Source organism: Manis javanica, chromosome 11 (assembly GCF_040802235.1).
Source record: "Manis javanica isolate MJ-LG chromosome 11, MJ_LKY, whole genome shotgun sequence".
NCBI classification, from domain to species: Eukaryota; Metazoa; Chordata; class Mammalia; order Pholidota; family Manidae; genus Manis; species Manis javanica.
Genome location: NC_133166.1, coordinates 10,485,506 through 10,743,844, shown reverse-complemented (window position 1 = coordinate 10,743,844; position 258,339 = coordinate 10,485,506). Strand labels below are relative to the sequence as shown.

The window sequence follows — 258,339 nt, the reverse complement described above, 5'->3', positions numbered from 1 at the left end:
ACAGCTTTAGTCTCAGGCTAGGAAATAGCTTATTTTTCTCCAGGAATTAGATAAACTTGAAGAAATTCAGGAGGTGTGAAGAGGGTAGAGTATAGGAAAACACATTCTGTGGAGTCAGGCTGGCTGCCTTGCATCTTGGGTAGTCACTTAACCTCTTTCAAGCCTCATTTCCTCAATTGTATTACATGGACCTAATTCCCATATTGCAGCATTATTTTCCTAAGAACTTACCCAAAGAAAACAAGTTCTCAGATTCAAAAAGACATATGCACCCCTATGTTTATTGCAGCACTAGTTGCAATAGCCAAGATGCAGAAGCAATTTAGTGTCCATCAAGTAGATGGATAAAAAAGAGGTGGTATATATACACAATGGAATACTATTCAGCCATAAGAAAGAAACAAATCCTACCATTTGCAACAACATGGATGGAGCTAGAGGGTATTATGCTCAGTGAAGTCAGGCAGAGAAAGACAAGTACCAAATGATTTCCCTCATTTCTGGAGTATAACAACAAAGCAAAACTGAAAGAACAAAACAGCAGCAGACTCACAGACTTCAAGAAGGGACTAGCAGTTACCAAAGAGGAGGGGTGAGGGAGGGTGGGTGGGGAGGGAGAAGGGGATTAAGGGGTATTATGATTGGTATATATGGTGTGGGGGGGGGCTCATGGGGAAGACAGTGTAGCACAGAGAAGACAAGTAGTGACTCTGTGGCATCTTACTACACTGATGGGCAGTGACTGCAATGGGGTATGGGAGGGAACTTGATAATACAGGTGATTGTAGTAACCACATTGTTTTTCATATAAAACCTTCTGAGAGTGTATGTCAATGATACCTTAATAAAAAAAGTTTAAAAATTAAAAAAAATTAGAAAGAGTGCATGTAATGGGCACAAAGCAGACATGCAACATAAGGCAGCTAAAATGACGACGGCTTCTAACAGCAATCTCTGGAAGTAAGGCCCAAGACGTCTACCCTTGTAGTGCATTGATGTGACAGCACAGTGTCTGCGTCCCATCCGTCATGGGCTGTGATGGGCCAGTTAGTCTGATGACAGCTGTATTCTTTCTGTCCTGGGGTGGCTGGGGAGAGGGATGCAGTTGCCACCTGGCATAAGCGCTCCAAGAGGCCATCTCTGAATCTGCTAATCTCCATCAGGCTGTAAGAACAAGTAGTAAACCCAGTTCCAAAATTCTTAGGAATGTGGGAGAGGCAGGGCGGGTAGCCCTGTGGGTCAGTGGTAACATTTTTGTTTCTTTTTGTGTCCTGTAGTTAGACAGCAGAGTGATACAGGGAACAGGGAGGCCAGGGGATTTGGGGGGCAATAATGGGCTGTTTGTTAAAGGCATGCTTGTTCCTTGCTTGTTTTACTAGATCTCAACACAACAGTTCTCTGTATTTTTCTTGGAATAAAACTGGCTTTTGCACTAAACACAGGAAAACATGCCCTCAAGCAGTGGAAGCTTTGTAAATATTAGTGACTTAACTTGATTAAGTATTTCCATTTCCTATTCCTGTGACTTTAAGTTCTCGACTGCTTTTTCTGACCACGACTCTTTAGGTTGGTTATGTTCCAGGTCATTCTATTCTTATGATGTGATTAAGTACTAAAATCCTTCAAAATACTTTTCAAAATCCGTCACATAGAAATATTTTCAGATTTCCAGCAGAGCAAATTGAGCTTGAAGGGACTGCAGATTCAGATGCCTTCAGATTCTTAGTAAAGGGTTTTGTCAGCATTTCCTTCCTCAAGTTGTGTTCAACTTGCCCACCTCTCACCTTCTTGGGTAAGGGCTATCTTTTTGTATAGTCTTAGCTGTAAATACATGCAAGGCCTTGAAACATTTTCCCTCCTAAGAGGAATGACAATTAACTATGTTAGACTCCCCTCGGTATGACGGAGGCCAGGAGGCATTTCTCCTAGAGATCTCACATGGAATAGGGATGACGGTGTGCTCCAGCCTCGCTCAAGGTTCTGTGCAAGTGTGCGATTAACTTTAGATCTTTGATTTCTTTTTCCATCATTTTTTCCTAGCCACTTAAAAATTGCCTTCTGTGACATTTGTGCTATTTTTGTAAAACAATGTGCAATATAAGCTGGGCCTAAAACTTGGTGAAAAGGTATACATTTTCAACGTTTTGTAACAAACATTTGCTGAGGACTACAAGTTTGAATTTGCTATTTTTCATTTTTTTAAAGCTTTTAACAGTTATTGTATTTAACTTTTTCAAAATACTTCAATTCTGAAACTATAAACTAGAATTCTTTTTTCAGGATATCTCAGATCTCAACTTATGTGGCATGGTAGTTTTGAAGTCATTCATCAGAAAAAGGTTCAAGAAATTTGCAATTCTTTTCATAACTGTTGCATGACTGACAGTGGCTGCTAGTTTCCTTTCAAATCTATTCACCCACTTCTATAATACTGCATTCATTTACCTTTTTTAGCTGAGTACATGGTCACCAAAATTAAAGACTATTTCCCAGCTTCCCTTGCAGCCACGTGACTAAGGTCTGACCAAATGAGATGTGAGCAGTTGTTCACAATTTCTAGGTCCTCTTCCCCTCTTTTTCTCTCAGCTTCTTTCATCCTGCTGCTTTGGGGTGTGGTTAAGCTGCTCAGCAGATTGTAAGATGAGAGGAACACCCTAAGGACCCTGGAAACAGCAAAGATACCTAACATATGAAAGCTGACACCTACCAATCTTGTAGGCAAAGTTGACATGCCAGGCCAGATTTTGGGGAGAGAAAATAAACTCATCTTGTTTGAATCATTCAGTGTGAATTTTGTTATACACAGCCAAATCTGATCTTAACACAGAGGCAAACATGAGTATTTACCTCATGAGAAGTCAATTGTTTTCAATAGTGAAATGCAGTCTCTAAGATATTAAATAAGGCCTGGGTGAGTTTGTATTATCTGTTAAAAAGGAAAAAAAGGAGTGTTCAAACTACTTTAGAAATGACTGTTTTGTCTAAGTATACGTGGATAAGTGGGGCTGGCTATTTTGAAAAATGTGTTCTTTCACACCAACTATAGAATTACTGAAGCTGTCTCAGGACCAAGGAATCCTGCTTGTGCATAGACATGTGGATGCAGGGGTTCACGGTTCTGCTGTAGAAGCAGCTAATGGGAACTCCACCAGCACTGGGCTGTTATCAACAACACAAACATAACAGGGTGAACAATTCCAAAGGCTGACATCTTAGAAGGCTCTTTAATAATACCAATAATAGCAAACATGTAAATGTGCTTATTATATGCACTTTACATACATTAAACCAGTTGATCCTTCATAGAATCCTATGAGGTGGGGGTTTATAATTATTCTCTTTTATAGGTGAAGAAACAAGCATGGGAAAATTTAGTAACTTTCTTCAAATACCCCAGCTAGTTAGGGGTAGAGTCAGGATTTGAACACAGATATTTTGCCTCCAGAATCTAGTCTCTTGACCCCAAGTTACTCTTCATCCCAGTAAAAGAAATTATGTATTGAGCCTTTATAATGAGCCAGGATGTTTTAAATGCTTCTATTTACAAATTGACTAAACACATAGTCCTGTGAGGTAGGCAATATTATGCCATTTTACAGATGAGGTAACAGAGGCACAGTGTGTGTTACTTGCCCAAACTAGAGTTTAAAGTCACAGCATGGCTGCAGTTCACACTGTTAGCACTGTGCCACACTGTCTCGCCCAGCAGCACATGCCTCTCAATGATGGAGATGCTCTCAGAAGGCAAAGAGAATGCACTTCAAAAGACAAAGACTTCTGCATTGTCAAATACAGAGGTATTTGGCCGTATTTCAGATTCTCCGTTTGCCTTCCTTCCAGGGTTACCCCATCTCATTTCCAGTCCTATCCATCTACTCAGCATTCCCCCTCCTCCCATTGATTTTCCACCCTCCCTAACCCCTTCCCTTTGGTAACCACTAGTCCCTTCTTGGAGTCTGTCATTCTGCCGCTGTTTTTTTTCCTTCAGTTTTGCTGAATCAGAAATCTTGTTTTCTTTGGGTAATTCCTAAGAGTGGAATTCCTGGGTCAAATGGCTTTTCTATTTTTAGTTTTTTGAGGAACCTCCATATTGCTTCCCACAATGGTTGAACTAATTTACATTCTCACCAACAGTGTAGGAGGATTCTCATTTCTCTACATCCTCAGAAGCATTTGTTTCCTGTCTTTTGGATGTTAGCCATCCTAACTGGTGTGAGGTGATAGCTCATTGCGGTTTTAATTTGCATTTCCCTGATGGTTAGTGGCGTAGAGCATCTTTTCATATGCCATCTGAATTTCTTCTTTGGAGAAGTGTCTGTTCATATCTTCCACCCATTTTTTAATCGGGTTATTTGTGTTTCGGGTGTTGAAGCATGTGAGCTCTTTACATATTTTGAATGCTAAACCCTTATCAAATATGACATTTAAGAAAATACTGTACTGTACTGTAGGATACCTTTTTGTTCTGCTGATGATTTCCTTTGCTGTACAGCTTTTTACTTTGATATAGTCCCATTTGTTCATTTTTGCTTTCATTTCCCTTGCCTGAAATGTGTTAAAGAAAAAAAGTTGCTCATGTTTATCTTCAAGAGATTTTTGCCTATGTTTTCTTCTATGAGTTTTATGGTTTCATGACTTACATTGAGGTCTTTGATCCATTTTGAGTTTACTTTTGTGTACGGGGTTAGACAATAATCCAGTTTCATTCCCTTACATGTAGCTGTCCAGTTTTGCTGACAGCACTTGTTGAAAAGGCTGTCATTTCCCCACTGCATATCCATGGGTCCTTTATTGGCCATATATATGTGTGAGTTTATATCTGGGCTATCTGTTCCATTGATCTATGGGTCTGTTCTTTTGCCAGTACCAAACTGTCTTGATTACTGTGGCTTTATAGTAGAGCTTGAAGTTGGGGAACGTAATTCCCCCAGCTTTTTTCTTCCTTCTCAGGATTGCTTTGGCTATTCAGAGTCTTTTGTGGTTCCATATGAATTTTAGAACTTTTGTTCTAATACATTGAAGAACGCTGTTGGTATTTTGATAGGGATTGCATTGAATATGTAGATTGCTTTAGGGAGGATGGCCAATTTGACGATATTAGTTCTTCCTATACATGACCACGGGATGTATTTCCATTTATTGGTGTCTTCTTTAACTTCTCTTGAGTGCCTTGTAGTTTTCAGGATATAGGTCTTTCACCTCCTTGGTTAGGTTTATTCCTAGGTATCTTATTCTTTTTGATGCCATTGTAAATGTAACTGTTTTCCTGATTTCTCTTTCTGCTAATTCATCATTAGTATATAGGAATGCAACAGATTTCTGCATATTTAACTTTGTATACTGCAACTCTGCTGAATTCAGTTACTAGTTCTAGTAGTTTTTGGATGGATTCTTTAGAGCTTTTTATGTACAATATCATGTCATCTGCAAACAGTGACAGTTTAATTTCTTCCTTAGCTGTCTGGATGCCCTTTATATCTTTGTGTTGTCTGATTGCCACAGCTAGGACCTCCAGAACTATGTTGAATAGAAGTGGGGAGAGTGGGCATCCTTGTCTTGTTCACAATCTTAAGAGGAAAAGCTTTCAGCTTTTCGCTGTTAAGTATGCTGTTGGCTGTGGGTTTGTCGTATAAGGCCTTTACTATGTTGAGGTACCCATTTGCCCTCTATACCCATTTGCTGAGTTTTTATCATGAATGGGTGTTGAATTTTGTCAAAGGCTTTTTCAGCTTCTATTGAGATGATTGTAATTTTTTTCCTCCTTTTTCTTTTTTTGGTTTATGGTGTTGATGGATTTTTGAATATTATAATATCCTTGCATCCCTGAAATAAATCCCACTTGTCATGATGGATGATCTTTTTGATGTATTTTTGAAGTCAGTTTGCTAATATTTTGTTGAGGATTTTTGCATTTATGCTCATCAGGGATATTGGCTGTTATTTTCTTTTTGGGTGGTATCTGTCTGGTTTTGGTATTAGTGGTGCTGGCCTCATTTCAGAATGAGCTTGGAAGGATTCCCTCCTCTTCTTTTTTGGAAAACTTTTGAGGCTGGGTGTTATGTCTTCTCTAAATGTTTGATAAAATTCAGCAGTGAAGCCATCTGGTTCAGGAATTTCATTCTTAGGTAGTTTTTTGATTACCAATTCAATTTCATTGCTGGTTATTGGTCTGTTCCAATTTTGTTTCTTCCTGGGTCTTGGAAGGTTATATTTTTCTAGAAAGTTGTCCATTTCTTCTAGGTTATCAATTTGTTAGCATATAATTTTCATAGTACTAAAAATTCTTTGTATTTCTGTGGTGTCCATAGTCATTTTTCCTTTCTCATTTCTGATTCTGTTTACATGTGTACACTCTTTTTTGATAATTCTGGCTAGGGTTTATCTATTTCGTTTATTTTCTCAAAGAACCAGCTCCTGGTTTCATTGATTGTTTTATTTTTCTCAATTTTGTTTGTTTCTGCTCTGATCTTTATTATGTCTGTCATTGTACTGACTTGGGGCCTGATTTGTTCTTCTTTTCCTAGTTTCATTAATTGTGAGTTTAGACTGTTCATTTGGGATTGTTCTCCTTTCCTGAGGTAAACCTGTACTGCAATATACTTCCCTCTTAGCACGGCCTTTGCTGCATCCTGCAGATTTTGAGGTTTTGAGTTATTGTTTTGTCTCCATATATTGCTTGATCTCTTTTTTTATTTGGTCATTGATCCATTGACTATTTAGGATAATGTTGTTAAGCCTCCATGCATTTCTGGGCTTTTTGTTTTCTTTGCAAAATCTAAGTTTCATTCCTTTATGGTCTGAGAAACTGACTGGCACAATATCAAATCTTCACAGAGGTTCTTTTTGTGGCCTAGTATGTGATCTATTCTGGAAAATATTCCATGGGCACTTGAGAAGAATATGTATCCTGCTGCTTTTGGGTGGAGTGTTCTGTAGATGTCTGTTCAAAGTTAATCTGTTCTAATGTGTTGTTCAGTGCCTCTGTCTCATTTTCTTTTTGTATCTTTTTAAACTTTTAACTCATACTCTAGTAAGTACTTTCTTTTTTTCAGCTTTGATATAACTAACAAAATTCTAAGATATTTAAAGCTTACAATGTGATTTGTTATACATACTGTGAAAGGATTCCTCCCATTGAGTTAATACCACACGCATCACCTCACACACTTTTTTCTTTTGGTGAAAACACTTTTTAGTTCTATTCTCTTATCAAATTTATATTATACAATATAGTGTTATCAATTATAGTTACCATGTTATACACTATATCCTCAGACCTTATTCTTGTAACTAAAACTGTAGCCTTTTACCAACCTCTCCTATTTCTCCCACCCTCAGACTCTGGCTGTCAATGTTTATATTGACTTTTTTTTTGAAATTCCACATATAAGTTACCATGTATTTGTTTTTCTTTGTCTTGCTTATTTCCCTTCACATTAATACCCTCCAGGTTGATCCATTCTGTCAGCAAAGACAAGATTTCCTTTTTAAGACTGAATAATTGTGTGTGTGTGTGTGTGTGTGCGCATAAATTTCTTGATCAGTTCATCCACTGACAGACATCTAGGTTGTTTGCATACCTTGGCTATAGGTGAATCATTGCTGCAGTGAACATGGGAATAAAGTATCTCTTCAAGGTAATAGCTTTATTTCTTTTGGATATATACCCAGAATTGAGATTGCTGGATCAAATGGTAGTTCTGTTTTTAATTTCTTGAAGGATCTTCATACTTTTTTCTATAGTGGCTATACTAGTTTACACTCCCTCCAATTGTATACAAGAATTCCTTTTTCCATGTCCTCACCAGCATTTATCTTTTCTAACTGCTATCCCAACAGTTAGGAGGTGATACCTCACTGTGGCTTTGATTTCCATTTCTTGGATTTGTAATGTTGGGCACCTTTCACACACCAATTGGCCATTTGCATATCTTCTTTGGAAGAATGTCTATTCAGACCCCCTGTACATTTTAAAAATAGGACTATTTGGTTTTGTTTTTTTCTGTATGAGTTCCTTGTATATTTTAGATTTTAACCCCTTATTGGCTATGTAGTTTGCAAATATTTTCTCCCATACTGTAGGCTGCCTTTTTTTTCATTTTGTTGATGGTTTTCATTGCTGAGCAGAAGTGTTCTAGTTTGATGCAGCCCCACTTATTTTTGCTTTTGTTTCCAAATCCAATAAATAATTGCCAAGATTAATGAGGATCTTACCCCCTTTGTTTTCTTCTAGGGGTTTTTCAGCCTCAGGTCTTCAAGTCTATCTTGGTTTTGTGTATGGTGCAAGATAGAGGTCCAGGTTCATTCTTTTGCGTATGGCAATCCAGTTTTCCCAACACCACTCTCCTTTCTACATGTACCTATTATATATCCTATTATATATATTTTAAAGGCTTTGTTGAAAATTCATCATATATGCATGAATTTTTCCTGGGCTCTACCACCTTCCATTGAACTGTGAGTCTATTTTTATGCTGGTATCATTGTTTTGATGACTATTGCTTTGTAATATAGCTCAAAAACTGGGGGTATGATGCTTCCAGCTTTGCTATTCTAAAGATTTCTTTGGCTATTGGAGTCCTTTGTGGTTCCACGCATACCTTAGGGCTGTTTTTTAAATTTCTGTGAAAAGTGCCATTGGGATTTTTATGGGGACTGCATTGACTCTGTAGAGTGCTTTGGGTAGTGCAGATATTTTAGCAATATTAATTCTTCCAGTCCATGATCATGGAGTATCTTATTTCTCTCTTCAATTTCTTTCTCAATCTCTTACAGTTTTCAATGTATAGATCTTTCATCTCCTTGGTTTTTTTATTTCTAGGTACTTTATTCTTTTTGATGCAGTTGTAAATGATTGTTTTTAGTTTCTCTGATAGTTTGTTCATATACAGAAATGCCAGACTTTTTTTATTGATTTGGTATCCTGCAACTTCACTGAATTCATTGATTAGTTCTGAGTATATTGTACATATATTGGTCCACTTGATGTCATCCCAGTCTTTAAACTACCTTTGCTCTTTTTAAAATCTTTTAAATTTTTGTTCCTCTGGATGAATCCCACTGCCATCTTCAAATTCACTGATCCTTTCTTCTTACAGTCTGCTGCTGAACCCCTCTATTTAAGTTTTCAGTTATTACATTATTTAGTTCTGATTTCTGGTTGGTTCTTTAAAATATTTTATTGAAACTCTTTTTCATGCACTGTTCTCCTGACTTTGGTGAGCATCTTTATGACCATTATTTTGAACTATCAGTTAAATCACTTATCTCTGTCTCATTAAGTTTCCGAAGATTTATCTTGTTCTGTTTGGAACATATTCCTATTTCTTGGCTTTTTAGATTAAACGGAGCAAGTCACCTCTCCTGTCTTGACAGTGTGGTTTCACGCAGATGAACTTTGTAAAATGGCCTGGCCCAAACTCCTAGTTCTCTCTCAAACCTTTCTGATTGTCCAAGCCAACTTTGTTCTTAGTGGGTCCCAGTAGTTAAGGGTGTGCCAAGACCCATCAGTGTCCTAAAGTTAGGGCTCACATTCTGTGTCTAGATGCAGGCAATTGAAAGCTAGACCCTCAGGCAACAGCTGAGAAAGTGTGTAGTTAGGCCTCTTCGATGGAAAAACTGGGAGATGGGTGTTTTTGTCAATTCCTCTGAGCTGGACCCCAGTATATAAGGCTGGTGTGGTCATGGTTAGTGAGCCCCTGCACTCATTAACTGCTTCTTTGATTGCTAGTCCTGTGGGGCTTATGAATGGATGCCCAACTGGCTATCAGAGCCAGGCCATCAGGGGAACCCAGGGAGCAGCCATAAAAACTGGGGCACAGACACATTTACAAGCTCCTTCTAGAGAGATACTGGCAAGCTGGATCACACTACAGGGAGACAGTGAGATGTCCTTGATCTTCCCTGGTCCCTGGGGAGGATTAAAGTCAGCCCCTAGGTATGCGCTAAGTTGGAGCAGCAGCTTTAAAGTACACAGCTGTACCTCTTTCACACAGACTGAAAGACAGGCATTTTTGTCTGTTCTCTGTGCTGACCTGAGGGGATATCCAGTTAACAATGCCTTGTTTGCTATGGTCCTGTGGGAGTCATGAATGGAAGCCCCACTGGCTATTGAATCCTGGTGATCTGGGAACCAGTCTCTTAGGCAGCAGCACAAAAACTGGGGTACAGATGTGGGTACAAGCTCTTCTGGGAGAGATGACAACATGGACAGTCTACAGGGAGATGGTGTGGGAAGTGTCAGTTGATTCCACTGCTCTCCAGGGAGAACTGCAGCCAGCAACCTGGGCAATTTTGGTTGTTCTCTCTGCTCTCTAGGGCTACAGGGTGTGGAGAGCTATAACAAGTCCTCATGTGAGCAACTGTCAACTCCTCCCTTGTTTCCTATAATCTTGCAGGTTTCATGAACACAAGCCTTGTTGGTTTTCACAGCTAGGTGTTTTAGAGGCCCATTCCTTGGCTGCAAGTCAAAAATTCAGGTGTGGAGTCCAAATCCTTCACTCCTCGGGGAAAAGCTGGAATTGGAGTTCTCTCTCAATTGTATGATGCTGTGCTGGGAGTGAGTACATGGTGAGAATGTGTCAGCCTTTCCTACCCACTTCAATGTGAATATTTTCTTATTCACCTGATGTGTCTCTCAGTTTTTATATTTCTTTCAGAGGTAATGGTTCTGTGTGTAGCTGTACATTCAGTGTATCCATGGGAGAAGAGTTGTTTAGGAGATCCTGTACCACCATCTTTGCCAAAGTCTAGTATATTCTCTTACCACTGATTGTCCCATATCTTTGGCAGCTCCTCCTCGTAAGACCTAAATTTTGCTCACACTGGAAATGGTGCAATAGTCTCCTGACTGGTTGCCAGTTTCTTCTCTCTACTGTCCATTCTCAGTACAGCAGCCACAGCCATCCTCTTACTAAAGTAAGTTTTTGAAGACCCCTCTGCAGTTGCAATGTCTTGCCAACTCAGAATGAAACCCAAACAGCATGGCCTAGAAAGCCCTGGCCCACTATCACCTCAGCTTTCAGCAAGCTGCTTCTCACCCACTCTGCCCAACACTCCCTGGTTTCATTTCTGCTTCTCAGAGAAACCAAACACAGCCCCCTTGAAGATCTGTTTTCCCTCCACCTGTACGAGTAGGGGTGTCCCAGTCTCTACATACTGCCTTGCTTCCTCCCTTCAGTCTCTGTTCAAAGATCACCTCATCAGAGATCTTCTTTGAATGTAAAACAGCACAATACTTGGCTCAAATCACTCTATCCCTTTATATCTTTAATCACAGCATTGATCATTTTTCATAAAATATTTGTTCATTGCCTATAGTCAAAAGGAAAAAAAAACACTCCACAAAAGCAAAACCCTGTCCTGTTTGATTCTTGCACTAGAACTACTGGCAAGTAAGAGGACACAATGTAGATGCACAAAGAAATGGATTCACTTTCATCCGAAAGGAAACTCTTCCTTCGCCCATATGCCCTTTATTGTTCTTACCCTGCTGATGCCTGGGTATAGGTAGTTAGGTTTAAGTTCCTAACTTAGTTCCTGTTCTCATTAATTGCTGGATCCAATGGGCAGGTCTGAATCTTTCACTTGTGTTGACCATTTCCTACTTCAACTATATACTTGACATCTCTTTCCTGGTCTCCAGTTCCAAACGTTCCTTCCTGGTCCCCCGTAATCCTTTACTATCCTTCAATAATGGAGATATTCTCCAAGATATTGACCATTTTCCTACTCCATGCAGTTGCTCCTTTGGTAATCTCAATCACTGTGATGGGTATTCTTCTGCATAAAGTATTTTCTGTACTTTGGATTAATTTCTTTAGAATTCCAAAAGTTACAGGGAAAAGGATAAAAATATTTTTGTGACATTCTGAAAGGACTGTACAACTTACAATGTCCCCCGTATGATCACAGTTGGCAATGGTCCTTCCCAGGACTGATAGGATTCAAACATGCAAAATAGGTAAAAAATATAGAAGCAAATAGGCAGAAAACTCCAGATTTCTATTAAGGGCAATGAAGAGAAAAAAATCTGAGTATAAGTTTCAAGAATGAAGGTATAAGAAAGGTTGGAATTGTTGTAGGCCTTGAGTACTTAATGAGCAGACACACTGATTCCAGCAGTTAAAGTGCAGGAATGAAGGGGTAAAGCTGGAGCCACCCAGATATATGAATCCCCCACGTGATGAATCACACCTGCTTTTCTCAGGAAGCTACTTTTGGGGAGAAAATTTATCATGTGTGGAAACTTTAAGACATGTATGCTAAGACTGGTAAAGAATCTCATTCTAAATACCTTGGACCAGTCAGTATTCTTCCTGTCTTCAGTGGACACTCCCTTCTTCCACCTCATCCCTAGCAGACAAGCCCTCTGAGGGGAAAAAAAAAACATCTCTTACCTTTGGTTGGCCTGGGAATTGGCAGACCCAGTAGTGCATACTGGCCTCTACTCTGGGATGACAGCAGTAAAGATCTGCTCCAAGTCTCTGTCTACTATCTGCTGATATAAAATGACCCATAACACTCAGGTTGTTTTGTTTCAGGGACCATCTCACAGGTAGCTTCAGGGAGTGACAGATGCACCCCATTAATCTGACCTCCTCTTCTTTGATACAGACACTTTTTTTTAAAACTCATGTGCTAGGCAACAGTTAAAAACAAGTCCCCTAGCCAAAATCCCATCCACAGATTATTTCCCTGAGTATATTTCCCAGAAGTGTAATTACTAGATCAAGGGTGGGAATTCTCAAGACTTCTGACAACTACTAAATTCCACCCAAAAAAGCTGTGTGAGCTTATACTCATCTCAGCTTTAGATTGGCAATCAAACTCTGTGCCTCTTGTCTGTACTGTTATACATACAAATGCTGTGGTGATAGGCAAAAAATGGCATCCTCAACACTACTATACAGGAAAGTGGTTATAAGCAGACCTACAGCTAGACCACAGGGACCCAGAGGATTGCAGCTTAACCACTTAGAAGGTAAAGATCACACCTACTTACCCTCTCTAGGCCTCAGTTTCCTCATCTGTAAAATATAAATAAAAAAGGTACCTCCTTCATAGGCTTGATGAAATGAACAAATACATTTAAAAAACACTAAGAATGGTCTTATACTTGGAAAGCTCCATTGTTGCCATTTGAATTTTTAAATCACTTTACTAAAGATGAATTTTTTTCCCACTGGTCATTAGTATTTCTTCCTTAGGGATTTAGTCACTTTGTGTCAGGAACTGGGACTGAAGACCAAATATTAGAATATATTAGCAAATAAAGGAAAGGCAATCTTTATGAAAACATATTAAGAAACAAAGTTTCCATAAAACATCCCCTCCCTTTTCTCTCCTCTAGCTACCTGCCTACAATCAGTTTAACCTACTCTGCCTCGAGATAGTCCTATCTGCTCCAAAAGAAACAATATGAGAAGAACTTTACACAACTTTTGACAATGCGGTCACTGTCATATAGCATAAAAACTCTACCTGTATGCTACATCGATAACAAATGTGTCATTTACCAAGTACTTATACCAAAATTACACTAAAAATGCTAGCTAAGACTTCAAGAACATCTCTGATTGGTGACACACCAAAAGGAACGTCACTTAATGGTAACAGGGAATCAGCTTAAGGTTTTCTGAGGAACACTGCATGGAAGTAATATGCAGTCCTTCCATTCAGTCTATTCAGACAGCAGAGTTCCAAAAAGCTAGTCAGAACAAGTTTGGCAAGACAAATATCTAAGGTAGTTGCAGAGGCCACTGATGGAAGCTGTGGAGCCATCTTTTCTGGAAGTCAAGAATAAGCTCATCTGGCTGAGTTCTGTAACTTCTCCACACACTGTGACCCAGCCACTGCTGACACACAGGAACCACACTCACCCTGGGGAGATACTGTTTTTCTCCATGGAGTGTTGAGGAATGAGCATTTGCATCAGTACTCTGAATTCTCAGAATTTTGGAAACATGTTTGTTGATGATGATGAATGAGAGAAGAGCCTTTATTCTAACTTAAAGAGAAACTTGTCCCATAGAAAGGTCTATTTTCCAAGGGCCAGTTTTGTTGGCCATGTGGAGAATAAACCATTCCTAGTCTCAGATTAGGTCTCTTTCAAAACACGGATCTCAAAGTCATTGGTTAAAAAAAGGGTATTTTAAAATAATGTTGCATGACAATTAAGATGTTAAAAGCAAAAAATTAATTTTGAAAATGATTTGGTAGGGATATAGCTTGCCCTCTGCAGCTAATAATTTCATCATCTCTCTGCAGCCACTAAGTTAGGAGAGTAATAATAAGATAGTGTGGGCATGTATAAGTTTATAACATGTAGTTATGCATTCAATTGCTGATTTACCTCAGCTGTTTTATTTTGACAAAAGAACGTGATTATGTGTTTTGCATCTTTCCTTGTCAAAGATGTCTTAGCATCAGAGCAAGAGACAGGAAATGTGCTTCACAGGAGAAGACCACGTGCCAGTGAAGAGTGGTCATCAGTCTACAGAGGAACACAATTCCTATTTCAGTTTATACATTTGAATTAACAACAGCAGGTCACAGAGAGAACTACTGATCATAAAACCAAGTCTGACTTCCCTGCCTGTTAGCTTATTGACCCGAATAAGTTCCTTTTCTAGTTCCTGATTCCAATCTGTAAAACTTGTAAAATATCAGTAATACCTATCCAAGAAACCCAAAAGTTGTTTGGGCAATAAGAGGAAGTACCTTTACAACCTAAAACATACAAACATAAGCAAATAGAACAAGCCATAGACCCCTAATATAACATCTACTCAAACACAAGAGACAAATCAAAATTTGTGATGTTGAGGATGTTAACTTACTCAAGCACAATTAATTTCGCAGATGAAAATGGTTTAATAATGGTGAAACTTAAAAACTGGTAAAATCAACAAAGTATATTGACTAAAGATTATTTTTCCAACCATGACAAATATTATGCTGACATTTATCGATGCAAAGCTTTTAATCCCTCTATCATATACTCCAAATCCTACTTACTATTCAATATGAAGCATGATATAGTCAGAGGTTTCTTTGGCAGAATAATCAATATGTCAAACTCAAAGCATTTTCTCCCTTAAACTTACCTGACTGAAAGCATCTAACCACAAGACAGAAATGAATTGGTTTTAGTTTAGTTGAGTTTACCAATAAGGGTCTAGAAGGTAACAAAAAGGACAAAGATAAATCTTTTTGGAAATTAAGTTAAAACAAATTTCACAATTTATTACATCAGTGAATATAATCACCTAGGTATACTTTTATTACCAAAAATAATGATACTCATCATAAAGAAAAAGGAAAAAGCAAAGAAGAAAATGCACCTCAGACCAGAATACCATAACAAAAGTTTTGTGGAAGCTGCATTTTATTTGAAAATCCACCCATTTTTGCTAACATACATTTTAATATTGTAAACAAAAATAGAATCTGCAGAGACAATGCAACAAGTATGCTTAAACTCATGTACAGAATTGCTTTCCTACAATGAACTGTCCTTCTTAAGGCCCCTCTCAACTGAAACATTAAGATGTATTTACACAAAGCACCGATCAACAGTGCAGTTTAATTCTTCGTTAACTAAACTCTTGGCTAGACATTAACTTTAAAGATACTATTTCCCCTTATTTAAAAGGTACATGATCATAACATGGCATGAGCCAAATAAAAGGATCAAGGATTTTGTTTCCTTCCCTCCCCCCCCATCACACCTCCTAGAGTTTTACTGAAAAGAAGGAAAGTCTTGAAGTGAAAGCAATTCCTCACATTCAAGTTGGAAAGGCCCTAATGTCAAATGGAAAATAATGACATGCCAAGCACAAAGCAGTAAAGTTCCTTCCCAATGCACTAATGCTGAACTAAAATGTAGTGCTTTCCTAGTCAGTGAACTGTTCCCTTGCAAAATCCTAGGCACAGAATTGACTATATGGATTAATGCATTTATAATGCTTCCCTAAATCCCATAGAGACTGAGAACTCTTAAACATTTCAGACCTATGGATTTGCCTTAAAATATTTAGTGCTCTATATGTCAGCTGAAAAGCATTCTGAATCAGATTCATTCTTGTGGATAAAAATCAAGCATACCATGTACATCCATACTCATTTTCATAAGGAGGTTTGATACAATATTAATGTTATGTAAATTGATAATCATAAATAAATACAAATACTTAAGGAATGTCTACTGCAAACTGAATATATAATTTTTTAAAAAGAAGTTAATTTTAGTTACTGTTTCTGTATCTGGGAGGACTGGAGAAAAGAAAAATACTGCATAATTAAGAATTATGATTTCTGATTCCCCCCAAAGGAGTCCTGTTGCATTATAGTAAAGGACACAGCTCTTTTCTCCAGGCAGCTTTTCCAAATACAAATTTGACACTTTCCAAATATGGGCTATTCTTGGGAGGTTACTGATTATGGGTATTATTAGGAGTTGAAAGAACTGAAAGGTTAGTCACCAAAAAGACAGATCTTAGTCTGAAATCATGGCAATTCTTGGCTTTATAAACTGTATTGATATGTTCTTCTATAGACTAGTCCCAATTTCCTTCATGGGCCTTCACTGGATTACTGTAGCATTCTAATGGAAGTAGAGAGTTTAAGAGACAGCAGTTTGGATTTTGCTGGAAGTAAGTATTTGCTGTTTGAGCACTTGTCCTTTTGGAGTAATTCCATTCTCTTCCATCTAGTTACATAAACTGTATCTGGAAAAAGAAAAGTTTAAGTCAATTATTGCATTGTAGGATGTCTTCTCAGAAATAAAAATGCTTTGTGGCTTTTAACATCCAATTGGCCCAGAACTGTTTATAACATGCTTATTACAAACCCTGATTAAAAAACAAATTACCAGCTTATCATGTGCCGGAACTCAGTATTTGAAGCCCAATTTGTGGTCCTTATAAATATCTAATTGCTAAAATCCAAGGGGTAGAAGGAAGATGATGAGCAACTTTCCCTGACAGTTCAGAAAATCTTTCCATGAACACAATATTCCACATAAAAATCTCACTTAGGAAAGCAAAATTTGAAATATGTTTCCAAATGATGCCATAAAATTAGAGATAATTAAAGGAATAGTAACATTATGCTTACTAAGTAATTTATTAATATAAATCAAAATCTGAAAGATCTATGAGCAAATACTTTTTAATAGGTTTTCACTGTTCACCCAGATATCACTCAGGATATCCCTTAGACTATTCATCCAAAGACATTAGTGAAGTAGATGTGATAATGAACTACTATCAGATCAGAAGAGTACAATCTCTCAGAGATCTAGAAAGTATATCTACACTGAGGGCTAGAGCACCAAGAAGAACAAATTACACTGTCTTCCAGCAAGAGTCAGTGTGGATCAAATGCAGAATCAGATATCTATCAAAAAGTGCTTAAGTATTCACTTGCCTTAACTTTAAACAAATAATAAGGTGTTTTTTTTGGAAAATGTTACTATTTTTAAATGAAAACCCATATATACAAATATAACCCTTTAAAGAAATTGTTAAAATGAATTTTTCACGACTATGGCCATTATATTAAAACTGAAGATGCTCCCAATCAAGCTCTCTTCCAATGTGCAAAATCATGTTGCTCTCTATAAATCTTTAAAGACTGACTAAAACACCCAGTTTTTAAGGGTCGTATTATATCTCATCCATCTGCAGTGAGGGGTGGATGCTTATATATAAACATGAGAGATGCATTAAGGACATTTTCCACAAGTTGTTTGTCCTTACGTCCTATCATAATCTATTTTTATTCTTCACATAAAGAATAGAGGAGGAGGAGGAGGAAGAGAGGGAACCGAGAGTCCTTTAAAGAAACAAAGGAGAAGAGTGAATGGTACTTAAAATGTTTGGTAATTTTTATAAGTATTTAAGTCCCCGTCTCCCCCAACAAGCAGCAATACCTAAAGTGATTTATAAGAAATCCTCCAAAGAGAGCTCTGCAAAAGGGTCCTTTCCTGAAGCTCTGTGAGGACTGTGACTGGAGGGGCTGGATGCTGCAGACAGCTGGGGGAAAGAAGACAGAGAGAGGAAAAGAAAAAAAGATCTCAGAATGACAGAACATGAAAGCAGAAAATGTAATGAAAGAAGAAGTGGCTTGTTTTGTCATCTTTAATAAAGGCAGCCTTTGTAGAAAATGGAGTTATTAAAACAAAGTTCCAGTCTCATGTCAAATAAAAGGGTGTCAAATGGCATATGCTTTTCAGAAAACAAACTTTCTGAAATCCCAAGGGAATATAGTCTTCTACTCAAAAAGGTCAGCATAAGCTGACCCATGGGTAAGGCTTTCATTGTATGTGTGTTGGGGAGAGGGGAAGATGGGAAGGGCATAAATGTGGTTTTTCTTTTTAACTGAGGGAAGATGTTCCTGTGTCCAGGCTGAAACTGAAAACTCTATCCCAGTCCAGACTCAACACATCTGGCTGCAATAATGTTTTTTTCCTTCCTTGTAAGAGGTGAAAAGTTCTGTCCTCAGTGCTCATACTTTTCTACACATGGAGTTATCTCCTGCCTGTTTATCTGGACATGCTGTATATATCCTGATGTATATACTCTGACGGTGTCCTTACAGGTCACCTAGAACAACTGCCAACATAGTGCCCCAAATACAGGGAATACTTAAGATCTTTGATTCTGCTTGTTTTAATACATTTGCTTGATTGTAGGAATTTGCTGCTAACAGTCATTTGAATATACAGTAAGTCAAGTGGACTGTTGGTTGAACCTAATAATGTATCTTTAGTATTACCTCAAAGAAAGAGTTCCTGAAGAACCAAGATGTTCATTTTCATATATACACATGCTTCACCCAGCCTATTTAAAGAGTATTTCAAACCAAACACGAGCCATTTTAGTTTGTAACAACCTTTTACCTTTCCCCCCCTCCCCTGCCATAAGACTGCAGAGGCACGCAACACAGGGATACCATGAAATGAGCTGTCCCTTTAGGGGTGTTCAATCAAGTTGACTAAGTGCAAGTAGTTTCAATCCACACTTCAACATTCAAACCTTACAATGGATTTCAAGACTGAAAATCTGTCTTTGCTGGTTAAAAGTGATCTCACTCCTTCCTTTTAATTTTTTTTAAGAAAAGCACGATAGAGAATAGCCAATGAGTTTCAGCAAATATATCACCAGTACATGTAATTTGCTGCTTGGGACACCAAGATCATTTTACAGGCTTAGAAATCATATTCAGTTATATTAGTGATTGAGTCATTTTCCTAATCTATACCTTATTCTTAGATATAAATGTTCAAAGACAATGGGAAGAGAAAACAGGAAGGATGATGGAATTACGTAAGCAGGCTGGGGCAGAATGTTTGTATTTGGGGATTCAAGTATCATCCACACAGGAACAGATTAAGGTACAACTTAATTGGAAATATGTCTCTTCCTCCCATTTTAGACCAATCATGGATAACCACTGAGAAGCAGAATGATTTTTAAAAAAGGGATCATCAGTCACTGAGCCAGAGGGAATCTAAGATTAACTGGGTTTCTCTTCAAAACAGATTTTTCTCTTACACTTAAAAGTTAAAACAAAAACAACAAAAACCTGCTTATTGCAGATAGATCACATCCAAAATCTTGAGTCTACAGTGAGAATCCCACTAAAACATTATCTTGAATCAAATGTTTTCATGAAGGCAGCAATCTGAAGACCTGACGGTTCAGAGGAAAACCCCCCTGAACAATGTGGGCAAAGAACACTTCTATTCTTCTCATATGTGAGCATATTGCTAGGAAGAAGTCCTACAGACTTACAAATAATGTTACAGAGGATACATTTTTCTTGTGGGATAAAAGTGCTAGTTTCTAATAATTCTAGTCTGTTAAATCAGTAAAATCCACACATATGTAGCTAAATTGAAACATGAGAAAACAAGACTTACTATCCCTACATTAAGTGTCATGTTATCAATATCCATCCCAGGCAGATGAAATCACAGACCAGGCTGGTCTGGCCGACTGCAGAGTGCTAAGGATCAGGCCACAAAGCAGCCTTCGACCATCTAGTCTTATCCTTTCCCAGCACTTGTACCAAAGCATAGGTATACTATGCACATGCGGAAACGCAGTCAGCGTAAATAAAAAAAGAGAAGGAAAGGAAACAGGCTGCAATAGCCTGACCACTGCTCAGGGCAAACAAGAAGAACAGAAGAGCACAAGGGGGAAACAGGATCCTGGTTGGTGAGCATGGATTTTAAAAGTCTGAAAAAGTCACCAGAAATTACAAGAGCTGACTCTTCTTTACTTATTCTTATAAATGAATTAAAGAACACATAAGGGCTGCGAAGTCCTGGAGAACAAGGATTTTTTAGAAAAACCTAACTAATATTATTAATTGCAAAATAACCAAATTTTACAAGCCAACATAAAACAAATTGTAATTGACTGTCCAAATTCTACTATAAATATGGCATCATAGAATAACAAAAACAACCTTTTACCCATTTATTTAAAAATAATACTCTTTGTACCATAGCTCCCACAGTGCTTTAAAAAATTAGTACAGCTATCAGTTTGTTCAAATTAAACTGGCCTATACCACAAATAAATATACCTGTTAAACAAAGTGGTCAGTCTTACTAGTCTAATAGACACATTTTTTATTCCCATTTATTTTACAGGAAAACGAAATACTGAGAAGCAGTGAAAGAAGAGCAGCACATAAATAAAAATACTAAGATTTACAAGTAATTAATAATGGCAACTCTTATTTGAAATTCCTTCATGCCTTCCCTTCACTCTAATCAATCTTTAAAAATAAAACGCTGAAATGAAAATTCTAACATTACCAAAAATTTGCTTTTCTCTCCAAAGATTTTTTGATTGTAGAGTTTGTTTAGTTTAAGAGTACAGAAACTGTAAGTTAACTTTAATAAAAAGGTTACAGTTAACTTTAATAAAAAGGCAAGCATACCTACAGTAAAAAGAATTCAATTGATACACTAAAAACCATAAAAACTGGTTTACTCCTTCATTATACTACCATTTAACACCAAAGAAAGAAAATAGCAGCAGTCTTAGGAAGTGAAACTAGTGCAATTTAAAGTCTGTGGGAGAATAAAGAATTAATATTTAAGGATTAACACCTGACATTACCATTGGCTGTGCTTAAAATTCTTAGAGAAGAATAAACTTTGCCTCATCCTTACATATTCAATTTTCAGTTACTCACAAGCCTAGATAGCAAACAGCAATGCTACATAGACTAATTTTGTCTCTGTTAGAAAAGCAGAGTCAACATCTTAAGAGAAAATGGGTAGACTATCTTTGCCAGGGATGACAGCAGTTTTGTACAAAGATGGAACTGAATCTAATCCTGGCTCTTTTATAAAATGGGGTTTAGAATATATAGATTCTATACTATATCCCCATCTATGGATGGTCTTGAGGATTAAATGAAAATATACATAAAGCATCCAGCACGTTGCATGGCATATACTAGTAACTCAAATATTAATTCAATTTTCCCTACTACTTACAACCAAATGCTTTTCTATTCTTAAACAAGAGGCCCAGCTCAGCTCAAATGTCATCAAATCTGTGGTGCGTTTGCTCTTCCACTGTGTTCACAACACTCTGTTTCCTTATCATTCTTTTTCTACAGCCAGTTTTTTTGTGCTTCCATACTATACTCACCTGGAGGCTCCTCAGATGAAAACATTTTACTTGTCTCTTATTCAGCAACTAGCAGTGAATACACATAATAAACATACTATTACATGTTAAATTTAAATGCTTTTTGGTGATATAACAATCTGTGTATAAAAACAGTCTTTCTTCTGCATCCGTGGATGTTTTATTGCCCTTGTCTAGCTCAGATTAACACATAGTCTACAGGCACACACCTGATCATCTACATTTGCTCTCTTACAACACTAAACTATGTTTTCTACCTTTATCTTGCATCTACCTACCACTTCAGCATTTTATTAAAAATAAAAATAATAATAATAATAAAGGGAGAAATGTGGGATCCACATATAAATCAAGTATAAAAATCAAACGAATATTTATATTTGACCTGATTGTTTATAGTTCATAATGTGTGATCAAAACTGAAAGTTTCTGTGATGACTGCCCTTGTACTGTTCAGCATGTAAGAACTTATTCACTATGTAAGAATTCGTTCACCATGTAAGAACTTGTTCGTTATGCTTCAGAAGATTGGAGACAGACGAGAATCAGGCTTGAGATGGATTAATGATTGTGCATTGAGCATTGACTCCCCTATATAGAACTTTATTGTTGTTAACAACCATTTGATCAATAAATATGAGATGCCCTCTCAAAAAAAAAGTCTTTCTCTTAATTTTCGCTCTTTCAAAATTTCTACTTTTTACAAGTTTTTAATATACCTAATATATTGTTGTAGGAATACATAATTTATAAATACACATACACTGAGGGCACGTGGTTAAAAAATATTTTCCTGATAATGCTGCTGCAATCAAAACATTCAGAGACCACAGCAATACTTAACAGGACTCCACAGAAACATCAGCTGGTCACAGAACAATAAGTTGCTTTTGGATTATGTTTAAAACAGAGCCAGGCCATTACTGGTACATTTGAATCCAGTTACACAGGGATATAAATATACAGTATTGCATTCCAATATTTTATACTAAAGATAAAGCTATTCCTCAGCTGTCTCTATGAAGCACAGCCAGAAGAGAGGATTTCTTTAAAGAGAAAATTTAAAAAAACACTTTGGGAATAGTGAAAATCAAGAACAACAATAGTTCAAAATCTTTGGGATGCAGCAAAAGCAGTCCTAAGAGGAAAGTTTACAGTGATACAGGCCTACTTCAAGAAATAAGAAATACCTCAAATAATTTAACTCTATACCTAAATCAACTAGAAAAAGAAGAGCAAAGATAGTAAAATTGTCACTATTTGGATATCATATGATACTGTATACAGAAAACCCTAAAAACCCTACCAAAAAGTAACCAGAATAAAGATTCAGTAGTTAATAGGATATAAAATCAATATAGAGAAATCTACTTCATTTCTATATAAAAATAATGAACTAGCAGGAAGATAAATTAAGACAACAATCCCATTTACAACTGTATCAAAAAGAGTAAGGTATTTAGGAATATACCTAACCAAGGAGGTGAAAGACCTGTACTCTGAAAACTATAAAACCCTAATGAAAGAAACTGAAGATGACACAAATAAAATGGAAAGATTTTCCATGCTCACAGATAGGAAGAATTAATATTGTTAAAATGGTTTTATTACCCAAAGCAATCTACAGGGTCAATGGAATCCCTACCAAATTACATTTTTCAAAGAATTAATAAGCAAATAATCTTAAAATTTGTATGGAACCACAAAAAGACCTCAAATAGTCAAAGTAATCTTGAGAAAGAAGATCAAAGCTGGGGGTATCATGCTCCCTGATTTCAAACTGTACTACAAAGCTACAGTAATCAAAACAGTATGGTACTGTCACAAGAACAGACACACAGACCACTGAAACAGAATAGAGAGCCCAGAAGTAAACCCACACTTCTATGGTCAATTATATGACAAAGGAGGCAAGACTACAAAATGGGGAAAAGTCAGTGCCTTCAGTAAGTGGTGCTGGGAAAATTGAAGAGCTACACACCAAAGTATGAACCTGGATCACGATTTTACACCATACACAAAAGTAAACCTGAAATGGATTAGAGCCCTAAATGTAAGGCCTGAAACCATAAAACTCCTGCAAGAAAACACAGGCAGTAAAATTCTTAAATACTGGCATTAATTTTTTTCTGGATATGTCACCCCAGGCAAGATAAACAAAAGCAAAAATAAACAAGTGGGACTACATCAAACCAAAAAGCATCCGCACAGCAAAGGAAACCATCAACAAAATGAAAAAACAATCTACTGAATGGAAGAAGATATTTGCAAATGATATATCGAATAAGGGGCTAATATCCAAAATATGGAAAGAACTCATACAACTCAATACAAACCAAACAAATAATCTGACTTAAAAATGGGCAAAGGACCTGAAGAGACATCTTTTTGAAGACATACAGATGGCCAATAGACACGTGAAAAGATGTTCCACATCACTAGTCATCAGGGAAATGCAATCAAAACCAGTGAGCTATCACCTCACACCTGATAGAATGGTTAATATCAATGAAACAATAAATAAGAAGTGATGGTGAAGATGTGGAAAAAAAGGAACCTTCAGTACACCATTCGTGGGAATGTAAATTTTTGCAGCCACCATGGAAAGCAGTATGGAGGTTTCTCAAAAAAATGAAAATAGAACTACCATATGATTCAGTAATTCCACTTTCTGGAATCTACCTGAAGAAAACAAAATCACTAATCCAAAGACATATTCACCCCTATGTTTTCTGCATCATTTCTAATTGCCATGATATGGAAGCAACCAAAGCACCCATCAGCAAATAAATGGATAAAGATGTGGTACATACACACAATGCAATGTTATTCAGCCATAAGAAAGAAATCCTGCCATTTGCAAGAACATGGATGGACCTAGAGGGTATTATGCTAGGTGAATAAGCCAGATAGAGAAAAATAAATACCATATGATTTTACTTACATGTGGAATCTAAAAACAAAATAAAATGAACAGAATAGCAGTAGATAAAATACAATGAACAGTGACTGCTGGTTACCATGAAGGAAGGGTCAGGGTGGGTGGGTTAAATACGTAAGAGGATAAAGGTGCACAAAATCTCAGTCATAATATAAATTAGTCATGGGGATGAAAGTACAGCATAGGTAATATAGTCAATAGTTCTGTAGCACCTTTCTGTTGACAGATAGTAAATACACATCATGGTGAGCATTTAGTAATGTATATAATTGTCCAATCACTATGTTGTACATCTGAAACCAATATAATACTGTCTATCAAACATGTTTCAATAAAAAAAAAATAAAATAAGGAGAGGACTTCTCCATTGTTTAAGGTAGAGAGCCTGCCCTGTAGGTTGAGTATAGTCTTTGGTAACTGCTTCTTGGGTTTGTGCTTAACATAACCCCATCTGAGGTTTCTTAGCTATCAATAAAACACAAAGTTATGTTAACGTTACTCCTATCACCCTCAAAGCACTACTCATCTTGGAGGAAACAGACAATGATCTAGGAGCGTCCCTCATTCAATCTACACCCTCTAAAACTGAAGACTACTGCTAGAGTCTACAATAATTTAAAACTATTAACACAGAAGCAGTGTTATTCCAAAATGGCATCTAAGTCATCTCATTATAATTATGTCACCCTAAATTGACAAAAAGCTAAAGAAAAGCATACTAGAGTGGGAAACTGATCACAAGATTTCCTAGACTCATGGGAGAAAATATTAACGGACCTATGCTAAAAATAAACATCTTCCATATATCAGAAGTGCTTTCAATGGTAAGAGAAAAGTCCTTTTAAAGTTCCATTTGATGAATGGGAATCATGAAACCTGGTTCAGACTATCAAAGTGTTCACTGCTGATTCCTGGTAGATTTCAACTTATTACCCCCTCAAAACCAAGGAAAATGAAAATCTAGGTTTTTGTCAATCAGTACTATAATGAGACAAAATAATTAAATGTAAGTATAGAAGGTAAAATCAGGCTCATCAAAGTTATATAGGCAATTTGCCCTGGAAAACTGACTGAGGAGGAGTCAAACAGACTCTATTGAACTGTGGTCCCAAAAAGATATGCTGAATGTGTACCTATGAATGTGCCCATATTTGGAAACAGGGTCTTTGCACACATAAGCAAGGTACAGTGAGGTCATTAGGGTGGGTCCTATTCCAGTGACTGGTGCCTTTTTTCGAGAGGGAAATGCCATGTGAAGACAGAGACGCAAGGAAAATGCCGTACAACAGAGGCAGAGACTGAGTGCTGTGGCTGCAAACCAAAGAATGACTGGGGCTACCAACAGCTGGAAAATCCAGAAGAGGTATGGCTCTGCTGATATCTCGTTTTCAGACTTCTAACCTCCAGAACTGTAAGAGAATAAATTTCTGTTGTTTTAAGCCATCAAGTTTGTGGTACACTAGGTTACAACAGCCTTACAACACTAAGAACAGACTCAAATGTAGATCTGGTGCTTTGCTTCCTCTCTAAAACTTGCTATCGCAATTAATTTCGACTCTGCTAGAATTTATGGCTATAATTAACATACTAGGACATATAGGAGAAAGTTAAAGTCAAAACAGAGGAATAATTTTTTAAAAGGGGCTAGAGAAGTAAATTAGGCAATACACCCCTGTGCTTTCTACACACAGTGCTGTATATGGTCATGATGCTCACCGTGAAGATTCTGTAGAGTTTCAGTCACTCAAGATTTTACAGTATGTTCTCCTTTTGAAGAAATTAGATTTTCACTTTTAGAAAGAATGTCTTTAGCAAAAAGTAGTAAAAAGGGCTTGTTCTACAGGTTGTCTTATTATTAATAGAGGTCAGCAGATGAACGCCTCAGATTTTTGCTGTGACAGATTTCAGGTGTGCCCTGGGGATTAGAGAAACATTTTCACCTATGGTACTAATTCCCAAATTTTCTCCTGATATCTTTTACTAGCTACGGATGAATGAGCACAATACACTGCTAACAAGGCAAAAAGGCCTTCTTCAAAGAAATCCAGCTGGGCAGATCAGCTGACAGAAGAGGCACTGCCAACTTCCACAGTTACACACATGAAAGTTAAAAAAAAAAAACAAACCTAAACCTTAAAGTGAAGAGAGCCATTAGTTCTTACACACAAGAAAGTCATTATAAAGGCCATTTTTTGTGTGTGTTAAGACTTGAATTATTCCAATATCTAAAGCTAACAGTGCCCCTATTTAGAAGGGTAAAAAATCACTCACAACAAGCCATTGTTTCCTTTCAGACATTTAACTGATGTCAGATTTACTTAAAATTGGCTATTACAAACCAAAACACAGCAGCCATTTTGTATCTTTATACATATCCTCTGTGAACAGGCAATCCTCCATAAAAAACACCCAATACCAAATCAAGAAGCCAAAAACCTTTTAATATGCTTAGTTTTTTTTTCTTGTTATTATCTCATTTTTTTTTTTGAGAGGGCATCTCTCATATTTATTGATCAAATGGTTGTTAACAACAATAAAATTCTGTATAGGGGGGTCAATGCTCAATGCACAATCATTAATCCATCTCAAGCCTAATTCTCATCAGTCTCCAATCTTCTGAAGCATAACGAACAAGTTCTTACATGGTGAACGAATTCTTACATAGTGAATAAGTTCTTCTTACATGGTGAACAGTACAAGGGCATTCATCACAGAAACTTTCAGTTTTGATCACGCATTATGAACTATAAACAATCAGGTCAAATATGAATATTCATTTGATTTTTATACTTGATTTATATGTGGATCCCACATTTCTCCCTTTATTATTATTATTATTTTTATTTTTAATAAAGTGCTGAAGTCGTAGGTAGATGCAAGATAAAGGTAGAAAACATAGTTTAGTGTTGTAAGAGCAATTGTAGATGATCAGGTGTGTGCCTGTAGACTATGTGTTAATCCAAGCTAGACAAGGGCCTTAAAACATCCACAGATGCAGATTTCTCTCAAAACAGGGGGGGTGAGGTTCTAAGCCTCACCACTGTTGATCCCCAATTTCTCATGTGATGGCCCCCCTGCGACTGTGCCTGTCTTAGGTTGTTCCTCCCTTGAGGAATCTTACCCGTCTCTGGCTAACCAGTCATCTTCCGGGGCCATACAGGGAGATGTAAAGTTGGTAAGTGAGAGAGAAGCCATATTTTTTGAAAAGGTTAGCTTTTTACTTCTTTGCAGATTTATGCCCTGTGGCTTCTATGCCCAGCACTGGTCTTGAGGTATCTTTACCACCTGGAGGAATTATGATGCTCGGTAAATTCGATATGAGGCACGAATTCTATTTAAGGGTTAATATGCTTAGTTTTTAAGTTAAATGCCCAAATAAAACACTATGGTTTTCCTACTGTTTTTGGGAAAACAGAATGGTAAGGAATCGGTGAGTTTCTGATGTAAGGGAGTGATTAGAACATAAACACAACAATACTTTTCCCCAAAGCTCATCAACATCTAAATTCCCTTCTAAAGATTCATTAAAGAATGTTGTTTCACATCACATTGACTTTCAAAAGAAAACTGAAACTAAGGCAAACCGTCTTTATGCTTAGTAAGGTAATAGCTGCATATCATAATGCAGACTGAGTTTACAAACTATTAGTCGGACAGACATTTAAATACCAGTAAGTACCAGTAAAATTTATATAAAGCACAAGTGAAGGCATAGAATCCCTGTTCTCCTCAACTTGATGAACAGATACCCTAGTAACCTGTTACACACAATCAAGTAGTGAGCAGAACTGTCAGGAAGTATGCAAGAGAAACAAAGCACTAACCATAGGGGTCTAGTATTTTCCATGTAGTCAACCATTTAGGATGATGCACTATTGGAAAACATTAAAAAAAAAAAAGCTACAATGTTAGGCATGAAACAGAATAACACAGTGCCTATCTTTAAGCAACTAACAGTTACATAAAAATATCTTAAAAATACACAACAGCCAGCACAAAAAGCAGGGAGGGAACAAGGCAAGTATATAGGAAGGCATAATTTCAATACTATAGTGTAGTTGATTAAATTAAAGCAATAATGAAGACAATTTCCTGAAGAACAGAACAGTCTGAGCTAATAACCATCTGGAAGGTATTAGCTACTCTCTCACTAACAGGCAGAAATGTAGCACTTAGAATAACCCAGATATAATGCAGAACACAAAACACATTGTGTGGAATGCCTCAATAAATGGCAAGAAGATAAACATTTTGAAGGACTTAAGTACTCTCAGAAATATTACCCTGATTTAATAGTAAGTAGGCAAGAGACCAAGGGCTACAAGTTATGCCCTAGGTGAATAACGGCTTCCAAAAGAATGCTTCAAGGAGTAGGAAAAGATTTTTGGCAATAGCCACACATGGGATTTGATTAAAAGATGCTATTTTGATAGAACTTATTTTACATTTAAACTACCATTTACAATATACAAAGAGATGTTCTCTGCCTTCAAAGAATTTGAATCCAACTGAAAAAGGAGAGCAAAGTAATGAAAAAACAATTGAAAGGTAATTCATTAGGGAAAATTATTTTGTTTACAGCTAACACTGAATGGACAAAATTCAAGGGACTAGCTAAGTATCATTAAAAACTAATGCACGAGAAAATCTTAATTCAAAGTCATTTACTTCAAAGATGACAGGTTTAATTTTTTAATTATTAAAAATACTCAATCATGAAATTAAAGTTGTCTTCTTTCCTCAGGTGACAGTCATTTAACAGTCTACCTTACAGTAACTATTAGCCAACAAAGTAAACCAATTTTGAACACTGCTATAAATTATTATAATGGTTATAAGTGAAAAGAGATCAGTGAGGAACAGTATAAGTTACACAATGGAAAGGGTAAGTTTTCAACCAGATTTGCTTGTTTAACATGTTTAAAAATTATTATGAGTTAGTCACCATTCTAGGAACCAGGGATATAGAAGTAAGCCACAGAGAAGCCTGCTTCTGTGAGGCTTACAAATCTAGTACAGGCATCTCTTGCTAGACTGGATGGATGGATAGACAGACAGACGGATGGACGGACAGATGTCAGGTAGTGAAAGTTCCATAAAGAAAAACAATGCAGGATAAGAAACTTCAGATTTGAGAAGGACTGGAAAGGGCCAAGAAATGACTAAAGAATGAGTAAAGAGTAAATCCACCTTACGACAGATGAAGAACTTCTGGAAAAGACAACAGAGCACTGGACATTTACTGAGAACTGCAAAGGCATGGGAACTGAAAAACCTGAATATTCTTTTTACTCACTGTTACACTTATATATACAGAGACTTTGTTTTTAAGATAAAGAAAGCTGAGGGGATGCAGGTGTACATTGTTTTATCTAGATTCACTTCCTTAGATTTTTGAGTATGGAGATAAGAAGCTACAAATACTGACTACAGAAGACTATTCCAGTATCTACATAACGGATTAAATTAGAAAGGCAAGGAACACAGGGTGACTACTGTAAAATAAGCATGAGATAGAGAGGTTTCAATCTGCATGAAGGCAGCAGAACATAAGGGTGGATCTAATAATAGCAGAGGAATAATTAGCAGGTCTTTCCAAGGAGACACATAGAGAACAAAGGGGGAAAAAGAATTAAAAGTAACATGGAAAGATACACGCCTCTGACTTTTCAACTGATTCGAATGACTGTATGAGAAGACCAAAGAATCTCTGAGCCACTTCATCACCACGGATTGTCTTCTCCTAGTTATTAGTTTGTTTCCTTAATTCATGTGCTTTTTCAATCAATATTTAAAGTACTCATTTCAAATTTTATTTCTCAACTAGAAACTTACCATCCTAATGTTCTCATTTTGTTCTCTTCTGGCATACAATAACTAGGAAAAGGTATTTTGGTCACTGTTTCTTTTCATGCATATGGAAATTCTTATACTTTTTTGGTGTTTCATGAGAGTTACATGGATTTTAGAAGACAACAGATAAAACCTGGGTTAAGAGCAAATGCTAGAGGGCTACCTCTACGATTTTTTTTTTTTTGCCATATTAACATTAATAGTAATAAAAAGACTCATAAAAAATGCTTCAAGTTTGAAAGTACTATCCAAAACTGTACAGGATATTCTTGACAACAATAGTAGTTACATCCTGAATGTGTAAATGTATCTTACAATTCGGTAGGAAACCCAAGGAATTTGCAGAGTGGTTCACTCCTTTTGGAGACGACTGTAGTGGCCATGTGGGCTCAGTCCCATTAGCACAAAGTGTGAAGCAGTGTAGTACAAATGAGCACTGGACAAGGAATCAGGGTTTCCTAGAGATAAGTTGCATTTCAACACTTAATTACTGGAAGAACCTGTCCAACCAACAATTAGCTTTCTTTATCTATAAATCAGGATGGTGACAATAGGCCCATCTACCTTAATATTTATTTTGAGAATCAGGTGAGATAATGTATGTAAAAGTGCTTGAAAACTGTCAGGCAGTATCCAAGCTTAAGATAACAAATACATTCTGTTTCTGAGACAACAGTTTACAAGACAAAACCCAGACTGGGTGAGTGCAAGGTTTAGCCACACATCAGCAAAAAACTTCTGTAGTTAGCAGTTCCTGGTAAATTTACAGCACTAGAGTGTAGCTGTTTTTCTTAAATAAATGTAAGTTCTTACCACTTAGTTTCTTGCAGGGAAAAAAATTAATTTTTGAAATAAATGCTATATACCTGACATTAGAAGTATGAACAACAAAGAAAAAACTAAAGGATGTATGGAAGACATATAATCTCAAGAAGCTATCTATATCAAATTCAGGGAAATCATGAATATCTTGAAAGATCACTAAAATTTAGTATGTTTCTTTAGCAAGTTAAGCCAAAATTTAGAAATACTGCTCGCAAAAGACAGAAGAGAAAGAAAACTATAAATACCCATAATCCACTTTATAAAAACAAATGCATAAAAAGTAACTGACTTACAAAAATAAGTAATGACTACATCCATTACTCTGACTCCCAGCTATCTTCATTGTAAATACTTAAATGACTGAGGAACACAAAGAAATGGCCCCTTTAACATGGACAAGGGGGAAAAAAAGGGCATCTGGGCAAACACACAAATTATGAAGCACATGGATTTTATCTTTTTAGAACTAAATTCACTATCCACTCCCAGTTACTGGAATGCCCCAAGATGCCATTTAATAAATGAGTTCAGTTCTCAGAAATGCTGAACCATATCTCCTGTGCTTTACTAGTCTATGAAATACAGAGAGACTAAATTCAAACCAGATCAATACAAACTAATTTTGGCAATATAACACTATACGCACTGGCAAGTGTTTATACTACATGTATTCAAGTGGGGAAGGAAAATAAGTCCATTACCAAATGCTCACACAAATGTTTTCAAGTAAGCATTAAACACAGAAAGTAACCAATCAGTTGGCATTGGAAGCAATGTAAGAAAAGCAGTGCTTTAACAATTGCATGTAATTATTTCTAATTACTAAATAATACAAGCAGAGCCACAGACATTAAAGATAAGCCACTCTATCACTTCACAAGGGTCCCATCACTTAGTATGTCACCGGAGAAGTGAATAATGAAGAAATGTCCTATCTTCCTCTCCTAACCATAATGGTGAGAAGCTTTAACAAAACAATCCAGATTCCTCTAAAGCTAACAATAATCAGATAAAAGACAAACTGAAATGTTCAGGGTGAATTTGCAGGAACTAGGAGAGGGCCTTAGAAACATTTGAAGAGTAAAGTCTTTCCTTTAAAGAAATGAGGTCAGCATGGGATTTTAAGCATTGTGCCTTTATTGGGGTTGGTTTTCAGTGGCAGGAAGTTATCCAGTGAAAAACTAACATTCACAATTTTGAGAAGACTTGTCAGGTTTACAAACATCCCAAGGGCAATGTCTGTGTTGTTGCACTATTTAAGCCAACGCACTGGAGCTCTGAGTTCAGGTTTCTAGGATTCACAAAGAAGAGCATGCTAGAACCATGGAACAGAAAGTAGATTCCTTAACTTCAGAAAAACCATCAGCTGGATCACCATCTATCTGTAAGTTACCAAGAGTTGTCCATCTTCAGTATTTGTAACCTGCTTGTACTTTCCATCCAAATACTCAGTATTCCCAAAAGCTCTCACATGAGAAAGACAGGAAGCAAATAACAACCACCATGAAGGGAAAAATGCAAATCACTTATTCTCAAGTTGCATAAAAGGATTTTTAAGTATTATATTCCTTCCCACATCAAGCACATGAAAAGTTACATGTAGCATGTTAATACCTGTGCTCCTGATACAGGGCCAAAGGGGTTTGGTGGTCTCATGACAGGCTGGCTGTATATTAAGGTTGGTTGTGTCATTACAGGTACACTTCCCATTTGAGGAGACTAAAAAAAAAAAAAAAAGAGTTAAAGGACGCTGACTCACAGCCTCTTTATTATGAGTAAGTAAACAAGAAGGATGACAGAGATGAAAAGTACAAGTACTTCTGCTTTAACTCAAAGTGAAAATTCCTATGAATACAAATAGGACTAGCAGGTACAAATTTTTAAGAGTATTTTTTTTTTGTATAGAAATTCTATATCCTAATTTTTGAAAGTTTGTAAAAAAGCTCAATTTTTTAAATACAATGTGTTGTAAAATTTAAAACTTTCTATATATATAACAGATAAAACAATTTAGACCAAAAAATTTCCAAAATTTCCAAATTTTCCAGCTTTACTTAGACACAGGGTAACTTAAAACTGTAAAACAGCAAAGACATTTCAAAGTAAACTGCCTTTGTATATCAAATCAAGTTCTTATATAATAATGCAAGAGATCACAAGTGAATTACAGTTGATCCTTTGAAGAGGTTTACTTTCTATGGTTCTTCCATTTTACTTCAGATATTTTTAGGAAGAACCAAAAAGGCTTCAGTTATACACAAAGAGGTCAGTCAGTTCATGCTTGAGTAACTGAAAATAGAATCTCAACTAACCATCTTTCTTTAAAAAAAGTTACCACTCCATGTTAAAAATTTAACATTAATACATGACAAAACAGTGCAAACAGACCACTATAATCTTGTATCTACAAGTTCTGTTTAACCTTCCAAGTAGTTTCCTATTTGTAGTGAAAACTTCACTTTATGGCCTGAGTTTTTATGCAAACTCCTTTCTTATATAATGACCACCAATCCAAAAGCTGCGAAACCTCTTTACACGTAGGTGAAGAGCAACTCCCATAAACCCTAAGTAAGGAAATAGCACAGCAGCAACAGCCCAAGCCTGAAAGGTGGGGTGAAGCCACTACCTTCATCCTCATCTTAAGTGTGTCTCTGTAAGAAGAGAGTGGGGAGAGTAAAAGCAGTCTAGAATGTGAACTGTGGGCAGCTTCAAGGTTAAAGGACTGGTTTTGTACTATAACAATTAGTTACAGTAAAGTTTCTCTGGCCTTTACTAAATTTACCCCTGTACAATTCAAGAAATGATAACTACGCCCTTCTCTACAGCATTAAGGTTGTAAGACCTCACTGGCATTAATATAAGGTCATAGCAACAAAGGCTTGGAGTTAACATTAATGTCTAAATGACTTTGTAATGAAGTATAAAATGCCTAGCAAAGTTATGAGAGAAAAAATAGCAAAGTAATACTGTAAACATAAATAAATGATATCTGCTGTATGATGACTATTCTAGAAATATTTAGGAAACCAATGCTACGGAACAAGATTCTATGTGAAGCACTATGGGTATGTGTGGCACTAAGTTATTTTTTCAATTAAGTCTAATAAAGGGCATATTAAATATGAATAAACCTATTTTCAGAAAGTTGCATCTGAAAAAATACTTACGATTCCATATCCTATCATGCCTGTTGGTGTAGTAGCAGGATAGGCCATTACAGGGGGTGCCTGATACAGTGAAAGAAAAAATAAACAAGGAAGTATAACTCATGAGTTCAATGAATTAATAGCTGTAGTTCAACTAAGAAGAATTGCTAAGACAGCTGTGATTAAATGTGACACTGTGTCATTAGTAATTGTGTCAATTAATACTCAATGAAAAAAAGTACCTCAAAATTAGCAGAGAAGCAGAATTACTAGAAAGAAAAAAATACCATTTAAACTTAGATACAGTGATCTAAGATTTCAACATGCTTTTACAGCTTTAAAAATCTTCAGATTTTAAAAAATATTCAAAGTACTAAAATTTAAATTCTATCACTATCATAAAAATGTTCACCAAAAAAAAGTAGTATTACTGATTTTTTCCTAGGTACTTCAGTTTTTCAGCAAAGTAAAAAAATTTAAAGATCCCAAGTCAATTAAGAATCTCATCTTCTAAACATTTAGTATTCAAGGACCTTGTTCACTCTTTTCAAAGAATCCCAAAGCTTTCAAACCACTACTGAGTATGACTACTATGAAGCACCTATACAGAGTACATATGTTAGTATTCCTCTTAATTTATTCCAAAAATTATTTAAATCGTCTTCTGCAAAGCACCAAATTGGGGAAACGACACATTTCTAAACCTTTATGCTTTAATGCTTCAAAGAACAACCTACCGCTAAGATGTTTAAGTTCCCTCCCATGTCCTACTTGTAACTCAAGCTCTGCAAATATGCAATCTGAGCAAGAATCACTTTAGATATATCTGCTGTCTTAACAACATTCCCTGCATGTGTTATGAAAACTGAATACAGGTGAAAGACCAATAACACTGCTGAAACATAAAAAAAACTGAAATTATGTGACAATTTGACCGTATGCATGAAGAAGTTAAATGAAGCATAACTAAGAACAGTTGAAAGTTTAGTATTTGGGTGAGCATGTAGGACTTATTGGTCTCTCCCTACTTAAAAACCAAGAGCTGCAAGAGCAGTAGACAAACTGCCAAGTCCAGCAGAAGCCTGTAGGATTTCATGCAATTGTTATTTTCAACATTACCACGATCAACATTTCCCTTCATTCAGAAGTCATCAAGTGCATAGTGGCAGCACAGATACACACACAGACACCCAGCCATCTGGCAGCAAATGGCAGAATATTAAGCAAGAAAAAAAATATGTATTTCCCATGCCACCATCAGAATCAATTCTGCAACACACCCATGAAACCAGTAGATGCCAGGAAGAATTTTTGGCACATTGAAAATCTGAATGTGAAAACAAGTAATAGCTGGAAGGTTATGAGATTCTGCTACAGCAGTGGTTAATAGCATGCCAATTTATTGCAAAAAGGCTAGTTTTTGGTCACTTACGTATTGTGGAAAATGCATGCCATTCTGTTTTTCCCAGGAAGAACAATTACATAATGCAATAACACTGGATTAGAACAAGTACTTACACAACAGAAAATACACAGAGAGCATTTTAGTTCACATGTACATTAACTACCTAAAATCCCTTGTTTCAGTAGCTAATGGAAAAACACCTATACTAGAACACTATCAAGGTTGGCACAGTATCATCCCCTTACATACAAAACAGTTTACTGATTACAAATGTCATTAAAACATAAAATCAGGAGTGTCAACAGTGTCAAATTCAGTGCAACCCATAAATAGGGAGCATCATATAATGTCTACCACAGAAAAAAAGCTAGTAATTAAAAGTTTGTAGTATAACATCATTATATTTTTTAATAAAATATCAATGAATTTGTTTTAAATAAAAAAAATTAAAACCTTGACAGTGTTTAAGGATAAAAAGGTTAGAAATGTAAAGAAATGTCATTAGCAAAATTTACCTAAATAGTTAATCACATCACCAACCTTAAATGTTAGTCATTAAAAAGAACTTCTATAAAATACATACATACAGTTTAACAAAATCCTTGATGATATACATTAACATAACACTATAATTATTGCTATCTTATCAACTTACATACAAATTCTAGATGGTTAGATGTTTATTACATTCTAGTAGTTAATCTTAAGTGCTATTTACAAACTTCTAATATTTACAAACTTGTATTTCTAATATTATGAGAAAACATTTATTGTAGTTTCATATCAGCATTTGGATTTATATTATTCCTTATACATTATCAATGTATATCTCACACATAAGGGTATAAAATCCACTAACTTAACCTCCTGCCATCCCCTTGTCAGTGAGGTGTGTTACAGTGGGGAAAAACATGGACTCAGACTCAGAAGGGATGGATTTCAATTTAAATCTGCTTTCTAGTTGCTTTGTACTTGGGAAAAAAAAATCACAGTAATTTTATCCTTACAATTGGATGATAACCTGCTCAAACTCCCCCCCAAGGGCACACTGCTCACAGACTCAAGAGAATATAGTATGTGTGTATGCATGTGTGAAAACCTGAACTATTTAAATACAAGGTCTTATTATTAGCAATGGTAGGACCACTATCAATGAAAAATTACTACCTTAAAGATGTAGCTAAATTTCAATATTACTTTCCATTTAAGAACACTGAAGCTCACAAAACTCTTTAGATAATGTCACACAGAATTTTATTAGCACACTAGTTATAGCTCAGCCCTATTAACTTTTTCATATGATTGACTGAAGGAAAACAGGGCAATGCTCTACAAAGAATTTAATAATAAGTGGCTATAACAAGGATAATTAGGATCTCTAATAACAATACAAAGGCTCCAATGTGCAGCCTGTGTAATCAAAATGCTATTAACACACTTCAAGGAAGCATATTTCACATTTTTCTAAACAGTAAAAGAGCAGATAACCAAGGATAGGGGTATAGCCACAAATCTACTCGGAGAAAACCATGCCCATTTATAATTAAAATTAGAACTTCTTCAGCAGTAGATGCTGATTAACTAGCATATACAATTAATCCTCATTTTTCATGGATTCTGTATTTGCAAATTTGTCACTCACTAAAATTAATTTGTAATCCCAAGAATTAAATCTGTGGTGCTTTCAAGGTCATTCATAGACATGTATAGAAAGGAGAAAAATCTGCTGTCCGATGTATTTGTTCCCAACTGAGGTTAAACAAGGGAAGGTTCTATCTTATTTCAGGTCTGAAATGAAGATGACTAAAGGACGGAGAAGGGAGGGAACAGTGTGCAGTGTACTACAAGAAGCTCTGGCTCTGGGGCCAGTTGGAAAGGGCTAGAATCTCAAACTGTACCTGTTAGTGGGGGTAGCCTCAGACATATCATTTAACACTTCTGAACCTCATTTTTCTGTTTGTAAAATAAAAAAGTTAACACCTAAAATGAACTTTTTTTTTTGGATTTAAAAATTATAGTATGTGAGGTATGTGTGTGCGTGTGTATTAATGAATACTGAACCACTGCTGGAGAAGTTGTGTATGTGTGAAAGAGAGAACCTAGCAATGGTTCAGTGTTCCAGTGACTTCAAGAACATAACTGCAGCAAATAAAAATAAACTACATCAATTACATGACAATAGTAACAAAAACTGAGTAGTATAGCTTCTTTACCAGTGGTAAGATCAGAAAAAATTTCAAGATTTTATGTTCTAGATAAATAGTAATAAATTTGAGACCAGCAGTACAGAGTAGTGATTGAGAGCACATGCTCTGCTGTTAGGCTGTCTGGTTCTAAAACCCCAACCAATCACTCAAGAACTCTGTGATCCTGGGCATATTACTTAATAATTCTGCGTCTCCCATTTCCTCATCTGTAAAATGGTGGCAACAACAGTTACCACCACATAAGATTAATTTGAGGACCAAGTAAAATAAAACCTCATAGTATTTATTAGAATGATGCCTGACACAAAGTAATCTTTAAGTAAGTGTTAGCTACTAAAATGTACCTGGCAAATATAGTCAACCAGCTTCCTTTAAAAGAAATGCAAATTACTCATATTTCTAAAACTCAGTAACTTTAACAATCTTTCCCTTTATGACTATCACTTTAAAAACATTTTCATGTTACACAATTACCTAAATTATTCATGTTAGTATATCATGAGTTTCTTCAACTCACCATTGTTGCAGCATTCCAGGAAGTTGTTGGTGCAACCTTTGGCTGCCAGTTAGATCCTCCAGTTAGCCTCTTTTCACCTGGCTGACTCCAATTTACATCACTTTAAATAAACATAAGTGAGAACATTAAATGTTTGCAAAAATGGTATATATTTAGATTGACCAGAGCATTTAAGATGAAGACTTGACATCTCTATACATATTTTCAAAATGAAAGCCAAATCAACCTCTAAATGAAATGGCATGTGGGGAAAGAATATAAATACAGCACTCACTTCTTATTGGTTCCATTTCCAATGCCAAGATCTGGGACAGGAGAAAAATAATGCATTTAAAAACTAGACTCAATTTTATAAAACCTATTTTAAAGATGATTAAAGAATCCAAAGAATACTTACTGCCCACAAGATTGGCTAATGATGAATCCAAGTCATCAGATACTAACTTGTTAGGTGGGAGTTTGGCAACAGGAAGACTCTGGTTCTGAGAGGCCACTGTTGGTTTGAGAAGTCCACCTAGTTCATCAAAGCCTTAAAGTTACAAACAGACGAAATAGGATTTGTAAGGAACTTTATGGTGCTACAGCTTTCTAAAGGAAGTTTCTGCCTTTTCTCCTTGTTTGTTTACTGAAAAAGTCCTCCAAAATAATGGGCACTAATAAATGCTCTTAAAAGGAAAAAGGAGAAATTGATCATTTCAAAGTGAACTGATTGAGAGGCTATACTGACTTTGACAGAAATTATTTGTCTATTTCATGACAAAATTACATTAAAGACAAAGGGGATAAAGAAAAAAAGCATTCAAGTAACTATTCTTCCTCCAAAGTCGTGGAAGAAAAGGAAATGGCATGTAATTCTCTCCCTCACTGGCAAAACTTTCTGGCTCAATTACACTTGATGCAATGTAGGTAAAAAAAAAAAAAAAAAAATACATCCTATAAATCTGAAAAAAGTTTCTTTTAAGAAATAGCATTTTACAAACCTTTTTGTACTTTTCAAAGTAGAGAATGTAAGGTATATACAAAGGAAGGTGAAAATGAACTGTTAGATCGTCTCTTTTCTTCTGTCTAAAATACAGCTAACCTAAATTATACCTAAGCATTGCTAAACCAATCTCATAAAACCATCCAGTAAACTAAGACATTGCTTGGAAATGAAAATAAAATCCCTTAACATTCTCTAACCAAAGGGTATAAGGTAAAGCAAATCTAATCAAACCAGCCCATGAAAGGACTCAATAGCATGATTTAGGAATAGGAGAGAATTTGAAAAAGAAAGTCACTAGAAATGGTAGTTCACAAAATGTGAACAACTGGTCTCTATTTCCTTTATCCTTCTTCCCAGTAAGACAAACTTAAAAGAAAAAAGTCCAATGCATCAAAATATAATTATAAACTTACTAGTGCACAGAAATTATTAGTCCATACATATTCTTTATAAGCTTGCTTCCTACTTTTTGATAATTATATATTACAAAGTTAGTAACACTTCAGTACATGTCTTCAAATGGCTTGAATTTAATTACTAATCAAATTAAAGCCATTCCATGGTAAGAATAGAACTAAGTGTCAATTTTATAGGCATTATTAATCTTACAAACTTCAAATTAACAAGATACTAACTGGAAACATTTAAGTGGAAGCCTGGCTCTAAAGATTTATTAAGTTCTTTCAGACAAATGAACAAATGTTCTGTAATAAGAATCAAGGTATGTGGTTTATATTTTCCTTGTTTTCAAAAAAGGCAATTTCATTTCAGTAAAGGTAAAAATTGTAATAATTAAAAGGCCAACATCATACATAGTCACTAGAAACCTAGCAGTCTAATCTAAGCAAAATCTCATTTACTTCTGGGGGAAACAAAATCTTCCCAAAGTCAAAACTACCACTAAGAAAAGGTAACAGTTTATATCAAGAGTCTCTTGACGTTCTCATCTAGTGGTTAGGGGAAGAAGGGTAAATTTTTTGGCTCCCCCAATTTAATCTATTTACACATGTTAAAAGGAGTATTATCTGTACTTACATAGAAACTAAATTAGAACATTACAGTAATATTAATAAAACAATTTTTTCTTACCCCCAGTATCTACAATAACGTTGGTAGATTTATTTCCAAACACAGATTCAAAGTCAACATTAAGGCCTGCTGAAGGATGTGCCTGTGCAACTGGAGAAGGAGTGAATCCTAAGAAAAACCAAAATGGAAAAATTCTCAATTTTTTAATAACTCTACATTTATAGCTCTTTAATAATTATGACAACAGGATGAAACAGCAATAAATTCTCACACCAAAATAACAAAGGCAACCCTTCAAGCCAAATGTTTCCTACACTATGATATCTTTTTGTGGTGATTACCTTTCCATAACAAAATCATCTTACAGAGAAAAATTTTTAAAAAGGCAACTTAGGCTAAAACTACTAGTTTGTTTCATTAAGAAATAAAATCTGTTTATATTTTACCTTTATTTTGTATCTTTAAAAAACTAAACACATGTAAAATTCCAGGATTTTGCATGAAGAAAATGTATCTACACTGAACTGGGAATGAAATATAAATACTTTTTTTCTTTGACCCTGGCTTTTATTTGACTTTTTCCTTTTAAAAAAAAATTGAAGTATTATTGTTGACATACAATCTTACATTGGCTTGAAATGTATAATACAGTGGTTCAACAGTTACCCATGTTATTAAATCCTCACCCCCTCTAGTGTGGTTACCATGTATCAACCTAGGAAGATGTTGACTATCATCGACTGTATCCTTCATGCTGTATTACCATCCCCGGTGACAAACTTACACTGTGATAGCACTCTACCCTTTCCCCTCCCTGCTAACCCAGCCCAACTCCTCCCCCTTGGTAACCACCAGTCACTTCTCTTTAAGTCTACTGCTGTTTTGTGTCCTTCTGTTTTGCTTTGTTTTTATACTCCACAAATTAGTGAAATAATTTGGTATTTGTCTTTCTCTGACTGGCCTATTTCACTGAGCATAATACCCTCTAGATCCATCCATGTTGTTGCAAATGGCAGGATTTTTCTTTTTATGGCTGAATAATATTCCACTGTGCATATATATATATATATATATATATACACCACATCTTCTTTATCCATTCATCTATTGATAGGACACTGAGATTGCTTCTATATCTTGTCAACTGCAAAAAGTGCAGAGATAAACAGGGGTGCATATATCTTTTTTAATCAGGGATTTTGTTTTCTTTGGATAAATTCCTAGGAGTGGAATTACTGGATTGAATGGTATTTCTATGGTATTTGGTATTGGTATAAATTCGTATTAACATCTCTATGGTAATGGTATATAAAATGGTATTTTAGTTTTTTGAGGAACCTCCATACTGCTTTCTACAGTGGTTTTACAACTTTACATTCCTACCAATACTGTAGGAGGATTCCCATTTCTCCATATCCTCCCCAACACTGTTATTTCTTGTCTTTTGGATAGCAGCCATTGTAGCTGGTGTGAGGTGTGAAATATTAAGTATTTTGAGGTGCTTTAGAAACTATGAATCCCCAACAGTCTTCCTCCCTCTACTTACTCCCTTTCCATACTTCTCTCCTTTCCTCAAAAACTATATGGTTTAAGCTTATTTGAGAAGTAAAAGGATTCTGAAGGTTACAACCCTTATCCCTACAAAGTGCTTGGCAAATACCATAGAAAAAAATAGACCATTTTCAACCCTTAACCACCCTGTAACTTCAACTTAGTACTTCTAACAGTGGAGCTGACAAGCATATAATCAAACATGTTAATTTACATCACTCTAGTCTGAAATACCAGAACGTAAATAGGAAACCTTATTCTTTCCTGTCTGTGCTACACTGATGTTAGTGGTATTAAGCCAACAAGACACTCAGCTCGTGTTTCTGAAACCAGCCTATGCTGAGGTAGTAACAAATGTTAAGATTCTCAACTGTGTGTGGTTGTATTTTTTGAGTTAAGGTTCTAAATTTCTAGAGGCTGAAAAGAAGGAACTAAAATTATCTAAAAATACTAAGGCTGTCACATGATTTGGGGAGTTTCCAATCACTGAGTATATATCCACGTAGAGAACAAAGCCTAGCAAGGATCATGGAGAAGGAGTTCTCTGACTTTGGGCAAGCCTTTATTTAATAAATGACTCCTAAGTTCTCTTCCATCTCTAAATTCTATGAAGTCAGAGAGTTAAAAAAAACACTGATATTAGAAGATTAATAACTATCAACAGAGGGAAGTCAGACTTTTGAGACCTACACACAGGCTCTCTCTTTACCTCTCTCAACTTCCTACTAAAGGATTTTCAGTCTTCAGAATCTCACTTTGAATTCTTAATGTATGCCACTAGGATATAAAGAAGTTGTACTAAAAAGGCTGATCTTAAAGAAAAGGGAAAAGTAGGGAAGAATTTGTTGAGCAGTCCAAGAAGGTCTTCAAAAACAGAAGCCAGAAAGCCATAACTTTATACACAAGCTGGTATACATCAATGATACTATTGTAAAAGAGGCATTTTACATCAGAGCATGAATATCCAATAGGGCACAAATTTTTAAGATGTACAAGTTTGACTTTATCCCATAATTACTTAACCCTTAAGTTACTCTTAACTCAAAGATACTGGCCATGTTATGAGAACACAAACACTACCAGAATACAAAATAATTTAGTATATATACATCTGACCATTAATCAAAAGGTTCCTCAAATTCTAGACTTACCAATTTAACAGTATTTTAAAGTATGTAAGTTGTTTAAGAATTATACCATGGGCTCACTGGTTCTTCTCTTTAAGTCCTTACAGAAAGATCTGATATATTTACTCAAGAAAAACCAAAATCTGTTCTTAATTATGTGCCCATGCTACTATCACAGTGTAAGAGTATCTACATATACATATTTCTTTAAATCACTCTAGAAATAACATCTTGGCTATGGCATCACCAAACTTTAGAGAATGTTTGGAACAATAATTTATAACTAGGACAGTGTATCAAACTCCTAGTTCTGCTATTTTGTCCTAGTATTCTAGAATTTGTTTGATATCAGAGAAAAGCCTAAACTTTATAGTAATACAAGAACAACTTCATTATTGTCTGTAAGGAGAAGCACTGTCTCCTGACATTCCTAGGGGTATCCATCTATGAAATTACAATATTATTACCTAAAAGTATAAAAGATTTGAAAAGATAAAATAACCCAGAGTTAGTACCTCAAATTGTAAAAGTCTCTATGTAAAACAGACAAAAAACATAAAAAGGACATTTTTAATTAATTATAATAACTGACTGGCTACCAGGGAAGCAAGCAGCAAAGTAACATTCTTTTAAGTAATTACTGAATGCCATAACATACATGCCTTCAAGGTAAGAGTTCTGTATTACCATTTCAATGCACATTATCAACTTAATGGCTTTTTGTCTCCTGAGTCACTTTTGGGGAGACTGTTAGGATAACCAACCTTTAACGTTTTAAAGCTACTTAAAACAGTGATACAAAACTATTCATCTTTACAAAAGGGGAATTTTTGGGAGGTGAAGGGGAACAGGCTCTCCAAGTTAAGGTTAACTTACAAAATATTCAACACTTTGAACTGTCTGCTCTTTAATTTCCCTAAAACCCAGTGAAAACTTTTTCAGTGACTAGCACTAACTTAAGATTTACACTTAGAACCACTGACCTGCAGGGCCAATCTCATGAGGACATTAATAAATTAACTGAAAGATTCAAGATGGCTTTGGAAAAGAAAGGCATTCTAACTACCTTCAAGAAAAACTGTCTGTGTTGTTAATGGATTTTGGTGGTCATTCTGTAATAACTAGATGTGGCACTTTTTTGTAGATGTAACTGCTACTGTTTATTAAACCCTATAAAACACTATGCAAGGGCTTTCCAAACAGGGTATTAATTAAACATCACAACAACTCTATGAGATTGTCATTATTATGTTCATTTTACAGATTAGGAAACTAGAAGATTAAACAATTTACTCAAAGTCAAAGATTTAGTAAGTGGCAAAACCAAGACTTAACTCCCAAATTGTTTGATTCCAGAATCTATTAGGTTTTCAGTTTATCCTAAGTGTTTCATCTTCTGTAAACTAATGGGTAGGAAAAGAAATTTTATTATTATGGCTATAATAATTAATTGTATTTATTCATCAGAACTGTTCAAGTTTTATGAATTTGAGCTTTTCATAGCAAATGCTGAGCCAAAAAAGTGAACAACCCTTGGTAATGTTAACATCTAAAAGGAATGCAACAACAGTGTTCAAGATTGTATCTGATAATTAAATAATAATTTAGGTAAGAAGTACATTCCAAGTATGAACTGGTCTGAACACAAGATGGTTGTTTTTAACGGTAGTAGTTTTAATGATAACTATGTGCCAAGGATAGTGCTAGATTTTATACAGTCATATATGTAAACCTCACGACAATCCTACAAGACACTGGTTATCTCAATTTTCAGAGGCTCCAAAGGGTTATTAAGTATTTACGTAAAGTCTCACAGCTAAGAAAGTGGAAACAGTATTCAAACCCAAGTTGACTTGATTCCAAACATATTCTTTCCATCAAATAAATTCCCTATTTAAATGCTTTTAACTATGTGTAATTCTTACTGCCAGTCAACAACCTCAATTCTTTAGGCGTGTCAAACCTACTTTTATTGCCAACTTAACCAAGGTAATGAACTTCTATGCACAAAAAAATAAGCCGGATTTTGAGATTTAATTTCAACTACACTGGCCTAGAAATATATTTGGAATGACACAGATGAGTATCAAATTGTCCATGTCTCCTGGAAACTGCTTCCCATTGCTATGGTCTTTGCACAGTGCTGGAGAAGTGTGCTTCCTTCCAGTACATCTCCCTACACACATGCCACAATGGCTCAAGTCAAAATCATCTAGTGTTCTATCATTAACACCCATACAAACAGCTGTAAATTCTGTAAGCTTGTAATATTAAAATGTTATAAACTCTGCTGAAAATCTGAATGTTCTGAGTATGGATTAAAGTAGGAAGATCATAGGTATCCATTCAAAAAACAATAATGTATTTTACCAAGGCAAACAAAATTAGGCAAAAAAATTATCTGTACTTCAAAAGCAAATAAATATATATTTTTTTTACTAAGTTAAAAAAAAACACCTTGTTTTAAGGAAAACAAGAAGAAATCCCTTCTGCATAAATATACTGATGTATTTTAGAGATACCATTACCTACCTCCAAATAAACCAGCTACAGTAGAAGGCTCATGGCATGTAATGGCAGTATTAGGATAAGTTTGAGTGCCACAAAAAGAATCTGACAAGGGATACAAGGAGAGGGAAGACAGGAAAAAAAGAAAAAGAGAAAAATGAAAAGGAACAGTAAGAGTGGAATGGAGTGATTAAAAACAAAAAATGGGAGGACAAGCATTTGGGCGTTTTTCAAATTACAACTTAACTAAGAAAACACAGCTCCATTGTGAGTACTGTGTTTTTAAAAATGCATTATTATATTCACAACAAATCTGAAAAGAACCAACACTGCATCTCTTTAAGAGAAGCATGAAGCAGTTGGCTTCTTAGCCAATAGTAACCTGTCCGCTAACGTCTTCTTTTACAGATGAAGCAGCAGACCCAGACAAGGTAACAGAGAGAGCATAGTTGGGACCACAGCACATGCCCCTGGACTTACAATTCAGTGTCCTTGCAGCTTCAATGAGAACAAGCTATTTAGCGCACTAAGCATCACATCAGACCATGTCTCCTCTGGAAGGGTCAGAGGTTATCTACACAGCTGTTCTCTGAGTTTTCTGGGTCTTAATCCTACAGAGTAGGGACTGGCAAATGATAGTGTGTGGTCTATTTTTACATGACTATGTGAACTAGAAATGGTTTTTACATTTTTAAAAGGTTGTTTAAAGAAAAATGTGCAACAGGGGTTTTATGTATCCTATAAAGACTGAAATATTTGCTGATTCTTTACATGAAAAGTTTGCTGACCACTGTTCTAGGGCAGCACTAACACAACTTCCCAGTAACAGAAATATCCTATAAATCTGCTCTGTTCAGTATGGTAGTCAATAGTCACATGCGCTATGAGCAAAGGAAATGTGGCTAGTACAACTGAGGAAGTAAAATTTTAATTATACTTAACATATTTAATTTTAATTAAAGCTTAAATGACATGTGGCTAGTGGTAATTAGACAATGCAGCTCTAGGAATGGCACATCCCGGGTGGTCTTTCATGCTCTTACTACTCTGAGTAAGAAACTGTGGAGTTTTTATTACACAACCTAATTCTCAGCACTTTTAACTTGGATTGAAAGGCTTATTTAAAAAGCCTCTTCTAGGATAGACATCAGCAAACTACAGCTGCATGTCTTTGTAAATAAAATTTTGCTGGAACACAGCCAACCTCGTATGTTTATGTACTGTCTACAGCTGCTTTCAAGCTATGTCAAAGTTGAGTAGTTGCAAGAGAGAGTGTGGCTCATAAGCCAAATATATTTACAATCTGACCCTTCAAGAAAATGTTTGCTGACCCGTTTTAGGCTAATGCCTAATGGCTGACATCAGTGGTTGTTATTTTCTCTTTCTGTAGTCATTTTCATAGAAAGATTAGAATTTAGAGAGTTTTTCTAATGACAAAAGTTAACCAGATTTTAAATATACTTCATACAATCATTCATACTATCTGCCTTCAGAAAGATAATACAGATTTTAAATATACTTCATACAATCATTCGTACTATCTGCCTTCAGAAAGATAATACAGGATTTAAATAAAGTCTGCACTTCATAAGGAAAAGAGCAGTGCAGAGCAAAGCTGTAAGTCTCCTGTTTCAGAATTTGTTCCCACTAGCTGGGTAAACTTGGTGCATTTAATTTTTCTGGGACTCAGTTGATTCATCCATAAAAATGGTAATAATATTCTCCTATAATAATGAGAGTTGAGAACTGGACCATTTTCTGAAAGTCTTTACAAACTCTAAATCACCAATTCTGTGATTTTAATCTTCAAATACACCTACTCACCTTTGAGTATATAGCCATCAACTTTAAATGATCTCCTTTGATATGCTTCTTGCCCCAGCCCACTGGCCTTAAAATCAAGAAAAGTACACACTTTCCTTGAAATGTCAGAATTATAAGTAACTCTCTGACAATGGCTTTTGTATCTTTTTACTTCTTTTCTGTTTGAATGTGAAATAGCTATGACCTTAAGCACTGAAGGTTGCTGCCTTCCATTCTGTCCCTCTTCAGTGGATACAGATGTGACAGCCTGAAGCCTGTAATGCTGACCTAAATGATGGAAAAATCATATAGCCCCAAAGCAAGACATTATCTGTTCCATATCTCCAAATTAAGGAAACTGACTTAAAAAGACACAAGCAGTCATAGTTACTAAGTATATATCAGTTCATATCCAATCAATATAAAGAAAATATCATCTTGTTTAAAAAAAAAAAACAACACTCCAAGGATAAATCTGATAACCCCTCCATTACCAGGTAAATAAAGCACTCCATTTGACAAATTTTCTAAAGAGTAACAAAATGTGAAAGTTGCTTTCAACCATTTTTTATGTGCTTTTTAATGTATCACAATGACATAAAGGAATTGTCGCAATCAATTATTACACTTAGGAGCTACTAGATGAGTTACATGTAACTACAGCACCTGCTTTGGAACTTTCTCAAGTCTCAACTCTTACTCTCTAGTCACCTCCCTCCTTCCTCACCCTGCCTCTCAGATACATTTAATAGATATTATTACTCAGAATATGGCCACATGATCTATTTACAGTCGGTAGATGTATGCTGTTTCAATCAAACATTTAAATTTGCATCACCTTACACTGTTTCTCTGAATTCAACAAAAGCAGTTAGCAAGATTCAAAAATATTTATTTAAGCTTTGTATATACTTTAAACTTACTCTTCCTTGTATAACTATGGTATAAAATTCTGCCTTTTTATGGACTTTTATAATGCAATTAAAGGCTATTTAGTTAAGTGGCTTTTCATTTTCTACTTTACACTTACCTTCAAACTACCAAAGAACTACATGAGACCCTTAAAAATGGATGGAGGGTATGATGGATTTTAAGTTATCTTAAATTGTACTCTTTACAGGTAAAAAAGAAAAAAGAAGACTAAGATAGCTACTAGGAGTAATGACCACCCTCACTCCCAAGTACAGAGAGAAAAATATAAGCACACATAAACACGTAAGTTTAAGAGATGTCACTTTTCAACCAACTCTCCTTAATAACCAAGTCTCAGAACTAGTAAACAGGATGTGGTATATGATGCTAGACAGCTTGAGTATTGCACTATAATATTTTAGAGAAGAAAACACTAAAAAGAAGTCCAATTTCAAAGTCCTAAAAACTTGCATTAAATAAAATTAGGGCTACTAGTGTCAATATAAAGTCTCACTACATTACTGTTATCAGTGTATTTTAAAATCTGATATTAAAATACAAATTATTGCAGTACTTTAATAATAATTAATGGATATGTAAAAAATACTTAGGCAGTATAAACATTGATTGGAAAGAAAGGTTAAATGGTACTTTACCAACAAACATTTCATGAGTAGGTGTCCTAGTAGTAAAAGTGGATACATCTGAAGAAATGGGAAGGTGAACATCACCACTACTTTTTGTGAGGAAAGGATTTAAGCTTGGAATGGCATCATCAACAGCATCTACAGTAGCAGAGAAAGGATCTGTGCAGTCCAAGTGCATTACAGCAAAATGAAGAAAGGAAGTAAATTAATTAGTATTTTAATTAGTCAAAAGATGCAAAGTGAAAAGTAGTAGCTATATTATTGTTTATTAATCTTTAATGCAAAAATACCTAATCAGCAAGATGGAAGAACTGCATTCAACATATTTTAAAATGAATCCTCAGAGATAAACATTTATGTGTCCATTAACAACAGTAGCATATACTAAGGATAGATCTACTTTCCAACATCAGGAAACCAACAGACAGGTAGTTAAAAGAGAGACTAGCCAGAATGTTTCTGTAAGAGAGTCACCCACCTTGACCCACGTTCTCTGCTTTAGGTGGGAAAGGATGGGCTTTGGTAGAATAGCTAGGTTTACTCATCAAATTACTGATATAAACCATTCATATGTGTAAAAGTAAAACAGATAGGTGTGTTAAGTAAAATTTGAAAAAACAAAGGGAATTAGGGGCAAAAGGCTGTTACTAACATGCAAATAATTTGTGCATAGGCTCAGAGGTAGGAAATAAAAAAGATGAAGAAAAGGTCTAATGATAAGAGAAAAGGATTTTAGAGAAATTAAGAACACAGATGAAAGACTGGCCATTCAGTGGGTTGGGAACAACTCTGAAGGCCAAACTATGATTTAGGCTTTAAATGATTTGCTGAAGGAATAACAAAAGTATTGTTCCCTACTAGAAGGATACCAGATATGTACTATTATCAAATCCTGCATCTAAAGTTATTTTAGAATCAGATATTTACTATATCTATACCTTATTCAAGAGAATCATCCTAATAATTAATAAAAGGTATTCATCCTGCCTTAAGTAAATGGGAATAGAAAAAAAAAGGAACAGCAGAAATACAGTATCATAATTTTTTTCTCATAACGTAATTATGAGAAGATGCCTCTGTACTTCCATCCAGCAGCCTGTCCTTGTCTATTCTAGTCTAGTTTGTGACCTTTACTTAAGAATACAGTATTAAGTACTGTATTTTACTCTTCGGGCTATATGGCAGAACAATAATAAGGCAGCAACAGCCTAAGGACGAGATCTTTCACCACAATATAGGGCCACTTTCCTTAGAGTCAATAAATTAAAGGCAAGTGTTCCATAAAAACTACAACTGTTAAAATAGGAAAATGTAAAGAAAATATTCACGTCACTGGTTTAAATATAATAAATCTTTTTTTATAAAAAACTTTAATTGTGGTGTCACATAAGACCTTTTCTAGGAATTAAGCACTCCTATGGAACATCAATTTACACCCAAAAATATATAGTCCTACAAATACATCAAAATTCACTGATGTACTATTTGAACTGGAATTATCATATTTAACATCTTTGCCACCCCTCAACTCTTCAATAAATGAAAAATGAGGAAAAAGAATACAGAAAAAAATTTCGGATATAAAGAAGTAAAAAATGAGAGATAAGAAGTTTTTCATAATAAAATAAAAATGTAATGATAACCACTCTAATTCTTTCTTGCAGAAGAAAGGAGCTGCATTAAATTTAGAATTGATCAGATCAACTGAAAGTACTATTTTAAAATATTTAATAGTGGCATGGAGTTTTTAAAGTACATTACACTTTGTTGGACAAATAACACAGAACATCTCTCTAGTTGTCCACACAAAAGAAGCCATTAGAGAAGTTATTCAAAAAAAAGGACACATTTCTATAACAGATCCATTGGTTTATGAGAAAAGACATATTTAGCAAAGGTTACTAGTTATCTGCTATTCTACTGACTGATACCTAACCATTTACCATCAGTCATTTCCTATTATACAAAACATCATAGAGAAGAATATGCAGAACGTGCAAGTGCATTTGTACGTAGGTCAATCAGACAGTAAGAAAACCAATCCTTAACTTGCTAGACAAAACACTACAAATAATCTATATGATGTTACTCTACTAGTAGACACTATACTATAAATAATAAAAACAAATTTATTAAGATAAAAAACAATGTTCTAGCTATTCCAACAAACTTTATATACTAAACTGGCAACTCTACTTTAAATTCCTTCAACTTTTTAAGAATTTTCCCATAAAAAAAAAATTACCTGAAGTTTTATTTTATATTACACTAGTCATAGAAAAATAATCCAAAAATTAAAGTAAGGATTAAAAAAGTCATATATAGTCTAACAATATTTACATACAGATAAATTGAGTTTCTTCATAAAGTACTGTGTGTTTCATGCCAACTGAGAGTTAAGCAAATTAAACTTCAGAATGGATAATTCTTTTTTGCTTGAATTACATTTTGAAATCTTGCTTAAAATATACAACAGTGTACTGAGCTAATAATATCATTTATTTTGAGAACTGGTATTACTCAAGGTTTTCAAGGTGATGAAAACAAATCTTCTCAGATACTACTCTTCAACACCAGGTGCTTTTTTAAATTCCAGACCATTTCTTGAAAACTCAGAGGCTCATTAATAATGCAACGAGAGGAACAGGAATGCTTGTGTTCTCTCTCTTTCATATACATATACAACCTTACTTCCTCTCAACTTCTCTATCACTAGTCTGTCTGTGACTGGGAATACACATCACCTCTGTGGTGCTTACCATAAAGAAGAAATTATACCAAATCTGTTACTAACATTGATTTTTAGCAAATGAAAGCAAGAGAAGCAGAGAATAAGATTTTAGAATTACCAAAAAATTGTACTTTGTTTTGTCACATGCTATAAAAGCAGCATGATGGAAAATGTTGCATATTAAAAATGTTCAGGTAAATTGTTAATTTCAAGACTTTTAACAATTTATGATCAAAACTTTTTGTACATAAGATTTAATTATTTCTTTGTCTTAGTCTAATTTTAAAAGTAAAAGATCTTAATCTGAATGTCATGAATGTGAACAATACACTGACTGAATTATGAAGTATTCAAAGTTCTTGGCTTCAAATACTCTTCAGCTATACAATTATGCAGAAGCCAAAACTCTGAAATTATCACCAACTCAAAAATCAAATATCCAAGATTTAATTCTCCTTAACTTGAGGGGCTCACTGTAAAGATCACTGTCCTTTCCTTGCATATAATGATAAGCTTTTAGAAAAATAACAGTCAATTACAGTTGCCTCTGCTTCCACTGTACTCGATTTCTATTTTTAATACTTTTAACCGTCTCATTTGTACATAGCAAGCCTAATATTAAAATATGGGGGCAATTTTGATGGAAATAGTACAATAAAGCAAATTAACCTAAAATATAAAATGTAAACATGATTAAACATATTCCAATATAGTAGTATTCACACAATACTCTTCAGCTGTACAATTATGAAATAATCTCTGACAGAACAATTCTTACAGAATTGAGTTACTCAAAATTATTCTCTCCCATAATATTAGTCTGCGTCTTTACAAATAAGTTCAATCATTCCAAGCAGAAACTTTTTGTCATTGTTAGAATTAATTGTACATGGAGTCCAGACAAAGCAATTTTACAGTTAAATTTATTTGAAATGTTACATTAGTATTCATTAAGCATTCTGTAGAATTTTTCATCTATTAGAAAAACAACTTTTCAGCCTTAATTTTAGAAGAACTACATTTTTTTTAAAAAGGGAAAGCATGCTAAAACTGATTTTAATGGTCATGTTAATTCTACACACTTTTTCTAAATCAATTCATAATAAGCAGAAAATTAGCATGTGAAGTTTGGCAGATGAAAAATCCTAAAATTAGGACTTAAATGAAGAAACTCCTTTCTTAACCTTAATTTGCTATCTACTATTCATTCAGATAAATAACTAAAATATTTATTGACTTTGAGCTGGCCTATCATTTTTAGACGTTACTCCCAGATCTTCAGATATAGCTAAATTTTATAGCCTTCAGAATCAGTTTTTTAATTGTTTAAAGCTTACAAAATTAGCCTAAAAATCTAGTTTTTAGACTTCATTAGACACTTCAGACACTTTGTTCCAGTGTTTCACTATTCCTGCCCCTGTCCTATCTTGAACTGTATATAACCAGTCCAGAAAGTAAGAAAATGTCCACTCATTCAACAAACATTTACAAAGTATCTATTATATATCAAGACCCGGTCTATGCACTGGAGATACAGCACTGAACAAAGTAAAAATTGCCTTCACAGAGACTACATTCTATTATACAAAATAGCACCTTAAGAAATAACTACAAAAAATAACAAAACAAAAAGTTCTTAACATTCAAATCATTAAAACAAAGATGTAAAAAGTCTTATTCATATATCATAAAATCTCACTGGAACAATTTATTTATTTTTGCTATGAGAGGTAAGCCAATCAATTCAGATTTTATATGTGTGACAATACAAACTTCAAGGTAGCTTGCCATTCTTTATAGTTCTTTAGACAGTGGCCTTTCTTAGAATACCTACTTCCCTCCCAAATAATTTCTGAATGTTTGTAAAATAATACTTACATACAAACAGAAGCAACAAAACCAACCAAAGGAAATGATTTAGAAATGTATTAAATGTCTAAGCAAATCTGCTTAAAAACTGACATAAACTAGGCTCACTCCTTTCAAAGATGCCAGATCATGATCATTATATGGTCACTTAAGATCAAAGAACTACTCACAGGAAGCAAACATTCCTGTTGGCATTAGGGGAAAATTATTTGAATACCAAAAATCTTATAGGTCTGAATTAAATCAACATTTTATATACAAGTAACATGAAGTTTTGTCATGACATTCCTAGCCAGAACATAGTTCACTGTCTGGTAACACCAAGCTTTATTAGAACTTTATCATATATTAAAACAAGGTGAGTTTTTTTCCCCCAAGTAAATATTTTTTTCCTATATCCCAAGTAAAATAACCATAATGCACTTTCTGATTGTGGAATAGAAATTCAAAACTTGAAGAATAATTTCATACTTAAAAATACATTTGGTTCTTCCTCTTTATCAAACCTCATTTCATAATTTAATTGAACATATATTCCAAAATTAATTTATAATAATAAAAATGTCTTCAAAGGGCAAAATGACATTTGGTCCTTCCTCTTTATCAAACCTCATTTAGTAATTTAATTGAACATATATTCCAAAATTAATTTATAATAATGAAAATGTCTTCAAAGGGCAAAATGACTTTACTGCCATTGTCATATTTTTTAAGTTCTCATGTATCAAGTACAACCAAAAACTATACAAATAAGTAAAACACTGAAGAATGGGGAGGGGAGATGCCTATGCAACATATAAAGTAGAACTCATTAATGCTTACCTCCCCATGTACTTGCTACCTGAGAAGCAGTTGACATAGGAAGCACAGAGGGGTGAAAAGTTGGCTGCTGCAAATCAAGCAGATCATTTGGTAGCTTTGATGTGCTAGGAAGATATTTTGAAAAGATGATATATTAATTAGGTAAACTTTGCTTTATTAATCACTCCCCTTCCCCACCACAGTAAATAAAAACACTGAAACAAGTGAGGAAAAGGAAGAACAGTTTAATTTTATAAATCACAAAAAAAGAAAAAGAGCTTCCACAAGGTAACAATTGCATACCCCTCATACAACAGCATATTTCTAAGGAGGCCTGGAAAATATTCAAGGACCAAATCTTTAAGTTTACACACAATTCAGATTATCTAACAATAGCCTTTCTGGAAAGGATCCATGATTTCCCAGGAAAATATTTCCTTATTGAAATGCACTTAAACCTGAAATAGGAAACATTGTGCACATTTTTAATTACTTTAAGGAAAAAGTTTTCTTACTTTTAATGTAAGAGCTTCAATTACATTTGTAATACCAAGATCCCCAACAAAGTAAAATACTTGTTAACCTCACCTTTACTGCTTCAATATCCAAACAATGTATCAACAATATATGGAAAAGGTTATACATGCATATATGGTATAAATTTGTAACAGAGCAACCTCATTTCACAACTCCAGGGGGGCACTACTTACAGAATTTTTTTAACACAAGACTTTTATGTGATTAAGGAACAACTCAAAAGATCCTAGTTTCCCTGAAGTGAGGAAATAAGTATACTATAGCACAGATCATTTTCAACTTACACTTCCTCAAAAATGAAAGTTTTGAAGACATGTCTTTTAGATCTAAGAAGTTTTATAGACAGATAAATAAAAATACAAATGCATTAGGGCTTTGAGGAAAAATACAGAATATGAAATAATCATTCTGTAATAGTAAAATTTGTCTTCAGTTACTATTAAAGAGGTGAAAACTTTCAGTGTATTAAGTCAAATAAAACACAGTCAAATTAGTTCTTTATTTAATAATTTGCTTCTTCCTCAAACATTCAACATTGTTTTCCATTTCTCTCTCCTAAGACAGACATTCTTCCAAGGTCCCCAACTGGAAGCCTCCACACTTAATGGGCTCAATGCTGTTTTATTGGATATTAAGCAAGGCAGCATACAAAAAAAACAGACAAAACAAGCTAAAACAGTAAAGCTGAATGAAAAACACATGACTGAATTTGACAAGTGGACTTTAGGGAGTGTGCAGCAGCTGAGTTAGTAAAAGTCCCACTAAATTGAGACAGGAGGCAGTAGGTGGGAGTTTAGTTAGTAAAACAAAGGCCAACAGAAGAACCAAAGAAACACAAGGAACAAAGCACAGTGTCCCACCCTAGGCAGTGCTCACCACTGCCACTGCTGTGCTGGATCCTAGCCTGGCCATCTGGGACTCAGTGGAAACGGAACTCCTTCGCCTGCCCCACACCTACTGAACCAGAAACTCTGGCGGTGGGGCTCAGGAATTTCTAATTTCATAAACCCTCCAGGTGACTTTGAATACTTGCTGAAGACTGAGAACCACTGGCCCACACTATACATTATCTTATCTGGATACTGGAGTTTTAAAAAAAAAGATTAAGAAGTAACAGAGCCAGGATTCAAACCACAGTCTTTCATAGAAAAGGCCAATTATCCTAATCTGCTTGGAAATATTACATTCCATTGTTAAGAAGCTTGTATTAGACAACAAGATTATTGAAGTTGGTCGAGTAGGTTTCAATACCACAGAAATCTGGCAACTAAACTCATTGTATTTCACATTACTTGAGTTTAGCACCAGAGAACAGGTATCAAAGACATTTAATATCCAATGAAAGGATAAGCTGAAGTACATATCAAACCAATAGATAAATGGCTATAGTTATCTCCAAAAGGGTCTTGAACCACTAGACATTTCATAAATGTGTTTAATTATAATTAATTTTTATACAATGAAACATTTGCCCAGACAACCCACTACATTCCAATTAGTATAAATTTGTCATTTAGCCATCTTCCATTTCCTAAATATACAAAATATAAGCTCTTATCACTTTGTATTTAATCATTACACCACTACCACCACATCCTTTGTGTGAATTTATGATTACAAAATCATATATTAAACTAAACTTGAAAAGCTCTGAAAAACTTCTTTCAGAAGTCTTCAAACCTAAGTATTCAAAGGTAACTTTAACCTCTCCACCTACCTGTTAGAAGAACTAGGGGTAGAAAATATGTCAATGGCTGGTGCAGTCATTATACCCCCTGCTGAGGCGGACACAGGAGAGGCTGCAGTTGTTAAAGAGGTATGTGGTTTCTTTGCCAGTTCTTTTAGGCGCTGTTCCTGTTGAGAAAGGGAACTACCATAAGGAATTCAGAAACCAGATTTGTCTGTATGACCTTTGAATAAAAAAAGCATTTTCTAATTTTGTTTTGATAGCAGATGGGTCTCTGACTGTTTCACCTGTCATTCAATGTCAGAATGAAAAATTAAGACTACTGATTTTCACCCCATTTGGATAACTTTACATTAAATACTGTTAGTCTATGTAGAAGTCCCAATTATTTTACAAACACTTGTACTTGTTCTTCCAAATAAAGAGAATGCACACACCTACCTTTAAAGCTTTTAAACGAGCCTGTTCTTCCTCTAATGCTGCCTGCTTTTCCCTTTCATCCACTTTGGTTAGAGACAGGCCAGTGCTTGCCAGGGAAGAGACTGCATTGGAAAGTGTTGTCGCCCTAGATAATCGGACAAAGGTAGTTTGGCTTTTTGACAAACACTACACATTACAACCTGGTTATGAAATCATCTGGCAACTTTGACTGGAACAGGTACTCTAATTATGAACTGAACTTGTGGAGTCAAAACCAGCACATACTTCAGACGAAATACTCTACCACGTGACCTGGAAGATGATTAACAATTAGGTGACTCACACAAACACTGCTTCTGATGGACACGTCAGACTCAGAAAGGGTTCACAATAAAGGTGAGAGACACTGCCTCTCCCAATGGAGGGAACCAATGCAACTGAGAAAAAGCTCACATACTCCCAGGAAAACCTTGATGTTTTATAAAAGTAGTGAGTTTCTCACAGGAAAAGACTTTACTAATTTAAAGCCTGGGTTGTATGACTTTAGGAACACTAAAACATGAGTACTTAGTATAAATAATGTGTTTCTAAGTATGTTTCCCTTATAACAACTCCCAAAGACGGCATTCCTAGAGAGCCACAGGTTCCTTCACAGGAAGATCAATTTCATTCCAGTTATCAGTCCATCTGGCACCTCCTTTCTATCTGCCACCCTTCTGCCAAGCTGTAATTTCTTTTTTAAACATACTATACATGCAAAATGCATCATTCCTCACTGGCAGATTTACAATAAGCCAACTCCTTTCCCCCATATAAAAATTTTATCCATACCATAAACCCTGACGTTAAATTCCCAAATGTTAATTCTAGGCAAAATAAAACACATGTGGTAAAGAATTTTAACCTGAAGAACTACTCCTCAGTGACCTTCATTCATTTCCCTTTTATCACACACTAAACATCATTATTTCTACTCTAAGCACACAAGTGGCCAAACTACTATTTAGATTTTATGTAAAATCAATTTTATAAATGAGCCAGTATAAAGATACAACTCAGAAGAGAAGAAAGAGTAATATAATTGTGATCGAAATGCAAGAAACCCACAAACTTTTATAATAAGAAACTTAACAGGGTAAATTGCTGTACATACTACATTTTTTCATTACTTCCTCAAATAACCATGTAATTTTGGCTTATAATTTTAAAAACCTACCAGAAAATTCAAAGAGCAAACTTGGAATTAAAAAATATTAAAAAGCGGTAACAGCATTTTCTTTTGCAAATAAAGTTCTGAAACAACCATCAGAAAAATCTAAAAAAGGAAGTTCTCATAGTACTTTATAGAAATCTTTTCTTCATGCTGTTAAAAAAGCAAATCTTAAGAAAACATGAGAACTACTCAAATCACTAACACAAAAATCATATTACAAGGTTGACAGAAGATACGCTATTTTTAATTCGCTAGGTTAACTGGTCTTCATCTTGGAAATCAGCTCAAAACAAAGCCCAACAGACTGATTAAAATGTGTCAATAACCGATCCATGAATCAATGACAGGATGAAAAATTAAGACTACTGATTTTCACCCCATTTGGATAACTTTACATTAAATACTGTTAGTCTACGTAGAAGTCCCAATTATTTTACAAATAAATTATTTTACAAACAAGAAAACATTAGGGAATGTTTTAGGCATTAGGGAAACATGATGAGACATCCTAAATTTGAGTCTTATTACTGTGCACTTAACAGGAGTATTGTGAAGGTTTATCCTATTTGTATAAAAAGGCATCTTATCGTTACAAAATACCATACAAATCAATACATTATCTTTCAGAGAAATACCGATACTATGCACACAACTCTAAACCAAGTATTCATTGTTACCTTAAGACATTTTTTGAAGATCAGGGACCCCTCCAAGAATTTATATGCATTAATCCATTTAATTCTTAGCAGCAACTCTATGAGGTTGATACTATTAGTAAATCCATTTTATAAATGAGTAAATCAAGATAAAGGGAAGTTAAATAACTTCAAACTTGAGCTGGATCTATCTACTCTCAAAAAATATCACTCCTGGAAGTACCACATGATTTCACTCATTTGTGGAGTGTAACAACAAAGCAAAACTGAAGGAACAAACAGCAGCAGATGCACAGAACCCAAGAAGGGACCTGCAGTTACCAAAGGGAAAAGGACTGGGGAGGGTGGGTGAAAAGGGAGGGATAAGGGTATTGAGGGGTATTATGATTAGCACACACTATACAGAGGGGGCACAGGGAAGGCAGTAGAGCACAGAGAAGACAAGTAGTGACTCTATAGCATCTTACTATGCTGATGGACAGTTACTGCAATGGGGTATGTGGTAGGCACTTGATAATAGAGGGAAATGTATTAACCACAATGTTGCTCATGTGAAATCTTCATAAGATTATATATCAATGATACCTTAATAAAAAAAAATGAAATAAAATGAAATATCACTCCTGCTCTTCACCCTATGAAGAATAGTACCTGCTTGCAGCTGTAGAATCTTTAATTTTCTTTCCTTCCAAGGAAGCTAAATGTTGCTCCAAAGCATCAAGAAGACTGCTGGGGGCCTGCAATTGTACAAATATTAAGACTTTCATAATAATCAGACCATTAGTCAAAATAAATCAAGTATCATCTAACACAGGAAAACAAAAATAGGTATATTCCTCATGAATTAATGATCAATGGGATTTTAGCTACCTAAGAATGACACTATAATTTTTATATATAAATGTGACCTAGTAAGGGATTTTAATAAACATAATCAAAAATATAAAAACTGAGACTATGTAAATATGAAACATTAAGATCTTATATTTAATTTTTTAAATACTTATTTAAATTTCAAATAGACACACACACACACTCCTTAAAGGTAGACATATTATTGAGCATGTTCCTGGCACTTAGAGCTTGCTGAGTAATTGAAAGTGTCTAAACATTATTTTCAAATAGTAATAAAGGAAACTAAAGACTAGCACCAAGGAAACACAAATCAAAATCACAATGTAATACAACTTCTTACCAATAAGAAAATGGCTAGTAAAACTGATGGACAGTGACTGCAATGGGGTATGAGGGGGGACTTGGTAATAAGGGTGAATGTAATAACCACACAGTTTTTCTTGTGAAACCTTTATAAGAGTGTATATCAATGACACCTTAAAAAAAGAATGGCTAGTAGACTAGTAATAACAAATGTTGGTGAAGATAATGGAACAAACAGAACTCTTACACATTGTTGGTGGGAATACATCAACCTTGAAAAAGGACCCAGATTTTTTTAATACAGTTAAATATATACCTAATTACCATTCTAATTAAATTATACTTAATTATCCAATTCCACTCCCAATTACTTACCCAAAAGACATAAAGATGTATCTCCACAAGTAAAGATATTTTCAAGAATGTTTTAAGTAGCTTTATGTACAACAGAAAAAATGCAACTAATACAAAAGTATTACTGGAAAATGGATTAAAAAATCATTAAATTCATACAATGGAATACTATTCAGCAATAAAGAAGAAATGGATTAATGGTATATTGAACAACATGGACAGATCTCAACACACTGTGATGAGCAAAAGCCTGATAAAACAAATACTTGTGTGATTCCATCTATGTTAAGTTCAGCATCTGATAAAATTATGCTATTAGAAATCATAACTGATTTGCATGGAGAGGACTAGGAAGTGTCTTGAAGGGGACCCAAGGATTAGGATCATGGAACTGATTTATATATTGAATGGTATGTTGATTACACAATCTTTACAGTTATCAAACCTCACTGAAATAGATATTCACCTCAATTTATTTTTAAAAAGGAAGACTGGCTTTTAGACTCCCACGCTATATGTCAAACCTTTATACAAAGAATTAATTACTTTCAAAAGGAAACCTTTTCAGTTAGCTGAAAAGGAATTGTTCACTATCTTCAAGTGAAGCAAATGCATCAGTGGCATTTACTTACCCCAAATATCCTTTAGGACTTGAGATACAGAATTTCTGGATTACAGGGCTCTAAATACAATTGGAAGAGACAGAACTAGCTAATTTCTCTTCCAATTATGACTTGAACAACTTCCTTCATCCTCTATTTTCTCTGCATATACCAAGACTTTTACACAAGGCAGATACAGAAAATTAAAACCAAAAATATTAGATTGTAACACTGTCTTCTAAGTTAAACTGAAAACACATGTATACTCCTCCAACCACAACTAAATGACAGCTAAATGACTGTCCCAAGAGCTTTTGTCAGAGATGATGAGAATGCTGATGATAGTGGTTAGCATTTAAAAAGCTTTTGTATCTATCACAATGGGCACTATGCTTGCTATCTTGTATGTAATCAGACTCTGTGAGGAAGACACTACTAGTATATCCATTTTACAAATAAATCACCTGAGACAGTGAAAATTAAGTAACCTGCCCAAGATCACATATCTGATACACAGCAGAAGCCAACGTAAGGTCTAAGGTATGTCTGACCTGAAACCCTAGATATTAACTACTATGCTAGAGAATCCTAAATTAACATTGTAGTTTACATTTTTCTGAACAGCTTAAACTGTGGCTTACAAATATTAAACTACCAGTTATGTTAAATAACAGCTATTTCCAAACTCCCTTCTAAATGTACCTGGCTGTTTTTTAATTTAACAGACTGGTTAAAAGACTGGTTATTCATTACTTAGAATGAAGTAAATGTGATGCTTCACATTTTAAAAAGTTAGCAATTTATAGCAAACAAAAAAAAAAGACCAAATAATCTCAAATTTCCACTCGTGCACAGTCACCATCTTCATTAACTTATAAAAAGCTTTGTTTTAGCTCACTTTTGAAAATTTTATGAATCACTGAGGGATGATCAATGAAAAGGACAGAGGGTCAAGACTGGCCAATCCTACATAATTACAATAACATGAATATTGAAGTACAGACACATGAGGGTAGTTTGACCTGAGGCTTTATGCTTTTTAAACAAGACAGGTGAAGCTGACATGACAAATGGGGTAAGTAACGGAGAATCTAAAACTGTCCCATCAGTTTATACTACAGATAGTTCAAGCAATGACTCTTCTCACATTAAGCCCACAACAATGTGCTCAATCTTAATGAGGTCAATAAATCTCATGTGGACATATGCAAGAGCATTTTATTTACATATAACCCATAACTACATCTATTGCACACTCAGACTGGAGCTCAAAAGGATAATTATTAAAACAAGAGACTATGCAGAAACACAGTAAGAACGATTACCAAGAAAGTGTTTAACAGATGTCCTAGAACAATTTAAAATATAAAAGAGAGGTCAACTATTAAGAATTGATACAAGTATTACAAAGATACTTTATGCAGGTACTTTCATTCTCAATACTTAGTAAAGAAAGGAAAACAGAAAAAGCCAGAAAAAAATGCAGGCTTCAAGTTATTCTCCTAGAAATAATTTGAAGATAATGATAAAAATGATAATTCTGTGCTTAATGTTCTAAATGCTTTTTAAATAGTAACTTATTTAATTCCCCTTACATGTTGAGTTTTGTATTATCTCCATTTTAGAGATCATGAAACTGAAGCATAGAGAGTAACTTCTTCAAGTAACAGGGCCACCTGGCTGCACAGCCAGAACTCAAACTGAGATGGACAACACCTGCTCTCTTAATATGTTTTGAGGTTTATCCCTATTTAATACTCCTGAGTCAAACAGCCAAAACAGAAAACATTTAAAACAGGGAAAATAACTTCTGCATAAAATAATTCTCTACCAATGGTATACTGAATATTTTGTTTTTTAAAATATTCTCCAAATTCAGTTCTTTATATAACAATGATGATGGGAAAGAGATAAAAGGGAATAAACTAAAGTAGTAGTATAGTAGTGGCTTGCTCCACCAATATAAAAAGTGAGTAAATTATTTTATGTGATCATGTTAGAACTACCATCAGTAACATATCAAAATACTAAAATTTGTCAAGAAAAATCACATGCATCTTGACTGCAGGAGTTGCATATTATTCATCTTTGTACCCTTCACAACTAACAGTACATATCAACAGTTAATTGATAATAACATATAACAGTTAATTGATATTGTAGCATATGCTTACCTGTGAAAGGTCTGGTATATCACCTCTGTCAATTCCAACTTGCTGTAAGAAGCAGCAGCATTGTATTTAGTAGATAAAATTATAACAAAGATGTTTATAAATGAAATTTAGAAAATGATATTTATATAATTAGTTCTATGGACAAAATTTTAGATAGACTTCTTTAAAATCTAAAGGATACATAATCTCCAAAGATAGCATTCAATATTCCCAAGAACCTATGTTACTTGATGGCTCTCAAGTTGTAAAAGGAAGGAACTAGAGTTGGAAATTCAACAAGACCATTAAGTTACCATCTCCAAATCATCTAAGTACCTAAATAAGCTACCACATCACCATCTGAAAATACCATCACTTCTGTAAGTCATATGGTAAAAAAAAAGTTCAGAAGAAAGGAAAAAGCTGATCATGAACAAGCTCCCTGGGGTATAACAACAAGTTAAGGAACAAACTTGATGACAATAACTTTGTTCATTCTCCTTGAGTATGCTTCCCTGGCAATCACCACAGTTTTTTAAACCTATGCTAATGCAGGTTGGCCAGGTTTTATACAAATGCCAAGTGATATTTAACCATGAAATAAACTGTCTCTACAAAGCAATCCCAACACACTTTCATGATGTTCAGGCAATAGGCAATTTCCAGTTATTTATCAAAAAGATAAAAACCACTTATTCCAGCATACAAATTAAAAAACTGTTTTCCCTCCCCTTGGCTATGTTTCATTTTCTTATCATTCTTCTTTTTCCCAACCTCTCAAGGGCAAGTCCCAGACTGGTATCGGTAGAAAATATGATAAGATAATTTAGACTAAGATCTTAATAGCTTATCACTAACTGGTACATCTATCCCCTTCAAACACATTTGAAAGATTTACTTCAATAACTAAGGTCTAACAATGAAATTTCGTGACCAAAGAGCCTCATGAAAATAGTACAGGGCAGGGGAGATTTCCTATTTCTCAGAACATATGCAGCAAATTCCATCTCAGAGTTAAGAACAACATACCTGGAGAAAAATAAGGGCTTAAAACTTAAGTCAGTAACTATAACTATCAAATGAAACTAACTGGAATCATAGCATAAATATTACCTTCTTCTAGTTTTATTATGTGACTGACCCTAAAAAAAATGGAAAAAACCATTAATTTCTCCTTGAGAGATAATTTAAATGAAAAATGAATTTCAGCAGACTTCACAGAATAGCTGATTAACAACATAAAGCTATTTCTCCAAAGGTCTCATTAACCTGTTCTACTCCATCTGCTACAGAGTAAAATTTCACTGTGGTAACAGAGCTAGCTAGCATCACCAACTTACTGGTTCCAAATTAACTACTCTGATATAATTTATCAATTATAGCCTAGTTACCTTCCGGAATTATCCAAGCAAGCTATCACTGATGGTGATGGGTAGAAAGTAGAGTATGGAAAACAAAACACTTTGGGCTGCCTCTGTTCAAGCAAGATAATGCCCGCAAGCATTAACATAAATGCCTTCTATAACAATTTCAGGCAATTATTTTTTAAACAGATTTGCAAAATCAGACTATCCTGCAACCTACATTCATAGTTTTCATCATCAATGATAATAATTACACTAAATTCACTTCTGTAGGGGAATAAAATGTTGTGAACCATGTAGCTACAGCTGCAAGCCTTACTGGAAGACAGAGACTTGCATTAACATTGAATAACAGTCTCTACCACATTTAACAGAATAAATCTTCAAATACTTATTTTAGCTAATTCCAAACATAAAATCTCAGCCATGACTGTGTATAACTTTATTTTAGAGAGAAATAAACCATTTAAAAAGTAGATAACCTTTCAATATTCAAAATTTAATTAAGTATACAAGATTATATTTTATTCAATACTGTAATCGTATTTATATTGTAGCACAGAATTCAGTACAGAAAATTGATTATGTTTGAATATATACCTTACTATATTTAAGACATTTCTTTCATTTGGATAATGACTGATTTCTTTAAAATCTACACTTAAAGACAAAAAAGCAAGTGAAGAGATATAGTTATTTAAAGATAGTTTACCTCTGCAACTTTGAGAAACTCTGAGATTCTTGTCATCCTAGTCAGGAACTTCTTATAGATGTCAAGACCTTCTTTGCACTGGTTCTTTTTCATATCAAAATATTTTTCTGCCAAAAGTAGACATAAAAATACTCTTACATCAAAATATAACATTCAAAAAGGAAAAAGATTAAGTAATAGCTCCAAGGAAAACACACCCTACAAGAAAAGTATCAGTATTAAACTAGCTTACATATTTGAATCAAATTAAATTAGAGATGCTACTGTATTAAAAATAGAAGAATTGAATTTACCCATATTACTAGTTTATTCTACAATTTCTTCCCTCACAATTCCCTCAGTACATATTTGCATATTAGTATGTATCATACTTCACTACACTTAAAACAGCCCTAACTTATTTCCAAATATTCTTACTAATGGTATATTAACAAAGATGGCAACTTTGCCATATATTCAAATGTCACTTGGTAAGCCCATTTAAACTTAATGCTAATATAGTAGCAAAAAGCTTAATTTATAGTAATCATAGGGTTGAAGACCATGACTTGCAAAACTATGTAGAAAAGAAAACTTCCATTTTACACTTACAAAAAAACTACACCCAATTTCCCTATCTTGTGGATTAAAGTGACTCTGAATAAATTTGTGCTACCCCAGTCTATAATAAACAAATTTATTCTTAAAAAAATGTCGGGTGGTAGGGAGAACAAGGACACTACAGTAAACACATTTGATATCTGACACTTGACACCTGGGCACTCTTTGCAGACTGTTTACTCCATCTAAATCCCAATGAAAAAAATTTCTAGGCAAAATTAACTGCATTCCATATATACCAAATACATAATAAAAGCCACACATTCCTTTTACACCTCAAAAGTAAAAGGTGTCCTTAAAAATATTTAATGCATTTAATAAAATACATCATTTTAAAATAAAGCTTAGAAAAAATATTAATTTTATAGTTTAAGTTCATTATGGATTAAACTATATTTATGGAGTAAGGATTGAGACAGAAAAATTCCCACTTTATTTTTAAAGGGTATTTATATTTCTAAAAAAAGTAAAACAGAAAAAGACATATATCTAAAAAAGTTCATCTAGTTGAACATTCTAGTTGTAAAAATAAGTATTCAATCAGGTATAAAATTCTTTTCTCCAAATAAATTATTACAATGAACAAATTATCAATAAATATTTAGGCAGCTTTAAGAAAAACTCAGATAATACTATTTATATATATGACACAAGATAAATTAAATGTTATTAAGCTACAGCAATATTTACCCAATAGGTTAATAATTCCTTCATTGTATGCTGCAAAGAGTCTAATGGCATCTTTGAACAGGAGCATGAAGGCAGCATTTATTACCCCATTTGTAAGTTCATTGCTATTCACCTGTGGAAAAATTAGAAAAATGATCAGCAAATCTTACATTTTAAATGACAATTGCCTTGAAATTAAAATACAATGAATTCAAATACTTAGGTGAATTAAGGAAAGAAGACATTTATTTCTTACAGAGTGCAAAAACCTTTGTCAAAGAGTTCAGCTTTATTATATAAAAGCCACAAGAAAACAAAAATCCTTTAACATTCAATTTAAGATCAGAAATAAGACATTTAGAGCACAAGTACCTTTTAGTCTCTTAACTAAGTTCAACATTAAATAACTTCTAATTGCAAAATAAAGCCATTTCTAGGTGGAATTTAATTTTGAGTTATGAAGGATTTACTACATAAAAAGTATTTATTAGATGGCTACTGTAATCATGAAGCCACTGAGCTAAGCTAGATAGAAAATATCTATTTTTCAAATATGCACTTTCCCAGTAACACAAACTTACCTTCAAAACAGTTATATTAATATTTCTACCTCCTATGGTCACTGGGAGAGTTAAATGATATACCAGTTGTAAAAGGTCTAATACAATACCTTATACATAAAGGATCAATATTGATTATTCTTATAGAATTATGCAGTAACAAAATAAGACATATTGTCTATCAAAAATACTATAGAGATACCTTTAGTTTTACTCAAGGAATAAATCAAAAGAATAAACCAAATTAACTTTAAGTTCTTTTTTAGATAACATAAATATCCAGCACAAGAAAATTAACTTGTTCTTAGGTATAGAAAAATGTAAGCATAAAGTTGAATGGAAGCAACAGATTGGTAAATATTGACTGAATATCTAACAAGGGTGATTTTCACTGTGGAGAGAGAATCCTAATAATAAAGCAAATGACCAAACAAGTCACAAAATAAAAAATACATATGGCTAATAACATGTGCAAAGAAGTTCAACTTCACCAATCAGGCAAAATAAAATACAATGATCCATCAAATTAGATAACTGCATTATCCTATCTTAAACACCAGACTAGTAGGTATCAAAATAACAAGAAACCAAAATACTATTCAGTTTCAGTAGGATGAAGAAAAAAAGCAGGCACCTGTTGACAAGTGACCAGGCTCAACCTTTTGGAGTATTTGTAACTTGGCGATATTTATTAAAACCTTAAATATTTATGTCTTTTAAAGAACCAAATTCTTTTCCTAGGTGTTAACCCCACAGAAATGCTTATGAATATGTAGATACACACATTCACAAACACAGTATTTACTGTCACTCCACCTGTTTTTTTCCCATTTTTTTTCTGGATTAAAAAAATGATAATCTATCAATAGGAGGATCAGGTAAATTGTTACATACAATATAATACAATACAAACACTGAAAAGAATACATAATTTTATAAAGGTCCCTACAATATATTAAGTGAAAACAAATTTCACGGTTGGACATTCTCCCTATAAAAATCAAAATAAAGCGCAGTAGTTACATCAAACTCCTGTATGTTTTCTAGACTAGGGGTTAGAAAACGTTTTCTGGAAAGGGCCTGACTGCATTTTAAACTGCAGGCCCTATGGTCTGTCACAACTACTCAACTCTGATATTACATCACAAAAGCAGCTACTTAATATGTAAACCAATGAAATGAGCCAGCCTATGTTCTAATTTAATAATGTTGTGAACACTGAATTTAAATTTCATCTATCAAAAATATTCTTTTTAGAATTATTAACCATTTAAAAATATAAAAATCATTCCTAGCTTACAAACCATATAAAAACAGGCAGGAGGCTATAGTCTGATAACCTGTTCTAGTCTATGAAACACCTACAAGATTCATTTATTTAATGTTTACTGATCACTGTCTATGTGACACATACTACTGACAATGAGGACACAACAGAGAAAAAGCAGACCTTCCTCAAGAAGCTTAAAGAATACCAATTAATAGCACTAGTTAAAGGAAAAATCAAATTCAACATGAAATTGTCACTGTTCTATTCACTAACTTGCACTTATACACTCTAAAATGTCTATAGATAGATGCCTCCAAAAAGAAAAATGCTAACACCTAACATAAACAAATGACAAAGTTGGCAGCTTGGTTCAAGTAACGGTCACTAAAAAATTCCAGGGAACACGATGGACTTGGGCATTAGGTACATAATAGTTGTCACAAGTGCATTTGAATTTCACTTCACTCTTAATAACTGTCATGCTTTGAGTCCTACAAAATAGACACAAATGAAATATTAAGTTGGCCACTCATAAAGAAAATCTCTATACATTTTTTAAATATAAAAATCATTATCAAAAGAGTAGATTTTCAGATAAATCCCTTCAGCTCTACAATCCTTTCTTTAGCTTGGATATAATTCTAGAGTTAGAGACGCACATCGAAGAAATCACAGTAAATCTAAAACAATTATAAAAACTCAAAGTAATCTGATTTGGGACCACATTTTTAGAATATCCTTAGCCAAATAGGATATAGTGTGAAAAAATAAGAATCTATGAAAACTTGAGAATATATACTCTGATCAATTACAATAATTTAAAAAAAATCTTCAATCATAAAAGCAGTTGCCTAATTAACTTACATTGAAATCAAGAAGGGCATCCATTTGATTTTGAATAATAGGTACAGTTTTTAGGAGTTTTTCTGTGTTCATTGTCCTCATAACTCCGTCAGCCCTGTTTTTTAAAAAAATAATAATAATAATAATTCAATTTGTTATTCTGCATTTCAAACTCCCACCTGGTTCTCTATAAACAGAGAACAGGTCAATATAAGAGATGTCACATTTTTAAGCCGTTACTGAACCTGAAACCTCAAGCAGAAATCACATGGAAAAAACAAAAACAGGAATTACGATTAGCATGTATAATGTGAGGTGGGGGGGAATGGGGAGGGCTGTGCAGCACAGAGAAGACAAGTAGTGATTCTACAACATCTTGCTACGCTGATGGATAGTGACTGTAATAGGGTTTATGGGGGGGACTTGGTGAAGGGGAGAGTCTAGTAAACATAATGTTCTTCATGTAATTGTAGATTAATGATAACAAAATTAAAAAAGAAAAAACAGGAAATACTGTATGTCCAGAATAAAGTAGCTCATTTAAAACTTAAGGGGAAAAAAACCCTCAAGAAGGTATAAAACACGAGACATAAAAATAAAAGCATATGTTATATAGTTAGGTTTGTAGCGTACTTCTCACATGAGGAAATCATCTGATCTTCATACTACTACCATAGACAAAGCAGTTTTACAGATTCAGGGCTTGATGTATACTTTTCACATCTTCACAAAAATCCTATAGATAGTCTTATCCTATTATATAGGTGATGAGATTTTTAGGCTCAATGATGTTATCTGACTCTCTAAGGTCAATCAGTGACAGGGTCATTATGAAAATCCAGTGTAGACTCCAAAACAGTGTTTTTCATAATCTTTCGGCAGAGTAACAAGATGCTTCCAAAAACTGTGTAGACTTTCCCTAATTTACAAATGACCCACACTTATAAGTAGCTGCTCTATCCTGAGTTACCCTTTGAACCATAACCCCAGATGCCAGAAAAATAATTAAGCTATGAAGTGCAAAAATAGTATTTTTTGAGACAAAACAGAATTCAAAAACAAACACTGAACTTCGGTAGGCTGCTACTGACCCATCACATACTCTCATTTTATCAGGCACCGTTATGCACCTTTTAGTTCTCCCTTCCTCTCCTTGCTGAAGTCACTTTTGACTCCCTGGTCATTTCTTCTTCATCACAGAAGAGTTGAATACTAGCTTGGTTTTTCCTGGTTAATTTCAATGTCTACATGTACAATCAAAACCATACTGATCTCAGAGTCCCTTGCCCCTATTCCCCTGGTTAGATCATGACCTTACTGCCCCCAGAAACCACACTATTTCCCTCACCCATTAAAAAAAAGACAACATTTAGGTAACATATCCTATGAAAGTAACTTTTAAACCTTCCAGCTGCCTTGGTCAACTACCCCCATGGCAAAAAACATTTCGCTCATTATTTTTTTTTTAACTAGATGTGTATCTTATAACCTATATTTTTACATTTTAAGAGCATTTTTAATACCTGAATAGTGTCTTATTATATTTTTTTATTAAGGTATCATTGAAATACAATCTTATGAAAGTTTCACATGAGCAACATTGTGGTTACTACATTCACCCATATTATCAAGAACCCCCCCACATCCCTTGGCAGTCACTGTCCATCGGCGTACTAAGATGCTATAGAGTCACTACTTGTCTTGTCTGTGCTTGTGACCACCCTACATTATGTTTGCTAATCATAATGCCCCTTAATCCTTTTCTCCCTCCCTCCCTCCCTCCCAACCCACCCTCCCCAGTCCCTTTTCCTTTGGTTAACTGTTAGTCCATTCTTGGGTTCTGTGAGTCTGCTGCTGCTTTGTTCCTTCAGTTTCTGCTTTGTTGTTACACTCCACAGATGAGGGAAATCATCTGGTATTTGTCTTTCTCCGCCTGGCTTATTTCACTGGGCATAACACCCTCTAGCTCCATCCATGTTGTTGTAAATGATAGGATTTGTTTTCTTCTTATGACTGAATAATATTCCACTGTGTATACCACCTGTTCTTTATCCATTCATCTATTGATGGACACTTAGGTTGCTCCATATCTTGGCTACTGCAAACAGTGCTGTGATAAACATAGGGGTGCATATGTCTTTTTCAAACTGGGCTCCTGCATTCTTATGGGTAAATTCTTAGGAGTGGAATTCCTGGGTCAAATGGTATTTCTATTTTTACTTTTTTCAGGAACCTCCATATTGCTTTCTACAATGGCTACCGGATATGTCGTTTCATGAATGTATTCTCCCATACTGTAGGATGCCTTTTTGTTCTGCTGATGCTGTCCTCTGCTGTACAGAAGCTTTTACTTTGATGTAGTCCCATTTGTTCATTTTTGCTTTTGTTTCCCTTGCCTGAGGAGATGAGTTCAGGAAAAAGTTGCTCATGTTTATATTCAAGAGATTTTTGCCTATGTATTCTTCTAAGAGTTTTATGGTTTCAGGACTTACATTCAAGTCCTTGATCCATTTCGAGTTTACTTTTGTGTATGGAGTTAAGAGAGTAACGGTTTCATTCCCTTACATGTAGCTGTCCAGTTTTGCCAACATCAATTATTGAAGAGACTGTCATTTCCCCACTATATAGTGTGGGAAAAATTACAATATTTCCAGAATATCTCACCTGACTTTAGTACATCTGCATATCAGTAGGTGTTCAGAGGTGGAAAGAAGTATTGCTTTAGTGCATTTGCATCATTCCTCAGGGGTAGAGAGAAGTTCATCTCCATATCAATGGGCAATTATCTGGGCAAGGAGGGCTTATCTATACCTGAGAGGTGAGGGGAAGGCTGGTTTTGCTTTTTCGAGAGCAGAGGAGAGAGACAGCACTGGACTGCAGTTTGTAAGCAATAAACAGGTTTTAAACTTTATTTCTCCCTTTGACTGATTTCGGTTTTTAGAGGTATTTTGCCCTGGGATTTCCTTTCCCCAGACTTACATCGGGCGGTAGTCAGCAGGACCCCTCTGAACCCGAAATCTGTCATAATGGGTGCAATCTTTGGGAGGGCAGCCCCTAGAAATGATGGGGAGAAGTAGCGCTCACACCAAGGGAAGCGTGTCTACACTCGTGTGGTCGTGGAGGCACAACCACCGCTGCTGGCTGCGCCAACCCTGGCCCGTGGCCCATGCCTAAGACTACTGCTTCTGCCACTGCTGCTGCTCCTGCTGCCAGCCATAGCCTGGTCAAAACTATGGAAAGGAGCAGAGGTCCAGGTCACCTTGACAGAGAAGCAACTGGCTGCTGTGTACCACACCTTGCTGGCTAAGGAGCCCATCGCCAGAACAATCACGACCAAGGTAATAACCACCTATCCCATCACAGGGTGGGTGAGAGACTGGACCCAAAGGCTACAGAGTGGTATGGCACAGACACCTACTGTAAATCATGTAGGACATTTGCCTTTGGCATCCCCAGAGAATAATGAAGCAGATGCATTGACCCAGGTGCGCTGGCTAGAAGGAAAGTCTGCCCCCGATGTGGCCCAATGGCTACATCAGCATTTGTTGCACGTGGGGCAAAAGACAGTGTGGGCTGTAGCCTGTCAGTGGGACTTGCCACTGACCTCTGAAGACGTCAGCCAAGCCCAGAAGGAGTGCCCTGCACATTGTGCAGATCAGCAAACCACGAGAGGGCCCTAGAGCGTCTCTTTGCAGCCTATGGCTAGTTGCTGGTGATTGAGAGCGATCAAGGTACCCACTTTATTGGACATGTGTTGCAAGGATGGGTGCAATGATTAGAAATAAAATGGACATGACCCTGGACAATTCAACACATGGACCGGCAATGGTTGGCTTTTCTGGCACCTTGGGGGAAAGGCCTGAAAACTGGCCTCCTGTGTAGTCCTGGAATAATAGCAAAGTAGCCCCCCACAATCATGGCTATTTGCTTCTACAGTCCTTGTGTCCTGGATGCGCCCCCTGGCTGTAGCTGCCCCGTGATGGCTGGAATGGACAAGCTTTGAATTTAATCTGCAGGGGACTTTGTACCTAGCTGAATCCTCTGTCTTGAGAATTATCATGATTGTGTTGCTGTTGTCAAGAAAAAAATGCTTAAAGAGAAGCTTGACTTTGTCTAATGTTTGGTAAAAGTTTTGTGAGCAATCTAGCATAGTTGTTAGAAATGAGTACACAAGTGTAGAAACATATTTTGTGCTTAGTGAGAGACTCTGCTGTAAAGTACATTTACTTAATCTGCATAGGCTGAATCCTCTGGCTTGAAGATTATCAAGATTTTATTGCTGTTGCTATTGTATGTTAGTAGATTGGTCAGAAGACAGGGAACAAGTAAATTGTAAGGCGAGATTTCTGGAGGTGTGGCCTGTGGGTAACTAATATTTTCAGAATACATCGCCTGACTTTAGTATATCTGCATATCAATAGGCATACAGAGGTGGAAAGAAGTATGGCCTTAGTGCACTTGCATCATTCCTCAGGGGTGGAGAGTTCATCTCCATATCAGTAGGTAATTACCTGGGCAAGGAGGGCTTATTTGTACCTGAGACATGAGGGGAGGGCCGGTTTTGTTTCTCTAAGGGCAGAGAGAGAAAGACAGCCGTGAACTGCAGTTTGTAAGCAATAAACAGATTTTAAACTTTATTTCTTCCTTTGACTGATTTCAGTTTTTAGAGGCATTTTGCCCTGGGATTTCTTTTCCCCGCACTTGTATCAGCCATTGGTCCTTTATTGTATATTAATTGTATATTAATTGACTATTATCAGGGCTCTCTATTCTGTTCGATTGATCTATGGGTCTGTTCTTATACCAGTACCAAATTGTCTTGATTACTGTGGTTTTATAGTAGAGTTTGAAGTTGGAGAGCATAATTCCCCCAGCTTTATTCTTCTTTCTTAGGATTGCTTTGGCTATTTGAGGTCTTTGGTGGTTTCATATGAATTTTAGAACTATTTGTTCTAGTTCGTTTTAAGAATGCTGTTGGTATTTTGACAGGGATTGCACTGAATCTGTAGATTGCTTTAGGAAGGATGGCCATTTTGACAATATTAATTCTTCCTATCCATGACCACAGGATGTATTTCCATTTATTGGTGTCTTCTTTAACTTCCCTCATGACTGCCTTGTAGTTTTCAGGGTATAGGTCTTTCACCTATTTGGTTAAGGTTTATTCCTAGGTATTTTATTCTTTTTGATGTAATTGTAAATGTAACTGTTTTCCTGATTTCTCTTTCTGCTAATTCATCATTAGTATAAAGGAATGCAACAGATTTCTGTGTATTAATTTTGTATCCTGCAACTTTACTGAATTCAATTTTTAGTTGTAGTAGTTTTGGGGTGGATTCTTTAGAGTTTTTTATGTACAATATCATGTCATCTGTAAACAGTGACAGTTTAACTTCTTCCTTATCAAACTGGATGCCCTTTCTTTGTGTTGTCTAAGTTGCTGTGGCTAGGATCTCCAGTATTATGCTGAATAGAAATGGGGAGAGTGGGCATCTTTGTCTTGTTCCCTGATCTCAGAGTAAAAGCTTTCAGCTTTTCACTATTAAGTATGATGTTGACTGAGGGACTGTCCTAAAGGGTCTTTATTATGTCAAGGTACTTGCCCTCTATACCCATTTTGTTGAGAGTTTTTATCAAGAACAGATGTGGAATTTTGTCAAGTGTTTTTTCAGCAACTATGGAGATGACCATGTGATTTTTGTCCTTTTAATTGATGTGGTGTATGCTGTTGACGGGTTTTGAATATTGTGCCACCTTTGCATCCCTGGAATAAATCCCATTTATCATGATGGATGATCTTTTTGATGTATTTTTTTAATTCAGTTTGCTAATATTTTGTTGAGTATTTTTTGCATCTATGTACATCAGGGATATTGGTCTGTAATTTTCTTTTCTTGTGATATCTTTGTCTGGTTTTGGTACTAGATTGATGCTGGCCTCATAGAATGAGTTTGGACTTATTCCCTCCTCTTACACTTTTTGTAAAACTTTAAGGAGTATGAGTATTAGATATTCTTAAAATGTCTGGTAAAATTCAGTGGTGAAGCCATGTGGTCCACGAGTTCAGTTCTTAGGTAGATTTTTGATTTTCAACTCTATTTCATTGTTGGTAATTGGTCTGTTCAGCTTTTCTGTTTCTTCCTGGGTCAGTCCTGGAAGGTTCTATTTTTCTAGAAGTTGTCCATTTCTTCTAGGTTTTTTAGCATACAATTTTTCATAGTATTCTCTAATAATTCTTTTTATTTCTGTGGTATCTGTAGTGATTTTTCCTTTCTCATTTCTGATTCTGTTTATATGTGTACAGTCTTTTCTTTTTTTTTGTTAAGTCTGACTAGGGGTTTATCTATTTTGTTTATTTTCTCAAAGAACCAGCTCCTGGTTTGATTCTTTCTATTGTTTTATTCTTCTCAATTTTATTCCTGTTCTGATCTTTATTATAGCCCACCTTCAACTGACTTGGGACCACATTTGTTCTTCTTTTTCTAGTTTCATTAATTGTGAGTTGACTGTTCATTTGGGATTGTTGTTCTTTCCTGAGGTAGGCCTGTATTGCAATACACTTTCCTCTTAGCACAGCCTTCACTGCATCCCACAGATTTTTGAGGTGTTGGGTTATTTTCATTTGTCTCCATATACTGCTTGATCTGTTTTTATTTGGTCACTGACCCACTGATTATTTAGGGGCATATTGTTAAGCCTCCAGGTGTTTGTGGGATTTTTTGTTTTCTTTGCATAATTTATTTCTAGTTTCATACCTTTGTGGTCTCAGAAGGTAGTTGGTACAATTTCAATTCTTCTGAATTTACTGAGGCTTTTTTTTGTAGCCTAGTATGTGATCTATTCTGGAAAATGTTTCATGTGCACTTGAGAAGAATGGGTATCCTGCAGCTTTTGGGTGGAGTGTTCTGTAGATGTCTGTTAGGTCCATCTGTTCTAATGTGTTGTTCAGTGCCTCTGTCTGCCTCCTTACTTATTTTCTGTCTGGCTGATCTGCCCTTTGGGGTGAGTGGTGTGTTAAAGTCTCCTAAAATGAAGGCATTGCATTCTATTTCCCCCTTTAATTCTGTTAGTGTTTGTTTTGCATATGTTGGTGCTCTTGTGTTGGGTGCATATATATATTTATAATGGTTATATCCTCTTGTTGGACTGACCCTTTATCATTATGCAATGTCCTCCTTTGTCTCGTTACTTTCTTTGTTTTGAAGTCTATTTTATCTGATACAAGTACTGCAACTCCTGCTATTTTCTCCCTATTGTTTGCATGAAATATCTTTTATCATCCCCTTCACTTTTAGTCTATATATGTCTTTGGGTTTGAATTGTCTTGTAGGCAGCCTATAGATGGGTCTTGCTTTTTTATCCATTCTGTAACTCTATGCCTTTTGATTGGTGCATTCAGACCATTTACATTTAGGGTGATTATTGATAGGTATGCACTTATTACCATTGCAGGCTTTGAATTCATGGTTACCAAACATTCAAGGGCAGTTTTTTTACTATCTAACAGTCTAACTGAACTCGCTTAGTATGCTATTATCAATACAATCTAAAGATTTTTTTTTCTCCCTTCTTTTTCTTCCTCCTCCACTCTTTGTTAGGTGTCATATTCCATACATTTGTGTGTCCCTTGACTGACTCTGGAAGGTTGATTTAGTTTTGCATTTGCTTAGCAATTAATTGGTCTATTTTCTTTACTGTGGTTTTATTTTCTCTGGTGACAGCTATTTAGCCTTGGGCACACTTCCATCTAGAGCAGTCCCTTAAAAATACACTGTAGAGACAGTTTGTGGGGGGTAAATTCCCTCAACTTTTGCTTAACTGAAAATTACTTAATCCCTCTCTTATTCCCTTACAGTCACCTGGTAAATTCAGAATCCTGGCTGAGCAAACACTTACCTCCTCCATGCCTGTATACATGCATGCAATCAAGTACTGCTAGAGAAAACCATACAATAGAGCAAACTGGTAAAACTATAAATTCATGATCATAAACCTCAAATGGGGACTCAGCATTGTCAGCAATCCTCTTAGCCTTCTCTAGTGATTCTTATCCTAGGTCTTTCAAACCTCTACTTGCTTCCCCACACTCAACACACAAACTCTCATTCCTAACTCCCAAAATATTTCATGCAGAAATAAAGAATGGCAGAAAGAGACTGTCTGGTCATTTCACTAACAAAACTGCACATACCTGGTCTGCTTCTGTTGTAATGGAGGATATCTATCTCTTCGTATCCAACCTAAAAAAACACTCACACAAGTCCTCTGGATTACACTCTGTCACAATCCTTTGTCCTCTTTTTCCAACATAGCATTGTCCAACAGAACTACCTGCAGTGATGGAAATATTCTGTCTGCACCATTCAATATGGTAGCTGCTAGCTACATGTGGCTATTAAGCATCTCAAATATGGCTGATGAAACTGAGAGAATCAATTTTTTAATGTTATTTCACTTTAATCAATTTAAATTTAAATAGCCACACATAGCAAGTAGCTGCCATATTGGAACATACAGCTCATTTCTTCTTTTATACTAGTTCATTCCCATGTACATGCAACGTCTGTAGGATCACCATTCTTTAAACACACAAACACTCCACTAATCCCATATTCCTACCTGGCTATACTTCTCAAAAGAGCTGCCACTTCCTTATTTTTCATTCATTATTCAATTGATTCCAATATAAGCAATAGTCCTAAGACCCCTCAGTTAAACTTCTCTAATTTAGGTCACTAGAAACTCCATGTTGCTTCTCTAATGGGTACTTGTCTAACATTATCTGAGTAACTTCGCAGCATCATTCAAAAGTTTTCCTCATTCTTATATAATAATACTCTTCGCTCTTCGAATCCCTCACACTTCTCTCACCTTATTTTCTTCCTACCTCATTATCACTTTTTCAGTATCTTTCATTGGCTCCTCATCCTCTACTCATCCCCTAAAATAGATGTGTATTTCAAGGTGTTTCTGGGCCCTCTCTTCTCATTCTATACTTACTCCTCAGGTGATATGTCATTCCAAAGGCAGAAATTACCAAAATCCCACTAAAATATTTATATTCACAGACCAGAACTTTCAGGTTCCAAGTTAACTATGTCCAATTGCTTACTAAATATCTCAACCTGTCCAAGTCACAGGCCTCTTAAAACTAGTATTTCCAAAACTAAATCTTTTAACTTTTTACCACCATACTCTACCCTTTCCCACCTCAGAAGTCTTCCCAAGTAAAAGATATCATCTCCCAAGTGACGTATGCCAGAAACTGTGCGGACATTTTCAATCCCTCCCTCCCTCATTAGCTTCCACGTGACTTCTTCCCAGGGAACTTTTAATTTCTCAGTTAAGGAAAATCTTAACAATTCTCACATACTTGTATCAGATTTCAAAAAACCCAAATGTTGAATATGACTCAGACCAAATGCAAGACATTTCATACTCCATGTAGAACACAAATTTAATGACTGTTTAAATATATTATAATTAAATTCAGATGCTTGCTACCAAAATATAAGAGCAATGGATTAAAGGCTGGTCATCCATGTCTTTATTCACAGATAACACCGGGATTACTGTTTCTTTTGCTTCTTAGATAGCGTTTTGTCATTTTGAACCATCTGAATTTTCAATTTGAGGTGATTCTACAAACTAAGTTAACACTACCAAAAAATGCAATGTTAAACAAAAAGAAAACAAAGGGACCATGTTTAACAACCAACTGAGAAGATAAGCCAACAGACAGTGTGTTGGATCCATTTTTCATAGAACCACTTGATGTACTGTTTACAAACTCAAATAAGTATATCTATATTCTTTGACCTATCACTTTTAAGAATTTATTCTACAGTCATCTCAAATAATCATCTTTTCAAAAATTACTACACACTAGATATTATGTTTAGACACTGCGGAAGTCAAGTTACAAATATGAGTAAGACTATATTGTCCTCATTGACGTGACATAGACATAAAATCTAACAGAAATAAGGATTCCTCAAAGAAGTCATGTTTGAGTAAATTCTTGAAGAATGACTAAGAATTTGCCAGAATAATAAAAGGGGATTTACAAAAGAAGGTAGTATATATAAATGAAAAGTCATTTAACCATTATTGGATAATAATTCATTTTGAATTTTTAATATTTATTCTAATAATTATAACTGGTCTCCACCTCACTTTTTTAAATAGAAAGATATATTCTAAATGAATCAAAGATTTAAATATAAAATACTGAATCCATAAATATTTCCAACAAAAACATGAACAGGTAACCTATCATTTTGGAGTAGAAAAACCCACTCTGAGTTTGGTTAAAAAGACAAAAGCCATAAAAAGAAAAGCAAGTTTTTATCACACAAAATTTTTAAACTTTTAATGTTTAAAAAAAGAAGGAAAAATTTGTTACCCATGACTGTTTTCCTAATACACAAAATGCTTGTTAGTTCTAAGCATTACACAAAATTACACAAAATATTTCATTTGATTTTCACTATGATCCTAATAAGTAAGTGCTATTAACACCACCATTTTACATTTTACCAATTAAATAATTCAGAGCTTCCCAACTGTGCCACAGCATACGACTATGGTACAAAGGGGTTATGTATGTGCTAAGACAATAATCCCTAACCCTTCGGCCTCCAGCAGTCTTCTCCACTGAACCCAGTGTCCTAGACAAATATTATCAGTTTGTGTGCCATGATGTGGGAAGTTAGCAATCTGATGAACATGTAATAAAAATCCTTGTTCTTAGGAAATACACACAGAAATATTAAGGGATATGAACTATTAAGGCATGGGGTATATAATCCACTCTTCTCAAATGGTTCAGAAAATGAAGTATGTACACACACACATAGAATAATTAAGTAAATATGACAATGTTAAAAACTGGTGTATCTGAATAATGTGTACAGGAGTTACCTATACTATTCTCACAGCACTTTGGGAGGTGAAATTATTTTATAATAAAGTCATTCTTAAAAACTCAACAAGCTGGCTTAAGTATCTTACTAAAGTCCCTTATCTAAACAGAGTGAAGCCAGAATTTGAACTTGGATTTATCTGACTAAACAGCCCATGAGCTATTAATATTACTGACCACAATATAAAAGAATGAAAAACCCAACAGAAAAGTGGGCAAAGGACATTGAAAGGCAATTAACGAAGCATGAGAAGCATTTTAAAAAAGGACAGAAAGAGGCTCTATTTAAATAACCACTATAAAATAAATACTAATGAGGTATGTTTTCATGAGGATGAAAGAACACAGTGAAAGAGGTATTTTATAACTGTAGCTAATCAATACTTTAGTACAGCTTTTGTAGTGGGCAATTTGGTTATCTCCTACTAAAATATTAAGTGTATCTATATTTTTTGACCTATCACTTTTAAGAATTTATTCTACAGGAAACGTAAGAATGTAACTATACATAAAAGGATGGTTAGTGCATCACTTTAAGATAACAAAAGGGAACTGATCAAATATACAACTATAACATAATTCTACAGCCACTGAAAAGAATGAGATGGATCTGCTTATACAGAAGTTGAAAATGTCTAAAATATGTACTAGGAAAGCATTCTTTAATGTGATCCAACTTTTATGTAACTTTCTAAGTGCCTTCATACACATATGTATTTCTATTTATACAAAGAAAACAGATCACATATATGAAAATGATAATACTGCCTACAGGTTAGGTTGCTATGTTGCCTGACTTTTTTTTTAAGTTATTACTTTTGTAAACATAAAAGCTTATTACCCTAATAAATATAACTTTACTATTTACTACAAGTCTTCTCCAAAACTGAAACAATATACTGAGGTTTCTGCCATAATGTAATAAATTGTAATTGCTCTCATGTCCTCAGCTTACACCCTGTGTCCTTATTTTTTCTTTCTCATTTATATAATCTGATACATTATTTCATGCTTCTTTCTTAGTTCTACTCAGTTATGGCTCCTTCTTGATCCACTTACCTTTTCCTTAGCATAAAATAAGAGTAACTTCTTTTAAATCAATACTAATGATACTGTGCAAAATAAAGGACCATTCTTATTCAAATAGTAACTTTGCTCTATTAAATACAGAAATGCAGCACCTCTCCTCAATATCAAGACTAGCCCTCCAGATTAGGGGAAGAAAGTTACTATTTTTAAAATCTATTAATCTGAAATCTACAAATATCTTGAAGATCAGTTTTACTGAACACACTTCACAGTGAAGTATTACTATAAGCTTAACTGGAAAATGGTTTACTGGACAGGATACTGGGGTTAAGAATCAGACTTCTAATATGACCTCCTCTACTGTAATCTTCTATAAAGTACTTAAATATATGAAACAAAATCTGTAGAATTTAGTGTTGGTAAGTTCCAAATGAATCACCTCATGATTCATTTGGAATGACACAGGACATTTAAATATAGCTTTAAAATTTCTTGAATAACTAAGAGACTACTTCTACATTTGTATTAAATTTTCTATTTCAGTAACGTAATTTACCATCTCAAGAGAGAACAATTTAAAGGAACATATTTGGGATCTTTAAGTAATAGGGAACTCAGAAAAGTGTTGAACAGAATATTTCTGCAGAAGCCAGATTCCCCTCAAGGCAGGCCTTTACAGCTACCAGGGTCACCAATATCCCTTTAAGAATGTCTTCAGTGGCTTTTTCCTAAAGTCTCATCATATATCCTAAAAAAATAATCTCTATACTAGGCTTTATCAGATAGAGAAGCACTGACTATATCATTCATATTATTACTTCATGTGCCCAGAAGACTGTTATTTAAGGCATAGCAAAAAATAAATTCATCATCTACATTCAAGATTAGAAAGAACCTTAAATACAAAGCAGCAATGAAAGGAATTAAGGATAAACCGAAGGGCATTCCAGGTTTATGAACTGGAAACAATGCGTTAAAACAGCAGTACTCCCCAAATTGAATATAGATTCAATGCAATCCCTATAAAAATCCTAGTTGCCTTTTCTACAGAAACTGTTGAGCTTATATTAAAACTCAGACAGAAATTCAAGGGGCCCAGAATAGCCAAAACAATCTTGAAAAATAAGGGAGTTGAAGAACTCATACTTCCCAATTTCAGAACTTACATCTGAGTAACAGTAGTCAAGACAGTATCATACTAACATAAGGACAGAGACAGGTCAACAGAAAAGAATTTAGAGTTTACAAATAAAGTTTACATTCATTTTCAACAAAAATGTGAAGACCATTCAATCAGGAAAGAAGAGTCTTTTCAACAAGAGAAGCTGGGACAACAGGATATCCATATTCAAAAGAATGAATTTGGGCCTACATCTCACACCTTACACAAAAATTAATTCAAAATGGATCAAAAACTAAATGTAGGAGTTAAAACTGAAAAACTCTTAGAAAAATTTAAATGTAAATCTTTGTGACCTTGGATTAAGCAATGTTTTTTTAGACATGATGCCAAAAGTATAAGCAACCAAAGAAAAAAATAGACAAACTGGACTTCATCAAAATTTAACACTCTTATTCTTCAAAGGATACCATCAAAAAAGACAAGCCAGAGGAGGGGAAATATTTACAAATCATATATAAGGGACTAGTGCCAAGAATATACTAAAAAAAAAACCTCTTGCAAGTGAACAATAAAAACACAACCTAATTAAAAAACAAGCAAAGGATTTGAACATTTTTCCAAAGAAGATATAATACAAATGGCCAATCTGCACATTAAAAGATGCTCAACATTATCAACCATTAGGGAAATAAAAACTAAAATCACAATGACACATCACTTCACACCTACCAGCATAGCTATTAAAAAAAAAGAGAGAGAGAAAAGTATTGAAATAATGTGGACAAAATGGAACTTGTGTACATTTGTTGGCGGGAATGTAAAATGCTTTGTAAAATTTCGATTGTTTTGAAAAATGGTCTGGCAGCTCCTCAAAAGCTAAACATAAGCGTTACCATAAGATTCAGCAATTGCTTCCAGGTATGTACCACCTAAGAGAAATGAAAAGACGATCCACCATAACACTTGTACATTAATGCTCATTGCAACATTAATCCTAATAGCCAAAAACTAGAAACCACTCAAATGTCCATTAGCTGAGGAATAAACAAGTAGTAAAATCCATGCAAAAGAATACTATTTCAGCCATATAAAAGAACAGCTATATATGCTACAACTTGATTATGCTAAGTGAAAGAAACCAGACACAGAAGGCCACATATTACATGATTCCATTTATATGAAATGCCCAGAATAGGCAAATCCAGGGACAGAAAGTAGATTTGTGGTTGCCAAGCACTGGAGGAAGAGGGAAATGGGAAATGACTGCTGATGGATATGGGGTTTCTTAATGGAAAAATGATGTTGGGATTAGACAGTAATGATCTTGTACCTTATAAATACATTAAAAACCACTTAATGTACACTTTAAAATGGTGAAGTTAATGTGTGAATTCTATCTCAATAAAGCTGTTAAAAATTATAAAGAACTTTAAATAATCTTAGTGCAAATAGTATCTCTTATACTTCAAAGAAAACTGAAATTCACCTTTTAAAACTGGCCTAAAATCCCATAATTCATAATCTGTTTTACATTTACATTCTAATAATGTTTTACATTTCAAAATATTCAAATCCATTCAAGTTTTTAAAAAAGGGAAAGCTTATTAACTCACCCTCTTTTCACTTTTGTGAAATCAAATGCAACTTGTCTGTACGAAACTGCTTTTTCATTTAGATATCTACTGTATCGCCTAATAAATGTAGACATGTCATATCCTGTAAGAAAAGAAATAGGAAAAGTTTTCATAAATTATCAAAATCCCAATTTTCTAATAAACCTACTTGTTTTACCCAATGGCCATGTCTTGATATCCCAACTCAATTTAGTGATATATATTAAATCACTAATGAGAAGTATCACACATTAAAGTGTATAAGACTTCACATTTTTTAAGTTAGGTATGTCATAATGTGGCTTCAAAAAACTTCCCCTTAAAATTGTTTTAAATAATAATTGTTTTACTTCTGGTCAGCATTCCTATCTTATATTATCTGAAATTGGAAAAACATGTTCTATTATACTACTTGACCTCACAACTCAAATTTAACATACTACAGAACCACACACACCAATCCTCCTCAAATCATTAAGCAATTCTGTAATTTTCATACTTAAAAAATGTTTATTGCTATCATTCAGAACAAGCATAACTTATATGTGCCAACTTTATATTTACACAAAATTACTGCACAGTACAATGAAAGAAATGGCAATATGCAGCTTAAGGTACAACAAAACAATTATATGAATGTTTTCAATAAACTTTCTAAATGAATACCTAAATAATCATTCTAAGATTTTGTTTCATCAGTCATGAGATTTGCAATTTCAGCAATGTAAGATCTAACTGATGTTATATCAAAAAAAAAAGATTTGTATTTTAGTTATTGCCTGGTTTAAGGAAGTTATAAATGCTTGCTACTCAATGAAAAGAAGATCCATCTTATTTAGCTCACCATCAAATTTAACTGTACCTGATAACCTCTCCTACTTTAAAAAGACAATACCAAAACAACCAAAAAATGTAAACTGACTGGACATCATCACCGATTCATTTATTCAGCAAATATTTCTTGGGTGCCTACTAAGTGTCACTGGAAAAAGCAGTGAATAGAAAAATAAATTACTTTCTTCATATATTCTCACAATTACTAGTGTATTTTATAAGGTATTACATACTCGCAATCCCTCAGCTCTTTAGTTCATATTGTTCCCTCCACCTGACTCTACACCCTTCTCTCTGATGGAGGAAATGACTCTGATCCTTCAAGGCTCAGTCTCTGAAACTTTCCCTGAACTGTTTGTGCTCCCACATTAGTCTTAATCATAGATATTCGATGACCACAGTGTCTATTTGACTCACTAGACTAGAAGCTTATCTCTATTTATATACACCCAGGACTATATATACACCTATAAATATATTTACATATTTATTATATTTTAATATCCAACAAAATACATCAGCAATCAAAATTACTTTTTTAAAACCACTGAATATGCTTTCAATATTGTTTCAGTCTTATTTTTATAATCTCTTTAGACTATGAGCCTAAAAATTGTTCTTTACATAAAAGGAATGAAGGTCTTAAAACTTTATTACCAGAAGTACTTAATTTTTAATTTCCACCTTAAGAATCTGGAAAATAAGAAACAAACAAAAAAACCCACTTAAGGACAAATGCATATGCTTGTGCTCTAGGGTAGTGGTTTGCATATTGTTGCCCAAAGACTCCTAAAAGCTTAAATGAACTGAATAAGAGCCGGGAACCAGAAATAAAAAGATGAGCAGGAAGAGTTTCTTCCATGTCCCCCAAAACAGAGCAGCTCTAGTTTATCTGTTATATTTATCTGGCTTCTATTTAAGATCTTATTTGAAAAGGGGATACTATTACTTCATTTTTTTCTTAACTACTTAAAACAGCATATCTCTCGTTAAAGTAAAATCAGTCCTGTAATACTTGGTCCTATGTACAGATGACTGGCCTTCCAAAATCTTTAGAAGATAGGATATTCAGTTCATTCTAATTAATACTTGCATCTGCCATAAGTGAACAAGTACTGAACTGGACAGTCCATAACCCAAACACAGATTATCACTAAATTCCATTGATTTTATCTCAACAGCCACAATTCAGGCCTTCAGTAACTCTCTGTTAGATGATCAAAACAATGATCAGAAAGATAATCCTAACAGTCTCAATGTCTTCAAGGCTTCAACCACTCTAATCTGACCTATACTGAGAAATGGTGCTTTCTTTATAACATACACTTCTTCTCTTCTCCTCTCTCAACTCAAAAAACTTTGGTGGTTTGTCACCACATAACAAAATCCCAACTCTATGAAAACCTTCTGTGCTTAGTTATGGCTCCAAACAGTTTCTTGAGGGCTGCTCTCCAAAACATCACCCATACGTTCTATTCATACTCATTTGCTCTATAAACCTTAAATACTCCATGTTCCTTCATATCTATGTACATCTGTGTACCTATGCTTAAGCCAACTCATGTCCTCAACCATCTTTCAAAGCCCAGCACAAATTTCACATTTTCTAAAGACATTTTCCAGATTGAGCCCTACTGGTGAATATTCCAAGTGATCTGGTATGTCCTTACGAGGTTCTTCCTCAGGTTGACACTCTATAAGGCTAATGGCCTAGTTATGGAAGTAAGTATAACAGAACCCATTAAGACAGAATGTGCATGTGGGGAAGGGAGTACAGCACAGAGTAGACAAGCATCTTACTATGCTGATGGACAGTCAATGCAATGGGGTGTGGCAGGAGACTCAATAATATGGGTGAATGTAGTAACCACTACATGTTGCTCATGTGAAACCTTCATAACATTACATATCAATGATACCTTAATTAAAAAAAAAAAAGAATGTGGAGAACTACAATACCAGATTACAGTTATTTCAAGTTACTGAATTACAAGTTAAATAAACAAAACAAGAAAGTATCAATGAGCAATTCATCTGAGGAACACACTACACTTACCTTTGCTACAAAAATACATGGTATTCCTCACTACATTTCTTAGAATAAAAACATTAAATCACAGTAACAGTGAAAGCAGATACTTACTTACAAAACATTTTCTGTGTGCCAGGCATTGTTCTAGGAACTTTACATTTATTTACTAGGTTAAGCCTCAAGACAACCCTACAGGGTATGTGCTATCACTATTCCTGATTTTACAGACACCAAGAGGTGAAGTAAATTGCTCAAGTTCATGCAGCTGGTAAGTGGTAGACATGGGATTCAAACCCAGGCAGTCCAGTTGCGGAATCCATGCTCTCAAACCACTATTCTTACACTGCTTCTCAAAAGAGATCTGAGTATCAAGTACTGAAACCAATTTTAATCACGTGAAAAGACAGTTTTCCTTCCCTACAAACCTCACTGAAATATAACAGTATATGTTCTAAAAGACAAGAGTTCAACTCTGCAGTAATCATCACATGGGGTCACTCCTGATTTTCTATAATGAATAAGTTGCCTTTACCTTGTAATCCACTTTTATCCAAAAAATTGCTTAAGTTAAACAATGTGTTTCTTGAAGCCAAATACTGAATAAAACGCTGGAAAAAAAAAAAAATCATGTCAAATTAAGGTACTGCCATCTAATAAACTCCAATTTGAGAATTCGGAGGAAAAGTTATGATTAACACATTCCATTAAGTTTATCTAGTTTAAATTTCTCATCCTCAGTCCTCCTATTAACTAGTTACCAAACCTAAAATCATAATACTTATTTTTCACTAGCATACAGGAATTTATTAAAGCCTAATGCCCACAGCTATGCCATTAGAATCAAAATAAAAGGAAATAGGCACTTTTAAACTGAAACCAGTAGTTCTGGTTTTACTGATGCATATTATAGAACTATAGCTACCATACTCAGGTGGCAATATTTATCTTAAACAGCTACCTGATGACCCAAATTTTTCTGACTTTAAAACAAAATACTTGTAATCATACAGAAGAACATTGACATTTTCTCCACACTTTCCAGATTAAGCACATTACCATATTCACTTCAGATCTTCTTACAGAATCAAAACATAGACTTCAAAGACATGTACTTTCAATCCCATCCTCCTCCCTCCCTCTTCAGAGGCAATCAGTTTTCTGAAGCAGGATTACATATCATTCCCATGCATTTTTACAATTTTACTACATATATAAGTATAAACTGTACATAATTTTGTTTTGTATTTTAACTTTACAGAAATACATTGTAGTGTACTTATTCTTTTCCAATGTGCTTTTTAACAATTTCTTTTCAAGAATTATCCATTTGGAGTATATAGATCTAGCACTCTAGACAATAATCTACATTCATTTTAGAAGTTGTTCTAGTATTTCAGTGAACTACTTTACCATTATGCATCTATTTCTTCATACACATTTAAGTTATTTCCAAGTTCACTACTAACAATGTTTCACTAACATCTTTATACTTGGTTTCCATGTGCAACCACACAAGTTTCTCATGATACATTAGGGTTGAACTGCTGGGTCAGAATGTTTCTAAGTTCATCATCTCAAAATACTGTAAAAATGCTCTCCACAGTGCAGACCACATAGCACTACCTTAACTTCCCTTTCTATATAACCTCTAACACAGGTAGCTAAAACAACTTTTCATTTTCTTAGGATTTCCCTTTCCTTATTGCAAATGTATGCAGAGGTTACTATTAATTAGGATGTAGGTACATCATCACTCCCTTGACTCAATCTTATTCATCTGACATCACCCCAAACTAACCAACCAAGACTCTGAAAAACAATTCATAAATAAAAGGCTCATGTTTCAATTATCCTAAAACAGCCTGTTTCAAAAAAGTTAAAATATCCTAGGACAATATTAAACTGTGATTTCTGTAAGCTTTGGTAATTCTTTGTTGTGGGGGCAGCGGGGACTGTCCTGTACATTTTAAGACATTTAGAAGCATCCCTGGCCTCCACCTACTAGATGCCAGTAGCATCCCCTATACTTGTCACAAACGCCCAGGGCAGGGCAGGGCAGGGGGCCAGGTAGGGAGAATCATCATTCTCCTGCCCTGCCTATGGTATTCCCACCACCACAGCATAGTGAAGTCCTCTGCATACTCTCTCGCAGATTAACAACACCAATCAATGTAAAAACCTTAGGGTTGTACAAACTAGCATTTAAAAAAATGAGCAGAGCATCAGAGTTGTCTTAGCTGCTTAAGGGAAGCTAAACATGGGTTTAGTTAAAAACCATAGTGAAATGCTATCTTTCTCCTGTCAGTCAATTATAAGGAATGACAGTCAAGTTTCTGTTCTCTGCCTTGATTCAAGGTTTTACTTCTAGTATTATCACCTTATTTACAACTTCTGAAAGTCACCATTGATAGTTTGCCTCTTTATTAATTAGCACTTACAGCTGGTTATAAAAAAACACATTTTTTTAAAAAAGTGTAAAGTACATATAAGCCTGAAGTTCTTTGGAATAAATGATCATTACCTTAAGTAAACACATTCCTGATAAACTATTATCTTAGTTAAAATCAAAATGTGTCAAGTTACACTGAAGCAAGTATATCCAAACATTTGTTGACTTTGTATACACTTAGTTATAATCAATTAGAAAGCAAATGAGTAACATATATCCTTAAAAATGGTCACATCTGTTGACTAAGTAATTTATATTTCAGGAAACACTTCTGGAAATAACTTAAAAACTACAAACATCATTCAATGTGGTGCTATAACAGTGAATAATTAGAACACTTAATTTCCAACAAGAGGAACAGTTAGGAAAATTATAGAATATATGACCAATTATGTAGTCCTTAAATACAAAGAATATAGAATATGGAGATGCTTACAGTGTGATATAAAAAAGCTAAATGTAATATTTTATCTAAATTGTGATTATAGCTATAAAAATCATTTTTGGACAGGAATCAGAAGGGAACACCAAAATGTGCAAACAGTAAGATCTGTTCCAATGATAAAAGTTGTGGGGTAAACTCCTGCTTTAATACTGAACTTCAATGATGTTCTATTGTTATCTGTCAAAGGTGAAAGCAGACTCTTCTGACTGAAAACCTCACAATAATGAGCAACGTGATAGATGTCAGTAAGTCATTATGCTCAGAAGTGTAATACCAATGACTACATTCTCTTTCCATTGTTACGGGAACTATCTATCTCTCAGCAACCAGAGCGCTGCACTTTTTTAAAGGCACATACTAATGGAGATTTATCTAGCTGCATTCAAATGTCCTTTTCACAATTTTAGACATTTCTTTTAATACAAATTTTATAGTAAGTATACAGGACTGATAAACCACTTAGGGTAAGAACTTAAAAAATTAGCTGCTAGGCTATCACGGAAAACAAGACGATTCTCTCCGAACACTATAATGGAAAGTTTATGCATCTTGTTACCCTTCGGGGTAAAGAACACTTCAGACACCCATCTCTGCATAAGAAAGCATTCTTCAATCAGTCCCTCTCAGGAATATGCCATTTTAATCCTCAATATCACAGTCTTGAACTATATACAAAGTGCTTCCACAGACAACTATGACAGAAATCTGACTGGGCTATAAAAAAAAAGCAAATGGACATAGACAAACATATAGGCTATATACAAGGCCTGCAAAGATGAGTATTGCTTAAAGAACCAACCACCAGGCATTCATTTTTACTTCTTGAATAAAGATCCCATTATTGAAGTCCTCTACACTCTGGCCCACTTTCTGCTTTCTGGCTTACAGATACCATCTTTCCTCAAATTGTAGGATCTACAATTACATTTCTGCCTAAGCACCTTACCCTTTTATCCTGTATTTTTTGAATTGCTGAAGGCATTCCTGAAGTTTCAGTGGGAGAAACAAGCTGAATAATCAATCACTACACGAGTATGCTTGTTAACCAAAAATTCTGCTTACCTCATTTCCATACACCATCAAATGATGAGTTGTAATGAGAGATTTGAAGACCACCACCCAACTACTGTTAGTAGTTCTTTCAAATAAACTGTCTGCCAACTGTGGGATGTTCACATTCATCTCATTTGTACACTGAATTAAGTCTGTAAAAAAAAAAAAAAGATCAATTTACTCTCTGGCTTTAATTCATTGTTAATGTCAGACCTGCAGACTAACAGGTGAAAGAGCTAACAATGTGGAGAATATACTTATTGTTAATAGATAGTTTGGAAAAATTGTTAAAATTCTCTCAGGGTGACCACTATAAATACACCTGAGAAGTAAACAAGATAATGATCAGGATCACATAAATGATCATTAATACCAGAAAGTAAATCAAATGTCCTCAGGGAATAATTCACCCTCAAGTATTTATCCCAAAAGGAATTGTTTCAAGGCCTTCAGTTCTCTTGCTACTATTCATAAACTTTCAAACTTACAGTATTAGTATTGTTCATCTCTATTTTTAAAAAAGTTTTAATGTTACACACATAAAGGCATGAACAAGCTACAAGTCAAACTACCTTTATTAACACCTTTCCTAAAATGTTGTGTTTGCACTAATCAGAAGAGTGGATGTGTGATCTGTGAACGGGCAGAATCTCTGTTTATATAAAATAATTCTCGTTCTTCTCTCCCTTCAGTTCTGAGTTCACTCAGATATTAGCTGATAATCAACTAACACAAACAAAACTGAAAATGGACTGAAGTTTCTTATTGCATAAATTCCAAAATAAATGATCCAGGAACTCAACTCAATATTATTCTGAAAATAGTCACAACAATGTAAGTTCCAATTTTATATTTTGAACTGGAAAGCACTATTATAAAATAGTCTAATACAGAACTGTTTCAGCAACAAAATTGAAAAAAGATTCTTAAAAGATTTGTTTCACCTCCAATCTGTTAAGCATTATTGGCAAATTCAATTAAAAAAATATAAAATGTGAGCCAATTTAGAGAAGGAAGACCAAGAAATGAGTGGTTTTAAAGTATATACAAAACAAAATGTATAAATAGCTCAGCTGTAACTACCAGGAAAGTGAAAATATCAAGCTTATTCATGACTCATTAGCAGTTTGTCCACTTAACCTTCAGGGCATAACAATTAAACAGGAATTCAAGTAACTTAAGTTGGTCTTGATTTACTAGCCGGGAACATCAATGCAACTGCAATATAATGAGTCACAAGAAATATATGTTTGGTCACTCATATGACCAAACATGTATTTCCCGGGTATATTCTGGTTTTCATCCACAGTTCTGAAAACACTGCAGTCTTAAAGGTGAATTGGGTGTCTTGCACGTTAATGACTTTTGGACCCCACCCAAGGGCAGGGAGGCTGAATCAGCCAATGGCCAATAATTTAGTCAATCATGACTACCAACTAAGCCCTCACAAAAATCCCTGAGAAGAGCTTATCACTCTCTTGGATCCTGCTTCTGTGTCAGAGCTTCTAGGTTTGGGGAATCAGAATGCTTCCACATGACACCAACCCAGGCCCCAGGCTCCAGGAGGATAGAAGCTCCTTTACGTTGGACCTTGCCCCTATGTATCTTTTCACAGGGCTGTTAACTTGTACCCTTTACAGTATTATTAAACTGGTAAATGTGTTTTCCTGAGTTCTGTGAGCTGCTCTAGCAAATTAATCGAACCTAAGGGGGAGGTCTTGGGAACCTCCAAATCTGTAGCCAGTAGGACAGAAGCACAGGAACGTTTGACCAGCATGTGGAGTGGGTGGTAGAAGGCAGTCTTGTAGGACTTGGGGAGCCCTTAACCTGGGAAATCTGGTGCTGTCTCTGGGCACCTGCCCATCAGAACTGAGTTATCAGACACCCTGATGGTGTTCGAGATGCTTGGCATTGTGTGTGGGAAGGCCCCCCTCCTGCACACCCATTGAAATTGGGTGCAGGAACCCAAAAGGCATTGTTCTATTACTGCTATGTAATATACTATTATAGTTGGATATAGAAAAACACCCACAGCAACTATGACCATTTATCTGCTTAACAATCTTTCTAAAATGTTTGTTGTAATGGTCACATTTCATAAACAAATTTTAGATAAGCCATTACCCTAGCCAACAATGCTTAAAAGAACAAAGCACAAAACAGTCAAACAGAGTGCCCATGGAATAGGAGAATGACACAAGGCTTTCACAATTCAGACTACTTGCAACAAAAACTAAATACTATATTCAACTTGGTGTGTACGGTTCAGCTTCTGATAGTAAAAACAGAATTTGATCTCTACCTTCCATGAATCTTCAGTAGTATTTGATACCTGTCCTATGACACTGACTGTATTGTACTTGCCTTATTCTCAAAAGCTAAGCTTTCTCTATTTCTCAAAATGTAATCTAATCAGGGCAAGGTCTATCTATGCCTTGCTTATTTTGAATCCTTTAAAGTTCAAGCACAGTGATCAACTATATTTCAATAAAAAATATATCAACAAAAAAAACTTTTAATAAAACTTCAAGCACAGTGGTCAAGTTCTGAACTCAATGATGATATTCCTAGCTTCACTTTTCTTCCTACATTTATCTTTTTTATTTTCCTATGTCCTTCCAGAAATCATCTGGATAAGCTACTCAATTCTTAAACCTAATAGTTAATTCCTCACGATGGCATCAACATTTCACTCCTCAGAATCTTGGTTTTTAGCTTTCAAAACTGAGCCTGTCACAGAATTTCTTCTCACAATACTGCCCCGAAGGTAGAACCATACTGTGTGTGTTTATATACACACCCTAGAGCCTATCAGTAATCAAGTCTTCTACACCTCCAGCAATTCCACCTTATCTCCATCCCACTGTTACTGTCAAAGCCAGAGTTCAGATTCTATTTATTTCATAACTAGGATACCATCTCTCAATGAACTACTCAGAAATTAGGGAGGGAGATTATCCTGTTGAGGGGGTTTACTGGTACTTACCACCAAGAATGAAGGAGACTAACTGTTCTGCAGGGCAAAATCACTACTCTGAAATTCAAAACTGCCCCATCCTAAACTGGCCCACCGAGAAATGTTGGACGGGCTGCCTCTTCATTTCCGATGCCTGATTTGGGGTCTCACCCACCCCACACCACCAAACATTCTTTGAACTGGCCACAGAAGATCACAGAATAACACTGACTGTCACTGCCTACCCTCAATGATTTCCCCACTGCTTGATGGCATACATTTTGTTCTTGTCAATATCCTCTTTGAATCTTAGCTTCCAACAACAGAAACACTTCCCAGTTTTCAGTGATGTACCTTGCTGTTTCATCTCAACCTTTCCATTCTTGCTCAGTCTTCAAAGTGAAAGATTTCTTCCTCTCTGTGAAGTCTTCCCCTCCACAGTCACTAAAGCTGGCACATAATTCTGTACATAGAAGTCTTTTATGCTGTAACTACTCATTTCCAAATCATTTCATTTTACTGGGAAGACATTAAAACAAGCCTGCAAACATTTTTGTTAGTAATTTCCACATTCTTCATCAGAGCCTTATAAGTAGACTGCTTAATTAGTAAGATGTAGTCTGATATTAAATGAAGCCAAATATATAGAATTCTGTTTCAACAACTATTGTTTCATACATATCGAAAATATATATTCTATCTATGCTATATTCCCTTTGCGATCATCTCTCCCCTGTGCACCATTTTGCTTCAGTTACACTGACATCTCCTTTGCAATGCTTCCCACAAGCCAAGTACTCTTACCTCAGGTGCTCAGCATCTTCTGCCTACATCTCTCTTCTCCCGGTACCTACACTTCCTGCTCCCTCACTTGATTCCTATGGATCTTAGCTCAAATGTCACCTTATCAGATGAACTTCTCTGAATATTTGTACAATAACAAAGCCTTAGGGCACTCCTGTGCCTCCAAACCATCACTATCACCTGGCCCCTTACTCTGCTTTCTCTCCAAAGCACTTATGATCACCTAACTCACCTTAATTTGTTTAATATTTTTGTCTCCCAATTAAAATATAAGTTTCTTGTGGGAAGGGCTCTGTCTTGTCCTTTATGTACTCCCAAGGGCACTGTCCCCAGCATAGTGCCTCACATTCAGTGATCACTCATAACTCTGAATGAACACATGCATTTTAGTATGCATATGGACAATCCTAACATGACTAAAAAAAAAAACCCCAAATGGTATTTTTAACATAGACTAAACCAACAATCTACAACTATTTGCACAACCTGCTATTCCCAAAAGGCTGAAAAGGTCTGAGCTCATTACTTATGAAACTTTTCAAATTTCATGTTAAAGGGGATCTAACAAATAAAGGTTTCTATTGTAATGCTGGTTTTTATTGTAATGCTTATGAAAACTATAGTATGCTTTAGAAATAACCACATAAAAAATGGAATACCATAAACTAATGTAACACTCTGCATATGACAGGAAAAATAAAATAAGAATTCATGCTGAGGTTATGAATCTAGAGCAGACTAAATGCAAAATCAAAGTTATACAAATACTACTGGGAGAAAAAAAACACTGAATGGATACACAAACTCTACAGAATATACTTCCCCATTGTACTTTACCTCAACTAGTCATTTTCTCCATTCAGTAATTTCTCCTCTGCACAATGTTTCTACTACTACAGTAGTAACTGAAAATGCTTCCAAGTCTAAGCTCCAACAACTCCAGAAGGAAAATGTTTTCCCCATCTCTGACTAAACAAAAACAAATCATTCCAAACAAAAATCTAGCATATCATGAGAATGATATTGCTTTTCTCGTTCTGGATTCACACTTCATTTCCTAAAAACCACAGGCTTGGCATTATATTTCCCTTACCAATCAAAAGGGTTCCAAAGTAGAAATATCTTATATATTCTTTTAGTTATTTAAGAATATAAAAACTGAAATACTTTTTTAATATTACATTATTAGCAATTCCAAAAACACCAAAAAAAGTTGCTACATGGCATGTAAGTTCTTTTGCTTTAGTTATAGGTAAGAATTTACAAGGTTTTCTAGTATTTAAGGCCAGGAATAAACTGGCCAACCATGAAAATGGGAGCAGTTTCCCAAAAAGACGGGAAGGAACCAATCCCTAACAGACAAAACGGTAAAGTAGATGGTAGCCATAAGTAAGGCACTTGCCCATAGGTAAGGCCACAGGAGCTCAATACTAAGTGACACATTTATGAACAAAATTAACATTTTATAATATGAATCTTAGGAACATATATACTAAGTGGATATCCAGCTAGCTAAATTTAGTGCAAGTCCTAAATGTCTAATTTGAAACAAATACAATAAGAAAAGTAATTAAGTACAAAATTGTGTTTTTGTATTCAGGGAAAAATGTTCAGCAAAGTACCAAAAATTTACAAATAACTCGTTACTAGATGGTTTCATTAGCCTTATAGCCACATTACTAGTGCAGGCCACAAGCCTGGAGAGATTTCCCCTGGCTAAAACTTCACCAACTTTAGAAACTTAGGCCACTTAGGGTTCACTTCCACAGCAAGTCAGGCATGAACCATTGGCAGAATGTAGAGGCCTTGAGTTTTATGCTGATACCTAGCGGATTTTCCAATAAACTTGGTTAAAACAGTATTTTAAAAAAATACATATATAAATATTTCTTAATCATTTAGCCATGTTATTCTCTCTTTTAAAAGGGTCACTTTGAAAGATACTTTGCTATTTGTGTATGTTCACCTTTTAAAATTATTTTTGGAACTATATATTAAAAAAGTACTAAAAAATATTAACAAGTACTGCTCTTTCCCTTTTCAGTGTTTTATATACTTATGTCATATTCATTAGCATATAGTCAGCATTTTGAATATGATTTTTTTCTGCATTTTTTCCCCTTTTTACCCTTTGACCCCCTTCACCCACTTCTCCCACCCAAGGCAGGCACCAATCTGTTCTTTGAAATTTGCTTTTCTTTGGTGAGAATCCCCATGAAAGAGAGATCATACGTTACTTATCTTCTGTCTGACTTATTTCACTTAGCAGAATGCCTTCCAGGTACATCTACATTGTTGCAAATAGCAAAACTTTATTATTTTCTATAACTCACAATTTCTTTATCCATTCATCCACTGATGGGCACTTGGGTTGTTTCCATATCCTGACTATTGTACATAATGCTGCAATGAACATAGGGGTGCAGGTGTCTTTTTGAATTAGTGTTTTTGTTTTCTTCATATATCCAAACGTAGAATTGCTGGATTAATATAGTAGTTCTCTATATTGTTTTCCACAGTGGTTGCACCAATTTATATTCCCACCAATAGTGTACAAGGGTTCTCTTTTCTCCACATCCTCACCAACACATTATTTCTTATCTTTTTGATAATAGCCATTTTAATGATGAGGTGATATCTCATTGTGATTTTTATCTACATTTCCCTGATGATTAATTATGTTGACCATCATTTCACATACCTATTGGCCAGCTGTACGTCTTCTTTGGAAAAGGTCTATTCAAATCTTCTGCCTGTATTTTAATTGGACTGTTTTTTGGCTATTGATCGTATGAGTTCTTTATATATTCTGGTTATAGCTCCTTATTGGATACATGATTTGCAAATATTTTCTCCCATTCAGTAGGCAGCCTTTTCATATTGTTGATGGTTTCCTTTGCTGTGCAGCTTTTTAGTACAACATAGTCCCATATTTATTTTTGCTTTTGTTGCTTTTACTTTTGTTGTCAGATTCAAAAAATCATCACCACGACCAATGTCAAGGAGCTTACCACCTTATGTTTTCTTCCGAGTTTAATGGTTTCAGGTCTTATGCTCACATTTTTAATCCATTTTGAGTTAACTTTGATGTACAGTGTAAAATAGTGGTCAAGTTTCATTCTTTTGGACATGGCTGTCCAGTTTTCTCAACACCATTTACTGAAGGCACTGCCCTTTCCCCACTGCATATGCTTGGCTCCTGTCATAAATTAATTGATCATAAACATGTGGGTTTATTTCTGGGCTCTCTGCTCCACTGATCTGTGTGTCTGCTTTTAAATCAATGCCACAGTTTTAATCACTACAGCTTTGTAATATAGCTTAAAAGTAAAGGAATGTGATGCTTCCAGCTTTGTTGTTCTTTCTCAAGATTGCTTTGGCTCTGTGGAGTTTTTTGTGGTTCAATATATATTTTAGGATTATTCTATTTCTGGGAAAAATGCTCCTTTTTTTTTTGGAATTTTAATAGGGATTGCACCAAAACTATATATTGCTTTGGGCAGTATGGACGTTTTAACGATATGATTTTCCCAATCCATGAACATAGAATATCTTTCCATTTATGTGTGTCTTCTTCAAAAACTCTTTCATTAATGTCTTACAGTTTTCAATGTACAGGTATTTTACTTCCTCGGTTAAATTAATTCCCAGGTTTTTATTCTTTGTGATGCAACTGTAAATGGGATTTTATTTCTTTTTCTGATACTGTTATTAGTGTACTGAAACACAGAAGATTTTTGCCAACTGATTTTGTATCCTGACACTTCACTGAATTTATTACCAGTTCTAATGACTTTTTGAAGGAGTCTTTACGGTTTACTGTATATAATAACACAAAATCTGGAAACAGTGACAGTTTTACTTGTTCACTTCCAACTGTACATCTTTTATTTCATTTTCCTGCCTAGTTCATCTGGCTAGGAATACACTATGTTGAATAGAAGTGGCAAGAATGGCATCCTTCTCTTGTTGCTGATCTCAGAGGAAAGGCTTCAGCTTTTCGAATATAATGTTAGTCATGGGCTTGTGAAAGATAGTCTTTTTGCAAATGCCTTCAGAATCATTTTACTAATACAAGATTACTTTCTCAGTCACCTAGAAAATTGGAGATACACTCAATTTGGAGGACAAATTAACTCGTCCATCAAATATTGCTTCACTGATCAGATCTTTGAAAATTTTCTTGGGTAGTGATACAAATAAAAGGAACAAACGTTCACCAATAAAATTAACTAAAGGATACAGAATTATTTCTGAACTTAAGAAATGAAGTATCAGCAACATTTTCACTTATCAAAAAACTGAAAGTATTTAGAAAACATGCAAGCTGAAGTTAAGAATCAAACCAAAAGAAATTATGCACACACAGAGGCACAACTACCTTCGTCCTAAGCATCAAGTGTTTAGGAAATGAAAATAGTCTTGTATCTTACTCCATTCAATTTTTTGTATAAGGGGTCACAGAGCATGGCCCAAATTAAGGCATAACTGTTATATTTTTTTCTTTAAAGTTTGTGGGGTACTCTGTGAGAAACACGATGTATGCTTTTACATAATTTCCATTAGAATAACTAAAAAATATGGTCTTCAAAGACTGATTTGTACCTTAAGAAATAAATCTAACATATTAATTAGATGTTAAGGTAAAAACTAGGGAAAGACACAGAATATAGAATGCTCAGTACAATTAATAAAGATTGAGTTAATTTGAAAAGAGGAGAGAAGGGAGCATTCAAAACATTAAAAAGAAAAATGATAAAGACATCCAAATGGCTTTGATTGAAGTACCATGAAGCTAAGGAACCTAAGTCACAATGTAAAAGGACATGTCCAATATCGGAAGAATAGTTTCTTAAATAACAGCATCCGACAGTGAAATACTATGAGGCCAACACAAAAAGCTAACACAGGAAAATGCTCACAATATTGTCAATGAAAGCCATATTAAGGCACAATACACAGTAAGATTCCATTTTTTTTACAGATGTATAATATTTTTTTATATACTGTTATCTGCCAAATATAGGGGTGATGCAAAAAGAACTGAATACTTTCAAAACTACTCGGCAACTAAGAGTTACATACAAACACGCAGTCAAAACCAATATGCAAAGGAACTGTATCACTGTCATTTCCATAATTGTACAAATCTCAGTAAGCACCTCTTATGTTCCCAACCATATACTCTAACTCATTCTAGACCGTTTGGAGCATATCATGATCAGCAGTGGAAAGGACAGCCATCATGTGTTCCTTTATTCCCTTACAGAAGTGCAAAAAAGGGGGTATAAGCACAAGAGTTGCATTGTATAAAAGCTAGAAATTTGGTAGCCACTATTCTGGAGGTAGTTCCATATTTCAAATACAAGTTCAAACACAAGTAAATGAACCTTAAGGTTATCTTTAGAACCCACAAAGAAAGTTAGGCAAAGTCCTATCTTACTGAAGGAAAAAAAAATGTTTCAGCTGTAGGAAAACTCAATCTGTTAGTACAACTTAGGTAAGTATGCTATTTCTGTCACTGTGTTCTCTGCAAAAATGAATGGACTGAAGATTCACATGTGCAAAAACTAAGAAATGTAAAGATAACTCTACAATTTGGTAACAGTACATGTTTTCTTCAACCTGATGACTGAGTATTAAATTTTTCTTTCCTTTCAATTGATATTTTTAAATAACCATGAAAGGGTGGGGCTTTTTTCCCTTTAAAAACCTATTCAACAGTGCTCGCTTCGGCAGCACGTATACTAAAATTGGAACGATACAGAAAAGATTAGCATGGCCCCTGCGCAAGGATGACACTCAAAATCGTGAAGCGTTCGATTTTTTTAAATTTTAATAAAATTTTTTAAAAAACCTATTCAACAGAAAAGTTGCCATATATCTTCACAAATTCTCTCATTATCTGGCTCTGTTTACTTTACACAAAGTTTTTTTTTGAAGAAGAAGATATATTAACTTGAAAAGACCTCCCTCCGAGCTCAGGTGCTTATGGAAGCTACCTTAAAAAATCAATTTTTTAAAGAGAAATAAAAAATTTGACATAAATTTATGAAGTATTCCTGGGGATATACCACACAACTGTCAAGTGCTGAGTGTCTTCAGAACATTAAAAAAAAAAAAAAAGAAAGAAAAAGGATTGCCCTCCCTTTTTCTGAAGCACAGAAAAGAAGTGGAATTAAAGAGGAAATACCTAGGAAAAGAAAGAATTCAGATGAAGCCGGGTAAAGCCAACCATAAGGTACTCTACATTAGTGTGTGGCTGAAAGTCAGCCTCTTAAGTCATAGCTGAACACATGCCAAGTTTGCTGAATTACCTATAATTTTAAAAGTGTAAAATACATTGTTTTAATGTAATCATGTAATTGCTCTAAAATGTTAACACACAAAGCATCTTTTTCAAATCAGTGTAACCTATTGTCTCTTAAAATTATATAATTATTTATGCATTTGTCCCTTCACCTACAAATCTGTTATACATAAAATCTCATAGCAAGAGTGTAAGACAGTTTTGAGTCATGAAACTCTATAGAAGGAAATATTCTTGGGAGACTCAGAACTCACTGCCACTAACTTATATTTTCAAGTGTAATGGTTGTTCCCCCATTATCAAAATGTTTTAGCCTACACCACATAAACATTCTTAGTATTAAAAAATAGGAAAACCTAGAGCTTCCCCTTCACGTTACGGTGTACTCTGCATTCCAACCACTAGATGGCAGACTGTACAAAGCAACAACAGGACTCTGGCGAGAAGGGATGGGTCAGGCTCAAGGAAAATTCCTTAATTTTGAGGTTGTTTAGGATTCCACTGTAGGACACCAAACTGGTGATTTCCAAAGCTAGACACCCTAGTTTCATCCTAGATTCAATATAAGGATCTTAGGGGTGAGGAGAACCATATTTTGGAAAGCACTACCTTAAAGGTAACTATTGTTTCCATGTTAATTATTAATTAGAAAATGTAAGATAGTAATAAAGTTACTTAATAGAAAAAAATTCGTCACTTAATATAAGAATAAAGAGTATATTTAAACTAAGGAGGCAAATAAAATGAAATCATTACAGTATTCCAACATAAAAAAATAACATGTCCATGTTATATAAACACAAGGTGTTCTTCCCTTCTTTGAAACTCTGAAGAATTATAACCCCACCTGTAGGAAAGAAAACACCTGTAGATAATAAGTATCAAGTAATTTAAAAGTAAATGCCAAAAGTACAGATTCTCTTTTTTTGTTACTACATTCTAAAAACTTACTGTTCATCAGCCCAGTTAAGGAGATATAACCAGGATTCTCAAAAACAATCTAATACTTGACCAGAAACACACAAAACCTGATCCTAAGCAAAATAACAGTCCAACAGTACATTGTGAGTACTATACTCACCTCCACTAATGCTGTAAACCAGAAAGGGGCGGGAGGGTGGCGGGTGGAAGGCCTGAAAAGATGGAAGAATTCTTTCATTCCAACAAGACCGGGAAAAAGGAAGGAAAGTTTGAGAAGCTCTGCAACTGCCGATTAGAGTACTCTAAAGGGAAAAAAAATTATCTGGAAAGGTTCAAGAAACTGGGACTAAGTATGGAGGAAAGTATATTACAGTAGCGGGTGATCAAGTGTCCTAGTTTTTATGGAACAGTCCTGGTTTACCCATGTTGTTCCATATCCCATTCAGAAAGCATGTCCCTTCACTCTTAAAAGTAACCCTCTTGGAATACAAATCGTATGTCACCCTAGTTAGAAGTGACCTAATAGAATTCTACATACAGTTAAGGAATTAATACACTTCTAGTTCTTCCCCAGCCTTCCTAAACACAAACATGCTTCCATTCTACCCATTTTGTCCTCTCACCCCCAACATATGAGCATTTCTTATTCTTAATGTTAATCTTTGGTTCTATTATTTTTTATCTCAAGAAAATCATCTTATCTCCTAACTTCAACAAAAACCTCTGCAAATGATTCTCAAATGTCTTCTCTGAAAATCAATTGAAAGTCTTCTGGAGTATTGGAGATAATTACAAATTTTCACCTTTATGACCAAAAATATCTGTTAAAAAAACAGGAGCATAATCTCAACTGTAACCTAAATTTCCCCTTTTTGTTTAAAACAATAAAGACGCATCTTTTACTTTTTGTTAAAATAAATTCAGGAATCTTCTGTTTTCTTTTATCTTCCACAATGTATGATGACATGATGCCTTGTTATATGTGCTAGCAGAATGATAGACATATTTATTGACTTACAGGTGAAACAAAAGCCCATTCTCCATTCATAACATTCAATAATGGGGAAAAAAAGACAGACCTCCCGTAACAAGGTTAATGTTCTTCTGTAACAGCCAAGCCCATGCCTAAAAAGTAAGCAGGAATCCAAAAGAATTTTCATGGCTTCTAATTACTTAAATTCTGCCTCGTCAGAGACAATAATGAATTGCAGTTAGCTTCTGCCAGAGTCTACCTTACCCAGAAACACAAGTTTCATGTACCCAACGCAATTAGAACAATAAATTCTTTATATTCCATCTTCCCACAGTTCTGCAAACCTCACTATGATCAACAGAAATCCCATTTATTCTGTAAGATTCACTGCATACTACAATATGCCAAATAGTCTTAGGAGTTAGAAATACACAATAGCAGACAAAATTCCTGCGACCATGAAGCTTATATACTAGTGGGGAGAGATGGTCAGTAAATAAATGAACAAATATATGTCAGATGGTGAGAAGAACTAAGGGCTTATTAGCACTTACAAAGGATGGGGCATGTGTTTGGGGGAAGATGCTATTTATACATGATAAATCAGGAGTCTCAGAGACTTCTGAAAATTACAAAAACAATTGTAGTGTATCACCAGGAGTCTGGCGGCCTATGGAACCAACCACCATGATTAACTACCATCTTCCACATAGTGGACAAGTGTGGAGGCATCCATTCTTTTTCTACATGACACATTGTCTGCTTCACCCTTGCCAAATTAACGTCATGTTGAGCAGGATCTTCTAGTGTTGATTCTGCGGGGCCTCTAGTTTTACGTAGATAATAAGTAAAGACAGTGGTAATCTCATTTGTTCATTCACATACTTCACAATTAAATCAAAGGACTCTGTTAACCTTTTGTTGAGTCTAATCACATCAGCCATTTACTACCATTCTTGTGAAGTACCACACCTGTGGCAAGTAGGCATCTCAAGAGACGCCTTAAGCCATTAAGTAAAAAGTAAAAGACATTTCCGAAAAATCTTTTTTAAAACTGTTATAAACACTAATGACAGATATAGCTAGAAAGAGTAATAAGCCCCAAATAATAACCTGTCTACACAGCTTTAAGTTTTGTAATAATGCTCCTGAAGTGGAAAATGTGAGCAATTTTTAATACATTATTGAATCACCATAAAGCCAAAGCATTTTCCCTAGCAAGTTTAAGCTTTGAAGTTTCTAAAAGAAAGAATAATTACTAGGAGAATTTCAACAAAAAAATCTCCATCCTCACATATTCCATAACCATACAACTATTCTTATAAAATTCTGTATGACCCACGTTTCAGCATAAAAAAAAAATATCTGGTAATTTCATCCTCTCACAAATGCTTAAAGGCAGAGTATCTCCTGTGATAAAAGTCTGCTTTATAAACTGTCAGAATTAAAGTGAAGACGTTACTTTTTTTAAGCTTAAAAATTCCATGTAAGTTATACTTTAACAATGTTAATTAGAAGGGGGAAAAAAACACACCAATTTGAATATAAAAATCCAAGCTTTGGCCACCAAATAATGTTTGTTATCTGGAGAGGAAAAAAAACTTCTTCAGAACTATGCATGAGAAGAGGGAACGAGGGAATTTGGTATGTTTTATTTAAACTCCAAAATACATTCATTATTTGATTCACTCCACATTTAAAAGTCATCAACCTAAAATTTACTGTCTGAAGCAGAGATTAGAAATGAATAGCACTTAGGACAGACTATCAAGTATAAGTCAAAGAAGAGCTCTAAGAGGAGAAATGGATTTTAAAGGAATAGAACTAAGAAAGACACTTTCCTTTACCTGCCCGTCCCAGTGGATAAAAATTTAGTAAGACTTACTGCTTCGAAAATTAACTCACCTAATAAAAATTGACATGATCATGACTTACTTTGCACACTGGACAGTTAAATGTGGGTTTATCTCCCCTAAATACACTTTAAGCTTTTCTCAATACAACGCATGCTGATAAAAGGATCTCTGCTGATAAAGAATTTAGAAACAATGAAGTTAAACATATATTGTAGATAATATTTATAGTGGGTTTTTATTTAATTCTTTTATGTACTAACTTTAATAACACTAATAATGAAAGACTAAGAATAAAAACAGGTGATTCTTTCATGCACATATCTGTATTTAGGTAGACAGATAATATTACATATATTTATTCTATCTATGGGTGGGTATGTGAAGCGACCCTTAAATTTCTGAGAGTGTATGTTCCTTTTGGTTAGGAAAAGGCAACATAAATCTTAAATGGGCTGAACAAGTAGCAATGAAAAATTTAACCACCTTTCTCCCTTCATTCTACAGTACCAATCTTTCACCAATTTCTCTTTTTGCTCTAATGACAAAGTCTCCCAAAATAAGCCTTCTACCCAACTAAAATGCTCCTACTTTGAATATTACAAGTATCATCTCTCCCTCAACTTGACAAACACTGGAGAACTAGCCTTTTCTTTCATTGCTATGTTGGACCTTCCAGAATGACTGGGATGGCAAGAAAGAAGGGTGTCTTTTTAGTTCTTTCTGTTCTTTTAAAGTTCATTTCTCCCTCTTAAAGCTCTTCTCTGACTTATACTTGACAGGCTAAGTGCTATTCATTTCCAATCTCTGCTTCAAAGAGTAAACCATGAGGATACCAATTTCACCATCACGAAGTTCTGCTCTAGGATCTCCCACTTCCATGAACGGGCCCCATTGACTTCCGTGTGCTAGGACTGTACTGTAACAGTATGAAGCGACATCAGAATGAGCAAAGGATCTAGAATCAGCCTTTTACCTGACATGGCAAGGATGCTCTGTTGTCTCCATTGTAAAGATTTAAATACTGGCCTACCTAAAGTTACACAAACCAGTGGCTGGGCTAGAACTAGATTCTTTAAAACAACAATCTTTCTACCTAAGGGACTGTCTTGCCAATGGGTTTCATCCCCCAGCAAGTTTGCTATGGATTCAATGTGACCAAAGAAATCAACAGCAAAATGTTCTTGGGGTGAAAGGGTTATACCCAACTTTATTTCCAGGTGGCAGGTCAGTCACTAAAATCCCATTCACTCAGAGCGAGTCTGCATGCAGCAAGTTGGTCTCTGCCTCTGGGCCCTTCTGTCCACACAGCTGTCCCACACAGCTGTCCTCTGGGTCTCTGTCCTCAGCACTGCCACTACTCCAGCCTCTGCTCTGCTCTCCTACAACCTTGCAGCCCTGCCACCATGTTGTGCCCAGAGCACTGAGCAGAGCTCTTTTTAGAGTGAACAGCCAGCTATGTATTGCCCACAGATGTGCAGTTAGCTAGGCAAACACAGCCAGATGAGAATCCTGGCCACAGGAACTCTCATTTTATCCACACTAGCTAAGAGAGGAAAACATAACTGATTAATAAAGTCAAAGGAAAAGCAATTCTAGGTTAAGTGTACAACCTAAAATATAAGCAGCAGCTTAAGCTTCTTTTAAAAAGGTTTCCATCTCCTGGTAGAAAGAAATGGTTTTCTTTCTGCACAGCAGCACCTTGCAGCAGTTAGTCAAGGAGTGTCTAGGCCTCCTAAGCTGCTCTGTAAATAGCTTTGGAACTTAGCTGCCAGATTCAACTTTTTAACTAATGTTTAAATCAGTACCTATAGTTGTTCTTTATTGCCACTCAGCTGTTTCTCAGATGTGCTAAAGAAATCACCTGAAAACAATGCCTTGATCAGCTTTGGATCACCAATTTAAAATGATGCTTTGCAAGAATACAAATAACAAAATAAATGAGGGTTTATACTGTACCAAGTCTAAAATCTTATGTTGAATTAACAGCTAACACATGTTCCAACCTGACAACAAATACACAATTACATAGTTCTGAAGCAGGATATATACTGCCTGCTAAACCTTAACTTCTCAGTCATTAAACAGCAGGTTTAACTTCTAAAAGGCAATGGTCAAATGGGAATAAAGAAAATGTGGTTATATCTTCCTTATATATCACAAGACAAAGTGCTCACGTAAAGAATAAACCAGATTTTTCCTCCAGTTTCACACCAAAGAGCAAATGCAGCTATCCTGTAACCCTCTCAGATATTCAGTATTTTTTAAAATTCCTTGCAAAAACAATCTACTCAAATTTTGTATTTACCTACCTATCTTCACATTGGCCTTATAAAATCAAAATAATAATTTCTCCATGAGAGCTCACCAGAAATAAAGCTAGTAACTACAATTAGTGAAATCAGTTTTTTCCATCAAATATAAATGCTACACCTTTCTAAAATCCTGCCCCTCCTTTTCCAAAGAATCCATCTAAAGACAGTTAAAACAAGTACCAACAACTATTAAAATTTCCTAGGTATAATTACCTATTAAATGCAACTAAAGATTATTCTAAACTACACCAATAAGTTGCTTATTTAATTTCAACTGATGAAAGGTGAAAGATGGCCAAAAAGGCTAGTTCATACCATATTTGACAAGTCAACTCAAAACTAGCTACATGTATATTTACTGCAAATAAAAAAAATTTTTTCTTTGCTGTTCTCTGAATGGTTTTCATAGTACACAAAGGGTTGCATGCCAAAAATGAGTAAGCAGCTATCATCAGACAAACCGATGCAAACTTAGCCTATGAGAGTTCCAACATTCATAGTAGATATTCCAACATTCAAGTAGATACACACAACACAACCCTCGCCCATAATATATATCCATAGTACACATATGCTTCAAGAAACAAAGTCCTTCCAACAAGCAAATTAAGGACACTTGAAACAATAATGCTTAGATTTCTATATTTCTATGAAATTAAAATAAGGGATAAAAATAAGATTTGAGGTAGTAATTCACAATTATTTAACCAAAAGTTTTAAGATGTTACTGTGCATATGAGCATACAGTGAAACACTGGTAATGCTCCATTACATATACACAACTGATCTCCCATTATGACCAATTACAGCCAACAAGTGAGAGACACTTAGCCAATGTAGATCATTTAATCTGTGTGAAGTTAAGGGTCTACCACCCACAACTTTTGCAGGTATCAAACTCTTATCTTGGTATAAACATTATGAAATGATCAAGTGCACTAGCCAGCTAAAAACGAATGTCATATGTGAATATTTTCAACATAAAGATTCATTATATCTAAGCCATACTTCACATTTAAAAAGTAAAACAGAAAAATGTTAGCTAAACAGTTCACTAGCCCAGTACACTAAGTCCATTTGCACTAGGCATTATATTCTGGATACTGGGCATGCAAAGATAAATAAAGCAGAGTCCCATTTTCAGGAGAGATAAAAATGCACAGGATGCTAGGTGAGTAGAAAAAGAAAGAAGAAAGAGAACATTTCTACAGAGGGATGGAGAGCAGTCTGATTAACAACAATTACCCATGGTTTGCTAGGTATGGCTCATTTGGCCATGTGGTGGTGGGGGGATGGAGATGAGTGAGAGAGAAGGGTCTTGTCCTCCCTCATCACAGACAGTTATCCAATTCAAACACACATGCCCAAGGGGAACAAACCTGAAAGGAAGCTAAACATCCCCTGGTCGACCTGGCTGACTCCAGGAAAAAAATTCAGAAAATCAAGCATTTGAGACATGAAAATAGAAAGCCTTTATTATCAAGATTTTATTTATTTATATCATTCACATATTACGAATAAAGGTAGAAGAAAATTCACATTTTTGTTAGCCATTTTCTAAAACAAAAACCAATGCTACCCTTCTTTCCAGTGACAGTAAAAAATCAAGTTCAAATTGTTTTTCAAGTAATGATGATATACTGGTAGGTGGGAAATTCTAATGAAGAATGAAGCAAAAGCTCATCAACAGTCCAAAATCTTAGTTTCCAAAGTATCAAGCCAAGAACAAAAAATGTAGAGGCAAAAATATAACATTGCAGAATAGTATAGCAGGCAATTTAGAAAATAAGCCATTTAAGCAAGGGAATTTCCTAAAGTCAAATGGAGCTGGGGCCAGCACCCCATGTTTCAGTTCAGGGCTTATTCCTTTTGAAGTATATTAATAATTTACCCTAAGAAGTACAGGAAGTTACTGTTTCCAAATGTAATTTTACATATTTATAGAAACAGTATTTCCCAAAGAAAGGCCTTCTCCTAACTATATCCCATTCCCTAGAAGTTCTTAAACTAAAACATTACCCAGATTGTCTGACTCTCTAAGGTTCTTCGTTGCCACTTAAATGTTAAATTTATTCTCTATATCCTTTTACCAGTAGCATCTCAGTATAGGTATGTACAAGAGAGCTAACAAGACCCTATTCAACAGGTTTTTATAAGGATTAACTGTGTCAGTGCATGTCAAGTGTTAGACAAAAACGACTCCTTAAATCTTAGATGTTATCCCCATTGTGCATGTTATGTCCTAACTAAGCTAATTTGATCAGATTTTGTGTAAAACTGAAGACTGAAGTTTCCTTTCATGTTTATAAAATATCTATCTCCAGATCAAAATTAGGTATACATTATTCATATTTAGGAGACTTTCTCAATGATTCCTGTGCAATCTATATATTCAGAAATTCCCAAAATCTCAGATATTACCACTATTAATGCAGTTTAAAATAATCAATTACTACAAAAAGGCTGAAGCAGCAAAATCTAATTCTCAGCTTTAAGATCAGCAAAATTCCTTGCCTTCCCTACTATAACACTGGCAGTAGAAAATACAGTACAATTTTGAAAATCAGCTCTAACTACAGTCCTGTCCAACTTCCCTACAGTAACCAAAAGCTACCCAGAGATACTATTAAGAAGATATGATTAAAATCCATAGGTGTTTTTCCTTACACCCAACCTGTCCCTCTCCCAGCCCCAAAGCACCCCATTTATCCTCTATAGTATAACAGACTCCTTTGTTCCCCAACACAGTTCCAGCCTTCCTGCTATGTTTGCTCAAGCTCTTTCCCTCCACCTGAAATGTCTACTGCTCCTCACAACTTAATCATTTCAAGTCCAGTTCTGCCCCTTATTAAAAGCATTACCTTCCTCTTCTGTGATTTTCAATGACATGTAGTCTTAGCTCACACTGCCTGGTAATGCAACTGTCTGAGTATGTCATCTTCCCTAGAAAACTGAAGACATGATGAGCTACTTAATTTTTATATTTCTCAATAATCTCAACACAGTAACTTGGATATACAGCAGACACTCAATATATAATTGCTGATGAACATATTGATTTCCACAAGACTAATGAAGTCTTATTTGATAGAGATCCAGCTTTAAAAACATAAGAATGACTGATAACGTATCATTTGCAGATAAATAGATGTCAATAGTTAAATCACATAAATCAAACATGCCAAGAATCTTACTGACTTGAACTGGCTTATCAAACCTTTTCTATTCATACTGACCATCATTATATGGTAAGATAGTTTAAGTTCATTCATAAATTTAGAACTCAAAAACAACTCTTTTTTCCACACAAGCTCACAAAAGCTAGGAGATCAGTATACCTGATTTTACTTATCCAGCAACCCAAGCCACTATGTATGACAATACTCAGAAATCCAATTTCAGGAACCAAAACAAAGTTCATAAAGCCCCCTGCAAAATGGAGACAGGACTGTGCATTTCTTTCTTCCCATCCCTTTCAATAGCCTTACCACAAATTACCTGTGAAAAGGGAAGTACTTCCCAAGTTCCACAGCACTGGGGCAAAGCTAGGAAAACAGCTAATGAACAGGAAGAAGGGAAACTGTAAAATGAGGATTTGGGGAGGAGAGCTGAAGGGACAGAGTCTATCAAGATAATTCCTGCCCCTACAAGAACCTTAAAGGCTCCCTGTCCAGCCTCATCTCCCCTTACTCCTTGCATTCTATCACACAGCACTAAAGTTTTCCCTAAACACATCATACTGTTCTTTCTTGCCTGTCCACTGCATGTGCACTCTACTGAGGACTTCCTTGTCCATTTGGCAAAGCACCTATTCATCCTTAAAATTCCTGTTACCTCCTTCAAAATGAAGTACTTCAGCCCCTACTTTGAAACTTAACATAAAAAGTATTATACATTTATCTTAATGTAGTACAATTAGTTTTTTAGACATTTTTACTGTTAGATTTCATGTTCCCTTTTATGGTAAGGATCAGGTGTCATCATCTTAACATTCTTTTCTAGACCTTGATGACCTTCCTAATTTAGCACCCTTTACTGTTTCTACAGTGGTTTTTGTTGGGACTGCTCAATGTTAAGCAGAGCTCCTCTCTCCAAACTTTCTCCCATATTCTTGCTTATAGAGCAGGCAGAAGACTTAAACACAGTTTCCTAGAAAATTTACTAAAACGACAGATTTTTTTAAGTTGCTCTTACAATTCTTTTTCCATTCAGGCCTTCTCTAAGAAAAACACACAGAATGATAAGCTCTTGGGTCTTTAGATATGCAAAAAATTAAGATTTATTTACATTTCACTTTCAAAAAAAAGTTAATTTGGATTTTAACCTCTCCTATGAGCAAGAGAGAAAGAAAGGACATAACTTAAGTCGATAGTAAGAAAAAAAGCCAATCAAGGTCAATTCCTGGCTCATTCAATATAGCCTACTAAGGTTATGTACTTCATTTCTGACTACATTTGCACTTTAAATGGTCTGCCTATGTTCTACAACAAAGCACACAAGAACTCAGCAGAGGCCTTGTTTGCTATCAGATGTGGACTATCGCATATAACACAAAGTCTAAAATCAAGGACTGCCTGGAATTCACTTTTAACTATCACATATAAGCAAACAAATCATCAGAGTAATTTATAGAAAGAAAAGAAAAGCAGAAGAAAACCCAAGGTTTGACTAGCTTAAACTCAATGGTTTTAAGTCAAATATACCAACAACAGGTAGATCCTGGAATAAACCTTAAGGGTGTAAAACTGCCCTAATTTTACATAATCTAACTCTGAAAATTTATTTCCCAACTTCCACAACTACTCACCTTTCAACCAATAAAGAATGGAAATTTACTTGATCTTGGAAACAGAATGAAGTTTAACAGCCATTTTGACAGTAAAGTCTATTACTCTACAGCAATTGTCCTCTTTACATAAAAAAACCTAAAACACTGAACACATTAGAACCTCCCCCACCTTAAAATTTCATCCCTCCTTTATTCATTCAGCATCTTTTTATTACATACTTGCTATATGCTGTATTTAGCAGAGTAAAGAAGACACACAGGTGCTCTCTATAAACAATTAAAATTAGAGAAAAATAGAATTACAGCATATGTAAAGTATCCTTATGGTAAGTACTAGATAACTATAGAAACACACACACTATTAGGTGTGGATAAAAATAACTCCTTACTGATACTCATGCAACCACATATTATCTTATCACCTATTTAAATGACTATATTGGGAACCTTAAAAAAATGTACACTGGGTTAGATTAAGTGGTCGGTTCAGTTGAAAGAATGTTTGACTCAAATAACTGCATTTATCAGTCAATGAACTATACCCGGTAATGGAGACTACCATCAAGGAAATATTTTTTCTCCCTCACTCACTCTATATCCACATTACACAGAGGAACAGTAGAGTTGTGCTCTAAGTTGTACTCTACAACTCTACTAAAAAGTAAGGAAAAAACTCAATTATCCTTTATTTTTCTTAATATCACCTTGCCTCCCCACACCATATACAACAATTGACTCAAAATTGATCAAACTTAAAAATGAAAGCTAAAAACTATACAACTCTTAGTAGTTTAGGTATGGTTTCCTGACTATTATATCAAAAGCACAAAGAAAAAATTTAAAAATTGAACCTCAAAATTTAAAACTTTTGTGCATTAAAGGGCATTATAAAAGAATGGAAACATGAGCCACAGAATGAAAAATATTTGCAAATCATAAGGATCTAGTATCTATAATATGCAAAGAACACTTGTAGCATCCAAAATGCATAAAAATCCAAATTTAAAAATTAGCAATCTGAGGTGCGCATGGTATGTGTGGGGTCACGGGGAAGACAGCACAGCTCAGAGAAGACAAACAGGAATTCTGTGGTATCTTACTATACTGATGGACAGTGACTGCAATGGAGTATTGGGGGGGACTCAATAATAAGGGTGAATGTAATAACCACATTGTTTTTCTTGTGAAACCTTCATAAGAGTGTTTATCAATGATACCTTAATTTAAAAAAAAAGAGCAATCTGAGTAGACATTTTTGTGAAGATATACATAGGTCAGTAAACACATAAAAAGATGCTCAAGATCATTAGTAATTAGGGAAATACAAACCAAAATCACAAGATACCACACTTACCACCCACTAAGATGGGTACAATAAAAATTTAGTTTTTTTTAAACCTCAAAATAGCAAATGTTGGCAAGAATGTGGAAAAATTGAAAACTTCATAAACTGCTGCTGGAAATGTAAAATGATACAGCTGCTGTGGAAAACAGCCTAGTAAATTCTCAGAAAGTTAAATATGTAATTATCATATGACCCAGCAATTCTTCTCCTAGGTATATATACCCAGAACTGAAAAAACATGTTCACACAAATACTTGCACACAAATGTTCACAGCAGTGTTCTTATTCTCAGTGAGTTGGTAACCAAACCAAATGACCATTAGTGGATGAATAGATACATGAAATGTGTTACCTACCTATGCAAGGGAATAACTCCTGGGTTATAAAAAAGAATGAAGTACTGTTGTTACATGCTACAACAAAGATTAACCTTGAAAACATTACCCTAAGTCAAAGAGGCCAGACATAAAATGCCAAATATTGTATGATGCCATTCATATTAATGTCAGAATAGGAAGATCCACAGATAGATGAATTGCTGCCAGAGAATGAGGGTGGGCAGACAGAAGTGACTGCTAACCAATATGTGGTTTCTTTCTGGGGCAATGAAAATGTTCTGGAACTAGATACTGGTGATGGTTGCACAAAATACTGTGAAGATACTAAAACCACTGAATTGTACACGTTAAAAGGATGCCTTTTATATGAATTACATCTCAATGTAAAACTGCAATAACAAAGAAATAATCTTGCCTCACACCCCTCTTTTCACAGTACCTTTGGATTAAATGGTTCAAATTATTCAATATCACACATGAATCAAATTTTTGCAAACAATGGTTTTCAAGTACATCAAAAAGGTCTGCCAATTCTCCCCAGTAAATAACACCCTATTTTTTTTGGTATATCCTTGAATTACAGTAAGATATTTGCCTATTAGATGTATTTAAAATATGGTACATTTGTATTTCTTAAGCATCACAAGGTAATTCCACTACCAGCACATAAAAATTTTAAACATACATAACACACCACAAACCTATCCTCAGAGCTTATAGGCATATGAAACATATAATCACCATGTACTTAACCATGTATAATAAAATACAGCAATTAAGTACACACAATTAAGTATACCCTTGAAGTCACTTGTAAAGTGTACCAGCAATCTACAGTGAAGGAAGAAGCTGGAGAGCATGTGCCTAGCCTCCTTAAACCCTACTTGAAAGAAGTGTCCCTTGAGCAAAATTGGGGCCCCTAGGATGGTTTCAAGTAATAAATACCAGGTTTCAAGTAATAAATACTTGAATAAATAAATAAATTCAAGGTATAAATACCAGTACCATTTCAGAAATCAATGCTGGAATTCCAAGTGCTCAGAGAAAACTTTTCACAATTCCCATTAGCCCTTGGAATCAACCGATGGTCTAGACTTGGTGGTCCTACCATCACTACTACCAGTTCAACCCTTACTTCATACCTCATAAGGCTTCATTCTAAAACAGTCATACCTTTTCTTTTGCATTTTGACATTATCTATTAAGTGTACTTTATCCTTCCTTACATCTACAAGGAGTTTGCCATACAGTTATACTCAGGAGACACCCTGCACATAGAAAACAATGTGATCAGCATCTCCTGGAGGTATACAAGGAAGCAGCTCTGATAAGCATTACAATCTACTTATGGTCTCCTGTTTCATTCTTAAAATTAATTTCTACTTTCAAGAACATATCCATGAAAACATGCATTTTAATAGTTTTCAAACTGTGCAGCTGCAACCCCCCCCTTTTTTTTCTAACAGTATTATGAAAATATCATCTAAACAAAACTAAACTTCTTAATGCTTCAGGTTTCATGAAACAAGTAATATTTTTTATAATGGTTTTTATCAATGCTGATACTTTGTAGCCAGATAATTACCATTCACTGCGACTAAGATAATTGCCATTAAAATAGTATTAAATGTCTACTGGAATAGCTATGCTGTGTCCACAGTTGTTCATGGAATAGCCTGAACCATGAAGAGAAATTACATGTAATCATTCAATATTTACTAAGCATCCACAGGGCCACTGATTAGGTTCTTGAAGAGAACAGAACAGTATGTTAAAGAATAGTTCCTATTCTACAGAGAAGACACACATGAACCCAAATACATATAAAGCATGATACTACAGTTTATAACAAAACCATAAACTTTAAAGAATGATAATAATGTTGGAACACCAGGCCAAGGGTGGGGTGATTCGGTAATATCTTTGTTAAAGAGGTTACTTTAAATGTGATGTTAAAATTAAAGAAGGTTTAAAAGGAAGGAAGGATCTGTTTGACAGAGATGAAGATCTTTTGCGTCCAAGGAATGATATGTGCAGAAGGCTAATAGTCTGAGACTCAATAACTTATTTTTATACAATTGGTACCTAACCTGCTTAGCTGAAAATAGCTTAGATGTGACAAAAAGGAGAAACAAATCAAGTGTCCCAATTAATGACAGACTTCATTAAATTCATTTAAAAAAAATTAGTATTATTGGTATTTTTGCCCCCAGTGGTCTCCTTTCCAAGTCACACAACACATTCCTTCCAATCTACTTAATCGGTATGACTTAATCAAAGAATTATGCCACATCTCTTGTTCAAAGTCCTCCTCCAGTGGTTGGGTCACTGTTACCCACCAAATGAAATCCAAAATTACTCTGAGTTTACAGGACCCCTTAAATCTAGTTCCTCTCTGAGTATCCTTTTCTCCCTTTTAACACATACTCTTCCTTAGGGTTGTACTTTTTAGTCTCAGAACCTCTACAGTCTTAATAATTAAGAACTTTTGTTTATATGGGTTTTCTCTTCAGTATTTACTGCCTGAAAATAAAAATGAGTTTTTAAAATATTAATTCATTTAAAAATAATCAAATTCATGTTAACATTTTTCATGAAAATATATTTTCTAAAACCAAACTTTAGAACAGTCACACTGTTTTACATTTTTGCAGAATCCTTTACTACCTAACTCAACAGAAAACAGTTGGATTCTCCTATCTGCTAATACACTCAATCTGTTGCAATAGCACACATCACATAGCCACTGGAAAACTACACTACACACTTGTACAAGAATAAAAATGGAAAAGGCAAATAATGTCAGTATATGACTATGGTTTTGACCTCACAAATATGGTGAATGATCTTGGGGACTCCCAGGAGTCCCAGGATGACACTTTAAGAATCGCTGCCATCAAATGAATGAATATGGTTCATTCTTTCCCTGGAACAGGAAAGCATTATGTAAGAAGTCACACTGAGATGAAAAGACAAACCTGATGCTAGACTCCCTGGATTCAAATCCCAGTTCTCCTCTTCCTAGCTGTGTGACCTTGAGCAAATTACTTAAGTTCTCTGCGCCTTAATTTCCTCTTCAGTTAAATGGCGTTAATAATAAAATCTCTGTCCCAAAGTTGTTGAAAGCAATAAATAAACATGAAATGTTTAGTACAGTGAATACCCAACACAAAATAAACACAAATAAAATTTGTTTTATAAATAAAAACTCAATCTAGGTATAAGCACAAGGAATGTGCCTTAGCACTGAGTACTGCTACTATATGCTAATATAATTTGAGAAATCTTTATTAGATAACCTGGCAGGTTACAACTCTGAACACAATTTTTAATACGGAAGGTTTAGGTTCACCAGAACTTTCTTTTAAAATAATATCATTAGTAAAATATAACTGCCTGGGAAGTATTATCCATAAAAATAATTATATATACAATGATCATACAAAATTCTAAAAGGTCAAATCCAAGAATCTCAATTCTCTAGAGAAATGTATAAAGCAGTTTAACTGGGAACATACTGAGACAGAACACAAAGTAACGGAAATGCCACTTCAGCCACCAAAAGAACAGGAAGAGTAAATATTGAGGCTTTTCTTTGAAAATCTAAACCTACTTCTTTTTGGTAGGCCTCTAACCTCTTGCCAAGAAGTCTTTAAGTTTATTTTTCTTACTTCTTTTGATATTAAGGGAGAAGTCATGAAGCTAAGCACTTTGGAACTAAGAAAACAGAACAAACAGAAGTGACTTTCTATGCATTACAGTGAACTTTCACATTAAATATTCTAAGTGAAATCAGGATCAAAATAAATTATTAAAGCAATTCTGATGACTAATTAAAATGGATTATTTAACAATTACTGTATTTTTAAAATATCTCATTAAATATTTTATACAAGTGCTTCACAAATCCAATCTGAGGGAGAAAAAGCCAAGTCTTCCATTTGTGGAGTTCTACTATACCTTAGCATTTGACATACATAGTCAAATCTTACTGTTATCATTTTAGTGACACAGTTACCATTTTCTGACAGAAATGTAATAGTTAATTCTTAGGGGAAAGAACAGTAAGCCCATACATTAACTACAATAGTAACTGTCTCTAGAATAAGATCCATTTGGAAAGTCTCACTTCATTTCTAAAGAAGTGACATCTTGGGGTAGATCTACTTGGTATCTTCCTCCTGTGTGTATCTCCTTGCAAATCAGATCCCTGTTACCAGAAACCTTGTTGGCAATATCCAAATTAGGCATCCACTGGATGTCATTAACTAAAACATTAAAAATTAAAGCATTTGCTTGAAAACATAATTATTTCAGGTATTTTGATACTCAGCATACATTTTCAATGGTTATACAAACCACTAATCCAAATACAAATTCCAACTTCTACATATCAAAACATTCACAATTTTTTAAAGTGTTTCTGCAATTAAAATTAGGCAGGGTCTACATCCAGTACATAACACACAAATACCCACACTGTAGCTAACAAGAGATATAATGGATGCTTAACAAAAACAGGTCTTGATTTTGTTATAGAGAATGTATGACAAATGGTGATTAGAATATGGTGTCCTAGTAATTAGCTGGGAAATATATGGATAAAAAAGTACAGTCATTATACCAGTAACATGAATATTGCATTTCAGTGAAACATGTCACAACGTCAATGACCAACGATGAAAAATTAAGTACTATAGAAAAAAAGAAAATTATTTGTCTCAAAAAACAAGACTAAAGATCATGAAATCCGACAAAAATGTTTTTTTTAAGTTAAGAATTTACAAATTTAAAATTTGTGTTTTGGTATTCTTTAATCACTGTGAATGTTTTAAGTGTTCTATACCCTCTTTAAATGGAGTTAAAGGCTACATTCGCAGCTCTGGATTGCCTCCTCCATGGCTGTAAGAGAGGATTAAATTAGGTAACAGGTGCCTGACAAACTGAAGTCCTTCAAATACAAGGGCTGCTATTCTTCTACCTTGACCATTGGAGGCCTGAAATTAAATGAAAATCCTGTTTATTTTTACAAACTTGTTTCAAGTTTGGCAACTCTTTTCACACTAGGTACACTGGTTAACACTATTATCCACTGATACCTATAAACAAAGCATAAAGATCTTTCTTAAATATCTAGTATAAATTAGAACATAATTCATGGATTATAATAATCACTCCCTAATATGGAAAGTCCTTGCCTATAGAAAAAAAAGTCCTGAACATATTTTTGATAAATATTAACATTTAAAAATGAAATTATTTTCATTAAGTTCAACTAATTAGGTCATAGTTTTTCAGGGCAGTAAAAGGTGCAACAGAACTAAGCCTTCATGAGAAGGAAAAGTTCCCCAAAGAAAAAAGTAACTCTATAATAAAGTCTAAAGTTCACAGTGTCAAGACCCAGAAATATCTGTGAAAGCCTTTTCAATTTTCCTGAATCATGTTAAAATGTGTGTGAGAAGGTGTTTAGAAAAACCACTACTGGTAAGACTTTACAAACTTATTTCTTTAGTGAGAACTGGTTACACTGACATTTTACACAGTAGAAGGAAAATCACTGTCCTTTTAAACCTCTTAAAAAAATAGTGGCTCCCTACAGGGATTTTTTTTTTAATCAAACATTACCACAAATATTTAAATTCTAAACATTTAAAGTGGGAGCTTATAAACACAGCAGTGGTGGAGAAAAAGAACTAGGAATGTGAGATCATCCTCCAAACCTAATTCCAGTTAGCATCTGCAGTAGCTACTACTACAAAAGAAAAGGCTAACAGTTATAAAACCATAAGCAAATATCACCCAACCTTACCTAGCCTATTTTCTGCCCTTTTTGGCAGTGTGTTAAAAGAACAACTGCTACCTTTTAAATAAGACAAAAACATTTACAAGGAATTTTAAAAGCTATATCTACTGTTATAGTCATTTCGAAGTAAGGGAAGAGGAAAAAAATAGTTCACACTGTTACAAGTAGTTTCTTCACTTACCCCATGATCAAAAAAGAAAAATAAAAAAACAACTAACAGTGTTAGGGCAAACCATAAGGGTAGAGAGCAACCCAACTAGTCATTTAGGAGAAGTAAACAGTAGAAACATCTACTCCAGTATCAGATAATCATAAAATCACTTAGGGCCTTACAGTGCATTTTAAAGAATTTCCCATTTATAAAAGTGTCACCAGTTAAAGATACTATGCATTCTCTAAACTATCAGGCAAGGAGCCAGAGTTAAAAAGCAGTGTGCATGACCTGTGCATCACAGAGAAGAACCAAGTAGTTATGGTTTCTTTTTACAAACTCTTACACAGCAAAAAACAAGTCACAATGAATAATGGGTTTGTCTATAGCAATAACTTGTTCTAACAGTTCTTCATGAGCAAAGTTATCTTGGAAGAATTCACATTTTGTACTTTTTTTTTTTTTTTAAGTGCAAACCTTAAGGCCAAAGTCCAAATGAGGAATTAAAACAGGACTCCTGTCAGTGAATTCCCTTTCAGGACATGCTCACTCTTGCTTCAAACAGTAAAGAAAAGTACGTAGAATGAAAGTCACTTAGGCTAATGTGTCCAGCAGCCATTTAAGAAAGGAACTTCTTACTGTGCCTATTTCCCTATTTTTCCCTGAGAAATTTCAGGTCACTCCACTGAGTCAAAGCTTGAGTAATCAACTGAGAGCTTCGTACCTTGAGGTAAAGGAGTGGAAAGAAAAGGGAAGACATTACAAGTGGCTTCAAGGTTTGGAAAAAGTTGGGAGGAGTTAGCTCTAGTTAACTGTGTTGTAAGTTAGTGAATGGAGTAATATGCCATATAAACAGATTGCGCCCCAAAAGAGAACCAGCATAAATTCAAACGGAGCCCCAACTCAAGCATCATCACTTAACCAGTTTTTAAAGAGATGTTATTTGTAGGTTTGATTATTAAGCCATTTTTTATTCCAATAGTCTACGCTTCACATCCAAGCTTCTAAATTCAAACTGCCACGAACTAATACCAGAATCAGCAAACCCTTTTCCATATCCCCATTTAAAAAAAGGTGGGCGGGGGGGAGGTGAAGGGGTTGCCAAACATTCACAAGTTATCCCAGTCAAAAGCATGAAATACAATGATTAAATTCCACCACAGGTAATTAAAAATGCCAAGTCTCCACAAAGCTTCCCTACACCAAACGGAATCCCTTTACTTTCACTCCCACGAAGAAAGTAATGTGAGATAAAGGTCGGGTATTGAGTAAGACATTTAAAATAAAATGAGACGAGGGGACTTAACGGAAGCTAGACGCAAAGAAAGGTAACCCCAGTGGGCGACGAATGGCGGAAGAGAAACCCGAGAAGTGAAGGGACATTAGAGGCTGGCGGAGCAAAGAAGTGGGAATCACTTCAAGGGAGGCAGCCCTCGGGGATGCGGAGACAGCGATCCCGGTTTACGGAATCCCGGTTTAGGCGTTTACGGAAACCCGAAGTCGGCTAATGGGGAAACAATGAGACGGCGAGCCCGGCGACGCTCAAGGGAGGGCGACGAGCAGCTTGGGATGGGCAGGACGAAGAGCAGAGGCTGCAGCAGGCAGGGAGGCAGGGAGGCAGGGAGGCGAGCACCCAGGGGGAGGCAAGTCGGTCGGGGTGAGGGGGGACCGCGGCGCCCCGGCAGGGAAGCCAGGGACCCCCGGAGGGGAGTGGCTTGTCAGGGATTCAGACAGGGGACGGAAGCCGTGAAGGCAGGTGTGATGGAAGCCAAGGCACACACCTCGGACAAGCAGAGGACCCGCCGCGCCAGACTAGACGCAGGGAGGCAAGAGCAGCTGAAGGAGGGAAGAAAAGAGATGGGCAAGAGGACGCGGGTTGCGGGGCCGCAGTCAGCTTCACTCACAGTCCAGGTGCTTTTTCTTGGGCCCCATGATCTCGTGGGTCGTGGCCTTGCATACTGTCTTGGATACGGCGGAGCCGGTGACACTGTGCTGGGCGGCGGTGATTCGGTCCGTCAGGCTCTGGCCGGACATCTCTGCGGCTCCTCCGCCACCCCTCCCGCGCGGCAGCCGGCGGGGACTGGGACCCCCAAGCGCCGGAGGACCCCCACCCCCCACCGCACCCCCTACCCCCACCGGCCCCTTCTCCGCCTGCCGGCCTGGGGCGGGGCTCAAGGCCGCGCGCTGCCACCCAGCCCGGAGAGAACCGGCTCGTGTCACCCGCGGGGTCAGGCCCAGTGTCGGGCACTCCCCTGCCCCCGCCTCAGCTCAGCCCACCCCTTCCCTGGTCAGCTGGAGCCGGGCAGGGCAGGAGGGACAGGCAGCTGCAGGAAAATGGCGGCGCCAGGCTCCTCCTCGGAGCTTTCCGGGCTGCCCTGGTCACGTGACTCGGGCACCGCCCCTCCTCCTCCCCCCGCCCCTTTTCCCTTCCCTTCCCTCTTCGACGCCCGCCCTCCCGTCGCTCCGCGAGGAAAGAGCGGGGTGGCGCCGCGCGTTCCGTGAAGGAACCCGCCCGGCGGGCGCAACAGGAGGCCCTCCCGCGGGGAGCGCGCGGCGGCCGCGTCACGTGACTCTCCCCGCCAACAGGTCGCCTGAGGCTGGGCGCGCCGGGTCACAGAGGCGGGGGACGGGGCGGCGCGCCGACGGCTGGCCGGGGAGGGGGTCAGGTTCCTCCCTTCTCGCACCGCACCCCACCCCGAGGGTGTACCAGTGGCTGCGGTTGAAACCGAAGGCTGGACCAAGAGGAGGTGCAGCTACCTTCACAGCTTCCCCCTGAGGGGAAGCTTCCCGTGCACCCCAGCCTTTCCCAGCGGAGGTGTTTAGCGACGCCCCCAGACCCAATCCCCCTGCATTTTAGGAAAAGGAAAGGCTTCAGTCGGCGCGTTTTCTGAGTCTGCCAGGTGGCCTCTCCCTGCTGTGGATCTGTTCACTTAGCCCAGAAGGGTTTGCCTTTTCTCCCCTCTTCTTGAGAGGCTTGGAAACGTCACCTGTTTTTGTTTATCGCTTCTCTGAAAACGCGACACAGTGCTGCCATTCTAAATTTAGATACTTACCGGTCAGTATTCTTTCTCCAGGGTGTCAAATAGGACAGGAAACACATAGCTTCACTGGAATTTGAAAAGGGAAGTAGTAGGATGATGTCAACAGAGATTAGCTTGACCCTACCAGGCTGGCTGCTGTGGTGATTAAAGGTCCAGGACCATAGAAGGAAGTGAGAGGGGTGGTAAACGGAGAAGTCCCATTCGAAGAATGGAGACATCACTACCAGCCATCTCCCCTGGTGCAGTCTTTTTTCTCTTGCTCTTTTCTCTTGGGTAAACCAGATTTTTCAGAGAAAAAAGACATCAACACTGCCTTGTGGGCATTTTAGAGCAATTTTTCTATCCTGTGAATCTATTCTATGAGATACAGATCTATTAACAAAGCCTTTTACAGTATTAGGGTCTCACATTTAACCCAGGTTTAGGGATAAATTTAAAAATCTCTAAGGATGTTAAATTTCCATGATTGTCCTGTGTTATCTTGCTAGTTTCAAATGAAATGCTAACATACTCAGAAAGTCTGTGTGTACCATCTGCCGGCCAAATCCAAAATACTGTGCTTCAATCTCATGACTCTTAAAAGATGCAAAGCTGATAGTTAACATTTTATGTATCATATCACGAATTCTGTGATATCTCCCCATTCCCTTTCTCTGTTTTTCACTTCAGATGTTGGAATTATGCAGTACCATGCTTTTGCTAAGGACATACAGTTCTTAAACCAATAGACATCATTTTTGTCAAGCCAGCCCCCAATTTTACAAAACTGTTTTGACTTCCTTCAGTACATCTGCAACCCATCTGTTTGTTTGGTGCCCAGTTTGCGGCCCCATGTCCATCAGGCAACAGATTACCCCAAGACATGTTGTCAGCCATCGTTGCTACTCTTCTGTGAGTTCCACTGAATAAGTTACCACTTGGTCTGAGCCTCTGTACTGAGAAACCATCTGCTGAAGTCAACGTGACCATGGCGTTTAGCTATCATTAGTTAAATATTTCATCCTTAGGGAAAATGTAAAATTATTCCTAAGTAAGCAGCAGGAAACTTATCTTTTGCACAATTGAATGACATTCTAGAAAGTATTTTAATTGTCACTTTTACCAAAAAGGTTCTTACAACACTTTAATTCAAATAACTGTGGACATGTTCACCTTAGTAATAAACTAGCTTCTATTAGAAATATCACAGTACTTTTTTTCTGAGGGAATATTTTAGAAGTTTTTAAATATGTAAACAATGATCATTGTTAGAGGTTTATGTAAAATTGTGAACTAAAAGATATGAATAAATTTTGGAAGACGAATGGGCAAACTAAGGATAGGAATTACTGACCTGCCCTATCTTATATGCCTAAATTTTCTGTGTTTTTCTTCATTTGTTCAATACCTTTACGTGAAGTCCCACAAATGCTCCAAACTCACTATGGCCAAAACTGACTTTTCTTATCCTTGCTAACTCCACTTCCTTGATCCATACAGGTCTCCTTATTTGTTCTTTGTTCCCTTTAATGACCTTACCACCTACCCAAAAATCTAAGTCTGAGAACTGATTCATTTTTAGTCCTCCTTCTCTCTTCATTTCCCTCACCTAGTGTAATCCAGTTATATCCCTCAAACCTATCTTCTCTCATTCAATGAGATAAGTTTCCTGCTGCTTCTACTGCCTTTGTTCCAGCCTTTATTATCTCTTTTCCACATAAAACATTCTAATAATGTAGTTGATTTCTCTGTCTCTCATACCTCACCCTTCAGTCCAGATCTTCCTGAACTTAAAATGTGATTATCTTTTCTTTGCCATTAAACCCTTAAGTAGCACCCCCAGAACTACTCTAGAGGTAAAATTCAGAACTCTCAGCTTGGCGTGCAAGGCCCTTCATGATCTAATCCCTACCTCACTACTGCTTCTTGAGTTTTCTTTCTCCCCTGTCCCCACGTGTACTCTAGCCAGTATCACACTGGCCATTCCTGGATGTGCCATGCTGTTTCACATCCCAACAGGTAGTCAGTGGTTTATTTTTGTTACTCATCTAGTATCTTATATATCCTTCTGCTATCTAGTTATTTTAGTAATTGTTTTATTGCACAAGCTTGTGGGGCATAGGTTACCTTCTTGCTATGATTGCAGCTGAGGCATCTTAGATGCAGTAGGATGCTGGTTAAGAGAATGAATCAATACACTTTGAAGTCACCCATTTGGAACCACCACTCCAAACCTCCCATTTGATAAAAATCTGCCCACTGTTTCACATAGCTGTCCATCCTGTCATCCTTACTTCAGTACTTTATTAATTCACTCTTTCAAAAAAAAATGTACTGAACACCTACTTTGTGTCAGTCACTGTTCTAGGTGCTGAATACTGTTCTAGAAGTGAGCCCATCAGTCCTTTGGGAACTAATAAACTCAACTCTGATCATCAACTTGAAGGCCTATATACTCTACAAATTACCAGAAACAAAAGCAGAAGGAGAAACTTCAATACCACATGATACTCCCTAGGCTCCCAAATTAAAAAGTATGTTGTAGAGAGGCAATGGGGTACAGGGTTAGGGAGGAACAGTTTTCAGAATGCCTTCTATGGGCTTGGAACACCTCAAACTTTTAAAATTCTCATTACTATAACTCTAAAGTATTGTGCCCATTTAATACAAGGGAAAAAACAAGTGTTAGACATTAAATACTTATATAATTTTTCTCTATTGTTTAAAAAAAGCCTAAATAGTTCTTGAATCTCAGATACTAAAGTAGCAGAAGCAAGATGTAAAAACTCAGTGTCTTTGTCACTTTATCTAAACACTTTAGCGAAGACTTGAAGTGACTACCAATATAGATTAAATTCACTCAATAAATACTTCTTGCTTTCATATGCTATGCTAGGCATTGCTAGGTGCTAAGATATAATAATGAGTAAAACAAACATGGTCTCTGTTCTCAGAGTTCTTACAATACTTTAAATGGCAACAGGAGAAAATAAGGGGGATAAGAAAATATGCTACACCTGAAGAATCTTGATGTCTCTGACTTAAAAGTAAGAAAGTGACAGGAAGAATATGGAAGAAAGGATTGACCAAAATTTTACCCCTTACTTCTTGACATACACCCATTCCCAAGTCCAAGGAATCTACCAGTATATCAGTCAAACCTATTCCCACTCTTAGACATTGGTGTCATCTAAATTATCATCTTTTGGCATTCTGTTAGCTAAGCCAGTATGAACACTTTGTCAATCCATTCGTCCCTCACCTTTCTGTTTATACTTCCTGATGCTGCCAAATAAGTTAAAGATCAAAATCTTATATAATCTTACAAAAAGGTAAGAACTTTTCTTTGAATGTAGTAAGCTCTTTTGCTAGAACCTCCCAGCAAGTACTCCACTTCCAGGTGTGGAACTCTTATCCAGGCTTTCAGCACACACAGTTGGGTTAATAACATGTAACTTTGTTGGTTATTTACACTTTGCTAAGCATTATTTAAGTTAAACTCTAAAACAGCCTCATGATCTTAAGTAGCAGAGATAGCTTTATGTTCACCAAGTCTGTTTCCTTTTCTTCTGAGCACACACGCTGTATTTCCCAGCCTCCTTTGTAATTAGTTGGTGTCATATGACTGATTTCTGTCCAATAGTATGTAGACAGAAGTGATGAAAGCCACTTCAGGTTTGACCCACAAAACCTCTAAAACCTCCTACACGGTTTCCATTCTTTTTCTTTCCCTACCTGCCAGCTCAATTAAGACTTCAAGGAATTAGAGGAAGTCAGAACCACAAAATGGAAGAAGCCTAGGGCCCCAAGTTAATTCTTGGAGGAATACTGTCCAGGAGAACTGCATGACCAGAACATCTATGTTGAATTTTACTTCTTAAATTGAATTATGCCTCTGAAACTTTGATACTGTGTGTTACAATAATTACCTGCCTGCCTAACACACTTCTCTATTTTACTGATGAAGAAATTGAGGCTTAGGGAAAGTTAAGTAACTAGCTTAAACTTTCTCAGCTAGTACATCTGTAGGGAGCCAAGCTTGTATCTCAGGTCTGTCTGACTTTAGAGCCTGGGGTTTCACTACTCAAGTTTCTCGTGATACTATTACATGTACTTCTAAAATGTTCATCAAAGTTCCATGTGGCCTTTGATCCATACTGCTTCACCTCACATGCTGAAAAGACTGTAACAATCAGGGTGACTTTCCCATTCTTTCATATGAGGCTCTCTTACTATCCTTTACTCCAGCCACACTTTCCTTTCTTTCAAGTGTATTAATCTTACAATTTCAATATGACTTATACTATATTTGGACCTTTTATACCTGTTGAAAGATGATGTGTAGATTAGTTGTTAAATACAATCCTTTCCTTAAAAGGGAAGATTAACCAAACCTTGACCCTGAGTCATCATCAAAAACTCTCTAATTACCAAGCAGAATAAAAATAGGATACTTGAGCTGTTAAGCTATCTGAGGTCCATTCTTCCCTGTAATCTAAAGAGGCCGAATCAAGTTAAAATATATGAGAACATGCAACACTGAACTAAAATAAAATCAGAATTTTAATGTTAATGTTAAAATTAGAATATTGAATTTTGGCAAGTATCCATAAAATGGAGGAGATTTTTTAAGTCATTTGAGGCAATGGGAGAAGTACCAGATTTTGGAGTAAGATACACTTATTCAAAACTCTGGACAAGTTTTTCAATTCTCTCATATATAAAACAGGGATAACAGTATATATCTTACAGATATCTTGGCAGGATTAAAATAATTTACATGAAAAATAAATATAATGCTTGATACACAGTTTTCACTCAGTAAATAAAATCATTCAACAAACATTTACTCAAAATTTACTATGGACAAAGCACTCTGCTAGATTCTCAGATACAGAGATCAATTAGACAAAATATTAACACAATGTATTAATATGATGGAGGTATACATAGAGTACTATAAGAGTGGGGAGAAAGGACACCTACTTCCTCCTGGAGGAATCAATGAAGATTTGTGAGGGGCAATGATACATAAGCTGAGTCTCAAAGTATGATTAGGAATTGTGGGGGAATCAGGGGGCAGTTATTCTAGGCTGAAGAAAACCACGTATGCAAAAGAAGGAGCCATTTAAGGATGCAAATAATTTTATCTGGCTGAAACAGTATATGCAGGATTTTTTTATTCATTCAATCAACAAGTAGTTTTTGAGCACCAATATATGCTAGATAGAGTTCTAGGTCCTGAAAACATGACAGTGAACAGAATAGAAAAGTTTTCTGCTTTCTTGAATGGTTGTATATTCAAATGGGGCATAGAACAAATAAATATGAAACAAATGCAGGGAGTTACAAGTGTTACAAAGAAAAACTGTGCAGATAAAAGAATAGAGAATGCCACGGGAAGAGAACTTTGAATTGGATGACAAGAGAAAGCCTTTATGCGGAGGTGTCATGTGACTTCAGTGGACTGTGAGAGTCAGCAACACAAATATTGGGGAGAAGATCATTTTGCACAAAAGAAACAATAAGTACAATGGCTCTCAGGCAGGAACAAGATTGACTTGTTTGAGAACAGCAAAGGCCAGTATAGCCAGAGGAAGAGTTTTCATTTCCTAAGAGAAAGAAACTTAGGAAATGATCTCAGAGATATGGCCAAATCATAAAGGGCCTTGTAAGGCATGTTGAAAAGTCTAGGTAATATCCATAGGTAGATGTCCCATGAGAATGGACCACTAGCCCTAGATCCTTCGAACAGCTGATGACTGCATGAAGTAAGCTGTTTCCAACCAAGGCCTCTGGAGCCATGGTTTTCTTTGTATACATACCCACCTGGCTTTACATCTTGGCTATTTTCTTCCCCTTCTTCTAGATTATTAATGGACATTCTTGTTTTTTACTCACAGTAAACTAAAATGATCAACTGTACCATTCCATGATATGCAACATGCACTATATAAGCTCATATTGTTTTAATACCAGCTTGTTTAGACCCGTATGTTATAAGACCACAAATAAACTGACTTAACTGTTACTCTGTATTCTTGACAATTACCAGATATAGGCCTGATTTACAGTTGTTTAATAGAAGATTAAAAAACAATAATCTCATAAAAGTACTCATACTTGTTCATAACACTTAGCCAAAATTAAAGGAAAAAAGAAACTTGATTATATAAGGAAGTTAGGTTACATACTTTCATTGTCCAGTTTTCAAAATCTAGGAATATGGCCCTAAAATGTCTTGCAAACTCTAATAATTTTTGTCTTAGTGTCTATTCGCATTGCAGTTACCAGATATATGATCTTCAGAGTCTTAAAAGTTCCTGCACAGCCACTGCTACAGTTACAGTAGATGATTTACAAGTGATAGTTCAACAAAAAGAACAAGAAGGCCTGATGCTTATGGAGGTCAAAAGGACTACCATGAAAAACTCAGTACATAACTGCAACTCATTAAATAGCAGTGCAGATCTGGATTGATCATGTCCCCAGAAATTTAATGGTCTTCCTTCCAGTTTAGGCTGAAGGTTAACCAAAAAAAGGGGGACTGAGAAATGAAGCAAAAACTATAATGATTTGCAAAATAAAATGAAACAAAACTAAAATGATCAACTGTACTATTTCACAATATGCAACACAAATCTATATAAGCTCTTACTGTATTAATACCAGCTTGCTTAGAACCATGTAAGACCACGGGTAAACTTATTTAACAGTGACTCTGCACAGACTCACTGTTCTAGTAATTCACTTAGTTTACAAATTCTAACCAATCCCTGCCCAAGCTAATAACATCCAGCATAAAACACCCTATGATTAATACCAACCCCCTCACAAATCCTGTATCTTTCCCTAACAACCCCGTTTGAGACATTACTGGGACTCTGTTACTGTGATACTTCCCCTTATCAGCAGTTTTAACAAATCCAATTTTTTATGATCAACAGGTTTTGTCATGATTTTTATAAAGAGTGTGGCACCCTGAATCATACCCCTTCATCCCCCACAAAGATGCCCCTCCTAATCTCCAGAACCTTTAAATTTGTTATCTTACACGGTAAAAGGGATGTCGCAGATATGATTAAACTAAGAATGGGGGCATTATTCTGGATTGTCTGAATGAGTCACATGTAATCACAGGGTTCTTGTAGAGGAAAACAGGAGGTCAGAGGGAAGAGAAGGCTGTGTGAAATAGACTGGAGTGCTGTGACCACAGGCTAAGGAATGTCAGCCACTTCTAATGAGCCAGAAAAATTAAGGAATAGATTCTCCCTGGAACCTCTCTATATGGCACCAGCCCTATGGACACCTTGATTTTAGCTCCATAAAAATGATCTTAGACTTGTCACTTTTGGGGGTTGCAGGTCTAAAATAAGAACAAAATAAGCTTCTATTGTGTTGTCACTAAGTTTGCGGTAATTTTACAAAAATTTTGCACCAAAGTTAATCAGCAATATGAAACTAATACAGAGAGGTTTGCCAGGAATTTGGAGTTTATTCTGAGTGAGATGAGAGGTCATTGGATGTTTTGAACAGAGAAATGATGTGACATTAAAAAAACATATTTTAATGTACATTCTTATTGCCATGCGGAGAATGGGATTTAAAGCACCATAAACAGGGGGACCAGTTAGGGAGGAATTGATGTAGATCAGAAAAGCTTTTAATGATAGTAACCTGGACTAGATTGGAAGGTAGGGAAATGAGAAGAAGTAGATAGATTTAGATATATTTTTAATGTAGAATCAATAGAATTTGCTAGTGAATTGAAAGGTGGGGAGTAGAACCTGGGGACAGTGACTTAAGAGAGACTGTACAAGGTTGACTCCTGTGATTTTGACCTGAGCAACTAGGTGAATGCAGAACAGGAGCAGATGAAGTTGGAAGGAAGATAGTGGCTGGGTCTCGAAGAACCTTGTATGCCATGTTAAGGAGTCTGGATGTATCCTGAAGGCACGGGAATGAACTGAAAGATTCTAAGTACAGGAATGTCATGGAGGACTAAGTGATCTTAGTGGTCACTTTCATTTTTCAAAATTCAATTAATATACTAAATGATGTACCAGACACATAAACCACTCTTCCATCTCTTGCCTCATTCCTCTATCTGTGTAATGCTTTGGTCTTAAATTTAATTAAAGCTTATTATGAGATAAGTTATCAACAAAGTTCTGAACAGCTAAGTTTTACATTTTATGGTCTGCATTAGGCCTGATTTACAGTTGTCTGTTAGAAGATTAGAAATAAAAACTCATAAAAATACTTGTTCTTGTTCATAACACTTAACCCTAGGGCAGATCGAGGTAAAACTGGCTGGTGATTAGAGGGCATTGTGGGAGTGGCATTAGAGAAGGGAAGAAGGCTATAGATTCCAGAGACTGGAGGTGAAATGCATAGGACTTGATAAAGAGATGGCATGAAATAGATAAGGGAGAACACAAAGTCTAAGCTGATTCCTAGGCTTCCGATGGGGGTTATCTGGATATGCCTTGATTCTGTTCACTCAAAAGGAGAATCCTGGAGGGCAAGAAAGTTGGGAAGATGGCAGGGAGAGAATGATGGATTCAGTTTGGACATAATTGACCTTTTTTTAATTAATAAAATTTATATTTCAAGAGCAGTTTTAGGTTCACAGCACAATTGAGTGGAAAGTAAAGAGCATTCCCACACATGCACACCCTCTGCCATTACCAGTATCCACAGTGATATATCAGTTACAGTCAATGAACCTATTAACAGACTATTATCACCCAAAGTCCCTAGTTTACATTAGGGTCCCTCTGGGTTTTGTGCATTTTATGGGTTTGGACACATGTGTAATGACATGTATCCACCATTGTAGGATCATACAGAGCATTTTTACTGCCCTAAAAATCCTCTGTGCATTTCCTGTTCTTCCTTCCTTTCCCCATCCATGGTAACCACTGTTCTTTTACTGTTCCTGTAATTTTATCTTCTCCAGAATGTCTTATAGTTGGAATCATACAGTATGTAGCCTTTTCAGATTGGTGTCTTTCACTTAGCAATATTCATGTAAGGTTCCTTCCTCTTTGTCTTTTATAGCTTGATAGCTCATTTTTTTATTGCACTGAATAATATCCCATTGTCTGGATATATCATGGTGTATTTATCCATTCACCTACTGAAGGACATCTTACTTGCTTCCAAATTCTGGTAATTATGAATATAGCTGCTGTAGCCATTCACATGCAGGTTTTTGTGCAGACACAAGTTTTCTGTGCCTTGAGGTAAATAACCAAGGAGCACAATTGTTGAATCATATATTAAGAGTATGTTGAGTTTTGTAAGAAACTGCTGACAGTCTTCCAAAGTGGCTGTACCTGCCATTTTGAATTTCCATCAGCAATGGATGAGAGTTCCTGTTACTCCACATTCTCACCAGGATTTGGTGTTTTCCATATTCCAGATATTTACCACTTTAATAGGTATGTAGATGTATCTCGCTGCTTTACTTGCAATTCCCTGATAATATATGATATTGAGCATCATTTTATAAGTTTACTGGTCATCTGTATATGTTCTTTGGTAGAGTATCTATTCAGGTCTTTTGCCCATTTTTTAATTGGATTGTTTGTTTTCTTACTGTTAAATTATAAGAGTTCCTTGTATACTTATGTCCTTTGTCAGATGTGTCTTTTGCAAATATTTTCTCCCAGTCTGTGGCTTGTCTTCTCTATCTCTTGACATTGTCTTTTGCAGGGTAGAAATTTTGTATTTAATCAAGTTCTGCTTATCAATTCTTTTTTTTCATGTATCATGCTTTTGGTATTTGTATGTAAAAAGTCATTGCCATACCAAAGGTCATCTAGATTTTCTCCTATGTTATCTACTAGGAGTTTTATAGTTTAGCATTTTATATTTAGGTTTATGATCCATTTTGAGTTAATTTTTGTAAAAGGTGTAATGTCTTTGTGTAGATTCTTTTTTTTTTGCATGCGTGAATGTCCAGTTATTCCATCCCCATTTGTACAGAAGACTGTCTTTGCACCATTGTATTGCCTTTGTTCATTTGTCAAAGGTAAGTTAACTTTATTTATGTGAGTCTGTTCCTGACATCTCCATTCTGTCCTATTGATCTGTTTGTCTATCCTTTTGCAATACTACGTTGTCCTGATTACTGTCCCTTTATAGAAAGTCTTGAAGTAGGATAGTGTCAGTCCCCCAACTGTGTTTTTCTTCAAGATCAAGGTGGCTCTTCTGGGTCTTTTGCTTCTCTGCATAAACTTTAGAATCAGTTTGTCAATGTCCACAAAATAACTTGTTGGAATTTTGAATGGGGCTGCACTGAATCTGTAGACAAAGTTAGGAAGAACTGAAATCTTAGCAAGATTGAGTCTTCCTGTCCACAAACATGGAATATCTATGTAATTTTTAAAAAATATCTTTCATTGGAGTTTTGTAGTTTTCCTTATATAGATCTTGTAAATATTGTTAGATTTATACCTAAGTATTTCACTTTTTTGAATAGTAATATAAATGATAATGTGTTTTTAATTTTAAATCCCACTTGTTCATTGCTGGAATGTAGGAAAGTGGTTGACTTTTGAATATTGACCTTATATTCTGACTTACTACAATCACTTATTAGTTCCAGGAGGGGTTTTTTGTCTGTTCTTTCAGATTTTCTAGACAACTGTGTCATCTGTGCACCAAGACAGTCTTACTTCTTCCTTCCCAGACTACACCTTTTTTCTTTTCTTATCTTATTTCATTATGTAGGTTGGTTTTTTTCTCTCTACACTTTGAATATTTCACTACAGTCTCTTCTTGCTTGCATGGTCTGATATAATTCTCATCTTCTCCTCTATAAGTAGAGTGTTCTTTCCTCTGGTTTCTTTCAAGATTATTTTTTATCTTTGATTTTCTGAAGTTTGCATATGATAAGCTTTGGTGTCATTTTTGTTGTTGTTTGTTTGTTTTACAGATATGCTTGGTGTTTTCTGAGCATCTTGGGTCTCATCTTTGGTGTCTAACATTAACTTGGGAGAAATTCTCAGTCATAATTGTTTCAAATATTGCCTCTTTTCCTTTCTATCTTTCCTTCTGATATTCCCATTATGTATATGTTACACCCTTTGTGGTTGTCCCACAGTCCCAAAGTCTGTTTTGTTCTTTTAGTCTTTTTTCTCTTCGTTTTTCAGTTATGGAAGTTTTTATTGTCATATCCTCAAGCTTAGAGTCCAGTCACGGACTTTTCCTTAGCCATGTCCAGTCTACCAAGGAGCCTGTCAAAGGCATTCTTCACTTTTGTTACAGTGTATTTGATCTTTAGCATTTCTGTTTTATTCTTTCTTAGAATTTCTGTCGTTCTGGTTATATTATCCATCTATTCTTGAATGTTGTCTGCTTTTGCATTTGAGCCCTTAACATATTAACCTTAACATGTTAACCATAATTAAATTCCTAGTCTGATAATTTCAGCATCCCTGCCATATCTGGCTCTGGTCTGATGATTGTTTAGTCTCTTCAAATTGTTTTGCCTTTTAGTAGTCCCTGCAATTTTTTTGTTGAAATCAAGATATGGTGTACGAGGAAAATGGAACTCCAGTCAACAGGCCTTTAGTTTGGTATTGGGCAGAGGAGAAGCATTCTACAGTCCTATATTTGGGTCTCAGCCTTGTGGTGAGCCCATGCCCATAGATCACACATTTACCAGTGCTTCTCAGTTTTTCTTCCCACCTTAGGTTAAGACAGGATGACCAGAGAGGGCTGAAGTTGTATATTTTACTTCCCCCAGGTAAGTTAGGCTCTGAGAAACCCCCAGCAGGTTTGACTCTGGTAAAATAGTTTCTTCTGAGGGTAGACCTTATTAAGAAGATCAGAATCTCTGGCATATTTCAAAATGGTTCCTTTTCCCCTCCCTCTGCTGAAAACTCCAGGGGAATTTTCTCTGGTATAAACTTTGAGGGCCTGGTAGAGCTCCTATAGGTAAAACTCTCAGAAGTGTGGGGGCCTGACCCCACCCCAATGCCTATACACACTGAGCCTCCAGTAATTTGTCAGGTACAGTTTAGGTTTCCCTACCCTTACACTGGTTTCCCTGAAGATTTCTACAGTAAGCTGTGACTCTGTGTTCACCTGTTTGTCTCTCCAATTTGGGGGAGAGTTTGTCCTGTGACCTCACTTCTCTGACAGATTTAAGCAGTGTTGATTTTTCAATTTGTTCAGCTTTTTACATATTGTTATGAGAAAGTGGTGACTTCTAAAGTCCTTACATGCAGGACCAGAAACCTGAAGACTGAACTTATTAATTTTGAGGTGCTCATAAAACACCCAGATGGAGCCATCCAGTATACCAAAGTTATTAAAATGGCTTTCCAGTAAACTGGAGATTTGGACCCAAACATTATGAGTGTACAAGTAGTTGGTGAAATTGTGGAGTATATGAAGTTAACCTCAGAATGAGCTCCAGGGCGGGGACAGAATCCTGGGGAATTACAACATTAAAGAGGCAGCATACAATTTTGAAAGAGCACAGAAGATATAGTCACTCTCTGATAAAGTTTTCCCTGGTACATTGTTATTGCTCATATAAATTTATCAAAGTTCATTACCTTTTATTCTTTTACACCCACACCTCCCACACCCCAATTAACTGAAGCAATTACATTACATAATCTGCTCATCCTGGGGCAATTTTTAACATGGAGACTTTTTTAAAAGTAGAATAAACTATTTCAAACCACCCTTTAAATAAAGATCTATAGATTGTTCTGTGAATCTTTTATTTAAAAATATCATTTTAAAGCAAAGATATTTTATTCCATTTGGAAGTCCAGAGAAAGTTTTGAGTCCCAAAATTTAAGCCTCAAAAAATAGGATTAAAATTTTAAATACAGGAAGATTCCAGAAAACAGCAGCATTTATCTGTATGCTACAGTGAAATGCAGGCAGGAGGAACACAGCTGCCAAACTTTATATTATAATTAAATCACTGTGTGTACTGACAAGCTTTACTTTAGAGCAGAATGTTTGTGGGCATTTTTAATCAGATAAAAATAGGGCTGCTGTTTTCTCTATACCAATTAACATAGTTGACATTTAGCCAGATCTGCCCTGGACACAGCAGGGATGTACAGTTAGTCCTGATTCTGTGGGAAATGAAAAATTCAGTACTTGGCACAAGAAAAAATATGTGAACCCCCAAAATGTTGTCAAATATATCAAGTCAAATTAAGAAAATTGATTTACTGAAGGGCAGAGTGTATGCTTTCTAGAGAACAACAGAGGAAGGCTCTCTGGATTACTAAAAACATCAGGGACTTGGGCTTAAGTAGTATGTGTTAATAAACATATTTAGTTAAAGACCTTTTCCTACAACTCAAATACTCAATTCTTCTTACCATGAGTTCATGAAAGGAATTGGTAGTGGCTCACACACAGCATATGAAAACATGTTAAAAATATTTGCTCAGAAAGTCTGCTTAGATGTCATCTAGTCAAATTCCTTCATTTATGGACGAGGAAAATTGGTCCCAGGGATGTTAAATTACTTTCATAAGATCATGCTGATACATTGCCTTCACAGATCCTCTGGCTCATGGACTGAAAACTTTATGGGAACATCAAAGCTGCGGTAACATTTCAAATAACCATTGTGATTGAAGAATAGTTTGTTCTAGTTCATTTGAATTTATAGTTAACTAATGGGTTGAAATCATAAATCATATTTATGATTTCTTAAAAACTGATCCAAGGTGTCTTAGCTCATAGTCCCACTTTTAGAGGTGGATAAGTTGAAAACATGGAATTGCTGGTACTGGATAATTATTTGCCCACAAAACTAGCAAATTTCATACTAGGTTTAACCTAAAATATGAAAGTAAACAGAATTGAATATTTGGATAACTTGTAATAATAACTCATCACACCAAACAGTATTCTGTGAAGTCTGGCTCATGGCTACAAATACAGGCAGTGTGGTGACTGTGTAGAGACTCTTCTGGCCTCATAAACACCCTGAAAAATCTGGGACTTGTGCTAGTCACCTCCAAGATGAGCTTAAGTGAGCCTCACCTCTTGGTATTCACACCCTTTATAATCCACTCTCGCAATGAATAGGAATAACCTGTGTAATCAACAGAGCATTGAGGAAATGATGGTGTGTGGCTTCTCAGGTTAGGTCATAAAAAATATTTTAGCTTCTACTTTGCTCTCTCATCTCACTCACCCACGGCAGACCATGTTATGAGAACACTTACACAGTCCAAGGGAGAAGTCCACGTGGCGAAGAACTCGGGCCTCCTGCCACCAACCCGCATTAACTTGCCAGCCTTGTGAGTGGGTCATCTTGGAAGCGTATCCTCTTGTACCCCAGCCAGGCCTTCAGAAGCCCTGACCAACATCTTGATTACAACCTCAGGACATACCCAGCTGAGCTGTCCCTAAATTCCTGACCCACAGAAACTGTGAGATGTTCTCTCAAGCCACTAAGTTTTGGAATAATAGGCAACTAATCCAGAGCTTTAAAAATATATATATGCCCTGCATATTAGTTTCCTAGAGGTGCTATAACAAATTACTAGTAATTTGGTGGCTTAAAACAATAGGAATTTATTTTCTCACAGGTCTGGGGGCCAGAAGTCTGAAATCAAGGTGTTGGCAAGGCTGCTGTCCCTCTGAAGTCTCTTGAGGAGAATCCTTCCTTGCCTCTGCCAGTTGCTGGTGGCTCCGTGTGTTCCTTGGCATGTGGCTGCATCACTCCATTCTCTCCATTTTCACAGGGCCTTCTCCTCTTTTCCATGTGTCTTCCTTTGTGTGTCTCTTGTAAGAGAGATTTATCTTGGATTTAGAGCCTACCCAGAAAATGAAGTATGATTTCATGTCCAGATCTTTAATATAATCACATCTGCAAAGACCTTTTTCCCAAATAGTCACATTCATAGGTTCCAGGATGTGGACATATCTTTTGGGGGACCACCATTCAACCTACTACATGTTATATGAGTTTATATATAATTTAATATATAATGTGTTTGAGTAGCCTATAAAGGTTATGAAGGCAAAATTATACTAATATGATAATAGCAATAATAAAACACCCGGTTCATTGAGTGCTCTAGTGAATGCATTTAATTACTCAAAGGTACATCATGTCATCTTTGTTATGAATAGGTATCAGGAGTCCTGGGGTCTAGCCTACACTGATTGCATGGTCTGGCAAGAAGCTTCACTCCTATGATTCATTTTTTTTAAAATTATTTTTTATTTTTATTTTTTTGAGAGGGCATCTCTCATATTTATTGATCAAATGGTTGTTAACAACAATAAAATTCTGTATAGGGGGGTCAATGCTCAATGTACAATCATTAATCCATCTCAAGCCTAATTCTCGTCAGTCTCCAATCTTCTGAAGCATAACGAACAAGTTCTTACATGGTGAACAAATTCTTACATAGTGAATAAATTCTTACATGGTGAACAGTACAAGGGCATTCATCACAGAAACTTTCGGTTTTGATCACGCATTATGAACTATAAACAATCAGGTCAAATACGAATATTCGTTTGATTTTTATACTTGATTTATATGTTGATCCCACATTTCTCCCTTTATTATTATTATTATTATTTTTATTTTTAATAAAATGCTGAAGTGGTAGGTAGATGCAAGATAAAGGTAGAAAACATAGTTTAGTGCTGTAAGAGGGCAAATGTAAATGATCAGGTGTGTGCCTATGGACTAAGTATTAATCCAAGCTAGACAAGGGCAACAAAACATCCACGGATGCAGAAGATTTCTCTCAAAACAGGGGGGGTGAGGTTCTGAGCCTCACCTCTGTTGATCCCCAATTTCTCACCTGATGGCCCCCCTGCGACTGTGCCTGTCTTAGGTTGTTCCTCCCTTGAGGAATCTTACCCGTCTCTGGCTAACCAGTCATCTTCCGGGGCCATACAGGGAAATGTAAAGTTGGTAAGTGAGAGAGAAGCCATATTGTTTGAAAAGGTTAGCTTTTTACTTCTTTGCAGATTTATGCCCTGTGGCTTCTATGCCCAGCACTTGTCTCCAGGTATCTTTACCACCTGGAGGAATTATGATACTCGGTAAATTCGATATGAGGCACGAATTCTATTTAAGGGTTGTAATTAGGAAGGATATGATTCATTTTAAGGGGAAGGAACCATTCCCTGAACCTCTTTCCATATGGAGAGGCATCCACAAGAGTGACACCCATGGCCTTTCTTTGCCTCCACTCCCATTCTCCCTAGGGGAAACGGAGGGATTTGCCTGATGGTGAATTCAGGAAAAAAAAATGGATGTGCTCATCACCTCACACCAGTTAGGATGGCCAACATCCAAAAGACAAACAACAACAAATGTTGGCGAGGGTGTGGAGAAAGGGGAACCATCCTGCTCTGCTGGTGGGAATGTAAACTAGTTCAACCACTGTGGAAAGGAGAATGGAGGTTCCTCAAAAAGCTCAAAATAGAAATACCATTTGACCCAGGAATTCCACTCCAAGGAATTTACCCTAAGAATGCAGAAGCCCAGTTTGAAAAAGACATATACACCCCTATGCTTATCGCAGCACTTTTTACAATAGCCAAGAAATAGAAGCAACCTAGTGTCCATCAGTAGATAGATGGATAAAGAAGAGGTGGTACATATAAACAATGGAATACTATTCAGCCATAAGAAGAAAACAAATCCTACCATTTGCAACAACATGTATGGAGCTAGAGGGTATTATGCTCAATGAAAAAAGTCAGGCAGAGAAAGACAAGTACCAAATGATCTCATTCATCTGTGGAGTATAAGAACAAGGCAAAAACTGAAGGAACAAAACAGCAGCAGACTCACAGAACCCAAGAATGGACTAATAGTTACCAAAGGGAAAGGGACTGGGGAGGAAGGGTGGGAGGAAGGGATAAGGGGAATAAGGGGCATTACAATTAGCACACATAATGTAGGGAGGGGGTACGGGGAAGGCAGTATAGCACAGAGAAGATAACTAGTGACTCTATAGCATCTTACTATGCTGATGGACAGTGACTGTAATAGGGTATGTGGTGGGGACTTGATAATGTGGGGAATCTAGTAACCACAATGCTGTTCATGTAATTGTATATTAATGATACCAAAATTTTTTAAAAATGGATGTACTTAGTCAGGGCCGGGACTAGTATGAGGCCAGTGAGATACCTGGAGCATAAAATTTAAGAAGACCATGAGAGTCATGGGTCTCTCTCAAGGACATGAGGCAGACATGTTCATGGACCTGAGAATGAGGACCCTCTAGACCCTTGCACCCCAGATGCCTCATCCACTCCACCCTAGCTCTAGCCCTGTGCAGAGTCTTCACACGGAGGGATCTGCCTGTCTGCAGAGATCTGTGTCTGCTTTGCTCTCTGATAATTGGTAAGGGGCCTACACCTGCCTAGGGAAGCCTGGCATATCCAGTGGACCCATGTCTACATGAGAAGGTCTATTCAATTCTGGGGTAAATTCTGACCACATATTAAACCATATCTTCCAATTTAGCTTTTTACCACTAATAGAGCTGCTCCAGTTATCTGACTCCTATTTCTGTCTCTCAGCTGATTCCAAAGTCAGGTAGAGGAAAATAATGCTATTTAATGACATTCACACACACGTCACAGTTCCCTCATTGATTAAAAAAAGAAGGACTAGCTAACACTAGGAACTTCTATAGCACTACTGGAAAACATTTTTGAAAATGTTTTTGCATCTATTTAAATATATTAACACAAATAAAACTATTCTTGGGTCTTGCATTGACCATCCAGAAACCGATGTGAGGACTGATACCATGCCTCATGTATGTTATGTCTAGCCTGCTTATACACACATTTAAAGCATGAATTGTTTTATATTACAAAATGTCCTTCAGCAATCTTGTTCAGTTATTGCAAATATACTAGTTCATGAGTACTTCTGGAAACACACATTAAAATGTGAAGAAAATGAGAAAATGGATGTTTGGTGCACTGGAAAATGATACTGCACTATGTAAAAATCCTTGCATTCATGCTAAGTGGAAGGATATGAAAAGTTAGTCTTTTATTCCATCTAGGTGCTTCTGCTTTTCAAATCTATGCAGACTTCTTATGCTCATCTCCAAACTTGGTTGTGATACAATCCACAAAACTTCACAGCATTTAGACACAACTGCCTTTTCATTCAAGGACATAGGACAAGAGATGAAAAAAAGCATTTCCCCGGGGACCTTTAAGCGGGAAAGTGAGTGTTTAATGGGTTCTTCTCAATGCTTTGGAGGGTGCATATAAAATAATTACATATATATAACTGCCTTGTTATATATAATTATACATATATGTGACTATCTTGATATATACATATGTGTGTGTGTGTGTGTGTATAGTTATAATCCGTACACTGTCCTCAGCACTTTACCCAAGGAGTTAGGTGTTTTTAAGCATTACAACCATCCTTCAGGGTAGTATCATTATTATCCCATTTTATAGATGAGGAAAATGAAGCATAGAAAGGTCAAGTAACTTGTCCAAGACTACACAAGTAAGTAGCTAAGTTTGGATGTGAACCCAAGCACGTTGTCTCTAGTCTGTATTCTCACTACTATATCACTGCAAACAACCTACTTTTTAAGTCTGTGAATCACATATGGGACTAGAAAGAACTTTCTAAAAATTGACTTTTGTTGGAGTGGTACAACTAGCCCTGCACCTAGGCAAGATGGCTGTGCTTTAGGCCCTGTGTTTTAGAAGGTCCCACATATCCCACAAACACAAAATATAAATGGATTAAATAGCACATGGGCACCTCTGGCCCTTGAGATCTGGTGCTCAGCATTGGCACAATGTGTCCTTAAACATTCACTTTCCAGCTTAACAGACTTCATCTATGTAAGATAGAAATGAATTTATATCTCTTTTAAGCCACTGTTGTTTGCACTTTTCCATTTTTCTCATCTGTACCTACTCTGGGTCAAGAAACAGAAGGATCAATTAAAGTCCTCATACATTGTTCTCTCTTGCACAAAGTAGAAAGAATGATCTCCATGATCATTTTCTTTTTCTACACTCCACCCTAAAGATTATCCTATTTTCAGGAGCCAAAAATCCCTAAACACCTTCTTCAGGAAAAGGGAACTTGTTAATTAACCCTAGCTTATGACTACACTAGCAATTTCTCAAATAATGAGCTTATATTCTCCCAAGATGGCCTAATTAAATATTCTGGGTTTTGTTCTAAGAAATTAGTTTAAATGATTTCCCTGAACTTTACACAGTTCATTAATTGTATACCTTCGAGGGCCCTAGAACTGTTTCCTAGAATATTGAGAAAGGTAAATTAGCCGATCTGATTTTTAAATTCAAACTTTACACCAGTTTACACATTAGATTAAGAAGTAACATAAAAACTAAGTTTTTTCCTTCAAATGTGCCCTTATTTTTATAAACTAATCTCTAAAATGTTTCAATTTATTTTATGTTGAATCCTATGTTGTAAGATTATAAATTAATTTCTTTTTAAGTTTTCCTTTAACCGTTGAAAATATATTTTACATTTTCAATAGTGAATACTTATTAGTGCAGCAGAGAAGAGAAGAGGATGGGAGGAGAAAAGAAAATGAAAGAAAAAATTAGACTTTAACACAGAAGAAAACTTACCTAAGTGCCATTAAACATTTTGGCCAAGGGAATTCTTATAAGGAATACCAAAAGATTTTCAACCAGCAGGAACAAAAGCCTGACAAAGCCAAAGGCAGGTTTCTTTATGATGTAATAAGATAATTTTATCTTCGTAATTAGCAAATTGATGTTGCTAAAATAGCACATAGAAAAGTATGCTCAAATGTTCCCCCAATGGGAACAATGTGCATGATTCAGACTGTGAGCAATGGCCACATAGGATGACTGGGAAAATGCACACAATTGCCAATATCCTTGGGTAGAATGTGTATGAATCCTTTACCCTCTACTGACTCGTGTCTCTAAGATATGTTGACACATTTATTTGTCATGTGTCTTTCCTTAGCCTGCAGTGTGGTGTTAATACAAAAAGCACTAGGTTCAAAGTCAGAAGATTTAGGCCAGGCTCTAATGCTTACTAATGCCATACGCATGCCACTTGACTTTGTCAGTTTCCTCATCTGTAAACTGGGGCTAATAATACCTGCACTGCTTGCCTCACAAGTCTGTTGTGAAGATCAAATTCTATGTATTAGTGCTTTGTAAACTACAAGAGTTAAGCATTCTCTTACTGCAGGTTTTTCCATCTGGGCTTTCAGTTCTACTTGTGACATTTTGTTTCCTGAAAATCTGTTCAGAGCTAGACTAGATATTTCACTGACCTTCCTCAAGGGCAAATTCCTTACCCTCTTGAACCTCACTATCTGTAAATGATGACTTGGACTAGATTGAAAGGTCAAAATTGTATTGAACAACAGGAAAAATTTTTAAGTAAATGTATTCAGAATTTTATCATGTAAAATAGACAAAAGTAGGTGCTCTTAGTTGAAATGGTTGAAATGGTTGAAGCTGGAATGAGGAAACTCAGAGTCCTGCTTAATTAGACATTTTGCCATGCTATATCCCACTTAGGCAGTTACTAAGGTCCTACACAGCAAACATCAGATCCTCCCCCCTCTCACCTTCTACAATGTTGATATTATGGTTCCAGCCCTTATATTTCTTTGATTCCTCAAGAAAACTCTATTATAAAGGGGTAAAGAAAGCTGTAGTATGTTATAAATGGATAGATGCCCTGACATTGAAGTCTTGTTAGCTGGCCAACAAATTTGCTGAAATGTAGGCAAGTTAGTCTAATCAGATAAGTACCAAACTCTTCGTGATGGAAGATGTCTGTAAGAAGATACCTGATATACCTCAGCAGTCCTCATGGAGCAGAGAATTCTACCAGAAACTACAAAAGTAAATACCGAATGGGCAATTCTCCAAGTTGCTCTCCTTTGAAACTGTTTTCAGTAAGAATGACTCAGAGATGAAAAAGTCACTTATAACAAAGCAAGTAATGTAATGCCATTTCTCAATGCCCCAAACAAGAAAGATTGCTTAGGGAAGTTGGCTTCCAGATACACAGATCATATAATCACAGAATGTTAGACCTGGAAATAATGTTAGAGAACAACCAGTCTATTTTACAAATGACGAACCTAAAATCCAAAAAGACTGTGAGCTGCTCAGGATTAGTTTCATTCAAGCTTCGCTAAGCAAACATATGCCAGGTGGTAAGGATAGGAAGGCAAATAAAACAGGATTCCTGTCCAAGTAGTGAGAGAAGACAAAAAAAATCTAGAATTACAGTTAGTTTGTTGCAGAACCAGGACTGAAACTCTGTGTTCAAGTTCTTAAACCAGTGCCTCTCCCATCACTTCACACTGCCTCTCAAACTAAAAGGCTTGACAAATTAGTAGTGGGGAGCTATGGCCACACTGATCTAAAGAGGTATTAATATCAACTAAGGCTAGATTTGGGGTACATAGGTACTTACATTTCTTGAGGACCTATGGGTAATAAAGAGGGCTCTATGCTACATAAAAGAAAATTCTTACAAAGATTTTTCATTAATACTTATAAGGACTTCTTAGAATGTTGAGGAAATCATGCATGAAAAAATCATGAGGAAATCTACAAAGAAAACTAAGCATAGCAATGGCCTTTGCTCCAACTTTTGAAGAAGTTGCTGTCAAGGTCAAACTCATGAAAAATTCCATTAGCTACTGGCATACTTTTCAACCTACTTAAGCAAAAAAGGAGATTTGAATTCACTATCTTCATGGGCTTATTATTTTTCTTTACTATACCAAATAATGAAAAAATTCACAAGATTTCAAAGATCTACACCATCATCCAGAAAGAAAAACAAAAACCAAACACCAACCTAGGGTCACACCTATAAAATATTATTTCTTTATTACTGGTAGGATTCTAACATGCATTCTTTCATATCAATTCCTGCCTGTTGTGTTTTTTCTAAATTTCATTTCGGTTTTCAATGATAATGAAGTAAAGCAAGCACATATGTCTAACAATAAAACTTTAGGGAACATCAACATATCCCTATATTTATTTGATAAAAATCTAGCATTAGTTGACCTGAAGTCAGGCTGCTTTACAAAGGAACCCATCATCTATCCAGCCATTTATCCATTCATCTAGCAAGCATTTACTAAGTGCCCTCTACGTGAATACCATTCAACCAGGAGTTATATGGAATACTAAAAGCATAGAAAGTATTTCTCAAAGTGTAGTTCGAGGACACACTTGCATTAGGATCACATGGAGAACTTGCGAAAAATTTAAGTTCCTAGACCCCACTGGCATAAATCTTCTATTTTGGTTATAGTTCCCCATTGCAAGCAACAGACACCTGCTTGGGCTTCCTTAAACAAACAAGGAGCTGATGGCAAGGATATCAGGAGCTCCCAGAACTGACCAGAGATTGGACCAAGGAAGCTTTAGAGGAACCAAAACAAAAATCACATTGCAGGAATGATGTGGTCTGCATGATAATACTGTAACTATCCCCAGTTTTAACTTTGTCATTGCATAGCTGCTCTAGACTGAAAGTTCTGAGAAAGAGCCTGTGAATGATAGAGCCTAAGACTCAGGTGCAGGTGACACTTCCTAAGACTGTACAGACAAAGGGAGATTCCTCTAAAGGGAAATTAGGATGATAATGAGAGGTGGAGTTAAATGTGGGTTAGTCAGAACTGACAAAGGCCTGGTTGTGTATTAAACTTGGATCCCTGAGAGTTAGGCTGGGGGATTTCTACATTTTTCAAAAAAGTTTCTCAGATAATTATGAAGTATTCTAAAGTCCTGAGAAATGGTAGTAGAAAGGATATGATCTATATCCCAGAACTGATTTAAATCAAAGTGGAAAGCAGAGATATTTCTGAAACTGAAGCATGATTCCAGGATCCAGGTATGATGTCATCTGCCTGTAGACATTTCCTTCCATCTGTACCCCTTGCCCTCATCAGCCATTCATTCCATCAAAAATTAGTATCTTTATAACAAGAGATATTATGTGTAGAGTCAATTAATTGAGCATAAGTGTAAGCTCATATTTTTATGGAAAAAAATTGTATAGATGCATAAAAGCATCTTTGGAAGGCTGTACACCAAAATGTAAACAATGAAAAAGAAAGAACAATTCCAAGAAAAATATAAAGATGGCATGACAGTTATATAGAATCTATGTTAAAAAATACTAACTAGACTCCTTTATTTCCAGCTCTTATGTACACTTTCTGTAGATTTTACTTTTCCTGGAATGTGGAAAAAAATGCCCTAATCTAGCCTACAGGGAATATAATTATTCATTGTTAGTGACCATTTTCAAATTTTCACATGACTGGTAATTTTAGACTTTTCAGAACACTCCATGTCAAATTTTTTAAAGTTATAGAGATCTTCATCAATGTCACTTATGAATCTCAAATAAAGAGAAATGGTCACCAACAAGACACCACAGTGCAGTTAATACAAAATATGTTTATTTATATTTATTCATTCCAACCTACGTTTGAGTGCCCTCTACATGTATAGTTTTTTTTGGGGTTTTTTTGTCTTTTATTTTTGAGAGGGCATCTCTCATATTTAGTGATCAAATGGTTGTTAACAACAATAAAATTCTGTATAGGGGAGTCAGCACTCAATGCACAATCATTAATCCATCTCAAGCCTAATTCTCGTCAGTCTCCAATCTTCTGAAGCATAACGAACAAGTTCTTACATGGTGAACAAATTCTTACATAGTGAATAAGTTCTTACATGGTGAACAGTACAAGGGCATTCATCACAGAAACTTTCGGTTTTGATCATGCATTATGAACTATAAACAATCAGGTCAAATATGAATATTCGTTTGATTTTTATACTTGATTTATATGTGGATCCCACATTTCTCCCTTTATTATTATTATTATTTTTATTTTTAATAAAATGCTGAAGTGGTAGGTAGATGCAAGATAAAGGTAGAAAACATAGTTTAGTGTTGTAAGAGAGCAATTGTAGATGATCAGGTGTGTGCCTGTAGACTATGTGTTAATCCAAGCTAGACAAGGGCATTAAAACATCCACGGATGCAGAAGATTTCTCTCAAAACAGGGGGGGTGAGGTTCTAAGCTTCACCACTGTTGATCCCCGATTTCTCACCTGATGGCCCCCCTGAGACTGTGCCTGTCTTAGGTTGTTCCTCCCTTGAGGAATCTTACCCGTCTCTGGCTAACCAGTCATCTTCCGGGGCCATACAGGGAGATGTAAAGTTGGTAAGTGAGAGAGAGGCAATATTGTTTGAAAAGGTTAGCTTTTTACTTCTTTGCAGATTTATGCCCTGTGGCTTCTATGCCCAGCATTTGTCTTGAGGTATCTTTACCACTTGGAGGAATTATGATACTCAGTAAATTCGATATGAGGCACGAATTCTATTTAAGGGTTGTAATTAGGAAGGAAGAAGAAAAGCTATAGAGGTAGCAGATGGAAGAAAACATGGGAGGATTGATTATTTCTTTGACATATCTTCTTGTAGAGTAACTTAAGCATGTATAGGTTTTAAACTACTAACTAAATTGTGCACACACATTAACATAATAGGAATACAGTTACATAACCAAAGCAGATCTATAATTACCAGCCATCTCCAGTGAAGCCAAGAAAACCAGTTAGGCACCCTAGGCATTTGTGAAACATGTATAGTTTTATCCTAGGCATTATGTTATAGGAAAAAAATGTAGACAGGTAATAGCTAAAGAAAAATGATAATTTAACAGGAAACAACTAAAGAATCATGTGAAAGTCACTTAAAAACAAATATGTGATGGCATAATCTAATTCTAGATAGTGTCTAATGTCTAGTTTAACAGCCCTAAAGTGTGTTTATTTTAAACTAACTCCAGTGGATGACAGCAAAATAAGTCATCAGCACTTTTTGTGTTGTATTGATGTAAGATAGGCATAGAAATAAAATAGAAGACTTACAGGCAGTTTTGAAATAGAATATCAATCAATGTGTGGTAGCCATGGCCCAGAGTAACAAAGACAGCCTGGCTCTTTTTAACAGAAAAGTGTCTACCAGTTACCAACAATTGCCATGCCTCTAGCTGATCAAGGACTCAAAGGCAAAACTGAAAACAGTGAACCAACAGAGCAGGTAATAGTTATGTTCAGGAATCCGGATTGTTGCTGGCTGCTAGTAGAAGCTCACGAAATGATCTTTGTTGGGTAGTCATTCATTCGGAAAAAGCTGCTGCTGTTACATTGATGTATTCAACTCTTCTCCCACCCTTTCCTCGTTTTCTCACTCCTCTGGGTCCCTGTCATAGAACACAGGACAGAATAATCACCATCCACAGTGTCACCTTGAATGAAGTATTAAATGTATATCTAGATGCCAAATACTTAAAAATACAAAGGTATCTAAACACATTATGAACATATCTGAAATTTGCATTCAGCTAGAGGCTGATTTAAAAAAAGAAAAGAATAAAAAGTGGTTTGGGTTCATGAAAGAAGAGACATTTGTGCTGTTTTTATGCATGATATTTCAAGCTTTGTCTCTATGAAGAAGCTTAGAAAGATTTGCTAAAAGCATATTAAAATGCAGCTAGCTGGTTAACTCACAAGTCATGTCTTGTAGGTGTAGACCATTATTATTATAATTATAACAGTTAATAATTATTATAATAAACATTTATGTAGTGCTGTGCATTACCAGAGTGCTTTACAATATTCTTGGCTCTTGTTCTGCTGGTACTAAATAAGTTAAACCCAAAAGCAGTATCATTTTTAGTCACTGAAGAGGATAAAGTTCCACTGTTTTATGGAACCTACAGAGAAAAAGACAGATGGACTAAAAGTTTAAATATTTGGTGTAAATTTCAGTTAAAATACTCAACTGTGTAATTTAACTAAGAGCATAATGAAACTCCACACATTAAAAAAACAAATTATTAAGATAATGTTCTTTTACTTCAAATTTTGCTTGTAATTAAGGAACATAACAAACACTGGTAGTCTTTATCAGTGTTTCCATAACTTCTCTGATCATATGAATCATAAGAAATCTTTGCTAAAAATGTAATTCCTTAGCCCCTAAGGTTTGGAATTTCTGATTCATCAAGTCTGGGATGAGACCAGAGAAATTATATTTTTAATCAATATGATAAAATAGTAGTTTCTGTGAACTAGTTCTGTGAACTCCCAGACCCCATAGGAACTTGGACCATACAAACTTTACTTGTATAATCAATCTGTCAGGTACTGGGCTCAAGGCTTTCTACATTTCTTTTGATCTGCACAACATTCCATAAGATAGAGAGGAATCAAACTCTGAAAGGTGGAATAACCATACCAACAGAAAAGTTAAAGAAAAGTTGAGTAACTAGACCAAGATCACAAAGCTAGGACTACTCGGATCCACAGACTATGCCCAATCAGGCTGTATTTCCTTCGGCATTTTGCCAGATCTTGCAACTAGAAGAGAAAAAAAGACAGAGAAGGAAAAGAAGGAAACAGAATTCCAGTAAATGCACTTCAACCTTTTAAGAGATTATTGAATATACATAGTAAGTGACAAGTTAAGTCCACCTTAAAATTCTCCAGTTGAAAAGTAAAATTATTTAAAAAAAGAATTATGGAGAAGTTCCAGGGGAAGACCAAAGGCAGACGGTGGTCGTAAAACAGGTAGAGGATTAAAGTCGATTTCAATATTAGTGTTGAGGGAGATGTTATTTGTTAGGAAGTATAGAGCCCCCTTTAGTTGAGGAAGTAGTGGAAAGATTAAATAGGTTGCAATACATGAGGGGATCTGCTGTTTTATTTGTATAAAGTTGGCAATTTAAGCTATGAGGAGAACATTCTTTTCTGGTGGGAACAACTCCTAATTTTAACTGAAGGAACTAAGACAAAAGTAATGCACAGTCTGTACCCCCAACTTTTGTTCTGTATTTATGATGCTGAGAAGGGAGAGTCCCCAAAGTTTCTTGATAAGCAAGCCTAGTTATAAGAATCAGGTTATCTTGTACAAATGCAAGAAATAATTGGCCTGAGTTGAGCTGACTTTTTCAGAGAACACAAGCTGAGTTGAGCTAGTTTTTGTGCAGAACACAAGGTCTAATGTTACCTTGGAAGGCCCAGCAAACAAAACCTTCAGGCCTCTGGTGCAGAAATGGGACAGACAACCCATGGCAAGAAAGAGTGAAATATGTCAGCAAGTTGTTATTGAAATCACTGCCCTCCCTCCTTTTAGTTTGTGGTATTGGGCTGAGTGTAGACAGTGGTGACTGTTTCTCAGCTTCCTTGTAGGATATGGCTGCCTGCTTGCCTTTCAAAAAATTCTACTTCTTGGTTTCTTTGTATCAATGTGTCATACTATTTTTGTTTTATAGTTAGGAGAGGTGGTCTTGGAAATCGACCAGTGTGTGGGGATGGAGTGGCAGGGGTTGTGGGAATTATAATTTAGGGAAGACCACAGTTTAGTAATGAACTCAGCTCATGGGAGCTTCCAAAAAGGTGGCAAACCCATCAACCACTGAGTTTGTATGATGAGAAGGACATTATAAACATGTCTGGTAGGCTGAAATGGCCTGGCTATAAAGCAACATCAGAACCATGTTAATTCCAATCCTTTTTATGTAGATGGGACAGGCCAGAAATTAAACTGAGAACTTCATGTTAGAAGAGCAAAATAATATCTCCCGGGTGATGTTTAAAACACTAGGGCAGAGGGCACTGGTGTAGGGTGATCTTTTTACTTTCAAAGTGAAATTTGCATATGAGGAAGCAGCCTAGTGATTATAACTCATTTTAATGTTTTGTCTATATTGAACTTATTTCATTTACACTTCACTTTTTGCTGAAAATAGGTTTTGAAGACCAGAATGTATAAAGTTAAGAAAGTTGAAGGAAAAGCCCAGTTCTCAAAGGCAGAAAACTCAAAAAGTGGCGTGATTCTTCTAGGTGTTTGCTTCCTCAATGCCTTGCATGCCTGAGATCAGGGGCTAAAGCCATTGTTCTTTGAGATCCTCTGAAGGGGAAAGAAAAATAAAACCCTTTCTCTTAAGTATGTCTATGTCTAAGAAACATTTTCCAACTGGGTTGTGTTATTTCTTCATGCCATGCTATAATCTCTCTACATGCCAAGTGGAAAATGTAGTTGGAAATATATTTTGGCCAAATGTAACTCTGTTCTGGGAAACTACTTCTTTTATCAGCCACAGCTATTCAGGCGTATCTTAGAATGTAAATAGGTATCCAGGGAATACCCACCATGGTCCCCAGAGCCACTGAATCATCTCAGGAAAAACTGCAAACTGATTACAAAAGCATCTGGGACTGGCCTGCGTGTCTTCTTTCTCTCGCAGATCTGCAATCTAGCCAACCAGTTCATTATTCATTGCAAGAAGGGAGGTGGAAGCATCCCATGAGAGCCAAGAAAGCTGGCCTTTTAGACATCTCCATATGATTGGCTCATATGTCTATCATACTTAACATATCCAATCAAATCTCTCACACATGTTCTACCTCCCATCTTTCCTGTGTCAGTAAATGGCACCACCATATATGCTCAAGAGTTCCAGGTCCAAACAAGGACTCATTCTTTTTTCTAATTTACTTCACTCCCCAAATCCAACTCAACAATGGATTCTGGAAATTCTGAATAAATTCTTCTGAAATAAATCCTGAATTTCACCATCATTACTTTTATTTTCCTGCTTCAAGCCACCATCATCATTCATCCAGATTACAATAAAACCCTCCCGTTTTCACTGTTGCTCCTCTATGCTCCCTGTTGTAGCCAGAAGATAGAATCACCTTTTAGAAACATAAATCCGTCCATATCTCTTTCTTACTTAATCTAACCCCATTCATGGCATCCCACTGTAACTAGATCACAGCCTATAGTTTTAGTATATCCTGTAAGATCTTATATGACCTGGCTTCTGCCCGTCTCTACAATCTCATCTCCTACCTCTTACCATTTGTTCAATTCACCCCAACCACCTTGCCTTTTTCTTCTGTCCTGTGAACCTGTACATCACTCTCCTTTGCACTCAGCACCTTGAGACTGCTGTTCCCTCTGTCTGATATGCTTTTCCCCAGATCTTTTTATAGCTGTCTTCTCATAATTCAGGTCACAACAATTGCTCTCAATTATCAGCTCCTCAGAAAAGTCTTCCCACTTCTTCTTTCCATATTCATTAGATTAGGGGGAAATCTGATTTTTTAAAAACTATGTACATTTATTACTTTGATTTTTTAAATTAAGGTAACAATAAGTAGATAGGTAAACAAATAAAGTAGCCTCTCTAGTCACTATTATATCATTTTGTTTTGTTTTTTTCATTACATCATCATTATCTCAAATTAATTTTCTTTACTTAAGTGATGTCCAAGCCAAAAACTGCACATTGCAGTTAAATGAGTGGATTTCAGTCACCTAAGAGAAAGGTAGTTTCCTGCTAGCTAAGAATGGTCACATTCATTCAAAAAGAATGTTTTAATGAAATATTTTGTTTTGGGTTTCTGTTTGCAATATTAAGATATTATTGCCAATACATACATAGAATGGTTCCATGAGAAATTGTCAACATATTGAGCTTGTAACAAAGATGGCAAATAGATTACTATCTACATCCATTTCAGCAGGACAATGGTGAGGTTTACATCAAAGCGGAAATTATAAAGTAACAACATCAGTCTGATAGGGAATATCTGAGTTCTGCTTTCTAGGTAGGGGTGAACTATGTGAAATTGCTGATGCTGGAGGGGAAACCAGCATACAAGAATGCTGGTTTGCAGCACAGTGAAAATTGACAAATAAGCAGTAAGGACAGTTGCCTAGATACTTGAAATAGGATATAAAGTTATGAGGAAGTAGTTATGGCAAGTTATTTAGAATTAGGGCTTTGAAAAATGAGAGCTCTCATTGAGTGCCTCTGTGTGCCAGGCCAGTCTTGTAGAAACTATTAGATAGGTATTTTTTTCCCCTTTTTACAAATGAGTAAGCTGAAGCTCAGGGTGTTAAATGCCAAAGCCACCTAGCCATGTGACGAGTGGAGCAATGACAAACTAGATTACCCAGCTCTCAAAGCTGATGTGTTTTCCACTGCACCACCCTGTCTTCCTCGTGATGATGCACTCGATTTGTTTCTGTCATTCCTGGTACTGAGCTTAGGGCTGGCACAGCATCCTAATGGAACCCTAACCAGCTGGATGTCAATGCCTCTAATGCCAGTGGAGGGGCACTGCAGAGATGTCCAAGCCGAACTGATCCGCGGTTTGCTGACTAAGCAGATCCCAAGCCTCGTGCTCTTTACTCTTCTCACTTGCCTTCCCCGCATCCTCCAGCAGCTCACCTTACACCTGTCCGCAGGGGGAAAGCATCTTCCAAGTGCTAATCAGAAGGCTCCTCTAGCCATAGTGTGAGGGGAAAAGGCACACTCAGCACACTCACTGCTGAGAGCCTGGCAGACCCAGGCAATGTGATCTGAAGAGCTAAAGCGTGCGCCCACAGAGAAAGAACTGAGCAAATGCAAAACTGAAGAGGAGGACAAGCCCAAGAGGAAACTCTTCCTGGAAGAGATGAATTAGTTACAGGACTAACTCCCCAGGGAAGAGATGTGGCTCTGTTCCCCAGCTCCCAGGCTGAGCACATGCTCTAGAGGACAAGCAGGATTAAGGGGGACATCAATGACTAATGGGTGCTTTCTACCTCTGAGTTTTATGAAGATGAATGAAGCACTTCAGAATGGGGGAAGAAATTTAAAAATAATAATAATAAAAATGAAGGGATGGAGCTGACTAAGGCACTGTGAAGATAAACAGGAATGGAGGCTTTTGGCCCTCATGCTGAGTGAGGAGAATCATTTCCTCCAACCGGGAGAGGCAGAGGTGAGCAGTTCAGAGTTTCGAATTCAGAGTTCAGGCTCTGCCACTGGCCAAAAGTAAGAATCTGAGCAAATTACTTAGCTTTTCTAAGAAAGGTTGGAATAATCCTCCATTTTATCAGTTATTCCCATTATAAAATAGGAGTAACACCATTACAGAGGGTTCATGTGAAGATTCAATGAGATAACTCATGTAAAAACAATGTGCAGCTCATATGAAGCACTCAGTAAATGACAGTAATTATCACTGGATCATGGCCTTGTGTGGAGGGGTACATAGCAGGGTCATTACCATCAGGGTCAGATTATGAGGATAATTCTTCTCTTTAAACTTGATGATAGTGCCTAATTATTTGCCATATTGGTAACTTAGGCCCTCTCTTCTGATTTGGCTTTTGGCTTACAGAGGAGATGAAGCCCAACTATAACAGACACCACCGCTGCTCCTAGACAGCTTGCCAAAGAGCAGCTAACCCATGTTGGTACTCTACATCATGCGGAGGATAAAGCCATCTCTCCATGGAACGGTACTGTGCACAGAAGATACTTCTAATGACACTGCATTTATTCAGTCTTTTATAGTTACAAAGCAGTCTTACCTGAGAAAGGTTACTATCTTCATTTTATAGATGAGAAACAGAAACTTAGAGAGGTGAAGCAACTTGCTTAAGGTGATACAGATAATTGGTTGGGTGCGCAGGGATCCACAGACAGCAGCTCTGATCCCAAGTCTGCAGCTCTTTCATACCACAGGATGCTGTAGAGGATGTGAACAGGTAGCAAATTAGAAAGCTGGTTGCTCTCAGCCATAAAACACATGGAATTTTAGAAGAGGAAAGAGCTTTCAGATTACCCAATACTGTGGTTTTTAGACTGTGTCCAGGGAATCCAGAAAGTGGTAGGGAGGGCCAAAAAGGAGGTGGGATTGTATACAGCTCAGCTTTCATCAATTAAATTTATAACATTACTATGTACTTTGAATAACTGTTTAAAACATTAAGACTTTTATTAAAAAAGAAGAACGTTTAAAAACTCCTGCTGTTTCATTTCTCCAAGAGGAATATTGAGGCCCAGTCTGGTTAAGTAACTTGTCCAAATCTCATAACTAGTTATGGGCAGAGCTAGGACTAGCCATTCAGTCTTTGTCACTTGCATATTTAATAAGCATGCCGTAAATGTCCTCATTCTCCAAATATTTTCCTTTGATTACCTTGAGCAAGTCACTTATTTGTGACAATCAAGTCATCAGAGAATAAATTTGCTCTGGGGTTAGTCTCTCCTGATGACTCACTATATGACCTTAGATCAGTTCACTGATCTCCAAACCCTGTGTTGTTCCATAGGCAAAATGGGATGGTAATTCCTGTCTAGAGATTTCTCAGTAAGGCTGTTGTCATGACTGTAAAAAAGAACATGTGGACATTTACAGGGTTCTTCTAAGGAAGGAGACTCAGCAAGGTCAATATCTTATTGCTTACAAATGCCTACCAAGTACATCATTGATTCTAAGCTGATCTCTGCAACTTACCACCCATGTTTATTTGTTGTTCCTCATTTGGGAGGGCAATACAGTTTATTTTTGTAACTATGTCAAGAACTTCTGGTTTGTGAAATAGTCTCAAGAACTTAGAACATTGGCTTTATGATAAGACTGTGGTTTCTTACTACTTATAGATGGAAAGTAAATCTTTTAAGGTTAAACACCTTTCATTCTAGGCAAGTTATCACTATAAGGTCCTTGCAGGTGTGGGGAGCCCAGAGCCAGATGTGGTCAAAGGACTTGGGTACACGTTACAGAGTTTGGAACCCTCACACCTGCCTGTCAGTTTCTCAGCCTTCAGTAAAGAATATTAAGAAAATACTATCCTGAACCTTCAGGCTCATCTTGAAAGCAGCCTTGTTTATTTGTGACCCTAATGAAGTTCTTAATCTCTCTTTTCTCACTTGTAAATGGCAGTTTTGTCTTCCTTTCCACGTCATAGGTGGATCAAAAGAGTGACATGTTTTTAAAATTGAAGTGTGTATACTAACTAAAAGGATTGTTATTGTTAAGAATGTATAAAATACTGCAATTATTTATAATGTACCTTGCAACTAAATCTTTTCAACTTGTTAGAAATACCCACTTGGAACAGTCAACTATTCAGGTTGCAGAAAGATGTTTCTTTTTTCTTTTTTTTATTGAAGTATAGTTGATAGACAATTTTATATTGGTTTCAACTATACAACACTGTGGTTCAACAGTTACACACATTATTAAATCCTCATCCCAACCAGTACAATTACTATCTGTCAACATAGATATTACAGAGCCACTGGCTATATTCTCCATGCTGCACTTCCATCTCTGGGACCAGCTTATACTATGATTGAGATTTTTGTTTCTCTTTATTCCCCTCAACCTCTCCACCCACCTACGCCAACCCCTCCCTGTGGTAACCATCAGTCACTTCTTAGGGGAAAGATGTTGATTTCTATGAAGAAAGCAAAGTGACAATACTGAGCAAGGCAGAGTTAGAAGTAGGGAGTTACCTCCTTAATTGGCATTATCACAAAACAAGAAATATTTTTATGTTATCAATTAAGAATACTTTAAATTAAAAAAATAAGAAATTAAACAGACCTTTACCAAAATTTTATTCTGCTGCCCCAAATTTCTAACTACAACTCTTTCAAAACAGCATTTCTATGCTTACCCATGTCAATACTTTAAAAAATCTGGACCTAGTTTCCATTATGCAGACAAGCCAGCCACAGAAGCCGACCAATATTTTAAGACTTCAATGTTTACTAATGGATGTCTGGCTAGAAACAGTGTTGGCAGAATTCTGGTAGAGGTATTTACTCCCACTAATGATGTGGAACAGGGCTGCATAATCATGTCCACTTTTATTAAGTCTACCTACGACTGTCATGTTTTGAAATGGAACCAGAAACAAACACCCCCAAAAGTCCTAAGATTTTCCTGGACGAGGCATTCTTACATCAGAACTAGTTCAGACAATTCCAAAGTCATTGCCCCAGCTATTCATGTCACTGAGGACCTACTTTACAAAAATGACTTGACCAAGTACAGGGGCTATCAGATTCTTCTGCAGAATATTTAGAGACATAGAGATAGTATGTCCTATATATTTGGACCATCTCAGGCCAGGAAAAAAATCTGTCACAAATTTCCTTGGAAACCACAGCAACTACTTTTCTTGCACATATACTAACAGATTCTTAAAGTGGAAGGACACCCAATGTACCCCCTGCCCCCCTGCCCCAGGAAAGCTATTGCCAGTTATACATTTATCACTTACTTTCCTGGCTCTACCTGGGTCTAGAAACATCAGTAGTTATTCATCAATAAGGAAGAAGGACAATAACATCCATTTTGACTGTCTGGACATTGTTACTGTATTACTCTTCTAGGGGAGAGTAATTTCTGTCTATTAAAAGAGACAGATTCCAAACTTAGATATGTGGGCAATCATTTGGTATTTAAAATAATTCGAGCCATGCACACAATTATAATTAATAAGGAGGCAGGCAAGGAAAAGTAATCATAGCAAGCCTTTAAATTGGAAATCTTTAGAATAAATGGCTAGCTGTTGTTATATTAGTATTACTCTATATTAAAGATGTCAAGATACTATTATTGGATTTTTTTTCCTTCCACCTGGTTCTTAGACCTCCAAGGAATCTTTATTCCATTTTCTGAAATTAGATGCTGCTTCAAAGATTTTAGAAGTAATCCATGAAATGAGGACACTAAAGAAAGATTAATTTTTGCAGATAATTGTTAAATAACATGCTTATACCATATTAATTTAACGTAATGTTTGTCATATATCCCAAAGATATACTTTAGAAATACCTAGTATTGTCTGAAACTAAGTCTGATTATTTCAAATGGATTGGAATTTGGCTCTAGTGAGAAAAGGCTTTATTTCTCTCCCTCCCTCCCTCCCTCCCTCCCTCCCTCCCTCCCTTTCTTCCTTCCTTCCCTCCTTTGGCCTTCCTTCCTTCCTTTCTTCCTCCCTCCCATTCAGCCTTCCTTTTTCCACTCTTATGGCCTTATGCTGCTCCTTATCTATACATAGAGCAACATTCCAGTGGAAGTGGTAGCTCAGGAAGCAATGTGCTGTCATGTGATAGCAAGCAGACAAAGAGATGCATTTGCAAGATATGATGCTGTAGTCCCTGTGGCTCCCATACATCCCCTACCAAGATATTTGTACCTCAGTTGTTGATACAAATGTAGTCAGAGATTATCTCTTTAATTTTTAACAGTGTCAAAGTTAATATATACCCTTTACTTTTCAACATCGTCAACGTTAATACAAGCCTTTTAATTTTTAACATCTTAAAAGTTAATATAAACTCTACTAATGCTTCTCAGATGATCAAACACAGGAATGATAACTATGAAGTAGTTGTCTCAGTGCTTTTTCCAGTAAGTAGTCAGTAAGCTTTTTTGGTGATGAGATTGTTAACAGTACAAATACATCCTTATTTATAGTATTTTTCTGTGTACAAAGTACTATCATCTTCAATAGCTCATTTGAGACTCGGCCCTTCACTCCCTACCACTCCTGGCTTCTTCCCCAGTTGCCTCTGCCATATCTCATGACCTGTCCCCCAAGCTGCTGCTCCCCCTACCCCTGGAGCTTCATCTCTAGATGTACATCAACTCCTTCCTTCATTCTTCCCAGTATAGTTAACACAGACTATTACGTGTAGTAGACTTTACTAAGTATAGTAATTTCCTAGGGCTACCATAACAGAGTACCACAAACTGAGTAGCTTCAACAACTAACATGCATTGTGTCAAAGTTCTGGAAACTAGAAATCTGACATGAAGGTTAGTAATGCTGTTCTTCCTGAGAGCTTAGGAAACGATCTGGTCCAGGCCTTTCTCCTTGACTTGTAGGTGGCTGTATTCTTCCTGAGTCTTTAGCATTGTCTTCCCTTGAGGCATGTCTCTCTGTTCACATTGCCCCTCTTATAAAGATACCAATCATATTGGATTAGGGCCCCATCTAATGATCTCATCTTAACTTGATTGCCTCTGTAAAGACCCTATCTCCAAATAAGGTGACATTCTGAGGTACAACATGTTAGGACTTCAACATATCTTCTTTAGGGAACACAATTCAACCTATAACATTGTCTTGAAGATAACACATGGGAAATATGGCATAGAAAAGAAAAACTTTAACTAAATCTCAAGTGTCATCATTTTGGAATCCATTGGCTCTGCCTGGTACAGGATCTGATTCTCTACCTACTTATGTCCAAACTGGGCCCAGCTCGTCATCCTGGATGGAGATGTGATTATGCACCTCTCTCACTCCCTGTGATGGTGGGGTTTATGGGTCAACTTGACTGGACCACAGGGTGCCCCAAAATTCAGTCAAACATTATTCTTAGTGTCTCTAAGGATGTTTTGGGGTGAGATTAACTTCTGAGTCAGTAGACTGAGAATGCAGATTGCCCTCCATAGTGTGGGCGGGCCTCACCCAATCAGTGGAAAGCCTGACTAGCACTCAAGGCTAATCCTCCCCTAAGTAAGAGAATTCTTCTGCCCAATTGCCCTCAAACCAGAACATCAGCTTTTTCTACCTGACAGCCTAGAACTGGGATCAGTTCTTCCTGGCTCTACAGCAGCTTCTAGCCATAAGACTCAAACTGTGACATCCCTGCAGAATGTATACACACACACACATACACACACACACACACACGTATTATTGGTTCTGTCTCTGAAAAAGCCTGACTAAAACACTCCGTAAGATCAAACCTTACCTAATAAAGAAAAGTCACAAACAAGATAAGGATGTCTTCAGAATTGTAGCCTACTTGCACTTTTATCTTACTTAAATGCAATACCCAACTCCTCTAATCTTAAGCTTTTACATTTGGGTTATTCTCCTGAGTTTTTCTTATCTTTATGACTAATTCTCCCCCATTGGTTTCTCCAAGAAGAAAGCAAGTGTTTGCTCCCAGTGACAAAATCCAGCTTTCAGTCTTAGTGTAATCATGGAATGAGAAATTCTGACATCCCAACTCAGAGCACTCTGCCAAGTGCACAAAACTTCTCACATTTTCTTTGCATAGATTTCAAATCATTGAGGACTTTCTCAAGTTCTCCTCATCTAATTTCATCTAAGTCTTTTCATGTGACTAGACAATTCTTTTATCAACTGCTTTTTATAGCTTAATGCTGAAGATGCATGACTTTGTAAAGAATTAATGTTGTCTAATTACAACTCAGCACAAAGACCTCCAAAGCTTAAATAGATGAGAGTTGAACCAAATCAGACTCTTGAAAGGGTGTTTTCAGGTTGGAAGGGGCCGAACAACTGACCCTGACTCTGTGGCTGACTATCCTTTAGGTTTTCCAAATTCTTGATGTAACTATATCACCTGTTTAGGCCTCATCCAAGGTTGTGTGGTTCCTCTCTAAAAATCTCAATACTCACAAAAATGTTTGCCTTGGCATAACTGAGACAGGCTGGTATTTTCAAAAACAGCTTTACTAAACATGAGAGGAAACAGAAAAGAAATAATTACCAAAAACATACACAGTATAAGATGAGCCAAGTTTCCAAATGCAGGTTTCTGTTTCTAAAAATTCCATTAGAAGTAGGAAAGTTTTACTGTGCTCGATCTCATTTGCCCTTAGTCAACCACATCCCTTAATTTTACTATATCCTGTCTGGACTCCTTCTCTCCCACCTCCAACACCTCATCTGTCCTTGAGGCCTATAATCTTGAGCTGCTATCTTGGTTTTGAACCCATATTTCAAAGAAGAAATACCCAATGACTTGTTTTTTTAAACTCTCATACTGCTAATAAAAACATGCTTGTCTCCCCCAAAGACCTGCCTAATTGACAGCTTACAAGAGCCTTCAAGTTTTTATGTGGAAGACCCACTGGGTCTCAAACATTAGTTCTTCTCAATACTGATGTTAAACCAGCATAAATCAAAGTATCCTAGGAAATGATCTTGGGATATGGAATATTCCTTACAATGGCAGCTAGGGTGCCATGGTCAAGTAAATTTGAGGACTGTTGGGTTAAAGAAAGTTTTGCAGTTTTCTCCATCACATAAGTTATCAAATCATTTCATGCAGTCAGCAAATATTGATTGAGAACCTACTATAATACCAGGCACTGCTCTACGTACTGAGAAAACCCAGGGAAGAGGGACCAGGCCAGAAAAGATCTCTGCCATGCCATTATAGAATTCACTTTTTAGGTGGGGTTCACCAAATGAAGTGAATCAGCAAACAAATGAGATTTCAAATGATTGTGAAGACCTTAAGAGGTGATGTTACAGGGAAGAACTAGAACTGGGGAGCCCAGCAGGCAGAGGGGACAGAGTCCACAGATCTGGCAGGAAAAAGCTTGGAGGAAAAGAAAAGAACATTGCTGCCTGGAGCCGAGAAAACAAGGAAGAAAATGCATGTGGCGAGACCACAGTGAGAAGCAAGATTTGATTGTTGGTGCAATGGAAAGCAGTTGGAAGGGTTTTAAGACTTAACACAATCAAATATGCATTTTGAAAAAAAAAACAACAATGTCCTTGGCTGTTGTGTAGAGAATGGAATGTAGAGGCCAATATTACAAGTGCAAACCAGTTAGGAGGCTCTGCAGTAATTCATCTGAGAGATGATAATGAGGTTGTCAGTGCAAATAGAGAGATGTGGATGGTTTTAGCAGGTTTTTGAAAAGTAGAGACAACAGGGCTTTCCTTATGGATTAATGTGGGGAATAGGAAGCAAAAAGAAGACAGTGACATTGTGGTATTATTGACTGCTTTGGGAAAGCCTAGGGAAGCAAAGGATGAAAGGCGCAAAGGAAAGCAAGAGATTGTTTTACCTATGTTAAGTCAAGGTACCTATTACACGTGTGAGAGATGCTATCAAGTAGACAGATCTTGTATGTCCATGCGTCTGGAGCTTAGGAGAAAGGTTTGATATATAAATTGGGAAATCAGTGGCATACACTTGACATTTAAAATCAGGAAAGTGGATGAGGTTACCTGAGTGCTGAGAGGAGTTAAGGCCCAAAGCCAAGCCCTGAGGCGCTTCAAATTCAGAAATCTGGTAGAGAGGAGCCAGCAGAGAAGACTTTTGACATGTGCTTGAGCATGAATGACTCTACAAGAGGTGATGCAGAAGGCAGCATTTCCTTAAATTTGACTTTGGAATCTTTTGTCACTTACCATCTTGCAGTGCTAGTGTTCCAAGGAAAAATTTTGGGAAATACTGTTCATACCCTTCTAGCAGTTCTCTACTGTGACATAATATGCCAATTTCTGAGGTGATACAGGCAAGTCTTCTCCGTCTAAGCAGAGAGGTCTTTTCAATAAAAGCCGATCAGTTACTCTGATGATCCAGGCCAAAAAATATCCCTGCAGGAAGCACATGTGTGCCAAATGCAGTAGGAAGGAAGAGAGGGCTGTTCCACCATCACCTCACTGAGCCAAACCTCACATGCCAGCAGTTTTTAGTCTTTTTACATTAATATTAGTTATTTGGTAGAAGAGTAAGATTGAAAGCCTGAGGAGAGGCCCCAGGAGTAAATGTTCTTTTTTTTGGTGAATTATGTATCCTTTTTTAGGATACTAACATTTGGGTGTTTCTACCTATACACCCCATACCAGAGTATCATTTGATGCTGTGGAAAGAGTTAATTTAGATAAAGATATTTTCCCCTTTCTCTAGTTAGTTTTTTTGTTTTCATTTTTGCTTTTGTTGTAAGGAACAGAAACTCACTCAGGTATATTATTGGAATCTGAGGCAGCCCTAAGGACAGGTTTCTCCCTAGGACATAATCTCTCTCCCTTTCTCTCTCTCACTGTCTCTGTCTCTGTCTCTCTCTCTCTCATACACACACACATACACATAGGCTTACAGATTGCATGGTCTTCTCTCAGGGTATCTCTGAGACCTCTCACTTTTTACAGTTATACACCAAGAAATCATAATACATCCTCTACATTTGCACACCAAAATCTAAGTGGACCACACATGTTATGGACTGAATGTTTGTGACCTCATAAAATTAATCCGTTGAACTCCTAACCCACAGTGTGATGATATTAGGAGGTGGGACCCTAGGGAGGTGGGTAGGTTATGAGGGTAGAGCCCTCATGAATGGGATGATACCCTTGAAGAAACACAAGAGAGATGACTTCTCTGTTTCTTGACTGTGTGAGGACACAAGCAGAAAATAGCCCTCTGCAAACCAGGGAGAGTTCTCTCACCAGAAACACAGAATCTCCTGGGGCCTTGATTTTGGACCCTCTAGAACTGTATTCTGTTATAACAGCCCCAAAGTAAGACAATGCAGTAAGTCTGCGAGGTTTACTTTATAAACAAGTAGACCAAGGGGAGGAGAGACAGGACCCATGGAATGAGCCCTAGGTGGGTTTTGTAAGCCTGAATTATGTTCTTCATCTGGGCCTCAAATCCTCCTTTACAAGGGAAGGAGATTGGGTAGGTAAGGGATAAGTGATCTTCAAGATACATTTTTCAGCATTTACAGTCAGATTGTATGATCTTGAGATGGAGTGACTTGGCTGAGGTCATACAGCTAGGTGGTTCATAGCAGAGGTGAACCTCATCTTCTATTACCTGGTCTAGTGTTTTGTTTTGTTTCATTATACACAACACTACATTTCCATAGAGAAATTTTTTAAATCTTAATACCTTTTTCTCATGTTTGGATGACTGTGAAAACACTGCAAGATAGCAGCAGTGAAAAGAGTATAAACTTTGAAACCAATGAGGCCTATGTTTTGGTCTAGGTCTAGTGTCAGCTCTACGACCTTGGAGCAGTTACTTAACTGATTCTGAGCCTCTTAGAGAGAGCCTCTTACTGTCATCTGTTAAGACAGGTGTATATAATACCTGCCTCATAGGGTTGCTGATCAGATTGAACCTGTGTCTATAAAGCATCATTGCTGTGGTAGGTACAGACACTCTGTCTTCATCCGTGCAGGCTGCTATAACACAGCACCATAGATTGGGTGGATTAAAGAACAGAAATTTATTTTTCACAGTTCTGGAGGCTGGAAGTCCACGATTAAGGCACTGGTGGATCTGGTATCTGGTGAGAACCTGCTCCCTGGTTTGCTGATAGCAAAGGAATGGCTAGCTAACTCTTGGCCTATTCTTCTAAGGGCACTAATTCCATTCATGAGGCCTCTGCCCCCATTACCTAGTCACCTCCCAAAGGCCCCACCTCCTCATACCAATACATCAGGGGTTAGGTTTCAACACATGAATTTGGGGAAAACGCAGACATTCAATCCATGGCACATTCCACCTCACATTTCACATCCCCCTCCCTCTTGATTATTTGGAGAGGTAAGGAATTACAGCAAAAAGCTCATGAACCCAATATGATGGCTTCATTTGTTGTATAAAAAAAATTTATTCAGGGAAACATTTTAATTTAATCCCTGTTGTTGAAAGACTTTTCAAAATATTAGTCCATGCTCCTCCTTTGGAAACTACATGCTCTGACTATAATTGAATCTTTCTTGATAATTGAAGACCTTGCCAAGCCTCAGGCATATTTTTCAGAACTTGAATTCAAATTATTCAACTGCTTGGATAAATATGCAGAAGGTGCAAAACTTAGTTGGTATGTGTTGAACTCAGGAAATCTAGAAGTTTGCTGTTTGTTTTGAACTGACATCTTTGTTAACAATTTCTTTGTGGTTTAGACTTCTAAACAGTGAAAACATTCCTTTTGTAGATGAGGATCTTGGATATTGTGCTCTGGTTGAGCAAGTGATCAACAGATTTTTTTTGTTGAAGGACCTACTTTGTTGAAGGACCTGAACCAGACATCATTTTGAACATGAGGAAATACACATACTAGGTTGAACCCTTAAGGGACATAAACTCTCATTGAGGAGGCAAAAGGTAAACTCATTTAAAAAGTACCTGTAACAAGAGCTAAATAAATGAGAGAAGTCTCCATAAAGAAGTCAGTACTTGAAATGGGTCTTGCTCTATCGCAGGGTTTGGACCAGCAGTGCTCAGTAGAAGGAAGAATGTTTGATAGAGAAGGGTCTTTAAAGTAGAGGGAATAGTTCAAATAAATGCACAGAGTATATGCAAAGGACCATTCATTTCAGAGAAAATTATGGCTAACACAAGATAATTAGTTGGGACATTCCTTGTTTTTGATAATGTATAGTGAATATCCAGATGTCCTGAAAAGTGTTTCTTAGGCCGCTGTTGTTGGGAAACAGTGATCTACTATCCATTCTTTTGTACATTAGTTTATCTTTGTGAGCTGATAAAATATAGGTCACAAGAGAATTCACAGCACTTCTAATTTGCCAGTTGTCAGTGGCCTAGACCCATCTCTCGGTCACCAGAGACATCTAGTACAGCAGACAGCCCTCTGGAGATCCATTCTCCTTTGTAGAAAACAGTAGGACAGGTCGTAGGTTGGGATTCCCATTGTCCCTCCTTCAGGAAGGAAAACAGGTTTCTCTAATCTCCTCACTTGCCTCATCTGCTCCTCACTTGCCAGCCCAGCCCTGTGCCCATTCCCATCCCGCAGTGGCTCCTTAAAAATAAGATCCCTTTCCTCAGATGGGAAGATAGCATTTCACCTATTCGTCAACGGACCCACATAGTCCTTCATAAAAGTGAAAAATGAGAGAAGGAAGGAAAAAATCTATACAGGACCCTGTGTTATGGGACATGACTTAGTTAGCTTTGTGGAAGTCATCACTCCCAGCAAAGGTAAAAAAAAAAAAAAAAAAGCATGACATAGCAATGTGTAGTCCACATTGAATTATCTGGGCAATGAGCCCCTTATCAAAAGTTGCTGGATGGACTGTCAACATTTCTAAGTTGATAAGGAGAGAAAAGAAAATTTGATGAGATCCTCAAACTCAGCTTTTCTGCACAATGCCAAAGAACATACCCTTTTTGCTTTTTAAGGAAGTAGATGTTTTATCTGGACACCAAATGAGGAGGGCACTTGGTGTTACTTCCTGTTTAGGGCCTGAGTTCCCTTCTAGTCTCTTCCTGTTGTTGTTTTTCCACACCTGGCCTCTTTGTTCCTTCCCTTCACCTTCAATCATAATGCAACGCTGCTTGTTATATAATGAAAAACTCCTTTCCTAACAAGGCACAGGGCCAGAGTGGTAGAAAATGAAGGGAACTTAGAAGCACTGAATGGACTGGCTTTTGAGATAAGGAAAATGAGGCCCAGAAAGATACCATTCCTACACTTGACTGTAGGCTTGGGAGGAATGGAAGCAAGTGGTGGGAGGTTGTAAGATCACTCACAGTGCTCAGAATGCTATCACTCGTGGGATCTCATGAAAACCTGTGATGTAAGTGGTATTACTGTGTCTATTTCACAGGTGAGGAAACTGAGACCTGGGGCCTATTAGGTGAAAGAGCACACCCCTTTTCATTAGGGAAAGTGCCATGACAAAGCCTAGTGATTTGTAGTGCTATGTTCCACTCTGAAGGGCTGAGCAGGCAAAGTTAATAAAACACTGCCTGTGTGCTCACATCTATCAGGAGAAGGTGGTCAGTCTCCCCCACGGGCACATGCAGGGCACCCTACTGCTGTCAAAAAATTACCTGAACCCTAGAGGGACTGAGTCTCATACAGACATTTGACTCCCACCGATATGACTTTGTGGAAACTTTGGACCAGAGCCAGCTCTTCTGCAGAGAAATCTACATTTAAACTGCACAAAATCAAGAGTGTCTGTCATGTGAAAAGAATATAAAGCTGACTGTAGATTACAGAGGCATTTGAAGCTTTATTGGAAATAGAGGTGGGGTGGGATGAACTGGGAGATTTCAGGCCTCTTCTTATCCCATCTTTAACTGGCTAGCACCCACCTCTATGGCCCTGCCTTTTCAGAGTGACTGATAAGCACATACTTGTTTTTTTCCCCTTTTATTCTTGGTAAAAGAAACTCATCAACAACTAGATCATACATTCATGCATGGTGAAAAATCATTTGAAACTTCTGTTCATCTAAGACAAGGGTCAGCAAACCACTGCCCCTAGGCTAACTCCAGCCTGCTGCCTGTTTGTGTAGGCTCATGAGTTCAGAATAGTTTTTCCATTCTTGGAAAACATCAAAAGAAGAATAATATTTCATGCCTTGTGCATATAATATTACCTTTACATCTTAGTGGCATTAAATACAATTTTACTGAAACACAAGCACTTTTATCATTTACATCTTGTTTATAGCTGCTTTTAGGCTACAACAGTGGAGTTTAGTAGTTGCAATAGAGACTATCTGGCCTGCAGAGCTTAAAATATTTACTATCCAGCCCTTAATTGAAAATCTTTCCAACTTCTGTCTTAGATCACTAATCATACTGTATAAGAATTGGTTCTATTCATATCCATCTCCCAAGACAGACTTTTTGAGCTTCAAAAGGTTCCACTTTGCTTGGAATGAAGCTTTACTCCTGGTGGGCACTCTATAAATGTTTGTAGGATGAAAGGGAAAATGAATGAATGATGTGGGCTTGGGTAAGCCCGTTCCCCTTTCTGGGCCTCAGTTTTCCCACTTGTGAAATGAGGGAGTTAACTAAGGTGACCTTTGTTCCTTCTAACTCCAGTGTTCTATATTTTATATTAAGGTTACTGTTACCAAAACTAAATACTACGTTCAGTTCATTGAATCTTCTTTTCTCGAACTTTGGGTTCTCCCACAGTGACCTTCTATTGGTTGGTTTCACAGATCTGTTAGTATCAGGAAGGGAATGCTGTTACTAGCTAATTTTACTGGAGCATATGATGTTAGTGGGGGTTATGTGCATTGCATGTAGTGTGAAAATTCATTATAAATCAGTTACTTCCTTTCTTCATGTCTGCCTGTCTTATGTGAGTCTAGTAACATGAACCGTTGTCTCTGGGCCTGCTTACTATTAAGAATCTGAACATGTGGCATCCAGAGACCACACTCTGGATTTATGGACACCCCCAACCTCCATCAAGACATACCCACAAAGCCCAGAAAAGAGCCATCTGTCCTTATTTAGAAAATCTTACTACTTTGAAAAACTACTTGGCACGCGGGGCATTTTCAAACCAAATGGATATAAAAGTTCTGTTAATCTCACAAGCAGATGGGACATGCCCTTAGGTGGTGTTTGGTAGACACCTTCATGGTGCAAGGTCAAGACCTGATATGTGATCAATGGGATTCGATCTGAACCATTATCTTCCCAAAAGGGTTTGCCTGGCCCTGACCCCATCATTGTTAAGAGGGCAGACTCTTAGAATAGAGGCACTTGTGACATGAGGAAATGTGCTTGCCTGTAGGTGTGGCCCAATGAAGGCTTCCTGTGTTAAAGCCAAAACTAACCCTCCTGCAATAGGTGAACTTTGTTTCTAGACTCCTCTCTTCCCTTTTGTACTTCTTCCCCCATGTTTCGCACACCGTCCCCTCTTTACCCCGGGCCTCTGCTATGATGCGTCAGGCAAGGGAAACACTTGAGCTTTCAGTTCAGCATCTCCTTTCTCTTGGTCTTCCCCTAAATGAAGGGTATGGCGGTATAGTGGGAAAGTGTACAGCTCTTAATCTGAGACCCAGTTCCTCCACACATTGGCAGAGACTCAGTTCCTATTTGCTAAGTGGAGACAATACTTATCACCTATCTCTTCTGATCACCCAGAGTCCCTTAAAGGCAAGGACCATGTATTATTTATTCTTCATTTTATCTTGCATTGCTCAGTACATAGCATGCAGTAGACACTTGATGTATGTTTCCTGAGCAAAATTGAACTGACTTTACATATAATCTTACATGGATCATACAATGTGGAGTGTTTGAGCTAAAAGGAACTCAAAGACCTATCCAGTTCAACATCAGCAAACCACAGGCAGGCATGTCCCACTTTCCACTGCTGTGCTAAATGGTCAGAAACAGTCATTATATTCTTTCCAGCTGAGTGTCTTTCCTGACCTGAGCTTCACAATCCTTAACCAATTTCTCTGGGAGGCCACTGTACCATTTGAAATGATCATTGGAAGAAAAAAACAAACAAACCTATATACCATTCTTGATTGAGTTCAACTTCCACCTTATAAAGGAAGAAACCTAGACCTAGAAAGATGATTGGACAAGGTCACAGGGTGAGTTAGAACTGGAACATGGGTTTTCTAGGCTCTTCATCCAGTGCTCTGCTCACTACAAAACATTCGTGTTCTAACAGAAGACTCAAGCAATGCCTTCAAGCCAAGGAGGGAGATCTGGGGGAAATTTCTTGCAAGAACAAATGAGGTTTTTGGGGGGTTTTTTGTTTGTTTTTTTGGGGCAGGAGGGCCTGAGAGTCATGTGGCTGTGTCCCTGGTAATTCAGAAGGCAAGTTAAGTTATTCAACACACTTTCACTGAAGGCCTCTTCCAGGCAAAGGTGCAAGCCCCTAGAAATCTAGATAGATAAAAGGGTTTCTAACCCAGGTATAGACCCAAAAACAAACAGTAAAAAGAAACAACAAAAAACAGGATGGTAAATGAGCTAACAGATAGATGCTTTGAGTCCTCCAAGGGCCAGAGGGCACGACTACTCAATACCCAGGCATCCAAGGAGGGCTGAACTAAAGAAATAATGTCTGAGCGGATTCTTCCAAAAGGAGTCATAGTTCTCCAAAGCAAAGAAGGGAAAGCGAGTTCCATCAGAAGGAACTGTGTGTGTGAAGGCAGGAGCGGGAAAGAGCCTGGCACATACAGGGATTAGCAAAGAGCTCTGCACAGAGGGACCAAGGAATGCATGGTGAATGGGGGAGGACAAAGAAGGAGAATGAGGGCAGTGTCGGGAGAGGGATCTGGAGAGATAAGCAAGAGAAGTCTGCATGGAAGAAGTCTACAAAGGCCGATCAGACATATACATAAACAATTACAACATGGGATAGAATGATCCAAGGCTTCAGCGATCAAAGGAAGTGCAGAGGAGCCCAGAAAAGGGGGAGATGATTTCCCACTGGGGGTTAGAGACTAGATCACTGATAAGTCAGGCAGAATTAGAACTGGCCCTTTTGAACTTTCGGGATTCAAGTAGAAGTTAAAGATCTGCAATATAATTACCTACCCAATCATGTTCTTTTTGGATCATATCTTTAACTTAATGGAAATCCCAATGCATTGCCCAGCAGGATACCCATTCCCATTGTATGACACATCGTGTGTTGTTCACCACTCTAATAGCCAGTAGCTAGAACAGGGCCTGGCACCTAGTGGAAAGAAATGTCTTTTAAACAATGTGTTTTTAGGCTGGCAACCCACACTCTAGATTTTTTTTAGTGTCTTTAAAATATCCTGTCCCTTAGTTGCCATTAGTATGACTGTCTTTGTCATTCAAGATAAAATGGCATCTGGAGTTCTGATCTCAGAAATGTGGTAACAGAACCCACAGACACAACATAGGAAAGCTTCATTCTCCTTTTCAAAAACCCTCCCTGCTCCAGCTGGCATGTTTGGGAGGGTGGAGGAAGGGAGTGTGGTTTTGTGGAGAGCACGCCATTTCTGGGCTGGAGGCCTCAGCCCATCCATTCTGCACAGTTGGCTGCCCATGTGGTCTCAGACCAGGGCAGCCCCTCTGTCTTGTCCTTTGCCCACTGAACACACAGGCTTTGGGAGTCTTGGATGAAAGTGACGAGCATTAGCTTGGAAAGGATGTAGTTGGGGTGCTTGTGGCCTTGTTTGGGTCTTTTCAAACAAGTTTCTGGCTGCTTTATTGGAAGAGGAAAGCTTCCACATTAGCAGGGATGAAAGAGTGTGTTGTTTCACAAATTTAGCATCTGCCCAACATCCCTGGAATGTAACACTTAATATGCTTGATTATCACTGTCAAGTGGATCATCAGTGAAAATCATTATTTATCCACTCTCTATGTTCTTCCTTTTTCTTGCTTTTTTTGTTTGCCATTCCATTTTTGTTCAGTTTTAGGGTCAGATGTCAAAGATTTCTGGGTGCACATAGGACATTTTTTGTTGTTAAGGGAGAGGTTTGCATTATATTCTGACTTCTCATAGCCTATCTCTATGTCACTTTGAAACTTTTGAATCCTTTTTGTATTTAGAAAACAGTAGAGAAGGCTATCTTTCTTAATGGTTTCACCATCCTTCCATTCACCCAAAATAAGAACTTTTAAAATTATTTCCCCCATTTCTCTCACCACTCCAGTCTCAAATCCTCTTAATTCTACCCCCAAATGACTTTCGCATATAGGTCTCCCCTTCTATGGTGCATTAATTGAGGTTCTCAATCTGGATCATTCTAACAGCCTTTTTTTAAATTTTTTATTTTTTATTAAGGTATTATTGATATACACTCTTATGAAGGTTTCATATGAAAAAACAATGTGGTTACTACATTTACCCATATTATCAAGTTCCCCGCATACCCCAATGCAGTCACTGTCCATCAGTGTAGTAAGATGCCACAGATTCACTGTTTGCCTTTTCTGTGCTACGCTGTCATTCTAAACAGCCTTTTAACTGATCTCCCTGACTTCAAGGTCTCCTAATCAGAGCAGCCTTTGCAGTGCTCCTAAACCACAGTTTGAACATGACACTCTCCTCCTCTAAAGCAGTGGGCAGCTCCTCATCATACAGGGACTAAAACATGAAATCCTTGGCTTGCCATTCAAGACCGTGTTGAGTCTTGACAATGCCAACCTTTAGAAATGAAAAATGAATAGGAGAAAAATAAATGTATAAAATAAACTGGATATACTACATAAAGACTGTGTCCAAAAATCCACTGCAAAAATAATGTTTGTTTATGTATATATGTACATGTAGATAGATAGATGTCTATATACATACATCTATACACACACAGTATTATAAGTGGTTATTAGGGTTTCTAGGCAAGCTCACAAAAATCTATTCAAGATATAATTGTAGGCAAACTAGTGTTCAAGTACAATTTTAAAAAATTACACAGCAATGCCAATAAACGTAACAGGAAAACCACTACAATTGAAAATTATTTTTAAGAAATATATCTTGACTACTGCCCCTGAGGTGACAAGATGAACAAATAATCCCATTTGTCTTAATAGCTGACTTTGTGTGCTGTAGTATGCCAGGCCATGTTCAAAGACCTTTATAAGCATAGGCATTACAAATATTTGATCTCACAACAAAAACATCTTATAAAATATTTTTTATTTTCCCCATTAAGAAACAAGGAATTTGAAGCACAGTGGAGTTAAATAGCTTGCCCAAGGTCACAGAGGGAGTGGTAAAGGTGGGATTGGAGTTGAGTTGAGGTACTTTGGAACCCCCCTCAATGACCACCCTGTATTAAGAACCACTGGAGAGTCATCAGGAGGCGTCAGGACCAGAGCTAATAGTGGAAGATGCACAGGAAGTGTCTACAACTGTCAGCAAGAGACTGGATGGGGACAGAGCCGGGTCACCAGCAGTGGGTACTGGGGATATGATGTTTTGTTGAGGTCACTTTGAGGCTAGTGATAGTTTTACATTCACACATAATTTATTTCTATAAAGACTAAAGCATTACATTTTCAACTTTTATAAAATCATCAAGTACTCGGTGCAGAAGAAACTCACATCCTAATGTTAGGAGGAAGGGAGGGTCAGCTGGGGGATACAAAGATGGGACTGCAGTCAGAGATGAGGTCAGAGACGGTGACACTTAAAATGGGGTCGGGCTTCTATGCACATTATTTGTTCATTTGTAAGGAGTGACTGGCTTGGTATTTAGGGCTACAGAATGCCCATGGTGTCAAGTGGTCTAAACAAACTGTTCTACGTCAAAGACGGAATTTCAGGAGGGAGAGGCTAAGCAGTAAGTGCTAACCACATTCCGCCTTGGGCAGGAGCAGAAGGAAGCCTCAGGCTATGTAATGCAAGGAAAGTTGCTTTCTGTTCTGGTTGTCAGAAAGGGCGAAGAATCAAAATGCCTCTTTTGCAATGGATGAGTTTACAAAATTGCAGGAAGTGTGACAAGACTTGAAAGACAACATGCACTTCTGAAATCTCTCCGCAGGATCTTCCACTGTGAGCTCTTTCCCATCTGAAAAATGGGATTATTTGACCAAGTGGCATCATCTCTGGTATTATCCATGGATCAAGACAAAGTATTGTGAGAAAATTAGGATACAGAACTAGGTTCTAACCCAGGCTCCACCATTTGCCAGCTGTGTGTCTTCAGGAAAATCTCAACCTCTCTGAAGCTCAGTTCCTTTGTTGATTAAAAGGAAGTAATAGTAATACTACCTAAATTTCAGGGCTGCAGTGGGTCTTAAACTGTGCCTAGACTAGTCAGCATTCAGTAAATATTCATCAAAGGGCAAGGGTGGTTAGAGGGGTTACAGTTGAGTCTTCGTTTATTTTATTTCTCTGTATTTGTTAAATTACATTACCTTTGTAATGAGTTACTTTTTACTTTTATAATTAGGAACAAAAACAATAAAACTTATTCTTTCTAAAAATGACAGGCATAACTTCTCATATTTTCACATTTGCTCTCCCCGCCCTTGTCTTTTTCTTGTTTCTGTCTGCTGTATAAAAAAAACGGGTCCTCTCTGCATAGCAATATTCAGAGGATGCCATGGGTATTGGTTATTCTTTGCACTCCAGCATGGCTTTTTCTGGGGTCCACTCACTATAACCAGGCCTGCAGTACTTAAATGAGGCTGAGATCAGTGGTAGCTCAGTGCCCACAGGAGCTCTATTCCATTTCATAGTGAACCCCATCCGCCATTCCTTCAGTCTGCCACTCAGCTGGATGCTTCCAGCCACCCCCAGTCCTCAGGGAGCTCAATTTTTTTTTTTATATCCTTCTGGTTTTATTTATCCAGCTCCAAGGCCTGGAGGCGCTGCCATAGGCTGCCGGAGTCAAGCCTGCAGTTGGTCTTTGGAAACCGGGAGTGTGTGGGCGAGTGCATTAAACCAAGTAAAGCTCTGGCAGGAAACCAGCTTCTAATCTTGAAGCTTCCCCTGGTTCTCTTTTTTTCTTTATAATTTTAGGTTTGTGGGTCCCAGCTCTCCAGATTTGCCTTTTGGAGCTGCCTTAGCAATAAGGGAAAAGATGGATGTAGGGTTTTTAGCCTAAGTTACACCAGCCCCTAAAGCATTCCAACACTGGCAAGCAGAACTGGGGCCTCTGTCACGTTTGAAGCCACCCAGTCTCCCACCCTCCTGTACAATAGGCCTGCTGTCACTCAAGGAGATAGGGAAAAGCCAGAGGACCAGGATCTTCCTGAGACTGTGGGCTTCCAGGAGCACAAGGCGCTTCCTCTCTAACCCAGTCCCTCCTACATGTTCCTATCTCAGCAAACATTACTGACACCCAGCCACCTGCCTAAGTCAGAATTCTAGGAGTCATCCTTGACCATGTATCCTCCGACAAAGCCCACATCCAGTTATACACGCAGTCTTATTTACTCTACTCCTTTAAAATGGCATTTGAAGCCATCCACTTCTCTGTTTCTACTGCTACCAACTAGTTCAGACAACCATGCTCTCCTGCTTCTATAATCGATATCCCCTAAATAGGGCAGTTGCATGAATGCTGATAGCCCCACATGACAGCTAGAGAGGGTAAGGAACATGTAAGGGTCACACAGGCAATCAGTGACAGGCAGATGCAGAGGAGAATCCAGGCTTCCTGATCCCGAGTCCAGCATACTCCTGGACACGTGCCTGCTCCATTTTTTCATTCATTTACTGTATTGCACTAAGAGTCTGAAAGGTGCCACACACAGTGCTAGATACAATCATTGTCTCCCTCTGGGGTTTTTCCAGTGTTATCTCTCCATGTTGAATTACGGTTTTCTGCCTATTTATTTCTATCTCTGTCACTCCTGCATATTCTCAACCACAAAACAGGAGAGTTGATGTGCTTCAGTTTTCATTTCCATCACACTCCGTAACTTCTTGGGAAATTGCTCAGAGCATGATAGGTTGCCCGGTGTGCCAAGGATTCCAACCGAATCATTTAATGCATGTTAATAAAAGTGTACTATGTGGCTGGTACAGTGCTGGGGGCTGGGAACACAATGTTGTGTCACACAGATATCCTGCCTTAGAGGACATGGTAGGTTAATGGAATCTGACCTATTAGTTTCCTTTTAAACATAATTGTTTCTGGATACCATCTTTATAAATTTGAGATTCAGAATGATAGAATCATAGGTTTCAGGAGACATAAAGGATATATTTATTTAGACTTTCTCCTGTCTAGCCAATGTTTAAACCACTTTTACAATATCCCTACCAAGTGATTATGTGGTCCCACTTTGGACATCTCCAATAACATGGAATTTACTGCCTCCATGGCAACCTATTCTATTTCTAAACTGCAGAAGAAGTGGGAATGTTCTTCCTTGTGTCAAACCAAAATCAGTTTCCCTAAAATTTGCACTGTGTTCTGCCCTCTAAGCCTATGCAGCTCAAGATAGCCTCTTTTCCTATGAATCAGCCCCTTCCTATGAGAGTATGGTTATTATGTCCCCCAAACATTCTCCTTCCCAGACACTACCAAACATCTCTGCTTGATTCCACTATTCCCCTTAATCAAAGTTTTGAGCTCCTTCTCTGGTCAAATGGCCAGCAGAAATACTCCCTCCCATTCTGTGGAACCATGAAAAGAATCTTCACGTGAACAATATTATTCTCCTTAATTCTCCCATATTAAGCTCAGAGATCATGTGACCATAAAGCAAATTTCTCCCACCACTGCAATACCCTACTGCATGCATAACTCTGTAGATAGCTTTGAAATGAGCAGGTCAACTTTATAATTCATAAAGTAGAGGTAATAATGAACTTTTAGGCATGTGAGTAGTAAAATAGATAACATATGTTGAGTTAAATACTTCAACATGTACTGACGGAACACCCATCATGTACTAGGCGCTGTGCGGGGCTGTGTGTAGGACACAGTCCTGAAGGTGACAGAAAACACCTCTACCTTTATGGAACTTACAGCCTAGAGACTGGATATGAGTGGCTCTTCAAGGGTCATACAGTTTGAACTGAAGCTTGGGGACCCCATGCTGTAAGAACCTCACAAATGGTACCCACTGTTGTGATAATCATCATGATGAACATGGCTATAACCAAATTAGTGTCAGTAAAGCCTTTAGGCATTACAATTTCCTTATGAGGATAATGCTTTTAGAGGAAAGACTGTAGTGGTACTTCTTAAGAATAATAACCATTATATCACCCATTATTTCATTTTCTTCTCCTCAAAACTCCGTATTTCCCATGAATCAAGGAATTGTATATAATAAGTGAACTACATTAGCTTCTACACAGTGACTGCTTATTCAGATCTGGATTACTTCCCAAACTTGGTCAAACTAAATGAGAGATTCTAGTGCAGAACAGCAGCTTCACAAAGGACAGTGTCATGGCACTTAGAGGTATAGTGCCGCGGTGCCTTCCTCCTTCCGTCTGCTACAGCGATGATCCCGCCGTAGCATTGTCTCCTACCATCATCTTATCCAACATCAGGATGTGTTCCACACCAGGGAAGCATTCAGCTTTTCCAAAAGCTGTGTCTTGGCCTCCTTATCCTTTCACATGACAATTTGATCAGTGTTTGGTCAAGGAACTGAGAGAAACAGATGAGTTGTTTACTATAAAACACGTCATCTCTTTGCCCATTTGAAACCACCCATCTTCCTGTTTCTCTGTTACCGTCAGACAACCCACCAACTGGGGCAGGGTGTGCACAAAACCACCACCTAGGGAAGGGGAATGACCACAGGATGTCACCACCTGTGTCAGAAGAGGGGCAAATACTTAGCAGGTAGTACTGCACATTTACATATTCGAGAAGACATTCCCCAGCCACCAAGCTGCTAGGCTGAGAGGAAGAGCTCTTCCATTAAGCCTCCTCCACTGACCCTATGTGCTGACAAGACTTTTTAATTGTCTATGTCTTGGTGTATTAATCATAATGATATTTATAGCAGCTAAGATTTGTTTTCTACAATTAGCCTGGCATCATGCTTGACACATACCTTCTGTCAGTCCTCACAACGCTCTTCTGAGGTAAGCATTAGTGTCTTTTTTCACATGAGAACACTGGTTCAGAGGGCAAATGGCTTATTCAGGGTGATTTAACTAAGAAGTGCAAGTTCAGGGACTCAGACTCAGTCCAGCTGCCCTGATCTTTTCACTCTCTTGCTCCACCACCCATACCTGTGAACCCCGGCCCAGAACAAAGGGGGCCGCTCTCAGGATGCCTTTTATCCCCTACTTGTTCACTCTCTTCTTTGTGTGTGTCCTTTTCAATTTCCTAGGTAGGCTTTAAGATCCTATGAGGGAAACGTAACTTACTCGTCTTTGTATTCCTCCCTAGAGAATAGATCATAGTAAGGTCTCAGTAAGTGCATTTTAAGTGAAAACACACCTAAGTCAGAATACAATGCTATTGCTGGATTTTTCTCACTCCTACTTCAAAAGTACAGAAAGCCTCCCATTTTTAAATTACTAAAAGTCAAATCACCTCATTAACCTTACATAACAGTAGCTGTGGAGTGACTGACAGTAAAACTCCCTTTTACCTGTGGCTCCAAACTACACATGCTTTTGTTGTACAAAGTCAGAGAGAATACATTTCTCTCATCCTTAGTGGGATGCTTAAAAGTGGTTGAGCAGAGACAGGCAGTTGTTCCAACATGGATAGAGAAGCTTCCCCAGAAGTACAAGAAACCGGTGGGATTTGTGTGCAGAGCATATATCTCCCCTTGATGCAACCCTGGCTTCACTCAGAGCAGTTGCAGACTGAGAGACAGAGTTCTTGGCATTAGTGTTTAAGACTCTGACACTTGAAAGTCATCGTTCCAATTAGAATGGAAAAAAACATGGAACAAATAAGTATATAGGGATCAGCCAGTCAGGAAAGAAAGCAGACTGAGACGGTAATAACAACTCTTCACAGGCATAGAACATTTCCCACGTTCCAGGAACTACCATTATTTGTTTCAAACTTTACAATAGTCTGAGGGCAGGTACATTTTAAAGATGTATAAATGAAGCCTTGAGAAATTAAGTGACTGGCCCAGTGCCTTCTTGTTGGTAAATGTGATGCCAAGTGGATTGAACCCAAGTCTCTCTTACTCCAAAGTCTAAGCTCTTAACCATTAACGCTAATCATTAGCTACACTTACCTAACCATTTCTTCTTTTCCTTGGCAGTCAGGCACTAGAAGTTAAATATTACAAACACACTGCATATTACTTATTTTCTATTATATTTAGCTAAGAGCTGAATGTATAGTTTTCATTTTGTAAGATGAATGCTACCATCCTAAGCTAATCTTTGGATTGTCAATATAAGTCCAGGCCTTCAGATAATGTACAGGGACATCTGGACTCAGAGTCTCCAAACTGACAATTTTACTTAAGAAGCTGATATGCAGGGTGGACAGACCAGATAAGCAGCAGCCGTTACAGGCTTGAGCCTAATGAAAAATGCTACTTGTTTTACTGATATTTGTACAGTGGCTGATGGTCTACCAGGTATGTCATATATATTATTTTATTTAATCATCTAAGGAAAATTATGAGGGAGGTAATATAAGTAATGTTATCTCTCTTATACAGAGGAGACTTGCCCAGAATTACAAACCTATTAAATGGTAGAACTAGGACTCCAGTTCAGGTCCTGAGAATTCAAATGCCAAATAAATGAACTGTTAGCCCTTTTAATCCTTCAATAACACAGATGGAACTGTGCTCAAATCTTAACTGTACCACACATCTCTCTGAGCCTTTAGTTGTCTCCTGTCTAACAAGCAATGGGGATGTCTACCTCATTGTTTCACTAAATGAAATAATGTGGCTAAAGTCCCTTAAATAAAGTAGTGAACAGAACAGATGCAGACCTCGCCCTCCTGGTCTGGAGTTCGGAGTTAGGGAATGAAAAACACGCATTGACACAATCAATTTACAATAATAAGTGTTATAAAGGAAAAATGCAAAGCACTATGCAAGTGTGCAATAGGGTGAGCTGGCCTCCTATGTGGCTGAGGGAAGCTCCCTGGGCACTGACAGCTAAGCTGAGACCAGAAGGAAGAGTGGCAATTAGCCAGGTGATATGGGGCAAGGTGTGGGGTATAGGTGTAGGTTGCAGTCAACACATTCTAGAAGCATCTCTGATGAAGAGGCTCAGTGCCCTTGAAGAACAAAGCAATGATGTGTGTGCTGGAGAGTAAAGAGCTCCAGGCAGAATGATGTGAGAGGATGCTGGTGGGGCAGGCAGCCTCTAGGCCATGTGGAGCCTTGCAAGTCAATTTAAAATTTTTGAACTTTAAGAGGAATGGGAATTGATCAAAGGACATCAGGCAAGGGGCAAAGGGACATTCCTAGGAACTTCCCCCTCCTAACTAGAGAAAGTTGGAATCCTTTTAAAAGCTTTTCTTTCTCTTTTAAACAAATGCTTCTTTAGCACCCTTTACATTGCCAAGAGCCATAAAGAGAAACCTAGACTGGAACAAGTACCAGTCCATCTCTTGAGTACTTTCAGGATCTAGGACAAGTCACCTCAAAGACTATCCCTGCTCTTGCCACCTAATACAGTTGCTTATCTCTCTCAGCAAGAATTAACCTCCGAATCATACAAGTGTGTTGAAAACTAATGTACACATTTCTCGAAGCTCATTTAGCCACTCTTTGTGCTAAGCAAACATTTATTATCACCCACATACCCAGCATCATACTGAGTACTGGGGGTACAGAGGTAGATAAGAGAGGCTCTGTACTTTAAGAACTCACAGTTTAGGGTAGAGGTAAGCCTACAAAATAAATATGTAATCACAATAAAGTAGGATCTATTACAAGAGAAGAGCAGGGAGGGAGGAACTCATAGAGCTTAGAATCATGGGAAGATTTTAGAAGATGTGATGGGCACATGGTATGTGCTCAATACATGTTGTTTAATACATGTTGAATAAATAGAAGTTTGAGCTCAGTCTTTTTTCCCCAACTTTACTGAGATACAGTTGACTTAGACCATTGTGTGAGTTTAAGGTGTACTGTGTGTTGATTTGGAATACTGTATTTTGCAAATGATTACCACCATAGCATTATTGAGCTGAGTCTTGAAGGACGAGGGGCAGTTTAACAGACAAACCAAAAGGAGTAGGGAATGAACAAGATCACAAATATCATCGCAGTAATTTTTTATGATTATGTTATCAGCAGTTAACTGAATAGGTTGAAAGGGAGAGATTACAGGTGAGGAGACCAAGGAAAAACCTGGGACAATAATTCAGATGACAGATGAAGAGGACTTGACCTTGGCTCAGTAGTAATGGTGGCCATACTCAGTTGCCTGACACTAAGTTGCACTTTTTAGCACAGTGCGTGGCTTGTAACTGTTAGGATCTCCCATGAACAGATGACTGTTCTCCTTCCTAGGGCAGAGACCACGTCATCCACAGAAATCTTTATCGTACCTCACTCTGCATTCCGTTCCCTGTTAGAAGTTGGATTGACAGTTGGATTCACGGAGCTACAGTGGGGCAGCCAGAACGAGGGAAGAGGGAGAGGACTCCCCTTGCCCCTTGCACCAGAGGCACTCTCCTCTCCCATCAGAGAGAAGGAAGCATCTTAAATTCCTCTCCCATCAGAGAGAAGGAAGCATCTTAAAAATCCTGATCTATTTTTCCCCAGAAGCTTGGTATGTCATTTTTCTTTTTCTCTTGCACCTGTTCACCCTAGCTAGAAACCTCAGTACTGGAAGTTAAGGGCAAAGCTAGTGGAAAAATTATTTCTCAGGCTTTTAAGAACTATCCTTTTCCCTCCAGGATCTTCAAAAGAGTTTTTCCTCTCATTCACCCATGGAAAGAAGTAGGTGATTCTGACATCCAGCAATTCCACTTCTCTGAATCTACTCTAGAGATGCACTAACGCACATGCGTATAAGCATGTTCTTTGTAAGAGAGAAAAAATGGAAATAGCCTAAATGTCAATTAATATAATGCATGCTAAATAAACCATGGTATATTCATGATACAGAACACTATGCAACAGCTAAAATAAATGAAGTAGATCTATAAGCATTAACACAGAAAGCACTCCAAGATTGATAGTTTAGTGAGAAAGGCAATTTGAAGAATGATAGCTATTGTATTATACCAGAGGTGTAAAAAATAACCAACAAGAAACCAACAGTCTAAAGCAGTGCTTTGTTTCCTGTGAATTAAGTGCATAGAAAATGGTCTGGGAGAATACACATGGAACTGGGAACAGTGGGTACCTTTGGGAAGGAGGGAAGAAATTCAGGGCTGGGAATGATTGTCAAAAACATTTAGCGTTACCTGTTTTTAAAGTATCTTGTAAATGTAACAGTGTTCATGATAAAAAATTTTTAAGGTACGAAAGTCATCAAGGATGTGCAGTGCTGTTGTTAATAGTGAAAAGTCTGAACCACCTTAATATCCAGCAATAAAAATATTAAATCAACCCATGGTACAGTCTGTATGGCAGAATTTAATAAATAATGGTGCTGTTCATTTTTATGTTTTCATATATAAAGCAGTTAGTATTTTTAGTTCCATTTATAAGGAAGTAGATATTAATCTTTATGTTCTGAATTACCCCATTTTTATTAACAAACATATGCACAGAAAGCTTGAGATAATTTTATATAAAAGTTTATAGTGGTTTCTCCATCAATGTGATTCTGATTATGTTTTCTTTTGTTTCTTTACGTCTTAATTTTTCTATAAGGAATAAGAAAAATCCTCTTTTAAAAAATGTAAATGAAATGAAGAAACTGATCTAGGAATGATGAGAGAGAGAAAAGTAGGAGAAAGAAATGCAAAGTGGTGGATGGGGATAAAAAAAGAAGCTTGAATGGTACTGGGATTTTTTAAAAAGATATTTTCTTATTTTCCAGGGAGTTAAGGGAAAAAATATTTTTGTTCTCAGAATATTTTAGTATACTTTCCAAGCCTTGCAGTTCCTAAATATAACCAAAGATGATGATTTTACAAGCAAGCCAATATAAACATAGTGGATGTTTATATTTCTACATTAACAACATGACTTTGGAGCTGCAAAACTTCTTTCAAATTGGCTGTATTTTTTTTTCTTAAAAAATTTCCATTTCGAGTCCCCTTTTAAAATATAACCTTCTCCCCCCTCCCCCCAACTCCAAATAGTGTCAAAGTACCAAACAGTGGAAATTTCTCAGAAAATCATTTTTTACCTTGTGCATTAAAGGCCCTATGCACAGATGTGAGTAAAATGGAAGACAGCCTAAGGAAAGGGCAGGAGCCCCTGAAACACAAATGTTATTTGTTATAAAGGGTGTGGTATTATGGAAAAAGCCCTGGGCTAGTTGTCAGAAACCTGGTTTCATTAACTAGCTGGGTGCCTTTGTGCCAGTCATTTCTCTCTGCTTCTCTGATTACTTTTCTGTCAAAACCATCCATCTACATGGCTTCTTAACTCTTTTCAGCTCTGACACCTGAGTCTGTAAAGCAGAGCCTACAGCACCGGGAAGGGAAGGAAAGGAAGATGGGCCAACACACTCAGAGCTGGCGAGGATCCTGTCCACGTGATGTTATAACGGAGGAATGTTCCCCTTGTCTGCCCACAGGCAAAAGTGTTGGAGTGAGAGACTGGGAAACTTGCCTGGCATGAAATCCCAGTTCCCCGACTTTCTGGTTTTGGCAATTTAGAGTCTTGGGAATCCGTCCCAGCCTCCGTAAAGTAAGGCAGACCATGAAAACAGGCTCTCCAAGAAGACCAGTGTGGCGCCGGCAGCTTTCAGATTCCGCGGTCCTCAACCCTTGGGGCCACCCTCAGGTTTACCTCCTTCCCCTCCACCAATCAGCAGCCAAATGCTGAAGCCTCTTGAACTTAAATTCAGTTAAGGTCCCAGCCCGATGGTCCTACTGCCTTCCTGTTTGTGAAAGCCTCTCCTTCCCAGCTTGTGGCCAAATCCCATTTTCAAAGCAACTCAACCTTCCCCCAAAAGCACTCTTCAGACCGGTGTCCCCAGGCCCTGCAGACTCTGTTCAGCCCTGAAGCAGCCAAGCCTAAGGGCACTGGGCAGGCCAGATGGTGACACTTACTTCTCTATGTTTAAGACAGTCCTGTCTTCCAAGGGGGGATCAGCCCCGCGTTTGACAAGCACAAAGTAGGAAAGGTCACGTTCTGGGGAGATTACCCATCTTCCCAGGCAGTCTCCTGCAGTTTCTCCTCATGGCTCACCAGCCCTACCCTCCCTGCCCTTTAAATTACTAAACAGGATTATGGCTCTTGTAACAAAGACTCATAAGTCACCTATAAACATGCTAGATGCAGGCAGCTTCCTGTGGCTTGAGGGCAGCCAGCCTCCATCCCTGTTCTGAAACACTCACTTGGGGGATGGCCTCCCGAGGCACCCTCCTGGGATGCACCACCCTGTGGACTGCAGGAGGAGTTATTTTTTCCCTCTGGCCCTAGTCTAGGCTGGGCTGAATGATGGGGCTGGCTGGTACAAAGGCTGCTTTTTATAATGTTCTTCCGTGGTATTTTTGGTGTCTGGAGAGAGCTTCCTTTCCTCCCACAGGTAATTAGCAACATCAGAGCATTTCCTTTTCCTCAACAGAAAGTCTGTTCTTGCCCCTAAGGCCAGGCAGAGGCGGTGGCAGGTGTGGCTAAATGCTCCTGAGGTTAACCTCAAACTCAAACTTAGAGCCACGCTTGGTTAGAAGCAATACGAAATGCAGGGTGAGCCTCCATTTGGGACAGAAACAGCCAGCAGGCCCAGGTTCTGGCAAGCCTGGGGACTGTCTTGCAACATCTCAATCAGGTGAGGGGACAGGAAAAGGGGGTGGGGAACCAATGTGTGTTTGACACATTTGTGAATTGTTCCTACAACAAAGGCTTTTTTAAAAACAACAGAGTGGAGCTTTATATATTTGAATGACAAGCACACAGAAGGACCTATTGTCAGGAGGAAAAATTGCATGAGTAATTGTGCATGACTTCAGTCTTCCCAGTTGAAATGTTAGGCCTGTTAAGGATGATTGTGGACATTCCAGTCTGGGGTAGAGGGAGGAAGGACCTCCTGGGAGGTGAGGAAGAAGGTTGCCTAGCAAGACAAGAGAGGCAGGAAACTGAGAAGCTCTTCCCCAACTTTTTCTCCCTAGTTCTCATTCTTCCTCTACTTACTTGAGGTACTACCACCCACAGGAATATTTCCTGCCCCTACCTTCTCTCACCGCCTCTCACTTCAGGTGTTCTTGCTGTATATCCCCAGTCTTCTCATTATTTACTAGACTATGATACTACTGATGGGCTATGGAGCAGTGAGCAAGGACTTCAAGACCAGACTCCACCCGTTCCTAAATGGATAACCTTGACCAGATTACATAATCTCCCTGTGCCTCTTTCCTCATCTGTAAGTGGGAGTAATACCTACCCTCTACAGCTGTTGAGAGAATTAAATGTGTTAACCCACATAAGGCACATAGAATAGTGCCTGACACAGAGTATGCACTCAATAAAAATTGGGAATTACTATTTTTATTTGTGTCCCCAATGGTTACCAGGTTGTAATATATCATGGGTTGATGGTTTTCCAACTCTCATATGTATCTTAACTGTTTGAGAAACTTAAAAAATATATGAACCTGGCCCAAAGTCAGTAGAAGGAGGGACATAATAAAGTTTAAAGCAGAAATAAATAAAATTGAGAAGAATAAAACAATAGAAAGAATCAATGTAAGCAGGAGCTGGTTCTTTGAGAAAATAAACAAAATAGATAACCCCTAGTCAGACTTATCAAGAAAAAAAGAGAGTCTACACACATAAACAAAATCAGAAATGAGAAAGGAAAAATCACTACAGACACCACAGAAATACAAAGAATTATGAGAGAATACTATGAAAAATTATATGGTAACAAACTGGATAACCTAGAAGAAATGGACAACTTTCTAGAAAAACACAACCTTCCAAGACTGACCCAGGAAGAAACAGAAAATCTGAACAGACCTATTACCAGCAAAGAAATTGAATTGGTAATCAAAATACTACCTAAGAACAAAACTCCTGGACCAGATGGTTTCACTGCTGGATTTAATCAAACATTTAGTGAAGACCTAATACCCATCCTCCTTAAAGTTTTCCAAAAAGTAGAAGAGGAGGGAATACTTCCAAACTCATTCTACAAGGCCAACATCACTCTAATACCAAAATCAGGCAAAGACACCACAAAAAAAGAAAATTACAGACCAATATCCCTGATGAACATAGATGCAAAAATACTCAACAAAATATTAGCAAACCAAATTCAAAAATACATCAAAAAGATCATCTGTCATGATCAAGTGGGATTTATCCCAGGGATGCAAGGATGGTACAACATTCAAAAATCCATAAACATCATCCACTACATCAACAAAAAGAAGGACAAAAACCACATGATCATCTCCATAGATGCTGAAAAAGCATTCCACAAAATTCAACATCCATTCATGATAAAAACACTCAACAAAATGGGTATAGAGGGCAAATACCTCAACATAATAAAGGCCACATATGACAAACCCACAGCCAACATTATACTTAACAGCGAGAAGCTGAAAGCTTTTCCTATAAGATTGAGAACAAGACAAGGATGCCCACTTCCCCACTTCTATTCAACATAGTTCTGCACGTCCTAGCCATGGCAATCAGACAACATAAAGAAATAAAAGGCACCCAGATAGGCAAGGAAGAAGTCCAACTGTCCCTGTTTGCAGATGACATGATATTGTACATAAAAAAAACCCTAAAGAATCCACTCCAAAACTATTAGATCTAATATCTGAATTCAGCAAAGTTGCAGGATACAAAATCAATACACAGAAATCTGTTGCATTCCTATACACTAATGATGGACTAGCAGAAAGAGAAATCAGGAAAACAATTCATTCACAATTCCATCAAAAAGAATAAAATACTTAGGAATAAACCTAACCAAGGAAGTGAAAGACCTATACTCTGAAAACTACAAGACACTCCTAAGATAAATTTAAGAGGATACTAATAAATGGAAATTCATCCCATGCTCTTGGGTAGGAAGAATTGATATTGTCAAAATGGCCATCCTGCCTAAAGTAATCTACAGATTCAATGCTATCCCTATCAAAATACCAACAGCTTTCTTCAATGAACTAGAGCAAATAGTTCTAAAACTCATATGGAAACCACAAAAGACCCCAAATAGCCAAAGCAATCCTGAGAAGGAAGAATAAAGCAGGGGGAATCACACTCCCTGAATTCAAGCTCTACTACGAAGCCACAATAATCAAGACAATTTGTACTGGCACAAGAACAGACCCATAGACCAGTGGAACAGACTAGAGAGCCCAGATATAAACTCAAGCATATATGGTCAATTAATATATGATAAAGGAGCCATGGCTATACAATGGTGAAATGACATCCTCTTCAACAGCTGGTGTTGGCAAAACTGGACAGCGACATGTAAGAGAATGAAACTGGATTATTGTCTAACCCCTTACACAAAAGTAAACTCAAAATGGATCAAAGACCTGAAAGTAAGTCATGAAACCATAAAACTCTTAGAAAAAATATAGGCAAAGATCTCTTGGACATAAACATGAGCAACTTCCTCATGAACATATCTCCCTGGGAAAGGGAAACAAAAGCAAAAATGAACAAGTGGGACTATATCACACTAAAAACTTCTGTAAAGCAAAGGATACCATGAGTAGAACAAAAAGACATCCTACAGTATGGGAGAATATATTCATAAATGACATATCTGATAAGGGGTTGACATCCAAATTATATAAAGAGCTTATGCACCTCAACAAACAAAAAGCAAATAAGCCAATTAAAAAATGGGCAGAGGAGCTGAACAGACACTTCTCCAAAGAAGAAATTCAGATGGCCAACAGGCACATGAAAAGATGCTCCACATTGCTAATCATCAGAGAAATACAAATTAAAACCACAGTGAGATATCACCTCACACTAGTTAGGATGGCCAACATCCAAAAGACAAACAACAACAAATTTTGGCGAGGATGTGGAGAAAGGAGAACCCTCCTACACTGCTGGTGGGAATGTAAACTAATTCAACCATTGTGGAAAGGAGTATGGAGGTTCCTCAAAAAACTCAAAATAGAAATACCATTTGACCCAGGAATTCTACTCCTAGGAATTTACCCTAAGAATGCAGGAGCCCAGTTTGAAAAAGACAGATGCACCCCTATCTATCGCAGCACTATTCACAATAGCCAAGACATGGAAGCAACCTAAGTGTCCATCAGTAGATGAGTGGATAAAGAACAGGTGGTACATATACACAATGGAATACTATTCAGCCATAAGAAGAAAACAAGTCCTACCATTTGCAACAACATGGATGGAGCTAGAGGGTATTATGCTCAGTGAAATAAGCCAGGCAGAGAAAGACAAGTATCAAATGATTTCACTCATCTGTGGAGTATGAGAACAAAGAAAAAACTGAAGGAACAAAACAGCAGCAGACTCACAGAGCCCAAGAATGGACTAGTAGTTAGCAAAGGGAAAGGAACTGGGGAGGATGGGTGGGAAGGGAGGGATAAGGGGGAAAACGCGGGCAGTACGAGTAGCACACATAATGTGGGGGGGAGGGCACAGGAAAGGCACTATATACAGAGAAGACAAGTAATGATTCTATAGCATCTTACTACACTGATGGACAGTGACTGTAATTGGGTATGTGACAGGGACTTGATGATGAGGGGAGTCTAGTAACCATAATGTTTATGTAGTTGTACATTAATGATAACAAATATATATGAGCCTGGGCTCCACTGTAGGAGCGAAATTGGGTCATAGTATTTTGGAAGTTTCTGGATGGTTTTATTATGTGGCCAATTCATATCCAATAAATATTTGTTGAGTGAATGAATCAAATGGTAACAATGAACAAACCCAGGTCACTCCATCCAGGTTAGGAATGTCAAGGCACAATTCTGTCTCCTTCAGAGAGTGTTCCTGGCACAGTTTTCAAGAGAATATTATGACACTGAATATAATGGAATGCATGAAAGAATTTTTAATTCTAGTCATTTCGACACACTGCAATATTGAAGACAGAGAGAAAAACAATTAGCTAGAGCTAATATTAGAGATCAATACGTATTCCTAGTACCCTCCCTTCTGTTTATTCAGACTTACTGCTCAGTGTTGCCATAACAACTCTAGCCAGAAGCTGAACTTTGACCTTTCTTCCATTTTAATTTTGATTTGCAAACCAATCTTTAATTTAGGGGACATAATAAAACATTTGAAAATCTGGCATTAAGCATTTGTACCACTCTAACATATAATTATGTGCACGATAGTAACATAATTGTAATCAACTGCTTTACTGAGTTGGTTTACAAAATTTAAATAGCCTGCTGCTTGCAGAACATTAAGTCAGGCACCTCACTATAGAAATAATAGAAATAAGAAACTACAGCCAGGGCTCCTATTCTCAAAAACCTACATATTAATAGGAGCAATAAAGACAAACATACTGAAAAACTAGAGAAAACGAGTCTAAAAAAAACATTTAAACAGTGTGTATCAGTATAAAGTGGGCTTTCAAGTCAGATGTTAGGTGTATTTATTATTAGCTGTGTGACCTCAATTAATTCGATTAACCTTCTTGAGTTTCTGCTTCCTCATCAACCCATTGTGGATATTGAGGTCTACATTATAGGGTTTGTGGGTAAAATTGTAATATTTCCAGAATATCTCGCCTGGCTTTAGCACATCTGCGTATCAACAGGTGCTCAAGGGTGGAGAGAAGTATGGCTTTAGTGTATTTGCATCATTCTTCAGGGGTGGAGAGAAGTTCATCTCCATATCAATGGGTAATTACCTGGGCAAGGAGGGCTTATCTGTACCTGAGAGGTGAGGGGAAGGCTGGTTTTGCTTTTTCAAGAGCAGAGGAGAGAGACAGCCCTGGACTGCAGTTTGTAAGCAATAAACAGGTTTTAAACTTTATTTCTCCCTTTGACTGATTTTGGTTTTTAGAGGTATTTTGCCCTGGGATTTCCTTTCCCTGGACTTACAGGGATGTTGTGAGGCTTCAAAACAATAAGATCTGCAAGTGCATGGTGATTTTTATCAAACGAAATTATTTTAATCAACAAAGAAGTTGTATTCCAACAGCACACTTTATTGTCAGGAGGAAAAGTAAAATGTAAGAGAAGGAAGCAAATCAAGATGGAGAACTAAACACAAACACATACCTGCCCTCCCACCATAAATCCCTTAAAAGACAGAAAAGAGCTTCTAAAATCAGGAAGTCCTTACCAGCAGCAGTAAATGAGAGAGGAGGCAGAATTAGGATAAAAGTCTGGATGGAAAGCCGTTGGGATCAGAGCAATCAACAACCCAGAATGGAGTCCTAACACTCAAAAACGCTCTTAAGAGAAAATTTCTTTGAAGGTAGAAGCAGAGAATCTCTTAGCTCAGGGAAAGCAAACAGAATAGGAGGGGTGTATGAAGCAATCATAAGAGTTATTAATCTTTAAACTGCCCCCTGAACAATAGACCTCTCTCTTTTTCACTCCACCTGTGGGAGCTGTAGAGGTGGGGGAGAGGGTGGCGGGGAATAAAACACAGAGCTTCATTCTAAGAAAGGAAATCACCTGTCTGGGAGAGGACGCCTCTGGGGTGTATTGGCCTGTGAGAAAAGCAGGGCTGGAAGTAACCCCAGCCACCCTACACAGACACAGGGAGAAGGAAAAGGAAAAGCTGTTTCTGCCCAGTCTGTCAGCAGAGGCTTCACTGAAATAAAGGCTTCCTTGTTTTGGCATTTGCGGATGAGTAAAGGACCGAGTGGGAAGGAAGGTGGTCCCCAAGCCTGCCTCTTTGCCTGCTCTGAGGGCCTTACAGGGAAGTCAGCCATTAAGATGTCCCACTCACAGAGTCCCGACTAACTCTCCATTCATCAAAGGAGCCTCTAGGGGAAACGGCTCTAAACTGGAATGAATTTTAAGCAAAATGCCAGTTAACTCACCCATCCTTCCAACACAGACATGAATGGAAAACCAAGGGTCACTGCATACTTGAGGAAGTTCAACAGCTCTAAAGAAAAGGACTAACCCACAGGCACGTGAAAAGATGCTCCACATCACTAATCATCAGAGAAATGCAAATTAAAACCAGGATGAGATATCACCTCACACCAGTTAGGATGGCCAACATCGAAAAAACTAGGAACAACAAATGTTGGTGAGGATGTGGAGAAAGGGGAACCCTCCTACATTGCTGGTGGGAATGTAAATTAGTTCAACCACTGTGGAAAGCAGTATGTAGGTTCCTCAAAAAACTACAAATAGAAATACCATTTGACCTGGGAATTCCACTCCTAGGAATTTACCCAAAGGAAACAAGTTCTCAGATTCAAAAAGACAGATGCCCCCGTTTATCACAGTACTCTTTACAATAGCCAAGAAATGGAAGCAACCTAAGTGTCCATCAGTAGATGAATGGATAAAGAAGAGGTGGTACATATATACAATGGAATATTATTCAGCCATAAGAAGAAAACAAATCCTACCATTTGCAACAACATGGATGGAGGTAGAGGGTATTATGCTCAGTGAAATAAGCCAGACAGAGAAAGGCAAGTACCAAATGATTTCCCTCATTTGTGTAGTATAATGACAAAGCAAAACTGAAGGAACAAAATAGCAGCAGACTCACAGACTCCAAGAAGGGACTAGCAGTTACCAAAGGGGAGGGGTGGGGAAAGGTAGGTGGGGAGGGAGGGAGAAAGAGATTATAGGGTATCATGGTTGGTGCACATGGTGTGTGGGGTGGTCATGGGAAGACAGTGTAGCACAGAGAAGACAAGTAGTGAATCTGTGGTATCTTACTACACTGATGGACAGTGACTTCGATAGGGTATTGGGGGGACTTGATAATACGGGTGAATGTAGTAACCACAATGTTTTTCATGTGAAACCTTCATAAGAATGTATATCAATAATACCTTAATAAAACAAAAAAAGAAAAAAAGAAAAGGACTAATAACAAACTGAAAACTGACCCCAGAGAAAAGACAGGTAAAGGAACAGAAAATAATATTTTAAAAATTCTAAAGAGCATCATCCTTAGAAAGATGCTTGAGTATATTACAGCAGGTGGCTGTGAAAAGAGAAACAAACTGATACAACAAAGGAAAAACCACACATAGAAAAGGAGTTAAAAATTATGATTGCAATACACAAAAAGTAATAGATAGGATAAATAATCAAATGGATAGGGCAAAAACTAGGGATGTTCTCCAGAAGCTAAGTGTGAGGAAATCACACTGAATGTACAGAAAAGATCAAGAATGGAAAATTTGAGAGAAAAAGCAAGAGACTGTGAGGGACTGAAATTGTGTCCACAGAATTCATATGTTGAAGCCCTCATCTCACTGTGACTGTCTCTGGACATAGGGCTTGTGAGGAAGTGATAAAAGTGAAATGAGATCCTAGGGTTCAAGACTTCTTAGGAGCTGCCAAGTGCTGGGTATGGTAAATTTTAAAAGATCCATACTTAGACAAATGTAAAAGAGGTTTCCAAGCCAGAAGGAAAAAGAGAAAACACTAAAACTATACAAAGAAGAAAAACAGGTCACCTGCAAGAGACAAAGAGACGGGCTTTTAGACTCTGGGACGGTAACCCTGTGCTGGGCAAGCAGTGAAGAAATAATGTCAAAATTTGAAAAAAAATATTTGAGCCTGGAATTATGCACCATGCTGCCAAACTGCATTCAAATGAGAAAGCAAAATGAAGACATTTTCTTTTTCCCCTTCAGGTTGTCAAAAATGAATAACTTGATAAAATCCCACACTAGCAAGGTCCGGGAAAATGGCACTATTAAACTCTGTGAGAGTATAAGTGGGTACAGCCATCTTTACAGGGCACTTTGCGAGTATGTAGCCAAATTTTCCATTTCCACTACTTAGCAAGAGAAGAGATCGTGCAAATGCACAAGAGGCTCCTACAGCCGAGGGGAGACAATAGTACAGACCCCAGAGTCACAGTGCCATTTTAAGTTCAGCCACTTACTAGTTAACGGGACTTTGGTTGAGATTACCTTGGATGTCTCAGCAATGAAATAGGGATGATAGCATGCAGTCCCTCCTTCATTGGGTTGTTTTGAGAATTGAGTGAATTACTATGTGCTAAGTACTTAGAACCAATCCTGGCACAGTCTAAGCATTCAATTAATGAATATTATTATCATATATCATCTATATGGATATTGGATGTACGTAAGGACATTAGACAGTAGGTTGCTTCCACTTTTGTGACACCAGAAGTTAGAGATGCTGCTACATTTACTGTACCATGATATTGGACTGCCAAGTAGCTATCAATAGGAGAATGCTACAACTGTAGTGTGGAATACTACACAGCTGTTAAAAGGTGATGGCTTTACACTAGTTCTTTGTGCTAGAATGGAAAGATCCCAAGGACATAATTCTAAATAGAAATGAGGGAGAGAAAGCAAATTTCAGAATGATATGCACAGATTATCTCATTAATAATCACATGAATGTATATATTGGACATGTATCCAGTGGCATAGCTCAGGAGGGCAAAGCAGGGGGACCTGTCTTCCCTGAGTGTAGGCAATAAAGGGCTACATCAACTGAAGATAATTTAAAACAATCATTGTAGACAATAACTTGAAAACAATATCAGCGACTATAAAATCTACTTGGTCTGCTTTTTCTTATCACCATGAGCAGTGAAAATAAACAATGTCAGTGATAAAACACTATTCCCTGCTAGGGTGTTCCTCCCACTTTTTCCCTCCACCCCAGTCCTGTATGCTTCTGAACCTTCCTAAGTACATAGAAAAACTTATAGCAGTAACTTATTTATGGTAATTACTAAATAGGAGGGTAATTTACAGAAGGAAGTGGGGGCAAATGGAGGTGTGTAAGATTTTTACTTTTTACTTGCTACTTGTTTATTTTTTTTAATTATTTTTGTAGAGATTATATTCATTTATTTATGATTACTTGATTGTATAGTTAAAAAAATTTTTTTCATTTGTAAAAAGGAATAACATGGCAGGCAAAAGGATTTAGTTCAGAAAGTCAGAAAAATGGAGTGCCATAACAGTATATAACATTTCTCCATATAGATTAGATCACAGAATATGGGTTAGATATGGTGACTGCATTTTCAGGACTAAAAATCAGAAGCCAATGTGTGCCAAAGGATTTTTGGTCCAACTTCTGAGTAGGAGAGGCAGGCTGGGACATCCAATCTGGATGCCAAAATAATGGAATTTCTGGGATCGTCTGATGGGTTTATTATTACAAATAGACTGTTGAAAATTGAGCCTGTCCATAAATCCCTATCCCACTCCTGTTGGGATCTTTTTTGGACCTGAACTCCTCCCAACACAGTATCAGCTGAAAGCCTAGCATGCAGCCTGCTTTCCTTGAGCCCAAGGTCTTGCAGCCCTTGCTCCCCCTGAGATGCATCAGAAGCCCTGACAGAGTGGTCCTAACTTCGCAGTTGCCTCAGCAGCATCCGGGGACACTGTCTGCCCTCACCTGAGGAGGCAGCTGTTTTCTTGACTCTCTTTCAGCCCCTTGGTTCTCTCCTGGCCTCCCTCTACCCCCAGCACAGTCACCTTCTGCACCTCCCACCCACCTCACCCCACCCCTGGGCAGGCAGCTGAGCCAACCCAGCCTGGGCTACTGATACCCATCCTGCTGAGGCTAGCACAGAGAGTCCCTGGCACAGGGCAAGCTGAGGCCATGAAGATGAAATTGCTGGGTAGAGAAAGGAGGAGGGGGACAGACCCAGGGAAACAGGAACAAGTTTGCCAAGAAACCAGACTAACGAGGGCTGAGTGGAAAAAGAGAAGTTGGAGCAGGACTCAGAGAACAGCTTGGGGCCAGTAAAGGAAGTGGGAGAGAGGTGAGAACTAAACGTACCCAGCAGCTCTAAGTGTGAGAAAGGATGTCAAGGTAAACGCATAGATTTATTGCTGAGAAGAACCAAACAAAAGGCTCCAGGGGGCCCCAGAGCACTCTGCGGGGAACAGGGACAGACCATCTCTCAGGAAGACTGCTCTCCACCCTGGCTGTGTGACACTGAGCAAGTTCCTAAACCCCCTAAGCTTTACCTGTAAGTTGGTGTCCTTCTAAACATTAAATGAATTCAGGGAAGGAAGTGAAGTTCTTAGGCTAGCATTCAGTAAGTCTGAATTTCTTCTTCCACCAAAAATTGATGGTGATGATGAAGACGCACCTGCAGCTTCTCACTGTCTTTAGTGTGAGCAGCAGACACACCAAATAATAGTGAATTATGGGAGCTGACATTGATTGTGGGACTATCATTCGCAGGCTCTGTTCTAAAACATTACCGCAATCCTCAACCCTATGAAGTAGATACCATGATTCCTAATTTACAAGTGAGAAAGTTAAGGCTCAGAGAAGTTAAGTAATTTGCCCAAGATACATAGCAAATAAGGGGCAGCACCAGGATGAAAATCCAGGTCTAACAGCAAAACCCATGCTCTCTGGAACTGCACTCTGTTCCTTCCCTGTCGTAAGGCAGAAATAGAGAAAAGGTTGAACAAATAAAGGTCCTATCAGTGGCATATGCAGTAACCCTGTTACCCTGTGTGGGAGCAGCTGCTGCAGGAAGTTTTCGGGAGAGTTCCCATTTGACAGGGGAGGTCCAGGGGCAATGCTGCTGCCAAGATGAAGTCATAATCCTCTCCCCGACTGCCAGAGATGGGTGATGGCATCCAAGAGCAAGCAGATCACATATGGAACCTGTGCAGACAGAGCTGTATGCAAGGACATTGCCTCATGTTACAGGAATATCTTGCAATAAAGGATGTGATAAAAAGTCCAGACAGAAAGGGATGATGGCAGGCTGTCTGGGACAAGCCAAATCAAAGTTTGCCCATGTGTCTACAGCTCTGTCCACTCAGACTCCAAATGTTCCATCCTGGTTCTGTAGGCCAAAAGCCCTAGGATAAGGGAAAGGGTCTGAAGGAGATGCTGTCTGGGGAAGGTCAGAGCACCAAACAAGTAAAAGAAATTACTACTGCCGATTTAATGACACCAATGATATTAGAGGTTTTTGTAAGGGTTCTAGGTATGACCACCACTTCATTTATTCACTCACTCATATAGTTCTCCAGGAAACATTTATGGATGGCCTACTGTGCTCCAGGCCCCGTGTTAGATGTTAGGACACCCTAAGGAGTCCCCAGGAACTTACAGAGTACTCAGGAGATGATAGAAAGCAGGCTCTTCCAACACAACTGAGCAAAACCCCTGCTATCAGAGAGGGCCTGCCACGCGCAGCCACATGGTCCTCCCTGCAAGGTGACTGAGACTGTGGGAAGCCAGAAATACCTCCCGCAGTGTGCAAGCCAGAAAGAGCATTTGAGAAGTAGTTCAGCTCTCTCAGTGTATGGAGAAGAAAGCTGTGAACCTGAACTGTAAAAAGGATAAGCTGCAAATCAAGACTATATAGGGTAGGTATCAGCTGAATGGCATTATCACAAGTTGGGCAGGATTTTAAAGGAGACATGCATCACTGTGAGTCAGAGAAGGCTTCCTAGAAGAGATGGGGCTTAAGCTGGGCTTTCCTGGAAAAATAAGGGTGTATGTGTCTATGTGTGTGTGTGAAGGGGAGATACTTGGTTTTTGGATATGAATCAAATTGTTCCTTAAGACTATTTAGTTTTCTTTTATCCGATTTGGTAATCACCAGAAATCTTTCAGATCTGCAATTGCTTGGTGTTTAAGATCTGCTTCTAGGTGTGATAGTACATGTTGCACAGGCTTTGGGGTCTGACAGTCCTGGGGTCAAATCCAAGCTCTAGCATTTTCTAATTGTGTGACCTGAGTTTCCTCATCTGTTAAATGGGAATCATACTACCTTCCATTAGTTGTGATGAGTATTAAATGAAGTAATATATGTAAAGCTGGTAGCACAGGGCCTGCCACTCAGGAGACACATAGCATTGCTCTTAAGTGTTGAGATAATTATTTATCTGCACGGACGCTAAGATATTTAGAGTGTACCCTGTAGTCATTCAGTTTCCATTCATTCTTTTATCAAATAATTAGGCACAGTGCCAGGCACCAAGCTAGATGTGAGACACAGCCACATACCAGAAAGACATTTTTCCTGCTTGCTCAGAGCAGTCTAGAGGACATCAGGCATGTAAACACATGATCACGGCACAATGTGCGGACACGTCAACACATGATCGTGATACAACATGCACTGCATTGTTAATAGAAGCAGGTGTAGCTCTTGGTGGTGGTCAGCTGCCAGGGAGACTATGCTGGAAGGTGCTTCCGCCAGCCAAGTCATTACTTCTATTTGACAGCTCTAAGCTTACTCTGTATTTTCCATTTAACATCGTTTCCATTTAACAGCAGAATAATCTGAATAGAAAAGAAAGTTTTCTCTTACTAGTCAGAATCTAACAGAAACTTCAAGAAGCAATAAAAATATACCTGAGCTTAAGCTTCAAAAAATGTACCCAGCTCCTCCTCTCTCCCAGAATGGGGTGCCCACGGAGGCAGGCATTCGTGATGACTCCCAAAGATCCCCATCTCCTGTGAGCCACACCCTGTGTCTTCCCTTCCTGTACTGTACCATGGATGGCTTTGTGCCAAAGAGAAAATGGCAGAAGTGATAGATAGCATGGCACTCCTAAGCTTAGGCTATAACCTCAAGTGCTCTCTCACATACACGCTCTCTCTCTCAGTGACTTGCCTCGGGAAGAGAGGAGTCTTGAGCAGACCCACAGAGAGGCCCACATGGCCAGGAAGGGTGGCCTCCTGCCAACAGCCATGCGAGTGAGCTTGAAAGTGGGTTCCCCATCCCAGGCAAGTCATCAGAGAATGCAATCAGCCAGCAGAGAACGCAAAAACCCCATGAAAGGCCCCAAGCCAGAACTACCCAGCTACACCATTCCCAGATTCCTGACTCTCAGACCATCTGTGAGATGAGAAGTGCTTGTTTTAAGCTACTACGTTTTGGGGTGCTCTGTTTCACAGCAGTAGGTAACTCATTCAGTGCTCCTCATCTGGGCTGCCAGCGTTCTGCTCCTCCCCTGTGGTGGTACTTACCACACTGTGTCGTAATCACCTGTCTATGGGTCTGTCCCCTCCTCAGGTTGTGAGCTTACTAGCGCTCATGTCTTACTGTCTTTGCACCCCCATCACCTGGCCCGGGCCTGATCCATAGCAGATGGCCAAGACACTTCATTGGATGAATAACTTGCATTTGGATGGCGCATTAGAAGGGACAAAGCATTGATGTATTCCCTTTCACACAGTCTTCAGGGCAACCGCAACCAATATCAACTCCATTCAGCAGATGAAAATATTGAGGCTCCATGACAAAATTACCTCACATCCAGTAATTAATAAAATCAGGACTCAAACCCAAGTCATCCAATTTCTAGTCTAATCTCCTTCCTCTACACCAAACTGTTCTCCATTTAGCTTTAGGTCTGGGGCGGGGGTGAGGGGTAGGGAATAAGGGCAAGAGAAAAATTAACCTGGAGAGTGGGGAGCTGTCTGATCATGCTGATCATAGAGGAAGGGGTGGTGGACACGAACGTGGCTCATTTATGAATAGGCCGGGTCTCTGTAACACTTCCCCACACCCTACAACTTGTATCTCATTTAATTCTCACAAAATCCTAAAATAGGAAATCAGTTGTTTTCATTCCCACGTTATAGATGAGAAAACCAAGACAAGATTTCACATATGGTAAGTCCTAGAACTGGGACTCAGGCAAATGCACTCAAACTCCTGGTTCAAGACCTTTCTGTGGGATTTCAAACTGCTTGCTTTTCCCAGTACTGAACAGCTGGATCTGGGGTTCCGATAGAATCCCTGATTCCTGCAGAAGTATGCAGGGTCGTGTCCTACCTCACCCTCATGCTGAGCTCCCAGGTACTGGCTCTCAGGCCCAAAGTCAACAGTTTCACAATATCCCTGTTATCAAAGAAAGGAAACAGCAGTGTTGTGCTTAGAAGTAAGTTTCAGTTCACATATCTTTAAAATGGGGACAATACTTACAGTGATGATTGAATGGGATGATGCATGTCAAATGGCTGGCACATAATGGGTATTCACATGCATGGAAATACTCTTCTCCCTTCTTCTCTCTCCTGTATTCCTACGAGACATTGCAGGACAAGAGCACATACCCTTTCGCAAGTTCCTCTTCTCCCCATACGCCGGAGGGGGAGGCAGAGAGAGAAGAGGGAGTTTCCAAGGGCCTGTGCACAGGGTCCAGCCTGAAGGGAGCTCTGCAGTGGGATTTTTGCCTTATGTCAGCTGCACAGCAGGGCAGGAAGAGCGCTGTCCTCGGAGGGCAGGTATCATGCTGAGGAGAAGCAGCCTCAGCTGTTCCATGGATCCTAACGGAATGTGGCTCCGGGCCGCCTGACGCCTTGCAGGGCTGGATAAACTTGGCCTGTTCCCTTCCATCCAAGAGACCTTTCACCTTGAGGGCTCCGTGACCAGAAAAACATCCCAGAAGCCAATAATGTCTCATTCTCTAGGGATCCTGGAAGCAGACAGTTTCTGGGCTGGACATCAGGGACAAACCCATGAACTTGAGAGGGCTGAGGGCTTCATCTGATCCCAGGAAGTGGAGTGCCGGCCGCATGTGCCAGAAGACAGCCTCCTGCCAGGAAGAGGATCTGAGCTTTGTCTCCATGCATGCCGGCTGTCTAGGATTTCATGGATGGGCTGTGAAGATGGCCAGGCCCCAGCTGCAAGCTGATCTTGCAGTCCTATTTAGTGCAGTGCAGAGCAGTTAAACAACCCAGAACCTTCCAGGTGCAGGCCTTGGAGGAAACATGTGATTTGTGGAAAGGTCATGGGCTTTGAAGTTGGAGAATCTTCAGTTTAAGTCCTAGCTCCACCATCTATTAACTATGACTTGGGAAACATACTTAACCTCTTTGGGCCTCAGTTTCTTTATCTGTAAAGTAGTAGTGATAGTAATGCCTGCTTTGCAAGGCTGAGATAACAATTAAATGAAGCTATCACGTGTAAAGGGTATCAAATAGTGTGCCTGCTGCCTGATCAGTGCTCAGCAAAACAATCTTTATTAATAGGTTTCATGGGGACATGGAGTAGTGAATAGCAGCCACAGTTAGAGAGACAGTGCATGTAAAATTCAGTATAACTCCTTTGATTTTTTTTCAACCAGCTTACATTGAGGAACCTCTAAGTGCTCAAAACTAGAGGGAAGATACAAGAACAAGGGCCCCTGACTTAGAGGAACCCAGGGTTTAGGTGGAACCTGAGGTAGTTGAGTAAGCAAATAATTTCTATCAGGGTTCTAAGTGGTCTGTGATAAATAAGTAAAATGCTATGGGAGCAGGCTGGAGGTGGTGCTTACGTCATCTGAAGGCGTTAGAAGGGGCTTCACCGAGGAAGCAATTCTTGGGCTTCAGTAGTTGAGTCTTAAAAGGTGAACAAACAGGAGCTCCTCAGGTGAAATGTGTGTGGAAGGTCATTGCTGATATCGGAGACAGTGTGTGAAAAACACACAGGGGCATGAAAGAGCTTGCTTAGGGGAACGGAAACCGCGAAGTAACTGGGCATAAGAGCCGTGATAAAGAGCCATCAGCTTTGAGAGATACTCAAAAGACTTCACTTGCCTGCGATGGAGGTGGGACTTTGCTCCAGAGGCAAAAAAAAAAAAAGATGATTAATTTGTTTTCAGGAAAGATAAGTGGGTGGAGGGTGGAGGCCGGAGTACAAAGGGGAAAGACTGGAGGTCAGAAGACTGGAAGCATCTGGAGATAAGGAGCTCGTCTGGGTTACAGAATCAGGAAGTCAGTGGGGGATCAGGAAGAGAGGCGAGACCTCCTGGCTCCTGGTTTGAACTTTTTCGATTAGATTGCTCCTCCTTCCACAACTTTGAAACCTGCTTACTAAGCAAACCTTGGCCAAAAATTACAGAGTTTGTGTGAACAGGCAAATAAAGCACACAGAATTGCAACTAGGTGTGATTTGGACCAAGATACCTGCTTTTTACCCACTGTTTGCTACAACATTAAAATACTGTGGAGCAAGTGGAAGTTCCCGTGGCCAGGATTCTCACCTGGCCCTGGTTAGCTTGCTCACTGCACACATGTGGGCAATACGTTGTTATTGACTCTATGTAAAGAGCTCTACCCAGTCCTCTGGGCGACATGGCTGCAGAAAAGCAGAGGCTGGAGTGGTGGCAGTGCCAAGGACAAAGACTGAGATGGCTGCAGGGGCAGAGAGGCCCAGAGGCAGAGACTGGCTTGCTGCATGCAGACTTGCTCTGGGTGGATGGGATTCTAGTGAATGACCTGCCACCGCAGGAATAAAGTTGGATATAAACTCTTTCACCCCAAGAACGTTGCACTGTCATTTTTTTTCAGTCTCACTGAATGCATAGTGAACTTGTCTGGGGCTGAAACTTATTGGCAAGAGAAATATGTTCACCACTTTTCTGAGCATTCACTCCCTGAGGTCTATATGCCTAAGGAGACTTCAAATCCTTACTGATTTGGGCCATTCATCTAATTTGTTCAAGCCAACCAGCCATCCACAGAACCACAGGACCATCCATTCATCCACAGAAATGTATTGCCAGAATATTGTGTTCTAGGCTGGCTAAGTCCTGGGGATATAGGGCTGGAAGGCAATTTCTACTCTCAGCTCACAGCTGGTAGAGAGATAGAGAAGCAAATAGGGGCAGTGATGGATGAGTGCTAATCCACGAGAGAGATGTGCTGATTGCCCCAGGAGCTTGGAGCAGGCACGATCAACAGTCTGAACCATCAGGGAAGAAGGGGACACTTCTGCCAACTCTTGAAAGGCAAAGAAGAGGGCACAGAGGTACTCCAAGTAGAAGGGAGAGATATGCTGTTTGGGTTATAGTGCAGTGGTGGAAGTGACTAGAATTCAAGAATTCAACTGTCTCCCTAGTCCTGAAGCCAAACACATGCTTGGCCTATTTTAATTAGATAAATGACATTAATTCAAATTTCTCTTATGGCTTCCCTCTGGCACCTCACAGTATAAGAACTAATCCAGTGCCCGCTTTGCCCCAAATAACGAAAGAGGTACAATTTGCTTGGCATTTTCTGACCTCCTCTTTTAGTCCCTGTCTCAGGCTTCTCCAACTCTGGCTCCGGTGCCCTAAGTTGTTTCTCCTACAACCAAGTGCCCTCTTCAACCCCTCCTTGACAGGGGCCCAGATTTCCAGTCTGTCCATTTGCACTCACTTCTCTATCAAATTTTAGCTTCTGAATCAAATTCTGCCCAGCTCTCAGATGCCTTTACATTGTGAAACTGGAACTCCATGGGTCACTGTATTTAGTTCATAACTCCTGGCCATCTTAAAGCTCTTACCCTGTTAGAGGGGTCTACACCCAACATTTCCCTTCCTCACTCAACTTGTCCTCTGTGAAGTGCATGACATCATCATCTCTCCATTCTCGGTTTTCTGTGACATCCCATTCTCTGGGGTCACCTCCTACCTCTCTGGAAGCCCCCTAGGTAAAGCTCTGTCATGATACTTGTCAAACATGCAGAGTTTTAATCATCTCCCTGTTGTGGTCTTCCCACCAGAGAAAAAACTCTGTGTCCTACTCACTTTTCTCTTCTAGTTCCTGTGCATAGTGGCATGAATAAACATTTGATGAATGAATAAATTAGTAAAACAATGGACTGAAGTCTCTGGAGCAAACTTCGCCAATGGAATGCCACTCTAGAGGTAGGAATGGTAAGCATAAAAGGCAGGTAGAGAACCAACTTTTGGGACTTCCAATGTCCCTCCATGCTATAGGCCAGTGCCTGCTCTGCCTGTGGCCAAGGTTAGTTTCAAAAAAAGAAATGCTGCTTCTGGGAGAGAAGGCAGCATCTTACACTTTAATTTATCTGAGCCCTGTGTGGCCTAATTTCTCCAGGCCCATTTCTGTGGGCTTGTGCTACTTTATATATGGCTCTTATTCATGAACTAGGAATTATTAATGACACACCAGGAGCTGATATTATACCTGACCTGAATTATGTTTTAACATTAATGCTGTTACACTGAAGTTAATATCACTAAAAAGAAAATGTGTAGTCCCTGCTTTATTACTAGAAAAATCCCAGCCTTTGGTTTGAATTTTTTTCCCCAGTTTTATTGAGTAATAATAGCCATACATCAAAGTATGAGCCTGAGGCATGCAGCATAATGGCTTGATTTACATATATTGTGAAATGATTGCCACAGTAGGTTCAGCTAACATCCATCTTCTCATAGAGATGCAATAAGAAGAAAAGAATTAAAAAAACATTTTTTTCTGTTCATGAGAACTCTTGGGATTTCTCTCTTAACAACTTTCCTAAATATTATACAGTGTTAGCTATAGTGTTCATGCTGTAAATTATATCCCTAATACTTATGTATCTTATAGCCAGAAGTATGTACCTTTTGATCACCTCCTCCAATTCCCCCTTCCCCCTCCCCGCCCACTGCCTCTGGTAACCACAAGTAAAATCTGTTTTTCTATGAGTTTTTTTTTAGATTCCACATATAAGTGAGATCGTATCATATTTGTCTTCCTCTGTCTGACTTATTTTTCTTAGCATAATGTCTTCAAAGTCCATCCATTTGTTGCAAATGGTAGGATTTCCTCATTCTTTATTGTTGAATAATATTCCACTGTATACACGCCACAACTCCTTTAACCATTCATCTACTAATGGGCACTTAGGTTGTGTCCATGTCTTGGCTATTGTCAATAGTGCTACTATGAACATAGGGATGCAGATATCTTTTTGAATTAGTGTTTTCATTACCTTTGCATATATTCCCAAATTAATTTAGTTTTTATGTTAAGATCCAAGTACACTAAAAAGTCTGACTGACTAGCCATGTGAAACATATGCTCAGTGTCCTCAGCCAAAGCCAAATATGAGAAAAGTCAGACAGTGTATAGAAAACAAATAAATGAATCACAGTGTTGGGTAAACTGCTGTTTGGCACAAATCCATGAACACAGACCAAGAAGCGTCTCTGCAAAGATGTGAGAAATATTTGTGGATAATATCTTAGAAACTGATCTGAATTTGACCTGAAATCTTGACTACAACTGAACTTTGTCCTGAAGGAGTAATACATAATGTTTTCCTTCCATACACATTTGCTTACCAATCTGTCCATGGATCACAGGTGAGTCTGCTCCCTGCAGAGTGAACTGAATGGTATGGTGGCCGAGGTTGTCCGCATGGCCAGCTGGAGCTGGGCTGACCGCAGCCCTGGGAAGCAGGGTAATGGAATCCGGCTGCTCAGAGCAGTGGAATGGGACCAGGACTAGGAGCCCTGGATCAAATAGCTGAACACCACATGTAACATTCTTTAAAAAGCCCCGTGCTTACCCTGTGCATTAGCATGCCACTGACTATAGACTGTTTAGTCTAGTGTCCAATTTGACATTTAATTACAATAAGCTTCTTTATGGAATCTCTTATTTCATAGTTAAAGTCACCTTGAAATATTAGGGATGAAAAGAGAGGAAGGAATTGGCCTAAGTTTTCCCAAATCTGCTGCTTGATTAGTTCTGTGTGCTAAGGTCAAGGCAAAAGGAGCTACAAAAAATGAAAGGGTACAGATCCTCCTGCTCTCATGGAGTGTAGAGTCTAGGAGGAAACAAAAGACAGTGATATTATATCTGTAAAATAAGGTAAAAGGAGAAAGTAATAATAAAACAATCCCTGTGGGCAAGGCACTATCTTAAATGCTTTACATATACTGGCTCATTTAAACCTAACAAAAACCAGATGAGGTAGATACTTCCATTAGCTCAATTTTACAGATGAGGAAACTGAGGCATGCAGAGGTTTATAACATGCCCAAGATCACAGCTAAGGCACCATTAAGGATCTGAACTCAAGTGGTATGACTGTAGAGCCCGTGTGCCTAATCTCTGTGCTATTGTATCTGCCAGCACCCTCTGCAAGGTACGTATCAAAAGAGTTCTGAAAGCTCCCTTCCAGGGAGATACTCACTACACCCAAAGAGGATGATTACTCAGACATTGTGGAGACGTGATATTTGCACTAAACCTTGAAGGATGGGGAGGAATTGGACAAATGTTGGCAGAGAGAGTGAGGAAGAATTCAGAGTAAAGAAGTGGAGTGTTTCCGGGTTGACAGCAGCATTAGTAAAACATGGAACAATAAATAAATGCACATGATTTAGGGAAACAGCCAAGATCAGTCTGGTTGTATTAGAATGTGTGAAAGCAAAATAGTGGGGGAAAGGGTTGGGAGGGTAAGTTGGAGCTAGACCTGAAAAGTTTGGTCATAAAGATGATCTTTACTACCATATTCCCAGTGCTTTGCCAAACCGACTCACTTATCCCAAGAAACTTTGACAACACAAATGAAGAGATGAGAAATTTTTTTAAGTGACTTTTCCCCAAGGACCAGCAAGTGTACGAGGAGATACAAATTCTAGTTCCCATTTTCTGCTTGTCAACTGTGAATATCCTTCCAGATGTTGCAAGTCCGCTATATACTGTCAAACCATTACATAAATAAGTGCACACATCATAATAAAGATGGTAGTCAGATTCTTGGCAATAATTCTTGATAATCATGAAAGGTTCTAGACCTTTTTTTAGAAACAATTGGGGTTGGACTTATTATTATAGCTATGCAAGTAATATGAAATTAGAGGATAAAGTCACTTCCATGTACTTATTTTAGAATTGGTAGTCTGTAGATACCATGTAGCCTATGCCAGATTATTTTGCAGAGGAAGCAAAAAGAGCTTCAAAGGTTAAATGGACTAACTCAAAGTCACCCAGAAAATCAATAGCAAAATCACTTTTTGAACAAGAAATTTGGGGGAAGTAAAATAAACACTTTTATTGCACATTCATAAAATCTGCATGTAAACATATCCAAAATTCTGCTATACCACCACTCATCCATGAATCTTTAAAACTTGGTTCAAACATAATATTCAAACAGGAGGCTTTTTAAAATGTTGAACACCATTTTTTTTACACTTGCAAAGGTGATTTCTAAAAATATATACCATGCTACAAAATAATGCAGTGGATATATTAAATTAACAATAACTGACCATAATTGAGCACCTACTCTGTGGTAAGCATTGTGCTGAGCCCTTAAAGTGCATTATCTCATATCAATAGACAACAACCGTCACATACTACTCTTATCCCCATTTTATGGTTGAAGAAGCAGAGATTTAGTAACTTGCTCAGGGTTACGCAGCTAGTGAGGACCAGTCTGGATTCAAACCCAGGACTGCGTGGTACCAAATTCTGTTATGGACTGTAACAATACATGACCTCCATAGCTGCTAGGGGATTATACTTACCTTTTACCAGGAAACTGAAATGATCCAGCCAAGGTGTAGAAACTGGAATATTTAAGAATTTTTCTGTCTTTAAAGAATTTTTTGCCCTTAACTGAAAGCCTCTAGGTAGATAATGCTTCTAACAGGACTTCCTATCTGTGTGTCACAACCAATCACCTTTGCTGTACTTTGCCAGGGAAACAGACACCCTTGGTTTATCACACAGTCAGAATTTCAGGGACTGTTACTGTTAGTGACTCTTGGCAGTCTGGGGTCTGCCTGAGGCTGTGGCCATCAAACAGCTGCTCTGCCATGAGTGGAGAGCCTTGGTTAGCCTGGGACCTTGGGCATAGTCCAGGGTCTGGAGAAGCTGTACTTTGGCTGGCGTGGGGCTCAGCCTTCTGGCCTGCCTGCCCTGCCATGCCTGTTATTCCACTGTCCACAGGCCCTATTTAAGAAATGGCCTTTGGCTCTCCCATGCCTCTCTGTTCTACTGCCACCGACCTTCTTTATACCTCCAGCAATTACCTGTTGCCAGGACTATTCCAAAGCCCACTGTGTCCTCACACACTTTCTTGACACCTTCCAGTCCATCCACACCTCTGCTACCAGAACGATCTTGCTGAAACTGATCAGGTCAACCTTCTCCTCCAAACTCTTTGATGGTTTCATGCTGCCTACAGAACAATTCCTACTCCTGAGCACAGCATTCAATATCCTTCACAATTTGTCCTTTCTTGACCTTCTGGGACTCAACAAATTTTGGGGAACTAGTGAGTACTCTCCTGTTTAGAAATCCTGTTAGCAAATAATCCCTCTACTGTTATTCAACAATCAAATTTGCTGAATGTCCATAATGTGTTGAATTTTAACAATCACTATTTTTCCATAGGATAATGGGCATGGTTATGGACCTAGAGTCTAGAGGCCTGGGTTTAGGTGCAGTTCTAGTCCTTTCTCTCTCTATGGATTTGGACAAGTCATTTCCCTCCTCTGGATCTCAGTTTGTTCATCTGTGCGAAAGAAAGTAGATTGAAATGATCTTGAAGGTTCTTAGAGACCATGTCTACACTGGTCGCTGAACTAGAATCCCTCAAAGGAAGAACCAAGAATACTAGCCCCAGCCAGCTGAAGAAGTGTGTTCCACAGCTAAACCCTGTGCTCAGCAGCTTGGACGCATCCTACTTGGCCCCCTCACCACTTCAGCACTGTCTCTCGGGGTCTCCTGACTGGCCCTACACTAATCACAGCACTGACACTTCATCTTCAATGTAATAGACCCTGGAGCTGAGACAATGGAGCTCTTAGGGACTTCAGCTACGATCACTTCTTCTGACCAAGATTTTTCTTGGCCTGTGACTGCTGAGCTCTGACCAGAAAAAATAAAAATAAAAGCCCCTCCTCCCAGAAGGGCTAGTGCTGACTCAGCAGGCCACAGGTCTGGAATTGGAGCAGGAACTCTTGTGGACCAGCAGGGACCTTGGGGGCTCCAGGAAAAGAGGGAAGAAAAATCCAGGCATGCCCAGGAGAAACAGTCACCAGGGCAAAGAGTCTTCCAGAGATGAAGGCGGCAGGGCATGTAGGAAGGAGCACTGCTTTACTGAGAACCTTCTATGCACCAGATGCTTTCAATCTGGGCTACAACTTTGCAAGGCAGCTTTTATTTTCCCACTTGCAAAGCTCAGAGAGATGAACTTTTCCTGAATTACATGAGTAAGTAGCTGTGAGGTTCAAACCTAGGTCTCCAAAGACCCATGTTCCTCCTTGCACACACCCTGAGAAGCATCTGGCAAGAATGTAGGAAGTCTTGAGATTAAGGCTAGATGCTCAGGGAATATTCACTGGGTGGTTATATCAAGGAAATGGGCAAAATACTAATGCGATAATATTGAATCTGAAATCACCAGCACTGACAGGGAGAAAAGGTAGAATTACGATCACCATGCTAAATAGCTTTAGGTTCGTAAATGAATGTTGTCATTTGGGGAGAGAGGATACAAAATGATGTTAATTCTTTGACCATGAACCTGACGAAGGAGCTGGGTGTGGCATCAGTCTTCTTGCCCACACAGCTGTCTGGGCAGGCTAATCTGTGGCTTGAGTCTCTCTCTGCGGTCTGCCCAGTGGCATGCTGTACTCTAATCTCCTGGCTTCACTTAGCTGGATCGTTTTGCTGAGTCCTGACTCACTCGTTTCCCAGCCTCAATTGTTCTATGTCAATGCAGACTTCTTTTACAGTTGGCCTACTTAGAAATACAGGATGTTGGAAGGGAGCTACCTTAGAAGTCACCTAGTATAACCCCCTCACATTACAAATGAGTGCGCGGGCCACAGAGGAGGCAAGAGGATTCTGAACTTGGGTGGGTCTATTCGTCAGGCACCTGGGACCTCAGCAAGGTTGGCCTGCGGGCTGTGGGAGGAAGCTGGGCTCAGGCAGCCCTGGAGCTGGCAATGCTGACTTGGCTGCAGTAATTTGGAGGTGGGGGTGGGGCACAGGGAGGAACCCAGCCCCCTGGAAAAATGGTTGCAATAGGAGAGCCGAGTGTCAGGATCTCAGCCAAGCAGTCTGGAGTTCAGGGCGGGGCTTCTGTCCCAGCAGGGAACTGTGGAGCTGGGACGGGCGTTAGGCTGCAGGTCAGTTGTGAGGATGGGACAGACATGCCCAGGAGAGTGACAGGATATGAAGAGAAAAGTTCTAACTTGGAGGCTATAGGGTGTGCAGAGCACAGAGAAGTCCAGATTAGTGGCAGCCTGCCCTGTGGTGGGTTATTGGTGAGGATCTGCTCACACTCTTTAGGAAGGCTCCAGCCTGCCACTGGAGGAAACCCGGACTCCAGGTCACAGCAGGGAAGACGGCACTGAACACTCTCCATTCTGCCTGCTAAATGTCTCTAGGATGTCCCTTTCCTCCTTTTCTACTGTCATCATCCTGAGCCCTGAATTAGTGCAATAGGATTTTTGTTCACCTTTTATCCTCTACTGTACTCCTTCTAAAGCGTTCTTCTCGTTGTCACCAGAGCCATGTTTCTGTGACACGCGAGGACATCACTTGCTTCTCTAAATGTCGGATGGCCTGCCATTGCCTGGCAGCCTCTCTCAGTTGGGCTTCCACGTGAGAATCAAGCCCTACAGAAAATTACTTGGGTGCCGGTTTTCTCTGTTCTCTCTGGGATGGCACATAGCTAGCATCATCTGGGTATACAGGGGAGAAGTGGATGGTAAGATGGATGCCTTAGGTCAGGAGGGCTTTATTTTCTTGTAGAGCCCTGGTTGAGACAGGCTGTAGAGGACAAAGCCCCAGTGTCTGTGGAAGCCTGGCACGCTAGGTTCCACACAGCCTCAGCCCAGCCTTCTCTGGCCTCGTCTCCCTGCCGCACATCCTATGCTCTGGCCACACCAAATTCTTCCTACTTCTTCATCACGCTGTTCTGTTCATGTCTTAATGTTCTTCCTTCCAGCTGGTCTCCTTACTGGCATTGTAAAATCTTAGTCATCCTTCAAGGCCAAGCTCAGATGTCCTCTCCTCTCTGCGGCAGTGCCTCTACAACCTCCAAAGGTTGATTAAACTGTTCCTTCCTCTATATGCCCTTTTTATCTGTGCATGTGCCACTGTAGAGCACATGGTTCATAGCTGGAGGTTTACTTATCTGTGTGACCTACAAAATTTTGAGTTTCTGCACAGCAGGCAACATTCCCCTGCTGCCCTCCCCCAACAACTTCCCTGACCTGAATACATGTTTATCGAACTGAATGGCTTGAAGCTCTCTGGATAATCAAAGACAGTGCTAATTCTGGAACACAGGATTTTTGACTATTGGTCCATCATTATTTGGGTTTCTGCACATGACAACAGATCGATCAAACAGTAAATATGCCAGTGTCAGATACGCAAGTGTGCATGGCTACAATATGGGCTGGGAGAAAACTTCTGAGTACTTACTGATCAAGTGAGGGAATGAAAGCTGGTAGGTACCCCCCAGGAAGGGAGAATGAAGCAATAAGGCACAGGAGTAGACGCCATCTGGAGTATGCATAGGACCAACTTTACAATTTCCAGGAAACAAGAAAAGGAAAAGAAGAAGAAATAGTGGTGGGGTTATGTGAAGGACACATACATCAAGAACTGATGTCTGAAATGACTCATAAAAGCTGAAATCTGATAAAAAAGAGAACTTGGCATTTGCATAATGCAGAATACCGTCACATACATGATCTCATTTAATTCTCAGAGTAACCCTGTGATGAGGGGTGGGAGAAGGGGGTAGAGTGTGTGTGTTTGAGGGGGTGGGTGAGTTATAGTTACAGTCCTTCCTACAGAGGAGACAATTAAGGCTCAGAGAGAAGAGACATGTCAAACACCCACCGTCCCTAAGTGACACGCTGGCACTGCATGGCCAGCCTCTGGCTCCAAAGCCACAGTCATTTTATTTAAGATCAGGGAGGCAGCTCCTCTGGTCTAAAAGCTGAAGGCTTTTATAAAATCAAATAGGATGACATATAGAGGTTCTCCTGGGCCATGACTCAGAGGGACTCTCTGTAAACTCGAGACTTTTCTAGGCTGTTTTAAAATGCAGACAGAAAACCATTAGTCAGCTGACATGCAGAGAGTGGGCTGACACAGAGCGATTCCCGGCTTGGGCAAAAGTCTGACCTGACTAAAGAATCTGGGGCAGTACAGAAGAGCAGAGGGCAGTCTGCTTTTACCTGCTTGCTGCAGGGGGTGCATAGGACACGAATGAGTGCCCTGCTGCTGTCCGTTTTGGCCGGCTTGGCATGAAGAGACAATGTCAGCAAGCTGAGTGGAACAACTGAGACCACAGAGGCCCTCAACTGGTCCTCTTCCTCATATTTGTCCACAAACCTTGAAAACTGAGCCCTTAAAAAGTAAGTACCACTGACCAGACTCCGTAGTAGATGCCTTTTGTTGTCATTTAGCAACCTTGGTCTGCATTTCCTGTCACCCCAATAAAACAGTGAGACCCTCAGGGCCGCGGAGTTGGTTTAAATAACTGTACCCCGCTATCTGGCATTCTGAATATATAAAACAAGTGGCTCAGGAAATGGCTTTTTGATTATAATAAAGAGTTCATGTTTATTAAAAACATCTTTTACCTGAGTCCACAGGATGAAATTCCTTGATTCCCCTTCCCTTTTCTTCAAAAGTTATCTAGTCTTTTTTTTTAATCCTGATTTATTAATTCAATGGTAGTTACTATTGAGGACCAACGATGAGCTAGGTGCTACCGCATGTTAGGCCCTATGCTAGGGGCTAGGTACTGAGAGGTAAGCGAGAGATGTCCCACCTTCATGAACATTAGAGCTAAGGTGACAGACTGGCATGACTGAGAGACACTGAAGAGACGGTCTGATTCAATAGCCTTGTTTTAACAGTGAGAACAAGAAGTCCCAGAGAAGGGTAGTATTTCACTGAAGGTCACACAGCTGGTCCGTGGCAAAGCCAGATAAAGAAAATGGTTCTACTTTTCCATTAAAACCTTGATCTGAAGTTACCAAGAGGCCAAGAAAAGAATTATCTTTCTTCCCTTCTGTCCCAACTCCATAAATCTCTTTCTTGGCTTCTTGGTTATTGGAGAAAGTGAGTATTTTCCTACCATGTCTTTTCTGGGACTAAGCATGGTCTGTTATAGCCCAGAGTTTCCTCATTCTCTGGAATGCCCTCTTCCATGTCCCTGGTAAATCCACCTCTCCACGGAGGGTCTCTGTCTTACAGCCAAAGCTCCAGGACCAGAAAACATGCCACCCGAGGCTCAGTTTTTCAGAGCAGAGTGTGTCAGCTCTAGAAAACACCGTGGAGTTCTGTTTCACTGCCGTCTCAAAGATTCATTCTGTAAGGAATTCTAACATAACATCTGTTTGCTTAGGGTTCTCCAGAGAAACAGAACCAACAGAAGATTAGATAGACAGGTAGATAGATAGATATAGGTAGGTAGATAGATAGATAGATAGATAGATAGATAGATAGATAGATAGATAGATAGATAGATAGGTAGGTAGATAGATAGATAGATAGATAGATAGATAGATAGATAGATAGATAGATAGATAGATAGATAGATAGATAGATAGATAGATAGATAGATAGATAGATAGATAGACAGATACTCTCATTTTAAGGAATTGGCTCATGAAATTAAAGAGCCTGGCAAGTCCAAAATCTGCAGGGTAAGCCAGGAGCCTGGAAATCCAGGGACAAGCCAGTGTTGCAGTTCAGGTCCCAGGGCTCTCTGCTAGCACTATTCCTTCTTTCTTGGGAGGGGTCTATTGTTCTCTGCAGGCCTTCGACTGATTGGGTGAGGCCCACCCACATTATGGAGGGCAATCTACTTAAAGTCCACTGATTGACAAGTTCCTCTCATGCAGAAACACCCTCACAGAAATGTCTAGAATAATGGTTGGCCAAATATCTGGGGCTCTATGGTCCAGCCAAGTTGACACATAAAACTTAACATCACAATACTATAAACTGAAGTTTCTACAACCCTAAGAGTCATCTCAGATCTAAAGTAGCTGTGTGCATGTCAACTGCTGGGGGAACCAACAGCATTGGAGAGAAGGAAGGAAGCCTGCCCAAGATGGAAAGGCCATCAGGTGGACAGAAGTGTAATGACTGGAAAAGATCAGAGAGTTTTATTTGGGAAAATATAGAGACTCACTAGCCCTGATCCTTTTCCTTCTATTCTATTTCATAGATGAAAAGAGAAAAATCCAGAAACCAAAAACCAGTCAGGGGAGACACTGCCCTGCTCTTCCCCTTGGACATGCTTTGTGGACCAGAGTTCCACCAACGAGTCTTTGGGGCCGAAGATATTTCCCCTCCTGACTCCACCATGTGGGGAACCAAGATACTTGGCTTCATGTTCAGGTGGCTATAGGAGAAGGTCTGTCACAATTCTGACTTTTAGCGGAGCTGCAGCAAGTCTTAGAGCTCTGAACACGTCCCAGAAGGGCTTTGTGCAGGCAGATTCTTGTATACATTCAACAAGTATTTTTGTGCCACGCACTGTTCTAGATGTTGGCACTACAGCAGTGGACAAAACCCACAGAAATCCCCACTTCCTGGAGTTTACATTCTACCAGGAAGACAGACAATATAAATAAGTGAAATAAAACATATGATATGCTAATGACAAATGCTAAAGAGAAAAACAAAGCAGGGACAGGAACTAGGAAATGCCAGGAAATGCATGTTGCCATTCCAGATACAGGGGCTAAGGAAGGCCTCACTGAGAAAGTGACATTCCAGTAATGACTAGAAGGACCTGAGAAGGTGAGCAATGTGGACACCTGGGGAAAGAGCATTCCAGACACAAAGAACAACTGCAAAGGCTGTGATTGTGGGGCTGAACTGCATCCCCCAAAGGTCTATTGAAGTCCTAATTCTTGGTAGCTGAGAAATTAGATCTTAATTGGAAACAGGGACAATACAATGTAATTAAGTCAACATGAGGTCCTTAGGGTGGGCTTCAATCCAGTGTGCACGACTGCTGTCCTTATAAGCGGACACAAGGACACAGATAAGTAGGGAGAATGCCCTGTGATGATAGATCATGGGGATGCAGCTGCGAGCCAAGGCATGCCCAGGGCTGACGGGCAGCCTCAGAGGCTAGGAAGAGGCAAGGGAAGATCCTCTGCGCAGCATCCAGGGGGAGCATGGCCCTGCTGACACCTTGGTTGTTTTTTTTTTTACTTCCAGCCTCCAGAATCAAGACAATAAATTTCTTTTGTTCAAAGCCACCCAGTTGGTGGCACTTTGTCATGGCAGCCCTAGGAGACTAATGGGTCATGAGGCAGGAATACACCTGGCACAGTGAGGGAATGCAGAGGCCAGGGTAGCAAGGCTGGGAGGAAGAGGGGTTCGTAGCAGACGCTGAGATCAGCTAGTACAGGTCAGAGACGTGACACCACCTGACTCACCCTTTAGCAGGTTCTCAGATAGTTGTAACTGTGTGCTGTACTCATGAATGAATGGAATTATATCTTATTAAATAGATGAAATAAATAAAAGAAGTGGTAAGAAAGTCACCAAACTGTGTAAATACTAATACCTATAATTAAATATTTAATTTGTTCTTTGGGTCTATTTTAATGTAGAGTGTTGATGCATATTTAATTTTAAAAAGATGAAATTTCTATTGAAAAAAAACTGACCATTTAGGTAGCCAAGCATGAATTCTCTTATCTAATCTCAACTTGATCACACTAGTGGCCAACTGGGTTATTCAGACCAATAACCACATGACCCAAAACCGAAGTCCCAAAAATGTCAGCCTCAGTTGCCCTTATTCTCTGCCACCTATGGGTTCAGTGCCTGCTGCCAACCGATCTGATCTCTCAGGATTCCCAGGAAAGACGGTCCAACTGGGCTTCCTCTTGGGTCAGATGTCCACTCCTGAGCCCATCAACCATGGCTGAGGCCTGCACCATTTTGAATAGAAAACTGCTGTCCTTCCAAGGCTGTGGGTGGAGTTCCTTTTCTAAGAAGAGGATATGAGAGTGAGAAGGACATGCGGGGCATCACCAGCACAAAAATCCTCAGCTGTGGAAAATACAGAGACTCACTAGCCCTGATCCTTTTCCTTCTATTCTATTTCACAGATGAAAAGAGAATTCTGCAGTCCATGATCAGTTTTAAGTTCCTGTATGACCTTGAATGGAGTTAAAGTTTTGAGCCACTTTCCTCAACTGAAAAATAGAAAATACCCCTTCCTCAAAGGTTTGTGCTCATTTGTTTTTCACAACAATTTTACATTTTTTGAGATGGACATGAAGCTAGGCACTAAAAGTATAGAAATAAAAGACACATCTCCTGCTGCAGAAATGTTTACAATCTGGTGAAGGAGGAAGATAAGAAGGCAAATAAATAGGCAGTGAGAGAGTGAAGCATGCCTGTTTTAGGTGTTCTCCTAGCATGCCCCCAGTGAGTAGGTGAATGTGCATTTGTGCATGTGTGTGCATGGGTGGGTGGGTAGGTGGTGTGGACAGAACAGAAGAGAGGAAGGAGGGAGAATAGGGAACACTTGCTAGAGGAGGGAAACCCGGGTGGAAGCTTGATAGATGGGTAGGCATCACTAGGAGATAGATATGGGAAGGGGGAAGTAGGCCTGGCAGGGAAGGCAGCATGTGCTGAATCACCGAGAGATGGCTCATTCAGGGGATGTGCCCCTGGGAGAGCAGGGCTGAAGTAAAGAACCGTATCTGGCATGCAGCAAGGCAGGAAGTCTGGTGGTTTGGCTAGAGATGAAGCTGGAGAGGAAGGCAAGGCTGTGATTGAGAAGGAAGACATGAAAGAATGTGTGGGCAGGTTCTCTGGGAGACAAGAATGCTGCCCACAGAGCCGTGGCTACCGCTTACTGAGTGTGGGCTGATTATGCGCCAGAAATCAGGCTGAACTCGTTCCTGAATTTGCCCCTATGAAACAGGTAATATTATTCTCATTTTACAAGTTATTATTTGAGTAATTTTCCCAGGGTCATATGGTATCTTAGGTTGGGGTCCCCCAGAGGCAGATGCCAAGAAAAAGAGTCAAGTATAAGTCGCTCATTTGGGAGCTGATCCCCAGAAACGCCAGTCGCTGAGTGGAGAGGAGGAGCTAGGTAGGAAGCTGTGTGCTGTCAAACAGGTTGCCACTAAGGGCAACTGGAGCTCAGTCCCACTGGGGAATTTGGGCAGCCAGTGAGGAGTACTCCTCAGAGTGAGCCCCACCGAGTGAGGAAGCTGGGGTGTTTGTCACCAAATCTCCATTATTGTTTGAGGACTGTTGCTTGGGACTTTAACTCTGGCTTTCCTAGCTTCACCTGCACAGGGGCCACGTGCATGCTCCATGCAGTGACTCACAGGTGTTCTCAGTAAGCAGACTTCAGGGTGTAGAGGTGACGGCTGAGGGGTGGTGGACAGGACACGGACGGAGTGTGCTACACACAAGTCGTCAGTGAGGGAGCCAGGGTCCCAAGCAGTTTGACTCAGGAATCAGCAACAGTATTATACTGCTTTCCAAATGTAAAGTATTATCAATATACATATTCATATTTACAGTACTTTTCAGAACATAATATTGAGCCTAGCACAGAAGAAGTCCATTGTCCTAATCAATGACGGACACAAAACAGACCCTCAGTGAGTATTTGTGAATGAATTTTGTAAGATTCAACGCAGGTTACTCATTCAATGGTACCTGGGTGAAAGACCCTCTGGATGAAATTCAAGAAGTTTGGATTATAGTCTGGGTTCTGCCACTAGCCTGGGGACTTCAGGGAAGCCATTTAGTCTCACTGAACTTCACCTTTCTCATCTTAAAACCTCGTTTTACTACCTATCCCACCTACCTATAGGTAGAGCTGTTGTGAGGATGAAATCTGATAATGGATGGGGAAAGCTAAAAAGCACAGCTGACTGAGAGGTAATCCTGTGTCGGGTTTGGGTTCAGGAGAAGTTCCTTCAGGGCCTTTGGCTTCCCAGAATCCAGGACCACCTACTTCGTGTCCACCAGCTCTATCGGTCAGGACTCTTGGTTGTAACTAACAAGCCAATTCTCATGATTTTGACCAGAAAAGGAGTTTTTATTTGAGACGTATCAAGAAGGTTACAGAACTAGCAGGAAAGCTATAGTAATCAAGCTTGGAAAATAGACATGAAACGAAGGAGATCATCACAGAAGACAGAAAGACCACATCACAGAAACATGTCAGTTAAGATATTGCTGCCAGTTCCACTAAGCGGTAGAAGTCAGTGCTCCCACTAGCACAAATTCTAAATGGTTACTGTTTCCTGGGCCATTTGCTTCAAAGTCAAGGTCTGGGGCAGGTGCATCTGCTGGGCCAAGCTTGGGTCATCCACTTTGCATTTCAGCTGCCACAGATCTAGGAGCACAACTGTCTGGCCTGTTTTCTAACTTCCATAAGGGGAAGACCTTCTCTGCCTCCCATGAGACCCGTGTTCCATGGGATGTTAGCTCCCCCAGACATGGGAAGGGAGCTCAAATGCTGAGCACCTAGTCAAAAAGATAACCCCTGGCAAATATCCTATACCAGATGCTCAAAAATCCCATCCAAGTCAGGATGTGGGGAAAGTGAAGGTACTGGTTTAAAACTGAAAAACTAAGACTAGGAGGTCATACCTTACTGAGTAGCAATACTGACTTGTGACTCTTTATTTACCCAGAACTGCACAAGGTACTGAGTATACAGAGATGCCTGAGATGTGGATGCTGGCCTCAGGGTAGCCTTCCAGGTAGGGGGGAAAGATAAATGAAACACTAAAATAGAGTATGATAAGGAAAGGTTATCAACTGAGAAACAACAAAGTAGGAAGGGAACACAGATCAAAGGATTAATGCTGGGAATCCTGTGTGTGGTCAGGAAAACTTTCACAGAGAAGGTGGTTCTAGAAGGGCGGGAGGGTAGAGGAGGAAAGGGCAGTAGAGGCAGAGCCACCCGTGGTATGCGTTAATTTTCCTCATTAGCCAAAATCTGGTCCTGGTATTTCCTGCTCAGTCCTTTCCTACCCCCATCAAGCACAGCACATGTGGTCTCATGATTAAAGGGCTAAAATCACTATTAGTGAGGTCAAAGTGTTGTTAGGGTATTATGAGATATGAGAGCCAGGTTTTTCTTCCTTTGCCCTCCCCAAAATCCCTGGTTAGAGTGCTATTGGCACAAGCTTGCTTTTGCTTCTGCTTTTTCAGCTGTTTTAGATGCAACCAATCATACACGCAGTCACACCTGATGGGGTTTAAGTAAGAGCTCCGCCACTGATTGACTGTAATGCATCTTTGAGCCTCGATTTCCTGGGAGGTAAAATGGAAGTCAAAACGTGCTTGCCTTCCAGGCTGTGGCAGAAATTAACTGAGATAATGTTTGCAGAGTGGAGTAGCAACATCGGCTCGCACGTCTGTATTTATCCGGAACCTTTCGAGGTCCTGGGGAGGAAGACGACTAAGACACAAGCTCTGGCTCCCAGGTGCTCTAGCCAGGTAAGGAGGAAGATACATACAGTGCTAAAAGGAAGTGCGATAAGGGAAGGCTGTCGCTGAGAAACAAGATATCCATGGCTCAGTGGTCAGCCGGGACTGTGACTGCTGGTTTGAGCAGTTCTCTGCATGTCTGCTGTTGCTGAGGATCCCTCTCTGCTCCTCTCTTGGACTAAAGGGGTTTCAGAGAGTAGCTGAGGAGATTGCAAGAAGGAAATGTCTTCCAGGAGAAAAGGGGCCCACAGGTTGTGCCAAAAAATATGAGAAAACAGGGGTGAAGAGGGAGCGGATATGAAATTTATCTTGAGCTCTGAGCCCCTTTCAAAGCCTGACTCCCTGATGAGACTGAGGGCCTGGGTCTTGGCGTTGAGGAATGTTTTCCAATCCCACAAGAATGATTTCAGAAGCAGCCCTCCTGGCACTGGGGATGTCTGCCTCTGCCCATTTTGAGGAGGAAATGATCTGCCCAGATGTAAGCCTGGTCAGTCTCCCTTCTCTATCAGAATCAGGCCACAGAGCTTGGAAGGGTGGAGGGCGACATCTCCATTAACCAGCCATTTTCACACATTGCTCCTGCACCAGCACTTGAAAATGTGTGCAATCCAACAGGTTGAATAACACTAGTGGAGTAACACTGTCCTTGCAGAATGGTAAACACGATATTTGAGGGGAATTTGCTGTGGGCCAAAGCAGTTGAGTAAGTGGGGCAGATCCAGATGTGAAAATGCTGTGTGGTTTGGAACCAAATTGACACCAAATAATGTGCAGTATGAATTTAGATCTCCTTTCTGAAATTCCTAGTCTACATTTTATTAATCTCTTCTTTGTAATGAACTATGTGTGCTATTCAAACCTTGGTCTTCCAGGTAAATTCTGACCAGTCATACATTATACAGCTGAGTACTTACCAGATGCCAGAGATATATACAAGAGGGGCATATAGGATCTTGATTCTCATTCTGAAGAAACTGAAAATTCAGAGGGCTTCTCCCGTCAAACATTACCTGTGGGTACGTCCCCTTATTTGCATATGGAGACAATCATTTCATGTAGAAGACCTTAGTTCCCGTGTTCCCTGAGCTCATCATCCCATCTGGGGGTAGGAACAGGAATGGAGGCAGAGGGCCGTGGAGCTTGTTGCTATGGTAACTTGGCATTAACACACCTTAGCTCCTTTGTGTTGCCCCCAAATTACCTTTATAAGTAGCGTACATTTTCAGAACCTGGAAAGCTTCTCTTAATTGCTGCACAGCCTGTTATAAAGACATTTTCCAAGGTACATAGGCAGAGGGAGGGTCCTTTCTTTTTTGAGGCGGAGGCTGTGCCGATGCTAAGGAAGCTAAGCCACAAATATAGAATCAGGATCCAGACTATCTTCTTCTTTAATGGGAGATTTCACTTTCAAATCCCTTTCACATATGTTATCTCACTTTTTATTGCCATGTTTTTTTAACCTCATGCTTAAGCAATCCAAAGGGCAAGAAAATGAACCCATTAAGTACTTATGCCTCAAAATAGCCATCTGAGGTAGGAACTAATATCCCCATTGTATAAATGGAAAAACCAAGACTCAGAGAGTTTCCACGTGCCCAAGAGTGTATGGTTAGAAATGGCAGAATGAGGAATCGAATGAGGCCTTTAGATTCCAAATCTGGTATCTTTCTGCTCCCAGTCTCTTTCAGTCTTTGTTATTTTACAAAAATGCAGGTGTACACAAAATTGCAATCAATTTGTGATTTGCTTTGAGAAAAACAACTTAATGAAGTATTATATATTTCATAAGGTTCATTAAACATACAAGTTAATGATTAAAAAATTTTTTTGTAATTCCTTTGTTGAGATATAATTCATATACCATATGATCTACCCACTTAAAGTGTACAATTCAGTGGTTTCATATGCACATATTTGTACAACCATCACCACGATCAATTTGAGAACATCTTTGCTACACCAAAGAAAACCCTGTACCCTTTAGCTATCACCCCCCAATCTTCCCTGTCTCCACCCCCTATCCCTAGGCAACCACTAACCTACTTACTGCCTCTGTAGATTTACATGTTCTGGAACATCTCATGTAAATGGTGTCATCTAATATGTGGTCTTTGTGACTAGCTTCTTTTCAAGATTCATCACTGTGAAGCATATGACAGTATTTCATTCCTTTTTATGGCCAATAATTCACCGTGTGGATTTACCACCTTTTGTTTATCCATTCACCAAGTCAATGGACATTTGAATTGTTTCCAACCCAATATAATGCTGCTATGAATATTCGTGTACAAGTTTTTGTGTAAACATGTTTCTATTTCTCTAGGAGTAAAATTATTGGGTCAAAGTTTACTCCTGTCAATCTAGGAATAATTTGCATTCCCACCACCCCTCTGTGAGGGTCCGGTTGGTTTCTCCACACCCTAGCCAACACTTAGAGTGCTTTCTTCATTTAGTATTATTTCTTAAAGACCTTTCCATAGCCACATGGTTTGTAGTTACACAGTATTCCAAAGCAGTCGGTCTGACTTTGTTTAAGCGTCACTTTAATGCTGAGGGTTTGTACTGTTTCCAGGAGCAGGTTGTTTTTAAGTAGTAGGACTAGGATCTGTACCACTTTACTCCACTTACTGCTTTTTTCCTTTAGCTTATTTCCAAAGTGGAACAAAGGGCACACGCAGCTCCTGTTACTTCTTTCCACTTTACTCTGCAAAAGGTTGACTGTGTCAAATGCCATCTGCAAACCTCATGCCTGCCTACTTCCCTATAGCCTCTGCCAACAACAAGGCTTTATTGCTTTATTCATGTGTACTAATAATACAGGAATACAATAAAACCTTAAGGTCACTTTGATTTGCATTTCTTCTACTGTTGATATATTTAAAAATTTTTAACGGCCATCACATAGTCAGTCTGAGTCATTAATAGGAAGAAGCCAGGCAGTGCAGGAGAATCGAGGGTTCAAAGCGAAAGGGAGCGCACGGAGCCTAAAGGAATTCCCTGAGTTTGGAAACCTAGGTTCAGTTTTACTTAATAGGGTGGTTGTAGCCTCAGCCAGAGAGAGAACACTGCTAAAATGCTGGATTGAATTAGACGCCTTCTTTTTCAAACCCTCCCCAGATTTGGTGCCTCTCCTGGTTCTGCTCTCCCTCTCTGGTCATTCCTTCTCAATCTCCTTTGAGAGTTTCTTTTCCTGCATCTTAAGAGATTGGTGTTCCCTGGGATTTCATTCTCAGAATTCTTCTTTTTTCACTTAACACTCTGGGCGGTCTCATCCACTCCCATGGCAGTAATGATTATATAAGTGCTGAAAACTCCCAAGTTTATCTGCAGCCTGGACTTCTCTCCTGAATTCCACGTACACATATCTAACTTTTGAATGTCCCCTAGACATCTCAAGTCTAATATTTTGCTCCAGTCACTCCTTCTTATCCCATTTTTCCTGTCACTGTGATAGTAGCAATAGCCAATCGACCACGCCAATCAAACACCTGAAAGTCACTGCAAACTCCTTCCCCACCCTCCATATTCCTCAATGTCCCTCAGGTGCATCTTCTTGTCTCCAAACCTATTACACTAATTTGATTCATGGCTTCATTATTTCTCCCAGTAAGTGTGGCATTGTTACCTGTATTGGTTAGGGTGCTGTTGATTGTAATTCTGTCACTTTAAGAAAGGAAAGAAAAAAGATTTATTGAACAGATGCATGCATGGAGTGAAAGGAGGGACTGAGCAAACCCTGTGGAAAGGCAGGCTCCAGGGTGGGTGCCAGGGACCTCAGCAGCAAGCAGGTTGCCCATGGACCTTCTCATGAGGGTTTACTATGAATGTGACTCGGTACCCACAGTGTTCAGCCTCTGCATCTCTCACTTCAAAATACTAAATTTCTGGGAGACTCTGGGAACCAGCAAAGATCAAGGAGGTAGAAAGGCTGAGTCAATCACGTGGTGGAAATACACCTGCTGGAAGATGACCTTCACGTGTTGGAGGCCATTATCAGAGAAGAAAAGAGGTGGCATGAGGTGGGCATTTGCATTTGCTGTGATTTCTGAACTGGTCTCCCTGCCTCTAGCCTTACCCTCCATCAACACCCATCTGCCAGAATGACCTTCCAAAATGCAAGTCCAAGAGAAAAGAGAAAGAGTGGGCCAAGTATGGAAATCCTCATTCATCTCTAAGTCTGGTACTTAGAGCAATAATAACTATCATCGATTTGAGTTCCGACTATTTGCCACCACTGTGTAGGTACTACATATTTCTTATTTCTACTCCTTATGACAGCTCTGCAAGGTGAATGTTGTAATTACTGTACAAAAGAGAAAAATGAGACTTAGAAGGAATTGTCCTAGGCCCTATGAATGTTAAGTAGCAGAACCTACCGTCTGATATAAGGCATTTATTGTTGGGCTCTGAAGTTAATGCTTTCTGAGTTCCTAGTTTCTTCATTTGTAAAATGGGTATAACCTTTATTTTACAGGCATTGTATAAGGATTAGGCAGAAATGGCTACATAATCTGTGGGGCCAGAGCAAAATGAAAATGCATGATAGCTGCTTGTATTAATAAATATTAAGAGTTTCAAGAGAGTGACAGCAGAGCATTAAACAAAGTGCAGGGCCCTTCTAAGCATGGGGGCTTACGTGACTGCACAGGTTGAACACCCATAAAGTTGGCCCTGGGGTAAGGGTGAATGTGTATAAAATACCTTGTACAGAATAGATGCTCATTAAATTGTAGCTTAATAATTGTATTAGCTTCCTATTGCTGCCATAACAAATTACTGCAAACTAAGTGGCCTAAAACAACACAGATTCATTGTGGAGGTCAGAAGACCAAAAGGAATCTTGTGGAGCTCACATTAAAATGTGAGCAGAGCCACACTCCTTCTGGAGGCTCTAAGGGAAAACCCATTTCTTTGCCTCTTCCAGCTTCTAGAGGCTGCCTGCGTTCTTGGCTGACAGCGTCTTCCTCCATCTTCGAAGTCAGCAGTGTAATATATTCCAGTCTCTCTCTCTTTCTGACCACTTCTTCCCTCGGCACATTTCCTTCCTTGACTCTGACTTGTTTGCCTTCCTCTTAGAAGGACCCTTCTGACTGCACTGGGCCTACCCAGATACTCCAGGACATCTTACCATCTCAAGGTCCCTACTTAATCACACCTGCAAAGTCCCTTTTACCATGTAAGGTAACATATTCACAGGTTCCAGGAATTAGGTTGTAAACATCTTTGGGAAAACATTAGTCAGCCTACTAAAATAACAATACTATGTTGTTGTCACAGAAATGACATGACCTTCAGCAATTTAACCTTCAGCGATCTCAGGATACAATTCGCTTACAGGACGTGGCCAGCCCACTGGGACCTGACCCGTGACTCTCTTTCTAACTTCCACTCCTTCTCTTCCCCCTACATGCTTCAAACACTCCAGTGACATTGGACCATTAACAAAACCAACCCCATTATACCAGATTTCCTTTGTCTTCCTTTGCTCTAGCCACTTCCTCCTTCTTTCTGCTTCCTGCTTGTAAAAGACATCTCTTTCTGTCTCATGATCCTATCTTTTCAATATTTTTTTAATAGTGACAATCTTTTTGCTAAAATTTGCATTATTGTAAGCTTTTCAGAAAACTATGTAGTATGACTCATAGTAACTCCAACTATGAGTCCCACCCTTCCCGTACCCCTTGTTCTGCAGCCCTTTAAGTCACCAAAACATCTGGAACTTTAGCATGGAGACAGTGTGCATTCCCTGGCTCTACAGGTTACACTCACATTAAAGCTACACAGAGAGCTGAGCGTCCATCACGCACACGGGAATTAGTGCAAAGCATGATGTCACTCTGGCGTTGTGCTCCTGGAGGTTTGAGGGAGGTGTGGGGCTACCTGATAGACTCATGAAATCATTCACTTGACAGACTCACAGAGATCTGAATCCCATCTTTTCACTTGCAGGAGGAAAGCTGCAGTTTAGTGGAAAGAGTGCTAACTTTGGAGTCAGGATTGACTTTAAGTCCATTTCTACCACTTACCTGGCTGGCTGTTCCTTTGGCAAACCGCCAATACCTGTAAGCCTATGGATCTTCAACTTTAGGGTGATGTTAGATGTGTTCCCCCTACCTTATAGGGTAAATGCCAATTTTTTAAAAGAATATAAAAATATTACTACTTATTGAGCATTAATTATGCACCAAGCCTTGGTAGACACATTTCCTATATTTTATTCATGAGAAAACCAAGGTTCAGGGAGGTGTCACATTGTCACTCTGCTAACACATGAGAGACGGGTTTCAAACCCAGGTCTTTCTGACTATCTTGTTGGGGGTGGTTTCCTTTTAGTTACACCGGGTGAAAGAGAGAAATCCAACAAAGGCAGCAGGTATTTTGGACTGTCTTCACATGCTGTCCATTTCGTGGTTGCACTAGACAATCTCAGTGACACTGTCCAGATCACGTGAGTTTCCAGATTCCTTGGAGGACACACAAGACCCTTTGTGACTTGACCTCAGCAATAATCTCCAACCTCATCTCTCATCAGGCCTTTCCTGCCACCACCTACCCCCAAGCCTCCTCTTCAGTCATAATGAAATGCTTGTAGTTCCTGGCATGTACCCTGTGGATCTGTGCCTCTGTGCCCCTGTTCCCTTTACCTGTAAAGCACTTCACCCTCCAAGTACCCAGTGAGTACCTGCTCATTTTCTAAAACTGTTTAAATGTCACTTCCTGAATGAAATCTTACCTGGCCTCCCCCCATCCTTCCCACTTTAGATAGACTTGACCATTCTCTCTTTCGGGCCTCTAATATCACCCCTACATATGTTTGCACTGGGAACTATAACATTTTTCTTGCACCTATTTATGCAATAAAACTGTTTGTTTACATGTCTTTATTGAACTGTTAGCACCTTAAGTGCAAAAGGACTATCTGATTTGTAACTGCATCTTTAGTCTTTAGTATGTGAGCACTTGCGGGAGAGCCTGGTGGCCAGCCCACCCAACATCTACTCCCAACCTGTTTATCTTTTGTCTCTGTAAAGGCTGTAAAAACTAGATTCTCTTTCTCCACCCCCTTGAAGCTATTAGAGATGGTGGAAAACATTTCTGGCCAACTAGATAAAAGCAAAGGTCTTGGAGAGGAGTAAAAAGCTTCTAGGAGAGCTTTTGCATTTTTCATAAAAGGACCAGGGTGACTGGTATCGACTATCACTCCTTCAACCTGCTTTGAATATAGACATGATGCTGGAGCTGTAGTGGCACCATCTTGCAGCCATATGGGAAAGCCCCCCAAGGAATCAATGTGCCACTCTCCAAATGTTTAATGAGAAAAATGAACCCCCACTAATTAAATCACTGTTGTTGAGTCATCTGTTATTTGCAGCCAAAAACATTCCTGAGTAACCAATGAATTAATAATGTTTGTTGACCCAAAGAGGTAATTCCTTATTTCAATGAGTTTTAAATACTTAGTAGCAGAAATCTCTCCTCAACATAACTTTTATACTAAACTCAGTAATTAATATTGATCAGAGCAGACGTGCTCTGATTGAACAAGGTAGTAGATTTCTGCACGGACTCCCAGTCACTTTCTTACTCTTTCTTTTCCCCAGATGACCCTAAGACAATTATTGGGAACCCTGAAGGCTTTTCTGGACATTAATCCACTCTCTAACATAGCTGATAGAAGTGTGAATTGAAACAGCCTTTTTTGGGTAGAATTTGCCAATTTGAGGGCAATGCTATCATGCTGTTAAATTATAGAATCCTTGAGTCAGAAACTCTAAGAATCTACCTTACAAAAATACCAGCATTTTTGTACAAAGATACATGTATATATGTGTGTGTGAGGTGGTTCACTACAGAATTGCCTGAAGGTTTAAAAAAATATACAAACACCTTAAATGTTCATTAAGAAACTGATTAATTACTTTATATACATGCATCCTCTGTATATTTTGCAACTATTACTGATATTGAAAGACCTCCAAGACGTATTAAAGTAATACATTTTGAACATATATTAAAAGGTAACTCACAAAATACTATTAAAATAAAAACTGTGTGGTTGTGTAAAAATATACATATGTAGGCATGTAAATGCCTAGAAAACATCTTGAAGGAAGACCAAGAAATAGTGATTACGTCTAGGTAATGAGATGGGGGAAAGAGAATTTTGACTTTTTACTTTGTAAACATGTATATTGTTTGAATAATTGACATGTAAACATGTATTTATTTGTATTATGTAAAAAATAGAGAATAACACCTCACCAAAGAAGATATATAGATGGCAAGTAAACATTTGAAAAGATGTTCAACATCATGTCATTTAGAGAACTGTAAGTTTGAAAACAAGATACCACTACCTATTAGAATTAGAATGGCAAAAAACCAAAACACTGACCCACCACATTCTGGCAAGGGTATGGAGCAACAAGAACTTTCTCCCACTCATTGCTGGTGAGAATGTAAAGTGGTTCAGCCACTTTGGGAGATAATTTGGCAGTTTCTTGCAAAATAAATGTATTCTTAACCATACAATCCAGCAACTGCACTTCTTGGTATTTATCCAAATGAGTTGAAAACTCACATCTACACAAAAACTTGTACATGGATACTCATAGCAACTTTATTCATAATAGCCAAAATTTGGAAGCAACCAAGATATCCTTTAGTAGATGAATGGATAAATAAATTGTAGTACATTCAGACAATGGAACCTTATTTAGCACTAAAAAGAAAGGAGCATCAAGCCATTAAGAGATATGGAAGAAACTTCAACGCCTATTACCAAGTGAAAGAAGCCACTCTGGAAGGGTACATGCCATATGATTCCAACTACATAATTCTGGAAAAGACAAAACTATAGGAGCAACAAAAAGATAAATGGTTGCCAGGGGTTATGGGGAAGAGAGGGATGAATACTGGATCACAGAAGACTTTTAAGGTAGTGAAACTTTGATGGTGGATACAAGTCTTTCAACATTTGTCACAAGATGTATAACACAAAGAGTGAACTCTAACATAAACTGAACTTCGAGTGATGATAATGTATCAGTGTAGGTTCATCGATTATAACAAATGTAACATTGTGGTGGGAAAGGCCACCTGTTTGTGGCCTGAGGAGTGGGGGAGCAGGGAAGGGTTGTGTGAGAATCCTCTGTACTTGGCCCAACATATTGATTCAATTTTTATTATGCTCAACACAATGGTCTAATGCTGTGAGGGTAAGGTGATAATTAAAACCCATTTCCTGTTCTTAGGGAGCTTAAATACAACATGGTGAAGCTATAGAACTGTACCATACTATAAAGAAGAGTTTTTAAAGTGCTCTGATACAGACATGAACGTATGGGAGTTCAAAGGAAGGAGTGATTAGAGGGAATCTTAGACTAAGGTGAGGGCATATGAGTTGGGTCTTGAAGCATAAATAAGATTTTGTCAGTTAGATGCAGCATGGCAAGGGCCTAGGAAGAGCACTCTAGGCAGAGGGAATAATGCAAGCAAGACATGGAGGCATGATAGTATTTACTGTATGTGAAGAATGGTGGCTGCCAGCATAGCTTCTGTGTAAGAGAAATAAAGGGATACAGCGGGAAATACAATTGATAAGAAAGGTGGGGTTGTATGCTCTATGCTAAGCTGTTTATGCTAATAATATACAGGGAGTCAGCACAGGTTGGCAAAGTCAATCACTGTTAGACTGGGTCCATTGTCCTGTAGCCAGGATGAGGTAAAGAGACACAGGCTTCAGTCACAGGGTCTGGGCCAGTGTTCAGGAAGGATGGGATCTTCTAGCAAGGCAGCACTCAGGAGCCTGCATCTAAAGATCCCAGGAGAGAAGCATGGCTGGGATTGTGCCAACACCCAACTAAGGACATCTACTGCCTTTGGGCTCAGAACAGCTCTGCCCTTCCTACTCAGCCCCTCTCTGGCTGGCCAGAACTTCTATAATAAAAATCAGTCTAGGGGGTGAGAGGTGGGTGAACTGGGTGAAGAGAATCAAAAGCAACAAACTTCCAGTTATAAATAAGACATGGAGGTATAATATACAGCATGGTGACTATTGTTAACACTGTATTGTATTAAGGTTCTGACCTTAAATTACTATCTTTCTTTTTCTCCAATGTTCTGTTCCAAGTTCCTGGCTGATTCCCAGTTGTTCCAAAACGTATTGGTTTAATGGCTTGGCTCTGCATTTCAATATTGCTCTGAACCTCAGCCTCAGAAACCTAAAAATAAGGGCTTGTCACCTGATATGGACTAAGCTCATTGTTCCTAAGCTGTTTATAATCTTATCAGGAATACATGATTTGTTAACATTAAACAAAATGCTAGACTGGATAGAATTAAACTGTAAAATACATTTGTTGGTTAAAAAAAAAGGAACAAAGTATATTGGGAAGAAAATTAAAGTCAGGACACCTGGATTCTGGTTCTAGCTGTCACTAACTAGTTGTAGGTACATCTCTGAATCTCACCTATAAAATTGGAGGACTGTTCTGTATGATTTCTAAAAGAATTTAGGATTCTGTGACTAAGTGCTATGTGAATGGAGAAAGGGAAAGATCTTTTGGTGCTATTTGTTGGATATGTCCTCTGTGGGAGAAATATGGATTTAAGATGAGTTTTAAAGATGGATGGGATTTTTGACCAGGAATATGCAAGTGAGAACAGTGGTTGAGTTGGAGGTAAAATCATTAATCAAGTAGTGAGGTAGTAATGAGCAGGGTGGTTTATAGCACAGCAAACACACTGGCCTGAGCACAGTATCTGGGAGGCAGTGGGAGAGGGCTGGCTGGGCACATTAGGGAAAGTTTGGACATGAGACTGGGGGCTTGTAAGGGATCCTTAAAGAATGGCTATCTGGGAACAGTGGGCAGAAGGTATTGGTGGGAGAATACGTGGGAGGGGAAATGAGGTTGTGACCACAGTCTAGGCATGAGTTAAGTAACTTTGGACTAAGGTAGATGATGTGTGAAGTGAAGAGGAAGTGGTAAATTTGTGACACATTTTTAAGAAGAAACAGAATAAAGAGGAAAAAGAAGAAGAAGCAATCTAAGTTCACCACCAAGGGTAGAAGAAGAGTATTTCTTTGGGGCAGAGGTGGTCTGCTGGCAAGTTTCATAGTTACATTTTTACACGTGAACATGTTCAAATAGTTGTACTGACATCCTCTAAGATGAATATGAATTTGTAGGCAATTAGAGATGAGAATATGATTGTCAGGACCAGATAGATAATACAGTGGCCCTTGAACAATTTGGGGGTTGGGGTTCCAAACCCTCTGTGCAGTTGAAAATCTGTATACAACTTTTGACTCCCCCAAAACTTGACTACTAATAGCCTACTTTTGTTGACTAGGCATTTTCAAATAGTCAACACATATGTTATATGTTACATGTATTATATACTATATTCTTAAAGTAAGCTAGAAAAAAAAGAAAAAGTTTTCTTCAACTTGTCTCAGATCTCAAAACAATTTTCCAATATATTTATTGAAAAAAATCTTCATATAAATAGATCCATACAGTTGAAACCATGTTGTTCAAGGGTCAATCATACAGAGTTTTTAATCACTCATACCAAGGTTTTAAGGTAAAACCTTAAAATTGGGTGCTTATATATGAAGGAGCATATTACAAAGAGAAAATGTACAGATACATTACTCAAAGAAAAAAAATGGAATCATAAGTCTTTCATTATATTATTTTTCTCTCTTATAGTACTCCTTCGAACTGTCCTAGAAATCTCTTTTGTTTGTAAATGTTAACAATCTTTTCATTTCTGGGCAATTGTATTAGTAAAGATGGGTTAGTTTATCCTTATACCCCAAACCTCAGGGGTCAAAAAGTACTACTTCTCATTCATTCTACATGTTTGTTATTTCCACTCACATTTTATGGGCCAAAGAAAGCCACGTAGCCACATCAATCTTGGAAAGAGGTGGGAAGTGCAATGTTCCTGTGTGCATTAATGGGGAGTGGGGACATTTGTGAATAATTCTAACAGTAACCATAGTAACAAACATTTACCCTTTAGACTTCCTTGTACAACCATGCTTCCTCTACCTTTTTATCTGAATCATCACTAAACTGTTCCTGGTATCAACATTTTGTAACTGTTGTAAACTTAGTGGTGCCGCGGAGTAATTCCTGTGTGAACAAGTTACCTCTTCTGCTTTTCTCTTTGTTTCCTCCTTGTTTTGATGCTAAGCCTTCCTTTGGTCCCAACGTTGCCTCTCCTTCTTCCTTTCCTAATTCTTGGAACTAAAGAGACTCAAGAAAATGCTACACCCATAATCAAAACAATCTTTACCCCTCTCTCTCCTGACTGTGGTTCCACTTCTCTTCCTTCTTTTGCAAGAATAAATGCCTTCCCTCTAGGTATTGCCACACTTCCTTCTTCTACTTTCTCACTTCCTTATCACTTAGAGTTTAAGACCATTGCAGAGCAAAAAAAACAGCTGAGAATTAATAAATAATACTCAATCTACTCTTCTGTCTGATTAGCTGGTTGCCCTTATTTTCCCAGCCTGTGTGCATTCCATAAGTTGACTTGGTTATTCTGATCAGAATTAATCTCTTTTTCTATCAGAATCCCATAGAATGTAGTTTGAATCCCTGATATGATTGTCACAGTCTACACTGTCTCAGCATATATTTTATATATGCTCCCTCACTAAATTGTGACTTTCTATAGATGAAGCTGTGACTTGGACATATTCAATAATTGTTAACCTATCGATGAATCCCCTGTTTAACTGAATTGTTTTGGTAGCATTTGGATGTATCTGGATTCAGCAATTGGTACTTATTAAACTCTTATTCATATCTAGGAAAAAAAAACACTGAGATGGAAAATTAAATGACTTGCTCCAGAAACCACACAATAAATTCAATATGACTGAAACATAATATACAAGTTAAAGGCTGGCAGGAGACAAAGCTAGACAGATGAGCAGGTGTCAGATCTAAAAGGGGCTGGTGTGCTAAGCTAAAGAATTTAACTTCAAAGCTACTGGAAACATCTGAACTCCTCTTCCTGGCAAGTGGGATCTAGGGCACCATTCTGGGATTGTAGTTCCAGAAGCTCGGTCTGGTCATGGGTAGGGTGAGACTGTCCCTTAAGGTGCAGGGAATGGAAGTGAGAGAATCTCAGAATAGAAGCCCAGGAACAAACCCAGGATTTATTCAAAGTTGACAAGAAACACCAGGAATAAGTAATATGAAACATGAACTGAAGGTACAGGGACAGTGCAAAGAGGTCAAAACAGAAGGCCAGAGGCCAGCCTGGTGTGGTTTCTTAAAACCTCCTCTCCCTTTTTGTGAGTACTTCCAGCCTGGTTTCTGGGTGGGAGAGGAATATTCTGAACCAATTTGGATCAATGGCCTTCCAAGGATTTTCAGTGAAAGAGTGATAGGAACTGTCGTTCTCTTCTTAACTCGAGGAACACAATATCTTGCTGTGTCCTTAGCCCTGCCGTGCATGTATCTGGCCCAGAGTAAGTCCTTAATAAATACTTAATGAATAAATAAATAAATAAGGACTTGCTGCTAATTGCTAAGCAGAAGAATGTTTTTGTTTAGTCTATTCACATGCTACGTGATTATAATGCCGTGAGAAAAATGATTTCATGCAAACCCACAAGAACTCACCCTTCTCTTTTATTTACTTTAATAAATGTCAACTAAAATCATTTTATTTACCAGCTGGTCAAATGTAAAACTGACCTTTTTTTTTTCAAAAGTGTTTCAGGCATGCAAATTTAAATCATATGTATTAAGAAATAAAACAACAGAAAGGAAACCCCCAAAAGATGAACCAACTGAAATACAAGAACAATATAACACAGGTGGTTCAGCAGTTACGTGGTATAAGTCTCTATAACAACAGAAATCCAGAAACAGCAACTGAGAAGACTATAAAATGTAAATTTAGACAATAAGAAGCTGCTCCAATCTCGTACGTATGCATGAGTTGCCAACCATAACTGAAATTGGATGGCTAAAAGGAAGGGTGGCCATAGCAAGAGCTAGGATCTCGGGGGGAAGCTTCCCTATTTGTCTGCCATTCTAAAGTTGGGGGGCAACAGGTAAGCTTTGGGCCCAGAGCATCGGGAGAGAAGGCTTTAAACAAAGAACAGTTGAATAGGGCGTGACCAGCATGTACCCATGTCACAATGGTGCCATCATGAGACAAGTCCATGTAATATAAAAAGCGAAGGAGGAAATACAAACTCCAAGTGAAGATCAAACTGGTAAGAGCAGAAGGCCTCCTGGATTACCCTTTCCCACATCACAGTCATCACATACGCCTTGGGAATGACATCTGAAAGGAAGCGCATCCTAAGGTAGTCAACAAACACTTAAATCTACACTATAATTTTAGATATTTATGTGGACTTTCTCAGATTTCAGGATGATTCTCTCATGCCTAACATCACCAGAGAACAAAACGCAGCTTTCTTTCTCTGCAAAAATATGCCTTGGGGTATAATAAAAATAAGTATTTGGTCTTTTACCCCTAGTTGCCTATACACAGCTCTTAAAACCACTGTAGTGATAAAAAGTAGTGTCTTTTGTATGCTAATGAGGTGAGTGGTGGCTGGAGGCCTGTAACTAGCTTCCTGATGGGGGGGGGGGGGGAGGTGGGAGGCTGGAGAAAGACCAAGCCTGGATCAGAAGCTTGGAACTTTCAGGCCCAACCCCCAACCTGGAGGCAGGGGAGAGAAGTTGCAGGTTGAGTTCAGTCACTAAGGGCTAATGATTCCATCAGTCATAATTATGTCATGAAACCTACATTAAAAGCACTTAAACGATGAGGTTTGGATAGTTCCCAAGTTGGGGAACACCTTGGATGTGCTTGGGAAGGTGGTACACTCTAACTCAGGGTGCTTCCAGACCCCACGCTGTGCACCTTGTCATCTGGCTGTTCATTTGCATCCTTTATAATAAACCAAGAAATATACACGAATGTGACTTCCTGAGTTCTGTAAGCTATTCTAGCAACTTACGGAACCTGCAGAGACAGTAGTGGAAATCCCTGATTTGTAGCCAGTTGGCCAGACGCGCCAGTGGCCTGAGATTTGTAACTGCCATCTCAAAATGAGAGCAGCCTTATAGTTCTGAGCCCTGAAACCTGTGGCATATAACACTAACTCCAGGTAGCTAGTGTCAGAACAGAACTGCATTCCAGGACATTCAGCTGCTATCCAGAGAATCAGAGAATTGGTGGGTGTGAGGAAAAAAACAACAGTATATTTGGTGCCAGAAGTGTGAGTACGAACAGCTCACCCCTGGTTATATTTATCTTTCTAATCTTACTATTCTATTTGTTGAAAAATTAGTATTTAGCAAAATCTCACAGGCTTTCTGTGTGGTCACAAGTCTGATTGCATGTGCAGGTGGGCCAGTTGTGATGGGAAAGCACTCGAGAGACTGAAGGAAAGACCTGGAGACACCATATGAGACATGAGGGTTTGTTGGGACTTGCTACTGCAGGGGGCCCAGAAGTGGCCAGCTGGATGAGGTTGCACGCTGCTGTCGTGGCGGGAGGGGATGAGGACTAATTGAACGTCAGGGGTAAGGGGGCAAAGACTACTTTTCTAGAAGGGATCATTCTTGGGTGACCAGTGTCCCGAGGAACAAAACCTTGGTCAGGGTGCCTGCTTTGGAATAAGATGTTTCCATGGATAAGATCAGCCTGCATTTGGCCAGCCCAAGGCCATCAACATTCGCTGTACTTAGCATACCACCCGAAAGAGGGGTCACGGTTATCCTAGGTTAGTGCTTGTCCCCACCCTCTCAGTGTGTGTGCATTCGTGTGTGGTTGTGAGAAATTTGGAATAGGTATAGAGATGAATCTTATTTTATTTTTCCTCAAACATTTCAGATCTAGAATGAATGTTGCTCTGTTCTTTCTTTTCCCTATTCCCTACATCCTTTAAGTAAACTTCAAGTTAACTCACTGCTTTTGGAAACCAATTTCAACCCCACTCCTTCCAGTCATTCTCCACTGGGTTTTGCAAATATTCCATTTTCTAATGCATTCTGCAAGGCAGTGGAGAACCAAGGAATTATTTCAAGTCTTGAAGACATGGTAGCATTCACCATGTGATATTAGGTAATTACTTAGGCAGAGGTTTTGTGGAAGATGTGCATTTGAGGACAGAGGTTAGTGGAGCGGTGCACAAAGGTACAGGTTCTGGAGTCACCAAACCTAGTTCTGGAAGATCTTGTTCTCAACACTTACTGGTGGTATGACCTTGAACAAGTTACTTATCTTCTCCAAGCCTGCATTTCTTCATCAAGGGCAATGGTAATGGTTTTCTTTAGGTCATGTTTATAAAGTGATTAATATGAAGACTGGCACATATAAGCATTCACAAATGGCAACCATTAAGTTTTATTGTCCTAATGTTCTGTGAATGTTTTTCAGGTTGGTTTTAGCTACATTTTAAAACTCTTCCTTGTCAGTATCTCTCTCTCTTATTTCCGATTAAGGGTATCTGATTCTAAATCTGTCTCCCAGTCCTGAGTAGGTTATTCAAGTGTCATCCCATTCCAACTGTGTGGGAACCTGATGCCAAAAGAATGCAGTTGTTCTTTAACGTCCGCTTCTTTTAGATTCCCTGAGACCTATTCATGCTAAGCTTCCCTTCCGGACTCAAACTTTTCCAGCAGGAGAAGTGTATTCCAGGAAAAGAAAAAGCATTAAGCCTAAACCTTAGGCCTTTGCATTTATCAGTATGAGCTTTACTAATACACTAATGGAAGAGGTTTAGAAGACTCATTTATGAACAACTTTTGTGTATGTGAACTATAAATATCTGGGTGGAAATGCCCTTTTGTCCATCAATGTCCATATTGTCATAAGCATTTTTTCTTTCATGGTTAGTTTCTTCTATAAATTACAAACTCTGTCAAGAGAGGGACATAGACTTAGTCTTCTGCAACCCCACAACAGGTACACTGTAGGTTTGTGGGTAAAATTACAGGATTTCCAGCATCTCTCACCTGGCTTTAGTGCATCTCCATATCAACAGGCATTCCTAAGGGGTGGAGAGAGGTAGTTGTCTCCATATCAGTGGGTAATTACCTGGGTGACCAAGGGCTAATCTGAACCTGAGAGGTTGGGGGAAGGCTTCATTTGCTTCTGCCAGAGCAGGAAAGAGATGACCCCTGGACCACTGTTTGTAGGTAATAAACGGGTTTTAAACTTTATTTCTCCCTTTGACTTATTTCAGTTTTAGAGGTACTTTGCCCTAGGGTTTCCTTTCCCCGGAGTTACAAGGTTTCTTAGTCCATGTTTGTTGAATGAATAATGGTCCCTACGCTATGATATTATTAATGGGAATTTCAAGCCAAGTGGGAGAGAAGATATTTGGGGGCAAGCTAGCCTCTCAATTCCACTTGCAAAGCATGAAACTGATTACCAATTCTTCGTTCATGTGTTGTGGCCTTGTTTTGAAATATTCAAAACTTACCCATTTATTTGACAAGAATTTATTGAGTTTCTATTATACACCAGACTCTCCATTTATATATTTGTTTTCAAAATGATAGGAGTTAATTTCTTGGGTTTAAAAAAAATTATTTATAAGTGAATATTAGGGAAGGGAAATGTACACTTAATATACTTGTTATGTTAATATCTACATATTCATAGAATATAATATATACAATGTACAATATCATATATACATATATCTGTTCATATTATGTAATTCGTAGTCCTCAGGTCAATTTTGAAAATAATCTTCCCCTCCCACCACCATTTTTACTGATAAGGAAATTGATGCTTGAAGGTGCGGCATCGAAGGTCATGCAGCTTGTGCATACAAGCCCCAGAATCTGGACCTGACTTTGTCTTCCTTCAAAGTCCAGGCCCTTTTCCCCACACCATACTACCTCTTGGTTAGACCAAAGACTAGGTAGGTTGTTAATGAATACTTAATAAATCCATGTGCAGGGCCAGGTCTGAATGATTAAAACAACTTAGCCCACATGGCACACAGTGTCAAAATGTTCACATTAAACTAGTAGATAATTCTGAAGACAACTGCAGTAACTTAATCAACCTCTCACCAATAATTCGATGGCCTTGGAAATATGCTTTGTGATGGAGACTATGAGCACAAAGTAAAGTAGGGGATTATTAGTTTTTATTAATGCTGATAATCAAGCTGGACAAGTCAGGTTGGCATTTTTTTCTTTTTGGACTGGTTTTGCTTGCTTGATTGTGTTTTAGGCCATTCCTTCAATCTGTTATTTCTAAACAGCATGACCTAGAGTATTAGCAATTATCTGGTTAATTTAGCCAGTATGAAGAGCTGGTCTGGATAAGAGTAATACCAAACTGACAACTGGAAAGTAAATCAGGGTCAAATTCAAAATTAGGTTCTGAGATCTTTAGGCCATCCAAAAACTAGGCTGAGAGTCTTGAGAAATTTATGCAGGTAGTTTCCAAATCATGGGTAGATACAGGACTGGAACGGAAAACTAATTAGTATACACATCTCAGGAATGAAAGGCTCGTATGATACACACCCTACTGTGTTCAGGAACACAGACATCCCAAGGGCAGCCCCACACCACAGCCCTGGCTGGGCCCACGTCTCTAACTGGTCCGTAGGACCCAAGGGGGCAATTCACAGATTCGTAACTCTGGAGTCCCTGTGGAATGACTTCTCGGGACTCTTCCCAAGACCATGCTCCCCCACCCCTTCTCCAAGATTCATGTCCTGTCCAGAAGCATCTTGGGGATGGGTGCGGGGCTTCTAAGTGCAAGAAACCCTGACTGTCCACCTTGGGGAGTCTGTGGCAGGACATGTTAGATGCAATGGAATGTCCGTGGCAGAGACAGTTCCTTACCCCTAGGGAATGGTCCAGATAGAAGGATTCTCCTCAAGGTAGGAAAAACATCACGTATTCTAACCCAGTCCTGGGATCATACTTGACCAGAAATTCTCTTGAGTCAGACACTAAGAAATGTGATTCAAATGTGCTCTAACTCAGACCTGAAGGAAAGTCTGCCAAGTTCCTTGACAAAGGTCTTTAAGAAACTGAGGAAATGGGTCTGATGAAAATGGAACTGTAGGGAGGCTACAAAAGCCCAAGAGCGGGATTACCATTTCTAGAGAATAGTAGTGACAGCTCTACCTGCCCAGTACTCCACTGCTTAGGAGCAAGCAGCCCCAGCCAGCAGGGCAATGTGGTTGAAGAAGCAGGATGGCAGGGGGGACCCGAACTTGACTGGTCAGTGTGAAACTGGTCAGAGCCACAGCAGCAAGAATGAGCAGAACCTGTGAGGCAGCAAAACTGAGAGATGGGCAGTGGCCGCTCCCAGGCATTTCATGGAGACCTGGGAGAGGTGAGGCTCTCCTAGGACTCTGCCTGGAAGGAGGCACTTGGGGCACCAGCATTCCTGATTTTGTCTGGGTGCCATTTTGCTTCCTACAGTGACTTTGCATTGATTCGTTGTCATCCATTATGTTCTTGGTGGTATTACTATTGTTACTCTTAATCAAACTGAGTTCTGCTGGTGTGTGTGTTCTACCCACATTTACTCTTACACAGTGAGGTGAAAATACTTTAACAGGCTTTATTTGGCAGGGCAGTATAGCCAGATGGTTGAAGTTTGGGCTCTGGTGCCAGAAGGGCTCGAATCCTGACTCTACCATTTATTATCTCCATGTCCTTGAGCAAGTTCTGTAGCTTTGATTTCCCTAAGCCTTGATTTTCTCATCAGCAAAATGGAAATAATAAAACCTGTGTCATAAAATTGTTATGAGGCTTAAATGGGATGAACGTATGTAAACTACTTAGATCAGTGTCTACATATAGAAATGCTCAAGTGCTATTTATTATTGTTGTTTTTAGTAGTACGTTTTTAAAGCTCACAAAGCACTATCATATGTATGTGCTCATTGGAATTAATTAGTGCTCACATATAATGCAAGTACATTAACAGGGGAAGGGGGAGATTGGTAAAGGGGAGACCCTTTCCTCCTCCTTTCTCGGGGCTCTGATGTTAGATGAGGCGTGTAAGTCATCCCAAAGCTCTGGGTCTTGTCTGTGCTCTTCCTCCTCCCTCCCACCGGCTCTCAGCTCCCTTCCGCTTAACTTAAGGTTGGAATGTCCCGTCATGGGGCCGGTCACAGTTCCAGCACAACCTCATCTCCACTTGACAGTCATCAAATCTTTCTGCATCTTACTCAGAAAACAGCGGAGCCCCTTTGAGGGCAGCGAGAGCACAGCCCCCATGCTCACTGGCTAAGCAGGGCCTCTGGAGGAAAAGCCCAGTGCAGGGGCGAGTCCTGGGCAAAAGCCTCAGTGTCCCCCGCAGTGGTTCCCCTTCCCTCTTACTTGAGGCTCCTCCTGTATGTGGCTGGGGAAATCCAGCCCAGTCATTTCTGAAAACCTCTGAGCAAAGACCTTGATCTTCCACTACAGTTGCTCTTGGTGGGAAAGGTGGGTGAAGCAACTGTCCCCACCCACATCCACCACTTCACAGTCATCTGCTCAAACTCTCCAAATGCTCTGTCACTCTCAGAGGAAAATAGACCATCCCGATCAGCCCCCAAATTAGTCAGGATGACAGACTCAGCCTTCAGAAGGGTGTACGCATGGGACAGTCATGTTTGACATACTCTTCCTGTAAAGTCCCCTCGTCACCAGTCACCTATGAAAGATGATCACCCCTATTGCTTCCCTCCCTCCCACACTCCTGAGAAAAACACATGAAGAGACAGTCAGATCTGGCCTTATGAGGCCTCTTAAAACAAGGTTATCAAAGAGCTTAATTGGTAGGATTTAATGAATAACTAACATTCCCCGTGTTGAACGCTGTAAAGTCCCCGTGCCGCCCAAGTCCCATCTGTTAAATGCCCTCCACGTTGCTCACAGCTGTGGATGAGATCAGGGATCTTTCTGTGGAGGCTTCGTTCTACAGCCCCCACCAATGTCCTTTGACCCGTCTGTGCCTCTGGTTCTGGCCTTGCGCCTCAACCGTGGGCTCCCTTTCTATGTCTGCCATCTCAGGCACAACTTCGTCAAGCATTCAGCAACTTAGAATTTTTGAAACCCACAGCCTTCATGCAGAGCTCCCAAACTCTTCACTGACAGGAAGTTTAAAATCTGTACTTCAGTTCCCTTGATGTAGTTGTCTTTTTCTTCTCCCTGATCCAGTGTACTGGCTAGCAGGTGTTTTGTTTTTTTTCCAGGAAATGGAACTGACATTAGGGTTGACGCTCTTGGATAGTCTCCACAATCCTTTCCTCCTATTGGTTCATGAACCCTCCATCCCCGCCTAATGACGGCAGCTGTAACAGGCATGGCCACCCGAAGATATCCCTGGAGACTGCAAATGTTGCCTTAATTAGAAAAAAGTCTTTGTAGAAGTGATTAAATTGAGGATCTTGAGATGGGGAAATTGTCCTGGATTATCTGGGTGGGTCCTTTGCAATCATAAGTGTCCTCATAAGAGAGAAGCAGGAGGAGATTTGACACATGAGAAAGTATTGTGGAGATGGGACAGAGAGAATTGAAGACACTAGCCTTGAAGAGAACAGTGATTACGCCACAAACCTGGGAATGTGGGAAGCCATCAGAAGCTAGAAAAGGCAAGCAACAGATTCTCCTGCAGAGCCCTGTCCCACAGGGAGAGTGGCCCTGCAAACACCTTGATTTCAGGCTTGCAATTTATGCCTTCTTTATACTTTCCTATATTTAATTTCACTTATAATTTTATTTACTTAATTTTAATTATACTGTTCTATATTTAATTTAAAAATATGTATGAATGAAAATAAAACTTTTCTCAAAGAAACAACAAAACAATTTTCATTTATTACATGCAAAGAAAAAAGGCTAAAATGCTTCTGTATTATTTGAAATTTTATGGTGACAATACATTTACTTATTACTTATGAAACTTTAAAAAACAGACTGCCAGGATATGGACTAAATTAACCCCTGGGTGATAGGATTCTAAATGACTTATTTTCTTCTGTACAATTTTTCTCCAGACTTGTTTCCTTCTGTACAATTTTTTTCCATTTTCTAAGCCCACAACACTGCATAGATAATATTTGTATAATAAAAAATGACAAAGAAAAAATTTTGATGTAAATCATTTGTTGACATTTAAAGATTGCCACAGATAGATTAGTAAGAGGAAAATAAAGCTATAAAACAGACTGTTATGGCGATGTTTGTTTTAAAATAAGTACATATATAGAAAGGAACAGTGAGAGTTCCTACATCAAGATGTTGATAATGCTTGCCTTTGGTAGAATTATGGATAAATTTTGTTTTACATTGTGTTTTGTGTTTCAAATATTTTTCATTTGTCGTTTATGAATTTTGTGATGAGACCAAAATATTGTTAAATAAGAAAAGTTAGAAGTATATAAATGATAGAATAAGAGATCATTTGGGTCAGAACCCTTAGGTCTCTTCATATAGAACATCAGATGGCATGCTAGGATAATATGACTCCTGTAGCTGCAACAGAGAAAAGAGCTGAAAATTAAAAAAAAAAAAAAACACTCTCTGAATGTATGCAGAAAAAATAAGATTAAAGTTGGGACATTCTGACATTTTGTGCAGGCTGCCTGCCCTCCCAGAGACTGGAACTTAAACACCACCGTGAACTAACAAAACAGCATTTACAATATTGGCATCTCTGCTCTAAGTCATTCACAGGTGTCTTTCATTCCTGTAGATTAAACACTTTTCCACAGTCTAGATTCATGCCATGGCTGTCAGCATCTCCAGCAACTTGCTCCTAAATTCAGCAAGGGCCAGCTCTGTCCAAGAAAACAAGTCTTCATTCAAGAGCAGGTACATGCCGCACAGTTGACTGCATTTCTTCAAATTCCAGAATTCTGCTGATGAGACTGTTCTAGTCCCAGAATTCTGTCTGGCCAAGTCTTTGCTTCCGCCGTGAGGGATGCAGCTGCACCCATGTGCAGCTAGGTGCCTTCGTAGTCACGACTTCTCAAGGATACCTTTTCTGGTGCCAGAAATAGCTCACCGTCTCTGCCCATTAGTCATCACTAGCTGAAGCTTTGAGCAAGATCCCCTCTCAGTAAGAATCCTGCCCATGAAATCCTGCCTCCTATATCCTAGTCCCCTATGTAATCACAACAGATGCCAATCACACATAGTTAAGGAGAAACAATCTGGCTGGGATCCTGAATCATGCATGTAGCTGCATGAGCTTCTCACTGGACACGTGCACAAAGTGTGCAAAGAATGCAAACGCCCATTCTTTATCGCCAGCTCATGCTGGCTCCAATTCTATCTTGTCTCTTGCTCCAGCAGCTAGACTGGACACTGTGGACTCCCCAAGGATATTTTTGCCCTTCTGACTTATGAATGTCCCAGACACCGAATAAGGCAGAGAAGAGGTGCAAAGTTAACTGCCTTAGAGCTAAACAAACCAAAAGTCCCCAGAGATGACTGACTGGGAAAATATTCTCTCAGTCCACTTCCATTGAAAATGAATTCGTTTCTCCAACAAGATATTCTGCAGAATCACTGTTTGTACAAAATCTCCATTTTGTTCTAGATTCACTTCAGAGGTCCCTTTTCTTTGGAAAGGACAGAAACCTTGAGCTCCCCCTGGAGGTAGGAGTGTGTTAGTAAGCGTCTCCCTGGACTGTCTTGATTTATCCTAGCCAGTTTCATTTTAGCAGCAACCTTTGTTAACTTGGTTGCTGACTTTTGCACACTTCCAGTCCCCCTCTAGGTGATCTGCCTACAGCCTCCATGACGTCATACTGGAGCTTCCATCCTCTTTGTATTTGAACTGCTCTAGTCTTGATAATAGGAAGGGTGGCTTGCCTGGTTGTATAAACAGTACAGCCTCTTTCCCAGTCTTATCTCGCTTGCATTTTCTCCTCTACTACTCTTTTAAGTCATATGATCTTACTTGAGATCTTTTCAACATGTTCCCTTCCTCAGTATCCTTACTATTGCTCTTCACATTACCTAAAATTCTTCTCCTGCCTTCAGTCCTTATCTCCTTATGAAAATCTTTTCCATTCCTTAAAAGCCCAACTCCCAGGACAGCTTCCCCATACCCACCCACCTCTGAAATCCTATGGAACTGGTTTACAAAGCACTTCTGTATGCAGCCTCATGTTATAGTTATCTCTGTGTAGCTTATCTTATTGTATTCAACCCAATACCCAGCAAATCATCAAGGTTTAGTGTGCAGTAGATAATCATGAGATAAATGTCAAAGTAAGTAGTTGAAGAATGATTTCTAACAACTCATTTTCGAAGAACAAAGATAACTTCACTCTTAAAGAAAGCAGGGAGGAGAGAGAAAAAAAGAGACTAAAAGATAAATGTCATAAGAATCTCAGTTCTGTTGTAGATAGAGCGCTGGACTAAGGATCAGGAACCTGGGCTGTTTCTTGGCTGCTAATAAACGAAACGGATGCTAACCTACTCTCTAAAAAACCATGGCAGGGGGTTATAGAAACTCTCAAGTTTATTGCCATGCTGATATTGTATAGCCATCTTCCCATTTAGGGACACTGCTAGCTGACCGTACAAGATAGCCTTCAGATCAGTTGCACCTGCCACTAGCATAGTATATGTGCTAATAAATATTAGTTCCTCTTTTCTTCACCCATAATGGAAACATTCTGCAACATTCTCAGTTTCAAGAAAAGGAAAAGTTTGCTTTGAGAGTGGATGCATGTAGGAATATCGGCTGATAATATGGTAATACAGAACTGTATAACCTGCTTGATCAAAAATATTGCAGAAGCATTTTTGTACTTTATGGAAGACCTTTTTTGGTGGTTGGATCTCTCAATAGGCTGAAAACGTTTCCTTACCATTTTTCCCTCTGGCTCCTGCCATTTGCCATTTCAGGTAGAAGCTTCCATTCCAGCAACTAAAGGAAAAACAAAAAGGAACTATGCCAAAATAAATTCTTAGTCAGGCACATCACAGTCTGGGAAGATGTGTAAATAATTTGGCAAAAATTTTCTACATGGTAAGCAAGAAAGGAGACGGTAACACTTGGAAGCCAATAAAAAATGGGAAAGAGTTTAAATAAGGTATGCCAAGAAAATAAACAGATGCCAGCAAATTGCATTAAAGTTTCTGGAATCTAGGACAGCTGCAGATGTTCAGATTAATACATGGAGTAACAACTCATTTCTCAAGGATGTTATTGAAATGAGGAGTTCTGTTGATGGGACTTTTAGAGTTCACCAAAATTTAGTTCTCTGTATTTCTAAGAAGCTGACTTAAATTTCCCCCATTTCATCATGCTGTTTTCCTGACTGGTTTAAGAAAATTAACCATCCATGTCCCTGCAAATATGTGCTGTTCTTCCATTCCTCTGTGCCTTTGCAGGTGCTGTTCCCTTCTCCCCCACCCTTCAAAACCTGTTTTAAATCCCTGCGAAGGCATGTCTAACTCCAGTCAGCAAAGAGAGTTGCTCCCACTGCCATCCAGCCATCCAGCCACCTTGGCTCCTAGCTCTGTTACTTTCACAATCACTGAGGCCCTAGCTGGGTGAATGTGGGGTGCACCCCTTTGGGGATCAGTGTGGAAAGTCAGGAGGAAACTAATTAGGATGGCTGTCCTCAGTTCTGAAAAGTCAGTGGCCTCTCTTTACTGAACATCTAGTACTATTATCTGTAAACACACACGCACACACCAAAACAAACCTTATGAAATGTTTTCTTGTGATACCATGCTGAGTATATTCTGAGAGGCTCTTAATAGAAGCCAGAATGTGAGAGGAAACTCTAGATGTGAAGAGTGCTGAAATAGGAGAGTGATGATAAAGAATCCTTAGTCTCAGAAGACTTTGCAAGGAGCATGGTCTAAGTTTACCCCCTCCCACGCCTTCGCTCAGTTACTCTCCTACAGTAAGGACCATTTCAGCCGCCTTAGGGAAGTGTGTCATGCTCTTGCTGATGAGAACAATCATAGCATCTTCTACCTCTCATGTGCAGCATTTACCATAGTTGTAAATCTATCTATATATCTGATTCTTTGTTGGATGTCTGTTTCCACCCCTAGACTCATTAAAGTAGGGGCTTTTATCTGGTTTTGCTCACCGCTATACCCTAGCTCTTAGCTTACATCCTGGCAGATAAAGGGATTTCAATATTTGTAGAGCAGATGAATACTGCTGCATGAAAGACAATAGTCAAAGGGAATTGAAACATAGATTTTAAGGGACTGCTTAAGGTAATTTAGCAGTATTGCTAATGATCAATATAATGGGATCAATGTAATGATTCAAGGGTATGAGAGGTTTTTTCCTCCTGACCCCACATATGTGATGTCTTTTCCACCATCATTTCCCTATTCTCTGACACCAATTTAGTGCCCCAAAATTCAATTCAATTCTGACACCATCTACCTGGAGTTTGCATTAGATTCTACAAGTTAAAGGGCTCACCCTCCCAGACTGCCTCCACTTTACAAAGCCATTTGCAAGTCCCAGGCCACCTGTACTTCTGACCTATTGAATTTAAATCAAGGTTCCTACAAGCCCCTCCTCAGGTTTGGTAGTTTGCTAGAATGATTCACATAACTTAAAAAAACATTTTTACTTACATTTCCTCATTTATTATAAGGATACATGTGAACAGCCAGATGAAGAGGTATATAGTGTAAGGTCCAGAAGGGTCCCCAGTGCAGGAGCTTCTGTCCCCGTGTAGTTGGGATGTGACATTCTCCCAGCACCTTGCTGTGCTCACCATCTTGGGAGCTCTCTGGACCCCATCATTTAGGGGTTTTTATGAAGGTCTCCTTACATAGACATGGTGATTAAATCATTGGCCTTTGGTGATTAGACATAATCTCCAGCCTCTTCCCCTTCAGGAGGTAGGGCTGAAAAAGTTCCAAGCTTCCAATCAAGGCTTGGTCTTTCCAGCCACCAGCCCCATCCTAAAGCTATCTAGAGGTTCATCAAGAATAGCCTCATTAAGACACTCCTATTCTTATGACTCAGGACATCCCAAGGGTTTTAGGAGCTCTGTGCCAGGCACCACAGACAAAAACAAGTGTTTTTTTTTTAAACAAGTGTTTTTATGATGCCACAGGGTGGGAATTAATTTAAGGGTATATACAGTTAATAAGCAGTTTGCAGTGATGATGCCAACAGTGTTGTTAACCAAGGTTTCAAAGGTAATCGTAAATCATTACGTTACACTTGGATTTCATCACAATTTATTTCCCACTAACTTCTTAAATAAGCAAATTAATGACATTAGCATGTCTTCACTCAGTAATTACACCTCTCCCCTCCCCACTTTGTCTAGCCCCAGAACTATCTTGCTCCAAGTCATTTATTTGATAATTAGATGTTACAGACACTCGTAAGAATGTGTAGCTGAATTAAAATTCTGGTTCTTTAATAGCTTTTCTAGAAAGAGAGATGGATGACTTTTAACAACCTTAGGCTCCACGAGTTTAGATCTGAATTCTCTTTGCTTCTCCTCTTCTTCCAAATTCAACATATCAAAGATCACTTTCTAGTAAAAACTATAAATAAGTTGAGAACTTAAGGTAGTAAATCAGACCTTGTCAATCTATACACTGCTGCTCAAAGTTATTGCTGACAGGACAGAAGAAAGCAAATTATATACCATCTATTGCTGAGAACTTCAGTCATTCATTCCCCCAAGTGGTTGCTGAAAGCCTTCTATATCCCTGACATTGAGCACGCAGGAGACCTCTCTGATAAAGTGAAAATAGGTGGCCTATAGTATATGAAATGAACAGAACATACAACCTGCCTTTGAGAAGCTCCTAATCTTGTTAGAACAAAGGATGAAGGCACAAATTATAGAAAAAAATCCATAATTAAATGCTAAGATAAAAATAAGTAGTCCACAGAAGTATGGGGAAAAAGCAAGCAACTCAGATAGACTGGGGGATTAGGAAAGATTTCCTGTCAAGCTAAGTTTTTCTTTTCCTTCAAGCTAAACTTTCAAAGAACTAAATGGAAAGGGTGAGGCAGGAAGAAGTTTCATATATACATATGAAAGAGCTCATAATTTAATCAATAAACTATGTTAAGTAATCACTACAGGCCTTTACTTGAACACTTCCAATCTATGAACATTCATAAATACGAAACTCTGCTCCTAAGCAAAACCGCACTAATTCTTTCAGACATGCCAAGAGTTAGTGGCCAGGTGAAGCCATTTTAGTCCTAGGCATGTGACCACTAGGTTGTTCTTCGATCTATTTAATTAATTCCTTAATTTGTAGTGTGGCAAATCCTGCCATAAGTTAGGCTGGCAGCCCAGAGACTGAGGTGAACTGGAGTGTGAGGTGTGAGGTGATCTCTGCTTCCATCTACATGGGCAAGTGGCCCAAGGCACCAGCTGGTTTCACCTTGCCGGAATGTATCCTCAGTGCTGCCCTGCTTCTTGCCTCTCCAGGCAAGCCAGAGACCTCCTCCCATTCTGAAATGTTGAAACAAATTCAAAATTTAAAAATTTTATGCATGGTCAACAAAAAAAAACACATATGCAGGGTTGAATTCAGTCTGCAGACCACCGCTCTGTGACCTATGATCTTCGTATATTTGATGTTTGCTTTCAGTTTCCAATGTTTCACAAAAATTACAAATGCCAGGCACTCTTCACATTCAATAGGAGCGAATGCAGGTGGAGTAGGAACAGTTAGCAGGAAGAAGCATACAATTAGTAAAGAAATGAAAATAGATGTAGCAAACAACCAAAAATGATAAATGTATGTACTTTGGGAATAAATTGTTCAGTAATAATAACAATTCTGAAAAACCAAGAGCCAGTCATTCAGTCATACATATACCCGTGTCATTGTGAAAATGATGAGCAAGAATGAGAAGTGATTGTCAGAATGAAAGACTTTAAGAAGGTGCAACTAGAGGAAGGAGATCAATGTCAGATGCCTAAAAAAAAGTGAATTGTAGACAAAGACAGGCATTTGTTTAGGAACTTGAGGTTAGACATGGTTAAAAATGCTGATACTGAAACCTTTAACACAACCACAGTTAAGTTCCATAGTTTCAGAACATTATAGCTGCCAAGGAGTCTTCTATACATGCAGCTGTCACCAAAGAGGGGACCTGTCTACCTCAACATATGTCAAGGTGTAGAAACTGATCTATGGAAAAGACAGCTGATAGACTGCACAGACAGTAGGAGAAAATAGCATGTCTGGGTTGTGGTTTTAAAGACAAGCTTATTGTTATTTTTTTAAAACAATAATTGTAAATGTCCTCCTTAGACCCCCAGTCTCCTGCCTAAAGGTCACCACTGTCAAGACTTTCTTATATTTCCTTTCACACAAATAAGTATATACTATACACTTACTGCACTTATTATATTGTACACTTATTTCTGCAACTCGTTTCCCATTTAATGTATTCTGGAGATTGTTCTGAATTAATTCATGTGGATACACCTTATTCATTTTGAAAGCTACATCTAAACATATGCCACAACTTATATAATCAATACTTCATTGATGGATTTATATTGTAGTCTTTTGCTATTATAAACAGTAAGTGTCTAGTTTGAAATCTTCAAAGATTCTATTTGGTGGAATTGCATCCTCGGCCTGCAAGCTTAAACATCTTTTAGTCCTTTTGGTCTTGGGAACAAATGAACCTGAGAATAGCCACTTGTTCATAAGCAAAGAAGAATCTGGATCTGGAAAGAAGGTAAATGTAGAGGAATGACCGATGATGAAACTAAATTTAAAATTAGTGAGATCATAAAGGGCCTTAGATTATCATATATGATAATCTAAGGAATTTGACCTTCTCCTGAGAGATATGCAGAGCCACTGACTGGTTTTAAAGCAGAATGATAATAAGGTCATTATATTTATGTTTGAGAAACAGGAGAATTGAGGGAAACCAGAAGGGGGACTACTCAAATAATCCAGGAAATAATTTATGGGGATTTTAAATGAGTGGTAGAAGTGGGAATGAGAAGAAGGGGATATGATAGTAGAGAACTATTAAAGGAATAAATATAGCATATAGTACTTTGGATGGATTGGATAGAGGTGTGATTGAGTGGGAAGAATGTAAGGTTTTTAGGTTCTAGATTAGCCCACTCAGTACATGGTGGCATTTGTCACTAAGATAAGAAGGAGCAGTATAGCTGAGTTTTGAACATTTGACCTTGACCTCTGGGGCATGCAAGTGGAATATATAAGTTTGAAGCTCAGTAAGAATACTATACCCCAATAGCAGACATCAACATATATTAAATGGTTGAAGATATGAGAATTGAATAGGGCACCTGAGGGTGACATATTCACTGATGGAACAAAAGAAGAGATGACAGTATCCTAAGAAGGCATAGGTGATAGGTGAAGGACAAAGGACTCAGGAAAGAAGTAAAGAAAAGACCTTAAATGACTGTTCAAAAATTAAAACTGGCATAACAAAGGATTCAAATATTGGCATAATAAAGGTAAAAATTTTATCTTATTTGAAATTCACAACAACCCAAAGGTATTTAAAGCAGATATTATGATCAGAGTCCCATTTCATAGGCAATGTAGACTCATTTAGATGACTAGCCAGGATTTCACAGTTTTAAATAGCAGAACTGGGACTGTATCCCAAGTCTTCCCCAAATTCCACACATATTCATTGTACCTTGCTGACTCCAAATTTCTTATGATTCGTAGATATACAGACTAGCAAAACTAGGAAAGCAGAAGGAGGAAAGAGATGATACTAATACAATATCAACCTCCCTCCACATGCCTTCTCCCCATGCTTTTTACACCGTAGGAAACTAAAACTCAGAAGTTTAAAAAAAACACCTTACCTTAAACTTCAGTCGTTACCGAAACTTACCTAAAACTCCAATCCCCTCCTCCTTAAACATTCGTAGGCAAAGAAGCATTAATCCTTTATCTGCATAAGGATACATGTGCTCGGGACTTTCATAATAAAGGCATGAGAAACTTAGTTCTGTACTATAATTGTTGTAATCATTTCTATATTATAATCATAACAGAGGAAAATGTAAGACTTCTTAAAGCTTTGCTCTACCCCACACAATGTTCTTTATTTTATGCAAGTGTACTGGCTGTGAGAGATATTCTACACAGTGTTCACTAGTATGACAGGAATGAGTGTTAAAGACAAGTAGACCATCTCCTAATAAATATACTAGCAAAACACTATTATTATCGGCCTATAAAAGCTTAGAAATACTTTCATTATAACCTATTTTGTGATAGTGAAAATGGTCTTAACTGGAATTTAACCTGAAGGAATAGAACTTGGTCATAAATTTTAACACAGATTTTATTGAAAATGTACATGTCTCCTGCTGATATGAACAAGGTTTGTTTTTAAAAGTTGGTATGTATACTATAAAACCAAGTTATACAAGTGTGTAGCAATTGGATAGATTCTAAATGCAGGTTAAAACACGATTTTTCAAGGTCTTTTCACTTCTATGGATTAGTGATCCTGTGAAAAAGATCTCTGCCCAGAAGCTCCAACCTGTAAAGTGGCTTCAGTTGGATAGGTAAAATCTTTCAGCCCATGTGGTAATAACTCCAGGAGCTTGCCTCCTTTAAATCCTCAAAACAGGTCAATATAAATTAAGATAATAAACAGAGATAATATTAATTTCATTCATCCAGAAAACATTTAATGAGTGTGAAACCACTGTGGATATGAAGATGAATGAGAAATGGATTCTTCCCACAAATAATTTAGCCTAAGGTTGGGGTGTGGCACAGCTCATTAACTGGGTTAAGAATGACCTCTCTGTTGAGAACTTGAAGTACAGGTATTTTGTATTGCTGACCCATGGACTTTGGGATATGGACCGATAAACAGGTGACATGAGGCCAAGTTGGCATTCTGGTATGAAAGCTGGAAAGGTTGGTTGGTGTTTTCTCATTAATGCATGGCATCATTGTTCTTCCTGCTCCCAGAGGAGGGATCTTTCCCTGCAATTCTGTCCATCCTTTCAGGATGTAGCCCCTAAGAGGTTTTCAATGTTTTAGTCATCAGATTGGTAACTGCAGGGAATGTTAACTGATACAACTTTACCAGAATGAAATGTAACATTGAAAGAGTGATTTAACTTTCCTTCTCCAAGGAAACAATCAGAGATGGATATAAACATGTATACTCATATATATGAAAAGATCAGAAACAATTTAAATGCCAAATAATTGGGGAGTGGTTAAATAACTTCTGGATATCCTTATAATGCAATACTCTGTAGCCATTAAAATTATGTTTTAGGAAAATATTTGCCCAAACACTCTTGTAAAAATTGCTTGCAGAAAACTGGACAGCTACATGTAAGAGAATGAAACTGGATTACTGTCTAACCCTATACACAAAAGTAAACTCAAAATGGATCAAAGACCTGAATGTAAGTCATGAAACCATTAAACTCTTAGAAAAAAATATAGGCAAAAATCTCTTGGACATAAACTTGAGCAACTTCCTCATGAACATATCTCCCTGGGCAAGGGAAACAAAAGCAAAAATGAACAAGTGGGACTATATCAAACTAAAAAGCTTCTGTACCATCAGTAGAACAAAAAGACATTCTACAGTATGGGAAAATATATTCATAAATGATATATCTGATAAGGGGTTGACATCCAAATTATATAAAGAGCTCATGCACCTCAACAAACAAAAAGCAAATAAGCCAATTAAAAAATGGGTGAGGAGCTGAACAGACACTTCTCCAAAGAAGAAATTGAGATGGCCAACAGGCACATGAAAATATGCTCCACATTGCTAATCATCAGAGAAATGCAAATTAAAATCACAATGAGCTATCACCTCACACCAGTTAGGATGGCCAACATCCAAAAGACAAACAACAAATGTTGGCAAGGATGTGGAATAAGGGGAACCCTCCTACACTGCTGGTGGGAATGTAAACTAGTTCAACCATTGTGGAAAGCAGTATGGAGGTTCCTCAAAAAACTCAAAATAGAAATATCATTTGACCCAGGAATTCCACTCCTAGGAATTTACCCTAAGAATGCAGCAGCCCAGTTTGAAAAAGACAGATGCACTCCTATGTTTATCGCAGCACTATTTACAATAGCCAAGAAATGGAAGCAACCTAAGTGTCCATCAATAGATAAATAGATAAAGAACATGTGGTACATATACACAATGGAATATTATTCAGCCATAAGAAGAAAACAAATCCTACCATTTGCAAAAACATGGATAGAACTAGAGGATATTATGCTCAGTGAAATAAGCCAGGCAGAGAAAGACTAGCATCAAATGATTTCACTTATCTGTGGAGTATAAGAACAAAGCAAAAACTGAAGGAACAAAACAGCAGCAGAATCACAGAACCCAAGAATGGACTAACAGTTACCAAGGGGAAAGGAACTGGGGAGAGTGGGTGGGAAGGGAAGGATAAGGGGGAAAAGGGAGATTATGATTAGCACCCATAATGTGGGGGGGCACATGGGAAAGGCAGTATATACAGAGAAGACAAGTAATGATTCTAAAGCATCTTACTATGCTGATGGACAATGACTGTAATGGGGTATGTGGGAGGGACTTGATAATGGGGGGAGTCTAGTAACCATAATGTTGGTCAAGTGTGCATTAATGATACCAAATTAAAAAATTAAAAAAAATTACTTGCAGAACTACAACATGCTACAAATTATATTTTCCAAATATGTGTATATTCATGTTTGTGTATGCACAGAAAAAGGCTAGAAGGACAGAAGACTCAAATATTAATAGTAGTTAATTCTGGGTGGTAGGGTAAGAGCGTTCTCTTCTTTGTAGTTTTCTTGTATTTTCCAAATTATCCTAAATGTACAAGTGTTAGTTTTATTATTCAAAACAAATTATATTTTTAAGAAGAAGGATCAAAAAGTGGTCTAGCTCTTCCCATTTTTGTAGTTCCTTTTGATGAAGAAGTTTCAGCAAATTCTCTAAGGACTGGAGCAGTAGGCAATTTCAGTAATGTCAACTGTGCCAGCTCAGTACATTACTCACAGAACATGTATCTAGAGGCTAAGAAAAGAGGCTCTTTCCATCCTGTCTGGGGTACACTTACCAGGAGCTGCAGGCCGTCTTCTTAGATACTGTTTTTGTCCAAGGGTTTTTAATTATGGTATCCCTGGGGCCTCACAAACAATGCCAAAGTCTTCGCCATCTCTTCCAGTATACTAGTGGCCATGTACAAATAGGATTACTGATGGCCTTCAGTAGTATCCCAGAGTTTCTGAGAGAAGCTAGCAAAATGGGCCCTGCTTGGAGACAGAATAGCCTATCAGGAGCATAGACCCTGTAGTCCAGCAGACCTGAATTAGAACCCTAATACTAGAATTTACTAATTGTGTGATCTTTGGTACATTACTTGACCTCTTTGTGTCTGTTTCCTCATCTGTCAATTAGATCATAATGTTTCTATGGTAACTGAAAATGATAATATGTGTTAAGTACTTAGCATAATTTCTGGCAATAGTAATTAATAAATGCAAGCAATTACATTACTATGATAAATATAATACAGAGATAAAAATAAGTGTTAGGGGAGATTTAAAAAGGCACAGTTCCTCCTGGTTGAGAAGATTACAAAAGATTTTGTAGAAGGAGAAAACCTAGATATTCTAAGATGAGAGGTAGAGGCATTTCAGGTGATGATCTCTGAGCATAGAGCTGAGGAAGCTATAGAACATAGGTGTTGAGCAATATTGCTGAACCATTGCATATATGAAGAAGTCTGTAGAAGACGAGAATGCCAGGTAAAGAAGTTCAGATTTAGCTTACGGATAGTAAAGACATGTTTCATCCATTTGTCATAATTTTCATCCATCCCCAAATAATTTTTAGACTATTACACAGGGATCTCTTTTTGCAACTGACCTGAGCATGTGTAGAAGAATCCCACCTGCCCATCTCATGACCCTCCACTTTATCTACTTCAAACCAAGTTTTAGCCATTTGTATGTTAAAGAATCTCCTGGCCAAAGCATAAAATGGTCTCCTGGGGCAGGGGAGAAACTAGAAATAACAGAGTGAGAAACGCAATATCCTTTCTTTTTATAGCTACATAGACACTTTAAGGCTAATTAGGGGCTATGAAAGGAATTATGCTTGGTCCTGATGAGTAGGATCATCTTTGGGACAAACATTTAAATGACATAAAAATACATGCAGAAAAGAACAGAAGTTCAAGAAGGGTGATACCTGATTTCAAGGTTTAACTATAAAGCTACAGTGATCAACACAATGCTGTATTAGTGAAAGGATAAACATACAGAAGTAAAACAGAAGGTCCAGAAGTAGAACCACATATATGTGATCAGTTGGTTTTTGACAAAGGTACCAAGGCATTCAATGGGGAAAGAAAAGTCTCTCCAAGAAACAGTGAACAGAGAAGACAAGTAGTGACTCTATAACATCTTACTACACTGATGGACAGTGACTGTAATGGGGTATGTGGGCGGGACTTGATAATGGGGGGAGTCTAGTAACCATAATGTTGCTCATGTAATTGTACATTAATGATACCAAAAAAAAAAGAAATAGTGTTGAAACCACTGGTTATACATAAGTAAAAAAATTAAATTTTAATCTCTATTTCATGTCGTACATAAAGATTAACTCAAAATGTCATGTAGATCTAAATGTAAAAGTTAAAACTATAAAACTCTTGGAAGAAAACGTAGAAGAAAAACCTTTGTGACTTTGGGGGGATTTCTCAGAACAGAAAAAAAGAAGAAATAATTTTAAAATTGATCATTTGAACTTCATCAAAATTCAAAACTTTTCCTATTTGAGACAGCATTTAAAAAGTGAAAAGTCAGTCACAGACTGGAGAAAATATTTTATATATATATCAACCAAAGGACTTCTATCCAGAACATATAAAGAACTCTTACAACTCAATCAAAGAAAACAATAAAAAAAAGAGATTGAAAACTTGAATAGGCACTTCACCAAAGAAGATATATAAATATATGGATAATCAGTTCAACATCATTAGTCATCAGGGAAATGCATATTAAAATCAGAATAAGGTACTATTATATACCCACAAAAATGGCTAAATTTAAAGAAACTGACAATACCAAGTGCTGAGAAGGGTACAGAACAAATGGAACTCTTAACCCATTGCTGGTGGTAATGAAAATATGGTAAATCCATTCTGAAAGTGGCTTGATAGCTTCTTACAAAGTAAAACATAACACTTGCCTTATAATTGAGAATCACTCCTAGGCATTTATCCAAGAAAAATTTTTTAAATGTCCATACTTGTCCTTGAATGTTCATAGCAGCTTTATCCATTATAGCATCAAACTGTAAACAAACCAATTGCCTGTCAACAGGTAAATGAGTAAACAAATTATTGTATATCCATATAAGGAAATATACTTGGCAATAAAAAGGAATAGACTACCTATGCATGCAATGACACAGATTAATACCAAAAGGAGATATGCACAAAACAGTACATAGTGTGTGATTCCATTTATATGAAATTTTAGAAAATAAGAATTAATCTACAGTGACAGGAAGCAAATTTGTGGTTGCCTGGGATGGAGGCTGGGAAGATGACTGCAAAGGGGCACTAGGAAGTTCTTGGGATGATGAAAATGTTCTGTATCCTGGTGGCAGGAGTTACACTGGCGTCAGAATTCATTGAACTGTGTGCTTAAAACGAATGCTGTACACTGTACATAAATTATACCTCGATAAAATATGAGAGATACTATGCCTGCCAGGTACAATGCTGAGGGCTTGTGGATTACACGGATGATAAAATATTAACTGTTCCCTAGGCTTCAACACAGGAAAATGGTATGTGCATGATTTTCAATAAAGATAGAAGTTTTCTTTATGCTGCCGCCTCCCAGTTCACCAATCTAACACATAGTTATTGAAATCCTACTATGTGCCAGGAATTTGGCTTAACGTTAGGAGTACAAAGGCAGGCAAATAACCTTTGCAAGGTCCCTGATCTCACAGAGCCTACAGCTTAGTGGAGGAGATAAGAATGCCAACTACAACCAATAGTGATGAATCCTGTGAAGGGGAAAATATAGGATGTCAGTAAAGTGTATTTGTGTGGTTGGTTACAGCTTCCTGGAACAAGTAACATCTAAGTTCATATCTAAAGAGTAACTGTTAGTTAAACAAAACAAAGCTAATTGTTAACCCAGAGATGCTCTCTTTTGGTATGGACAGTGACATCCAATATGTTCATGTGTATTGTTCTGGAGTAATACTTCTTCAACTAATCAAATTTTCAAAAGTTTTTTTTAAATGGGTAATATATCCATGCTTTTAGTTGAATACCAAAAATGCATATGTGTGTTAACAAAAATCCTGGTAGTTTTATGACTGAAATCTTTACCCAACTTCATATGTTATAGCTTGTTAAACTGTTCAGAGTTTATATTTTAAACCTTATTTTAAGTAAAGTATTCTAGATTCACATATTATTTACTGCAAAATAATCTGATACAATTAATCACACTGTCAAATCAGAAAGAAAAAGAAAATATTAGTCTCTGTATAAGATATAAGAGGTAACTACTGAATCTTTTTGCTCCTCTAAAATAGAGCAGGGGGGTAGTTCTTAAAGTGTCGCCCCCATGCTAGGATTTTTGGAAAGCTGTGGGATGGTCTTGTGGTTGTCACAGGTTTGGGAGAACTGTTTGCTTTCAGGGGTTGGGGCAGGGATGCTCAACGCTCTGTGATGCTCAGAATAATCCCCACATATAAAAATTACTCTGCCACCCATGGTGATAACATCGCCCTTGAGAAATACCATTAGAACGGCTTCAGTGGCCTTTCCAGCTCTAAAACTTTGTTAGTGAATTTTCCTCTTTCCTTTGAACTGGCACTGCTTTTGTGTTCTAATTGTCACATTTAACAAGCAGGCACTACCAGCCAGCTAGGTGTCTGTGATGATCAATTTCATTTGTTAGCTTGGCTGGGCCACAGTACTCAGTATGGTCAGACAATTACTCTGGATGTTTGTGTGTGGGTGTTTGGGATGAGATTAACATTTAAATCAGCTGACTTCGAGAAAAGCATATTGCACTCCAAATATGTGGGGGAGCCTCATTCAATCAGCTGAAGACCTGAGTAGAACAAAACATTTACTGCCACTGAGTAGGAGGGAGTTGTGCCAGCAGACAGCCTTTTAACTTTAATGGCAGACTTGGAACTTTCCAGTCTCCATAATTGAGTGAACCAGTTCCTTAAAATACATCCCTCTTTCTCTCTATGTAGTATGTGTATGTATACACATCCTATTAGTCCTATTTCTCTGGAGAACCCTGACTAATACAGCATCCTTATTCTTGGGCATAAGGTCTAGGAAATGTGGAGTGGAGAAATAAAGTTAATGCAAACCATCACATTTCCTTTGGATATGGATAGCTGTGGTCTCCTTAAATGCACACCTCAAATCTTAAACACTTCAAGTATGTGAGTTTTAGAATGCTCCTGAGCATTTTACTGAGCATGTTTTCCTCTGTACTTTTAAAGTCATGTGTCCTTTAAAGAGTGTAATCCATATGTTTCTGATTCATTTACACTTAATTCATCAAAACCTCTTTTCACAGTTGTCACTCTGAGGTTTTTGAATGCTTGAAGTAACTCTATCGAGTGTATGTTCTAACAGCCAGAAGTCACCCTTTGCTGTCTTAAAGAAATGAAATAAGGAACTGAAACTGGAATGAATTCAAAATGTATAATTTCTGATTTTGTTCCCTACTTGTTTTTTTAAAGCACATTTCTTTTTATTTATCACATCTTCATGTATAAAAGTCTGCATTGTACCATAAACCTAGTCAAAGTTCTTTCCTAGGCATATTTTTAAAATATATACATACTCTTCAAACCAAAAGCAGCAAGTATTTTGTATAAAGTGTATTCTGCAGTAAAGTATGTTTCTTTTCTTGCCTTGGCTGTATGTACCAATGGTGGATTAGTGTCAAGTTCAGTGAATCCAAGTGTAACTGGTTTCCGAGGATGTTTTTTGTTTCCCTTCAAGTCCCTCATGTTGTTTTGCAAAGTCCCTGTAATTTAATCGGTATAATTACCTTTTCAACACAAAAACTTCCCTGATGTTGCCTTCTTCCAACAAAAACAGCCCATCCATCTAAGAGACTAATACTCCTGAGACCTCACACACTGACAAACCCATATGAACACAGGAGAAAGGAAACCAAATACTGACAAAGAAATGAGGAATCAGTTCTGCACTTCTAAGGGGCTAATCTCACATTTCTAAGTTTAAACATCAGATCTCAGGACGGTTTGGGTGTTGACTTTAACTGACAGGTCATAGGGAGTTTTTAAAGTTTGATTGACAATATTTCAGACAGTTTAAAGATTATCATTTTTTTAAAATCCTCCTGTTTCTTTGGCTTTAAATGCTAAAGTTTTATTTCAGAATTGTTCACTTATCTACAATATTCCAGACTCTAAGATAACGACAGTTAATTAACCTGGCAATAATTATAGTCTCTTTTTCCAAGAATGATGCATACAATACAAACCATACAACAGATAAATCTTGGCCTTCGAAAAGCAATGTACTTAATACTTAAAATTAAAATTAGATAGTGAAGTTGTTCTTTTTAGGGAATGAATGAGAATTGGATTATTTAAAATAAATTCATTTATCGGATCACTTTTTAAATTACAATCACCTTTTTTCTCAACCCTAAAGTAATACATGCTTATTACCAAAAATGCAGAAAAGCAGAAAGAAAGAAAGGATATACTCAGGTCCACCCACCCAGACATGCTGACAATTCAGTGGGAAACCAAATGGTGCAGGGATGAACTCAGCTCTCAGAGGTAAGCTGGGTGCTTCAAAGTCAGCTCCACCACTTACCACCTTTGCGACTTTGCCCTAGTATTTTAATTTCTCTCATTTCCCTTGTCTATAAAATACAAATGCGAGGAAATTTTGAACACTAAATGATATCAATCATGGAATGTGCCTTCAATAGCAAGCCTCCAGTGAACATTCACTCTTAGTTTAAGTTTCTGCATTCTTTTTGTCTTACTGTTTTCAAATAGGGGCATTACTGGTTTTGATTTACCTTTGAAAAGAGCACTGAAAGTCTTACAGTTGAAATATATTTTCTCCACATTTGTTTTCATTGTATAAGGAGAAAATCATAGATAAAATCTCATTATTCCTAAAATCAAGGCTGACGATTTTAAAGCAAGGGCCATCTTTTATTTAAAAATGAAAATTCATCATTCAAAAATGTGTCCGTTTTCATGCAATAATAAATGTTTCAAGCTCCTGCACACATACTGTCTCATTTAATGCTCACGCAAAACTCTTTAGAAAAAACAAGACCTTAGAATTATCTCCACGTTTTGAACTCACTCTTCCCTTAGATTAATGGTAGATCATTAATTTGCTCTGAAAGACTATGTTTAGATTTGGGAAGAAGTAAAATTGCATGTCTATCTGCTCAACACTGAAAGTGAAAAATTCCACCGGCTTTTCCTCCCATTTTCTCCCTTAAAAACACCACAGCCCAGAAACTCTGCCGGACTATTAACCTGGACCATCCTATGCCCCTCTCTCTTCACCCCTCACATTCCATGAATTACAGAGCCCTGTTAGTTATATTTCTTAAGTGTCTCTGGAAGCAAGCCCTTACTCTCCGTCTTCCCTGGCGCTACCGGAGTTCAAGTCTGCAGTGTTGCCCGTAGCCTTGGAACTCATCCCCTGCCTCCCGTCTGACCCCTCGCATCTGCCAAAGGGAAAATTCTACTTTGACCCCCACAGACCGATGGCATAAGGCTTTTCATGATCCAGTCCTTTCCAGACTTACAACACACCTATTTACAAATCATATGCCCAAGCAAAAAGGTTGTCCTGTGGAATATACCTCTCTAATGACTAAAATACACATGTCCGCTCTTTAGGGCACCTCCTTCCTTCTATCAGGAGAACCGGAAGGTTGAACTAGCAAATGTTAAGGTAGTACTTGGTAAGTAAAAACACTGCATAATCGCCAGGGGAATTTCCTTCCAGCTATTAACTGACCCTGATAAACGTCTTTTATTCACAATGGAGTGGGACTAAAGCATTTGCGCCCACTGGATTGTCTCTGCCCCTCAGACTGTATTAGGGAAACAGACAAAAATTTATTTTCCAAGCTAATTACCACCTCTTTTCTTATTTCCACCCAGTTAAAATTATTTGCCCCCCTACGCATCGTATCATCATTCCTTCTGTGTTGAATATTTCTATATTCAACTCATTAGCATTTTTAGGACAAAAATTATTTTTTTCCTTATATTTGACTTTCTTTCCTTATTATTATTTTTTTTTTACTTAAGTATCATTGATAGACAATCCTATGTTGGCTTCAAATATACAACACAGTGGTTCAACAGTTACCCATATCACTAAATCCTCACACCCTCTAGTGCTATTATTATCTATCAACGTAGTAAGGTTTTACAGAATCATTGACTATAGTCTCCATGCTGTACTATTGTCCCCATAGCACAAAAATGATTTATGAAGATTGCTTTCTTCTAGAAAGCTGCAAGTGTTAGTAATTAAAAGGACCAGTGCTTGGGTCACCCAGATCTGGGTTTGAATTCTGATTATCCCTTACTTATTGAGAGACTTCTGTCTAGTTTTTTCACCTCTCTGAGCTACAGTC

The 258,339-nt window shown here is 38.0% G+C and overlaps 1 protein-coding gene, 3 long non-coding RNA genes and 1 other non-coding gene across 23 annotated transcripts; 3 read left to right on the top strand and 2 right to left on the bottom strand.

The window, feature by feature from the left end:
• Positions 1–15,220: 15,220 nt before the first annotated feature.
• On the bottom strand, positions 15,221–122,467 carry PICALM (phosphatidylinositol binding clathrin assembly protein). 16 transcript variants are annotated; one of them, XM_073215926.1, is made up of 23 exons: positions 122,449–122,467; positions 90,847–90,989; positions 87,423–87,498; positions 84,025–84,127; positions 69,357–69,450; positions 66,684–66,795; positions 65,394–65,500; positions 63,339–63,380; positions 59,702–59,787; positions 57,203–57,326; positions 56,792–56,928; positions 54,559–54,662; positions 49,146–49,295; positions 45,799–45,879; positions 40,649–40,756; positions 38,972–39,103; positions 38,849–38,879; positions 38,575–38,674; positions 35,878–35,901; positions 34,467–34,526; positions 32,914–33,018; positions 17,936–18,038; positions 15,221–16,730 (listed from the first exon to the last, which is right to left on the bottom strand). In XM_073215926.1, exons 2-22 carry the CDS (start codon positions 90,964–90,966, stop codon positions 17,946–17,948), a joined length of 1,989 nt encoding a protein of 662 aa, XP_073072027.1. In that variant the 5' UTR covers positions 90,967–90,989; positions 122,449–122,467; the 3' UTR covers positions 15,221–16,730; positions 17,936–17,945. The 16 variants fall into 16 exon arrangements, with proteins under 16 accessions (XP_073072027.1, XP_073072022.1, XP_073072023.1 ...); XM_073215921.1 differs by lacking the exon at positions 122,449–122,467 and adding an exon at positions 121,300–121,781; XM_073215922.1 differs by lacking the exon at positions 122,449–122,467 and adding an exon at positions 121,300–121,781 and having other exon boundaries at positions 38,972–39,088.
• Positions 100,321–100,427, top strand: LOC118971003 (U6 spliceosomal RNA). The gene has a single exon (XR_005059230.1). It is a non-coding gene; the product is annotated as a U6 spliceosomal RNA (small nuclear RNA).
• A 15,476-nt stretch (positions 122,468–137,943) lies between the features above and the next one.
• On the bottom strand, positions 137,944–199,694 carry LOC108398150 (uncharacterized). The gene is made up of 3 exons (XR_001853338.3): positions 197,382–199,694; positions 153,896–154,053; positions 137,944–147,722 (listed from the first exon to the last, which is right to left on the bottom strand). It is a non-coding gene; the product is annotated as an uncharacterized lncRNA (long non-coding RNA).
• Positions 177,570–183,818, top strand: LOC140844358 (uncharacterized). 2 transcript variants are annotated; one of them, XR_012122516.1, is made up of 3 exons: positions 177,570–177,818; positions 179,718–179,979; positions 181,765–183,818. It is a non-coding gene; the product is annotated as an uncharacterized lncRNA (long non-coding RNA). The 2 variants fall into 2 exon arrangements; XR_012122517.1 differs by lacking the exon at positions 181,765–183,818 and adding an exon at positions 180,107–180,860.
• Positions 199,695–213,765: 14,071 nt separating the features above from the next.
• Positions 213,766–238,656, top strand: LOC140844357 (uncharacterized). 3 transcript variants are annotated; one of them, XR_012122515.1, is made up of 4 exons: positions 213,766–214,115; positions 215,854–215,922; positions 216,555–216,664; positions 237,873–238,656. It is a non-coding gene; the product is annotated as an uncharacterized lncRNA (long non-coding RNA). The 3 variants fall into 3 exon arrangements; XR_012122513.1 differs by having other exon boundaries at positions 215,854–216,664; XR_012122514.1 differs by lacking the exon at positions 215,854–215,922 and having other exon boundaries at positions 213,772–214,115.
• The last annotated feature ends 19,683 nt before the right edge of the window (positions 238,657–258,339 follow it).

Coding starts and splice junctions, on each gene's coding strand:
- PICALM (XM_073215921.1), bottom strand. CDS start 121,429: ATGTCCGGCCAGAGCCTGACGGACCGAATCACCGCCGCCCAGCACAGT. Junction 49,296..54,558: donor GGTAGCAAGTACATGGGGAG/GTAAGCATTAAT, acceptor TGGACTGCACAG/ATCCTTTCTCTGCTACTGTA. Junction 38,880..38,971: donor ATTAGCCAATCTTGTGGGCA/GTAAGTATTCTT, acceptor CTCCTGTCCCAG/ATCTTGGCATTGGAAATGGA.